This window comes from Syngnathus typhle, linkage group LG17 (assembly GCF_033458585.1).
Source record: "Syngnathus typhle isolate RoL2023-S1 ecotype Sweden linkage group LG17, RoL_Styp_1.0, whole genome shotgun sequence".
Lineage (NCBI taxonomy): Eukaryota > Metazoa > Chordata > Actinopteri > Syngnathiformes > Syngnathidae > Syngnathus > Syngnathus typhle.
The window spans coordinates 255,283-488,112 of NC_083754.1; the positions used below are offsets into that span (position 1 = coordinate 255,283).

At 37.8% G+C, this 232,830-nt stretch overlaps 10 protein-coding genes and 3 long non-coding RNA genes across 24 annotated transcripts; 4 read left to right on the top strand and 9 right to left on the bottom strand.

Annotated features, from left to right (window-relative positions):
* Positions 1-27,005: 27,005 nt before the first annotated feature.
* LOC133170592 (uncharacterized) lies at positions 27,006-136,327 on the bottom strand. 2 transcript variants are annotated; one of them, XR_009718600.1, is made up of 4 exons: positions 136,185-136,327; positions 135,944-136,034; positions 135,213-135,336; positions 27,006-27,105 (listed from the first exon to the last, which is right to left on the bottom strand). It is a non-coding gene; the product is annotated as an uncharacterized LOC133170592 (long non-coding RNA). The 2 variants fall into 2 exon arrangements; XR_009718599.1 differs by lacking the exon at positions 27,006-27,105 and adding an exon at positions 134,687-134,787.
* On the top strand, positions 135,898-157,291 carry LOC133170587 (synaptic vesicle membrane protein VAT-1 homolog). Its single transcript, XM_061303639.1, has 6 exons — positions 135,898-136,591; positions 141,697-141,904; positions 151,380-151,550; positions 151,698-151,787; positions 152,124-152,365; positions 153,347-157,291. The coding sequence occupies exons 1-6, from the start codon at positions 136,166-136,168 to the stop codon at positions 153,614-153,616; spliced, it is 1,407 nt and encodes a 468-aa protein (XP_061159623.1). The 5' UTR covers positions 135,898-136,165; the 3' UTR covers positions 153,617-157,291.
* Positions 157,292-159,010: 1,719 nt separating this feature from the next.
* LOC133170591 (uncharacterized) lies at positions 159,011-160,592 on the bottom strand. The gene is made up of 3 exons (XR_009718598.1): positions 160,455-160,592; positions 159,799-159,976; positions 159,011-159,421 (listed from the first exon to the last, which is right to left on the bottom strand). It is a non-coding gene; the product is annotated as an uncharacterized LOC133170591 (long non-coding RNA).
* LOC133170588 (peptidyl-prolyl cis-trans isomerase FKBP10-like) lies at positions 160,521-164,223 on the top strand. Its single transcript, XM_061303640.1, has 11 exons — positions 160,521-160,625; positions 160,809-161,061; positions 161,306-161,451; positions 161,608-161,797; positions 161,893-162,038; positions 162,109-162,298; positions 162,380-162,525; positions 162,635-162,824; positions 163,031-163,173; positions 163,249-163,412; positions 163,530-164,223. The coding sequence occupies exons 2-11, from the start codon at positions 160,874-160,876 to the stop codon at positions 163,698-163,700; spliced, it is 1,674 nt and encodes a 557-aa protein (XP_061159624.1). The 5' UTR covers positions 160,521-160,625; positions 160,809-160,873; the 3' UTR covers positions 163,701-164,223.
* A 415-nt stretch (positions 164,224-164,638) lies between these two features.
* LOC133170589 (cytosolic 5'-nucleotidase 3-like) lies at positions 164,639-167,280 on the bottom strand. 2 transcript variants are annotated; one of them, XM_061303642.1, is made up of 9 exons: positions 167,007-167,280; positions 166,627-166,772; positions 166,397-166,466; positions 166,279-166,325; positions 165,907-165,992; positions 165,719-165,808; positions 165,441-165,603; positions 165,082-165,282; positions 164,639-165,003 (listed from the first exon to the last, which is right to left on the bottom strand). In XM_061303642.1, the coding sequence occupies exons 2-9, from the start codon at positions 166,654-166,656 to the stop codon at positions 164,893-164,895; spliced, it is 798 nt and encodes a 265-aa protein (XP_061159626.1). In that variant the 5' UTR covers positions 166,657-166,772; positions 167,007-167,280; the 3' UTR covers positions 164,639-164,892. The 2 variants fall into 2 exon arrangements, with proteins under 2 accessions (XP_061159626.1, XP_061159625.1); XM_061303641.1 differs by having other exon boundaries at positions 166,627-166,725; positions 167,007-167,276.
* A 263-nt stretch (positions 167,281-167,543) lies between these two features.
* Positions 167,544-171,487, bottom strand: klhl11 (kelch-like family member 11). The gene is made up of 2 exons (XM_061303638.1): positions 170,526-171,487; positions 167,544-170,236 (listed from the first exon to the last, which is right to left on the bottom strand). Exons 1-2 carry the CDS (start codon positions 171,011-171,013, stop codon positions 168,652-168,654), a joined length of 2,073 nt encoding a protein of 690 aa, XP_061159622.1. The 5' UTR covers positions 171,014-171,487; the 3' UTR covers positions 167,544-168,651.
* Positions 171,488-171,722: 235 nt separating this feature from the next.
* On the bottom strand, positions 171,723-182,330 carry LOC133170584 (ATP-citrate synthase). 3 transcript variants are annotated; one of them, XM_061303636.1, is made up of 28 exons: positions 182,165-182,330; positions 180,678-180,841; positions 179,763-179,885; positions 178,760-178,822; positions 178,391-178,581; positions 177,633-177,712; positions 177,299-177,429; positions 176,839-176,957; positions 176,567-176,703; positions 176,426-176,487; positions 176,248-176,365; positions 176,020-176,174; positions 175,766-175,853; positions 175,299-175,440; positions 175,062-175,230; positions 174,897-175,001; positions 174,597-174,793; positions 174,381-174,462; positions 174,145-174,255; positions 173,936-174,063; positions 173,604-173,697; positions 173,377-173,531; positions 173,150-173,300; positions 172,924-173,067; positions 172,722-172,835; positions 172,583-172,665; positions 172,399-172,475; positions 171,723-172,329 (listed from the first exon to the last, which is right to left on the bottom strand). In XM_061303636.1, exons 2-28 carry the CDS (start codon positions 180,834-180,836, stop codon positions 172,235-172,237), a joined length of 3,273 nt encoding a protein of 1,090 aa, XP_061159620.1. In that variant the 5' UTR covers positions 180,837-180,841; positions 182,165-182,330; the 3' UTR covers positions 171,723-172,234. The 3 variants fall into 3 exon arrangements, with proteins under 3 accessions (XP_061159620.1, XP_061159619.1, XP_061159621.1); XM_061303635.1 differs by having other exon boundaries at positions 180,678-180,870; XM_061303637.1 differs by lacking the exons at positions 178,391-178,581; positions 178,760-178,822; positions 180,678-180,841; positions 182,165-182,330 and having other exon boundaries at positions 179,763-179,890.
* A 615-nt stretch (positions 182,331-182,945) lies between these two features.
* Positions 182,946-186,854, bottom strand: cnp (2',3'-cyclic nucleotide 3' phosphodiesterase). The gene is made up of 4 exons (XM_061303074.1): positions 186,699-186,854; positions 184,746-185,969; positions 184,418-184,545; positions 182,946-184,060 (listed from the first exon to the last, which is right to left on the bottom strand). The coding sequence occupies exons 2-4, from the start codon at positions 185,926-185,928 to the stop codon at positions 183,608-183,610; spliced, it is 1,764 nt and encodes a 587-aa protein (XP_061159058.1). The 5' UTR covers positions 185,929-185,969; positions 186,699-186,854; the 3' UTR covers positions 182,946-183,607.
* Positions 186,855-187,159: 305 nt separating this feature from the next.
* Positions 187,160-188,663, bottom strand: odad4 (outer dynein arm docking complex subunit 4). 3 transcript variants are annotated; one of them, XM_061303078.1, is made up of 6 exons: positions 188,473-188,663; positions 188,091-188,222; positions 187,862-188,015; positions 187,732-187,787; positions 187,555-187,669; positions 187,160-187,460 (listed from the first exon to the last, which is right to left on the bottom strand). In XM_061303078.1, exons 1-6 carry the CDS (start codon positions 188,596-188,598, stop codon positions 187,264-187,266), a joined length of 780 nt encoding a protein of 259 aa, XP_061159062.1. In that variant the 5' UTR covers positions 188,599-188,663; the 3' UTR covers positions 187,160-187,263. The 3 variants fall into 3 exon arrangements, with proteins under 3 accessions (XP_061159062.1, XP_061159061.1, XP_061159060.1); XM_061303077.1 differs by having other exon boundaries at positions 187,555-187,666; positions 187,862-188,222; XM_061303076.1 differs by having other exon boundaries at positions 187,862-188,222.
* Positions 188,664-189,222: 559 nt separating this feature from the next.
* Positions 189,223-193,467, bottom strand: dnajc7 (DnaJ (Hsp40) homolog, subfamily C, member 7). Its single transcript, XM_061303075.1, has 14 exons — positions 193,336-193,467; positions 192,571-192,659; positions 192,382-192,506; positions 192,190-192,303; positions 192,032-192,106; positions 191,851-191,969; positions 191,450-191,603; positions 191,218-191,382; positions 190,999-191,090; positions 190,843-190,916; positions 190,563-190,709; positions 190,339-190,491; positions 190,192-190,254; positions 189,223-190,050 (listed from the first exon to the last, which is right to left on the bottom strand). Exons 1-14 carry the CDS (start codon positions 193,407-193,409, stop codon positions 190,013-190,015), a joined length of 1,482 nt encoding a protein of 493 aa, XP_061159059.1. The 5' UTR covers positions 193,410-193,467; the 3' UTR covers positions 189,223-190,012.
* A 93-nt stretch (positions 193,468-193,560) lies between these two features.
* nkiras2 (NFKB inhibitor interacting Ras-like 2) lies at positions 193,561-195,471 on the top strand. Of its 3 annotated transcripts, none has more exons than XM_061303081.1 (4): positions 193,561-193,714; positions 193,947-194,051; positions 194,284-194,525; positions 194,627-195,471. In XM_061303081.1, exons 2-4 carry the CDS (start codon positions 193,958-193,960, stop codon positions 194,867-194,869), a joined length of 579 nt encoding a protein of 192 aa, XP_061159065.1. In that variant the 5' UTR covers positions 193,561-193,714; positions 193,947-193,957; the 3' UTR covers positions 194,870-195,471. The 3 variants fall into 3 exon arrangements, with proteins under 3 accessions (XP_061159065.1, XP_061159063.1, XP_061159066.1); XM_061303082.1 differs by having other exon boundaries at positions 193,624-193,702; XM_061303079.1 differs by having other exon boundaries at positions 193,622-194,051.
* Positions 195,472-198,712: 3,241 nt separating this feature from the next.
* znf385c (zinc finger protein 385C) lies at positions 198,713-229,696 on the bottom strand. 3 transcript variants are annotated; one of them, XM_061304251.1, is made up of 10 exons: positions 229,455-229,696; positions 220,779-220,994; positions 204,628-204,764; positions 203,738-203,848; positions 202,289-202,472; positions 200,399-200,761; positions 200,129-200,316; positions 199,836-199,931; positions 199,620-199,709; positions 198,713-198,963 (listed from the first exon to the last, which is right to left on the bottom strand). In XM_061304251.1, exons 2-10 carry the CDS (start codon positions 220,990-220,992, stop codon positions 198,733-198,735), a joined length of 1,614 nt encoding a protein of 537 aa, XP_061160235.1. In that variant the 5' UTR covers positions 220,993-220,994; positions 229,455-229,696; the 3' UTR covers positions 198,713-198,732. The 3 variants fall into 3 exon arrangements, with proteins under 3 accessions (XP_061160235.1, XP_061160234.1, XP_061160236.1); XM_061304250.1 differs by lacking the exon at positions 229,455-229,696 and adding an exon at positions 224,550-224,784; XM_061304252.1 differs by lacking the exons at positions 220,779-220,994; positions 229,455-229,696 and adding an exon at positions 212,164-212,367.
* LOC133170998 (uncharacterized) lies at positions 202,708-204,862 on the top strand. 2 transcript variants are annotated; one of them, XR_009718651.1, is made up of 3 exons: positions 202,708-202,929; positions 203,772-203,875; positions 204,002-204,862. It is a non-coding gene; the product is annotated as an uncharacterized LOC133170998 (long non-coding RNA). The 2 variants fall into 2 exon arrangements; XR_009718652.1 differs by having other exon boundaries at positions 204,048-204,862.
* Positions 229,697-232,830: the final 3,134 nt, after the last annotated feature.

Consider the following 232,830-nt stretch of genomic DNA (forward strand, 5'->3'; position numbering starts at 1 on the left):
CTGGTCTATAAATCAACCTATTTTAGATCTATTTTAAACGTCTACTTTAGGTCTATAAATCAACCTAAGGGTCTATAAATCAACCTAATTTAGGCGTCTATATTACGTCTATATATCAACCTATTTTAGATCTAAAAATCAACCTATTTTAGACGTCTATTTCTGGTCTATTTTAGATCTATAAATAAACCTATTTTAAACGTCTACTTTAGGGTCTATAAATCAACCTAAGGGTCTATAAATCAACCTAATTTAGGCGTCTATTTTAGGTCTATATATCAACCTATTTTAGATCTAAAAATCATCCTATTTTAGACGTCTATTTCTGGTCTATAAATCAACCTATTTTAGATCTATAAATAAACCTATTTTAAACGTCTACGTTAGGTCTATAAATCAACCTAAGGGTCTATAAATCAACCTAATATAGGCGTCTATTTTAGGTCTATATATCAACCTATTTTAAATCTAAAAAATCAACCTATTTTAGACGTCTATTTCTGGTCTATAAATCAACCTATTTTAGATCTATAAATAAACCTATTTTAAACGTCTATTATAGGTCTATAAATCAACCTAAGGGTCTATAAATCAACCTAATTTAGGCGTCTATTTTAGGTCTATATATCAACCTATTTTATATCTAAAAATCAACCTATTTTAGACGTCTATTTCTGGTCTATAAATCAACCTATTTTAGGTCTATATATCAACCTATTTTAGATCTAAAAATCAATCTATTCTAGACGTCTATTTCTGGTTTAAAAATTAACCTATTTTAGACGTCTATTTTTGGTTTAAAAATCAACCTATTTTAGACGTCTATTTTTGGTTTAAAAATCAACCTTTTTTAGACGTCTATTTTTGGTCTAAAAATCAACCTATTTTAGGTTAAAAATAAACCTTTTTTAGACGTCTATTTTTGGTTTAAAAATCAACCTATTTTAGACGTCTATTTCTTGTCTATAAATCAACCTATTTTAGATCTATTTTAAACGTCTACTTTAGGTCTATAAATCAACCTAAGGGTCTATAAATCAACCTAACTTAGGTGTCTATTTTAGGTCTATATATCAACCTATTTTAGATCTAAAAATCAACCTATTTTAGACGTCTATTTCTGGTCTATAAATCAACCTATTTTAGATCTATTTTAAACGTCTACTTTAGGTCTATAAATCAACCTAAGGGTCTATAAATCAACCTAATTTAGGCGTCTATTTTAGGTCTATATATCAACCTATTTTAGATCTAAAAATCAACCTATTTTAGACGTCTATTTCTGGTCTATAAATCAACCTATTTTAGATCTATAAATAAACCTATTTTAAACGTCTACGTTAGGTCTATAAATCAACCTAAGGGTCTATAAATCAACCTAATCTAGGCGTCTATTTTAGGTCTATATATCAACCTATTTTAGATCTAAAAAATCAACCTATTTTAGACGTCTATTTCTGGTCTATAAATCGTCTATTTTAGGTCTATATATCAACCTATTTTAGATCTAAAAATAAACCTATTTTAGACGTCTATTTCTGGTCTATTTGAGATTTATAATTAAACCTATTTTAAACGTCTACTTTAGGTCTATAAATCAACCTAAGGGTCTATAAATCAACCTAATTTAGGCGTCTATTTTAGGTCTATATATCAACCTATTTTAGATCTAAAAATCAACCTATTTTAGACGTCTATTTCTGGTCTATAAATCAACCTATTTTAGGTCTATATATCAACCTATTTTAGATCTAAAAATCAACCTATTTCAGACGTCTATTTCTGGTCTATTTTAGATCTATAATTAAACCTATTTTAAACGTCTACTTTAGGTCTATAAATCAACCTAAGGGTCTATAAATCAACCTAATTTAGGCGTCTATTTTAGGTCTATATATCAACCTATTTTAGATCTAAAAATCAACCTATTTTAGACGTCTATTTCTGGTCTATTAATCAACCTATTTTAGATCTATAAATAAACCTATTTTAAACGTCTACGTTAGGTCTATAAATCAACCCAAGGGTCTATAAATCAACCTAATCTAGGGGTCTATTTTAGGTCTATATATCAACCTATTTTAGATCTAAAAAAATCAACCTATTTTAGACGTATATTTCTGGTCTATAAATCAACCTATTTTAGATCTATAAATAAACCTATTTTAAACGTCTACTTTAGGTCTATAAATCAACCTAAGGGTCTATAAATCAACCTAATTTAGGTGTCCATTTTAGGTCTATATATCAACCTATTTTAGATCTAAAAATCAACCTATTTTAGACGTCTATTTCTGGTTTAAAAATCAACCTATTTTAGACGTCTAGATTTGGTTTAAAAATCAACCTATTTTAGACGTCTATTTTTGGTTAAAAAAAAATCAACCTATTTTAGACGTCTATTTTTGGTTTAAAAATCAACCTTTTTCAGACGTCTATTTTTGGTTTAAAAATCAACCTTTTTCAGACGTCTATTTTTGGTCTATAAATCAACCTATTTTAGATCTATTTTAAACGTCTACTTTAGGTCTATAAATCAACCTAATTTAGGCGTCTATTTTAGGTCTATATATCAACCTATTTTAGATCTAAAAATCAACCTATTTTAGACGTCTATTTCTGGTTTATAAATCGTCTATTTTAGGTCTATATATCAACCTATTTTAGATCTAAAAATAAACCTATTTTAAACGTCTACTTTAGGTCTATAAATCAACCTAAGGGTCTATAATTCAACCTAATTTAGGCGTCTATTTTAGGTCTATATATCAACCTATTTTAGATCTAAAAATCAACCTATTTTAGACGTCTATTTCTGGTCTATAAATCGTCTATTTTAGGTCTATATATCAACCTATTTTAGATCTAAAAATAAACCTATTTTAAACGTCTACTTTAGGTCTATAAATCAACCTAAGGGTCTATAAATCAACCTAATTTAGGCGTCTATTTTAGGTCTATATATCAACCTATTTTAGATCTAAAAATCAACCTATTTTAGACGTCTATTTCTGGTCTATAAATCGTCTATTTTAGGTCTATATATCAACCTATTTTAGATCTAAAAATCAACCTATTTTAGACGTCTATTTCTGGTCTATTTGAGATCTATAATTAAACCTATTTTAAACGTCTACTTTAGGTCTATAAATCAACCTAAGGGTCTATAAATCAACCTAATTTAGGCGTCTATTTTAGGTCTATATATCAACCTATTTTAGATCTAAAAATCAACCTATTTTAGACGTCTATTTCTGGTCTATAAATCAACCTATTTTAGATCTATAAATAAACCTATTTTAAACGTCTACTTTAGGTCTATAAATCAACCTAAGGGTCTATAAATCAACCTAATTTAGGCGTCTATTTTAGGTCTATATATCAACCTATTTTAGATCTAAAAATCAACCTATTTTAGACATCTATTTCTGGTCTATAAATCAACCTATTTTAGATCTATTTTAAACGTCTACTTTAGGTCTATAAATCAACCTAAGGGTCTATAAATCAACCTAATTTAGGCGTCTATTTTACGTCTATATATCAACCTATTTTAGATCTAAAAATCAACCTATTTTAGACGTCTATTTCTGGTCTATTTTAGATCTATAATTAAACCTATTTTAAACGTCTACTTTAGGTCTATAAATGAACCTAAGGGTCTATAAATCAACCTAATTTAGGCGTCTATTTTAGGTCTATATATCAACCTATTTTAGATCTAAAAATCAACCTATTTTAGACGTCTATTTCTGGTCTATTAATCAACCTATTTTAGATCTATAAATAAACCTATTTTAAACGTCTACGTTAGGTCTATAAATCAACCCAATCTAGGGGTCTATTTTAGGTCTATATATCAACCTATTTTAGATCTAAAAAAATCAACCTATTTTAGACGTGTATTTCTGGTCTATAAATCAACCTATTTTAGATCTATAAATAAACCTATTTTAAACGTCTACTTTAGGTCTATAAATCAACCTAAGGGTCTATAAATCAACCTAATTTAGGTGTCCATTTTAGGTCTATATATCAACCTATTTTAGATCTAAAAATCAACCTATTTTAGACGTCTATTTCTGGTTTAAAAATCAACCTATTTTAGACGTCTAGATTTGGTTTAAAAATCAACCTATTTTAGACGTCTATTTTTGGTTTAAAAATCAACCTATTTTAGACGTCTATTTTTTGTTTTAAAATCAACCTTTTTTAGACGTCTATTTTTGGTTTAAAAATCAACCTTTTTCAGACGTCTATTTTTGGTTTAAAAATCAACCTATTTTAGACGTCTATTTTTGGTCTATGAATCAACCTATTTTAGATCTATTTTAAACGTCTACTTTAGGTCTATAAATCAACCTAATTTAGGCGTCTATTTTAGGTCTATATATCAACCTATTTTAGATCTAAAAATCAACCTATTTTAGACGTCTATTTCTGGTTTATAAATCGTCTATTTTAGGTCTATATATCAACCTATTTTAGATCTAAAAATAAACCTATTTTAAACGTCTACTTTAGGTCTATAAATCAACCTAAGGGTCTATAATTCAACCTAATTTAGGCGTCTATTTTAGGTCTATATATCAACCTATTTTAGATCTAAAAATCAACCTATTTTAGACGTCTATTTCTGGTCTATAAATCAACCTATTTTAGATCTATTTTAAACGTCTACTTTAGGTCTATAAATCAACCTAATTTAGGCGTCTATTTCAGGTCTATATATCAACCTATTTTAGATCTAAAAATCAACCTATTTTAGACGTCTATTTCTGGTTTATAAATCGTCTATTTTAGGTCTATATATCAACCTATTTTAGATCTAAAAATAAACCTATTTTAAACGTCTACTTTAGGTCTGTAAATCAACCTAAGGGTCTATAATTCAACCTAATTTAGGCGTCTATTTTAGGTCTATATATCAACCTATTTTAGATCTAAAAATCAACCTATTTTAGATGTCTATTTCTGGTCTATAAATCGTCTATTTTAGGTCTATATATCAACCTATTTTAGATCTAAAAATAAACCTATTTTAAACGTCTACTTTAGGTCTATAAATCAACCTAAGGGTCTATAAATCAACCTAATTGAGGCGTCTATTTTAGGTCTATATATCAACCTATTTTAGATCTAAAAATCAACCTATTTTAGACGTCTATTTCTGGTCTATAAATCGTCTATTTTAGGTCTATATATCAACCTATTTTAGATCTAAAAATCAACCTATTTTAGACGTCTATTTCTGGTCTATTTGAGATCTATAATTAAACCTATTTTAAACGTCTACTTTAGGTCTATAAATCAACCTAAGGGTCTATAAATCAACCTAATTTAGGCGTCTATTTTAGGTCTATATATCAACCTATTTTAGATCTAAAAATCAACCTATTTTAGACGTCTATTTCTGGTCTATTTTAGATCTATAAATAAACCTATTTTAAACGTCTACTTTAGGTCTATAAATCAACCTAAGGGTCTATAAATCAACCTAATTTAGGCGTCTATTTTAGGTCTATATATCAACCTATTTTAGATCTAGAAATCAACCTATTTTAGACGTCTATTTCTGGTCTATAAATCGTCTATTTTAGGTCTATATATCAACCTATTTTAGATCTAAAAATAAACCTATTTTAAACGTCTACTTTAGGTCTATAAATCAACCTAATGGTCTATAAATCAACCTAATTTAGGCGTCTATTTTAGGTCTATATATCAACCTATTTTAGATCTAAAAATAAACCTATTTTAGATCTATAAATAAACCTATTTTAAACGTCTACGTTAGGTCTATAAATCAACCTAAGGGTCTATAAATCAACCTAATCTAGGGGTCTATTTTAGGTCTATATATCAACCTATTTTAGATCTAAAAAAATCAACCTATTTTAGACGTCTATTTCTGGTCTATAAATCGTCTATTTTAGGTCTATATATCAACCTATTTTAGATCTAAAAATAAACCTATTTTAGACGTCTATTTCTGGTCTATTTGAGATCTATAATTAAACCTATTTTAAACGTCTACTTTAGGTCTATAAATCAACCTAAGGGTCTATAAATCAACCTAATTTAGGCGTCTATTTTAGGTCTATATATCAACCTATTTTAGATCTAAAAATCAACCTATTTTAGACGTCTATTTCTGGTCTATAAATCAACCTATTTTAGATCTATTTTAAACGTCTACTTTAGGTCTATAAATCAACCTAATTTAGGCGTCTATTTTAGGTCTATATATCAACCTATTTTAGATCTAAAAATCAACCTATTTTAGACGTCTATTTCTGGTTTATAAATCGTCTATTTTAGGTCTATATATCAACCTATTTTAGATCTAAAAATGAACCTATTTTAAACGTCTACTTTAGGTCTATAAATCAACCTAAGGGTCTATAATTCAACCTAATTTAGGCGTCTATTTTAGGTCTATATATCAACCTATTTTAGATCTAAAAATCAACCTATTTTAGACGTCTTTTTCTGGTCTATAAATCGTCTATTTTAGGTCTATATATCAACCTATTTTAGATCTAAAAATAAACCTATTTTAAACGTCTACTTTAGGTCTATAAATCAACCTAAGGGTCTATAAATCAACCTAATTTAGGCGTCTATTTTAGGTCTATATATCAACCTATTTTAGATCTAAAAATCAACCTATTTTAGACGTCTATTTCTGGTCTATTTTAGATCTATAAATAAACCTATTTTAAACGTCTACTTTAGGTCTATAAATCAACCTAAGGGTCTATAAATCAACCTAATTTAGGCGTCTATTTTAGGTCTATATATCAACCTATTTTAGATCTAAAAATCAACCTATTTTAGACGTCTGTTTCTGGTCTATAAATCGTCTATTTTAGGTCTATATATCAACCTATTTTAGATCTAAAAATAAACCTATTTTAAACGTCTACTTTAGGTCTATAAATCAACCTAATGGTCTATAAATCAACCTAATTTAGGCGTCTATTTTAGGTCTATATATCAACCTATTTTAGATCTAAAAATCAACCTATTTTAGACGTCTATTTCTGGTCTATTTGAGATCTATAATTAAACCTATTTTAAACGTCTACTTTAGGTCTATAAATCAACCTAAGGGTCTATAAATCAACCTAATTTAGGCGTCTATTTTAGGTCTATATATCAACCTATTTTAGATCTAAAAATCAACCTATTTTAGACGTCTATTTCTGGTCTATAAATCAACCTATTTTAGATCTATAAATAAACCTATTTTAAACGTCTACTTTAGGTCTATAAATCAACCTAAGGGTCTATAAATCAACCTAATTTAGGCGTCTATTTTAGGTCTATATATCAACCTATTTTAGATCTAAAAATCAACCTATTTTAGACGTCTATTTCTGGTCTATAAATCAACCTATTTTAGATCTATTTTAAACGTCTACTTTAGGTCTATAAATCAACCTAAGGGTCTATAAATCAACCTAATTTAGGCGTCTATTTTACGTCTATATATCAACCTATTTTAGATCTAAAAATCAACCTATTTTAGACGTCTATTTCTGGTCTATTTTAGATCTATAATTAAACCTATTTTAAACGTCTACTTTAGGTCTATAAATCAACCTAAGGGTCTATAAATCAACCTAATTTAGGCGTCTATTTTAGGTCTATATATCAACCTATTTTAGATCTAAAAATCAACCTATTTTAGACGTCTATTTCTGGTCTATTAATCAACCTATTTTAGATCTATAAATAAACCTATTTTAAACGTCTACGTTAGGTCTATAAATCAACCCAATCTAGGGGTCTATTTTAGGTCTATATATCAACCTATTTTAGATCTAAAAAAATCAACCTATTTTAGACGTGTATTTCTGGTCTATAAATCAACCTATTTTAGATCTATAAATAAACCTATTTTAAACGTCTACTTTAGGTCTATAAATCAACCTAAGGGTCTATAAATCAACCTAATTTAGGTGTCCATTTTAGGTCTATATATCAACCTATTTTAGATCTAAAAATCAACCTATTTTAGACGTCTATTTCTGGTTTAAAAATCAACCTATTTTAGACGTCTAGATTTGGTTTAAAAATCAACCTATTTTAGACGTCTATTTCTGGTTTAAAAATCAACCTATTTTAGACGTCTATTTTTGGTTTTAAAATCAACCTTTTTTAGACGTCTATTTTTGGTTTAAAAATCAACCTTTTTCAGACGTCTATTTTTGGTTTAAAAATCAACCTATTTTAGACGTCTATTTTTGGTCTATAAATCAACCTATTTTAGATCTATTTTAAACGTCTACTTTAGGTCTATAAATCAACCTAATTTAGGCGTCTATTTTAGGTCTATATATCAACCTATTTTAGATCTAAAAATCAACCTATTTTAGACGTCTATTTCTGGTTTATAAATCGTCTATTTTAGGTCTATATATCAACCTATTTTAGATCTAAAAATAAACCTATTTTAAACGTCTACTTTAGGTCTATAAATCAACCTAAGGGTCTATAATTCAACCTAATTTAGGCGTCTATTTTAGGTCTATATATCAACCTATTTTAGATCTAAAAATCAACCTATTTTAGACGTCTATTTCTGGTCTATAAATCGTCTATTTTAGGTCTATATATCAACCTATTTTAGATCTAAAAATAAACCTATTTTAAACGTCTACTTTAGGTCTATAAATCAACCTAAGGGTCTATAAATCAACCTAATTTAGGCGTCTATTTTAGGTCTATATATCAACCTATTTTAGATCTAAAAATCAACCTATTTTAGACGTCTATTTCTGGTCTATAAATCGTCTAATTTAGGTCTATATATCAACCTATTTTAGATCTAAAAATCAACCTATTTTAGACGTCTATTTCTGGTCTATTTGAGATCTATAATTAAACCTATTTTAAACGTCTACTTTAGGTCTATAAATCAACCTAAGGGTCTATAAATCAACCTAATTTAGGCGTCTATTTTAGGTCTATATATCAACCTATTTTAGATCTAAAAATCAACCTATTTTAGACGTCTATTTCTGGTCTATAAATCAACCTATTTTAGATCTATAAATAAACCTATTTTAAACGTCTACTTTAGGTCTATAAATCAACCTAAGGGTCTATAAATCAACCTAATTTAGGCGTCTATTTTAGGTCTATATATCAACCTATTTTAGATCTAAAAATCAACCTATTTTAGACGTCTATTTCTGGTCTATAAATCAACCTATTTTAGATCTATTTTAAACGTCTACTTTAGGTCCATAAATCAACCTAAGGGTCTATAAATCAACCTAATTTAGGCGTCTATTTTACGTCTATATATCAACCTATTTTAGATCTAAAAATCAACCTATTTTAGACGTCTATTTCTGGTCTATTTTAGATCTATAATTAAACCTATTTTAAACGTCTACTTTAGGTCTATAAATCAACCTAAGGGTCTATAAATCAACCTAATTTAGGCGTCTATTTTAGGTCTATATATCAACCTATTTTACATCTAAAAATCAACCTATTTTAGACGTCTATTTCTGGTCTATTAATCAACCTATTTTAGATCTATAAATAAACCTATTTTAAACGTCTACGTTAGGTCTATAAATCAACCTAAGGGTCTATAAATCAACCTAATATAGGCGTCTATTTTAGGTCTATATATCAACCTATTTTAAATCTATAAAATCAACCTATTTTAGATCTATAAATAAACCTATTTTAAACGTCTACTTTAGGTCTATAAATCAACCTAAGGGTCTATAAATCAACCTAATTTAGGTGTCCATTTTAGGTCTATATATCAACCTATTTTAGATCTAAAAATCAACCTATTTTAGACGTCTATTTCTGGTCTATTTTAGATCTATAATTAAACCTATTTTAAACGTCTACTTTAGGTCTATTAATCAACCTAAGGGTCTATGAATCAACCTAATTTAGGCGTCTATTTTAGGTCTATATATCAACCTATTTTAGATCTAAAAATCAACCTATTTTAGACGTCTATTTCTGGTCTATAAATCAACCTATTTTAGATCTATTTTAAACGTCTACTTTAGGTCTATAAATCAACCTAAGGGTCTATAAATCAACCTAATTTAGGCGTCTATTTTAGGTCTATATATCAACCTATTTTAGATCTAAAAATCAACCTATTTTAGACGTCTATTTCTGGTCTATTTTAGATCTATAAATAAACCTATTTTAAACGTCTACTTTAGGTCTATAAATCAACCTAAGGGTCTATAAATCAACCTAATTTAGGCGTCTATTTTAGGTCTATATATCAACCTATTTTAGACGTCTATTTCTGGTCTATAAATCAACCTATTTTAGATCTATTTTAAACGTCTACTTTAGGTCTATAAATCAACCTAAGGGTCTATAAATCAACCTAATTTAGGCGTCTATTTCTGGTCTATAAATCAACCTATTTTAGATCTATTTTAAACGTCTACTTTAGGTCTATAAATCAACCTAAGGGTCTATAAATCAACCTAATTTAGGCGTCTATTTTAGGTCTATATATCAACCTATTTTAGATCTGAAAATCAACCTATTTTAGACGTCTATTTCTGGTCTATAAATCAACCTATTTTAGATCTATTTTAAACGTCTACTTTAGGTCTATAAATCAACCTAATTTAGGCGTCTATTTTAGGTCTATATATCAACCTATTTTAGATCTAAAAATCAACCTATATTAGACGTCTATTTCTGGTCTATAAATCGTCTATTTTAGGTCTATATATCAACCTATTTTAGATCTAAAAATCAACCTATTTTAAACGTCTACTTTAGGCCTATAAATCAACCTAAGGGTCTATAAATCAACCTAATTTAGGCATGTATTTTAGGTCTATATATCAACCTATTTTAGATCTAAAAATCAACCTATTTTAGACGTCTACGTTAGGTCTATAAATCAACCTAAGGGTCTATAAATCAACCTAATATAGGCGTCTATTTTAGGTCTATATATCAACCTATTTTAAATCTAAAAAATCAACCTATTTTAGACGTCTATTTCTGGTCTATAAATCAACCTATTTTAGATCTATAAATAAACCTATTTTAAACGTCTATTATAGGTCTATAAATCAACCTAAGGGTCTATAAATCAACCTAATTTAGGCGTCTATTTTAGGTCTATATATCAACCTATTTTATATCTAAAAATCAACCTATTTTAGACGTCTATTTCTGGTCTATAAATCAACCTATTTTAGGTCTATATATCAACCTATTTTAGATCTAAAAATCAACCTATTTCAGACGTCTATTTCTGGTCTATTTTAGATCTATAATTAAACCTATTTTAAACGTCTACTTTAGGTCTATAAATCAACCTAAGGGTCTATAAATCAACCTAATTTAGGCGTCTATTTTAGGTCTATATATCAACCTATTTTAGATCTAAAAATCAACCTATTTTAGACGTCTATTTCTGGTCTATAAATCAACCTATTTTAGATCTATTTTAAACGTCTACGTTAGGTCTATAAATCAACCTAAGGGTCTATAAATCAACCTAATCTAGGCGTCTATTTTAGGTCTATATATCAACCTATTTTAGATCTAAAAAATCAACCTATTTTAGACGTCTATTTCTGGTCTATAAATCAACCTATTTTAGATCTATAAATAAACCTATTTTGAACGTCTACTTTAGGTCTATAAATCAACCTAAGGGTCTATAAATCAACCTAATTTAGGTGTCTATTTTAGGTCTATATATCAACCTATTTTAGATCTAAAAATCAATCTATTCTAGACGTCTATTTCTGGTTTAAAAATTAACCTATTTTAGACGTCTATTTTTGGTTTAAAAATCAACCTATTTTAGACGTCTATTTTTGGTTTAAAAATCAACCTTTTTTAGACGTCTATTTTTGGTCTAAAAATCAACCTATTTTAGGTTAAAAATAAACCTTTTTTAGACGTCTATTTTTGTTTTAAAAATCAACCTATTTTAGACGTCTATTTTTGGTTTAAAAATCAACCTATTTTAGACGTCTATTTCTTGTCTATAAATCAACCTATTTTAGATCTATTTTAAACGTCTACTTTAGGTCTATAAATCAACCTAAGGGTCTATAAATCAACCTAACTTAGGTGTCTATTTTAGGTCTATATATCAACCTATTTTAGATCTAAAAATCAACCTATTTTAGACGTCTATTTCTGGTCTATAAATCAACCTATTTTAGATCTATTTTAAACGTCTACTTTAGGTCTATAAATCAACCTAAGGGTCTATAAATCAACCTAATTTAGGCGTCTATTTTACGTCTATATATCAACCTATTTTATATCTAAAAATCAACCTATTTTAGACGTCTATTTCTGGTCTATAAATCAACCTATTTTAGGTCTATATATCAACCTATTTTAGATCTAAAAATCAACCTATTTCAGACGTCTATTTCTGGTCTATTTTAGATCTATAATTAAACCTATTTTAAACGTCTACTTTAGGTCTATAAATGAACCTAAGGGTCTATAAATCAACCTAATTTAGGCGTCTATTTTAGGTCTATATATCAACCTATTTTAGATCTAAAAATCAACCTATTTTAGACGTCTATTTCTGGTCTATTAATCAACCTATTTTAGATCTATAAATAAACCTATTTTAAACGTCTACGTTAGGTCTATAAATCAACCCAATCTAGGGGTCTATTTTAGGTCTATATATCAACCTATTTTAGATCTAAAAAAATCAACCTATTTTAGACGTGTATTTCTGGTCTATAAATCAACCTATTTTAGATCTATAAATAAACCTATTTTAAACGTCTACTTTAGGTCTATAAATCAACCTAAGGGTCTATAAATCAACCTAATTTAGGTGTCCATTTTAGGTCTATATATCAACCTATTTTAGATCTAAAAATCAACCTATTTTAGACGTCTATTTCTGGTTTAAAAATCAACCTATTTTAGACGTCTAGATTTGGTTTAAAAATCAACCTATTTTAGACGTCTATTTTTGGTTTAAAAATCAACCTATTTTAGACGTCTATTTTTGGTTTTAAAATCAACCTTTTTTAGACGTCTATTTTTGGTTTAAAAATCAACCTTTTTCAGACGTCTATTTTTGGTTTAAAAATCAACCTATTTTAGACGTCTATTTTTGGTCTATAAATCAACCTATTTTAGATCTATTTTAAACGTCTACTTTAGGTCTATAAATCAACCTAATTTAGGCGTCTATTTTAGGTCTATATATCAACCTATTTAGATCTAAAAATCAACCTATTTTAGACGTCTATTTCTGGTTTATAAATCGTCTATTTTAGGTCTATATATCAACCTATTTTAGATCTAAAAATGAACCTATTTTAAACGTCTACTTTAGGTCTATAAATCAACCTAAGGGTCTATAATTCAACCTAATTTAGGCGTCTATTTTAGGTCTATATATCAACCTATTTTAGATCTAAAAATCTACCTATTTTAGACGTCTTTTTCTGGTCTATAAATCGTCTATTTTAGGTCTATATATCAACCTATTTTAGATCTAAAAATAAACCTATTTTAAACGTCTACTTTAGGTCTATAAATCAACCTAAGGGTCTATAAATCAACCTAATTTAGGCGTCTATTTTAGGTCTATATATCAACCTATTTTAGATCTAAAAATCAACCTATTTTAGACGTCTATTTCTGGTCTATAAATCGTCTATTTTAGGTCTATATATCAACCTATTTTAGATCTAAAAATCAACCTATTTTAGACGTCTATTTCTGGTCTATTTGAGATCTATAATTAAACCTATTTTAAACGTCTACTTTAGGTCTATAAATCAACCTAAGGGTCTATAAATCAACCTAATTTAGGCGTCTATTTTAGGTCTATATATCAACCTATTTTAGATCTAAAAATCAACCTATTTTAGACGTCTATTTCTGGTCTATTTTAGATCTATAAATAAACCTATTTTAAACGTCTACTTTAGGTCTATAAATCAACCTAAGGGTCTATAAATCAACCTAATTTAGGCGTCTATTTTAGGTCTATATATCAACCTATTTTAGATCTAAAAATCAACCTATTTTAGACGTCTGTTTCTGGTCTATAAATCGTCTATTTTAGGTCTATATATCAACCTATTTTAGATCTAAAAATAAACCTATTTTAAACGTCTACTTTAGGTCTATAAATCAACCTAATGGTCTATAAATCAACCTAATTTAGGCGTCTATTTTAGGTCTATATATCAACCTATTTTAGATCTAAAAATCAACCTATTTTAGACGTCTATTTCTGGTCTATTTGAGATCTATAATTAAACCTATTTTAAACGTCTACTTTAGGTCTATAAATCAACCTAAGGGTCTATAAATCAACCTAATTTAGGCGTCTATTTTAGGTCTATATATCAACCTATTTTAGATCTAAAAATCAACCTATTTTAGACGTCTATTTCTGGTCTATAAATCAACCTATTTTAGATCTATAAATAAACCTATTTTAAACGTCTACTTTAGGTCTATAAATCAACCTAAGGGTCTATAAATCAACCTAATTTAGGCGTCTATTTTAGGTCTATATATCAACCTATTTTAGATCTAAAAATCAACCTATTTTAGACGTCTATTTCTGGTCTATAAATCAACCTATTTTAGATCTATTTTAAACGTCTACTTTAGGTCTATAAATCAACCTAAGGGTCTATAAATCAACCTAATTTAGGCGTCTATTTTACGTCTATATATCAACCTATTTTAGATCTAAAAATCAACCTATTTTAGACGTCTATTTCTGGTCTATTTTAGATCTATAATTAAACCTATTTTAAACGTCTACTTTAGGTCTATAAATCAACCTAAGGGTCTATAAATCAACCTAATTTAGGCGTCTATTTTAGGTCTATATATCAACCTATTTTAGATCTAAAAATCAACCTATTTTAGACGTCTATTTCTGGTCTATTAATCAACCTATTTTAGATCTATAAATAAACCTATTTTAAACGTCTACGTTAGGTCTATAAATCAACCCAATCTAGGGGTCTATTTTAGGTCTATATATCAACCTATTTTAGATCTAAAAAAATCAACCTATTTTAGACGTGTATTTCTGGTCTATAAATCAACCTATTTTAGATCTATAAATAAACCTATTTTAAACGTCTACTTTAGGTCTATAAATCAACCTAAGGGTCTATAAATCAACCTAATTTAGGTGTCCATTTTAGGTCTATATATCAACCTATTTTAGATCTAAAAATCAACCTATTTTAGACGTCTATTTCTGGTTTAAAAATCAACCTATTTTAGACGTCTAGATTTGGTTTAAAAATCAACCTATTTTAGACGTCTATTTCTGGTTTAAAAATCAACCTATTTTAGACGTCTATTTTTGGTTTTAAAATCAACCTTTTTTAGACGTCTATTTTTGGTTTAAAAATCAACCTTTTTCAGACGTCTATTTTTGGTTTAAAAATCAACCTATTTTAGACGTCTATTTTTGGTCTATAAATCAACCTATTTTAGATCTATTTTAAACGTCTACTTTAGGTCTATAAATCAACCTAATTTAGGCGTCTATTTTAGGTCTATATATCAACCTATTTTAGATCTAAAAATCAACCTATTTTAGACGTCTATTTCTGGTTTATAAATCGTCTATTTTAGGTCTATATATCAACCTATTTTAGATCTAAAAATAAACCTATTTTAAACGTCTACTTTAGGTCTATAAATCAACCTAAGGGTCTATAATTCAACCTAATTTAGGCGTCTATTTTAGGTCTATATATCAACCTATTTTAGATCTAAAAATCAACCTATTTTAGACGTCTATTTCTGGTCTATAAATCGTCTATTTTAGGTCTATATATCAACCTATTTTAGATCTAAAAATAAACCTATTTTAAACGTCTACTTTAGGTCTATAAATCAACCTAAGGGTCTATAAATCAACCTAATTTAGGCGTCTATTTTAGGTCTATATATCAACCTATTTTAGATCTAAAAATCAACCTATTTTAGACGTCTATTTCTGGTCTATAAATCGTCTAATTTAGGTCTATATATCAACCTATTTTAGATCTAAAAATCAACCTATTTTAGACGTCTATTTCTGGTCTATTTGAGATCTATAATTAAACCTATTTTAAACGTCTACTTTAGGTCTATAAATCAACCTAAGGGTCTATAAATCAACCTAATTTAGGCGTCTATTTTAGGTCTATATATCAACCTATTTTAGATCTAAAAATCAACCTATTTTAGACGTCTATTTCTGGTCTATAAATCAACCTATTTTAGATCTATAAATAAACCTATTTTAAACGTCTACTTTAGGTCTATCAATCAACCTAAGGGTCTATAAATCAACCTAATTTAGGCGTCTATTTTAGGTCTATATATCAACCTATTTTAGATCTAAAAATCAACCTATTTTAGACGTCTATTTCTGGTCTATAAATCAACCTATTTTAGATCTATTTTAAACGTCTACTTTAGGTCCATAAATCAACCTAAGGGTCTATAAATCAACCTAATTTAGGCGTCTATTTTACGTCTATATATCAACCTATTTTAGATCTAAAAATCAACCTATTTTAGACGTGTATTTCTGGTCTATTTTAGATCTATAATTAAACCTATTTTAAACGTCTACTTTAGGTCTATAAATCAACCTAAGGGTCTATAAATCAACCTAATTTAGGCGTCTATTTTAGGTCTATATATCAACCTATTTTACATCTAAAAATCAACCTATTTTAGACGTCTATTTCTGGTCTATTAATCAACCTATTTTAGATCTATAAATAAACCTATTTTAAACGTCTACGTTAGGTCTATAAATCAACCTAAGGGTCTATAAATCAACCTAATATAGGCGTCTATTTTAGGTCTATATATCAACCTATTTTAAATCTATAAAATCAACCTATTTTAGATCTATAAATAAACCTATTTTAAACGTCTACTTTAGGTCTATAAATCAACCTAAGGGTCTATAAATCAACCTAATTTAGGTGTCCATTTTAGGTCTATATATCAACCTATTTTAGATCTAAAAATCAACCTATTTTAGACGTCTATTTCTGGTCTATTTTAGATCTATAATTAAACCTATTTTAAACGTCTACTTTAGGTCTATTAATCAACCTAAGGGTCTATGAATCAACCTAATTTAGGCGTCTATTTTAGGTCTATATATCAACCTATTTTAGATCTAAAAATCAACCTATTTTAGACGTCTATTTCTGGTCTATAAATCAACCTATTTTAGATCTATTTTAAACGTCTACTTTAGGTCCATAAATCAACCTAAGGGTCTATAAATCAACCTAATTTAGGCGTCTATTTTACGTCTATATATCAACCTATTTTAGATCTAAAAATCAACCTATTTTAGACGTCTATTTCTGGTCTATTTTAGATCTATAATTAAACCTATTTTAAACGTCTACTTTAGGTCTATAAATCAACCTAAGGGTCTATAAATCAACCTAATTTAGGCGTCTATTTTAGGTCTATATATCAACCTATTTTACATCTAAAAATCAACCTATTTTAGACGTCTATTTCTGGTCTATTAATCAACCTATTTTAGATCTATAAATAAACCTATTTTAAACGTCTACGTTAGGTCTATAAATCAACCTAAGGGTCTATAAATCAACCTAATATAGGCGTCTATTTTAGGTCTATATATCAACCTATTTTAAATCTATAAAATCAACCTATTTTAGATCTATAAATAAACCTATTTTAAACGTCTACTTTAGGTCTATAAATCAACCTAAGGGTCTATAAATCAACCTAATTTAGGTGTCCATTTTAGGTCTATATATCAACCTATTTTAGATCTAAAAATCAACCTATTTTAGACGTCTATTTCTGGTCTATAAATCAACCTATTTTAGATCTATTTTAAACGTCTACTTTAGGTCTATAAATCAACCTAATTTAGGCGTCTATTTTAGGTCTATATATCAACCTATTTTAGATCTAAAAATCAACCTATATTAGACGTCTATTTCTGGTCTATAAATCGTCTATTTTAGGTCTATATATCAACCTATTTTAGATCTAAAAATCAACCTATTTTAAACGTCTACTTTAGGCCTATAAATCAACCTAAGGGTCTATAAATCAACCTAATTTAGGCATGTATTTAAGGTCTATATATCAACCTATTTTAGATCTAAAAATCAACCTATTTTAGACGTCTACGTTAGGTCTATAAATCAACCTAAGGGTCTATAAATCAACCTAATATAGGCGTCTATTTTAGGTCTATATATCAACCTATTTTAAATCTAAAAAATCAACCTATTTTAGACGTCTATTTCTGGTCTATAAATCAACCTATTTTAGATCTATAAATAAACCTATTTTAAACGTCTATTATAGGTCTATAAATCAACCTAAGGGTCTATAAATCAACCTAATTTAGGCGTCTATTTTAGGTCTATATATCAACCTATTTTATATCTAAAAATCAACCTATTTTAGACGTCTATTTCTGGTCTATAAATCAACCTATTTTAGGTCTATATATCAACCTATTTTAGATCTAAAAATCAACCTATTTCAGACGTCTATTTCTGGTCTATTTTAGATCTATAATTAAACCTATTTTAAACGTCTACTTTAGGTCTATAAATCAACCTAAGGGTCTATAAATCAACCTAATTTAGGCGTCTATTTTAGGTCTATATATCAACCTATTTTAGATCTAAAAATCAACCTATTTTAGACGTCTATTTCTGGTCTATAAATCAACCTATTTTAGATCTATTTTAAACGTCTACGTTAGGTCTATAAATCAACCTAAGGGTCTATAAATCAACCTAATCTAGGCGTCTATTTTAGGTCTATATATCAACCTATTTTAGATCTAAAAAATCAACCTATTTTAGACGTCTATTTCTGGTCTATAAATCAACCTATTTTAGATCTATAAATAAACCTATTTTGAACGTCTACTTTAGGTCTATAAATCAACCTAAGGGTCTATAAATCAACCTAATTTAGGTGTCTATTTTAGGTCTATATATCAACCTATTTTAGATCTAAAAATCAATCTATTCTAGACGTCTATTTCTGGTTTAAAAATTAACCTATTTTAGACGTCTATTTTTGGTTTAAAAATCAACCTATTTTAGACGTCTATTTTTGGTTTAAAAATCAACCTTTTTTAGACGTCTATTTTTGGTCTAAAAATCAACCTATTTTAGGTTAAAAATAAACCTTTTTTAGACGTCTATTTTTGTTTTAAAAATCAACCTATTTTAGACGTCTATTTTTGGTTTAAAAATCAACCTATTTTAGACGTCTATTTCTTGTCTATAAATCAACCTATTTTAGATCTATTTTAAACGTCTACTTTAGGTCTATAAATCAACCTAAGGGTCTATAAATCAACCTAACTTAGGTGTCTATTTTAGGTCTATATATCAACCTATTTTAGATCTAAAAATCAACCTATTTTAGACGTCTATTTCTGGTCTATAAATCAACCTATTTTAGATCTATTTTAAACGTCTACTTTAGGTCTATAAATCAACCTAAGGGTCTATAAATCAACCTAATTTAGGCGTCTATTTTACGTCTATATATCAACCTATTTTATATCTAAAAATCAACCTATTTTAGACGTCTATTTCTGGTCTATAAATCAACCTATTTTAGGTCTATATATCAACCTATTTTAGATCTAAAAATCAACCTATTTCAGACGTCTATTTCTGGTCTATTTTAGATCTATAATTAAACCTATTTTAAACGTCTACTTTAGGTCTATAAATGAACCTAAGGGTCTATAAATCAACCTAATTTAGGCGTCTATTTTAGGTCTATATATCAACCTATTTTAGATCTAAAAATCAACCTATTTTAGACGTCTATTTCTGGTCTATTAATCAACCTATTTTAGATCTATAAATAAACCTATTTTAAACGTCTACGTTAGGTCTATAAATCAACCCAATCTAGGGGTCTATTTTAGGTCTATATATCAACCTATTTTAGATCTAAAAAAATCAACCTATTTTAGACGTGTATTTCTGGTCTATAAATCAACCTATTTTAGATCTATAAATAAACCTATTTTAAACGTCTACTTTAGGTCTATAAATCAACCTAAGGGTCTATAAATCAACCTAATTTAGGTGTCCATTTTAGGTCTATATATCAACCTATTTTAGATCTAAAAATCAACCTATTTTAGACGTCTATTTCTGGTTTAAAAATCAACCTATTTTAGACGTCTAGATTTGGTTTAAAAATCAACCTATTTTAGACGTCTATTTTTGGTTTAAAAATCAACCTATTTTAGACGTCTATTTTTGGTTTTAAAATCAACCTTTTTTAGACGTCTATTTTTGGTTTAAAAATCAACCTTTTTCAGACGTCTATTTTTGGTTTAAAAATCAACCTATTTTAGACGTCTATTTTTGGTCTATAAATCAACCTATTTTAGATCTATTTTAAACGTCTACTTTAGGTCTATAAATCAACCTAATTTAGGCGTCTATTTTAGGTCTATATATCAACCTATTTAGATCTAAAAATCAACCTATTTTAGACGTCTATTTCTGGTTTATAAATCGTCTATTTTAGGTCTATATATCAACCTATTTTAGATCTAAAAATGAACCTATTTTAAACGTCTACTTTAGGTCTATAAATCAACCTAAGGGTCTATAATTCAACCTAATTTAGGCGTCTATTTTAGGTCTATATATCAACCTATTTTAGATCTAAAAATCAACCTATTTTAGACGTCTTTTTCTGGTCTATAAATCGTCTATTTTAGGTCTATATATCAACCTATTTTAGATCTAAAAATAAACCTATTTTAAACGTCTACTTTAGGTCTATAAATCAACCTAAGGGTCTATAAATCAACCTAATTTAGGCGTCTATTTTAGGTCTATATATCAACCTATTTTAGATCTAAAAATCAACCTATTTTAGACGTCTATTTCTGGTCTATAAATCGTCTATTTTAGGTCTATATATCAACCTATTTTAGATCTAAAAATCAACCTATTTTAGACGTCTATTTCTGGTCTATTTGAGATCTATAATTAAACCTATTTTAAACGTCTACTTTAGGTCTATAAATCAACCTAAGGGTCTATAAATCAACCTAATTTAGGCGTCTATTTTAGGTCTATATATCAACCTATTTTAGATCTAAAAATCAACCTATTTTAGACGTCTATTTCTGGTCTATTTTAGATCTATAAATAAACCTATTTTAAACGTCTACTTTAGGTCTATAAATCAACCTAAGGGTCTATAAATCAACCTAATTTAGGCGTCTATTTTAGGTCTATATATCAACCTATTTTAGATCTAAAAATCAACCTATTTTAGACGTCTGTTTCTGGTCTATAAATCGTCTATTTTAGGTCTATATATCAACCTATTTTAGATCTAAAAATAAACCTATTTTAAACGTCTACTTTAGGTCTATAAATCAACCTAATGGTCTATAAATCAACCTAATTTAGGCGTCTATTTTAGGTCTATATATCAACCTATTTTAGATCTAAAAATCAACCTATTTTAGACGTCTATTTCTGGTCTATTTGAGATCTATAATTAAACCTATTTTAAACGTCTACTTTAGGTCTATAAATCAACCTAAGGGTCTATAAATCAACCTAATTTAGGCGTCTATTTTAGGTCTATATATCAACCTATTTTAGATCTAAAAATCAACCTATTTTAGACGTCTATTTCTGGTCTATAAATCAACCTATTTTAGATCTATAAATAAACCTATTTTAAACGTCTACTTTAGGTCTATAAATCAACCTAAGGGTCTATAAATCAAACTAATTTAGGCGTCTATTTTAGGTCTATATATCAACCTATTTTAGATCTAAAAATCAACCTATTTTAGACGTCTATTTCTGGTCTATAAATCAACCTATTTTAGATCTATTTTAAACGTCTACTTTAGGTCTATAAATCAACCTAAGGGTCTATAAATCAACCTAATTTAGGCGTCTATTTTACGTCTATATATCAACCTATTTTAGATCTAAAAATCAACCTATTTTAGACGTCTATTTCTGGTCTATTTTAGATCTATAATTAAACCTATTTTAAACGTCTACTTTAGGTCTATAAATCAACCTAAGGGTCTATAAATCAACCTAATTTAGGCGTCTATTTTAGGTCTATATATCAACCTATTTTAGATCTAAAAATCAACCTATTTTAGACGTCTATTTCTGGTCTATTAATCAACCTATTTTAGATCTATAAATAAACCTATTTTAAACGTCTACGTTAGGTCTATAAATCAACCCAATCTAGGGGTCTATTTTAGGTCTATATATCAACCTATTTTAGATCTAAAAAAATCAACCTATTTTAGACGTGTATTTCTGGTCTATAAATCAACCTATTTTAGATCTATAAATAAACCTATTTTAAACGTCTACTTTAGGTCTATAAATCAACCTAAGGGTCTATAAATCAACCTAATTTAGGTGTCCATTTTAGGTCTATATATCAACCTATTTTAGATCTAAAAATCAACCTATTTTAGACGTCTATTTCTGGTTTAAAAATCAACCTATTTTAGACGTCTAGATTTGGTTTAAAAATCAACCTATTTTAGACGTCTATTTCTGGTTTAAAAATCAACCTATTTTAGACGTCTATTTTTGGTTTTAAAATCAACCTTTTTTAGACGTCTATTTTTGGTTTAAAAATCAACCTTTTTCAGACGTCTATTTTTGGTTTAAAAATCAACCTATTTTAGACGTCTATTTTTGGTCTATAAATCAACCTATTTTAGATCTATTTTAAACGTCTACTTTAGGTCTATAAATCAACCTAATTTAGGCGTCTATTTTAGGTCTATATATCAACCTATTTTAGATCTAAAAATCAACCTATTTTAGACGTCTATTTCTGGTTTATAAATCGTCTATTTTAGGTCTATATATCAACCTATTTTAGATCTAAAAATAAACCTATTTTAAACGTCTACTTTAGGTCTATAAATCAACCTAAGGGTCTATAATTCAACCTAATTTAGGCGTCTATTTTAGGTCTATATATCAACCTATTTTAGATCTAAAAATCAACCTATTTTAGACGTCTATTTCTGGTCTATAAATCGTCTATTTTAGGTCTATATATCAACCTATTTTAGATCTAAAAATAAACCTATTTTAAACGTCTACTTTAGGTCTATAAATCAACCTAAGGGTCTATAAATCAACCTAATTTAGGCGTCTATTTTAGGTCTATATATCAACCTATTTTAGATCTAAAAATCAACCTATTTTAGACGTCTATTTCTGGTCTATAAATCGTCTAATTTAGGTCTATATATCAACCTATTTTAGATCTAAAAATCAACCTATTTTAGACGTCTATTTCTGGTCTATTTGAGATCTATAATTAAACCTATTTTAAACGTCTACTTTAGGTCTATAAATCAACCTAAGGGTCTATAAATCAACCTAATTTAGGCGTCTATTTTAGGTCTATATATCAACCTATTTTAGATCTAAAAATCAACCTATTTTAGACGTCTATTTCTGGTCTATAAATCAACCTATTTTAGATCTATAAATAAACCTATTTTAAACGTCTACTTTAGGTCTATAAATCAACCTAAGGGTCTATAAATCAACCTAATTTAGGCGTCTATTTTAGGTCTATATATCAACCTATTTTAGATCTAAAAATCAACCTATTTTAGACGTCTATTTCTGGTCTATAAATCAACCTATTTTAGATCTATTTTAAACGTCTACTTTAGGTCCATAAATCAACCTAAGGGTCTATAAATCAACCTAATTTAGGCGTCTATTTTACGTCTATATATCAACCTATTTTAGATCTAAAAATCAACCTATTTTAGACGTGTATTTCTGGTCTATTTTAGATCTATAATTAAACCTATTTTAAACGTCTACTTTAGGTCTATAAATCAACCTAAGGGTCTATAAATCAACTTAATTTAGGCGTCTATTTTAGGTCTATATATCAACCTATTTTACATCTAAAAATCAACCTATTTTAGACGTCTATTTCTGGTCTATTAATCAACCTATTTTAGATCTATAAATAAACCTATTTTAAACGTCTACGTTAGGTCTATAAATCAACCTAAGGGTCTATAAATCAACCTAATATAGGCGTCTATTTTAGGTCTATATATCAACCTATTTTAAATCTATAAAATCAACCTATTTTAGATCTATAAATAAACCTATTTTAAACGTCTACTTTAGGTCTATAAATCAACCTAAGGGTCTATAAATCAACCTAATTTAGGTGTCCATTTTAGGTCTATATATCAACCTATTTTAGATCTAAAAATCAACCTATTTTAGACGTCTATTTCTGGTCTATTTTAGATCTATAATTAAACCTATTTTAAACGTCTACTTTAGGTCTATTAATCAACCTAAGGGTCTATGAATCAACCTAATTTAGGCGTCTATTTTAGGTCTATATATCAACCTATTTTAGATCTAAAAATCAACCTATTTTAGACGTCTATTTCTGGTCTATAAATCAACCTATTTTAGATCTATTTTAAACGTCTACTTTAGGTCTATAAATCAACCTAAGGGTCTATAAATCAACCTAATTTAGGCGTCTATTTTAGGTCTATATATCAACCTATTTTAGATCTAAAAATCAACCTATTTTAGACGTCTATTTCTGGTCTATTTTAGATCTATAAATAAACCTATTTTAAACGTCTACTTTAGGTCTATAAATCAACCTAAGGGTCTATAAATCAACCTAATTTAGGCGTCTATTTTAGGTCTATATATCAACCTATTTTAGACGTCTATTTCTGGTCTATAAATCAACCTATTTTAGATCTATTTTAAACGTCTACTTTAGGTCTATAAATCAACCTAAGGGTCTATAAATCAACCTAATTTAGGCGTCTATTTCTGGTCTATAAATCAACCTATTTTAGATCTATTTTAAACGTCTACTTTAGGTCTATAAATCAAACTAAGGGTCTATAAATCAACCTAATTTAGGCGTCTATTTTAGGTCTATATATCAACCTATTTTAGATCTGAAAATCAACCTATTTTAGACGTCTATTTCTGGTCTATAAATCAACCTATTTTAGATCTATTTTAAACGTCTACTTTAGGTCTATAAATCAACCTAATTTAGGCGTCTATTTTAGGTCTATATATCAACCTATTTTAGATCTAAAAATCAACCTATATTAGACGTCTATTTCTGGTCTATAAATCGTCTATTTTAGGTCTATATATCAACCTATTTTAGATCTAAAAATCAACCTATTTTAAACGTCTACTTTAGGCCTATAAATCAACCTAAGGGTCTATAAATCAACCTAATTTAGGCATGTATTTTAGGTCTATATATCAACCTATTTTAGATCTAAAAATCAACCTATTTTAGACGTCTATTTCTGGTCTATAGATCGTCTATTTTAGGTCTATATATCAACCTATTTTAGATTTAAAAATCAACCTATTTTAGACGTCTATTTCTGGTCTATTTGAGATCTATAATTAAAGCTATTTTAAACGTCTACTTTAGGTCTATAAATCAACCTAACTTAGGCGTCTATTTTAGGTCTATATATCAACCTATTTTAGATCTAAAAATCAACCTATTTTAGACGTCTATTTCTGGTCTATAAATCAACCTATTTTAGATCTATTTTAAACGTCTACTTTAGGTCTATACATCAACCTAAGGGTCTATAAATCAACCTAATTTAGGCGTCTATTTTAGGTCTATATATCAACCTATTTTAGATCTAAAAATCAACCTATTTTAGACATCTATTTCTGGTCTATAAATCAACCTATTTTAGATCTATAAATAAACCTATTTTAAACGTCTACGTTAGGTCTATAAATCAACCTAAGGGTCTATAAATCAACCTAATCTAGGCGTCTATTTTAGGTCTATATATCAACCTATTTTAGATCTAAAAAATCAACCTATTTTAGACGTCTATTTCTGGTCTATAAATCGTCTATTTTAGGTCTATATATCAACCTATTTTAGATCTAAAAATAAACCTATTTTAGACATCTATTTGAGATCTATAATTAAACCTATTTTAAACGTCTACTTTAGGTCTATAAATCAACCTAAGGGTCTATAAATCAACCTAATTTAGGCGTCTATTTTAGGTCTATATATCAACCTATTTTAGATCTAAAAATCAACCTATTTTAGACGTCTATTTCTGGTCTATAAATCAACCTATTTTAGATCTATTTTAAACGTCTACTTTAGGTCTATAAATCAACCTAATTTAGGCGTCTATTTCAGGTCTATATATCAACCTATTTTAGATCTAAAAATCAACCTATTTTAGACGTCTATTTCTGGTTTATAAATCGTCTATTTTAGGTCTATATATCAACCTATTTTAGATCTAAAAATAAACCTATTTTAAACGTCTACTTTAGGTCTGTAAATCAACCTAAGGGTCTATAATTCAACCTAATTTAGGCGTCTATTTTAGGTCTATATATCAACCTATTTTAGATCTAAAAATCAACCTATTTTAGATGTCTATTTCTGGTCTATAAATCGTCTATTTTAGGTCTATATATCAACCTATTTTAGATCTAAAAATAAACCTATTTTAAACGTCTACTTTAGGTCTATAAATCAACCTAAGGGTCTATAAATCAACCTAATTGAGGCGTCTATTTTAGGTCTATATATCAACCTATTTTAGATCTAAAAATCAACCTATTTTAGACGTCTATTTCTGGTCTATAAATCGTCTATTTTAGGTCTATATATCAACCTATTTTAGATCTAAAAATCAACCTATTTTAGACGTCTATTTCTGGTCTATTTGAGATCTATAATTAAACCTATTTTAAACGTCTACTTTAGGTCTATAAATCAACCTAAGGGTCTATAAATCAACCTAATTTAGGCGTCTATTTTAGGTCTATATATCAACCTATTTTAGATCTAAAAATCAACCTATTTTAGACGTCTATTTCTGGTCTACCCCTCCATGAGTCGTCACCTTATCGTGGTGGAGGGGTTTGCGTGCCCCTATGATCCTAGGGGCCATGTTGTCTGGGGCTTCATGCTCCTGGTAGGGTCACCCATGGCAAACGGGTCCTAGGTGAGGGGCCAGACAAAGCACGGCTAAAAAAGCCCCTTATGATGAAGAAGAGATATGGAAACAGATTTCCCTCGCCCGGACGCGGGTCACCGGGGCCCCCCTCTGGAGCCAGGCCTGGAGGCGGGGCTCGAAGGCGAGCGTCTGGTGGCCGGGCCTGCGCCCATGGGGCCCGGCCGGGCAAAGCCCGAAAAGGAAATGTGGGTCCCCCTTCCCATGGGCTCACCACCTGTGGGAGGGGCCAAAGGGGTCGGGTGCAGTGCGAGCTGGGCGGCGGCCAAAGGCAGGGACCTTGGCGGTCTGATCCCCGGCTGCAGAAGCTGGCTCTTGGGACATGGAATGTCACCTCTCTGGCTGGAAAGGAGCCCGAGCTGGTGTGCGAGGCAGAAAAGTTCCGACTAGATATAGTCGGACTTGCCTCCACGCACAGTTTGGGTTCCGGTTCAAGCCCTCTTGAGAGGGGCTGGACTCTCTTCCACTCTGGAGTTGCCCACGGTGAGAGGCGTCGAGCAGGTGTGGGTATACTTATTGCCCCCCGGCTGGGCGCCTGCACATTGGGGTTCACCCCGGTGAACGAGAGGGTAGCCTCCCTCCGCCTTCGGGTGGGGGGACGGGTCCTGACTGTTGTTTGTGTCTATGCACCAAACGGCAGTTCAGAGTACCCACCCTTTTTGGAGTCCCTGGAGGAGGTGCTGGAGAGCGCTCCTTCTGGCGACTCCATCGTTCTACTGGGTGACTTCAATGCTCACGTGGGCAATGACAGTGAGACCTGGAAGGGCGTGATTGGGAGGAACGGCCCCCCCGATCTGAACCCGAGCGGTGTTCTATTATTGGAATTCTGTGCTCGACACGGATTTTCTATAATGAACACCATGTTCAAACATAAGGGTGTCCATGTGTGCACTTGGCACCAGGACACCCTAGGCCGCAGTTCGATGATCGACTTTGTAGTCGTGTCATCGGATTTGCGGCCGCATGTTTTGGACACTCGGGCGAAGAGAGGGGCGGAGCTGTCAACTGATCACCACCTGGTGGTGGGTTGGCTCCGATGGTGGGGGAAGATGCCGGTCCGACCTGGCAGACCCAAACGTTCTGTGAGGGTCTGCTGGGAACGTCTGGCGGAATCCCCTGTCAGGAAGAGCTTCAACTCCCACCTCCGGCAGAACTTTTCCCAGGTCCCGGGGGAGGCGGGGGACATTGAGTCCGAGTGGACCTTGTTCCGCGCCTCCATTGTTGAGGCGGCCGACCGGAGCTGCGGCCGTAAGGTCATTGGTGCCTGTCGTGGCGGCAATCCCCGAACCCGCTGGTGGACACCGGCGGTAAGGGATGCCGTCAAGCTGAAGAAGGAGTCCTATCGGGCCGTTTTGGCCTGCGGGACTCCCGAGGCAGCTGACAGGTACCGGATGGCCAAGCGGAACGCGGCTTCGGCGGTTGCTGAGGCAAAAACCCGGGCGTGGGAGGAGTTTGGCGAGGCCATGGAGAATGACTTCCGGACGGCTTCGAGGAAATTCTGGTCCACCATCCGGCGTCTCAGGAGGGGGAAGCAGTGCAACGTCAACACTGTTTACAGTGGAGATGGCGTCCTGCTGACCTCGACTAGGGACGTCGTGTGTCGGTGGGGAGAATACTTCGAAGACCTCCTCAATTCCACCGACACGCCTTCCATTGTGGAGGCAGGGCCTGGGGACTCTGAGGCGGACTCTCCAATCTCTGGGGTTGAAGTCACTGAGGTAGTTAAAAAACTCCTCGGTGGCAAGGCCCCGGGGGTGGATGAGATCCGCCCGGATTTCTTAAGGGCTCTGGATGTTGTGGGGCTGTCATGGCTGACACGTCTCTACAGCATCGCGTGGACATCGGGGACAGTGCCTCTGGATTGGCAGACTGGGGTGGTGGTTCCCCTCTTTAAGAAGGGGGACCGGAGGGTGTGTTCCAATTACAGGGGAATTACACTCCTCAGCCTCCCTGGGAAGGTCTATTCAGGGGTGCTGGAGAGGAGGGTCCGTCGGGAGGTCGAACCTCGGATTCAGGAGGAACAGTGTGGCTTTCGTCCTGGCCGTGGAACAGTGGACCAGCTCTTCACCCTCAGCAGGATCCTCGAGGGTGCATGGGAGTTCGCCCAACCAGTCCACATGTGTTTTGTGGACTTGGAGAAGGCGTTCGACCGTGTCCCTCGGGAGGTTCTCTGGGGGGTGCTTCGGGAGTACGGGGTACCGAGCCAACTGATAAGGGCGGTTCGGTCCCTGTATCATCGATGCCAGAGTTTGGTCCGCATTTCCGGCAGTAAGTCGGATTCGTTCTCAGTGAGGGTTGGACTCCGCCAAGGCTGCCCTTTGTCACCGATTCTGTTCATAGTTTTTATGGACAGAATTTCTAGGCGCAGCCGAGGCGTTGAGGGTGTCCGGTTTGGGGACCTCAGCATCGCGTCTCTGCTTTTTGCAGACGACGTGGTGCTGTTGGCTTCTTCAGGCCGTGATCTCCAGCTCTCACTGGAGCGGTTCGCAGCCGAGTGTGAAGCGGTCGGGATGAGGGTCAGCACCTCCAAATCCGAGTCCATGGTCCTCGATCGGAAAAGGGTGGAATGCCCTCTCCGGATCGGGGATGAGATCCTGCCCCAAGTGGAGGAGTTTAAGTATCTTGGGGTCTTGTTCACGAGTGAGGGGAGGATGGAGCGCGAGATCGACAGGCGGATCGGTGCAGCGTCGGCAGTAATGCGGACTTTGTACCGGTCCGTCGTGGTAAAGAGAGAGCTGAGCCAAAAGGCAAAGCTCTCAATTTACCGGTCGATTTACGCTCCTACCCTCACCTATGGTCACGAGCTATGGGTCGTGACCGAAAGAACGAGATCCCGGATACAAGCGGCCGAAATGAGTTTTCTCCGCAGGATGTCCGGGCTCTCCCTTAGAGATAGGGTGAGAAGTTCGGTCATCCGGGAGAGACTCGGAGTAGAGCCGCTGCTCCTCCACGTAGAGAGGAGCCAGATGAGGTGGCTCGGGCATATCATCAGGATGCCTCCTGGACGCCTCCCTGGGGAGGTGTTCCGGGCATGTCCCACCGGTAGGAGACCCCGGGGACGACCCAGGACGCGCTGGAGAGACTATGTCTCTCAGCTGGCCTGGGAACGCCTTGGGATCCCCCGGGATGAGCTAGATGAAGTGGCTGGGGAGAGGGAAGTCTGGGAGTCCCTCCTGAAGCTGCTGCCCCCGCGACCCGACCCCGGATAAGCGGAAGAAGATGGATGGATGGATGGATTTCTGGTCTATTTTAGATCTATAAATAAACCTATTTTAAACGTCTACTTTAGGTCTATAAATCAACCTAAGGGTCTATAAATCAACCTAATTTAGGCGTCTATTTTAGGTCTATATATCAACCTATTTTAGATCTAAAAATCAACCTATTTTAGACGTCTATTTCTGGTCTATAAATCGTCTATTTTAGGTCTATATATCAACCTATTTTAGATCTAAAAATAAACCTATTTTAAACGTCTACTTTAGGTCTATAAATCAACCTAATGGTCTATAAATCAACCTAATTTAGGCGTCTATTTTAGGTCTATATATCAACCTATTTTAGATCTAAAAATAAACCTATTTTAGATCTATAAATAAACCTATTTTAAACGTCTACGTTAGGTCTATAAATCAACCTAAGGGTCTATAAATCAACCTAATCTAGGGGTCTATTTTAGGTCTATATATCAACCTATTTTAGATCTAAAAAATCAACCTATTTTAGACGTCTATTTCTGGTCTATAAATCGTCTATTTTAGGTCTATATATCAACCTATTTTAGATCTAAAAATAAACCTATTTTAGACGTCTATTTCTGGTCTATTTGAGATCTATAATTAAACCTATTTTAAACGTCTACTTTAGGTCTATAAATCAACCTAAGGGTCTATAAATCAACCTAATTTAGGCGTCTATTTTAGGTCTATATATCAACCTATTTTAGATCTAAAAATCAACCTATTTTAGACGTCTATTTCTGGTCTATAAATCAACCTATTTTAGATCTATTTTAAACGTCTACTTTAGGTCTATAAATCAACCTAATTTAGGCGTCTATTTTAGGTCTATATATCAACCTATTTTAGATCTAAAAATCAACCTATTTTAGACGTCTATTTCTGGTTTATAAATCGTCTATTTTAGGTCTATATATCAACCTATTTTAGATCTAAAAATAAACCTATTTTAAACGTCTACTTTAGGTCTATAAATCAACCTAAGGGTCTATAAATCAACCTAATTTAGGCGTCTATTTTAGGTCTATATATCAACCTATTTTAGATCTAAAAATCAACCTATTTTAGACGTCTATTTCTGGTTTATAAATCGTCTATTTTAGGTCTATATATCAACCTATTTTAGATCTAAAAATAAACCTATTTTAAACGTCTACTTTAGGTCTATAAATCAACCTAAGGGTCTATAAATCAACCTAATTTAGGCGTCTATTTTAGGTCTATATATCAACCTATTTTAGATCTAAAAATCAACCTATTTTAGACGTCTAATTCTGGTTTATAAATCGTCTATTTTAGGTCTATATATCAACCTATTTTAGATCTAAAAATAAACCTATTTTAAACGTCTACTTTAGGTCTATAAATCAACCTAAGGGTCTATAATTCAACCTAATTTAGGCGTCTATTTTAGGTCTATATATCAACCTATTTTAGATCTAAAAATCAACCTATTTTAGACGTCTATTTCTGGTCTATAAATCGTCTATTTTAGGTCTATATATCAACCTATTTTAGATCTAAAAATAAACCTATTTTAAACGTCTACTTTAGGTCTATAAATCAACCTAAGGGTCTATAAATCAACCTAATTTAGGCGTCTATTTTAGGTCTATATATCAACCTATTTTAGATCTAAAAATCAACCTATTTTAGACGTCTATTTCTGGTCTATAAATCGTCTATTTTAGGTCTATATATCAACCTATTTTAGATCTAAAAATAAACCTATTTTAAACGTCTACTTTAGGTCTATAAATCAACCTAAGGGTCTATAAATCAACCTAATTTAGGCGTCTATTTTAGGTCTATATATCAACCTATTTTAGATCTAAAAATCAACCTATTTTAGACGTCTATTTCTGGTCTATAAATCGTCTATTTTAGGTCTATATATCAACCTATTTTAGATCTAAAAATCAACCTATTTTAGACGTCTATTTCTGGTCTATTTGAGATCTATAATTAAACCTATTTTAAACGTCTACTTTAGGTCTATAAATCAACCTAAGGGTCTATAAATCAACCTAATTTAGGCGTCTATTTTAGGTCTATATACCAACCTATTTTAGATCTAAAAATCAACCTATTTTAGACGTCTATTTCTGGTCTATAAATCAACCTATTTTAGATCTATAAATAAACCTATTTTAAACGTCTACTTTAGGTCTATAAATCAACCTAAGGGTCTATAAATCAACCTAATTTAGGCGTCTATTTAAGGTCTATATATCAACCTATTTTAGATCTAAAAATCAACCTATTTTAGACGTCTATTTCTGGTCTATAAATCAACCTATTTTAGATCTATTTTAAACGTCTACTTTAGGTCTATAAATCAACCTAAGGGTCTATAAATCAACCTAATTTAGGCGTCTATATTACGTCTATATATCAACCTATTTTAGATCTAAAAATCAACCTATTTTAGACGTCTATTTCTGGTCTATTTTAGATCTATAAATAAACCTATTTTAAACGTCTACTTTAGGGTCTATAAATCAACCTAAGGGTCTATAAATCAACCTAATTTAGGCGTCTATTTTAGGTCTATATATCAACCTATTTTAGATCTAAAAATCATCCTATTTTAGACGTCTATTTCTGGTCTATAAATCAACCTATTTTAGATCTATAAATCAACCTATTTTAGATCTATAAATAAACCTATTTTAAACGTCTACGTTAGGTCTATAAATCAACCTAAGGGTCTATAAATCAACCTAATATAGGCGTCTATTTTAGGTCTATATATCAACCTATTTTAAATCTAAAAAATCAACCTATTTTAGACGTCTATTTCTGGTCTATAAATCAACCTATTTTAGATCTATAAATAAACCTATTTTAAACGTCTATTATAGGTCTATAAATCAACCTAAGGGTCTATAAATCAACCTAATTTAGGCGTCTATTTTAGGTCTATATATCAACCTATTTTAGATCTAAAAATCAACCTATTTTAGACGTCTATTTCTGGTCTATAAATCTACCTATTTTAGGTCTATATATCAACCTATTTTAGATCTAAAAATCAACCTATTTTAGACGTCTATTTCTGGTCTATAAATCAACCTATTTTAGATCTATTTTAAACGTCTACTTTAGGTCTATAAATCAACCTAAGGGTCTATAAATCAACCTAATTTAGGCGTCTATTTTAGGTCTATATATCGACCTATTTTAGATCTAAAAATCAACCTATTTTAGACGTCTATTTCTGGTCTATAAATCGTCTATTTTAGGTCTATATATCAACCTATTTTAGATCTAAAAATCAACCTATTTTAGACGTCTATTTCTGGTCTATAAATCAACCTATTTTAGATCTATTTTAAACGTCTACTTTAGGTCTATAAATCAACCTAATTTAGGCGTTTATTTTAGGTCTATATATCAACCTATTTTAGATCTAAAAATCAACCTATTATAGACGTCTATTTCTGGTCTATAAATCAACCTATTTTAGATCTATAAATAAACCTATTTTAAACGTCTACGTTAGGTCTATAAATCAACCTAAGGGTCTATAAATCAACCTAATCTAGGCGTCTATTTTAGGTCTATATATCAACCTATTTTAGATCTAAAAAATCAACCTATTTTAGACGTCTATTTCTGGTCTATAAATCGTCTATTTTAGGTCTATATATCAACCTATTTTAGATTTAAAAATAAACCTATTTTAGACGTCTATTTCTGGTCTATTTGAGATCTATAATTAAACCTATTTTAAACGTCTACTTTAGGTCTATAAATCAACCTAAGGGTCTATAAATCAACCTAACTTAGGCGTCTATTTTAGGTCTATATATCAACCTATTTTAGATCTGAAAATCAACCTATTTTAGACGTCTATTTCTGGTCTATAAATCAACCTATTTTAGATCTATTTTAAACGTCTACTTTAGGTCTATAAATCAACCTAAGGGTCTATAAATCAACCTAATTTAGGTGTTTATTTTAGGTCTATATATCAACCTATTTTAGATCTAAAAATCAACCTATTATAGACGTCTATTTCTGGTCTATAAATCAACCTATTTTAGATCTATAAATAAACCTATTTTAAACGTCTACGTTAGGTCTATAAATCAACCTAAGGGTCTATAAATCAACCTAATTTAGGTGTCCATTTTAGGTCTATATATCAACCTATTTTAGATCTAAAAATCAACCTATTTTAGACGTCTATTTCTGGTTTAAAAATCAACCTATTTTAGACGTCTAGATATGGTTTAAAAATCAACCTATTTTAGACGTCTATTTTTGGTTAAAAAAAAATCAACCTATTTTAGATGTCTATTTTTGGTTTAAAAATCAACCTTTTTCAGACGTCTATTTTTGGTTTAAAAATCAACCTTTTTCAGACGTCTATTTTTGGTCTATAAATCAACCTATTTTAGATCTATTTTAAACGTCTACTTTAGGTCTATAAATCAACCTAATTTAGGCGTCTATTTTAGGTCTATATATCAACCTATTTTAGATCTAAAAATCAACCTATTTTAGACGTCTATTTCTGGTTTATAAATCGTCTATTTTAGGTCTATATATCAACCTATTTTAGATCTAAAAATAAACCTATTTTAAACGTCTACTTTAGGTCTATAAATCAACCTAAGGGTCTATAATTCAACCTAATTTAGGCGTCTATTTTAGGTCTATATATCAACCTATTTTAGATCTAAAAATCAACCTATTTTAGACGTCTATTTCTGGTCTATAAATCGTCTATTTTAGGTCTATATATCAACCTATTTTAGATCTAAAAATAAACCTATTTTAAACGTCTACTTTAGGTCTATAAATCAACCTAAGGGTCTATAAATCAACCTAATTTAGGCGTCTATTTTAGGTCTATATATCAACCTATTTTAGATCTAAAAATCAACCTATTTTAGACGTCTGTTTCTGGTCTATAAATCGTCTATTATAGGTCTATATATCAACCTATTTTAGATCTAAAAATCAACCTATTTTAGACGTCTATTTCTGGTCTATTTGAGATCTATAATTAAACCTATTTTAAATGTCTACTTTAGGTCTATAAATCAACCTAAGGGTCTATAAATCAACCTAATTTAGGCGTCTATTTTAGGTCTATATATCAACCTATTTTAGATCTAAAAATCAACCTATTTTAGACGTCTATTTCTGGTCTATAAATCAACCTATTTTAGATCTATAAATAAACCTATTTTAAACGTCTACTTTAGGTCTATAAATCAACCTAAGGGTCTATAAATCAACCTAATTTAGGCGTCTATTTTAGGTCTATATATCAACCTATTTTAGATCTAAAAATCAACCTATTTTAGACGTCTATTTCTGGTCTATAAATCAACCTATTTTAGATCTGTTTTAAACGTCTACTTTAGGTCTATAAATCAACCTAAGGGTCTATAAATCAACCTAATTTAGGCGTCTATTTTAGGTCTATATATCAACCTATTTTAGATCTAAAAATCATCCTATTTTAGACGTCTATTTCTGGTCTATAAATCAACCTATTTTAGATCTATAAATAAACCTATTTTAAACGTCTACGTTAGGTCTATAAATCAACCTAAGGGTCTATAAATCAACCTAATCTAGGTGTCTATTTTAGGTCTATATATCAACCTATTTTAGATCTAAAAAATCAACCTATTTTAGACGTCTATTTCTGGTCTATAAATCAACCTATTTTAGATCTATTTTAAACGTCTACTTTAGGTCTATAAATCAACCTAAGGGTCTATAAATCAACCTAATTTAGGCGTCTATTTTAGGTCTATATATCAACCTATTTTAGATCTGAAAATCAACCTATTTTAGACGTCTATTTCTGGTCTATAAATCAACATATTTTAGATCTATTTTAAACGTCTACTTTAGGTCTATAAATCAACCTAATTTAGGCGTCTATTTTAGGTCTATATATCAACCTATTTTAGATCTAAAAATCAACCTATATTAGACGTCTATTTCTGGTCTATAAATCGTCTATTTTAGGTCTATATATCAACGTATTTTAGATCTAAAAATCAACCTATTTTAAACGTCTACTTTAGGCCTATAAATCAACCTAAGGGTCTATAAATCAACCTAATTTAGGCATGTATTTTAGGTCTATATATCAACCTATTTTAGATCTAAAAATCAACCTATTTTAGACGTCTATTTCTGGTCTATAGATCGTCTATTTTAGGTCTATATATCAACCTATTTTAGATTTAAAAATCAACCTATTTTAGACGTCTATTTCTGGTCTATTTGAGATCTATAATTAAAGCTATTTTAAACGTCTACTTTAGGTCTATAAATCAACCTAACTTAGGCGTCTATTTTAGGTCTATATATCAACCTATTTTAGATCTAAAAATCAACCTATTTTAGACGTCTATTTCTGGTCTATAAATCAACCTATTTTAGATCTATTTTAAACGTCTACTTTAGGTCTATACATCAACCTAAGGGTCTATAAATCAACCTAATTTAGGCGTCTATTTTAGGTCTATATATCAACCTATTTTAGATCTAAAAATCAACCTATTTTAGACATCTATTTCTGGTCTATAAATCAACCTATTTTAGATCTATAAATAAACCTATTTTAAACGTCTACGTTAGGTCTATAAATCAACCTAAGGGTCTATAAATCAACCTAATCTAGGCGTCTATTTTAGGTCTATATATCAACCTATTTTAGATCTAAAAAATCAACCTATTTTAGACGTCTATTTCTGGTCTATAAACAAAAAATAGACGTCTAAAAAAGGTTGATTTTTAAACCAAAAATAGACGTCTAAAATAGGTTGATTTTTAGACCAAAAATAGACGTCTAAAAAAGGTTGATTTTTAAACCAAAAATAGACGTCTAAAATAGGTTGATTTTTAAACCAAAAATAGACGTCTAAAATAGGTTAATTTTTAAACCAGAAATAGACGTCTAGAATAGATTGATTTTTAGATCTAAAATAGGTTGATATATAGACCTAAAATAGACACCTAAATTAGGTTGATTTATAGACCCTTAGGTTGATTTATAGACCTAAAGTAGACGTTCAAAATAGGTTTATTTATAGATCTAAAATAGGTTGATTTATAGACCAGAAATAGACGTCTAAAATAGGTTGATTTTTAGATCTAAATTAGGTTGATATAAAGACCTAAAATAGACGCCTAAATTAGGTTGAGTTATAGACCCTTAGGTTGATTTATAGACCTAAAGTAGACGTTTAAAATAGGTTTATTTATAGATCTAAAATAGACCAGAAATAGACGTCTAAAATAGGTTGATTTTTAGATCTAAAATAGGTTGATATATAGACCTAAAATAGACGCCTAAATTAGGTTGATTTATAGACCCTTAGGTTGATTTATAGACCTAAAGTAGACGTTTAAAATAGATCTAAAATAGGTTGATTTATAGACCAGAAATAGACGTCTAAAATAGGTTGATATATAGACCTAAAATAGACGCCTAAATTAGGTTGATTTATAGACACTTAGGTTGATTTATAGACCTAAAGTAGACGTTTAAAATAGGTTTAATTATAGATCTCAAATAGACCAGAAATAGACGTCTAAAATAGGTTGATTTTTAGATCTAAAATAGGTTGATATAGACCTAAAATAGACGATTTATAGACCAGAAATAGACGTCTAAAATAGGTTGATATATAGACCTAAAATAGACGCCTAAATTAGGTTGATTTATAGACCCTTAGGTTGATTTATAGACCTAAAGTAGACGTTTAAAATAGATTTATTTATAGATCTAAAATAGACCAGAAATAGACGTCTAAAATAGGTTGATTTTTAGATCTAAAATAGGTTGATATATAGACCTAAAATAGACGCCTAAATTAGGTTGATTTATAGACCCTTAGGTTGATTTATAGACCTAAAGTAGACGTTTAAAATAGATCTAAAATAGGTTGATTTATAGACCAGAAATAGACGTCTAAAATAGGTTGATATATAGACCTAAAATAGACGCCTAAATTAGGTTGATTTATAGACACTTAGGTTGATTTATAGACCTAAAGTAGACGTTTAAAATAGGTTTAATTATAGATCTCAAATAGACCAGAAATAGACGTCTAAAATAGGTTGATTTTTAGATCTAAAATAGGTTGATATAGACCTAAAATAGACGATTTATAGACCAGAAATAGACGTCTAAAATAGGTTGATATATAGACCTAAAATAGACGCCTAAATTAGGTTGATTTATAGACCCTTAGGTTGATTTATAGACCTAAAGTAGACGTTTAAAATAGATCTAAAATAGGTTGATTTATAGACCAGAAATAGACGTCTAAAATAGGTTGATTTTTAGATCTAAAATAGGTTGATATATAGACCTAAAATAGACGCCTAAATTAGGTTGAATTATAGACCCTTAGGTTGATTTATAGACCTAAAGTAGACGTTTAAAATAGGTTTATTTTTAGATCTAAAATAGGTTGATATATAGACCTAAAATAGACGATTTATAAACCAGAAATAGACGTCTAAAATAGGTTGATATATAGACCTAAAATAGACGCCTAAATTAGGTTGATTTATAGATCTAAAATAGGTTGATATATAGACCTAAAATAGACGCCTAAATTAGGTTGATTTATAGACCTAAAGTAGACGTTTAAAATAGATCTAAAATAGGTTGATTTATAGACCAGAAATAGACGTCTAAAATAGGTTGATTTTTAGATCTAAAATAGGTTGATATATAGACCTAAAATAGACGCCTAAATTAGGTTGATTTATAGACCCTTAGGTTGATTTATAGACCTTAAGTAGACGTTTAAAATAGGTTTAATTATAGATCTCAAATAGACCAGAAATAGACGTCTAAAATAGGTTTATTTTTAGATCTAAAATAGGTTGATATATAGACCTAAAATAGACGCCTAGATTAGGTTGATTTATAGACCCTTAGGTTGATTTATAGACCTAACGTAGACGTTTAAAATAGGTTTATTTATAGATCTAAAATAGGTTGATTTATAGACCAGAAATAGACGTCTAAAAAAGGTTGATTTTTAGATCTAAAACAGGTTGATATATAGACCTAAAATAGACGCCTAAATTAGGTTGATTTATAGACCCTTAGGTTGATTTATAGACCTAAAGTAGACGTTTAAAATAGGTTTATTTATAGATCTAAAATAGACCAGAAATAGACGTCTAAAATAGGTTGATTTTTAGATCTAAAATAGGTTGATATATAGACCTAAAATAGACGCCTAAATTAGGTTGATTTATAGACCCTTAGGTTGATTTATAGACCTAAAGTAGACGTTTAAAATAGATCTAAAATAGGTTGATTTATAGACCAGAAATAGACGTCTAAAATAGGTTGATATATAGACCTAAAATAGACGCCTAAATTAGGTTGATTTATAGACACTTAGGTTGATTTATAGACCTAAAGTAGACGTTTAAAATAGGTTTAATTATAGATCTCAAATAGACCAGAAATAGACGTCTAAAATAGGTTGATTTTTAGATCTAAAATAGGTTGATATAGACCTAAAATAGACGATTTATAGACCAGAAATAGACGTCTAAAATAGGTTGATATATAGACCTAAAATAGACGCCTAAATTAGGTTGATTTATAGACCCTTAGGTTGATTTATAGACCTAAAGTAGACGTTTAAAATAGGTTTATTTATAGATCTAAAATAGACCAGAAATAGACGTCTAAAATAGGTTGATTTTTAGATCTAAAATAGGTTGATATATAGACCTAAAATAGACGCCTAAATTAGGTTGATTTATAGACCCTTAGGTTGATTTATAGACCTAAAGTAGACGTTTAAAATAGATCTAAAATAGGTTGATTTATAGACCAGAAATAGACGTCTAAAATAGGTTGATATATAGACCTAAAATAGACGCCTAAATTAGGTTGATTTATAGACCTAAAGTAGACGTTTAAAATAGGTTTAATTATAGATCTCAAATAGACCAGAAATAGACGTCTAAAATAGGTTGATTTTTAGATCTAAAATAGGTTGATATAGACCTAAAATAGACGATTTATAGACCAGAAATAGACGTCTAAAATAGGTTGATATATAGACCTAAAATAGACGCCTAAATTAGGTTGATTTATAGACCCTTAGGTTGATTTATAGACCTAAAGTAGACGTTTAAAATAGGTTTATTTTTAGATCTAAAATAGGTTGATATATAGACCTAAAATAGACGCCTAAATTAGGTTGATTTATAGACCCTTAGGTTGATTTATAGACCTAAAGTAGACGTTTAAAATAGGTTTATTTTTAGATCTAAAATAGGTTGATATATAGACCTAAAATAGACGATTTATAGACCAGAAATAGACGTCTAAAATAGGTTGATTTTTAGATCTAAAATAGGTTGATATATAGACCTAAAATAGACGCCTAAATTAGGTTGATTTATAGACACTTAGGTTGATTTATAGACCTAACGTAGACATTTAAAATAGGTTTATTTATAGATTTAAAATAGACCAGAAATAGACGTCTAAAATAGGTTGATTTTTAGATCTAAAATAGGTTGATATATAGACCTAAAATAGACGCCTAAATTAGGTTGATTTATAGACCCTTAGGTTGATTTATAGACCTAAAGTAGACGTTTAAAATAGATCTAAAATAGGTTGATTTATAGACCAGAAATAGACGTCCAAAATAGGTTGATTTTTAGATCTAAAATAGGTTGATATAAAGACCTAAAATAGACGCCTAAATTAGGTTTATTTATAGACCCTTAGGTTTATTTATAGACCTAAAGTAGACGTTTAAAATAGGTTTAATTATTGATCTCAAATAGACCAGAAATAGACGTCTAAATTAGGTTGATTTTTAGATCTAAAATAGGTTGATATATAGATCTAAAATAGACGATTCATAGACCAGAAATAGACGTCTAAAATAGGTTGATTTTTAGATCTAAAATAGGTTGATATATAGACCTAAAATAGACGATTTATAGACCAGAAATAGACGTCTAAAATAGGTTGATTTTTAGATCTAAAATAGGTTGATATATAGACCTAAAATAGACGCCTAAATTAGGTTGATTTATAGACCCTTAGGTTGATTTATAGACCTAAAGTAGACGTTTAAAATAGATCTAAAATAGGTTGATTTATAGACCAGAAATAGACGTCTAAAATAGGTTGATTTTTAGATCTAAAATAGGTTGATATATAGACCTAAAATAGACGCCTAAATTAGGTTGATTTATAGACCCTTAGGTTGATTTATAGACCTAAAGTAGACGTTTAAAATAGATCTAAAATAGGTTGATTTATAGACCAGAAATAGACGTCTAAAATAGGTTGATATATAGACCTAAAATAGACGCCTAAATTAGGTTGATTTATAGACACTTAGGTTGATTTATAGACCTAAAGTAGACGTTTAAAATAGGTTTAATTATAGATCTCAAATAGACCAGAAATAGACGTCTAAAATAGGTTGATTTTTAGATCTAAAATAGGTTGATATAGACCTAAAATAGACGATTTATAGACCAGAAATAGACGTCTAAAATAGGTTGATATATAGACCTAAAATAGACGCCTAAATTAGGTTGATTTATAGACCCTTAGGTTTATTTATAGACCTAAAGTAGATGTTTAAAATAGATCTAAAATAGGTTTATTTATAGACCAGAAATAGACGTCTAAAATAGGTTGATTTTTTAGATCTAAAATAGGTTGATATATAGACCTAAAATAGACACCTAGATTAGGTTGATTTATAGACCCTTAGGTTGATTTATAGACCTAACGTAGACGTTTAAAATAGGTTTATTTATAGATCTAAAATAGGTTGATTTATAGACCAGAAATAGACGTCTAAAATAGGTTGATTTTTAGATCTAAAATAGGTATATATATAGACCTAAAATAGACGCCTAAATTAGGTTGATTTATAGACCCTTAGGTTGATTTATAGACCTAAAGTAGACGTTTAAAATAGATCTAAAATAGGTTGATTTATAGACCAGAAATAGACGTCTAAAATAGGTTAATTTTTAGATCTAAAATAGGTTGATATATAGACCTAAAATAGACGCCTAAATTAGGTTGATTTATAGACCCTTAGGTTGATTTATAGACCTAAAGTAGACGTTTAAAATAGGTTTATTTATAGATCTAAAATAGACCAGAAATAGACGTCTAAAATAGGTTGATTTTTAGATCTAAAATAGGTTGATATATAGACCTAAAATAGACGCCTAAATTAGGTTGATTTATAGACCCTTAGGTTGATTTATAGACCTAAAGTAGACGTTTAAAATAGATCTAAAATAGGTTGATTTATAGACCAGAAATAGACGTCTAAAATAGGTTGATTTTTAGATCTAAAATAGGTTGATATATAGACCTAAAATAGACGCCTAAATTAGGTTGATTTATAGACCCTTAGGTTGATTTATAGACCTAAAGTAGACGTTTAAAATAGGTTTAATTATTGATCTCAAATAGACCAGAAATAGACGTCTAAATTAGGTTGATTTTTAGATCTAAAATAGGTTGATATATAGACCTAAAATAGACGATTCATAGACCAGAAATAGACGTCTAAAATAGGTTGATTTTTAGATCTAAAATAGGTTGATATAAAGACCTAAAATAGACGCCTAAATTAGGTTGATTTATAGACCCTTAGGTTGATTTATAGACCTAAAGTAGACGTTTAAAATAGGTTTATTTATAGATCTAAAATAGACCAGAAATAGACGTCTAAAATAGGTTGATTTTTAGATCTAAAATAGGTTGATATATAGACCTAAAATAGACGCCTAAATTAGGTTGATTTATAGACCCTTAGGTTGATTTATAGACCTAAAGTAGACGTTTAAAATAGATCTAAAATAGGTTGATTTATAGACCAGAAATAGACGTCTAAAATAGGTTGATATATAGACCTAAAATAGACGCCTAAATTAGGTTGATTTATAGACACTTAGGTTGATTTATAGACCTAAAGTAGACGTTTAAAATAGGTTTAATTATAGATCTCAAATAGACCAGAAATAGACGTCTAAAATAGGTTGCATTTTAGATCTAAAATAGGTTGATATAGACCTAAAATAGACGATTTATAGACCAGAAATAGACGTCTAAAATAGGTTGATATATAGACCTAAAATAGACGCCTAAATTAGGTTGATTTATAGACCCTTAGGTTTATTTATAGACCTAAAGTAGACGTTTAAAATAGGTTTATTTTTAGATCTAAAATAGGTTGATATATAGACCTAAAATAGACGATTTATAGACCAGAAATAGACGTCTAAAATAGGTTGATTTTTAGATCTAAAATAGGTTGATATATAGACCTAAAATAGACGCCTAAATTAGGTTGATTTATAGACCCTTAGGTTGATTTATAGACCTAAAGTAGATGTTTAAAATAGATCTAAAATAGGTTTATTTATAGACCAGAAATAGACGTCTAAAAAAGGTTGATTTTTAAACAAAAAATAGACGTCTAAAAAAGGTTGATTTTTAAACCAAAAATAGACGTCTAAAATAGGTTGATTTTTAGACCAAAAATAGACGTCTAAAAAAGGTTGATTTTTAAACCAAAAATAGACGTCTAAAATAGGTTGATTTTTAAACCAAAAATAGACGTCTAAAATAGGTTAATTTTTAAACCAGAAATAGACGTCTAGAATAGATTGATTTTTAGATCTAAAATAGGTTGATATATAGACCTAAAATAGACACCTAAATTAGGTTGATAAATAGACCCTTAGGTTGATTTATAGACCTAAAGTAGACGTTCAAAATAGGTTTATTTATAGATCTAAAATAGGTTGATTTATAGACCAGAAATAGAAGTCTAAAATAGGTTTATTTTTAGATCTAAAATAGGTTGATATATAGACCTAAAATAGACGCCTAGATTAGGTTGATTTATAGACCCTTAGGTTGATTTATAGACCTAACGTAGACGTTTAAAATAGGTTTATTTATAGATCTAAAATAGGTTGATTTATAGACCAGAAATAGACGTCTAAAAAAGGTTGATTTTTAGATCTAAAACAGGTTGATATATAGACCTAAAATAGACGCCTAAATTAGGTTGATTTATAGACCCTTAGGTTGATTTATAGACCTAAAGTAGACGTTTAAAATAGGTTTATTTATAGATCTAAAATAGACCAGAAATAGACGTCTAAAATAGGTTGATTTTTAGATCTAAAATAGGTTGATATATAGACCTAAAATAGACGCCTAAATTAGGTTGATTTATAGACCCTTAGGTTGATTTATAGACCTAAAGTAGACGTTTAAAATAGATCTAAAATAGGTTGATTTATAGACCAGAAATAGACGTCTAAAATAGGTTGATATATAGACCTAAAATAGACGCCTAAATTAGGTTGATTTATAGACACTTAGGTTGATTTATAGACCTAAAGTAGACGTTTAAAATAGGTTTAATTATAGATCTCAAATAGACCAGAAATAGACGTCTAAAATAGGTTGATTTTTAGATCTAAAATAGGTTGATATAGACCTAAAATAGACGATTTATAGACCAGAAATAGACGTCTAAAATAGGTTGATATATAGACCTAAAATAGACGCCTAAATTAGGTTGATTTATAGACCCTTAGGTTGATTTATAGACCTAAAGTAGACGTTTAAAATAGGTTTATTTATAGATCTAAAATAGACCAGAAATAGACGTCTAAAATAGGTTGATTTTTAGATCTAAAATAGGTTGATATATAGACCTAAAATAGACGCCTAAATTAGGTTGATTTATAGACCCTTAGGTTGATTTATAGACCTAAAGTAGACGTTTAAAATAGATCTAAAATAGGTTGATTTATAGACCAGAAATAGACGTCTAAAATAGGTTGATATATAGACCTAAAATAGACGCCTAAATTAGGTTGATTTATAGACCTAAAGTAGACGTTTAAAATAGGTTTAATTATAGATCTCAAATAGACCAGAAATAGACGTCTAAAATAGGTTGATTTTTAGATCTAAAATAGGTTGATATAGACCTAAAATAGACGATTTATAGACCAGAAATAGACGTCTAAAATAGGTTGATATATAGACCTAAAATAGACGCCTAAATTAGGTTGATTTATAGACCCTTAGGTTGATTTATAGACCTAAAGTAGACGTTTAAAATAGGTTTATTTTTAGATCTAAAATAGGTTGATATATAGACCTAAAATAGACGCCTAAATTAGGTTGATTTATAGACCCTTAGGTTGATTTATAGACCTAAAGTAGACGTTTAAAATAGGTTTATTTTTAGATCTAAAATAGGTTGATATATAGACCTAAAATAGACGATTTATAGACCAGAAATAGACGTCTAAAATAGGTTGATTTTTAGATCTAAAATAGGTTGATATATAGACCTAAAATAGACGCCTAAATTAGGTTGATTTATAGACACTTAGGTTGATTTATAGACCTAACGTAGACATTTAAAATAGGTTTATTTATAGATTTAAAATAGACCAGAAATAGACGTCTAAAATAGGTTGATTTTTAGATCTAAAATAGGTTGATATATAGACCTAAAATAGACGCCTAAATTAGGTTGATTTATAGACCCTTAGGTTGATTTATAGACCTAAAGTAGACGTTTAAAATAGATCTAAAATAGGTTGATTTATAGACCAGAAATAGACGTCCAAAATAGGTTGATTTTTAGATCTAAAATAGGTTGATATAAAGACCTAAAATAGACGCCTAAATTAGGTTTATTTATAGACCCTTAGGTTTATTTATAGACCTAAAGTAGACGTTTAAAATAGGTTTAATTATTGATCTCAAATAGACCAGAAATAGACGTCTAAATTAGGTTGATTTTTAGATCTAAAATAGGTTGATATATAGATCTAAAATAGACGATTCATAGACCAGAAATAGACGTCTAAAATAGGTTGATTTTTAGATCTAAAATAGGTTGATATATAGACCTAAAATAGACGATTTATAGACCAGAAATAGACGTCTAAAATAGGTTGATTTTTAGATCTAAAATAGGTTGATATATAGACCTAAAATAGACGCCTAAATTAGGTTGATTTATAGACCCTTAGGTTGATTTATAGACCTAAAGTAGACGTTTAAAATAGATCTAAAATAGGTTGATTTATAGACCAGAAATAGACGTCTAAAATAGGTTGATTTTTAGATCTAAAATAGGTTGATATATAGACCTAAAATAGACGCCTAAATTAGGTTGATTTATAGACCCTTAGGTTGATTTATAGACCTAAAGTAGACGTTTAAAATAGATCTAAAATAGGTTGATTTATAGACCAGAAATAGACGTCTAAAATAGGTTGATATATAGACCTAAAATAGACGCCTAAATTAGGTTGATTTATAGACACTTAGGTTGATTTATAGACCTAAAGTAGACGTTTAAAATAGGTTTAATTATAGATCTCAAATAGACCAGAAATAGACGTCTAAAATAGGTTGATTTTTAGATCTAAAATAGGTTGATATAGACCTAAAATAGACGATTTATAGACCAGAAATAGACGTCTAAAATAGGTTGATATATAGACCTAAAATAGACGCCTAAATTAGGTTGATTTATAGACCCTTAGGTTTATTTATAGACCTAAAGTAGATGTTTAAAATAGATCTAAAATAGGTTTATTTATAGACCAGAAATAGACGTCTAAAATAGGTTGATTTTTTAGATCTAAAATAGGTTGATATATAGACCTAAAATAGACACCTAGATTAGGTTGATTTATAGACCCTTAGGTTGATTTATAGACCTAACGTAGACGTTTAAAATAGGTTTATTTATAGATCTAAAATAGGTTGATTTATAGACCAGAAATAGACGTCTAAAATAGGTTGATTTTTAGATCTAAAATAGGTATATATATAGACCTAAAATAGACGCCTAAATTAGGTTGATTTATAGACCCTTAGGTTGATTTATAGACCTAAAGTAGACGTTTAAAATAGATCTAAAATAGGTTGATTTATAGACCAGAAATAGACGTCTAAAATAGGTTAATTTTTAGATCTAAAATAGGTTGATATATAGACCTAAAATAGACGCCTAAATTAGGTTGATTTATAGACCCTTAGGTTGATTTATAGACCTAAAGTAGACGTTTAAAATAGGTTTATTTATAGATCTAAAATAGACCAGAAATAGACGTCTAAAATAGGTTGATTTTTAGATCTAAAATAGGTTGATATATAGACCTAAAATAGACGCCTAAATTAGGTTGATTTATAGACCCTTAGGTTGATTTATAGACCTAAAGTAGACGTTTAAAATAGATCTAAAATAGGTTGATTTATAGACCAGAAATAGACGTCTAAAATAGGTTGATTTTTAGATCTAAAATAGGTTGATATATAGACCTAAAATAGACGCCTAAATTAGGTTGATTTATAGACCCTTAGGTTGATTTATAGACCTAAAGTAGACGTTTAAAATAGGTTTAATTATTGATCTCAAATAGACCAGAAATAGACGTCTAAATTAGGTTGATTTTTAGATCTAAAATAGGTTGATATATAGACCTAAAATAGACGATTCATAGACCAGAAATAGACGTCTAAAATAGGTTGATTTTTAGATCTAAAATAGGTTGATATAAAGACCTAAAATAGACGCCTAAATTAGGTTGATTTATAGACCCTTAGGTTGATTTATAGACCTAAAGTAGACGTTTAAAATAGGTTTATTTATAGATCTAAAATAGACCAGAAATAGACGTCTAAAATAGGTTGATTTTTAGATCTAAAATAGGTTGATATATAGACCTAAAATAGACGCCTAAATTAGGTTGATTTATAGACCCTTAGGTTGATTTATAGACCTAAAGTAGACGTTTAAAATAGATCTAAAATAGGTTGATTTATAGACCAGAAATAGACGTCTAAAATAGGTTGATATATAGACCTAAAATAGACGCCTAAATTAGGTTGATTTATAGACACTTAGGTTGATTTATAGACCTAAAGTAGACGTTTAAAATAGGTTTAATTATAGATCTCAAATAGACCAGAAATAGACGTCTAAAATAGGTTGCATTTTAGATCTAAAATAGGTTGATATAGACCTAAAATAGACGATTTATAGACCAGAAATAGACGTCTAAAATAGGTTGATATATAGACCTAAAATAGACGCCTAAATTAGGTTGATTTATAGACCCTTAGGTTTATTTATAGACCTAAAGTAGACGTTTAAAATAGGTTTATTTTTAGATCTAAAATAGGTTGATATATAGACCTAAAATAGACGATTTATAGACCAGAAATAGACGTCTAAAATAGGTTGATTTTTAGATCTAAAATAGGTTGATATATAGACCTAAAATAGACGCCTAAATTAGGTTGATTTATAGACCCTTAGGTTGATTTATAGACCTAAAGTAGATGTTTAAAATAGATCTAAAATAGGTTTATTTATAGACCAGAAATAGACGTCTAAAAAAGGTTGATTTTTAAACAAAAAATAGACGTCTAAAAAAGGTTGATTTTTAAACCAAAAATAGACGTCTAAAATAGGTTGATTTTTAGACCAAAAATAGACGTCTAAAAAAGGTTGATTTTTAAACCAAAAATAGACGTCTAAAATAGGTTGATTTTTAAACCAAAAATAGACGTCTAAAATAGGTTAATTTTTAAACCAGAAATAGACGTCTAGAATAGATTGATTTTTAGATCTAAAATAGGTTGATATATAGACCTAAAATAGACACCTAAATTAGGTTGATAAATAGACCCTTAGGTTGATTTATAGACCTAAAGTAGACGTTCAAAATAGGTTTATTTATAGATCTAAAATAGGTTGATTTATAGACCAGAAATAGAAGTCTAAAATAGGTTGATTTTTAGATCTAAAATAGGTTGATATATAGACCTAAAATAGACGCCTAAATTAGGTTGATTTATAGACCCTTAGGTTGATTTATAGACCTAAAGTAGACGTTTAAAATAGGTTTATTTATAGATCTAAAATAGACCAGAAATAGACGTCTAAAATAGGTTGATTTTTAGATCTAAAATAGGTTGATATATAGACCTAAAATAGACGCCTAAATTAGGTTGATTTATAGACCCTTAGGTTGATTTATAGACCTAAATTAGACGTTTAAAATAGATCTAAAATAGGTTGATTTATAGACCAGAAATAGACGTCTAAAATAGGTTGATATATAGACCTAAAATAGACGCCTAAATTAGGTTGATTTATAGACACTTAGGTTGATTTATAGACCTAAAGTAGACGTTTAAAATAGGTTTAATTATAGATCTCAAATAGACCAGAAATAGACGTCTAAAATAGGTTGATTTTTAGATCTAAAATAGGTTGATATAGACCTAAAATAGACGATTTATAGACCAGAAATAGACGTCTAAAATAGGTTGATATATAGACCTAAAATAGACGCCTAAATTAGGTTGATTTATAGACCCTTAGGTTGATTTATAGACCTAAAGTAGACGTTTAAAATAGGTTTATTTTTAGATCTAAAATAGGTTGATATATAGACCTAAAATAGACGATTTATAGACCAGAAATAGACGTCTAAAATAGGTTGATTTTTAGATCTAAAATAGGTTGATATATAGACCTAAAATAGACGCCTAAATTAGGTTGATTTATAGACCCTTAGGTTGATTTATAGACCTAAAGTAGACGTTTAAAATAGGTTTATTTATAGATCTAAAATAGACCAGAAATAGACGTCTAAAATAGGTTGGTTTTTAGATCTAAAATAGGTTGATATATAGACCTAAAATAGACGCCTAAATTAGGTTGATTTATAGACCCTTAGGTTGATTTATAGACCTAAAGTAGATGTTTAAAATAGATCTAAAATAGGTTTATTTATAGACCAGAAATAGACGTCTAAAAAAGGTTGATTTTTAAACAAAAAATAGACGTCTAAAAAAGGTTGATTTTTAAACAAAAAATAGACGTCTAAAATAGGTTGATTTTTAGACCAAAAATAGACGTCTAAAAAAGGTTGATTTTAAAACCAAAAATAGACGTCTAAAATAGGTTGATTTTTAAACCAAAAATAGACGTCTAAAATAGGTTAATTTTTAAACCAGAAATAGACGTCTAGAATAGATTGATTTTTAGACCTAAAATAGGTTGATATATAGACCTAAAATAGACACCTAAATTAGGTTGATTTATAGACCCTTAGGTTGATTTATAGACCTAAAGTAGACGTTCAAAATAGGTTTATTTATAGATCTAAAATAGGTTGATTTATAGACCAGAAATAGAAGTCTAAAATAGGTTGATTTTTTAGATCTAAAATAGGTTGATATATAGACCTAAAATAGACGCCTAGATTAGGTTGATTTATAGACCCTTAGGTTGATTTATAGACCTAAAGTAGACGTTTAAAATAGATCTAAAATAGGTTGATTTATAGACCAGAAATAGACGTCCAAAATAGGTTGATTTTTAGATCTAAAATAGGTTGATATATAGACCTAAAATAGACGCCTAAATTAGGTTTATTTATAGACCCTTAGGTTTATTTATAGACCTAAAGTAGACGTTTAAAATAGGTTTAATTATTGATCTCAAATAGACCAGAAATAGACGTCTAAATTAGGTTGATTTTTAGATCTAAAATAGGTTGATATATAGACCTAAAATAGACGATTCATAGACCAGAAATAGACGTCTAAAATAGGTTGATTTTTAGATCTAAATTAGGTTGATATAAAGACCTAAAATAGACGCCTAAATTAGGTTGAGTTATAGACCCTTAGGTTGATTTATAGACCTAAAGTAGACGTTTAAAATAGGTTTATTTATAGATCTAAAATAGACCAGAAATAGACGTCTAAAATAGGTTGATTTTTAGATCTAAAATAGGTTGATATATAGACCTAAAATAGACGCCTAAATTAGGTTGATTTATAGACCCTTAGGTTGATTTATAGACCTAAAGTAGACGTTCAAAATAGGTTTATTTATAGATCTAAAATAGGTTGATTTATAGACCAGAAATAGAAGTCTAAAATAGGTTGATTTTTAGATCTAAAATAGGTTGATATATAGACCTAAAATAGACGCCTAAATTAGGTTGATTTATAGACCCTTAGGTTGATTTATAGACCTAAAGTAGACGTTTAAAATAGGTTTATTTTTAGATCTTTAGGTCTGTGGGAATGGCCCGTTGTCTACTTGGTTTCCAGTCCTTGCCCAAAGACAGCCGGGCTAGGCTACAGCGATACCTGTTCTGCGGATGGACGAGTAGGGGGCACACTGCAAACGATTTTGGAGCGATCTGGCAAAAAATGCCCGTCGCATGTTGATCAAATTTTCTTTGAAACATTGCTCGTGCCTGCAAAGACTGGCTGGAAGCGCGTTACGATTTATAGACCAGAAATAGACGTCTAAAATAGGTTGATTTTTAGATCTAAAATAGGTTGATATATAAGACCTAAAATAGACGCCTAAATTAGGTTGATTTATAGACCCTTAGGTTGATTTATAGACCTAAAGTAGACGCTTAAAATAGGTTTATTTTTTTAGATCTAAAATAGGTTGATATACAGACCTAAAATAGACGATTTATAGACCAGAAATAGACGTCTAAAATAGGTTGATTTTTAGATCTAAAATAGGTTGATATATAGACCTAAAATAGACGCCTAAATTAGGTTGATTTATAGACCCTTAGGTTGATTTATAGACCTAAAGTAGATAATTAAAATAGGTTGATTTATAGACCAGAAATAGACGTCTAAAATAGGTTGATTTTTAGATCTAAAATAGGTTGATATATAGACCTAAAATAGACGCCTAAATTAGGTACCAGAAATAGACGTCTAAAATAGGTTGATTTTTAGATCTAAAATAGGTTGATATATAGACCTAAAATAGACGCCTAAATTAGGTTGATTTATAGACCTAAAGTAGACGTTCAAAATAGGTTTATTTATAGATCTAAAATAGGTTGATTTATAGACCAGAAATAGACGTCTAAAATAGGTTGAATTTTTAGATCTAAAATAGGTTGATATATAGACCTAAAATAGACGCCTAAATTAGGTTGATTTATAGACCCTTAGGTTGATTTATAGACCTAAAGTAGACGTTTAGAATAGGTTTATTTATAGATCTAAAATAGACCAGAAATAGACGTCTAAAATAGGTTGATTTTTAGATCTAAAATAGGTTGATATATAGACCTAAAATAGACGCCTAAATTAGGTTGATTTATAGACCCTTAGGTTGATTTATAGACCTAAATTAGACGTTTAAAATAGATCTAAAATAGGTTGATTTATAGACCAGAAATAGACGTCTAAAATAGGTTGATATATAGACCTAAAATAGACGCCTAAATTAGGTTGATTTATAGACACTTAGGTTGATTTATAGACCTAAAGTAGACGTTTAAAATAGGTTTAATTATAGATCTCAAATAGACCAGAAATAGACGTCTAAAATAGGTTGATTTTTAGATCTAAAATAGGTTGATATAGACCTAAAATAGACGATTTATAGACCAGAAATAGACGTCTAAAATAGGTTGATATATAGACCTAAAATAGACGCCTAAATTAGGTTGATTTATAGACCCTTAGGTTGATTTATAGACCTAAAGTAGACGTTTAAAATAGGTTTATTTTTAGATCTAAAATAGGTTGATATATAGACCTAAAATAGACGATTTATAGACCAGAAATAGACGTCTAAAATAGGTTGATTTTTAGATCTAAAATAGGTTGATATATAGACCTAAAATAGACGCCTAAATTAGGTTGATTTATAGACCCTTAGGTTGATTTATAGACCTAAAGTAGATGTTTAAAATAGATCTAAAATAGGTTTATTTATAGACCAGAAATAGACGTCTAAAAAAGGTTGATTTTTAAACAAAAAATAGACGTCTAAAAAAGGTTGATTTTTAAACCAAAAATAGACGTCTAAAATAGGTTGATTTTTAGACCAAAAATAGACGTCTAAAAAAGGTTGATTTTTAAACCAAAAATAGACGTCTAAAATAGGTTGATTTTTAAACCAAAAATAGACGTCTAAAATAGGTTAATTTTTAAACCAGAAATAGACGTCTAGAATAGATTGATTTTTAGATCTAAAATAGGTTGATATATAGACCTAAAATAGACACCTAAATTAGGTTGATTTATAGACCCTTAGGTTGATTTATAGACCTAAAGTAGACGTTCAAAATAGGTTTATTTATAGATCTAAAATAGGTTGATTTATAGACCAGAAATAGAAGTCTAAAATAGGTTGATTTTTAGATCTAAAATAGGTTGATATATAGACCTAAAATAGACGCCTAAATTAGGTTGATTTATAGACCCTTAGGTTGATTTATAGACCTAAAGTAGACGTTTAAAATAGGTTCATTTTTAGATCTTTAGGTCTGTGGGAATGGCCCGTTGTCTACTTGGTTTCCAGTCCTTGCCCAAAGACAGCCGGGCTAGGCTACAGCGATACCTGTTCTGCGGATGGACGAGTAGGGGGCACACTGCAAACGATTTTGGAGCGATCTGGCAAAAAATGCCCGTCGCATGTTGATCAAATTTTCTTTGAAACATTGCTCGTGCCTGCAAAGACTGGCTGGAAGCGCGTTACGATTTATAGACCAGAAATAGACGTCTAAAATAGGTTGATTTTTAGATCTAAAATAGGTTGATATATAAGACCTAAAATAGACGCCTAAATTAGGTTGATTTATAGACCCTTAGGTTGATTTATAGACCTAAAGTAGACGCTTAAAATAGGTTTATTTTTTTAGATCTAAAATAGGTTGATATACAGACCTAAAATAGACGATTTATAGACCAGAAATAGACGTCTAAAATAGGTTGATTTTTAGATCTAAAATAGGTTGATATATAGACCTAAAATAGACGCCTAAATTAGGTTGATTTATAGACCCTTAGGTTGATTTATAGACCTAAAGTAGATAATTAAAATAGGTTGATTTATAGACCAGAAATAGACGTCTAAAATAGGTTGATTTTTAGATCTAAAATAGGTTGATATATAGACCTAAAATAGACGCCTAAATTAGGTACCAGAAATAGACGTCTAAAATAGGTTGATTTCTAGATCTAAAATAGGTTGATATATAGACCTAAAATAGACGCCTAAATTAGGTTGATTTATAGACCTAAAGTAGACGTTCAAAATAGGTTTATTTATAGATCTAAAATAGGTTTATTTATAGACCAGAAATAGACGTCTAAAATAGGTTGATTTTTTAGATCTAAAATAGGTTGATATATAGACCTAAAATATACGCCTAGATTAGGTTGATTTATAGACCTAACGTAGACGTTTAAAATAGGTTTAATTATAGATCTCAAATAGACCAGAAATAGACGTCTAAAATAGGTTGATTTTTAGATCTAAAATAGGTTGATATATAGACCTAAAATAGACGATTTATAGACCAGAAATAGACGTCTAAAATAGGTTGATTTTTAGATCTAAAATAGGTTGATATATAGACCTAAAATAGACGCCTAAATTAGGTTGATTTATAGACCCTTAGGTTGATTTATAGACCTAAAGTAGACGTTTAAAATAGATCTAAAATAGGTTGATTTATAGACCAGAAATAGACGTCTAAAATAGGTTGATTTTTAGATCTAAAATAAGTTGATATATAGACCTAAAATAGACGATTTATAGACCAGAAAAAGACGTCTAAAATAGGTTGATTTTTAGATCTAAAATAGGTTGATATATAGACCTAAAATAGACGGCTAAATTAGGTTGATTTATAGACCCTTAGGTTGATTTATAGACCTAAAGTAGACGTTTAAAATAGGTTTATTTTTTTAGATCTAAAATAGGTTGATATACAGACCTAAAATAGACGATTTATAGACCAGAAATAGACGTCTAAAATAGGTTGATTTTTAGATCTAAAATAGGTTGATATATAGACCTAAAATAGACGCCTAAATTAGGTTGATTTATAGACCCTTAGGTTGATTTATAGACCTAAAGTAGATAATTAAAATAGGTTGATTTATAGACCAGAAATAGACGTCTAGAATAGGTTGATTTTTAGATCTAAAATAGGTTGATATATAGACCTAAAATAGACGCCTAAATTAGGTTGATTTATAGACCCTTAGGTTGATTTATAGACCTAAAGTAGACGTTTAAAATAGATCTAAAATAGGTTGATTTATAGACCAGAAATAGACGTCTAAAATAGGTTGATTTTTAGATCTAAAATAGGTTGATATATAGACCTAAAATAGACGCCTAAATTAGGTTGATTTATAGACCTAAAGTAGACGTTCAAAATAGGTTTATTTATAGATCTAAAATAGGTTGATTTATAGACCAGAAATAGACGTCTAAAATAGGTTGATTTTTTAGATCTAAAATAGGTTGATATATAGACCTAAAATATACGCCTAGATTAGGTTGATTTATAGACCTAACGTAGACGTTTAAAATAGGTTTAATTATAGATCTCAAATAGACCAGAAATAGACGTCTAAAATAGGTTGATTTTTAGATCTAAAAAAGGTTGATATATAGACCTAAAATAGACGATTTATAGACCAGAAATAGACGTCTAAAATAGGTTGATTTTTAGATCTAAAATAGGTTGATATATAGACCTAAAATAGACGCCTAAATTAGGTTGATTTATAGACCCTTAGGTTGATTTATAGACCTAAAGTAGACGTTTAAAATAGATCTAAAATAGGTTGATTTATAGACCAGAAATAGACGTCTAAAATAGGTTGATTTTTAGATCTAAAATAGGTTGATATATAGACCTAAAATAGACGCCTAAATTAGGTTTATTTATAGACCCTTAGGTTTATTTATAGACCTAAAGTAGACGTTTAAAATAGGTTTAATTATTGATCTCAAATAGACCAGAAATAGACGTCTAAATTAGGTTGATTTTTAGATCTAAAATAGGTTGATATATAGACCTAAAATAGACGATTCATAGACCAGAAATAGACGTCTAAAATAGGTTGATTTTTAGATCTAAAATAGGTTGATATAAAGACCTAAAATAGACGCCTAAATTAGGTTGATTTATAGACCCTTAGGTTGATTTATAGACCAAAAGTAGACGTTTAAAATAGGTTTATTTTTAGATCTAAAATAGGTTGATATATAGACCTAAAACAGACGATTTATAGACCAGAAATAGACGTCTAAAATAGGTTGATTTTTAGATCTAAAATAGGTTGGTATATAGACCTAAAATAGACGCCTAAATTAGGTTGATTTATAGACCCTTAGGTTGATTTATAGACCTAAAGTAGACGTTTAAAATAGGTTTATTTATAGATCTAAAATAGACCAGAAATAGACGTCTAAAATTGGTTGATTTTTAGATCTAAAATAGGTTGATATATAGACCTAAAATAGACGCCTAAATTAGGTTGATTTATAGACCCTTAGGTTGATTTATAGACCTAAAGTAGACGTTTAAAATAGATCTAAAATAGGTTGATTTATAGACCAGAAATAGACGTCTAAAATAGGTTGATTTTTAGATCTAAAATAGGTTGATATATAGACCTAAAATAGACGCCTAAATTAGGTTGATTTATAGACCCTTAGGTTGATTTATAGACCTAAAGTAGACGTTTAAAATAGGTTTATTTATAGATCTAAAATAGACCAGAAATAGACGTCTAAAATAGGTTGATTTTTAGATCTAAAATAGGTTGATATATAGACCTAAAATAGACGCCTAAATTAGGTTGATTTATAGACCCTTAGGTTGATTTATAGACCTAAAGTAGACGTTTAAAATAGATCTAAAATAGGTTGATTTATAGACCAGAAATAGACGTCTAAAATAGGTTGATATATAGACCTAAAATAGACGCCTAAATTAGGTTGATTTATAGACACTTAGGTTGATTTATAGACCTAAAGTAGACGTTTAAAATAGGTTTAATTATAGATCTCAAATAGACCAGAAATAGACGTCCAAAATAGGTTGATTTTTAGATCTAAAATAGGTTGATATAGACCTAAAATAGACGATTTATAGACCAGAAATAGACGTCTAAAATAGGTTGATATATAGACCTAAAATAGACGCCTAAATTAGGTTGATTTATAGACCCTTAGGTTTATTTATAGACCTAAAGTAGACGTTTAAAATAGGTTTATTTTTAGATCTAAAATAGGTTGATATATAGACCTAAAATAGACGATTTATAGACCAGAAATAGACGTCTAAAATAGGTTGATTTTTAGATCTAAAATAGGTTGATATATAGACCTAAAATAGACGCCTAAATTAGGTTGATTTATAGACCCTTAGGTTGATTTATAGACCTAAAGTAGACGTTTAAAATAGATCTAAAATAGGTTGATTTATAGACCAGAAATAGACGTCTAAAATAGGTTGATTTTTAGATCTAAAATAGGTTGATATATAGACCTAAAATAGACGCCTAAGTTAGGTGTATTTATAGACCCTTAGGTTGATTTATAGACCTAAAGTAGACGTTTAAAATAGGTTTAATTATAGATCTGAAATAGACCAGAAATAGACGTCTAAAATAGGTTGATTTTTAGATCTAAAATAGGTTGATATATAGACCTAAAATAGACGATTTATAGACCAGAAATAGACGTCTAAAATAGGTTGATTTTTAGATCTGAAATAGGTTGATATATAGACCTAAAATACATGCCTAAATTAGGTTGATTTATAGACCCTTAGGTTGATTTATAGACCTAAAGTAGACGTTTAAAATAGGTTGATTTTTAGATCTAAAATAGGTTGATATATAGACCTAAAATAGACGACTTATAGACCAGAAATAGACGTCTAAAATAGGTTGATTTTTAGATCTAAAATAGGTTGATATATAGACCTAAAATAGACGCCTAAATTAGGTTGATTTATAGACCTAAAGTAGACGTTTAAAATAGATCTAAAATAGGTTGATTTATAGACCAGAAATAGACGTCTAAAATAGGTTGATTTTTAGATCTAAAATAGGTTGATATATAGACCTAAAATAGACGCCTAAATTAGGTTGATTTATAGACCCTTAGGTTGATTTATAGACCTAAAGTAGACGTTTTAAAATAGGTTTATTTATAGATCTAAAATAGACCAGAAATAGACGTCTAAAATAGGTTGATTTTTAGATCTAAAATAGGTTGATATATAGACCTAAAATAGACGCCTAAATTAGGTTGATTTATAGACCCTTAGGTTGATTTATAGACCTAAAGTAGATGTTTAAAATAGATCTAAAATAGGTTTATTTATAGACCAGAAATAGACGTCTAAAAAAGGTTGATTTTTAAACAAAAAATAGACGTCTAAAAAAGGTTGATTTTTAAACAAAAATAGACGTCTAAAATAGGTTGATTTTTAGACCAAAAATAGACGTCTAAAAAGGTTGATTTTAAAACCAAAAATAGACGTCTAAAATAGGTTGATTTTTAGACCAAAAATAGACGTCTAAAAAAGGTTGATTTTTAAACCAAAAATAGACGTCTAAAATAGGTTGATTTTTAAACCAAAAATAGACGTCTAAAATAGGTTAATTTTTAAACCAGAAATAGACGTCTAGAATAGATTGATTTTTAGATCTAAAATAGGTTGATATATAGACCTAAAATAGACACCTAAATTAGGTTGATTTATAGACCCTTAGGTTGATTTATAGACCTAAAGTAGACGTTCAAAATAGGTTTATTTATAGATCTAAAATAGGTTGATTTATAGACCAGAAATAGAAGTCTAAAATAGGTTGATTTTTAGATCTAAAATAGGTTGATATATAGACCTAAAATAGACGCCTAAATTAGGTTGATTTATAGACCCTTAGGTTGATTTATAGACCTAAAGTAGACGTTTAAAATAGGTTTATTTATAGATCTAAAATAGACCAGAAATAGACGTCTAAAATAGGTTGATTTTAGATCTAAAATAGGTTGATATATAGACCTAAAATAGACGCCTAAATTAGGTTGATTTATAGACCCTTAGGTTGATTTATAGACCTAAATTAGACGTTTAAAGTAGATCTAAAATAGGTTGATTTATAGACCAGAAATAGACGTCTAAAATAGGTTGATATATAGACCTAAAATAGACGCCTAAATTAGGTTGATTTATAGACACTTAGGTTGATTTATAGACCTAAAGTAGACGTTTAAAATAGGTTTAATTATAGATCTCAAATAGACCAGAAATAGACGTCTAAAATAGGTTGATTTTTAGATCTAAAATAGGTTGATATAGACCTAAAATAGACGATTTATAGACCAGAAATAGACGTCTAAAATAGGTTGATATATAGACCTAAAATAGACGCCTAAATTAGGTTGATTTATAGACCCTTAGGTTGATTTATAGACCTAAAGTAGACGTTTAAAATAGGTTTATTTTTAGATCTAAAATAGGTTGATATATAGACCTAAAATAGACGATTTATAGACCAGAAATAGACGTCTAAAATAGGTTGATTTTTAGATCTAAAATAGGTTGATATATAGACCTAAAATAGACGCCTAAATTAGGTTGATTTATAGACCCTTAGGTTGATTTATAGACCTAAAGTAGACGTTTAAAATAGGTTTATTTATAGATCTAAAATAGACCAGAAATAGACGTCTAAAATAGGTTGGTTTTTAGATCTAAAATAGGTTGATATATAGACCTAAAATAGACGCCTAAATTAGGTTGATTTATAGACCCTTAGGTTGATTTATAGACCTAAAGTAGATGTTTAAAATAGATCTAAAATAGGTTTATTTATAGACCAGAAATAGACGTCTAAAAAAGGTTGATTTTAAACAAAAAATAGACGTCTAAAAAAGGTTGATTTTTAAACCAAAAATAGACGTCTAAAATAGGTTGATTTTTAGACCAAAAATAGACGTCTAAAAAAGGTTGATTTTAAAACCAAAAATAGACGTCTAAAATAGGTTGATTTTTAAACAAAAAATAGACGTCTAAAATAGGTTAATTTTTAAACCAGAAATAGACGTCTAGAATAGATTGATTTTTAGACCTAAAATAGGTTGATATATAGACCTAAAATAGACACCTAAATTAGGTTGATTTATAGACCCTTAGGTTGATTTATAGACCTAAAGTAGACGTTCAAAATAGGTTTATTTATAGATCTAAAATAGGTTGATTTATAGACCAGAAATAGAAGTCTAAAATAGGTTGATTTTTTAGATCTAAAATAGGTTGATATATAGACCTAAAATAGACGCCTAGATTAGGTTGATTTATAGACCCTTAGGTTGATTTATAGACCTAAAGTAGACGTTTAAAATAGATCTAAAATAGGTTGATTTATAGACCAGAAATAGACGTCCAAAATAGGTTGATTTTTAGATCTAAAATAGGTTGATATATAGACCTAAAATAGACGCCTAAATTAGGTTTATTTATAGACCCTTAGGTTTATTTATAGACCTAAAGTAGACGTTTAAAATAGGTTTAATTATTGATCTCAAATAGACCAGAAATAGACGTCTAAATTAGGTTGATTTTTAGATCTAAAATAGGTTGATATATAGACCTAAAATAGACGATTCATAGACCAGAAATAGACGTCTAAAATAGGTTGATTTTTAGATCTAAATTAGGTTGATATAAAGACCTAAAATAGACGCCTAAATTAGGTTGAGTTATAGACCCTTAGGTTGATTTATAGACCTAAAGTAGACGTTTAAAATAGGTTTATTTATAGATCTAAAATAGACCAGAAATAGACGTCTAAAATAGGTTGATTTTTAGATCTAAAATAGGTTGATATATAGACCTAAAATAGACGCCTAAATTAGGTTGATTTATAGACCCTTAGGTTCATTTATAGACCTAAAGTAGACGTTTAAAATAGATCTAAAATAGGTTGATTTATAGACCAGAAATAGACGTCTAAAATAGGTTGATATATAGACCTAAAATAGACGCCTAAATTAGGTTGATTTATAGACACTTAGGTTGATTTATAGACCTAAAGTAGACGTTTAAAATAGGTTTAATTATAGATCTCAAATAGACCAGAAATAGACGTCTAAAATAGGTTGATTTTTAGATCTAAAATAGGTTGATATAGACCTAAAATAGACGATTTATAGACCAGAAATAGACGTCTAAAATAGGTTGATATATAGACCTAAAATAGACGCCTAAATTAGGTTGATTTATAGACCCTTAGGTTGATTTATAGACCTAAAGTAGACGTTTAAAATAGGTTTATTTTTAGATCTAAAATAGGTTGATATATAGACCTAAAATAGACGATTTATAGACCAGAAATAGACGTCTAAAATAGGTTGATTTTTAGATCTAAAATAGGTTGATATATAGACCTAAAATAGACGCCTAAATTAGGTTGATTTATAGACCCTTGGTTGATTTATAGACCTAAAGTAGATGTTTAAAATAGATCTAAAATAGGTTTATTTATAGACCAGAAATAGACGTCTAAAAAAGGTTGATTTTTAAACAAAAAATAGACGTCTAAAAAAGGTTGATTTTTAAACCAAAAATAGACGTCTAAAATAGGTTGATTTTTAGACCAAAAATAGACGTCTAAAAAAGGTTGATTTTTAAACCAAAAATAGACGTCTAAAATAGGTTGATTTTTAAACAAAAAATAGACGTCTAAAATAGGTTAATTTTTAAACCAGAAATAGACGTCTAGAATAGATTGATTTTTAGACCTAAAATAGGTTGATATATAGACCTAAAATAGACACCTAAATTAGGTTGATTTATAGACCCTTAGGTTGATTTATAGACCTAAAGTAGACGTTCAAAATAGGTTTATTTATAGATCTAAAATAGGTTGATTTATAGACCAGAAATAGAAGTCTAAAATAGGTTGATTTTTTAGATCTAAAATAGGTTGATATATAGACCTAAAATAGACGCCTAGATTAGGTTGATTTATAGACCCTTAGGTTGATTTATAGACCTAAAGTAGACGTTTAAAATAGATCTAAAATAGGTTGATTTATAGACCAGAAATAGACGTCCAAAATAGGTTGATTTTTAGATCTAAAATAGGTTGATATATAGACCTAAAATAGACGCCTAAATTAGGTTTATTTATAGACCCTTAGGTTTATTTATAGACCTAAAGTAGACGTTTAAAATAGGTTTAATTATTGATCTCAAATAGACCAGAAATAGACGTCTAAATTAGGTTGATTTTTAGATCTAAAATAGGTTGATATATAGACCTAAAATAGACGATTCATAGACCAGAAATAGACGTCTAAAATAGGTTGATTTTTAGATCTAAATTAGGTTGATATAAAGACCTAAAATAGACGCCTAAATTAGGTTGAGTTATAGACCCTTAGGTTGATTTATAGACCTAAAGTAGACGTTTAAAATAGGTTTATTTATAGATCTAAAATAGACCAGAAATAGACGTCTAAAATAGGTTGATTTTTAGATCTAAAATAGGTTGATATATAGACCTAAAATAGACGCCTAAATTAGGTTGATTTATAGACCCTTAGGTTCATTTATAGACCTAAAGTAGACGTTTAAAATAGATCTAAAATAGGTTGATTTATAGACCAGAAATAGACGTCTAAAATAGGTTGATATATAGACCTAAAATAGACGCCTAAATTAGGTTGATTTATAGACACTTAGGTTGATTTATAGACCTAAAGTAGACGTTTAAAATAGGTTTAATTATAGATCTCAAATAGACCAGAAATAGACGTCTAAAATAGCTTGATTTTTAGATCTAAAATAGGTTGATATAGACCTAAAATAGACGATTTATAGACCAGAAATAGACGTCTAAAATAGGTTGATATATAGACCTAAAATAGACGCCTAAATTAGGTTGATTTATAGACCCTTAGGTTGATTTATAGACCTAAAGTAGACGTTTAAAATAGGTTTATTTTTAGATCTAAAATAGGTTGATATATAGACCTAAAATAGACGATTTATAGACCAGAAATAGACGTCTAAAATAGGTTGATTTTTAGATCTAAAATAGGTTGATATATAGACCTAAAATAGACGCCTAAATTAGGTTGATTTATAGACCCTTGGTTGATTTATAGACCTAAAGTAGATGTTTAAAATAGATCTAAAATAGGTTTATTTATAGACCAGAAATAGACGTCTAAAAAAGGTTGATTTTTAAACAAAAAATAGACGTCTAAAAAAGGTTGATTTTTAAACCAAAAATAGACGTCTAAAATAGGTTGATTTTTAGACCAAAAATAGACGTCTAAAAAAGGTTGATTTTTAAACCAAAAATAGACGTCTAAAATAGGTTGATTTTTAAACAAAAAATAGACGTCTAAAATAGGTTAATTTTTAAACCAGAAATAGACGTCTAGAATAGATTGATTTTTAGATCTAAAATAGGTTGATATATAGACCTAAAATAGACACCTAAATTAGGTTGATTTATAGACCCTTAGGTTGATTTATAGACCTAAAGTAGACGTTCAAAATAGGTTTATTTATAGATCTAAAATAGGTTGATTTATAGACCAGAAATAGAAGTCTAAAATAGGTTGATTTTTAGATCTAAAATAGGTTGATATATAGACCTAAAATAGACGCCTAAATTAGGTTGATTTATAGACCCTTAGGTTGATTTATAGACCTAAAGTAGACGTTTAAAATAGGTTTATTTTTAGATCTTTAGGTCTGTGGGAATGGCCCGTTGTCTACTTGGTTTCCAGTCCTTGCCCAAAGACAGCCGGGCTAGGCTACAGCGATACCTGTTCTGCGGATGGACGAGTAGGGGGCACACTGCAAACGATTTTGGAGCGATCTGGCAAAAAATGCCCGTCGCATGTTGATCAAATTTTCTTTGAAACATTGCTCGTGCCTGCAAAGACTGGCTGGAAGCGCGTTACGATTTATAGACCAGAAATAGACGTCTAAAATAGGTTGATTTTTAGATCTAAAATAGGTTGATATATAAGACCTAAAATAGACGCCTAAATTAGGTTGATTTATAGACCCTTAGGTTGATTTATAGACCTAAAGTAGACGCTTAAAATAGGTTTATTTTTTTAGATCTAAAATAGGTTGATATACAGACCTAAAATAGACGATTTATAGACCAGAAATAGACGTCTAAAATAGGTTGATTTTTAGATCTAAAATAGGTTGATATATAGACCTAAAATAGACGCCTAAATTAGGTTGATTTATAGACCCTTAGGTTGATTTATAGACCTAAAGTAGATAATTAAAATAGGTTGATTTATAGACCAGAAATAGACGTCTAAAATAGGTTGATTTTTAGATCTAAAATAGGTTGATATATAGACCTAAAATAGACGCCTAAATTAGGTACCAGAAATAGACGTCTAAAATAGGTTGATTTTTAGATCTAAAATAGGTTGATATATAGACCTAAAATAGACACCTAAATTAGGTTGATTTATAGACCTAAAGTAGACGTTCAAAATAGGTTTATTTATAGATCTAAAATAGGTTTATTTATAGACCAGAAATAGACGTCTAAAATAGGTTGATTTTTTAGATCTAAAATAGGTTGATATATAGACCTAAAATATACGCCTAGATTAGGTTGATTTATAGACCTAACGTAGACGTTTAAAATAGGTTTAATTATAGATCTCAAATAGACCAGAAATAGACGTCTAAAATAGGTTGATTTTTAGATCTAAAATAGGTTGATATATAGACCTAAAATAGACAATTTATAGACCAGAAATAGACGTCTAAAATAGGTTGATTTTTAGATCTAAAATAGGTTGATATATAGACCTAAAATAGACGCCTAAATTAGGTTGATTTATAGACCCTTAGGTTGATTTATAGACCTAAAGTAGACGTTTAAAATAGATCTAAAATAGGTTGATTTATAGACCAGAAATAGACGTCTAAAATAGGTTGATTTTTAGATCTAAAATAGGTTGATATATAGACCTAAAATAGACGCCTAAATTAGGTTTATTTATAGACCCTTAGGTTTATTTATAGACCTAAAGTAGACGTTTAAAATAGGTTTAATTATTGATCTCAAATAGACCAGAAATAGACGTCTAAATTAGGTTGATTTTTAGATCTAAAATAGGTTGATATATAGACCTAAAATAGACGATTCATAGACCAGAAATAGACGTCTAAAATAGGTTGATTTTTAGATCTAAAATAGGTTGATATAAAGACCTAAAATAGACGCCTAAATTAGGTTGATTTATAGACCCTTAGGTTGATTTATAGACCTAAAGTAGACGTTTAAAATAGATCTAAAATAGGTTGATTTATAGACCAGAAATAGACGTCTAAAATAGGTTGATTTTTAGATCTAAAATAGGTTGATATATAGACCTAAAATAGACGCCTAAATTAGGTTGATTTATAGACCCTTAGGTTGATTTATAGACCTAAAGTAGACGTTTAAAATAGGTTTATTTATAGATCTAAAATAGACCAGAAATAGACGTCTAAAATAGGTTGATTTTTAGATCTAAAATAGGTTGATATATAGACCTAAAATAGACGCCTAAATTAGGTTGATTTATAGACCCTTAGGTTTATTTATAGACCTAAAGTAGACGTTTAAAATAGGTTTAATTATTGATCTCAAATAGACCAGAAATAGACGTCTAAATTAGGTTGATTTTTAGATCTAAAATAGGTTGATATATAGACCTAAAATAGACGATTCATAGACCAGAAATAGACGTCTAAAATAGGTTGATTTTTAGATCTAAATTAGGTTGATATAAAGACCTAAAATAGACGCCTAAATTAGGTTGAGTTATAGACCCTTAGGTTGATTTATAGACCTAAAGTAGACGTTTAAAATAGGTTTATTTATAGATCTAAAATAGACCAGAAATAGACGTCTAAAATAGGTTGATTTTTAGATCTAAAATAGGTTGATATATAGACCTAAAATAGACGCCTAAATTAGGTTGATTTATAGACCCTTAGGTTGATTTATAGACCTAAAGTAGACGTTTAAAATAGATCTAAAATAGGTTGATTTATAGACCAGAAATAGACGTCTAAAATAGGTTGATATATAGACCTAAAATAGACGCCTAAATTAGGTTGATTTATAGACACTTAGGTTGATTTATAGACCTAAAGTAGACGTTTAAAATAGGTTTAATTATAGATCTCAAATAGACCAGAAATAGACGTCTAAAATAGGTTGATTTTTAGATCTAAAATAGGTTGATATAGACCTAAAATAGACGATTTATAGACCAGAAATAGACGTCTAAAATAGGTTGATATATAGACCTAAAATAGACGCCTAAATTAGGTTGATTTATAGACCCTTAGGTTGATTTATAGACCTAAAGTAGACGTTTAAAATAGGTTTATTTTTAGATCTAAAATAGGTTGATATATAGACCTAAAATAGACGATTTATAGACCAGAAATAGACGTCTAAAATAGGTTGATTTTTAGATCTAAAATAGGTTGATATATAGACCTAAAATAGACGCCTAAATTAGGTTGATTTATAGACCCTTAGGTTGATTTATAGACCTAAAGTAGATGTTTAAAATAGATCTAAAATAGGTTTATTTATAGACCAGAAATAGACGTCTAAAAAAGGTTGATTTTTAAACAAAAAATAGACGTCTAAAAAAGGTTGATTTTTAAACCAAAAATAGACGTCTAAAATAGGTTGATTTTTAGACCAAAAATAGACGTCTAAAAAAGGTTGATTTTTAAACCAAAAATAGACGTCTAAAATAGGTTGATTTTTAAACCAAAAATAGACGTCTAAAATAGGTTAATTTTTAAACCAGAAATAGACGTCTAGAATAGATTGATTTTTAGATCTAAAATAGGTTGATATATAGACCTAAAATAGACACCTAAATTAGGTTGATTTATAGACCCTTAGGTTGATTTATAGACCTAAAGTAGACGTTCAAAATAGGTTTATTTATAGATCTAAAATAGGTTGATTTATAGACCAGAAATAGAAGTCTAAAATAGGTTGATTTTTAGATCTAAAATAGGTTGATATATAGACCTAAAATAGACGCCTAAATTAGGTTGATTTATAGACCCTTAGGTTGATTTATAGACCTAAAGTAGACGTTTAAAATAGGTTTATTTTTAGATCTTTAGGTCTGTGGGAATGGCCCGTTGTCTACTTGGTTTCCAGTCCTTGCCCAAAGACAGCCGGGCTAGGCTACAGCGATACCTGTTCTGCGGATGGACGAGTAGGGGGCACACTGCAAACGATTTTGGAGCGATCTGGCAAAAAATGCCCGTCGCATGTTGATCAAATTTTCTTTGAAACATTGCTCGTGCCTGCAAAGACTGGCTGGAAGCGCGTTACGATTTATAGACCAGAAATAGACGTCTAAAATAGGTTGATTTTTAGATCTAAAATAGGTTGATATATAAGACCTAAAATAGACGCCTAAATTAGGTTGATTTATAGACCCTTAGGTTGATTTATAGACCTAAAGTAGACGTTTAAAATAGGTTTATTTTTAGATCTAAAATAGGTTGATATATAGACCTAAAATAGACGATTTTTAAACAAAAAATAGACGTCTAAAAAAGGTTGATTTTTAAACCAAAAATAGACGTCTAAAATAGGTTGATTTTTAGACCAAAAATAGACGTCTAAAAAAGGTTGATTTTTAAACCAAAAATAGACGTCTAAAATAGGTTGATTTTTAAACCAAAAATAGACGTCTAAAATAGGTTAATTTTTAAACCAGAAATAGACGTCTAGAATAGATTGATTTTTAGATCTAAAATAGGTTGATATATAGACCTAAAATAGACACCTAAATTAGGTTGATTTATAGACCCTTAGGTTGATTTATAGACCTAAAGTAGACGTTCAAAATAGGTTTATTTATAGATCTAAAATAGGTTGATTTATAGACCAGAAATAGAAGTCTAAAATAGGTTGATTTTTAGATCTAAAATAGGTTGATATATAGACCTAAAATAGACGCCTAAATTAGGTTGATTTATAGACCCTTAGGTTGATTTATAGACCTAAAGTAGACGTTTAAAATAGGTTTATTTTTAGATCTTTAGGTCTGTGGGAATGGCCCGTTGTCTACTTGGTTTCCAGTCCTTGCCCAAAGACAGCCGGGCTAGGCTACAGCGATACCTGTTCTGCGGATGGACGAGTAGGGGGCACACTGCAAACGATTTTGGAGCGATCTGGCAAAAAATGCCCGTCGCATGTTGATCAAATTTTCTTTGAAACATTGCTCGTGCCTGCAAAGACTGGCTGGAAGCGCGTTACGATTTATAGACCAGAAATAGACGTCTAAAATAGGTTGATTTTTAGATCTAAAATAGGTTGATATATAAGACCTAAAATAGACGCCTAAATTAGGTTGATTTATAGACCCTTAGGTTGATTTATAGACCTAAAGTAGACGCTTAAAATAGGTTTATTTTTAGATCTAAAATAGGTTGATATATAGACCTAAAATAGAAGATTTATAGACCAGAAATAGACGTCTAAAATAGGTTGATTTTTAGATCTAAAATAGGTTGATATATAGACCTAAAATAGACGATTTATAGACCAGAAAAAGACGTCTAAAATAGGTTGATTTTTAGATCTAAAATAGGTTGATATATAGACCTAAAATAGACGCCTAAATTAGGTTGATTTATAGACCCTTAGGTTGATTTATAGACCTAAAGTAGACGTTTAAAATAGGTTTATTTTTTTAGATCTAAAATAGGTTGATATACAGACCTAAAATAGACGATTTATAGACCAGAAATAGACGTCTAAAATAGGTTGATTTTTAGATCTAAAATAGGTTGATATATAGACCTAAAATAGACGCCTAAATTAGGTTGATTTATAGACCCTTAGGTTGATTTATAGACCTAAAGTAGATAATTAAAATAGGTTGATTTATAGACCAGAAATAGACGTCTAAAATAGGTTGATTTTTAGATCTAAAATAGGTTGATATATAGACCTAAAATAGACGCCTAAATTAGGTTGATTTATAGACCCTTAGGTTGATTTATAGACCTAAAGTAGACGTTTAAAATAGATCTAAAATAGGTTGATTTATAGACCAGAAATAGACGTCTAAAATAGGTTGATTTTTAGATCTAAAATAGGTTGATATATAGACCTAAAATAGACGCCTAAATTAGGTTTATTTATAGACCCTTAGGTTTATTTATAGACCTAAAGTAGACGTTTAAAATAGGTTTAATTATTGATCTCAAATAGACCAGAAATAGACGTCTAAATTAGGTTGATTTTTAGATCTAAAATAGGTTGATATATAGACCTAAAATAGACGATTCATAGACCAGAAATAGACGTCTAAAATAGGTTGATTTTTAGATCTAAAATAGGTTGATATATAGACCTAAAATAGACGCCTAAATTAGGTTGATTTATAGACCCTTAGGTTGATTTATAGACCTTAAGTAGACGTTTAAAATAGGTTTAATTATAGATCTCAAATAGACCAGAAATAGACGTCTAAAATAGGTTTATTTTTAGATCTAAAATAGGTTGATATATAGACCTAAAATAGACGATTTATAGACCAGAAATAGACGTCTAATATAGGTTGATTTTTTAGATCTAAAATAGGTTGATATATAGACCTAAAATAGACGCCTAGATTAGGTTGATTTATAGACCCTTAGGTTGATTTATAGACCTAACGTAGACGTTTAAAATAGGTTTATTTATAGATCTAAAATAGGTTGATTTATAGACCAGAAATAGACGTCTAAAAAAGGTTGATTTTTAGATCTAAAACAGGTTGATATATAGACCTAAAATAGACGCCTAAATTAGGTTGATTTATAGACCCTTAGGTTGATTTATAGACCTAAAGTAGACGTTTAAAATAGGTTTATTTATAGATCTAAAATAGACCAGAAATAGACGTCTAAAATAGGTTGATTTTTAGATCTAAAATAGGTTGATATATAGACCTAAAATAGACGCCTAAATTAGGTTGATTTATAGACCCTTAGGTTGATTTATAGACCTAAAGTAGACGTTTAAAATAGATCTAAAATAGGTTGATTTATAGACGTCTAAAATAGGTTGATATATAGACCTAAAATAGACGCCTAAATTAGGTTGATTTATAGACACTTAGGTTGATTTATAGACCTAAAGTAGACGTTTAAAATAGGTTTAATTATAGATCTCAAATAGACCAGAAATAGACGTCTAAAATAGGTTGATTTTTAGATCTAAAATAGGTTGATATAGACCTAAAATAGACGATTTATAGACCAGAAATAGACGTCTAAAATAGGTTGATATATAGACCTAAAATAGACGCCTAAATTAGGTTGATTTATAGACCCTTAGGTTGATTTATAGACCTAAAGTAGACGTTTAAAATAGATCTAAAATAGGTTGATTTATAGACCAGAAATACACGTCCAAAATAGGTTGATTTTTAGATCTAAAATAGGTTGATATATAGACCTAAAATAGACGCCTAAATTAGGTTGATTTATAGACCCTTAGGTTGATTTATAGACCTAAAGTAGACGTTTAAAATAGGTTTATTTTTAGATCTAAAATAGGTTGATATATAGACGTAAAATAGACGATTTATAGACCAGAAATAGACGTCTAAAATAGGTTGATTTTTAGATCTAAAATAGGTTGATATATAGACCTAAAATAGACGCCTAAATTAGGTTGATTTATAGACACTTAGGTTGATTTATAGACCTAACGTAGACATTTAAAATAGCTTTATTTATAGATTCAAAATAGACCAGAAATAGACGTCTAAAATAGGTTGATTTTTAGATCTAAAATAGGTTGATATATAGACCTAAAATAGACGCCTAAATTAGGTTGATTTATAGACCCTTAGGTTGATTTATAGACCTAAAGTAGACGTTTAAAATAGATCTAAAATAGGTTGATTTATAGACCAGAAATAGACGTCTAAAATAGGTTGATTTTTAGATCTAAAATAGGTTGGTATATAGACCTAAAATAGACGCCTAAATTAGGTTGATTTATAGACCCTTAGGTTGATTTATAGACCTAAAGTAGACGTTTAAAATAGGTTTATTTATAGATCTAAAATAGACCAGAAATAGACGTCTAAAATTGGTTGATTTTTAGATCTAAAATAGGTTGATATATAGACCTAAAATAGACGCCTAAATTAGGTTGATTTATAGACCCTTAGGTTGATTTATAGACCTAAAGTAGACGTTTAAAATAGATCTAAAATAGGTTGATTTATAGACCAGAAATAGACGTCTAAAATAGGTTGATTTTTAGATCTAAAATAGGTTGATATATAGACCTAAAATAGACGCCTAAATTAGGTTGATTTATAGACCCTTAGGTTGATTTATAGACCTAACGTAGACGTTTAAAATAGGTTTATTTATAGATCTAAAATAGGTTGATTTATAGACCAGAAATAGACGTCTAAAATAGGTTGATTTTTAGATCTAAAATAGGTATATATATAGACCTAAAATAGACGCCTAAATTAGGTTGATTTATAGACCCTTAGGTTGATTTATAGACCTAAAGTAGACGTTTAAAATAGATCTAAAATAGGTTGATTTATAGACCAGAAATAGACGTCTAAAATAGGTTGATTTTTAGATCTAAAATAGGTTGATATATAGACCTAAAATAGACGCCTAAATTAGGTTGATTTATAGACCCTTAGGTTGATTTATAGACCTAAAGTAGACGTTTAAAATAGATCTAAAATAGGTTGATTTATAGACCAGAAATAGACGTCTAAAATAGGTTGATTTTTTAGATCTAAAAGAGGTTGATATATAGACCTAAAATAGACACCTAGATTAGGTTGATTTATAGACCCTTAGGTTGATTTATAGACCTAACGTAGACGTTTAAAATAGGTTTATTTATAGATCTAAAATAGGTTGATTTATATACCAGAAATAGACGTCTAAAATAGGTTGATTTTTAGATCTAAAATAGGTATATATATAGACCTAAAATAGACGCCTAAATTAGGTTGATTTATAGACCCTTAGGTTGATTTATAGACCTAAAGTAGACGTTTAAAATAGATCTAAAATAGGTTGATTTATAGACCAGAAATAGACGTCTAAAATAGGTTAATTTTTAGATCTAAAATACGTTGATATATAGACCTAAAATAGACGCCTAAATTAGGTTGATTTATAGACCCTTAGGTTTATTTATAGACCTAAAGTAGACGTTTAAAATAGGTTTATTTTTAGATCTAAAATAGGTTGATATATAGACCTAAAATAGACGATTTATAGACCAGAAATAGACGTCTAAAATAGGTTGATTTTTAGATCTAAAATAGGTTGATATATAGACCTAAAATAGACGCCTAAATTAGGTTGATTTATAGACCCTTAGGTTGATTTATAGACCTAAAGTAGATGTTTAAAATAGATCTAAAATAGGTTTATTTATAGACCAGAAATAGACGTCTAAAAAAGGTTGATTTTTAAACAAAAAATAGACGTCTAAAAAAGGTTGATTTTTAAACCAAAAATAGACGTCTAAAATAGGTTGATTTTTAGACCAAAAATAGACGTCTAAAAAAGGTTGATTTTTAAACCAAAAATAGACGTCTAAAATAGGTTGATTTTTAAACCAAAAATAGACGTCTAAAATAGGTTAATTTTTAAACCAGAAATAGACGTCTAGAATAGATTGATTTTTAGATCTAAAATAGGTTGATATATAGACCTAAAATAGACACCTAAATTAGGTTAATTTATAGACCCTTAGGTTGATTTATAGACCTAAAGTAGACGTTCAAAATAGGTTTATTTATAGATCTAAAATAGGTTGATTTATAGACCAGAAATAGAAGTCTAAAATAGGTTGATTTTTAGATCTAAAATAGGTTGATATATAGACCTAAAATAGACGCCTAAATTAGGTTGATTTATAGACCCTTAGGTTGATTTATAGACCTAAAGTAGACGTTTAGATAGGTTTATTTATAGATCTAAAATAGACCAGAAATAGACGTCTAAAATAGGTTGATTTTTAGATCTAAAATAGGTTGATATATAGACCTAAAATAGACGCCTAAATTAGGTTGATTTATAGACCCTTAGGTTGATTTATAGACCTAAATTAGACGTTTAAAATAGATCTAAAATAGGTTGATTTATAGACCAGAAATAGACGTCTAAAATAGGTTGATATATAGACCTAAAATAGACGCCTAAATTAGGTTGATTTATAGACACTTAGGTTGATTTATAGACCTAAAGTAGACGTTTAAAATAGGTTTAATTATAGATCTCAAATAGACCAGAAATAGACGTCTAAAATAGGTTGATTTTTAGATCTAAAATAGGTTGATATAGACCTAAAATAGACGATTTATAGACCAGAAATAGACGTCTAAAATAGGTTGATATATAGACCTAAAATAGACGCCTAAATTAGGTTGATTTATAGACCCTTAGGTTGATTTATAGACCTAAAGTAGACGTTTAAAATAGGTTTATTTTTAGATCTAAAATAGGTTGATATATAGACCTAAAATAGACGATTTATAGACCAGAAATAGACGTCTAAAATAGGTTGATTTTTAGATCTAAAATAGGTTGATATATAGACCTAAAATAGACGCCTAAATTAGGTTGATTTATAGACCCTTAGGTTGATTTATAGACCTAAAGTAGATGTTTAAAATAGATCTAAAATAGGTTTATTTATAGACCAGAAATAGACGTCTAAAAAAGGTTGATTTTTAAACAAAAAATAGACGTCTAAAAAAGGTTGATTTTTAAACCAAAAATAGACGTCTAAAATAGGTTGATTTTTAGACCAAAAATAGACGTCTAAAAAAGGTTGATTTTTAAACCAAAAATAGACGTCTAAAATAGGTTGATTTTTAAACCAAAAATAGACGTCTAAAATAGGTTAATTTTTAAACCAGAAATAGACGTCTAGAATAGATTGATTTTTAGATCTAAAATAGGTTGATATATAGACCTAAAATAGACACCTAAATTAGGTTGATTTATAGACCCTTAGGTTGATTTATAGACCTAAAGTAGACGTTCAAAATAGGTTTATTTATAGATCTAAAATAGGTTGATTTATAGACCAGAAATAGAAGTCTAAAATAGGTTGATTTTTAGATCTAATATAGGTTGATATATAGACCTAAAATAGACGCCTAAATTAGGTTGATTTATAGACCCTTAGGTTGATTTATAGACCTAAAGTAGACGTTTAAAATAGGTTCATTTTTAGATCTTTAGGTCTGTGGGAATGGCCCGTTGTCTACTTGGTTTCCAGTCCTTGCCCAAAGACAGCCGGGCTAGGCTACAGCGATACCTGTTCTGCGGATGGACGAGTAGGGGGCACACTGCAAACGATTTTGGAGCGATCTGGCAAAAAATGCCCGTCGCATGTTGATCAAATTTTCTTTGAAACATTGCTCGTGCCTGCAAAGACTGGCTGGAAGCGCGTTACGATTTATAGACCAGAAATAGACGTCTAAAATAGGTTGATTTTTAGATCTAAAATAGGTTGATATATAAGACCTAAAATAGACGCCTAAATTAGGTTGATTTATAGACCCTTAGGTTGATTTATAGACCTAAAGTAGACGCTTAAAATAGGTTTATTTTTAGATCTAAAATAGGTTGATATATAGACCTAAAATCGAAGATTTATAGACCAGAAATAGACGTCTAAAATAGGTTGATTTTTAGATCTAAAATAGGTTGATATATAGACCTAAAATAGACGATTTATAGACCAGAAAAAGACGTCTAAAATAGGTTGATTTTTAGATCTAAAATAGGTTGATATATAGACCTAAAATAGACGCCTAAATTAGGTTGATTTATAGACCCTTAGGTTGATTTATAGACCTAAAGTAGACGTTTAAAATAGGTTTATTTTTTTAGATCTAAAATAGGTTGATATACAGACCTAAAATAGACGATTTATAGACCAGAAATAGACGTCTAAAATAGGTTGATTTTTAGATCTAAAATAGGTTGATATATAGACCTAAAATAGACGCCTAAATTAGGTTGATTTATAGACCCTTAGGTTGATTTATAGACCTAAAGTAGATAATTAAAATAGGTTGATTTATAGACCAGAAATAGACGTCTAAAATAGGTTGATTTTTAGATCTAAAATAGGTTGATATATAGACCTAAAATAGACGCCTAAATTAGGTTGATTTATAGACCCTTAGGTTGATTTATAGACCTAAAGTAGACGTTTAAAATAGATCTAAAATAGGTTGATTTATAGACCAGAAATAGACGTCTAAAATAGGTTGATTTTTAGATCTAAAATAGGTTGATATATAGACCTAAAATAGACGCCTAAATTAGGTTGATTTATAGACCTAAAGTAGACGTTCAAAATAGGTTTATTTATAGATCTAAAATAGGTTGATTTATAGACCAGAAATAGACGTCTAAAATAGGTTGATTTTTTAGATCTAAAATAGGTTGATATATAGACCTAAAATATACGCCTAGATTAGGTTGATTTATAGACCTAACGTAGACGTTTAAAATAGGTTTAATTATAGATCTCAAATAGACCAGAAATAGACGTCTAAAATAGGTTGATTTTTAGATCTAAAATAGGTTGATATATAGACCTAAAATAGACGATTTATAGACCAGAAATAGACGTCTAAAATAGGTTGATTTTTAGATCTAAAATAGGTTGATATATAGACCTAAAATAGACGCCTAAATTAGGTTGATTTATAGACCCTTAGGTTGATTTATAGACCTAAAGTAGACGTTTAAAATAGATCTAAAATAGGTTGATTTATAGACCAGAAATAGACGTCTAAAATAGGTTGATTTTTAGATCTAAAATAGGTTGATATATAGACCTAAAATAGACGCCTAAATTAGGTTTATTTATAGACCCTTAGGTTTATTTATAGACCTAAAGTAGACGTTTAAAATAGGTTTAATTATTGATCTCAAATAGACCAGAAATAGACGTCTAAATTAGGTTGATTTTTAGATCTAAAATAGGTTGATATATAGACCTAAAATAGACGATTCATAGACCAGAAATAGACGTCTAAAATAGGTTGATTTTTAGATCTAAAATAGGTTGATATAAAGACCTAAAATAGACGCCTAAATTAGGTTGATTTATAGACCCTTAGGTTGATTTATAGACCAAAAGTAGACGTTTAAAATAGGTTTATTTTTAGATCTAAAATAGGTTGATATATAGACCTAAAACAGACGATTTATAGACCAGAAATAGACGTCTAAAATAGGTTGATTTTTAGATCTAAAATAGGTTGGTATATAGACCTAAAATAGACGCCTAAATTAGGTTGATTTATAGACCTAAAGTAGACGTTTAAAATAGATCTAAAATAGGTTGATTTATAGACCAGAAATAGACGTCTAAAATAGGTTGATTTTTAGATCTAAAATAGGTTGATATATAGACCTAAAATAGACGCCTAAATTAGGTTGATTTATAGACCCTTAGGTTGATTTATAGACCTTAAGTAGACGTTTAAAATAGGTTTAATTATAGATCTCAAATAGACCAGAAATAGACGTCTAAAATAGGTTTATTTTTAGATCTAAAATAGGTTGACATATAGACCTAAAATAGACGATTTATAGACCAGAAATAGACGTCTAAAATAGGTTGATTTTTTAGATCTAAAATAGGTTGATATATAGACCTAAAATAGACGCCTAGATTAGGTTGATTTATAGACCCTTAGGTTGATTTATAGACCTAACGTAGACGTTTAAAATAGGTTTATTTATAGATCTAAAATAGGTTGATTTATAGACCAGAAATAGACGTCTAAAATAGGTTGATTTTTAGATCTAAAATAGGTTGATATATAGACCTAAAATAGACGCCTAAATTAGGTTGATTTATAGACCCTTAGGTTGATTTATAGACCTTAAGTAGACGTTTAAAATAGGTTTAATTATAGATCTCAAATAGACCAGAAATAGACGTCTAAAATAGGTTTATTTTTAGATCTAAAATAGGTTGATATATAGACCTAAAATAGACGATTTATAGACCAGAAATAGACGTCTAATATAGGTTGATTTTTTAGATCTAAAATAGGTTGATATATAGACCTAAAATAGACGCCTAGATTAGGTTGATTTATAGACCCTTAGGTTGATTTATAGACTGACGTAGACGTTTAAAATAGGTTTATTTATAGATCTAAAATAGGTTGATTTATAGACCAGAAATAGACGTCTAAAAAAGGTTGATTTTTAGATCTAAAACAGGTTGATATATAGACCTAAAATAGACGCCTAAATTAGGTTGATTTATAGACCCTTAGGTTGATTTATAGACCTAAAGTAGACGTTTAAAATAGGTTTATTTATAGATCTAAAATAGACCAGAAATAGACGTCTAAAATAGGTTGATTTTTAGATCTAAAATAGGTTGATATATAGACCTAAAATAGACGCCTAAATTAGGTTGATTTATAGACCCTTAGGTTGATTTATAGACCTAAAGTAGACGTTTAAAATAGATCTAAAATAGGTTGATTTATAGACCAGAAATAGACGTCTAAAATAGGTTGATATATAGCCCTAAAATAGACGCCTAAATTAGGTTGATTTATAGACACTTAGGTTGATTTATAGACCTAAAGTAGACGTTTAAAATAGGTTTAATTATAGATCTCAAATAGACCAGAAATAGACGTCTAAAATAGGTTGATTTTTAGATCTAAAATAGGTTGATATAGACCTAAAATAGACGATTTATAGACCAGAAATAGACGTCTAAAATAGGTTGATATATAGACCTAAAATAGACGCCTAAATTAGGTTGATTTATAGACCCTTAGGTTTATTTATAGACCTAAAGTAGACGTTTAAAATAGGTTTATTTTTAGATCTAAAATAGGTTGATATATAGACCTAAAATAGACGATTTATAGACCAGAAATAGACGTCTAAAATAGGTTGATTTTTAGATCTAAAATAAGTTGATATATAGACCTAAAATAGACGCCTAAATTAGGTTGATTTATAGACCCTTAGGTTGATTTATAGACCTAAAGTAGATGTTTAAAATAGATCTAAAATAGGTTTATTTATAGACCAGAAATAGACGTCTAAAAAAGGTTGATTTTTAAACAAAAAATAGACGTCTAAAAAAGGTTGATTTTTAAACCAAAAATAGACGTCTAAAATAGGTTGATTTTTAGACCAAAAATAGACGTCTAAAAAAGGTTGATTTTTAAACCAAAAATAGACGTCTAAAATAGGTTGATTTTTAAACCAAAAATAGACGTCTAAAATAGGTTAATTTTTAAACCAGAAATAGACGTCTAGAATAGATTGATTTTTAGATCTAAAATAGGTTGATATATAGACCTAAAATAGACACCTAAATTAGGTTGATTTATAGACCCTTAGGTTGATTTATAGACCTAAAGTAGACGTTCAAAATAGGTTTATTTATAGATCTAAAATAGGTTGATTTATAGACCAGAAATAGAAGTCTAAAATAGGTTGATTTTTAGATCTAAAATAGGTTGATATATAGACCTAAAATAGACGCCTAAATTAGGTTGATTTATAGACCCTTAGGTTGATTTATAGACCTAAAGTAGACGTTTAAAATAGATCTAAAATAGGTTGATTTATAGACCAGAAATAGACGTCTAAAATAGGTTGATTTTTAGATCTAAAATAGGTTGGTATATAGACCTAAAATAGACGCCTAAATTAGGTTGATTTATAGACCCTTAGGTTGATTTATAGACCTAAAGTAGACGTTTAAAATAGGTTTATTTATAGATCTAAAATAGACCAGAAATAGACGTCTAAAATTGGTTGATTTTTAGATCTAAAATAGGTTGATATATAGACCTAAAATAGACGCCTAAATTAGGTTGATTTATAGACCCTTAGGTTGATTTATAGACCTAAAGTAGCTGTTTAAAATAGATCTAAAATAGGTTGATTTATAGACCAGAAATAGACGTCTAAAATAGGTTGATTTTTAGATCTAAAATAGGTTGATATATAGACCTAAAATAGACGCCTAAATTAGGTTGATTTATAGACCCTTAGGTTGATTTATAGACCTAAAGTAGACGTTTAAAATAGATCTAAAATAGGTTGATTTATAGACCAGAAATAGACGTCTAAAATAGGTTGATTTTTAGATCTAAAATAGGTTGATATATAGACCTAAAATAGACGCCTAAATTAGGTTGATTTATAGACCCTTAGGTTGATTTATAGACCTAAAGTAGACGTTTAAAATAGATCTAAAATAGGTTGATTTATAGACCAGAAATAGACGTCTAAAATAGGTTGATTTTTTAGATCTAAAAGAGGTTGATATATAGACCTAAAATAGACACCTAGATTAGGTTGATTTATAGACCCTTAGGTTGATTTATAGACCTAACGTAGACGTTTAAAATAGGTTTATTTATAGATCTAAAATAGGTTGATTTATAGACCAGAAATAGACGTCTAAAATAGGTTGATTTTTAGATCTAAAATAGGTATATATATAGACCTAAAATAGACGCCTAAATTGGGTTGATTTATAGACCCTTAGGTTGATTTATAGACCTAAAGTAGACGTTTAAAATAGATCTAAAATAGGTTGATTTATAGACCAGAAATAGACGTCTAAAATAGGTTAATTTTTAGATCTAAAATAGGTTGATATATAGACCTAAAATAGACGCCTAAATTAGGTTGATTTATAGACCCTTAGGTTGATTTATAGACCTTAAGTAGACGTTTAAAATAGGTTTAATTATAGATCTCAAATAGACCAGAAATAGACGTCTAAAATAGGTTTATTTTTAGATCTAAAATAGGTTGACATATAGACCTAAAATAGACGATTTATAGACCAGAAATAGACGTCTAAAATAGGTTGATATATAGACCTAAAATAGACGCCTAAATTAGGTTGATTTATAGACACTTAGGTTGATTTATAGACCTAAAGTAGACGTTTAAAATAGGTTTAATTATAGATCTCAAATAGACCAGAAATAGACGTCTAAAATAGGTTGATTTTTAGATCTAAAATAGGTTGATATAGACCTAAAATAGACGATTTATAGACCAGAAATAGACGTCTAAAATAGGTTGATATATAGACCTAAAATAGACGCCTAAATTAGGTTGATTTATAGACCCTTAGGTTGATTTATAGACCTAAAGTAGACGTTTAAAATAGGTTCATTTATAGATCTAAAATAGACCAGAAATAGACGTCTAAAATAGGTTGATTTTTAGATCTAAAATAGGTTGATATATAGACCTAAAATAGACGCCTAAATTAGGTTGATTTATAGACCCTTAGGTTGATTTATAGACCTAAAGTAGACGTTTAAAATAGATCTAAAATAGGTTGATTTATAGACCAGAAATAGACGTCTAAAATAGGTTGATATATAGACCTAAAATAGACGCCTAAATTAGGTTGATTTATAGACACTTAGGTTGATTTATAGACCTAAAGTAGACGTTTAAAATAGGTTTAATTATAGATCTCAAATAGACCAGAAATAGACGTCTAAAATAGGTTGATTTTTAGATCTAAAATAGGTAGATATAGACCTAAAATAGACGATTTATAGACCAGAAATAGACGTCTAAAATAGGTTGATATATAGACCTAAAATAGACGCCTAAATTAGGTTGATTTATAGACCCTTAGGTTGATTTATAGACCTAAAGTAGACGTTTAAAATAGATCTAAAATAGGTTGATTTATAGACCAGAAATAGACGTCTAAAATAGGTTGATTTTTAGATCTAAAATAGGTTGATATATAGACCTAAAATAGACGCCTAAATTAGGTTGAATTATAGACCCTTAGGTTGATTTATAGACCTAAAGTAGACGTTTAAAATAGGTTTATTTTTAGATCTAAAATAGGTTGATATATAGACCTAAAATAGACGATTTATAAACCAGAAATAGACGTCTAAAATAGGTTGATATATAGACCTAAAATAGACGCCTAAATTAGGTTGATTTATAGATCTAAAATAGGTTGATATATAGACCTAAAATAGACGCCTAAATTAGGTTGATTTATAGACCTAAAGTAGACGTTTAAAATAGATCTAAAATAGGTTGATTTATAGACCAGAAATAGACGTCTAAAATAGGTTGATTTTTAGATCTAAAATAGGTTGATATATAGACCTAAAATAGACGCCTAAATTAGGTTGATTTATAGACCCTTAGGTTGATTTATAGACCTTAAGTAGACGTTTAAAATAGGTTTAATTATAGATCTCAAATAGACCAGAAATAGACGTCTAAAATAGGTTTATTTTTAGATCTAAAATAGGTTGATATATAGACCTAAAATAGACGATTTATAGACCAGAAATAGACGTCTAATATAGGTTGATTTTTTAGATCTAAAATAGGTTGATATATAGACCTAAAATAGACGCCTAGATTAGGTTGATTTATAGACCCTTAGGTTGATTTATAGACCTAACGTAGACGTTTAAAATAGGTTTATTTATAGATCTAAAATAGGTTGATTTATAGACCAGAAATAGACGTCTAAAAAAGGTTGATTTTTAGATCTAAAACAGGTTGATATATAGACCTAAAATAGACGCCTAAATTAGGTTGATTTATAGACCCTTAGGTTGATTTATAGACCTAAAGTAGACGTTTAAAATAGGTTTATTTATAGATCTAAAATAGACCAGAAATAGACGTCTAAAATAGGTTGATTTTTAGATCTAAAATAGGTTGATATATAGACCTAAAATAGACGCCTAAATTAGGTTGATTTATAGACCCTTAGGTTGATTTATAGACCTAAAGTAGACGTTTAAAATAGATCTAAAATAGGTTGATTTATAGACCAGAAATAGACGTCTAAAATAGGTTGATATATAGACCTAAAATAGACGCCTAAATTAGGTTGATTTATAGACACTTAGGTTGATTTATAGACCTAAAGTAGACGTTTAAAATAGGTTTAATTATAGATCTCAAATAGACCAGAAATAGACGTCTAAAATAGGTTGATTTTTAGATCTAAAATAGGTTGATATAGACCTAAAATAGACGATTTATAGACCAGAAATAGACGTCTAAAATAGGTTGATATATAGACCTAAAATAGACGCCTAAATTAGGTTGATTTATAGACCCTTAGGTTGATTTATAGACCTAAAGTAGACGTTTAAAATAGGTTTATTTATAGATCTAAAATAGACCAGAAATAGACGTCTAAAATAGGTTGATTTTTAGATCTAAAATAGGTTGATATATAGACCTAAAATAGACGCCTAAATTAGGTTGATTTATAGACCCTTAGGTTGATTTATAGACCTAAAGTAGACGTTTAAAATAGATCTAAAATAGGTTGATTTATAGACCAGAAATAGACGTCTAAAATAGGTTGATATATAGACCTAAAATAGACGCCTAAATTAGGTTGATTTATAGACACTTAGGTTGATTTATAGACCTAAAGTAGACGTTTAAAATAGGTTTAATTATAGATCTCAAATAGACCAGAAATAGACGTCTAAAATAGGTTGATTTTTAGATCTAAAATAGGTTGATATAGACCTAAAATAGACGATTTATAGACCAGAAATAGACGTCTAAAATAGGTTGATATATAGACCTAAAATATACGCCTAAATTAGGTTGATTTATAGACCCTTAGGTTGATTTATAGACCTAAAGTAGACGTTTAAAATAGGTTTATTTTTAGATCTAAAATAGGTTGATATATAGACCTAAAATAGACGCCTAAATTAGGTTGATTTATAGACCCTTAGGTTGATTTATAGACCTAAAGTAGACGTTTAAAATAGGTTTATTTTTAGATCTAAAATAGGTTGATATATAGACCTAAAATAGACGATTTATAGACCAGAAATAGACGTCTAAAATAGGTTGATTTTTAGATCTAAAATAGGTTGATATATAGACCTAAAATAGACGCCTAAATTAGGTTGATTTATAGACACTTAGGTTGATTTATAGACCTAACGTAGACATTTAAAATAGGTTTATTTATAGATTTAAAATAGACCAGAAATAGACGTCTAAAATAGGTTGATTTTTAGATCTAAAATAGGTTGATATATAGACCTAAAATAGACGCCTAAATTAGGTTGATTTATAGACCCTTAGGTTGATTTATAGACCTAAAGTAGACGTTTAAAATAGATCTAAAATAGGTTGATTTATAGACCAGAAATAGACGTCCAAATTAGGTTGATTTTTAGATCTAAAATAGGTTGATATAAAGACCTAAAATAGACGCCTAAATTAGGTTTATTTATAGACCCTTAGGTTTATTTATAGACCTAAAGTAGACGTTTAAAATAGGTTTAATTATTGATCTCAAATAGACCAGAAATAGACGTCTAAATTAGGTTGATTTTTAGATCTAAAATAGGTTGATATATAGACCTAAAATAGACGATTCATAGACCAGAAATAGACGTCTAAAATAGGTTGATTTTTAGATCTAAAATAGGTTGATATATAGACCTAAAATAGACGATTTATAGACCAGAAATAGACGTCTAAAATAGGTTGATTTTTAGATCTAAAATAGGTTGATATATAGACCTAAAATAGACGCCTAAATTAGGTTGATTTATAGACCCTTAGGTTGATTTATAGACCTAAAGTAGACGTTTAAAATAGATCTAAAATAGGTTGATTTATAGACCAGAAATAGACGTCTAAAATAGGTTGATTTTTAGATCTAAAATAGGTTGATATATAGACCTAAAATAGACGCCTAAATTAGGTTGATTTATAGACCCTTAGGTTGATTTATAGACCTAAAGTAGACGTTTAAAATAGATCTAAAATAGGTTGATTTATAGACCAGAAATAGACGTCTAAAATAGGTTGATATATAGACCTAAAATAGACGCCTAAATTAGGTTGATTTATAGACACTTAGGTTGATTTATAGACCTAAAGTAGACGTTTAAAATAGGTTTAATTATAGATCTCAAATAGACCAGAAATAGACGTCTAAAATAGGTTGATATATAGACCTAAAATAGACGCCTAAATTAGGTTGATTTATAGACCCTTAGGTTTATTTATAGACCTAAAGTAGATGTTTAAAATAGATCTAAAATAGGTTTATTTATAGACCAGAAATAGACGTCTAAAATAGGTTGATTTTTTAGATCTAAAATAGGTTGATATATAGACCTAAAATAGACACCTAGATTAGGTTGATTTATAGACCCTTAGGTTGATTTATAGACCTAACGTAGACGTTTAAAATAGGTTTATTTATAGATCTAAAATAGGTTGATTTATAGACCAGAAATAGACGTCTAAAATAGGTTGATTTTTAGATCTAAAATAGGTATATATATAGACCTAAAATAGACGCCTAAATTAGGTTGATTTATAGACCCTTAGGTTGATTTATAGACCTAAAGTAGACGTTTAAAATAGATCTAAAATAGGTTGATTTATAGACCAGAAATAGACGTCTAAAATAGGTTAATTTTTAGATCTAAAATAGGTTGATATATAGACCTAAAATAGACGCCTAAATTAGGTTGATTTATAGACCCTTAGGTTGATTTATAGACCTAAAGTAGACGTTTAAAATAGGTTTATTTATAGATCTAAAATAGACCAGAAATAGACGTCTAAAATAGGTTGATTTTTAGATCTAAAATAGGTTGATATATAGACCTAAAATAGACGCCTAAATTAGGTTGATTTATAGACCCTTAGGTTGATTTATAGACCTAAAGTAGACGTTTAAAATAGATCTAAAATAGGTTGATTTATAGACCAGAAATAGACGTCTAAAATAGGTTGATTTTTAGATCTAAAATAGGTTGATATATAGACCTAAAATAGACGCCTAAATTAGGTTGATTTATAGACCCTTAGGTTGATTTATAGACCTAAAGTAGACGTTTAAAATAGGTTTAATTATTGATCTCAAATAGACCAGAAATAGACGTCTAAATTAGGTTGATTTTTAGATCTAAAATAGGTTGATATATAGACCTAAAATAGACGATTCATAGACCAGAAATAGACGTCTAAAATAGGTTGATTTTTAGATCTAAAATAGGTATATATATAGACCTAAAATAGACGCCTAAATTAGGTTGATTTATAGACCCTTAGGTTGATTTATAGACCTAAAGTAGACGTTTAAAATAGATCTAAAATAGGTTGATTTATAGACCAGAAATAGACGTCTAAAATAGGTTGATTTTTAGATCTAAAATAGGTTGATATATAGACCTAAAATAGACGCCTAAATTAGGTTGATTTATAGACCCTTAGGTTGATTTATAGACCTAAAGTAGACGTTTAAAATAGATCTAAAATAGGTTGATTTATAGACCAGAAATAGACGTCTAAAATAGGTTGATTTTTAGATCTAAAATAGGTTGGTATATAGACCTAAAATAGACGCCTAAATTAGGTTGATTTATAGACCCTTAGGTTGATTTATAGACCTAAAGTAGACGTTTAAAATAGGTTTATTTATAGATCTAAAATAGACCAGAAATAGACGTCTAAAATTGGTTGATTTTTAGATCTAAAATAGGTTGATATATAGACCTAAAATAGACGCCTAAATTAGGTTGATTTATAGACCCTTAGGTTGATTTATAGACCTAAAGTAGACGTTTAAAATAGATCTAAAATAGGTTGATTTATAGACCAGAAATAGACGTCTAAAATAGGTTGATTTTTAGATCTAAAATAGGTTGATATATAGACCTAAAATAGACGCCTAAATTAGGTTGATTTATAGACCCTTAGGTTGATTTATAGACCTAACGTAGACGTTTAAAATAGGTTTATTTATAGATCTAAAATAGGTTGATTTATAGACCAGAAATAGACGTCTAAAATAGGTTGATTTTTAGATCTAAAATAGGTATATATATAGACCTAAAATAGACGCCTAAATTAGGTTGATTTATAGACCCTTAGGTTGATTTATAGACCTAAAGTAGACGTTTAAAATAGATCTAAAATAGGTTGATTTATAGACCAGAAATAGACGTCTAAAATAGGTTAATTTTTAGATCTAAAATAGGTTGATATATAGACCTAAAATAGACGCCTAAATTAGGTTGATTTATAGACCCTTAGGTTGATTTATAGACCTAAAGTAGACGTTTAAAATAGGTTTATTTATAGATCTAAAATAGACCAGAAATAGACGTCTAAAATAGGTTGATTTTTAGATCTAAAATAGGTTGATATATAGACCTAAAATAGACGCCTAAATTAGGTTGATTTATAGACCCTTAGGTTGATTTATAGACCTAAAGTAGACGTTTAAAATAGATCTAAAATAGGTTGATTTATAGACCAGAAATAGACGTCTAAAATAGGTTGATATATAGACCTAAAATAGACGCCTAAATTAGGTTGATTTATAGACACTTAGGTTGATTTATAGACCTAAAGTAGACGTTTAAAATAGGTTTAATTATAGATCTCAAATAGACCAGAAATAGACGTCTAAAATAGGTTGATTTTTAGATCTAAAATAGGTTGATATAGACCTAAAATAGACGATTTATAGACCAGAAATAGACGTCTAAAATAGGTTGATATATAGACCTAAAATAGACGCCTAAATTAGGTTGATTTATAGACCCTTAGGTTGATTTATAGACCTAAAGTAGACGTTTAAAATAGATCTAAAATAGGTTGATTTATAGACCAGAAATACACGTCCAAAATAGGTTGATTTTTAGATCTAAAATAGGTTGATATATAGACCTAAAATAGACGCCTAAATTAGGTTGATTTATAGACCCTTAGGTTGATTTATAGACCTAAAGTAGACGTTTAAAATAGGTTTATTTATAGATCTAAAATAGACCAGAAATAGACGTCTAAAATAGGTTGATTTTTAGATCCAAAATAGGTTGATATATAGACCTAAAATAGACGCCTAAATTAGGTTGATTTATAGACCCTTAGGTTGATTTATAGACCTAAAGTAGACGTTTAAAATAGATCTAAAATAGGTTGATTTATAGACAGGAAATAGACGTCTAAAATAGGTTGATTTTTAGATCTAAAATAGGTTGATATAAAGACCTAAAATAGACGCCTAAATTAGGTTGATTTATAGACCCTTAGGTTGATTTATAGACCTAAAGTAGACGTTTAAAATAGATCTAAAATAGGTTGATTTATAGACCAGAAATAGACGTCTAAAATAGGTTGATTTTTTAGATCTAAAATAGGTTTATATATAGACCTAAAATAGACACCTAGATTAGGTTGATTTATAGACCCTTAGGTTGATTTATAGACCTAACGTAGACGTTTAAAATAGGTTTATTTATAGATCTAAAATAGGTTGATTTATAGACCAGAAATAGACGTCTAAAATAGGTTGATTTTTAGATCTAAAATAGGTTGATATATAGACCTAAAATAGACGCCTAAATTAGGTTGATTTATAGACCCTTAGGTTGATTTATAGACCTAAAGTAGACGTTTAAAATAGATCTAAAATAGGTTGATTTATAGACCAGAAATAGACGTCTAAAATAGGTTGATTTTTAGATCTAAAATAGGTTGGTATATAGACCTAAAATAGACGCCTAAATTAGGTTGATTTATAGACCCTTAGGTTGATTTATAGACCTAAAGTAGACGTTTAAAATAGGTTTATTTATAGATCTAAAATAGACCAGAAATAGACGTCTAAAATTGGTTGATTTTTAGATCTAAAATAGGTTGATATATAGACCTAAAATAGACGCCTAAATTAGGTTGATTTATAGACCCTTAGGTTGATTTATAGACCTAAAGCAGACGTTTAAAATAGATCTAAAATAGGTTGATTTATAGACCAGAAATAGACGTCTAAAATAGGTTGATTTTTAGATCTAAAATAGGTTGATATATAGACCTAAAATAGACGCCTAAATTAGGTTGATTTATAGACCCTTAGGTTGATTTATAGACCTAACGTAGACGTTTAAAATAGGTTTATTTATAGATCTAAAATAGGTTGATTTGTAGACCAGAAATAGACGTCTGAAATAGGTTGATTTTTAGATCTAAAATAGGTATATATATAGACCTAAAATAGACGCCTAAATTAGGTTGATTTATAGACCCTTAGGTTGATTTATAGACCTAAAGTAGACGTTTAAAATAGATCTAAAATAGGTTGATTTATAGACCAGAAATAGACGTCTAAAATAGGTTAATTTTTAGATCTAAAATAGGTTGATATATAGACCTAAAATAGACGCCTAAATTAGGTTGATTTATAGACCCTTAGGTTGATTTATAGACCTAAAGTAGACGTTTAAAATAGGTTTATTTATAGATCTAAAATAGACCAGAAATAGACGTCTAAAATAGGTTGATTTTTAGATCTAAAATAGGTTGATATATAGACCTAAAATAGACGCCTAAATTAGGTTGATTTATAGACCCTTAGGTTGATTTATAGACCTAAAGTAGACGTTTAAAATAGATCTAAAATAGGTTGATTTATAGACCAGAAATAGACGTCTAAAATAGGTTGATATATAGACCTAAAATAGACGCCTAAATTAGGTTGATTTATAGACACTTAGGTTGATTTATAGACCTAAAGTAGACGTTTAAAATAGGTTTAATTATAGATCTCAAATAGACCAGAAATAGACGTCTAAAATAGGTTGATTTTTAGATCTAAAATAGGTTGATATAGACCTAAAATAGACGATTTATAGACCAGAAATAGACGTCTAAAATAGGTTGATATATAGACCTAAATAGACGCCTAAATTAGGTTGATTTATAGACCCTTAGGTTTATTTATAGACCTAAAGTAGACGTTTAAAATAGGTTTATTTTTAGATCTAAAATAGGTTGATATATAGACCTAAAATAGACGATTTATAGACAGAAATAGACGTCTAAAATAGGTTGATTTTTAGATCTAAAATAGGTTGATATATAGACCTAAAATAGACGCCTAAATTAGGTTGATTTATAGACCCTTAGGTTGATTTATAGACCTAAAGTTAGATGTTTAAAATAGATCTAAAATAGGTTTATTTATAGACCAGAAATAGACGTCTAAAAAAGGTTGATTTTAAACAAAAAATAGACGTCTAAAAAGGTTGATTTTTAAACCAAAAATAGACGTCTAAAATAGGTTGATTTTTAGACCAAAAATAGACGTCTAAAAAAGGTTGATTTTTAAACCAAAAATAGACGTCTAAAATAGGTTGATTTTTAAACCAAAAATAGACGTCTAAAATAGGTTAATTTTAAACCAGAAATAGACGTCTAGAATAGATTGATTTTTAGATCTAAAATAGGTTGATATATAGACCTAAAATAGACACCTAAATTAGGTTGATTTATAGACCCTTAGGTTGATTTATAGACCTAAAGTAGACGTTCAAAATAGTTTATTTATAGATCTAAAATAGGTTGATTTATAGACCAGAAATAGAAGTCTAAAATAGGTTGATTTTTAGATCTAAAATAGGTTGATATATAGACCTAAAATAGACGCCTAAATTAGGTTGATTTATAGACCCTTAGGTTGATTTATAGACCTAAAGTAGACGTTTAAAATAGGTTTATTTATAGATCTAAAATAGACCAGAATAGACGTCTAAAATAGGTTGATTTTTAGATCTAAAATAGGTTGATATATAGACCTAAAATAGACGCCTAAATTAGGTTGATTTATAGACCCTTAGGTTGATTTATAGACCTAAATTAGACGTTTAAAATAGATCTAAATAGGTTGATTTATAGACCAGAAATAGACGTCTAAAATAGGTTGATATATAGACCTAAAATAGACGCCTAAATTAGTTGATTTATAGACACTTAGGTTGATTTATAGACCTAAAGTAGACGTTTAAAATAGGTTTAATTATAGATCTCAAATAGACCAGAAATAGACGTCTAAATAGGTTGATTTTTAGATCTAAAATAGGTTGATATAGACCTAAAATAGACGATTTATAGACCAGAAATAGACGTCTAAAATAGGTTGATATATAGACCTAAAATAGACGCCTAAATTAGGTTGATTTATAGACCCTTAGGTTGATTTATAGACCTAAAGTAGACGTTTAAAATAGGTTTATTTTTAGATCTAAAATAGGTTGATATATAGACCTAAAATAGACGATTATAGACCAGAAATAGACGTCTAAAATAGGTTGATTTTTAGATCTAAAATAGGTTGATATATAGACCTAAAATAGACGCCTAGATTAGGTTGATTTATAGACCCTTAGGTTGATTTATAGACCTAAAGTAGACGTTTAAAAATAGATCTAAAATAGGTTGATTTATAGACCAGAAATAGACGTCTAAAATAGGTTAATTTTTAGATCTAAATAGGTTGATATATAGACCTAAAATAGACGCCTAATTAGGTGATTTATAGACCCTTAGGTTGATTTATAGACCTAAAGTAGACGTTTAAAATAGGTTTATTTATAGATCTAAAATAGACCAGAAATAGACGTCTAAAATAGGTTGATTTTTAGATCTAAAATAGGTTGATATATAGACCTAAAATAGACGCCTAAATTAGGTTGATTTATAGACCCTTAGGTTGATTTATAGACCTAAAGTAGACGTTTAAAATAGATCTAAAATAGGTTGATTTATAGACCAGAAATAGACGTCTAAAATAGGTTGATATATAGACCTAAAATAGACGCCTAAATTAGGTTGATTTATAGACACTTAGGTTGATTTATAGACCTAAAGTAGACGTTTAAAATAGGTTTAATTATAGATCTCAAATAGACCAGAAATAGACGTCTAAAATAGGTTGCATTTTAGATCTAAAATAGGTTGATATAGACCTAAAATAGACGATTTATAGACCAGAAATAGACGTCTAAAATAGGTTGATATATAGACCTAAAATAGACGCCTAAATTAGGTTGATTTATAGACCCTTAGGTTTATTATAGACCTAAGTAGACGTTTAAAATAGGTTTATTTTTAGATCTAAAATAGGTTGATATATAGACCTAAAATAGACGATTTATAGACCAGAAATAGACGTCTAAAATAGGTTGATTTTTAGATCTAAAATAGGTTGATATATAGACCTAAAATAGACGCCTAAATTAGGTTGATTTATAGACCCTTAGGTTGATTTATAGACCTAAAGTAGATGTTTAAAATAGATCTAAAATAGGTTTATTTATAGACCAGAAATAGACGTCTAAAAAAGGTTGATTTTTAAACAAAAATAGACGTCTAAAAAAGGTTGATTTTTAACCAAAAATAGACGTCTAAAATAGGTTGATTTTTAGACCAAAAATAGACGTCTAAAAAAGGTTGATTTTTAAACCAAAAATAGACGTCTAAAATAGGTTGATTTTTAAACCAAAAATAGACGTCTAAAATAGGTTAATTTTTAAACCAGAAATAGACGTCTAGAATAGATTGATTTTTAGATCTAAAATAGGTTGATATATAGACCTAAAATAGACACCTAAATTAGGTTGATTTATAGACCCTTAGGTTGATTTATAGACCTAAAGTAGACGTTCAAAATAGGTTTATTTATAGATCTAAAATAGGTTGATTTATAGACCAGAAATAGAAGTCTAAAATAGGTTGATTTTTAGATCTAAAATAGGTTGATATATAGACCTAAAATAGACGCCTAAATTAGGTTGATTTATAGACCCTTAGGTTGATTTATAGACTAAAGTAGACGTTTAAAATAGATCTAAAATAGGTTGATTTATAGACCAGAAAATAGACGTCTAAAATAGGTTGATTTTTAGATCTAAAATAGGTTGGTATATAGACCTAAAATAGACGCCTAAATTAGGTTGATTTATAGACCCTTAGGTTGATTTATAGGACCTAAAGTAGACGTTTAAAATAGGTTTATTTATAGATCTAAAATAGACCAGAAATAGACGTCTAAAATTGGTTGATTTTTAGATCTAAAATAGGTTGATATATAGATCTAAAATAGACGCCTAAATTAGGTTGATTTATAGACCCTTAGGTTGATTTATAGACCTAAAGTAGACGTTTAAATATATCTAAAATAGGTTGATTTATAGACCAGAAATAGACGTCTAAAATAGGTTGATTTTTAGATCTAAAATAGGTTGATATATAGACCTAAAATAGACGCCTAAATTAGGTTGATTTATAGACCCTTAGGTTGATTTATAGACCTAAAGTAGACGTTTAAAATAGATCTAAAATAGGTTGATTTATAGACCAGAAATAGACGTCTAAAATAGGTTGATTTTTAGATCTAAATAGGTTGATATATAGACCTAAAATAGACGCCTAAATTAGGTTGATTTATAGACCCTTAGGTTGATTTATAGACCTAAAGTAGACGTTTAAAATAGATCTAAAATAGGTTGATTTATAGACCAGAAATAGACGTCTAAAATAGGTTGATTTTTAGATCTAAAATAGGTATATATATAGACCTAAAATAGACGCCTAAATTAGGTTGATTTATAGACCCTTAGGTTGATTTATAGACCTAAAGTAGACGTTTAAAATAGATCTAAAATAGGTTGATTTATAGACCAGAAATAGACGTCTAAAATAGGTTAATTTTTAGATCTAAAATAGGTTGATATATAGACCTAAAATAGACGCCTAAATTAGGTTGATTTATAGACCCTTAGGTTGATTTATAGACCTAAAGTAGACGTTTAAAATAGGTTTATTTATAGATCTAAAATAGACCAGAAATAGACGTCTAAAATAGGTTGATTTTTAGATCTAAAATAGGTTGATATATAGACCTAAAATAGACGCCTAAATTAGGTTGATTTATAGACCCTTAGGTTGATTTATAGACCTAAAGTAGACGTTTAAAATAGATCTAAAATAGGTTGATTTATAGACCAGAAATAGACGTCTAAAATAGGTTGATATATAGACCTAAAATAGACGCCTAAATTAGGTTGATTTATAGACACTTAGGTTGATTTATAGACCTAAAGTAGACGTTTAAAATAGGTTTAATTATAGATCTCAAATAGACCAGAAATAGACGTCTAAAATAGGTTGATTTTTAGATCTAAAATAGGTTGATATAGACCTAAAATAGACGATTTATAGACCAGAAATAGACGTCTAAAATAGGTTGATATATAGACCTAAAATAGACGCCTAAATTAGGTTGATTTATAGACCCTTAGGTTGATTTATAGACCTAAAGTAGACGTTTAAAATAGGTTTATTTTTAGATCTAAAATAGGTTGATATATAGACCTAAAATAGACGATTTATAGACCAGAAATAGACGTCTAAAATAGGTTGATTTTTAGATCTAAAATAGGTTGATATATAGACCTAAAATAGACGCCTAAATTAGGTTGATTTATAGACCCTTAGGTTGATTTATAGACCTAAAGTAGATGTTTAAAATAGATCTAAAATAGGTTTATTTATAGACCAGAAATAGACGTCTAAAAAAGGTTGATTTTTAAACAAAAAATAGACGTCCAAAATAGGTTGATTTTTAGATCTAAAATAGGTTGATATATAGACCTAAAATAGACGCCTAAATTAGGTTTATTTATAGACCCTTAGGTTTATTTATAGACCTAAAGTAGACGTTTAAAATAGGTTTAATTATTGATCTCAAATAGACCAGAAATAGACGTCTAAATTAGGTTGATTTTTAGATCTAAAATAGGTTGATATATAGACCTAAAATAGACGATTCATAGACCAGAAATAGACGTCTAAAATAGGTTGATTTTTAGATCTAAATTAGGTTGATATAAAGACCTAAAATAGACGCCTAAATTAGGTTGAGTTATAGACCCTTAGGTTGATTTATAGACCTAAAGTAGACGTTTAAAATAGGTTTATTTATAGATCTAAAATAGACCAGAAATAGACGTCTAAAATAGGTTGATTTTTAGATCTAAAATAGGTTGATATATAGACCTAAAATAGACGCCTAAATTAGGTTGATTTATAGACCCTTAGGTTGATTTATAGACCTAAAGTAGACGTTTAAAATAGATCTAAAATAGGTTGATTTATAGACCAGAAATAGACGTCTAAAATAGGTTGATATATAGACCTAAAATAGACGCCTAAATTAGGTTGATTTATAGACACTTAGGTTGATTTATAAACCTAAAGTAGACGTTTAAAATAGTTTATTTATAGACCAGAAATAGACGTCTAAAAAAGGTTGATTTTTAAACAAAAAATAGACGTCTAAAAAAGGTTGATTTTTAAACAAAAAATAGACGTCTAAAATAGGTTGATTTTTAGACCAAAAATAGACGTCTAAAAAAGGTTGATTTTAAAACCAAAAATAGACGTCTAAAATAGGTTGATTTTTAAACCAAAAATAGACGTCTAAAATAGGTTAATTTTTAAACCAGAAATAGACGTCTAGAATAGATTGATTTTTAGACCTAAAATAGGTTGATATATAGACCTAAAATAGACACCTAAATTAGGTTGATTTATAGACCCTTAGGTTGATTTATAGACCTAAAGTAGACGTTCAAAATAGGTTTATTTATAGATCTAAAATAGGTTGATTTATAGACCAGAAATAGAAGTCTAAAATAGGTTGATTTTTAGATCTAAAATAGGTTGATATATAGACCTAAAATAGACGCCTAAATTAGGTTGATTTATAGACCCTTAGGTTGATTTATAGACCTAAAGTAGACGTTTAAAATAGGTTTATTTATAGATCTAAAATAGACCAGAAATAGACGTCTAAAATAGGTTGATTTTTAGATCTAAAATAGGTTGATATATAGACCTAAAATAGACGCCTAAATTAGGTTGATTTATAGACCCTTAGGTTGATTTATAGACCTAAATTAGACGTTTAAAATAGATCTAAAATAGGTTGATTTATAGACCAGAAATAGACGTCTAAAATAGGTTGATATATAGACCTAAAATAGACGCCTAAATTAGGTTGATTTATAGACACTTAGGTTGATTTATAGACCTAAAGTAGACGTTTAAAATAGGTTTAATTATAGATCTCAAATAGACCAGAAATAGACGTCTAAAATAGGTTGATTTTTAGATCTAAAATAGGTTGATATAGACCTAAAATAGACGATTTATAGACCAGAAATAGACGTCTAAAATAGGTTGATATATAGACCTAAAATAGACGCCTAAATTAGGTTGATTTATAGACCCTTAGGTTGATTTATAGACCTAAAGTAGACGTTTAAAATAGGTTTATTTTTAGATCTAAAATAGGTTGATATATAGACCTAAAATAGACGATTTATAGACCAGAAATAGACGTCTAAAATAGGTTGATTTTTAGATCTAAAATAGGTTGATATATAGACCTAAAATAGACGCCTAGATTAGGTTGATTTATAGACCCTTAGGTTGATTTATAGACCTAAAGTAGACGTTTAAAATAGATCTAAAATAGGTTGATTTATAGACCAGAAATAGACGTCTAAAATAGGTTAATTTTTAGATCTAAAATAGGTTGATATATAGACCTAAAATAGACGCCTAAATTAGGTTGATTTATAGACCCTTAGGTTGATTTATAGACCTAAAGTAGACGTTTAAAATAGGTTTATTTATAGATCTAAAATAGACCAGAAATAGACGTCTAAAATAGGTTGATTTTTAGATCTAAAATAGGTTGATATATAGACCTAAAATAGACGCCTAAATTAGGTTGATTTATAGACCCTTAGGTTGATTTATAGACCTAAAGTAGACGTTTAAAATAGATCTAAAATAGGTTGATTTATAGACCAGAAATAGACGTCTAAAATAGGTTGATATATAGACCTAAAATAGACGCCTAAATTAGGTTGATTTATAGACACTTAGGTTGATTTATAGACCTAAAGTAGACGTTTAAAATAGGTTTAATTATAGATCTCAAATAGACCAGAAATAGACGTCTAAAATAGGTTGCATTTTAGATCTAAAATAGGTTGATATAGACCTAAAATAGACGATTTATAGACCAGAAATAGACGTCTAAAATAGGTTGATATATAGACCTAAAATAGACGCCTAAATTAGGTTGATTTATAGACCCTTAGGTTTATTTATAGACCTAAAGTAGACGTTTAAAATAGGTTTATTTTTAGATCTAAAATAGGTTGATATATAGACCTAAAATAGACGATTTATAGACCAGAAATAGACGTCTAAAATAGGTTGATTTTTAGATCTAAAATAGGTTGATATATAGACCTAAAATAGACGCCTAAATTAGGTTGATTTATAGACCCTTAGGTTGATTTATAGACCTAAAGTAGATGTTTAAAATAGATCTAAAATAGGTTTATTTATAGACCAGAAATAGACGTCTAAAAAAGGTTGATTTTTAAACAAAAAATAGACGTCTAAAAAAGGTTGATTTTTAAACCAAAAATAGACGTCTAAAATAGGTTGATTTTTAGACCAAAAATAGACGTCTAAAAAAGGTTGATTTTTAAACCAAAAATAGACGTCTAAAATAGGTTGATTTTTAAACCAAAAATAGACGTCTAAAATAGGTTAATTTTTAAACCAGAAATAGACGTCTAGAATAGATTGATTTTTAGATCTAAAATAGGTTGATATATAGACCTAAAATAGACACCTAAATTAGGTTGATTTATAGACCCTTAGGTTGATTTATAGACCTAAAGTAGACGTTCAAAATAGGTTTATTTATAGATCTAAAATAGGTTGATTTATAGACCAGAAATAGAAGTCTAAAATAGGTTGATTTTTAGATCTAAAATAGGTTGATATATAGACCTAAAATAGACGCCTAAATTAGGTTGATTTATAGACCCTTAGGTTGATTTATAGACCTAAAGTAGACGTTTAAAATAGATCTAAAATAGGTTGATTTATAGACCAGAAATAGACGTCTAAAATAGGTTGATTTTTAGATCTAAAATAGGTTGGTATATAGACCTAAAATAGACGCCTAAATTAGGTTGATTTATAGACCCTTAGGTTGATTTATAGACCTAAAGTAGACGTTTAAAATAGGTTTATTTATAGATCTAAAATAGACCAGAAATAGACGTCTAAAATTGGTTGATTTTTAGATCTAAAATAGGTTGATATATAGATCTAAAATAGACGCCTAAATTAGGTTGATTTATAGACCCTTAGGTTGATTTATAGACCTAAAGTAGACGTTTAAAATATATCTAAAATAGGTTGATTTATAGACCAGAAATAGACGTCTAAAATAGGTTGATTTTTAGATCTAAAATAGGTTGATATATAGACCTAAAATAGACGCCTAAATTAGGTTGATTTATAGACCCTTAGGTTGATTTATAGACCTAAAGTAGACGTTTAAAATAGATCTAAAATAGGTTGATTTATAGACCAGAAATAGACGTCTAAAATAGGTTGATTTTTAGATCTAAAATAGGTTGATATATAGACCTAAAATAGACGCCTAAATTAGGTTGATTTATAGACCCTTAGGTTGATTTATAGACCTAAAGTAGACGTTTAAAATAGATCTAAAATAGGTTGATTTATAGACCAGAAATAGACGTCTAAAATAGGTTGATTTTTAGATCTAAAATAGGTATATATATAGACCTAAAATAGACGCCTAAATTAGGTTGATTTATAGACCCTTAGGTTGATTTATAGACCTAAAGTAGACGTTTAAAATAGATCTAAAATAGGTTGATTTATAGACCAGAAATAGACGTCTAAAATAGGTTAATTTTTAGATCTAAAATAGGTTGATATATAGACCTAAAATAGACGCCTAAATTAGGTTGATTTATAGACCCTTAGGTTGATTTATAGACCTAAAGTAGACGTTTAAAATAGGTTTATTTATAGATCTAAAATAGACCAGAAATAGACGTCTAAAATAGGTTGATTTTTAGATCTAAAATAGGTTGATATATAGACCTAAAATAGACGCCTAAATTAGGTTGATTTATAGACCCTTAGGTTGATTTATAGACCTAAAGTAGACGTTTAAAATAGATCTAAAATAGGTTGATTTATAGACCAGAAATAGACGTCTAAAATAGGTTGATATATAGACCTAAAATAGACGCCTAAATTAGGTTGATTTATAGACACTTAGGTTGATTTATAGACCTAAAGTAGACGTTTAAAATAGGTTTAATTATAGATCTCAAATAGACCAGAAATAGACGTCTAAAATAGGTTGATTTTTAGATCTAAAATAGGTTGATATAGACCTAAAATAGACGATTTATAGACCAGAAATAGACGTCTAAAATAGGTTGATATATAGACCTAAAATAGACGCCTAAATTAGGTTGATTTATAGACCCTTAGGTTGATTTATAGACCTAAAGTAGACGTTTAAAATAGGTTTATTTTTAGATCTAAAATAGGTTGATATATAGACCTAAAATAGACGATTTATAGACCAGAAATAGACGTCTAAAATAGGTTGATTTTTAGATCTAAAATAGGTTGATATATAGACCTAAAATAGACGCCTAAATTAGGTTGATTTATAGACCCTTAGGTTGATTTATAGACCTAAAGTAGATGTTTAAAATAGATCTAAAATAGGTTTATTTATAGACCAGAAATAGACGTCTAAAAAAGGTTGATTTTTAAACAAAAAATAGACGTCCAAAATAGGTTGATTTTTAGATCTAAAATAGGTTGATATATAGACCTAAAATAGACGCCTAAATTAGGTTTATTTATAGACCCTTAGGTTTATTTATAGACCTAAAGTAGACGTTTAAAATAGGTTTAATTATTGATCTCAAATAGACCAGAAATAGACGTCTAAATTAGGTTGATTTTTAGATCTAAAATAGGTTGATATATAGACCTAAAATAGACGATTCATAGACCAGAAATAGACGTCTAAAATAGGTTGATTTTTAGATCTAAATTAGGTTGATATAAAGACCTAAAATAGACGCCTAAATTAGGTTGAGTTATAGACCCTTAGGTTGATTTATAGACCTAAAGTAGACGTTTAAAATAGGTTTATTTATAGATCTAAAATAGACCAGAAATAGACGTCTAAAATAGGTTGATTTTTAGATCTAAAATAGGTTGATATATAGACCTAAAATAGACGCCTAAATTAGGTTGATTTATAGACCCTTAGGTTGATTTATAGACCTAAAGTAGACGTTTAAAATAGATCTAAAATAGGTTGATTTATAGACCAGAAATAGACGTCTAAAATAGGTTGATATATAGACCTAAAATAGACGCCTAAATTAGGTTGATTTATAGACACTTAGGTTGATTTATAAACCTAAAGTAGACGTTTAAAATAGTTTATTTATAGACCAGAAATAGACGTCTAAAAAAGGTTGATTTTTAAACAAAAAATAGACGTCTAAAAAAGGTTGATTTTTAAACAAAAAATAGACGTCTAAAATAGGTTGATTTTTAGACCAAAAATAGACGTCTAAAAAAGGTTGATTTTAAAACCAAAAATAGACGTCTAAAATAGGTTGATTTTTAAACCAAAAATAGACGTCTAAAATAGGTTAATTTTTAAACCAGAAATAGACGTCTAGAATAGATTGATTTTTAGACCTAAAATAGGTTGATATATAGACCTAAAATAGACACCTAAATTAGGTTGATTTATAGACCCTTAGGTTGATTTATAGACCTAAAGTAGACGTTCAAAATAGGTTTATTTATAGATCTAAAATAGGTTGATTTATAGACCAGAAATAGAAGTCTAAAATAGGTTGATTTTTAGATCTAAAATAGGTTGATATATAGACCTAAAATAGACGCCTAAATTAGGTTGATTTATAGACCCTTAGGTTGATTTATAGACCTAAAGTAGACGTTTAAAATAGGTTTATTTATAGATCTAAAATAGACCAGAAATAGACGTCTAAAATAGGTTGATTTTTAGATCTAAAATAGGTTGATATATAGACCTAAAATAGACGCCTAAATTAGGTTGATTTATAGACCCTTAGGTTGATTTATAGACCTAAATTAGACGTTTAAAATAGATCTAAAATAGGTTGATTTATAGACCAGAAATAGACGTCTAAAATAGGTTGATATATAGACCTAAAATAGACGCCTAAATTAGGTTGATTTATAGACACTTAGGTTGATTTATAGACCTAAAGTAGACGTTTAAAATAGGTTTAATTATAGATCTCAAATAGACCAGAAATAGACGTCTAAAATAGGTTGATTTTTAGATCTAAAATAGGTTGATATAGACCTAAAATAGACGATTTATAGACCAGAAATAGACGTCTAAAATAGGTTGATATATAGACCTAAAATAGACGCCTAAATTAGGTTGATTTATAGACCCTTAGGTTGATTTATAGACCTAAAGTAGACGTTTAAAATAGGTTTATTTTTAGATCTAAAATAGGTTGATATATAGACCTAAAATAGACGATTTATAGACCAGAAATAGACGTCTAAAATAGGTTGATTTTTAGATCTAAAATAGGTTGATATATAGACCTAAAATAGACGCCTAGATTAGGTTGATTTATAGACCCTTAGGTTGATTTATAGACCTAAAGTAGACGTTTAAAATAGATCTAAAATAGGTTGATTTATAGACCAGAAATAGACGTCTAAAATAGGTTAATTTTTAGATCTAAAATAGGTTGATATATAGACCTAAAATAGACGCCTAAATTAGGTTGATTTATAGACCCTTAGGTTGATTTATAGACCTAAAGTAGACGTTTAAAATAGGTTTATTTATAGATCTAAAATAGACCAGAAATAGACGTCTAAAATAGGTTGATTTTTAGATCTAAAATAGGTTGATATATAGACCTAAAATAGACGCCTAAATTAGGTTGATTTATAGACCCTTAGGTTGATTTATAGACCTAAAGTAGACGTTTAAAATAGATCTAAAATAGGTTGATTTATAGACCAGAAATAGACGTCTAAAATAGGTTGATATATAGACCTAAAATAGACGCCTAAATTAGGTTGATTTATAGACACTTAGGTTGATTTATAGACCTAAAGTAGACGTTTAAAATAGGTTTAATTATAGATCTCAAATAGACCAGAAATAGACGTCTAAAATAGGTTGCATTTTAGATCTAAAATAGGTTGATATAGACCTAAAATAGACGATTTATAGACCAGAAATAGACGTCTAAAATAGGTTGATATATAGACCTAAAATAGACGCCTAAATTAGGTTGATTTATAGACCCTTAGGTTTATTTATAGACCTAAAGTAGACGTTTAAAATAGGTTTATTTTTAGATCTAAAATAGGTTGATATATAGACCTAAAATAGACGATTTATAGACCAGAAATAGACGTCTAAAATAGGTTGATTTTTAGATCTAAAATAGGTTGATATATAGACCTAAAATAGACGCCTAAATTAGGTTGATTTATAGACCCTTAGGTTGATTTATAGACCTAAAGTAGATGTTTAAAATAGATCTAAAATAGGTTTATTTATAGACCAGAAATAGACGTCTAAAAAAGGTTGATTTTTAAACAAAAAATAGACGTCTAAAAAAGGTTGATTTTTAAACCAAAAATAGACGTCTAAAATAGGTTGATTTTTAGACCAAAAATAGACGTCTAAAAAAGGTTGATTTTTAAACCAAAAATAGACGTCTAAAATAGGTTGATTTTTAAACCAAAAATAGACGTCTAAAATAGGTTAATTTTTAAACCAGAAATAGACGTCTAGAATAGATTGATTTTTAGATCTAAAATAGGTTGATATATAGACCTAAAATAGACACCTAAATTAGGTTGATTTATAGACCCTTAGGTTGATTTATAGACCTAAAGTAGACGTTCAAAATAGGTTTATTTATAGATCTAAAATAGGTTGATTTATAGACCAGAAATAGAAGTCTAAAATAGGTTGATTTTTAGATCTAAAATAGGTTGATATATAGACCTAAAATAGACGCCTAAATTAGGTTGATTTATAGACCCTTAGGTTGATTTATAGACCTAAAGTAGACGTTTAAAATAGATCTAAAATAGGTTGATTTATAGACCAGAAATAGACGTCTAAAATAGGTTGATTTTTAGATCTAAAATAGGTTGGTATATAGACCTAAAATAGACGCCTAAATTAGGTTGATTTATAGACCCTTAGGTTGATTTATAGACCTAAAGTAGACGTTTAAAATAGGTTTATTTATAGATCTAAAATAGACCAGAAATAGACGTCTAAAATTGGTTGATTTTTAGATCTAAAATAGGTTGATATATAGATCTAAAATAGACGCCTAAATTAGGTTGATTTATAGACCCTTAGGTTGATTTATAGACCTAAAGTAGACGTTTAAAATATATCTAAAATAGGTTGATTTATAGACCAGAAATAGACGTCTAAAATAGGTTGATTTTTAGATCTAAAATAGGTTGATATATAGACCTAAAATAGACGCCTAAATTAGGTTGATTTATAGACCCTTAGGTTGATTTATAGACCTAAAGTAGACGTTTAAAATAGATCTAAAATAGGTTGATTTATAGACCAGAAATAGACGTCTAAAATAGGTTGATTTTTAGATCTAAAATAGGTTGATATATAGACCTAAAATAGACGCCTAAATTAGGTTGATTTATAGACCCTTAGGTTGATTTATAGACCTAAAGTAGACGTTTAAAATAGATCTAAAATAGGTTGATTTATAGACCAGAAATAGACGTCTAAAATAGGTTGATTTTTAGATCTAAAATAGGTATATATATAGACCTAAAATAGACGCCTAAATTAGGTTGATTTATAGACCCTTAGGTTGATTTATAGACCTAAAGTAGACGTTTAAAATAGATCTAAAATAGGTTGATTTATAGACCAGAAATAGACGTCTAAAATAGGTTAATTTTTAGATCTAAAATAGGTTGATATATAGACCTAAAATAGACGCCTAAATTAGGTTGATTTATAGACCCTTAGGTTGATTTATAGACCTAAAGTAGACGTTTAAAATAGGTTTATTTATAGATCTAAAATAGACCAGAAATAGACGTCTAAAATAGGTTGATTTTTAGATCTAAAATAGGTTGATATATAGACCTAAAATAGACGCCTAAATTAGGTTGATTTATAGACCCTTAGGTTGATTTATAGACCTAAAGTAGACGTTTAAAATAGATCTAAAATAGGTTGATTTATAGACCAGAAATAGACGTCTAAAATAGGTTGATATATAGACCTAAAATAGACGCCTAAATTAGGTTGATTTATAGACACTTAGGTTGATTTATAGACCTAAAGTAGACGTTTAAAATAGGTTTAATTATAGATCTCAAATAGACCAGAAATAGACGTCTAAAATAGGTTGATTTTTAGATCTAAAATAGGTTGATATAGACCTAAAATAGACGATTTATAGACCAGAAATAGACGTCTAAAATAGGTTGATATATAGACCTAAAATAGACGCCTAAATTAGGTTGATTTATAGACCCTTAGGTTGATTTATAGACCTAAAGTAGACGTTTAAAATAGGTTTATTTTTAGATCTAAAATAGGTTGATATATAGACCTAAAATAGACGATTTATAGACCAGAAATAGACGTCTAAAATAGGTTGATTTTTAGATCTAAAATAGGTTGATATATAGACCTAAAATAGACGCCTAAATTAGGTTGATTTATAGACCCTTAGGTTGATTTATAGACCTAAAGTAGATGTTTAAAATAGATCTAAAATAGGTTTATTTATAGACCAGAAATAGACGTCTAAAAAAGGTTGATTTTTAAACAAAAAATAGACGTCCAAAATAGGTTGATTTTTAGATCTAAAATAGGTTGATATATAGACCTAAAATAGACGCCTAAATTAGGTTTATTTATAGACCCTTAGGTTTATTTATAGACCTAAAGTAGACGTTTAAAATAGGTTTAATTATTGATCTCAAATAGACCAGAAATAGACGTCTAAATTAGGTTGATTTTTAGATCTAAAATAGGTTGATATATAGACCTAAAATAGACGATTCATAGACCAGAAATAGACGTCTAAAATAGGTTGATTTTTAGATCTAAATTAGGTTGATATAAAGACCTAAAATAGACGCCTAAATTAGGTTGAGTTATAGACCCTTAGGTTGATTTATAGACCTAAAGTAGACGTTTAAAATAGGTTTATTTATAGATCTAAAATAGACCAGAAATAGACGTCTAAAATAGGTTGATTTTTAGATCTAAAATAGGTTGATATATAGACCTAAAATAGACGCCTAAATTAGGTTGATTTATAGACCCTTAGGTTGATTTATAGACCTAAAGTAGACGTTTAAAATAGATCTAAAATAGGTTGATTTATAGACCAGAAATAGACGTCTAAAATAGGTTGATATATAGACCTAAAATAGACGCCTAAATTAGGTTGATTTATAGACACTTAGGTTGATTTATAAACCTAAAGTAGACGTTTAAAATAGTTTATTTATAGACCAGAAATAGACGTCTAAAAAAGGTTGATTTTTAAACAAAAAATAGACGTCTAAAAAAGGTTGATTTTTAAACAAAAAATAGACGTCTAAAATAGGTTGATTTTTAGACCAAAAATAGACGTCTAAAAAAGGTTGATTTTAAAACCAAAAATAGACGTCTAAAATAGGTTGATTTTTAAACCAAAAATAGACGTCTAAAATAGGTTAATTTTTAAACCAGAAATAGACGTCTAGAATAGATTGATTTTTAGACCTAAAATAGGTTGATATATAGACCTAAAATAGACACCTAAATTAGGTTGATTTATAGACCCTTAGGTTGATTTATAGACCTAAAGTAGACGTTCAAAATAGGTTTATTTATAGATCTAAAATAGGTTGATTTATAGACCAGAAATAGAAGTCTAAAATAGGTTGATTTTTTAGATCTAAAATAGGTTGATATATAGACCTAAAATAGACGCCTAGATTAGGTTGATTTATAGACCCTTAGGTTGATTTATAGACCTAAAGTAGACGTTTAAAATAGATCTAAAATAGGTTGATTTATAGACCAGAAATAGACGTCCAAAATAGGTTGATTTTTAGATCTAAAATAGGTTGATATATAGACCTAAAATAGACGCCTAAATTAGGTTTATTTATAGACCCTTAGGTTTATTTATAGACCTAAAGTAGACGTTTAAAATAGGTTTAATTATTGATCTCAAATAGACCAGAAATAGACGTCTAAATTAGGTTGATTTTTAGATCTAAAATAGGTTGATATATAGACCTAAAATAGACGATTCATAGACCAGAAATAGACGTCTAAAATAGGTTGATTTTTAGATCTAAATTAGGTTGATATAAAGACCTAAAATAGACGCCTAAATTAGGTTGAGTTATAGACCCTTAGGTTGATTTATAGACCTAAAGTAGACGTTTAAAATAGGTTTATTTATAGATCTAAAATAGACCAGAAATAGACGTCTAAAATAGGTTGATTTTTAGATCTAAAATAGGTTGATATATAGACCTAAAATAGACGCCTAAATTAGGTTGATTTATAGACCCTTAGGTTGATTTATAGACCTAAAGTAGACGTTTAAAATAGATCTAAAATAGGTTGATTTATAGACCAGAAATAGACGTCTAAAATAGGTTGATATATAGACCTAAAATAGACGCCTAAATTAGGTTGATTTATAGACACTTAGGTTGATTTATAGACCTAAAGTAGACGTTTAAAATAGGTTTAATTATAGATCTCAAATAGACCAGAAATAGACGTCTAAAATAGGTTGATTTTTAGATCTAAAATAGGTTGATATAGACCTAAAATAGACGATTTATAGACCAGAAATAGACGTCTAAAATAGGTTGATATATAGACCTAAAATAGACGCCTAAATTAGGTTGATTTATAGACCCTTAGGTTGATTTATAGACCTAAAGTAGACGTTTAAAATAGGTTTATTTTTAGATCTAAAATAGGTTGATATATAGACCTAAAATAGACGATTTATAGACCAGAAATAGACGTCTAAAATAGGTTGATTTTTAGATCTAAAATAGGTTGATATATAGACCTAAAATAGACGCCTAAATTAGGTTGATTTATAGACCCTTAGGTTGATTTATAGACCTAAAGTAGATGTTTAAAATAGATCTAAAATAGGTTTATTTATAGACCAGAAATAGACGTCTAAAAAAGGTTGATTTTTAAACAAAAAATAGACGTCTAAAAAAGGTTGATTTTTAAACCAAAAATAGACGTCTAAAATAGGTTGATTTTTAGACCAAAAATAGACGTCTAAAAAAGGTTGATTTTTAAACCAAAAATAGACGTCTAAAATAGGTTGATTTTTAAACCAAAAATAGACGTCTAAAATAGGTTAATTTTTAAACCAGAAATAGACGTCTAGAATAGATTGATTTTTAGATCTAAAATAGGTTGATATATAGACCTAAAATAGACACCTAAATTAGGTTGATTTATAGACCCTTAGGTTGATTTATAGACCTAAAGTAGACGTTCAAAATAGGTTTATTTATAGATCTAAAATAGGTTGATTTATAGACCAGAAATAGAAGTCTAAAATAGGTTGATTTTTAGATCTAAAATAGGTTGATATATAGACCTAAAATAGACGCCTAAATTAGGTTGATTTATAGACCCTTAGGTTGATTTATAGACCTAAAGTAGACGTTTAAAATAGGTTTATTTTTAGATCTTTAGGTCTGTGGGAATGGCCCGTTGTCTACTTGGTTTCCAGTCCTTGCCCAAAGACAGCCGGGCTAGGCTACAGCGATACCTGTTCTGCGGATGGACGAGTAGGGGGCACACTGCAAACGATTTTGGAGCGATCTGGCAAAAAATGCCCGTCGCATGTTGATCAAATTTTCTTTGAAACATTGCTCGTGCCTGCAAAGACTGGCTGGAAGCGCGTTACGATTTATAGACCAGAAATAGACGTCTAAAATAGGTTGATTTTTAGATCTAAAATAGGTTGATATATAAGACCTAAAATAGACGCCTAAATTAGGTTGATTTATAGACCCTTAGGTTGATTTATAGACCTAAAGTAGACGCTTAAAATAGGTTTATTTTTTTAGATCTAAAATAGGTTGATATACAGACCTAAAATAGACGATTTATAGACCAGAAATAGACGTCTAAAATAGGTTGATTTTTAGATCTAAAATAGGTTGATATATAGACCTAAAATAGACGCCTAAATTAGGTTGATTTATAGACCCTTAGGTTGATTTATAGACCTAAAGTAGATAATTAAAATAGGTTGATTTATAGACCAGAAATAGACGTCTAAAATAGGTTGATTTTTAGATCTAAAATAGGTTGATATATAGACCTAAAATAGACGCCTAAATTAGGTACCAGAAATAGACGTCTAAAATAGGTTGATTTTTAGATCTAAAATAGGTTGATATATAGACCTAAAATAGACGCCTAAATTAGGTTGATTTATAGACCTAAAGTAGACGTTCAAAATAGGTTTATTTATAGATCTAAAATAGGTTTATTTATAGACCAGAAATAGACGTCTAAAATAGGTTGATTTTTTAGATCTAAAATAGGTTGATATATAGACCTAAAATATACGCCTAGATTAGGTTGATTTATAGACCTAACGTAGACGTTTAAAATAGGTTTAATTATAGATCTCAAATAGACCAGAAATAGACGTCTAAAATAGGTTGATTTTTAGATCTAAAATAGGTTGATATATAGACCTAAAATAGACGATTTATAGACCAGAAATAGACGTCTAAAATAGGTTGATTTTTAGATCTAAAATAGGTTGATATATAGACCTAAAATAGACGCCTAAATTAGGTTGATTTATAGACCCTTAGGTTGATTTATAGACCTAAAGTAGACGTTTAAAATAGATCTAAAATAGGTTGATTTATAGACCAGAAATAGACGTCTAAAATAGGTTGATTTTTAGATCTAAAATAGGTTGATATATAGACCTAAAATAGACGCCTAAATTAGGTTTATTTATAGACCCTTAGGTTTATTTATAGACCTAAAGTAGACGTTTAAAATAGGTTTAATTATTGATCTCAAATAGACCAGAAATAGACGTCTAAATTAGGTTGATTTCTAGATCTAAAATAGGTTGATATATAGACCTAAAATAGACGATTCATAGACCAGAAATAGACGTCTAAAATAGGTTGATTTTTAGATCTAAAATAGGTTGATATAAAGACCTAAAATAGACGCCTAAATTAGGTTGATTTATAGACCCTTAGGTTGATTTATAGACCAAAAGTAGACGTTTAAAATAGGTTTATTTATAGATCTAAAATAGACCAGAAATAGACGTCTAAAATTGGTTGATTTTTAGATCTAAAATAGGTTGATATATAGACCTAAAATAGACGCCTAAATTAGGTTGATTTATAGACCCTTAGGTTGATTTATAGACCTAAAGTAGACGTTTAAAATAGATCTAAAATAGGTTGATTTATAGACCAGAAATAGACGTCTAAAATAGGTTGATTTTTAGATCTAAAATAGGTTGATATATAGACCTAAAATAGACGCCTAAATTAGGTTGAATTATAGACCCTTAGGTTGATTTATAGACCTAAAGTAGACGTTTAAAATAGGTTTATTTTTAGATCTAAAATAGGTTGATATATAGACCTAAAATAGACGATTTATAAACCAGAAATAGACGTCTAAAATAGGTTGATATATAGACCTAAAATAGACATCTAAATTAGGTTGATTTATAGATCTAAAATAGGTTGATATATAGACCTAAAATAGACGCCTAAATTAGGTTGATTTATAGACCTAAAGTAGACGTTTAAAATAGATCTAAAATAGGTTGATTTATAGACCAGAAATAGACGTCTAAAATAGGTTGATTTTTAGATCTAAAATAGGTTGATATATAGACCTAAAATAGACGCCTAAATTAGGTTGATTTATAGACCCTTAGGTTGATTTATAGACCTTAAGTAGACGTTTAAAATAGGTTTAATTATAGATCTCAAATAGACCAGAAATAGACGTCTAAAATAGGTTTATTTTTAGATCTAAAATAGGTTGATATATAGACCTAAAATAGACGCCTAAATTAGGTTGATTTATAGACCTAAAGTAGACGTTCAAAATAGGTTTATTTATAGATCTAAAATAGGTTGATTTATAGACCAGAAATAGACGTCTAAAATAGGTTGAATTTTTAGATCTAAAATAGGTTGATATATTGACCTAAAATATACGCCTAGATTAGGTTGATTTATAGACCTAACGTAGACGTTTAAAATAGGTTTAATTATAGATCTCAAATAGACCAGAAATAGACGTCTAAAATAGGTTGATTTTTAGATCTAAAATAGGTTGATATATAGATCTAAAATAGGTTGATATATAGACCAGAAATAGACGTCTAAAACAGGTTGATTTTTAGATCTAAAATAGGTTGATATATAGACCTAAAATAGACGCCTAAATTAGGTTGATTTATAGACCCTTAGGTTGATTTATAGACCTAAAGTAGACGTTTAAAATAGATCTAAAATAGGTTGATTTATAGACCAGAAATAGACGTCTAAAATAGGTTGATTTTTAGATCTAAAATAGGTTGATATATAGACCTAAAATAGACGCCTAAATTAGGTTGAATTATAGACCTTTAGGTTGATTTATAGACCTAAAGTAGACGTTTAAAATAGGTTTATTTTTAGATCTAAAATACGTTGATATATAGACCTAAAATAGACGATTTATAAACCAGAAATAGACGTCTAAAATAGGTTGATTTTTAGATCTAAAATAGGTTGATATATAGACCTAAAATAGACGCCTAAATTAGGTTGATTTATAGACCTAAAGTAGACGTTTAAAATAGATCTAAAATAGGTTGATTTATAGACCAGAAATAGACGTCTAAAATAGGTTGATTTTTAGATCTAAAATAGGTTGATATATAGACCTAAAATAGACGCCTAAATTAGGTTGATTTATAGACCCTTAGGTTGATTTATAGACCTAAAGTAGACGTTTAAAATAGGTTTATTTATAGATCTAAAATAGACCAGAAATAGACGTCTAAAATAGGTTGATTTTTAGATCTAAAATAGGTTGATATATAGACCTAAAATAGACGCCTAAATTAGGTTGATTTATAGACCCTTAGGTTGATTTATAGACCTAAAGTAGACGTTTAAAATAGATCTAAAATAGGTTGATTTATAGACCAGAAATAGACGTCTAAAATAGGTTGATATATAGACCTAAAATAGACGCCTAAATTAGGTTGATTTATAGACACTTAGGTTGATTTATAGACCTAAAGTAGACGTTTAAAATAGGTTTAATTATAGATCTCAAATAGACCAGAAATAGACGTCTAAAATAGGTTGATTTTTAGATCTAAAATAGGTTGATATAGACCTAAAATAGACGATTTATAGACCAGAAATAGACGTCTAAAATAGGTTGATATATAGACCTAAAATAGACGCCTAAATTAGGTTGATTTATAGACCCTTAGGTTGATTTATAGACCTAAAGTAGACGTTTAAAATAGGTTTATTTTTAGATCTAAAATAGGTTGATATATAGACCTAAAATAGACGATTTATAGACCAGAAATAGACGTCTAAAATAGGTTGATTTTTAGATCTAAAATAGGTTGATATATAGACCTAAAACAGACGCCTAAATTAGGTTGATTTATAGACCCTTAGGTTGATTTATAGACCTAAAGTAGATGTTTAAAATAGATCTAAAATAGGTTTATTTATAGACCAGAAATAGACGTCTAAAAAAGGTTGATTTTTAAACAAAAAATAGACGTCTAAAAAAGGTTGATTTTTAAACCAAAAATAGACGTCTAAAATAGGTTGATTTTTAGACCAAAAATAGACGTCTAAAAAAGGTTGATTTTTAAACCAAAAATAGACGTCTAAAATAGGTTGATTTTTAAACCAAAAATAGACGTCTAAAATAGGTTAATTTTTAAACCAGAAATAGACGTCTAGAATAGATTGATTTTTAGATCTAAAATAGGTTGATATATAGACCTAAAATAGACACCTAAATTAGGTTGATTTATAGACCCTTAGGTTGATTTATAGACCTAAACTAGACTTTTAAAATAGGTTTAAAATAATTAAACATTAAATATGATCATATTTTGGAATTTTGAAGTCTGAACAAGCCGTAAGTTGTATAAATAATGCACAGAAGTTGTTTGCGTTTAACAAGCATATTGATCCGTACATGTGAATTGGTTATTCCTGTACCACTGATAAAGATAAAATTAAGTTGATTTTCAGACCAAAAATAGACGTTTAAAATAGGTTGATTTTTAAACCAAAAATTGACTAAACAAGGTTGATTTTTAAACCAAAAATAGACGTCTGAAAAAGGTTGATTTTTAAACCAAAAATAGACGTCTAAAATAGGTTGATTTTTAAACCAAAAATAGACGTCTAAAAAAGGTTGATTTGTAAATCAAAAATAGACGTCTAAAAAAGGTTGATTTTTAAACCAAAAATAGACGTCTAAAAAAGGTTGATTTTTAAACCAAAAATAGACGTCTAAAAAAGGTTGATTTTTAAACCAAAAATAGACGTCTTAAATAGGTTGATTTTTAAACCAAAAATAGACGTGTAAAAAAGGTTGATTTTTAAACCAAAACTAGACGTCTAAAATAGGTTAATTTTAAAACCAGAAATAGACGTCTAAAATAGGTTGATTTTTAGATCTAAAATAGGTTGATATATAGACCTAAAATAGACACCTAAATTAGGTTGATTTATAGACCCTTAGGTTGATTTATAGACCTATAGTAGACGTTTAAAATAGGTTTATTTATAGATCTAAAATAGGTTGATTTATAGACCAGAAATAGACGTCTAAAATAGGTTGATTTTTTAGATCTAAAATAGGTTGATATATAGACCTAAAATAGACGCCTAGATTAGGTTGATTTATACCCTTAGGTTGATTTATAGACCTAACGTAGACGTCTAAAATAGGTTGATTTTTAAACCAAAAATAGACGTCTAAAATAGGTTGATTTTTAAACCAAATCTAGACGTCTAAAATAGGTTGATTTTTAAACCAGAAATAGACGTCTAAAATAGATTGATTTTTAGATCTAAAATAGGTTGATATATAGACCTAAAATGGACACCTGAATTAGGTTGATTTATAGACCCTTAGGTTGATTTATAGACCTAAAGTAGACGTTTAAAATAGGTTTATTTATAGATCTAAAATAGGTTGATTTTTTTAGATCTAAAATAGGTTGATATATAGACCTAAAATAGACGCCTAGATTAGGTTGATTTATAGGCCCATAGGTTGATTTATAGACCTAACGTAGACGTTTAAAATAGGTTTATTTATAGATCTAAAATAGGTTGATTTATAGACCAGAAATAGACGTCTAAAATAGGTTGATTTTTTTTAGATCTAAAATAGGTTTATATATAGACCTAAAATAGACGCCTAGATTAGGTTGATTTATAGACCCTTAGGTTGATTTATAGACCTAAAGTAGACGTTTAAAATAGGTTTAAAATAGTTAAACATTAAATATGATCATATTTTGGAATTTTGAAGTCTGAACAAGCCGTAAGTTGTATAAATAATGCACAGAAGTTGTTTGGGTTTAACAAGCATATTGATCCGTACATGTGTATTGGTTATTCCTGTACCACTGATAAAGATAAAATTAAGTTGATTTTCAGACCAAAAATAGACGTTTAAAAAAGGTTGATTGTTAAACCAAAAATTGACTAAACAAGGTTGATTGTTAAACCAAAAATTGACTAAACAAGGTTGATTTTTAAACCAAAAATAGACGTCTGAAAAGGTTGATTTTTAAACCAAAAATAGACGTCTAAAATAGGTTGATTTTTAAACCAAAAATAGACGTCTAAAAAAGGTTGATTTTTAAACCAAAAATAGACGTCTAAAAAAGGTTGATTTTTAAACCAAAAATAGACGTCTAAAATAGGTTGATTTTTAGACCAAAAATAGACGTCTAAAAAAGGTTGATTTTTAAACCAAAAATAGACGTCTTAAATAGGTTGATTTTTAAACCAAAAATAGACGTGTAAAAAAGGTTGATTTTTAAACCAAAACTAGACGTCTAAAATAGGTTAATTTTTTTAACCAGAAATAGACGTCTAGAATAGGTTGATTTTTAGATCTAAAATAGGTTGATATATAGACCTAAAATAGACACCTAAATTAGGTTGATTTATAGACCCTTAGGTTGATTTATAGACCTATAGTAGACGTTTAAAATAGGTTTATTTATAGATCTAAAATAGGTTGATTTATAGACCAGAAATAGACGTCTAAAATAGGTTGATTTTTTAGATCTAAAATAGGTTGATATATAGACCTAAAATAGACGCCTAGATTAGGTTGATTTATAGACCCTTAGGTTGATTTATAGACCTAACGTAGACGTCTAAAATAGGTTGATTTTTAAACCAAAAATAGACGTCTAAAATAGGTTGATTTTTAAACCAAATCTAGACGTCTAAAATAGGTTGATTTTTAAACCAGAAATAGACGTCTAAAATAGGTTGATTTTTAGATCTAAAATAGGTTGATATATAGACCTAAAATGGACACCTGAATTAGGTTGATTTATAGACCCTTAGGTTGATTTATAGACCTAAAGTAGACGTTTAAAATAGGTTTATTTATAGATCTAAAATAGGTTGATTTTTTTAGATCTAAAATAGGTTGATATATAGACCTAAAATAGACGCCTAGATTAGGTTGATTTATAGACCCTTAGGTTGATTTATAGACCTAACGTAGACGTTTAAAATAGGTTTATTTATAGATCTAAAATAGGTTGATTTATAGACCAGAAATAGACGTCTAAAATAGGTTGATTTTTAGATCTAAAATAGGTTGATATATAGACTAAAATAGACGCCTAAATTAGGTTGATTTATAGACCCTTGGGTTGATTTATAGACCTAAAGTAGACGTTTAAAATAGGTTGATTTTTAGATCTAAAATAGGTTGATATATAGACCTAAAATAGACGCCTAAATTAGGTTGATTTATAGACCTTTAGGTTGATTTATAGACCTAAAGTAGACGTTTAAAATAGGTTTATTTATAGATCTAAAATAGGTTGATTTATAGACCTAAAATAAGTTGATTTATAGACCTAAAATAGTCAAAACTAAACTGTCGAGGTAGGGTCATTCAACAAAGTTTCCCAACCCTTATTAATTTGCAAAATCTTGATCTTGGCTCAATTTACTAGACGTTTAAAATAGGTTTATTTATAGATCTAAAATAGACCAGAAATAGACGTCTAAAATAGGTTGATTGTTAGATCTAAAATAGGTTGATATATAGACCTAAAATAGACACCTAAATTAGGTTGATTTATAGACCCTTAGGTTGATTTATAGACCTAAAGTAGACGTTTAAAATAGGTTTATTTATAGATCTAAAATAGGTTGATTTATAGACCAGAAATAGACGTCTAAAATAGGTTGATTTTTTAGATCTAAAATAGGTTGATATATAGACCTAAAATAGACGCCTAGATTAGGTTGATTTATAGATCCTTAGGTTGATTTATAGACCTAACGTAGACGTTTAAAATAGGTTTATTTATAGATCTAAAATAGGTTGATTTATAGACCAGAAATAGACGTCTAAAATAGGTTGATTTTTAGATCTAAAATAGGTTGATATATAGACCTAAAATAGACGCCTAAATTAGGTTGATTTATAGACCCTTAGGTTGATTTATAGACCTAAAGTAGACGTTTAAAATAGGTTGATTTTTAGATCTAAAATAGGTTGATATATAGACCTAAAATAGACGCCTAAATTAGGTTGATTTATAGACCTTTAGGTTGATTTATAGACCTAAAGTAGACGTTTAAAATAGGTTTATTTATAGATCTAAAATAGGTTGATTTATAGACCTAAAATAAGTTGATTTATAGACCTAAAATAGTCAAAACTAAACTGTCGAGGTAGGGTCATTCAACAAAGTTTCCCAACCCTTATTAATTTGCAAAATCTTGATCTTGGCTCAATTTACTAGACGTTTAAAATAGGTTTATTTATAGATCTAAAATAGACCAGAAATAGACGTCTAAAATAGGTTGATTGTTAGATCTAAAATAGGTTGATATATAGACCTAAAATAGACACCTAAATTAGGTTGATTTATAGACCCTTAGGTTGATTTATAGACCTAAAGTAGACGTTTAAAATAGGTTTATTTATAGATCTAAAATAGGTTGATTTATAGACCAGAAATAGACGTCTAAAATAGGTTGATTTTTTAGATCTAAAATAGGTTGATATATAGACCTAAAATAGACGCCTAGATTAGGTTGATTTATAGACCCTTAGGTTGATTTATAGACCTAACGTAGACGTTTAAAATAGGTTTATTTATAGATCTAAAATAGGTTGATTTATAGACCAGAAATAGACGTCTAAAATAGGTTGATTTTTAGATCTAAAATAGGTTGATATATAGACCTAAAATAGACGCCTAAATTAGGTTGATTTATAGACCCTTAGGTTGATTTATAGACCTAAAGTAGACGTTTAAAATAGGTTGATTTTTAGATCTAAAATAGGTTGATATATAGACCTAAAATAGACGCCTAAATTAGGTTGATTTATAGACCTTTAGGTTGATTTATAGACCTAAAGTAGACGTTTAAAATAGGTTTATTTATAGATCTAAAATAGGTTGATTTATAGACCTAAAATAAGTTGATTTATAGACCTAAAATAGTCAAAACTAAACTGTCGAGGTAGGGTCATTCAACAAAGTTTCCCAACCCTTATTAATTTGCAAAATCTTGATCTTGGCTCAATTTACTAGACGTTTAAAATAGGTTTATTTATAGATCTAAAATAGACCAGAAACAGAAGTCTAAAATAGGTTGATTGTTAGATCTAAAATAGGTTGATATATAGACCTAAAATAGACACCTAAATTAGGTTGATTTATAGACCCTTAGGTTGATTTATAGACCTAAAGTAGACGTTTAAAATAGGTTTATTTATACATCTAAAATAGGTTGATTTATAGACCAGAAATAGACGTCTAAAATAGGTTGATTTTTTAGATCTAAAATAGGTTGATATATAGACCTAAAATAGACGCCTAGATTAGGTTGATTTATAAACCCTTAGGTTGATTTATAGACCTAACGTAGACGTTTAAAATAGGTTTATCTATAGATCTAAAATAGGTTGATTTATAGACCAGAAATAGACGTCTAAAATAGGTTGATTTTTAGATCTAAAATAGGTTGATATATAGACCTAAAATAGACGCCTAAATTAGGTTGATTTATAGACCCTTAGGTTGATTTATAGACCTAAAGTAGACGTTTAAAATAGGTTGATTTTTAGATCTAAAATAGGTTGATATATAGACCTAAAATAGACGCCTAAATTAGGTTGATTTATAGACCTTTAGGTTGATTTATAGACCTAAAGTAGACGTTTAAAATAGGTTTATTTATAGATCTAAAATAGGTTGATTTATAGACCTAAAATAAGTTGATTTATAGACCTAAAATAGTCAAAACTAAACTGTCGAGGTAGGGTCATTCAACAAAGTTTCCCAACCCTTATTAATTTGCAAAATCTTGATCTTGGCTCAATTTACTAGACGTTTAAAATAGGTTTATTTATAGATCTAAAATAGACCAGAAACAGAAGTCTAAAATAGGTTGATTGTTAGATCTAAAATAGGTTGATATATAGACCTAAAATAGACACCTAAATTAGGTTGATTTATAGACCCTTAGGTTGATTTATAGACCTAAAGTAGACGTTTAAAATAGGTTTATTTATAGATCTAAAATAGGTTGATTTATAGACCAGAAATAGACGTCTAAAATAGGTTGATTTTTTAGATCTAAAATAGGTTGATATATAGACCTAAAATAGACGCCTAGATTAGGTTGATTTATAAACCCTTAGGTTGATTTATAGACCTAACGTAGACGTTTAAAATAGGTTTATCTATAGATCTAAAATAGGTTGATTTATAGACCAGAAATAGACGTCTAAAATAGGTTGATTTTTAGATCTAAAATAGGTTGATATATAAACCTAAAATAGACGCCTAAATTAGGTTGATTTATAGACCCTTAGGTTGATTTATAGACCTAAAGTAGACGTTTAAAATAGATCTAAAATAAGTTGATTTATAGACCTAAAATAGTCAAAACTAAACTGTCGAGGTAGGGTCATTCAACAAAGTTTCCCAACCCTTATTAATTTGCAAAATCTTGATCTTGGCTCAATTTACTAGACGTTTAAAATAGGTTTATTTATAGATCTAAAATAGACCAGAAATAGACGTCTAAAATAGGTTGATTGTTAGATCTAAAATAGGTTGATATATAGACCTAAAATAGACACCTAAATTAGGTTGATTTATAGACCCTTAGGTTGATTTATAGACCTAAAGTAGACGTTTAAAATAGGTTTATTTATAGATCTAAAATAGGTTGATTTATAGACCAGAAATAGACGTCTAAAATAGGTTGATTTTTTAGATCTAAAATAGGTTGATATATAGACCTAAAATAGACGCCTAGATTAGGTTGATTTATAGACCCTTAGGTTGATTTATAGACCTAACGTAGACGTTTAAAATAGGTTTATTTATAGATCTAAAATAGGTTGATTTATAGACCAGAAATAGACGTCTAAAATAGGTTGATTTTTAGATCTAAAATAGGTTGATATATAGACCTAAAATAGACGCCTAAATTAGGTTGATTTATAGACCCTTAGGTTGATTTATAGACCTAAAGTAGACGTTTAAAATAGGTTGATTTTTAGATCTAAAATAGGTTGATATATAGACCTAAAATAGACGCCTAAATTAGGTTGATTTATAGACCTTTAGGTTGATTTATAGACCTAAAGTAGACGTTTAAAATAGGTTTATTTATAGATCTAAAATAGGTTGATTTATAGACCTAAAATAAGTTGATTTATAGACCTAAAATAGTCAAAACTAAACTGTCGAGGTAGGGTCATTCAACAAAGTTTCCCAACCCTTATTAATTTGCAAAATCTTGATCTTGGCTCAATTTACTAGACGTTTAAAATAGGTTTATTTATAGATCTAAAATAGACCAGAAACAGAAGTCTAAAATAGGTTGATTGTTAGATCTAAAATAGGTTGATATATAGACCTAAAATAGACACCTAAATTAGGTTGATTTATAGACCCTTAGGTTGATTTATAGACCTAAAGTAGACGTTTAAAATAGGTTTATTTATACATCTAAAATAGGTTGATTTATAGACCAGAAATAGACGTCTAAAATAGGTTGATTTTTTAGATCTAAAATAGGTTGATATATAGACCTAAAATAGACGCCTAGATTAGGTTGATTTATAAACCCTTAGGTTGATTTATAGACCTAACGTAGACGTTTAAAATAGGTTTATCTATAGATCTAAAATAGGTTGATTTATAGACCAGAAATAGACGTCTAAAATAGGTTGATTTTTAGATCTAAAATAGGTTGATATATAGACCTAAAATAGACGCCTAAATTAGGTTGATTTATAGACCCTTAGGTTGATTTATAGACCTAAAGTAGACGTTTAAAATAGGTTGATTTTTAGATCTAAAATAGGTTGATATATAGACCTAAAATAGACGCCTAAATTAGGTTGATTTATAGACCTTTAGGTTGATTTATAGACCTAAAGTAGACGTTTAAAATAGGTTTATTTATAGATCTAAAATAGGTTGATTTATAGACCTAAAATAAGTTGATTTATAGACCTAAAATAGTCAAAACTAAACTGTCGAGGTAGGGTCATTCAACAAAGTTTCCCAACCCTTATTAATTTGCAAAATCTTGATCTTGGCTCAATTTACTAGACGTTTAAAATAGGTTTATTTATAGATCTAAAATAGACCAGAAACAGAAGTCTAAAATAGGTTGATTGTTAGATCTAAAATAGGTTGATATATAGACCTAAAATAGACACCTAAATTAGGTTGATTTATAGACCCTTAGGTTGATTTATAGACCTAAAGTAGACGTTTAAAATAGGTTTATTTATAGATCTAAAATAGGTTGATTTATAGACCAGAAATAGACGTCTAAAATAGGTTGATTTTTTAGATCTAAAATAGGTTGATATATAGACCTAAAATAGACGCCTAGATTAGGTTGATTTATAAACCCTTAGGTTGATTTATAGACCTAACGTAGACGTTTAAAATAGGTTTATCTATAGATCTAAAATAGGTTGATTTATAGACCAGAAATAGACGTCTAAAATAGGTTGATTTTTAGATCTAAAATAGGTTGATATATAGACCTAAAATAGACGCCTAAATTAGGTTGATTTATAGACCCTTAGGTTGATTTATAGACCTAAAGTAGACGTTTAAAATAGATCTAAAATAGGTTGATTTATAGAGCAGAAATAGACGTCTAAAATAGGTTGATTTTTTAGATCTAAAATAGGTTGATATATAGACCTAAAATAGACGCCTAGATTAGGTTGATTTATAGACCCTTAGGTTGATTTATAGACCTAACGTAGACGTTTAAAATAGGTTTATTTATAGATCTAAAATAGGTTGATTTATAGACCAGAAATAGACGTCTAAAATAGGTTGATTTTTAGATCTAAAATAGGTTGATTTATAGACCCTTAGGTTGATTTATAGACCTAAAGTAGACGTTTAAAACAGGTTGATTTTTAGATCTAAAATAGGTTGATATATAGACCTAAAATAGACGCCTAAATTAGGTTGATTTATAGACCCTTAGGTTGATTTATAGACCTAAAGTAGACGTTTAAAATAGGTTTATTTATAGATCTAAAATAGGTTGATTTACAGACCTAAAATAAGTTGATTTATAGACCTAAAATAGTCAAAACTAAACTGTCGAGGTAGGGTCATTCAACAAAGTTTCCCAACCCTTATTAATTTGCAAAATCTTGATCTTGGCTCAATTTACTAGACGTTTAAAATAGGTTTATTTATAGATCTAAAATAGACCAGAAATAGACGTCTAAAATAGGTTGATTTTTAGATCTAAAATAGGTTGATATATAGACCTAAAATAGACACCTAAATTAGGTTGATTTATAGACCTAAAGTAGACGTTTAAAATAGGTTTATTTATAGATCTAAAATAGGTTGATTTATAGACCAGAAATAGACGTCTAAAATAGGTTGATTTTTAGATCTAAAATAGGTTGATATATAGACCTAAAATAGACGCCTAAATTAGGTTGATTTATAGACCCTTAGGTTGATTTATAGACCTAAAGTAGACGTTTAAAATAGGTTTAATTATAGATCTCAAATAGACCAGAAATAGACGTCTAAAATAGGTTGATTTTTAGATCTAAAATAGGTTGATATATAGACCTAAAATAGACGATTTAGAGACCAGAAATAGACGTCTAAAATAGGTTGATTTTTAGATCTAAAATAGGTTGATATATAGACCTAAAATAGACGCCTAAATTAGGTTGATTTATAGCCCCTTAGGTTGATTTATAGACCTAAAGTAGACGTTTAAAATAAGTTTAAAATAGTTAAACATTAAATATGATCATATTTTGGAATTTTGAAGTCTGAACAAGCCGTAAATTGTATAAATAATGCACAGAAGTTGTTTGGGTTTAACAAGCATATTGATCCGTACATGTGAATTGGTTATTCCTGTACCACTGATAAAGATAAAATTAAGTTGATTTTCAGACCAAAAATAGACGTTTAAAAAAGGTTGATTTTTAAACCAAAAATTGACTAAACAAGGTTGATTTCTAAACCAAAAATAGACGTCTAAAATAGGTTGATTTTTAAACCAAAAATAGACGTCTAAAAAAGGTTGATTTTTAAACCAAATCTAGACGTCTAAAATAGGTTGATTTTTAAACCAGAAATAGACGTCTAAAATAGGTTGATTTTTAAACCAGAAATAGACGTCTAAAATAGGTTGATTTTTAGATCTAAAATAGGTTGCTATATAGACCTAAAATGGACACCTGAATTAGGTTGATTTATAGAACCTTAGGTTGATTTATAGACCTAAAGTAGACGTTTAAAATAGGTTTATTTATAGATCTAAAATAGGTTGATTTACAGACCAGAAATAGACGTCTAAAATAGGTTGATTTTTTTAGATCTAAAATAGGTTGATATATAGACCTAAAATAGACGCCTAGATTAGGTTGATTTATAGACCCTTAGGTTGATTTATAGCCCTAAAGTAGACGTTTAAAATAGGTTCAAAATAGTTAAACATTAAATATGATCATATTTTGGAATTTTGAAGTCTGAACAAGCCGTAAGTTGTATAAATAATGCACAGAAGTTGTTTGGGTTTAACAAGCATATTGATCCGTACATGTGAATTGGTTATTCCTGTACCACTGATAAAGATAAGATTAAGTTGATTTTCAGACCAAAAATAGACGTTTAAAAACGGTTGATTGTTAAACCAAAAATTGACTAAACAAGGTTGATTTTTAAACCAAAAATAGACGTCTAAAATAGGTTGATTTTTAAACCAAAAACAGACGTCTAAAATAGGTTGATTTTTAAACCAAAAACAGACGTCTAAAATAGGTTGATTTTTAAACCAAAAATAGACGTCTAAAAAAAGGTTGATTTTTAAACCAAAAATAGACGTCTAAAATAGGTTGATTTTTAAACCAAAAATAGACGTCTCAAATAGGTTGATTTTTAAACCAAAAATAGACGTGTAAAAAAGGTTGATTTTTAAACCAAAACTAGACGTCTAAAATAGGTTGATTTTTAAACCAGAAATAGACGTCTAAAATAGGTTGATTTTTAGATCTAAAATAGGTTGATATATAGACCTAAAATAGACACCTAAATTAGGTTGATTTATAGACCCTTAGGTTGATTTATAGACCTATAGTAGACGTTTAAATTAGGTTTATTTATAGATCTAAAATAGGTTGATTTATAGACCAGAAATAGACGTCTAAAATAGGTTGATTTTTAGATCTAAAATAGGTTGATATATAGACCTAAAATAGACGCCTAAATTAGGTTGATTCATAGACCCTTAGGTTGATTTATAGACCTAAAGTAGACGTTTAAAATAGGTTTAATTATAGATCTAAAATAGACCAGAAATAGACGTCTAAAATAGGTTGATTTTTAGATCTAAAATAGGTTGATATATAGACGTAAAATAGACGCCTAAATTAGGTTGATTTATAGACCCTTAGGTTGATTTATAGACCTAAAGTAGACGTTTAAAATAGATCTAAAATAGGTTGATTTATAGACCAGAAATAGACGTCTAAAATAGGTTGATTTTTAGATCTAAAATAGGTTGATATATAGACCTAAAATAGACGCCATAATTAGGTTGATTTATAGACCTAAAGTAGACGTTTAAAATAGGTTTATTTATAGATCTAAAATAGGTTGATTTATAGACCAGAAATAGACGTCTAAAATAGGTTGATTTTTAGATCTAAAATAGGTTGATATATAGACCTAAAATAGACGCCTAAATTAGGTTGATTTATAGACCCTTAGGTTGATTTATAGACCTAAAGTAGACGTTTAAAATAGGTTTAATTATAGATCTCAAATAGACCAGAAATAGACGTCTAAAATAGGTTGATTTTTAGATCTAAAATAGGTTGATATATAGACCTAAAATAGACGATTTATAGACCAGAAATAGACGTCTAAAATAGGTTGATTTTTAGATCTAAAATAGGTTGATATATAGACCTAGAATAGACGCCTAAATTAGGTTGATTTATAGACCCTTAGGTTGATTTATAGACCTAAAGTAGACGTTTAAAATAGGTTTATTTTTAGATCTAAAATAGGTTGATATATAGACCTAAAATAGACGATATATAGACCAGAAATAGACGTCTAAAATAGGTTGATTTTTAGATCTAAAATAGGTTGACATATAGACCTAAAATAGACGCCTAAATTAGGTTGAATTATAGACCCTTAGGTTGATTTATAGACCTAAAGTAGACGTTTAAAATAGGTTTATTTTTAGATCTAAAATAGGTTGATATATAGACCTAAAATAGACGATTTATAAACCAGAAATAGACGTCTAAAATAGGTTGATTTTTAGATCTAAAATAGGTTGATATATAGACCTAAAATAGACGCCTAAATTAGGTTGATTTATAGACCCTTAGGTTGATTTATAGACCTAAAGTAGACGTTTAAAATAGGTTTATTTATAGATCTAAAATAGGTTGATTTATAGACCTAAAATAAGTTGATTTATAGACCTAAAATAGTCAAAACTAAACTGTCGAGGTAGGGTCATTCAACAAAGTTTCCCAACCCTTATTAATTTGCAAAATCTTGATCTTGGCTCAATTTACTAGACGTTTAAAATAGGTTTATTTATAGATCTAAAATAGACCAGAAATAGACGTCTAAAATAGGTTGATTTTTAGATCTAAAATAGGTTGATATATAGACCTAAAATAGACGCCTAAATTAGGTTGATTTATAGACCCTTAGGTTGATTTATAGACCTAAAGTAGACGTTTAAAATAGATCTAAAATAGGTTGATTTATAGACCAGAAATAGACGTCTAAAATAGGTTGATTTTTAGATCTAAAATAGGTTTATATATAGACCTAAATTGGACGCCTAAATTAGGTTGATTTATAGACCCTTAGGTTGATTTATAGACCTAAAGTAGACGTTTAAAATAGGTTTAATTATAGATCTAAAATAGACCAGAAATAGACGTCTAAAATAGGTTGATTTTTTAGATCTAAAATAGGTTGATATATAGACCTAAAATAGACGCCTAGATTAGGTTGATTTATAGACCCTTAGGTTGATTTATAGACCTATTGTAGACGTTTAAAAAATAGGTTTATTTATAGATCTAAAATAGGTTGATTAATAGACCAGAAATAGACGTCTAAAATAAGTTGATTTTTAGATCTAAAATAGGTTGATATATAGACCTAAAATAGACGCCTAAAATAGGTTGATTTATAGACCCTTAGGTTGATTTATAGACGTAAAGTAGACGTTTAAAATAGATCTAAAATAGGTTGATTTATAGACCAGAAATAGACGTCTAAAATAGGTTGATTTTTAGATCTAAAATAGGTTGATATATAGACCTAAAATAGACGCCTAAATTAGGTTGATTTATAGACCTAAAGTAGACGTTTAAAATAGGTTTATTTTTTTAGATCTAAAATAGGTTGATATATAGACCTAAAATAGACGCCTAAATTAGGTTGATTTATAGACCCTTAGGTTGATTTATAGACCTAAAGTAGACGTTTAAAATAGATCTAAAATAGGTTGATTTATAGACTAGAAATAGACGTCTAAAATAGGTTGATTTTTTTAGATCTAAAATAGGTTGATATATAGACCTAAAATAGACGCCTAGATTAGGTTGATTTATAGACCTAACGTAGACGTTTAAAATAGGTTTATTTATAGATCTAAAATAGGTTGATTTATAGACCAGAAATAGACGTCTAAAATAGGATGATTTTTAGATCTAAAATAGGTTGATATATAGACCTAAAATAGACGCCTAAATTAGGTTGATTTATAGACCCTTAGGTTGATTTATAGACCTAAAGTAGACGTTTAAAATAGATCTAAAATAGGTTGATTTATAGACCAGAAATAGACGTCTAAAATAGGTTGATTTTTTAGATCTAAAATAGGTTGATATATAGACCTAAAATAGACGCCTAGATTAGGTTGATTTATAGACCCTTAGGTTGATTTATAGACCTAACGTAGACGTTTAAAATAGGTTTATTTATAGATCTAAAATAGGTTGATTTATAGACCAGAAATAGACGTCTAAAATAGGTTGATTTTTAGATCTAAAATAGGTTGATATATAGACCTAAAATAGACGCCTAAATTAGGTTGATTTATAGACCCTTAGGTCGATTTATAGACCTAAAGTAGACGTTTAAAATAGGTTTATTTATAGATCTAAAATAGGTTGATTTATAGACCAGAAATAGACGTCTAAAATAGGTTGATTTTTTAGATCTAAAATAGGTTGATATATAGACCTAAAATAGACGCCTAGATTAGGTTGATTTATAGACCCTTAGGTTGATTTATAGACCTAACGTAGACGTTTAAAATAGGTTTATTTATAGATCTAAAATAGGTTGATTTATAGACCAGAAATAGACGTCTAAAATAGGTTGATTTTTAGATCTAAAATAGGTTGATATATAGACCTAAAATAGACGCCTAAATTAGGTTGATTTATAGACCCTTAGGTTGATTTATAGACCTAAAGTAGACGTTTAAAATAGGTTGATTTTTAGATCTAAAATAGGTTGATATATAGACCTAAAATAGACGCCTAAATTAGGTTGATTTATAGACCTTTAGGTTGATTTATAGACCTAAAGTAGACGTTTAAAATAGGTTTATTTATAGATCTAAAATAGGTTGATTTATAGACCTAAAATAAGTTGATTTATAGACCTAAAATAGTCAAAACTAAACTGTCGAGGTAGGGTCATTCAACAAAGTTTCCCAACCCTTATTAATTTGCAAAATCTTGATCTTGGCTCAATTTACTAGACGTTTAAAATAGGTTTATTTATAGATCTAAAATAGACCAGAAACAGAAGTCTAAAATAGGTTGATTGTTAGATCTAAAATAGGTTGATATATAGACCTAAAATAGACACCTAAATTAGGTTGATTTATAGACCCTTAGGTTGATTTATAGACCTAAAGTAGACGTTTAAAATAGGTTTATTTATAGATCTAAAATAGGTTGATTTATAGACCAGAAATAGACGTCTAAAATAGGTTGATTTTTTAGATCTAAAATAGGTTGATATATAGACCTAAAATAGACGCCTAGATTAGGTTGATTTATAAACCCTTAGGTTGATTTATAGACCTAACGTAGACGTTTAAAATAGGTTTATCTATAGATCTAAAATAGGTTGATTTATAGACCAGAAATAGACGTCTAAAATAGGTTGATTTTTAGATCTAAAATAGGTTGATATATAGACCTAAAATAGACGCCTAAATTAGGTTGATTTATAGACCCTTAGGTTGATTTATAGACCTAAAGTAGACGTTTAAAATAGGTTGATTTTTAGATCTAAAATAGGTTGATATATAGACCTAAAATAGACGCCTAAATTAGGTTGATTTATAGACCTTTAGGTTGATTTATAGACCTAAAGTAGACGTTTAAAATAGGTTTATTTATAGATCTAAAATAGGTTGATTTATAGACCTAAAATAAGTTGATTTATAGACCTAAAATAGTCAAAACTAAACTGTCGAGGTAGGGTCATTCAACAAAGTTTCCCAACCCTTATTAATTTGCAAAATCTTGATCTTGGCTCAATTTACTAGACGTTTAAAATAGGTTTATTTATAGATCTAAAATAGACCAGAAACAGAAGTCTAAAATAGGTTGATTGTTAGATCTAAAATAGGTTGATATATAGACCTAAAATAGACACCTAAATTAGGTTGATTTATAGACCCTTAGGTTGATTTATAGACCTAAAGTAGACGTTTAAAATAGGTTTATTTATAGATCTAAAATAGGTTGATTTATAGACCAGAAATAGACGTCTAAAATAGGTTGATTTTTTAGATCTAAAATAGGTTGATATATAGACCTAAAATAGACGCCTAGATTAGGTTGATTTATAAACCCTTAGGTTGATTTATAGACCTAACGTAGACGTTTAAAATAGGTTTATCTATAGATCTAAAATAGGTTGATTTATAGACCAGAAATAGACGTCTAAAATAGGTTGATTTTTAGATCTAAAATAGGTTGATATATAGACCTAAAATAGACGCCTAAATTAGGTTGATTTATAGACCCTTAGGTTGATTTATAGACCTAAAGTAGACGTTTAAAATAGATCTAAAATAGGTTGATTTATAGACCAGAAATAGACGTCTAAAATAGGTTGATTTTTTAGATCTAAAATAGGTTGATATATAGACCTAAAATAGACGCCTAGATTAGGTTGATTTATAGACCCTTAGGTTGATTTATAGACCTAACGTAGACGTTTAAAATAGGTTTATTTATAGATCTAAAATAGGTTGATTTATAGACCAGAAATAGACGTCTAAAATAGGTTGATTTTTAGATCTAAAATAGGTTGATTTATAGACCCTTAGGTTGATTTATAGACCTAAAGTAGACGTTTAAAACAGGTTGATTTTTAGATCTAAAATAGGTTGATATATAGACCTAAAATAGACGCCTAAATTAGGTTGATTTATAGACCCTTAGGTTGATTTATAGACCTAAAGTAGACGTTTAAAATAGGTTTATTTATAGATCTAAAATAGGTTGATTTACAGACCTAAAATAAGTTGATTTATAGACCTAAAATAGTCAAAACTAAACTGTCGAGGTAGGGTCATTCAACAAAGTTTCCCAACCCTTATTAATTTGCAAAATCTTGATCTTGGCTCAATTTACTAGACGTTTAAAATAGGTTTATTTATAGATCTAAAATAGACCAGAAATAGACGTCTAAAATAGGTTGATTTTTAGATCTAAAATAGGTTGATATATAGACCTAAAATAGACACCTAAATTAGGTTGATTTATAGACCTAAAGTAGACGTTTAAAATAGGTTTATTTATAGATCTAAAATAGGTTGATTTATAGACCAGAAATAGACGTCTAAAATAGGTTGATTTTTAGATCTAAAATAGGTTGATATATAGACCTAAAATAGACGCCTAAATTAGGTTGATTTATAGACCCTTAGGTTGATTTATAGACCTAAAGTAGACGTTTAAAATAGGTTTAATTATAGATCTCAAATAGACCAGAAATAGACGTCTAAAATAGGTTGATTTTTAGATCTAAAATAGGTTGATATATAGACCTAAAATAGACGATTTAGAGACCAGAAATAGACGTCTAAAATAGGTTGATTTTTAGATCTAAAATAGGTTGATATATAGACCTAAAATAGACGCCTAAATTAGGTTGATTTATAGCCCCTTAGGTTGATTTATAGACCTAAAGTAGACGTTTAAAATAAGTTTAAAATAGTTAAACATTAAATATGATCATATTTTGGAATTTTGAAGTCTGAACAAGCCGTAAATTGTATAAATAATGCACAGACGTTGTTTGGGTTTAACAAGCATATTGATCCGTACATGTGAATTGGTTATTCCTGTACCACTGATAAAGATAAAATTAAGTTGATTTTCAGACCAAAAATAGACGTTTAAAAAAGGTTGATTTTTAAACCAAAAATTGACTAAACAAGGTTGATTTCTAAACCAAAAATAGACGTCTAAAATAGGTTGATTTTTAAACCAAAAATAGACGTCTAAAAAAGGTTGATTTTTAAACCAAATCTAGACGTCTAAAATAGGTTGATTTTTAAACCAGAAATAGACGTCTAAAATAGGTTGATTTTTAAACCAGAAATAGACGTCTAAAATAGGTTGATTTTTAGATCTAAAATAGGTTGCTATATAGACCTAAAATGGACACCTGAATTAGGTTGATTTATAGAACCTTAGGTTGATTTATAGACCTAAAGTAGACGTTTAAAATAGGTTTATTTATAGATCTAAAATAGGTTGATTTACAGACCAGAAATAGACGTCTAAAATAGGTTGATTTTTTTAGATCTAAAATAGGTTGATATATAGACCTAAAATAGACGCCTAGATTAGGTTGATTTATAGACCCTTAGGTTGATTTATAGCCCTAAAGTAGACGTTTAAAATAGGTTCAAAATAGTTAAACATTAAATATGATCATATTTTGGAATTTTGAAGTCTGAACAAGCCGTAAGTTGTATAAATAATGCACAGAAGTTGTTTGGGTTTAACAAGCATATTGATCCGTACATGTGAATTGGTTATTCCTGTACCACTGATAAAGATAAAATTAAGTTGATTTTCAGACCAAAAATAGACGTTTAAAAACGGTTGATTGTTAAACCAAAAATTGACTAAACAAGGTTGATTTTTAAACCAAAAATAGACGTCTAAAATAGGTTGATTTTTAAACCAAAAACAGACGTCTAAAATAGGTTGATTTTTAAACCAAAAACAGACGTCTAAAATAGGTTGATTTTTAAACCAAAAATAGACGTCTAAAAAAAGGTTGATTTTTAAACCAAAAATAGACGTCTAAAATAGGTTGATTTTTAAACCAAAAATAGACGTCTCAAATAGGTTGATTTTTAAACCAAAAATAGACGTGTAAAAAAGGTTGATTTTTAAACCAAAACTAGACGTCTAAAATAGGTTGATTTTTAAACCAGAAATAGACGTCTAAAATAGGTTGATTTTTAGATCTAAAATAGGTTGATATATAGACCTAAAATAGACACCTAAATTAGGTTGATTTATAGACCCTTAGGTTGATTTATAGACCTATAGTAGACGTTTAAATTAGGTTTATTTATAGATCTAAAATAGGTTGATTTATAGACCAGAAATAGACGTCTAAAATAGGTTGATTTTTAGATCTAAAATAGGTTGATATATAGACCTAAAATAGACGCCTAAATTAGGTTGATTCATAGACCCTTAGGTTGATTTATAGACCTAAAGTAGACGTTTAAAATAGGTTTAATTATAGATCTAAAATAGACCAGAAATAGACGTCTAAAATAGGTTGATTTTTAGATCTAAAATAGGTTGATATATAGACGTAAAATAGACGCCTAAATTAGGTTGATTTATAGACCCTTAGGTTGATTTATAGACCTAAAGTAGACGTTTAAAATAGATCTAAAATAGGTTGATTTATAGACCAGAAATAGACGTCTAAAATAGGTTGATTTTTAGATCTAAAATAGGTTGATATATAGACCTAAAATAGACGCCATAATTAGGTTGATTTATAGACCTAAAGTAGACGTTTAAAATAGGTTTATTTATAGATCTAAAATAGGTTGATTTATAGACCAGAAATAGACGTCTAAAATAGGTTGATTTTTAGATCTAAAATAGGTTGATATATAGACCTAAAATAGACGCCTAAATTAGGTTGATTTATAGACCCTTAGGTTGATTTATAGACCTAAAGTAGACGTTTAAAATAGGTTTAATTATAGATCTCAAATAGACCAGAAATAGACGTCTAAAATAGGTTGATTTTTAGATCTAAAATAGGTTGATATATAGACCTAAAATAGACGATTTATAGACCAGAAATAGACGTCTAAAATAGGTTGATTTTTAGATCTAAAATAGGTTGATATATAGACCTAGAATAGACGCCTAAATTAGGTTGATTTATAGACCCTTAGGTTGATTTATAGACCTAAAGTAGACGTTTAAAATAGGTTTATTTTTAGATCTAAAATAGGTTGATATATAGACCTAAAATAGACGATATATAGACCAGAAATAGACGTCTAAAATAGGTTGATTTTTAGATCTAAAATAGGTTGACATATAGACCTAAAATAGACGCCTAAATTAGGTTGAATTATAGACCCTTAGGTTGATTTATAGACCTAAAGTAGACGTTTAAAATAGGTTTATTTTTAGATCTAAAATAGGTTGATATATAGACCTAAAATAGACGATTTATAAACCAGAAATAGACGTCTAAAATAGGTTGATTTTTAGATCTAAAATAGGTTGATATATAGACCTAAAATAGACGCCTAAATTAGGTTGATTTATAGACCCTTAGGTTGATTTATAGACCTAAAGTAGACGTTTAAAATAGGTTTATTTATAGATCTAAAATAGGTTGATTTATAGACCTAAAATAAGTTGATTTATAGACCTAAAATAGTCAAAACTAAACTGTCGAGGTAGGGTCATTCAACAAAGTTTCCCAACCCTTATTAATTTGCAAAATCTTGATCTTGGCTCAATTTACTAGACGTTTAAAATAGGTTTATTTATAGATCTAAAATAGACCAGAAATAGACGTCTAAAATAGGTTGATTTTTAGATCTAAAATAGGTTGATATATAGACCTAAAATAGACGCCTAAATTAGGTTGATTTATAGACCCTTAGGTTGATTTATAGACCTAAAGTAGACGTTTAAAATAGATCTAAAATAGGTTGATTTATAGACCAGAAATAGACGTCTAAAATAGGTTGATTTTTAGATCTAAAATAGGTTTATATATAGACCTAAATTGGACGCCTAAATTAGGTTGATTTATAGACCCTTAGGTTGATTTATAGACCTAAAGTAGACGTTTAAAATAGGTTTAATTATAGATCTAAAATAGACCAGAAATAGACGTCTAAAATAGGTTGATTTTTTAGATCTAAAATAGGTTGATATATAGACCTAAAATAGACGCCTAGATTAGGTTGATTTATAGACCCTTAGGTTGATTTATAGACCTATTGTAGACGTTTAAAAAATAGGTTTATTTATAGATCTAAAATAGGTTGATTAATAGACCAGAAATAGACGTCTAAAATAAGTTGATTTTTAGATCTAAAATAGGTTGATATATAGACCTAAAATAGACGCCTAAAATAGGTTGATTTATAGACCCTTAGGTTGATTTATAGACGTAAAGTAGACGTTTAAAATAGATCTAAAATAGGTTGATTTATAGACCAGAAATAGACGTCTAAAATAGGTTGATTTTTAGATCTAAAATAGGTTGATATATAGACCTAAAATAGACGCCTAAATTAGGTTGATTTATAGACTAGAAATAGACGTCTAAAATAGGTTGATTTTTTTAGATCTAAAATAGGTTGATATATAGACCTAAAATAGACGCCTAGATTAGGTTGATTTATAGACCTAACGTAGACGTTTAAAATAGGTTTATTTATAGATCTAAAATAGGTTGATTTATAGACCAGAAATAGACGTCTAAAATAGGATGATTTTTAGATCTAAAATAGGTTGATATATAGACCTAAAATAGACGCCTAAATTAGGTTGATTTATAGACCCTTAGGTTGATTTATAGACCTAAAGTAGACGTTTAAAATAGATCTAAAATAGGTTGATTTATAGACCAGAAATAGACGTCTAAAATAGGTTGATTTTTTAGATCTAAAATAGGTTGATATATAGACCTAAAATAGACGCCTAGATTAGGTTGATTTATAGACCCTTAGGTTGATTTATAGACCTAACGTAGACGTTTAAAATAGGTTTATTTATAGATCTAAAATAGGTCGATTTATAGACCAGAAAGACGTCTAAAATAGGTTGATTTTTAGATCTAAAATAGGTTGATATATAGACCCTTAGGTTGATTTATAGACCTAAAGTAGACGTTTAAAATAGGTTGATTTTTAGATCTAAAATAGGTTGATATATAGACCTAAAATAGACGCCTAAATTAGGTTGATTTATAGACCCTTAGGTTGATTTATAGACCTAAAGTAGACGTTTAAAATAGGTTCATTTATAGATCTAAAATAGGTTGATTTATAGACCTAAAATAAGTTGATTTATAGACGTAAAATAGTCAAAACTAAACTGTCGAGGTAGGGTCGTTCAACAAAGTTTCCCAACCCTTATTAATTTGCAAAATCTTGATCTTGGCTCAATTTACTAGACGTTTAAAATAGGTTTATTTATAGATCTAAAATAGACCAGAAATAGACGTCTAAAATAGGTTGATTGTTAGATCTAAAATAGGTTGATATATAGACCTAAAATAGACACCTAAATTAGGTTGATTTATAGACCCTTAGGTTGATTTATAGTCCTAAAGTAGACGTTTAAAATAGGTTTATTTATAGATCTAAAATAGGTTGATTTATAGACCAGAAATAGACGTCTAAAATAGGTTGATTTTTTAGATCTAAAATAGGTTGATATATAGACCTAAAATAGACGCCTAGATTAGGTTGATTTATAGACCCTTAGGTTGATTTATAGACCTAACGTAGACGTTTAAAATAGGTTTATTTATAGATCTAAAATAGGTTGATTTATAGACCAGAAATAGACGTCTAAAATAGGTTGATTTTTAGATCTAAAATAGGTTGATATATAGACCTAAAATAGACGCCTAAATTAGGTTGATTTATAGACCCTTAGGTTGATTTATAGACCTAAAGTAGACGTTTAAAATAGGTTGATTTTTAGATCTAAAATAGGTTGATATATAGACCTAAAATAGACGCCTAAATTAGGTTGATTTATAGACCCTTAGGTTGATTTATAGACCTAAAGTAGACGTTTAAAATAGGTTCATTTATAGATCTAAAATAGGTTGATTTATAGACCTAAAATAAGTTGATTTATAGACCTAAAATAGTCAAAACTAAACTGTCGAGGTAGGGTCATTCAACAAGGTTTCCCAACCCTTATTAATTTGCAAAATCTTGATCTTGGCTCAATTTACTAGACATTTAAAATAGGTTTATTTATAGATCTAAAATAGACCAGAAATAGACGTCTAAAATAGGTTGATTGTTAGATCTAAAATAGGTTGATATATAGACCTAAAATAGACACCTAAATTAGGTTGATTTATAGACCCTTAGGTTGATTTATAGACCTAAAGTAGACGTTTAAAATAGGTTTATTTATAGATCTAAAATAGGTTGATTTATAGACCAGAAATAGACGTCTAAAATAGGTTGATTTTTTAGATCTAAAATAGGTTGATATATAGACCTAAAATAGACGCCTAGATTAGGTTGATTTATAGACCCTTAGGTTGATTTATAGACCTAACGTAGACGTTTAAAATAGGTTTATTTATAGATCTAAAATAGGTTGATTTATAGACCAGAAATAGACGTCTAAAATAGGTTGATTTTTAGATCTAAAATAGGTTGATATATAGACCTAAAATAGACGCCTAAATTAGGTTGATTTATAGACCCTTAGGTTGATTTATAATTAGGCAAGCAAAGAAAAGCAGAGCAAAGCAAGGCAAGGCAAGGCAAGGCAAGGTAAGGCAAGGCAAGGCAGGAAAGGTGCACGCGCACAGGCGGAGTTGCGCGCGCTCTTGAGGTGAAAGGCCACGCCCACCGGGTGCGCACGCGGAAGAGAAGGGTTCGAATTTGACCTCATCATCCTCCATTGCAGAAGAACCTGAACTTTAAATTATCATTACTGTGGTTATTGAAAATATTGTTTAAAAAATATGAACGTCATTCCTGGCAGTCAATTGGAATTAATCGCGTTTTGTTAAGAAAATAAAAATAAAGCCCAACTGAGCCAACATTGACTCACTGACCTCGTTTGAGAAAATGAAACAAAATCTATAAGACTAATCTAATGAGCACTTGCCAGTAATGGAGCCATAAAACGTGGCGTATGTTTTATGAAGTGGGCCGTTAAACAGAGCGGTTCGGGATGACTGCTTTGTGTGTGTTTATAGCTCGTCTTGCCTTTAGTTATGCTAGGAGCTGAATGATTGGTTTTGAGCGATCAATGAATTAGCCCAGGAAGGTAGAACTACCACGTACTGTGCAGGTTTGGCATCCTTTTTGAAGAGCCACACTGCCCTCTTGTAGCCATAATTGAACTGCGTTGGTCAATTGACAGCCCACATCAGTGAGTCACAGCTGCACAGAATCATCAATATATCATTCACCAAATCGACTGCTTGATCAATGTATTTCGACAAATTGGCGATATAAACGATTTTAAAAAATGTCTGCCGTAGTACCACGTTTGATCAGTGGGAGGCAGCATAGTACCATCACATTTCCAGACTGCCAGAAAATACCAAAAAGAGGATCAGCAGCGGTGGGCGCCTCAGTTCAAGTTTACAAAATCCCCTCACAAGACAAGATTAGGACGGTCGCCGTGCTTCTCTCCCCTCTTTTTGAAAGCAATACGTGATATGCTTGACTCACTTGACACTTAAATGTTGTACAGAGGCTGAGATCAATAGGAGTCAAATTCCCTGTTTGGCATTCACAAACCTGGCCAATAAAGCCGATTCTGACTGACCACCAATCAATCAATCAATCAATCAATCACTCACTCAATCATCTTGATTCCTTTTCAGCTCCCAGCCTTTGTGGGATATCGATTGGGACTGCTGACGTTTACCTCCACAAGAAGTGATGAGTGGCACTTTACAGCCACAAGGTGTCTCCGCCTCGCCTCTGGAAAGCAAGAAGGAAAAGGACTTGAGGATTTGATCACAAAATGTTCTGATACAAGCTCATCAAAAGTGTTGCACAGAAACAAAAAGAAACGCTCCATCCATTTGCCATTGTCTAATTATGGCCCTTGCAAAGATGAATTACAGCAACGAACATGTCGCCTTGTATTGTATTCAAGTCCCAGTGGAGTAAAAATGTCATAAATTTGACACACAAAAAATACTGCTAACACCAACAAAAATCCTTCGACGTTGTGAACAGTTATTTTCATACATGATTGATGTCTTGAAAAACTAAACGCTTTTCGGGGTCTTTCAGGTAGTAGTTTTGCAATTTTGCTCATTCTACCCCAACAAAAACAATGACTGTTCAGTAATTCTTTTTCACAATATGTGGATTATTATATAAGAAATGTGGCATCTCAAGAGAATGTGTCCTTAATTTATTTTAATTTTTCGCAAGCCACGAGCCTGTTACAATGCTTTGCAGACTGACGTTCAAGCCCTACCCATCGCAAACCCAAATCCACCCAATCGTGCACGCAGGAATCCGCAAATTTCATCAGCTTTCCGTGTTTTCCAGTCTGCCTCCATCTCGTCCCACTCACTCTCACTGCTTGAGCCCGACGTTGACAGCCACCACTCGAGTCTCTCTCTTAACCGGTCAGCACACTGTCGATTTTTTCCCCCAAGTGACCGCTGCAAAAAAAAAAAAGACTTTGTGCGACCCTACCCATCTTATTTCGCAAGACCACTACAGGCATCTCTTTTGTAGAACAAATAAGAAAACAAGTCACTGTGTTCTACTTTTTCGAAGCATCTTTGCAAACATGTCCGGAGAAGACGCACCTGTGCAGCAGCAGCAGCAGAATGCAGTAGACCAGAAGCAGGACTCTAAGGCTACCGAGGAGCCCAAGGCGGAGTCGGAGCCAGCGACCGACGCGCCGTCGGCTGCAGCGGACGCAGCTCTCCCGGCGGCCACCGAACAGGTCTCCGAAGAAGAGGCGTTCACCTATCGTGCCCTGGTGCTCACCGGCTATGGGGGCTACGACAAAGTCAAGCTGCAAGTCAAGAAGGGCAAGCCGTCCCTCAAGGCGGCTGAGGTTCAGGTGCGAGTCAAGGCGTGCGGGCTCAACTTCGCCGACCTGATGGCGCGTCAGGGGCTTTACGACCGGCTGCCGTCCCCGCCGGTAAGCCCGGGCATGGAGTGCTCCGGGGTGGTGGAAGCTGTCGGGGAGGAGGTGACGGACAGAAAAGTAAGCACAAAATGCATCAATTCCACCTTTACAAATACTTCAATTGATCGTGCAAGTGGATCAAATGCAGCGTGACAGTGCATGCTGTAGATTTTCTCATGGGCGTGTCCGGCCGCTCGTTGCAGGACATGATCATGATTTGAGTAAATAATGCATTGACTCCGTGCAACGTTGTCGGTAGAATCCAAGTAAAAATTTAAATGAAAAAAACCGACATTTATGTTCTAAAAATACATACATTTATGGTGCGTTAAGTGCATATCGTGCATAAAGAGAGAGAGACACTTGTTGTTTCACATGGTGCAAAAGTGAAGCTTCGGTGAGAGCGTCGAGAAATTGGCGTGGAATTAAAATGCTCCTCGAAATGATGGTTCCAATTTGCCAACAATAGACTGGGGGTAATGGGCGTCCCACCCACGCCTCTGTCACGATCCGTGTCACTTTGCTTTCGCAGAACTTCCAACGAACGCGACGCAAGCTTGATAAAGTAATGTAGTGTGCCAAATGCATGGGTTAAATTAACACGTTTTTGTTGAAGTCGAATTTGTGTTATCTACATTGTTTTTTGGGTTTTTGGTTTTCCATTGCGTTTTGGCGAGGTGCGCCAAGGCGTGAAATAAAGCCAGGTCAAGTTAACAAGAGATTTCCGGTACATAAACGGAAGTTAAGTCGTGCTCCCTTCAAAATAGTGCCCGTGTGTCAAGCAAATCAAATGATAAACGACACGCTAGGCCAAAGAGTAGCTACGTCAGGCGCACTTTGACGTGTTGCAACACGCGATAGCATCAGAGCACACTTTAGTCGGCGTTTGACGTCCAATGGCCTCAAAGAAGTCGAGACGGCGCTTTATTTTGTAAACGCTAAAGACCGGGTACCATGGTTGAGTCTGACTTGACAGCCGTGGAGGAGCTCGCGTTATTGTCGACCGACGCCTTTTGTTCGAAGAGCTTGGGCGCCGAGACTGGCAAGGTGCAGCAGAGCAGAACCCAAGCTCACCCGCGCTCGATTCACCAACACATGATTCTTCCAACAAAATGTGCCAAACACGTGTTTCCCCCCACAAACATAGAAGAAGGCAGCGTTTGACATTGACTTGCATCCATGTTGTACATTTTGTGCCTTCTTTCTGTTTGTGAACGGGTTGAAAAGCATCGTTTGTGTTGAGCCATCACAGAACATTGGCCTAATTATTTGAGAGCTGGCTGATGAGGAACAACTGGGGCGTGGTTTACCCATGTGGCCGCCCGATATGCTAGTAAGACACTGCACGGTACTGTACTGGACATAATGGCTTTACTGTGCATCTTCTGTCATTTTGTATTTATAAGCAAATGCTTATTTGAATGTATTACCATTTGCAATCTATTAAACATGTTATTGTGCATGATCAACCTCAAGAAGAGGCCTGTTAAAAAAATAACAAAGCGGTTCTGTTAGCTACAGGTTCAGTGCAATTTGTTAGTCACCTTGTAGAGTGATGTGATTGTGAGTTCGGGCCTTAAAACTAGCATATGCATGTTTAACTCCAACAGCTCTGCGACTTTAACTTTTGTTGGTGTTGTTGACCACATTTGAGTCATATGTATTTGACTCTTATTTTGGGAAGATGACATGCATTTGCAATGGCAACAGGTGTCACTCGCACGGTCAAAAGACACGAATAAGGATAGGTCATCATTGTCATCATCATTTTTGGCCAGATAAAGCAAAACGTAAACAGGCCACCTTTAAGATGTCAGTGACACACTCGTTTTGTTTTTTTACATAACATAACATAAATGGCTATCCCCAGATAACGTTTTAAGCCAATTGGGCGTGGTGGGCTAATCAAACATGATCGACGGGGGCGACACAGGTGACTAATTGCATTCCAATTGGTGACGGGTCAGCCGCACGCCGCGGTAAGACTCGCAACCTTTTGAGTGTGTGCTCTTTCAACATTGTCAGTCATGTAGATTGGATTTAAAGGTCTGCACGCAAACACCACGCCTTGTCATCGCCTATGCCCTTGCTTATAGAATTAAAAGGCAATCTAGCTAATGGAACGAGAGCTATGCGATCTTTTGGCACTTTGGCCGAGCAAATGTTGCTGACCACCCGAGGGGGGGGACTAAAGACTAAAACGCAAAACTCAGTCTTTGAGTTTGTGGAGAGTACTGGCTTTGATTTTGGGTCCCCATAGGAACTTTCACAACGCTAACCACATCTCAGAAAGTCTTTCTGACAGCGAGGATTTGAGGCAGGATGCAATTGAAAACATGTTGTGAAAGCATAACGGAAAGCAACAGCCTCTATAAGGCCACACGTGCGCAAACGTGTAATGAACGGACTCCCAACTTCAAACTTTCAGGAGGTGAACGACCAACAAATAAATATAAATAACCACACAAATGACACTGCAGAAGATTTTTCACTTAGTCAGAGGAATTTTTTCCCTCAATGCCTTCACTGCGTTGGCACGCGACGACGCCGATTTCGCTATCCCGCTTGGAACGTACGCTTCCAAAGTAAATGAAATGGACTTGATTTGATGGAACTGCGGCTTAATCATTAGTGTGTGGCGTACGGCCTCACGCTGAGCTTATGTGGAAGAGTCCAGTGCGGGCTGGTTGCCTGCTAGAGTAAAAGAAGAAGTGAAAGAAAAACAGAAATTGCCCAAAGCGCCACTTGCATTGGTGTATAAGAAGGAGTTGAAAATGAAATTCCTCTTTACTTTAGAGAAGGTGATGAATGCAGCAGTACTCTCTCTTGGCTGAATGAGCTAAGAAGGAGCCTCTTTTTGGGGGGGAATAGTGTGACAATGAGTAAGCAAGGAAAGAGGAGGAAGGCGCGAGGGGGGGGGCTCACAAATCACATCGAAACTCCCGTGACGCAGCGCATCAGCACTTTTTATTCTCCTTTTTTTTTTCCATCCACAGGCCGAGCGAGCCGTTTGCGAGTTTCGGTTGAATCTGACCCATATGTTCTCAATTAGCCCTGGCTTGCATTGTCATTGTGGTATTTCCTCCAGCCCTCCCTTTTATCTAAAATCCCCATTCTTTTCAACAAAGTCCTCTCCATCTTCCTCGCCCTTGTCACTTTCAAACACCCCGCTCATCTTTGCCCATACGCCGTTCCAGTCGTATTTACTTTGCATAAACTGAAAATAACTGAAGTGTAATGCCGCTATATTTGCATAATCAAATTAGTAAAAAGCAAAGGGGGGCGGGGCGTGCCGTGGCGCGTTGCACGTAGCAGCTGAATGCAAACAGGGCGTGGCACCTCATTGTGTAGGTTACATCTTAGGATGCAGCACTGCAACAAGATTCACTCATGATTTCAAGCACATGCGCCCTGGTGAAAAATCTAGACAATATCTGCACATGCCTTGCGGGAAAAGTCATAAAAAAAATATATATATATTTTATTTTAAATCAGCCTCTTACACTGGCATGACTAAAAAATGGTTCCATTAAAAAAGTGCAGAAAAACCCTGCAAAACAAACTTAAAAGCTTGATCCTATGCTTTTCTGCTGAGCACATCAGCCAACAAAGCTACTGACCGGTGTACCGTCTCAAATTGAATCACCATTTGATGAATGCGTATGCGGCAAACTTTTTTTAACCTCGACAGTGACTGAGCTGGATGCCCAGAAATGTGTGTTGCAAGAAAGTGTTACAAGACTGTCTCACTTTTGAGTGCTCCTCGCGTGCTGTACGTGGGCACGGAAGAAGAAAAGCGCTGAAATGGCCGCGTGAGTCATGTCGCTCTCTCGTGAATGCCGTCAACACAACGACCGCTGTCTCACATTGTTCGACTAAGTGAAGCGGCAGGCCTGACGCGTTCAAGCAGCCCCCCCCCCCCCCACACACACACACACACCCCAGCCCACCCCGGAGTCCGAACGGCAAACAAAGAAAGGAAAAAGCATTATTTGTAAGGAGAAGGAAGAAAGAGAACTGTTTCTTTTTGAAGCCCATAGACAGAAAAGCGCACGGCTCCCTCCGGACCCTTAGAGGGGGCCGGGCGCTGCAGGAGAGGGGGTCCTGTCTGCTTGACGAGGACGACAAAGTCTTTGAGAACGAGACAGTCTGGGATGAAGAAATCCAAAGACGGGAGTAGGCACCTGAAGGGGGAAGGAAAACGCTCGAAAGTTGTTCTGGGGTCGGGAAGTGAAAGAGAAAGAAGGGAAGAGAACAAGTGAGAGAGTCTTTTATAAAATTAGGAAGAAAACAGGAAGAAGGCCAGAAAGCCGCAGTTGTCTGTGTTTCCTGCGTCCTCTTCCTGATCGGACGTTGTCGTGGCTGCGCGACGGGGAAGTTTACAGCAAAGGCTGCTTGAGCACTCACAGGAGAATCCTGCTTTGACGACAACTCAAAACGAAAAGCTCTGTGAACTTGCTGCTCTCAGGATGGGCCAAATTCACTTGACTTCCATTTTGTCACATGTTGTTGTGCCCGAGTTCCGTTGGGGTGGTCCTCAAAAATATCCATGACTATTCTGCTGAACATTTCACCATTTGGTGCCGTTTTGTTTACTTTCTTTCCCTTGTTTCCTTCAGCTCACCACAAAACAACAATCAAGAGCAGTCTTTGTTTTTCATTCTTTGCGCCGAGCAAGGCCTTCAAGGCTAGGCAGCTGATTTTTTTAAGGGGAAAAAAAAAAAAAACGCCCACAGGGGACAGGAGCCAGACCCTGTCAAAAAGGCTGTTCGAAACAAAGAAATGTTTAGCACATTTTTGCTTTTTCAGGTCGAAAACAGACCCGTGGCTCCCTGTCAATCTTGGTCACACTCCTTCCAACTTAATCAATTAAGAGCGTGTCACCTCCACGCCGCATCCATAAAGTCTGTTCTTAATAGTCAAAACACTCTGCCATGTCAGCGGCCGGCACTAACGCTTGGCAGCCGTCCTGCCAATCGCGCTGATTGCAAGTGAACCCAGGCAAATGAATGAATGAATGAATGAATGAATAATGAATGAATGAATAAATAAATAAATAAATAGATGGGAACGGAAAGCGGAGCGGACGAATTGTGGGTGGGCGAGCCTGGTTAAAACTCAAGGGTTTGCCCAAGCGAATACTTTTGCTCCAAACCATTCACGTACCTGTCATGGTTTCCCAGGTGGGCGACAAGGTGATGGTGCTGAATCGCTTCGGCCTGTGGCAGGAGGTGGTGGTGGTGGCGGCCGACCACACCTTCCTCATGCCGGAGGGGATGAGCTTCGAGGAGGCCGCCGCCGTACCGGTCAACTACATCACCGCTTACATGATGCTGTTTGACTTTGGTCACCTGCGGCCCAACCAGAGCGTCCTCGTCCACTCGGCTGCAGGTACGCAAAAGATGCAACGTCGAAGGACTTCACTTACAATTACGGAACATTCACAACGCTGTCAATGACTTTTGCCATCTTATAGCCATTTTGATAAGCTTAGCTGGAAGATAGCAAAAAAAAAAAAAAAAAAAAAAAAAGGTTGTTCTTTTTTCCTAAGAGATACAAACAAGTAAAAAGTGTAACAGCGAAACTCGAGGCTGAGACAAAGGGTTTCCGAAACAGGTTTTGAAAGTCAACCGTGACTAAATACGTTGACATCTGCCGGCATGTGATGGCAGTCTTGTGACAATGTTTGTACATAATCAATAATACTTTTTGATACTATTTTATTGATTTTCCAAAAAGATCGCATTGCGCTGCTCCCCATCTCGAACATTTTTTTTATGAGGAGGGTAGGTTTGGTTTTCTACGGACGTCAGTTTATCGCAGCAAACTAGCCAAACGTCTAGTTCTACTGTGCCTCTATTGGGTCAAGCCGTAGGATTTCCATATCAGCACCTTGTTGACGCAAATATTGGACTCCACCAAATTCCATGCGTTCCCCCCTGGTGGAGCTTTAAGGCTGGGAGAAAGCTGCTTCTGGGGCTAGCGGAAGTGCTCACACCTGTTTCGGGGCGGAAAGCAGCAAGTCCAATGAGAACATTCAATTTTCCACTGGGCAGCTGGAGAACAGAAAAAGACATTACTTAGCCCGTCTGTAGAATTTTCCTCTGACTGTGCTCAGGGAGCCGGAGCAAGAACATGATCCAGAAGCTTTAGGGACAACGTGTGGGCGTACGTGGAATGGAAAGCGAGACCGGGAATGAAATCCGAGCTGCAATCGCTGCTGCCCAGGTGTATCCACTTGAAAGTAGAAAGCAATGCGGCCGGCCGGCGTGCTTTCCTGGGAGACGAGCCGAGGCCAAATGTTCGCATGCGGCCGACGGCTCGCTCGCGTCGTCCCTGGGAAAGCCATACGGCCATTCGAGGGGTTTGACGACGATGGCGTGGAAATGTGCTTTTCCCATGCAGGGACATTGGGCGACGGGATCGTTTCTCAAGTCGGGCCGCCAGCTGTCATGACAAATAATGCATCAGCCATGTGTATCTCAATTTCACAATTGAAGGGAGTGTTAATACTGCTAGCAAGGGTTTTGACATAGCATCACTTCACTAATGCCCCGCCTCGCTTTTAAAACCAGCTTCAACAAAATAGCAGCACTAGCGATACATAGCATGGCATGCTACATACATAGCTAGCATTAGCATAGCAAACAAGTTGATGTTTTTTATGTGGCAATGTTTAGTGTTTTAACTGTTAGGACTATCATCTTTTTTTCTTCTCAAAATCACATTCGTTTTAGACTTATGTGACTAAAGGCAATGTTTTGATTTTTTTGTAGTGGTTTTACGTCTCCAAGTGCGCTACTAGTCTTGCACTTATGGCAGCGTGTGGGCTCTACATAGCAGTGGACTCCCACGGTGCCTCCGGTTGCGAGGCAGTGGGAGGGCTCACCAGCTGAACCTGTCAAAAACGGTTCCTGATGTTCTCTGATCAGAGAGACTGAAGGTATCAGCGGAGACACGCTGCACCGCCGGCCAACGGAGGCCTTTTTTGGGGGGGGGATCCATCACTGAGAGAATTACACCCTACCTAGTTTTCTGATCATTAATTGAATTAATGCGTGCGTCCGTGTGGATACGGTGGCAATAATTATTGGGCAAAAATATTGTGTTCATGAAGCAACATTTCATTTGGCATTATCTGTCTGCTCAATGAGGGCTACTTGTTTAGCCCCATCCGCTAAATGCCTGAAAGTAAAAGCTGCCAAATAAACAGCGACGGCATGTCTGTGCGACTGCATTCCTGCCTGCCTTACCAACTTAGGTGGTGGCAGGATGCAAAATAATGAAGTCGTGGTGACACACGCAGACTCACAATGCATCATTGAGGTCACAAAAGTGAACCCCCGCCCATCCCGACATTGAGATTTATGATCGGAGCGACTGTTGTGAGAGATGTTCCATAACCATTCAACACACAAAAAAGCTGTGATTTCGCTTTTGTGGAGACTTCAGAACTCCAAGATGTGACAAATGTTCTGGTTGGATTACTTCATGCATCACGCTGTAATCGAAAGCATGCTAACAATGCAGGCAGGAAACTTAGCAGCTACTCGCTAAGTGGATGGCTACGGCCATCTTCTGCAAGTGCAAATGCTAGCTTACTATGAAACAAGTCAGAAAGACTACCTCTCTAAATATTTACAGTACCAGCGTGGTTTTCATTTATTATTGTAATTCCAAAGGTTGTGGCAAAAATACAGTGTTTGGAGCGACTTAGTAGAAGGGATGCTTCAGTTCTTTGTACAACCTGTTGCTCTTTAAAAAGGAAAACGGTCTAAGCCCGTCCTGGTCACATGACCCGCCAAAGCATCTCGCGTCAACAGTCCTCAGCTGCCTCTCTCGTGGCCCTAGTGCCGCCGCCGCCGCCGCCCAAACAATAGCTTGTTGTATTTCCTCCCGCCGTGCCTCTCTTCCCTGCCGTCGCGCACATCTGCATCCTCCTCCACTCCGCTCCCCCCGGCACGACCTTTGCCATTTCCGTCGTTGGCGTAACGTATGCTCACTAACCCTCTTGTGTCATCCCCCGGAAGGAATTTGGGAGCAGTCGGGTCCGCTGACATTTGCGAGAGCCGTCCGCCGTGACCGTCCTTTCCTCTCTGACCTCTCCCTGAACCGGAGCTCGGCGTTAGCGAACCCTTTGGCCTGGCATCCGCTACAGCGCCAGCCACACCCACCCACACTACGCATTCCTGCATACAGTCCAATGATGATGTTACACCACTTTTTTTGGTCATCGACCAACACTCGGACATGTTATGAATCTACACCGGCTGTAAAGCTTTCTAGTTCCGGCGCCAGTCGCCGAGTTGGAAGCCTTCCTTGCAGCTGCTAGAATGCACGCGGCGCTCCAGCGGATGATACTCGGAACCAGGTCTGTCGGCCAAGTTTGTAAAAACACGCAGGCAAAGTCTCCGGTAGTTGGCCTTAGTATCGTACTGAAGTAAAAGAGACATTTGAAGTGACAGTGTTAAGCTGCTGGTGGTGGTGCTGGTGCTGCTGGTGGTGGTGCTGCTGCTGCTGCTGCTGCTGCTGCTGGTGGTGGTGCTGCTGCTGCTGCTGCTGCTGCTGCTATGAGCCTTGAAGCAATGAATTGAACACAAATGGTGCAGCAGCACACGTGATCAGGTCGTACAAAACAGTCCTCACTAGGGGTGTAAATCGCGGGTTTTGTCACGATACGATATATCGATACAAAGAATCACGATACGATATTTGCCGGTATCTTAAAGCCTGCTGTCATTCATTCACGATACAGTGCTCTACAATCGATACATATATTTTTTTAAATAGAAAATATATAACAATATCCTGATTTATAACAATTTATACGGAAAATCAACAAGGTACTGCAAACTCTATTTAGGAAATTACAAGAGTATTGTAGTATACAAAGTGCTTATTTTATCACTCAACTTTGATGTCGTGTCTTTTCTTTAAATGTGCGGCGAGATTTGTGCTCCCTGAATATTTGATCACCGCATGGCAGGATTTACAAACTGCACGTGTCTCGTCCGTTGAGCCATCTTTTCTTTGGAATCCAAAGTGCTTCCAAACGAATGACTCGAAGCCTAAAAGGGAGCAAATTTCCTCGTCTTTTTGGACACTAGCCATAGCACCAGCCCAGGAGCCGCGTACTAGTTGGCGACTCCCCTTTCACGTGCATACTCTGCTCACAACACAACAACGCCGGGCGCCCTGCTCCCGGAAAGAGGAAGCAAGCAACAACTGGAACTGGATTTCAAAATAAAGTCGCGTCTAATGTCCGAGGTCAAACACAGCGATATAAATCGATGTTTACCTTTAGCATCGATGCCAATAAATCGTCGAGCATTATATCGATTAATCGATGTGTATCGATGAATCGTTACACCCCTAGTCCTCACAGATCTATTGTTTGTCATCTGTGAGGAATGGCGTGCGCTGATGAGCTAAGAGGAGTTGAGATGTCGAAATGAAAAGTATCTCCCCATGTCATGATCAAGTACAATGAAAGTATTTTTGTCCTTCAACACGAGGTTGTGTAGCCTTTCCATTCCTTTTATATTTTAGGAAGGCCATCATGAATCAGAGTCCTTGTTTGGATGTTTTAATCGTGTGCAGGCTTGAGGCGTATTGTCTTTTGGTTGGCTGATGGGAATGAAGAATTATTTTTGGTCATAAATCAACTCATTTTCAACCATTTATCTATTGTACGCTACCCGTATTTGTCATCCGTTCTTTAGCATGTAACAATGTGGCTCACGTGGACAAGGCACCCGAGGGCTTCGGTAAAAAGCCTCGGTGCGACTTTCTGCAACGCTGTGCTAATTCGCTGTGACCGGCAAGCAAAGCGGGGAGTCGTTGGGGGTGAAGTCTGGCATGGTCGCCGGCGGCGCATCAGTTGCGCCGATAAGCCAAGGGAAACCAGGGCGACCTCTGAACCCACGCTCCTGTCGTGCTGGCGCTCTCATTCGTGCTCCAAACAAGCCACTAGCCTCATTTTGCAGGTGTCTCTGACGCGTGTTAAGGACACCTGCGAGTGTCTTTTAGTCATTTCAACTGTCACGGCTTTTTCCACGAATTGAAAAGTAACACTATGCATGCCAGGCCACTAGTCGGTGGCGTTAACAACATTTCCTGATCACGTGGTGGAAGTTTCCAACCGTTTCTGTCATTTGGACGCGTTTTTGCGCGTAGCAGTCACACAAGAAAGAGATTTCGACGTGCGTTTCTTAGGGCGGGCCGGCAGGCACGTTCCCTCCATAAATAGTCACGCTGTTTTACAAACAAGATAGTATGAATTACCAGCGTGACATTCCTTCCTCGGAAAATCTACGGGCCGCCCGCCTTCGCACACTCAAACTAGCTCCTTCCACATGCTGCCTGCTGACAATTTTCAGAGAGCGAGGGAGAGGAGGACGGCTCATTTGCTCTCCAAGCTTTGCCGGCGCAGCCCGCAAAAATACCAAGGTTACATAATGCAGAGTAATAGCTTTGCAAAGAGTGCACGTTGACAAACAAGCTCTCATCATGGTACCATCCGAACTGCACAAGAAGAAATAAAAGGCTTTGTCGAAGTTGTCGCACGGCCAGTGTTGCTCGTTGAGAGACGTTTTCTTTTTTTGCTGTTTGCATTCTTTGGTAGGCTGCAGTCAGCAAATGGCTGCTTGCGTAAGTTCCTCAAGTCAAAATGAAACTATAGATGTAGAGGAAGTGACACGGCAAAAGTCGTCTGTCACGGCTCAGCTCGCAAACCTTTTCAGTGAGGCGTCGATATCGCGAATCAACTTTAAGATGCGGAAATGTATACGCTACATTTCTGGATCAATGTACGCATTTCTCTTAAAAGCGCACGGATAAAAATCATGTCATCTATCGTCAAATATGGGAATATAAATGAAGGCATTGTGTTGTTGTTTTTTTAATCGGGAAGATGCCGAGGTGCCGCCTGTCGTCTTGCTATGAATGCGACAAGAATCTGATAGCGACGTGGACCGTTGTCGGGCTGCGACTATAACAACGCTGTCCTGTCCTGGTGGATTCCTCTGTGTTTTTGTCAGACTGCTGGAGGGACAAAAAAGCCTGCTGTGACTAAGCGGAAAACACACTTAAAGCGTGGACGACAACAAATGCAAACGTTTCAATTTGATTTGAAGAGAACCAATGCGATTAGCGGCAGGAATTTGCTTAGGCTGTCGTCTCAGCGGTGGCTCTCGGCTTGAGTTAGGGCGACATTTTGAGTGTTTGGCTTGTTGGATTTAGGCTTGGGGGTAGCTAGGAGAAAAACGCAGGTGGACTTACTCGAACCTTCAAAGTCTGCGCTATTGTCAATCTCTTCACATGTCAAGACACACAAAGAAACCGAAATTACGTTTCCTCTATCCCACGGTGACGAGACACAGCACACGATAGACCTACAAGTAAACAACACAAAATAAAAACAAGAACCTTACGTTACTTTACATGCTTGCCCGAACGAAACTGTGTGATGTGTGCACCGAGGCAGTTATAAGTGCACGAGGAGGCCCCTGGCAAGCGTCCCGGGCGGGTCTTGTGATGGGCTGGAAGGGAAAAAAGGGGGGGGGGGGGGGTCTGTAGGGGGCACAGCGGACAGGTACCTTCTGGGTCTTCCGCTGTCTGGAAGCTTGTTTACGCTCTACAAAGTTATCTGATGGCTCGACATGCGCTTGTTTTGTTCAGCTGTCGTCCCGGCGCTGATTTAAAGTCTACGCGGAAGGTCACGTTTTGTTTCGCGCCCACGTGGAGCAACTGTGTTTACGCAGCGGTGAAGATAGGAGGAATTCTTTGTAACGCTCCACCGTACAGTACTTGTATCAGACGTTATTGATCCTAAATTCCGAAAGCAATCGAAAATGATGAATTCGATCATTCTTTGCGTGTATTAAATTGCCCTTCATAGTTCGTCCAAACAATGGCCACGTACTGTATACTGACAGTCATTTGTCAACTAACAACATTTGTAGCGACACATGAAACAAAATGTCTCCTTTGGCTCGCTCATTTGCCACGCGTTTCCCTGGCAACACTTTTTCTCCTTTTTGGTTGCACCACAGAGAACGAGAGCAGAGCCATTGTGTGGCTCTTGTACGCCACTTTTTCTCTCCCACCTCTGTGGTGGTAATCAAAGTCAAAGTCAAAGTCAAAGTCAGCTTTATTGTCAATCTCTCCACATGTCAACACACAAAGAGACCGAAATTACGTTTTTCTCTATCCCACGGTGACGAGACACATAACACGATAGACATACATGTACGCGACACAATATAAAAACAAGAAGGCAAAAATTCAAACAATCAATAGTAAGAGTGATGAATAAATAATAAATAAACAGATGACACAATAAATAACAGAGCCAGCAAGCATAGCGCAAAAGTAAAAAACATCATAAACAAAAAGGCACAAACAATAAATAAGAGTAATAACAAATAATAAATAATAAGAGCCAGTGTGCATTCAGACAGTTCAGACAGTAAAAGTACAGGACGCTACGCAGAACGGGGGAGCGAGTTCAGGATCCTAACAGCCTGGAGTATGAAGCTGTTTGATATCATCGTGAAACGTATTTTTAGAGCGCAATTCATGCACGCTAGGTAAGTTCCGTTAGGAGAACAGACCCCCCCCCCCCCCCCCCAAAAGAATATCATTTGCAATAAGACGCTAGGTCAGTCCCGTTGGGAGAACAGCCCCCCCAAAAAGTGTCATTTGCAATAAGACGGTGATATCCAGTATTCCCTTTGAACAACCACACCACAGTCAAAACGGTCTGCTCTTTCAAAGGCTTTGTGCCCTCAGATACTGAGATGAGCCAAGCTCGACAGGGTCGGGCACGAATGACCTTTACGGATGGATGCTTTTCACTTCAAGTTCTTTCCAGTCCGGCTCGCCCTTATCAGTAACCTATTACTTCCGGCTTTCAAACGAAACGCAGCTATCCTCTTCCAAATGTGCCACATGTTGTTTTTGCGGCAGAAAAACAGGCAGACACGCGGGATTCCTTGAATGAGGCCCAAAACAAAAGCAACCATGCATCATTTGACCGTCTCATTGTGTGCCGTGTCAGGCTGGCTAATGTCATTGTGTCTCGATAGGCTCTTTGCATACCTGCGAGCACAAAACGAAATGGGGCTAGCTCAGGGGTGGGCAAACTACGGCCCGCGGGCCACATCCGGCCCACGGGACCGTTTAATCCGGCCCGCCAACCCTGAACAAATTGTATTATTAAACCTTTTTTTTGGGTCATTTTGCCTGCAATGACTGCGTCTTCCCGGTAGATGGCGAAGCGCTCGCCTGCGCATTTACTACCGGAAGCCGTGTCAGAAAGCTCGGTGCATACTCACGGGTGCGTGTACGTACTCAGTAGTACGGACTTGGCGCACTCTCGCTCTATTCGTATCAGTCCCGAATTTAGAGCGTGGGCTTTGACGACAGCATTCTTATAATTCGTGCGCTGAGCTTTCAGATGCAGTTTTGCGCTAAAGCCACCCACAAACCTTCCCCTGGAATCCTTCCATTAAAATGAGTGGCCCGAAAAAAAGAAGTGAGTGCCGAATGTTAAAAAAGAGTGGCCAATTTGGCTCGACGCACGCGACGTGACGTTCAGCCACATCAACATCAACCCGTCACAGATCAAGGTAAACGGACCAACACCTCGGATCTCGCCTAAGAATTGCCACAACAAATTTTACTCCAGACTATGACGCACTAGCAAAACAGGGAGACCAACAACACTGTTCCCACTGAAAATGAACGGGAGGCTCTCAAGTTTATTGTAAAAAAATGCATTTTGAATATGATTTGTACACATAGCAGAGATTGAAACTAGCGACCATTCTCATTTTCAAACAATGCAGGATGCTCAAGGACATTGATGCACCACCTATTTGCGACTAATCTTAACCTGTAAAGTTCTTAAGGCTTACTTTAAGGAAGTGTTTCGCGTTTCCTCACCTCTGTTACCAGGTGTTTGCGAGTTAAAACTCTGCTCTGATTTTCAGATACCCCTCACCGTGTTGCCGTTTTGATTATTTTATTTGGGTGTATGCTTTCACCGATTCTTCAAGATGATATATTTGCTCAGAATGTTTGCCGTTTGATGTGATCTCATAAGATAAACATCTTTCATTCATCTGACCTGCAGGCACTGAAGTGATGGAGACTGTTATTCATAATAACAGTGTCGTATTTTACGAGAATCACTGATAGCAGTTTTTTAGTGAATTATTTTTTTTTTAATGCTGTTAATAAATGCATTTGTTTTCAAAAAACTTGTATGGAATATCCATGCTTTACTACCTACTAAAGGCCAAGATCTTTTATGCAATGACCTTTACAGGTCGCTTATATGACGTCACACAACGCCTACGTCCATCTGCTCCTGGTCCGGCCCTCCGGTCCAAATTTAGAACCCAGTTCGGCCCGCGAGTCAAAAAGTTTGCCCACCCCTGGGCTAGCTTGTTCAAAACAATGAATAACGCAAATGGGATTGAACCTGTTAGTCTTAAATGTCATATGCTGCTTGGCTGTTAAAGGACAGATATTCTCAGTCAGCAGTAGTACAAGAAAGGCTCGACAATTATAACACATTCTGTTGCTTGTCTCCTTGAAATCAGCCTGTTTGAATGCCGCCTTGACCGCTACGCTACGCTAATTGGCGCCTTTAGTTTTGAGTTTTTCCTTGCCCTCCTGGGAGTTGAAGATCGGCGGATGTTTGAGACTATTTGTCATTTTTCACATGTCCTGCATGAGTGTTGTTAGTCACCTAAATGTTGAACAGAGGCTGGTGATGTACCAAAGTCAAATTCCTTGTTTGGCACGCTCAAACATGGCGCATAAAAACTCTTGAATCCTGAATCTTTCTGTTGGCAAGGCGGCGTCGGCACGGCCGCCACACAGCTGTGCAAAACAGTGAAGGACGTCACCGTGTTCGGCACGGCGTCGGCCAGCAAGCACGAGGCCATCGCGCAGGCCGGCGTCACGCATCCCATCGACTACCGTACCAAGGACTATGTGGAGGAGGTGCGCAAGATCAGCCCCAAAGGTGAGATGGCGGCGGAGAAATCCCTGCTCCGACAACAATCAGGCCAAAGCGTACAACTCTTTCTATATATTCCCTTTCAATACGGCACGCCGGTCACATTCCAATTTTGACCTCCATAAGAAGCGCTTTATTTTGTCACCCGCACAGGACTGGACATCGTATTGGATCCTCTTGGAGGATCAGACACCCACAAGGCCTACAACCTGCTTAAACCAATGGGCAAACTTATCACCTATGGTCAGTAAAGCCAATGCAAAATAGTTGGGCAAAATGTCATCATACTTTTATTTGCAAGCAAGGTGATTTCTTTGGGATCAACACAAAAGCGCCTCTATGGCCATGCCGGTGGGGGTGGGCGAGCGGGCAGGCGAGGACGGCAGGCACGGAGAACAGGGCTCGGGCTTCTCCACGGAGCAGAAGAATCTGTGCATGCGGCCTCCCGCCCTCACCCATTCATCCTGGAACCCTCTCTTTTCCGTCTTATCGGAATTATGCAGAAGCAAACAATGGCGCACGTTCTGTGTACTCCAAACTTGGAAGAATCTGTGACGGGAGCAAACGTTTCTTTTCCAGGTGCCGCTAACATGCTGGCGGGCCAGAAGAAGAACTTGCTGGCCGTGGCCAAGAATTGGTACCACCAGTTCTCCATCCACACGCTCAACCTGATCCAGAGCAACAAGTCTGTGTGCGGCTTCCACCTGGGCTACCTGGACGGCGAGACGGAGCTGATCGGCCAGGCGCTCCACACCGTCCTGGACCTCTACAAGCAGGGCAAGGTCAAGCCCCGCATCGACTCCACCTGGCACCTGGAGCAGGTGAAGTGAACCGGCCGGCCGGCCAGCCGAATGCGATTCACGTCCCCGTAAAGTTTTCCGGTACAGTCAAGAGTAGCTCGCTAGCGAGGGTCCATCAAATGGTGGTTGGGAGAGGTCCACAAAAAGGCCAATGCCTCAGACCGGGTGGGCCAGACGGTGGCAGGCAGGCAGGCAGGCAGGCAGGCAGGCAGGCAGGCAGGCAGACTGACCATGTTGCCAAAGCTGCCAAAAAGCAGATTATGAACGCGTGACAAAACGGGCTTGTGACAGTTGGTCAGCATTCAGATCCTCCACACGCTCCCACTGTTCATCCATTTCTTCTTCTCCTCGGCCATTTCTCTGCCTCTCTCCATCTATCACATACTCCCTCCCTCCATTTTTCCTCCTATTCCCTGCTTCTCCTCTCGCCTCTCTAGTTGTCATGGCGACATTCTGTCGTCTGCACGCACGCGTCTGGCTTAGGGCGGAGTCCCAGATGCAAGAGACAGGGATGAGGATGAGAGGGGGGGGGGGGGGAAAGGTGGTCAAGTTCTTCACAAGACAACACCTTGAATCAGAGCCTGTCGCTCTGTTTTGATGGCGTAGCTAATATTTGGAAAGGGGCTTCAATCATATCCCGAGAAAGATTGTTCTTTGAGCGCCGCCGGTGGTTCTCCATCCCCTCCTCCCTCTCTCCCTCCATTTCCCAATGTGTGTGGAAGTCATCCGAGCTTTAGGTTGCTAGGAGATGGCCCCCGTTGCCGTGGCGCCGGTCGATAGGTGGTCCACTCACCTCGTGCCACCAATAACGAGAGGAAGCGCCAAGAGGCGGTGTCCGTGCACAATGAGTGGCATCGCGCACGATGCAAGGGCAACTTTGACCTTTTTCCTGTTGGCTTATGAATCTCAAGCGTGACTCCTAATGACATAGCATCGGCGTGATAGCCAGTGCCATAGTTTAAAAGAAACAAAAAAAAACACCCCCTTTCTTTCCCTCTGCAGGTGGGCGACGCCATGCGAAAGATGCAAGAGAGGAACAACATCGGCAAGGTGGTCCTCATCACGGAGCCCATGCCCGAGGAGGAGAAGAAGGAGGAGAAGAAGGAGGAGGCGCCGGCGGCGGCAGACAAGAAGAAGGAGGACAAGAAGAAGGAGGACAAGAAGAAAGATGACAAGAAGAAGGATGATGGCAAGAAGGAGGAGAAGAAGAAAGAGGAGACCAAGAAGGAAGAGGAGGAGAAGAAGGAAGAGGCCAAGAAGGAGGAGAAGTGAAAGTGGGTGGAGATTGATCCGTTTGTGGTGTGAGGAGGGTGGGGAGATGAAACCAATCTCATTCCCATCAACATCTCTTACTCCTGCTTGGCCATAAAAATCGGACTGATTTTCTTCTGCACCCACCCTCCCCCCACCATGGCCACCAGTGGGCTAAATTGTTGTTACCTGCCCCCCAACACCGACCCCCTTCTTACCGTCATCAACCTCGCTCGCCCACAGCAGGCTCAAAGACGAGCAAGACGAACCGACCACACCCACCCACCCTTCCTCCAGTTATGTCACTCAGATGAGTCAGCGAGCTCTCTGATTGGCTGACGCTCAAGACAGCATCAACAAGTATCCACTGCTAATTTGAAAGCGCTCCACAGTTAATAATAGTCCCTCATAAAGAGCCTCTCTGTGTATAAGATGAATTGGGCAGTGGGAAAAAGAGGGGCGCGGGGGGGGGGTCTCTCTCTCTCTCTCTCTCTCTCTAACCCCCCCCCCCCCCCCCCCCACAACTGCTGACGACCACAGGCTGAAAGAAGCACTGTCACGCTAGGGCCTCCCTCTCGCTCCTTTTCAGAAAGTCCTGCCCGTCACTCCAACCCAAGCAAAAGGGCGGGCGGGGGTGTTCCAGTACAAGCCTCTATCCCTCTCTTCTTCCCGTTCCTTCTCCGTGGTCGGCATAGCAACAGGCGCCGGGCCGGGCTTGTGATGCTACTATCCTTCCCCACACACACACACACACACACACACCCTCCATGCGTGCCAACAATGTACCACCATGCCTCGCTTCCAATTCAAGTATTTAAAAAAGAATTCTACGATAAAGCCTAGCTAGTATTGACAATTTTTCTAGGCGCAAGTTGTGGCTAAATAGAGGGCACGCTGCCGCCTAGTGGTCGTTTGGCTACTTCGAGCTCACTGTCACATTAATAATAAGGGCTCGTCGTAAAAAGAACATTGCATTTGCGCTTCATTTAAATCTTGAACATACTGAAGAAGCCATTAAATTTGACAAAAACTTTTTTTCTGAGTTTCCCGAACTACCCTTTCTATGCCAGTACCGGGTCGTATTGACAGAGGACTTAATTTGCCATAGTTGACGTAAGTTTGACACGATTAAACGAGTCTACGCGATCCAAAGAAGTATTTTACCCATCCCTGCTTGCTTTCGGGTTCCTTTTTTTTGTTATGGTTGTTGTGCCTTTTCCCTCCTAAAACCGGCAGTTGTATTTTGCAGTTTTAACTCTTGCCGTCCTTCTGCCTGCCTGCCTGCCTGCCTGTCTGTCTGTCTGTGTAGGCGCCCCCTAGATGGCAACTGGTGAATTTGTTTATAAATGTATAAAAAAAACATGTATTAGAAAAAAATATGTTGTGTTAAGCACGAGTGCTCTCCCTCATGTGCTGTGTGCCATTGTGTGGGTGCGCGTGCGTGCGTATGCATTTGTCCTCGTGTCATCATTTTCCATGACCTAACCGCCGAATCCACCGATATCTTTAACCCAGCCCCACCACCCTCATTCAAGGCCCGAACCACAAGGACAAAGTGGTGTTTTGTATGCTTTGCACTCTGTTTGCTAATCCTAATGCATTTACAAGCAAGGCGCTCGCACCCCAGCCCCATCCACTCACCAGATTGTGTGTGGCGCCCCCCAGTGGGCTGGAGTGCGAGCAGAGTTTGGACCCGTGCATTCTGTCCACCTCCGCTTGGGATTATGATGATTGTTTTTGTGCGCGCGTGTGTGTGTGTGCGTGTGTGTGCGCGTTTTGTTCTAATCTGTTGGGCGACCTTTGTAAACCTGTGCATGATCCTTCTGTTCCAAGTGCCATGTGTTATGAAACCGACGCTCCCGCTAAAAACCAACCAAAAAAAAAAAAAACTCCCCAACGTAGGGAGCCTTTTTATTATCAAGCTGTGTCTTTTGTGTCCGAACCACGTGTGCCAAATGACAATGAATATTCCGCTTGTCAATGCTTTGAATATTTACAGCGCATAGAAAAAAATATATGCACATGCTGACGATAAGTGTGGTTTTGGGTGGGTTTTCATGCTCATCTAAATTTACAGAGCGTCTGACAAATATCCCAAATATGTGCACCGAGAGAGGGTTGTTGTTATTATTTTTGATTCCCCCCCCGCGCTTTTGATTGTCAGTTTGTCGCTCGAGCTAGCTTGTGGGCCCGCACTGTGCCTCCTCCTCCTCCTCCGTCCTTGCACACAGTTTACCTCAATGCGTCCCTTAACTAACTTGACAGAAAGATCCTTTTCACTGTGCCCTACCAGCTCCCGTATGCGGTCCGCCGTGACCCCGTCCGTCCACGTGTTTACGATCACGTCGCAGTGAAAAGGAGCTGGACGCCGTTCATTTTGACACTTCAATGCCAAGCATACGTGATATAGAGGTTACTTTCCCGCTTTCATAATTGCATCAACTTGTGTGGCGGCGAATGAGATGTTGAAAAAGAGAAACTAGCTAGTGTCTGGAAAGGGGACACTTCATGTCTCAATTGATAATACTGTGCTCAAATGTCTCAGGCCACTTAAATGCCATTATTCTTATAGCCACAGTGGTCCCCAACCTTTTTTGCGCCACGGACCGGTTACGTGTCAGAAATATTCTCGCGGACCGGCTTTTATATAAATAAATACATTTATAGAAATAAATACATTTATAGAAATAAATACATTTATAGCATATATATATATATATAGATAGATATAGATATCTATCTATATCTATATCTATATAGATATAGATATCTATATCTATATCTATATCTATATCTATATATATATATATATATATATATATATATATATAAACTAGGTGAAGTAAAATGATACGACTGGCATATAAACTAATAGAAAGCACACACAAATAAAACTCACCATTACGTTGAATTAGCGGCACTGAGCTTGTTTCTCAGAAACGAGCCGGTCCCATCTCGGCGTAATCGGAGACGATGACACCCAAAGTGTGCTGTTGTTCACGATTTTTTCTTTCCAAAGATTTGTCTTCTAATGCAGGATGCTTGGTCTCCATGTGCCGAAACAGTTTTGAATGCTTCATTGCCTCGTTAGCTAGCCTGTCGCCACATATTATTTAGAGTGGGCTTGGCACGACAGAGTCACCATGTCCTTTAAAATTCAGCTTTCCTTTTCTTAGAAGTCGTAGCCTCTTCTTCTTCTGTCTCTTCATTGAGCTTTTTCTCCTTTCCGAAGAAGCTTTCCAAACATCTCTGTTTCTTGCTCATTTTTGCTTGCTTCGCCGGCTCGGCTGGGGTGATATGTCACGTGACCGGGACGAGCGTCTTGACCTGAATTAACCTGTGTCAAGAGGCACAGGTGCACCGGCGGATGTAATTGGGAGAGAATCGCCCAAAATTTTTATAGTTTTCAAATTAAGTTCTTACTCATTGTTGCTAGCTTTGTGGGCTCGACTGGGGAAGCATGTCACGTGACCGAGACGAGCGTCTTGACCTGAATTAATTGTTCGTCGATAAAAAAAATAGATATAAAAATATGTTTTTTTTTCTGTGCGGCTTGGCGGCCTGGTACCAAGTTATGCACGGACTGGTACCGGTCCGCGGCCCGGTGGTTGGGGACCACTGTTAGTAGAATACATTAGCGCAGTGGTTTTCTAAACAGAGTACCGAGACTAAAAAAAAAAAAAAAACATTCGCAAAGTACCGCTATAGTGACAAACATCCATCCATCCATCCATTTTCTGTATCCCTTAGTCCCCACAGGGGTGTGCTGGAGCCTATCGGCCTACAGCCGTCACCGGGCGGTAGGCGGGGAACACGCGAACCGGTTGCCAGCCATTCACAGGGCACACAGAGACAAACAACCATTCACACTCACACCCACACCTAGGGACAATTTGGAGTGGTCAATCGGCCTACCAAGCATGTTTTGGGGATGTGGGAGGAAACCGGAGTGCCCGGAGAAAACCCACGCGTGCCCAGAGAAAACCCACGCGTGCCCAGGCATAACATGCAAACCCCACACAGGGAGGGCCGGAGGTGGAATCGAACCCGCACCCTCCTAACTGTGAGGCGGACATGCTACCCAGTGCACCACTGAGCCGGCCTACAGACAAACACTTGAGCCTAATACGCTATTGTATCGCAACAGTTGCGTGGTCATCAAAAAACAAGCCAGAGACAGAAAGTCGCAACAACTCAAACAATATCGCCATTCAAAAGTATGAAATTGTACCTACATAGATACTTGAATACTGGATTCAAATGTTAGCCGCGATGCTAGCACTAGCATCAGAAGTGTCCAGGCAGGGCAATTGTTTTCTAAAACTGAATATGCGGCTGGCATTAGGAATGCTAACACTCAGCCCGCTGGGACCTAAGCACTGGATGTGGTACAGCTCCGAGGTAAACGGCGTGTTAAGTGGATCCGCTCGCCACTTCCTGCGACATCTTTCGCGGAGTTTCCAGACACTTATGCAACGGGAGGAAAGTTTCCGAGCCAACGTTGCGGTTCTGGATTGGATCTCACGTGTGGCAAGGAAAGAGAGGATAAAAAATGCACTGAGACAACAAGCGTCCAATCGCATTCCTTGTTTGTTTTTTTGGGGGGCAGATACCGCTTTTCTTTTCATGTGGTTTCTCAGGTCCTTCCAACAGTTTTAGCTCGATTTACAGCACAACTGTCTCGTCCGCGCCCCGCCCCGTCTGTGGAAATGTTCCCCAAATTCCACGTGTCCTTTCCACTCCCTCCTGCCAATGAGGTCAGGCGGCCTGGCCTCAGTTGACATTATTGGCTGATAATGTACAGTACTAGGATGCATGTTTAGTTCCAAACAAATGTAACAATGTTGTGTATATACAGCTTAGTTTAGTGTTCGTGTGGTGTGAGAAAGAATAAGTCACGTGTCAAGTTGCCAAGCGAAGCCTCCGGCGCGGGCAGCCACCTAAGTCTAGGAATGCGCCCGCCCTCGTCCCCCACATCCAAACGCTCACCATTGAAACACGGGCTTTCCTCAAATGTGACCATTTATGCGCGTCTTGTGTAACTTTGTATCCACCACAACCCCAAACAAAAAACACGACGCCAATCAAAACCACTTTTGTTGTTGTTTACAAATGAGATTTTTGGGGGGGGAAAAAACCCTTTTTGAATCGATGCTGCTTCTTTCTGTGCTCGACTCCGGGTAGGCTCCGAGTGGGCCGCTACAGCTTGTAACGCTTCAGTGTGTAATGTTACCATATGCCTTACATGTTTTCCAGGACTAATAAAAATAAAAAAAAGCATAACAAGAAATTGGAAAAACGTCTTTTTTTTTAATCGTTTTAATTGGTCCGATTCAATCAAGACCGGCTTTAACTAAGGCCTAGGCTGATGCCGATTCCAATATTTTGCGTAATAAAATCAGATCACTGACTGAGTTGATTAAGTTCTTTTTAACATTTGCAACAACAAAGATATTAATTACAGGCAGAACATCTCATTGTCCTTCACAATTGGCTTAACTTTACGACACGGAGGAATTTTTGAGTGCAAAAACATGCAATGAAAAGAAAGCATGAACTCATTTCTTCACTTTTAGATTCAAGCCACAAATGTATACAGTTCATAGTACAATTACCAGCAGGCAGGCAAAATAGGATTTACGCATAATGCCCTTGACGCTCCTGGCAATCATTCAGAGCAAATCGTATGATGATTATGATGTATTTTTACAAAGGGCTAACACCCACTTTTTGTATCCCAGGTAGGTGACCTTGATGGTGGCGTGCTTGTTGTGACCAGGCAGGCTGAAATTGACTTTGCAGTGGGTCATGGTTGAGTCTGGGCCACTAGGAGACAATGCCAGTGTTATTTCAAGGAGATACATTGTGTTCTTTTTTAAAAAATCATTTTAAACAGTTTCCGGGTCCCTTAATAGCCTCGCTTTATGACTTGAACTAGACAATATTGACAGAATTTATCTTTATTTCTATTACCATCACCAAGCTACGGAAGAGGATTAGGGCCAGTGAAGAAAAAAAAACGAGGGGTGACAGGATTTTTTCTCAGAATTCTGACTTTTAAGTCAAAATTCCGACTTTAAAGTCAGAATTCTGAGGAAAAAAAGTCAGAATTCCCACTTGCTGACTTTAACTCCATACTTTATTGTTGCCGCTTCGCCCGGTGTAGCACGTACACGACTTTGCCGTCTTGATGGAGGTCTGACCTGCAGTGTCTTTAAACCAGGGCACAGTTGGGGTTCGTTGGGTCCACTCGAACAGACTCTATTTCCCCTCCGCCGTTTCTGGATCGCAGGAAGTGGCGGGTTAATTGCTCAAGGAGCCGTCTGCCCGCAGGCCGCTCACTCGCGCAGTCCTGCTCGCAATCCTGCTCACCTCGGCCATCTGCCGGCAGATCATTCAACAGCACAATACTACACATTACTTTCAGTTTCTTTTCTTCCGTCCCAAAATAGAAAGGAATGACATAAAGGTAAGAGTAATAGCAGCAAGCGGTGTGACGAAGTGCCGACGTACAATCCAAGAAATCAGCATTGTAGAATTATAATGTGAAAATTGGACACGACGCTGATTTCAACTTTTCATACAACTTTGGTGTTTTTGTTCAGGCGTCCCTGAAGTTGGGGCCATCGCTATTGTCTTGACAAACGTTTGAGCGTGACACACATAGCCCACAGTTGCCAGCAGTGAAAGCTTCCGCAGCTTTCTCGTACTATTTGTGCTAAAAGGCTTGCAGGCTGATAATGCAAGTGAGACCGAACACGTCTAAGCCACCTCAAGAAGGGCGTTTGACAAAGAGGATCGTTACTAACTGCCCAATTGGAAAAGCTCTTTTTTGATCGTCAAAATGCACACGTGTTACCTTAGGGTGGTTTGTAGTTTTCCTTTAAGGGTGACTCCCCTCTCCCCCTTTTCTTTTCGCCAGCAGCCACGACGAAGATAAGTCAAGTTTGACAAGTCAGACAAGAGGGAAGAAAAACGGACGTTAAATCTACACCCTTCAAAATAAAACCGAGGCTCGTTCAGGCGATAGGTAATAACCTTGGAACACTCCATTTAGTCTCGTTCAAACTGGGTATGGGGACAATTGCACTCGGCTCAACTCGTCTGATTTGGGTCATATCACGCACGTCGCCGTCAACATTTGACAGTCATTTTGTTATTTCGAAACTCACCATCGGAACTCGCTTTTTTCATTTGGTCTTTCGTTTGGAAGATGTTCTGCTGATGCAGTTCTGCTGATCAGCACACTGGGCTTCCTCCTCAAAGCCAAAAGTCGGAATGTTTCTTCTGCTGCTTTGCTTCCACGTCGTCACCTCGCAATGTCACGCCGAGTCTCCGCCACTGGATGTCGTGGTGGACCGCTACCACATGCCCAAACGTTGCCCCCGTGAGGTTCAAACGGAGGACTTCGTTCGCTACCACTTCAACGGAACCTTTCAGTCGAACGAAACGATGTTCGACTCCAGGTGGATTCATTTCCCTCACGTTTGATTGGTTCGCGTTTAACCACCGAGGTGTGCGCTGCGCCTGCGCGTTTGGTTGACTCTTAAACGCTAACTTGGAATCATTGATTTAGAGTTCCCGCGGTAATGTATTGATTGTGTGTCAAGTTGCAGTCCCTGTATTCCATAAATGTTATTGATTTCACTCTGTCTCTCTGTCTCTCTCTGCCTCTCGCTCTCTCTCTCTCTCTCTCTCTCTCTCTCTCAGTCATATCCGAGGGAAAGCGTTCATCAGTCAGGTGGGTGTGGGCCGTCTCATCCAGGGAATGGACCGAGGCCTGCTGGGCACCTGTGTCAACGAGCGCCGCAGGATCACTGTGCCACCGCACCTGGCCTACGGGAGCGTGGGATCAGGTATTTCTCGTGCAGTGGTGGCGGCAAGTAACAAAGTACTTGTTGAAGTCGTAACGTTACTTGAGCGCTCATTTTGACAGTTATTCCCTCCATTCCTTCTCTGCTCTGCACTGCACTGCAAGTCCTTTATATCTTTTACAAATGTGTACCTGGCAGGCAGCGTGATCCCGCCAAATTCTGTCTTGGTGTACGACGTGCTGCTGCTAGACATTTGGAACTCCGAGGACAAAGTCCAAATCCGCACGCTCGGCAAACCCGAGCGATGCGTGCGCACCGCCGGCGCCGCCGACTTTGTGCGTTACCACTACAACGGCACCCTGCTCTCCGGGCAGACCTTCCTGTCCAGGTGCGTGTTTCTAAACAACGATGCACGCTCACGTGTTGCGGCCGCGCGAAGAATGCGGCCCTAAGCAAACAACAATGCACGCGCACGTGTCGCAGCCACACGAAGAACGCGACCTATGACACGTACTTGGGGCAAGGTGATCTGATCGAGGGCATGGAGGAAGGTCTGCTGGGAATGTGCGTGGGAGAAAGACGCGCCATCATCGTCCCGCCGTTCCTGGCGTACGGGGAGAAAGGACACGGTACGGAACGCTGGCCGTTTTGTTCTGTCCGCGCGTTTGCATCTTCGAAACGAGGCGTGTCCTCCGACAGGAAGCGGCGTACCCCCGCAGGCCACGCTGCTGTTTGAAGTCCTGATGGTGGACGTCTTCAACCCCAAAGACGACGTCGCGGTTGAGGTCTTGGAGGTCCCGGAAGGCTGCGAGCGGCGGAGCGCCGTCGGGGACTTCATCCGTTACCACTACAACGGCACCTTCCAGGACGGCAGCGCCTTTGACTCCAGGTGAACGGCCGTCTTTCTTCTGTGGCCGACACAGCCCTATATCGATTGCAGCAAATCTCCAATCGTGTTTGTGCGTGTCAGCTACCGGAGGAACAGCACATACAACACTTACGTGGGCCGAGGGTACGTCATCGCCGGTATGGACCGAGCCCTGCGGGGTCTGTGTATGGGCGAGAAGAGGAAGGTGGTGGTGCCGCCTCACCTGGCGTACGGAGGACAGGGCGTCTGTAAGTTGCCGCAGAGAGGAGAGATCATTGGAACGTTTGCAGAGGCACGAGGAGTTGAGGTGCTCGTCTGGGTTTTTTTGTTTTGTTTGGCACCAAACGCCTCTCTCAGCTGATCTGATCCCCGCCTCGGCCGTGCTGGTGTTCCACATCCACGTGCTGGACTTCCACAACCCCGACGACGCGGTGGAGGTGAAAGTAGTGCGCCGGCCCGCGCAGTGCGGGCTCGGCAGCCAGAAGAACGACTGGCTGCGTTACCGCTACAACTGCTCGCTGATGGACGGCACGCTGCTGTATTCCTCGTGAGCGCCACCTGCTCGCTCGCTCGCTCGCTCTTCACCGCCTGCATGGACTCTCTCCGCTACTCTTTACGTTTCCACGGCAACAGCACGAATGCCGGCATGGCATCAAGGTTTCCATACACACCCAGAGTGGACTTTCTTTCATTAAAAAAGAAAGAAGACAAGGTTGTTACCTTGATTCTATATGTGTGCGCACTTATGCTTAGGGAGCAGCAGGACTCGCCGTCCGTCACCACGCTGGGGGCCAGTGAAGTGATCCCGGGTGTGGAGCAGGGTTTGATGGGCATGTGTGTGGGCGAGGCCAGGGAAGTGGTGGTCCCGCCTCAATGGGCTCACGGGGAAAAGGGAGGTAAGAAGCTATTTTCACTCTGCAAGTCCCCGGCCGGGTTGAGGTGTACCTAACGATGCGTCTTGTTTCCGGCAGCCGGCGTGGTCCCGGGCAGCGCCGTGTTGTTTTTCCAGCTGGAGTTGGTGGAGCTGCAGAAAGGCGTCCCCGACGGCTTCGTGTTCGTGTGGCTGGAGGATGTCCCCGAGCCCCTCTTCGCCGCCATGGACCTGGACGGTGACGGCCAGGTGCCCCTGCGGGAGGTAACCCCCGCAGCCCAAGAAAGCAACATTTCGGGACTCTGCAAAATGGTCAACATACGTATGTCGCTCATCCGCGACCCAATCTTGTGACATCAAATCCCTTCCTCCTCCTGGTAGTTCTCGGACTTCATCACGCTGCAGGTGCGGCAGGGCAACGGCCGCCTGAGGCCCGGCGTGCCACCCGACGGCATCATCCGGGACATGTTCGACAGTCAGGACACCGACAAGGACGGGAAGATCGTCGCGCAGGAGGTGACGCTACAAACCGACAAGAAGGACGAGTTGTAAAATGAGAGGCCTGCCCGAGCCATCTGCATCCTGTGACGTCCACGAGCCGCCATTTGAAATGTTGGAAGGATGCATCGTTAAGTACGACTCGGTGATCTGAATGAAAAGATAGGGAATGTTGCATTTTCGTTAAGGTTCGTTCAAGGTTGCAAATGGTTCGCCAACCGTTTTAGTCTTTTTTTTGTCACGAGGAATACGTTGACATTTCCCTCCCAACAAGAAAAGTGCAGGCAAACCTCTGGCCACCTTGAACGGAACCTGACGAGAACGCCACATCCGCATTTGTTTGACGCTCAGCGTGGATAGGGGTTAACATCAGAGAACATGACAACTCCAGACTCAAAACGTCCAACTCTTGAAAAACTCTTGAATCTTGAACTGCAAGGCAGACGCATTACATGCTTATCTTCTATCTTTTTTTATACTGGCTGTGGTACTTAATGAAAAGTCCTGAGAGCAGAGGGAATCATTTTGTGAGAGAAAGTGTTTTTAAAAAAATAATTAAAAAAAAAGCCTCACTATGCTTGGCCTTTTTTTTTCTCTTTCGCCTTACTATATACACATGGTTATTTTTTACAAATAAAAAAAGCCTTACTCTACATAGTCATTTTTACCCCCAAAAAAGCCTTGTTATACATCGTATATATTTTGGCTACAACTCTAGTGTGACTATTTTCATGAAGTCGTCAAAGAGGAGCATTTGTCAACTTTGGTAGAAATCGCAGACGCAAAGATACAAGTGTACAGTAGTTATAATGATAGGTCCGTGGCTGTGTTCTTGCTCCGAGTCTATTAAGAGCCATGCGGCAAATTTGAAAGGTAAAAGGGAAAGGTGACAGGTTGGTCTCATGTTAGTTGCAAGTGTAGGAACATCCCCTTCCCTTGACCCCAAGTGCTTCATTTCCAAACATGAGTTGAATGTAAAAATGAGCAAGATGTCGAATTCATTCAAAGCTATTATTGCTTATTAGACCACATAGGATACAGGCAAGTGCTGAAGGGGACAGACATCAAGACATTTGCCGAGGAGGACACCAGTGATGACATCAGATAGGAATAATTCAACCAGTAAAAAGGGGAAGGCGGGTGGTCGGTGGCACGCCTGCCCCGCACAATGTTGGTAGTTGCGCCTCTGCCTGGTAGTGTCAATCAAGTCCTTAAATCAAAAAGGTGTGTGTGTGTGGGGGGGGGGTCACTTGTTTCCAGTGAGGTACAACAGCACAGCGTTAGCCACGTCCAGGGTCTCGTCTTTCACCAGCACGATGTCGTAAGAGTCCAGGTACGATTGCTTCCTCTCCTCCACCTGAACAACAGCAGCAGCATCATCATCAAAATGAAGCCTGCATGACTGATTTGTGGAATATTTATGATTTGGTGTCACCTTGTCGTTGAGGAAGCCAATCTTGAGGATGTTCTCCATGTCGTGCACGCCATCGGCCATGCTTAAGTCACCCAGGGAGTCTCCCAGCAGGAGCACATTGGGTCGGGCTCGCAGCTCCTGGAAGTGACCCGTGTTGAGCAGGGCGCCCTCCCGCTTGTTGTAGATGTGGATCAGCTCGCCCTTGAACGCCTTCAGCACCCCCTGATAATGGAGGAAGGTAGGGAGGGAGGGAGGTAGGTAGGTAGGGAGGGAGGGAGGGAGGGAGGGAGGGAGCCACATGAGGTTTCATCTCAAGTCTCAAATTTCAATCCAATCATGTCCGAAACAGAAAATGCTCACGCCCTCCAGCCCATACTCACGGCCTGGTCAAAGTCCATGTAATTGGAGAAGACGTTGACGTTGGGGTAGAAGACCCCCGCCTGGCGGATGACCTCCTCCAGGATGTCTCCGATGCCGGCCGAGAAGATGAGCAGAGGGATGCTGTGTTGGTGCAGGTGCGAAAAGAACAGCGGGTAGCCCTGCCTGCAAAAGTGACCTGCATTCACAATTGTGATGATCCCAAAGTCTTGTCTTCATTTATAGCAACATACGATAGCGGAGGTGTAAGCGCGCGCGCGTGCGTGCGTGCGCCACTGACCTGAGCTTGGCGTCGGACTCTTGCACCACGGCGGCCAGCTGATCCTTCCTGATTTTCTGCCGTACCAGCAGCTCGTGCGCTTTGGTCCACCTTTAGATCACAAGCACGCGGACGACGCGCGAGCGCTTTTTCGGCAGGTCGACGGCGGGCGTTTTGTTGGTGAGCCAGCGGGCGTGCGAGCAACTCACCACTCCACCATGAGGGGCAGCTTCTCAGCAATAGAGCGCGACGAGTCGATCTCGATGGGGTAGTACGTGTTCAACAGATGCTTCAACTGAGGTCATACAGAAACACTGTTTAACATCCTGTTACACATTTAAGAATATAAAAAAAAAAACATCCAATTGATGGGTTTTGCTATTAATAGTGCTGATTGTATTTCAGCCATGACAGGCGAGCAAATGTGTATTTTGTGGTTTGAGATAATGCAGAGGAAGAAAGAATGACAAAACTTGAATGTGTCATTATGGCTTTAAAAAGTACACAAATGCAGCAGTGGTGCGTCCCATTACAAAGCAAGCTCATGTTTTCAATGGCGCGTCTGTGAACTTTCTACCCACCTCTGCTTTGCATTCTTGAGAGATAAGTTTGCTGTTGTCGAGAATATCTGCACACAAGTACACAGAGCAATTCATTCGTCTGCTTTTACTTCCATTTATTCCTGACATGCACACTTACTGTGACAGGTGGGACATCTTTTGCCATTGAACGCAAATCTCGTGAGAGTCATGTCAAAGTCTGAGATAACCTGAGATTAGAAAACACACGTGAGGAATACCGAGGGAGAAAAGCCACTTCATAAACCATTTTGTAGTCATTTAACACCAGTCGTTATTTGGGTTGTTGTGGTACTAATTGGATTTGAGTGAGGGGTGTGCCTAATGTTGTGTCCCGTGGTGCTGTCTGACCTGTAACGTGTTTGAACCCGCCTGCAGCATGGACTGGAGGATCTCCTGGACTCTCTGAGGGTCCCTCGTGCACACAGAGGGGTTGGACAGTTCGGGGATCTGAAGAGCAAAATCAATTGTCCATGATTGGAGGCATCGCCATATTCCTTTGCGGGATAAAGCGATACAAACAGAAGATTTCATTGTTAACTATCAGAATGCAGTCGCTAGGTCCAAACGTGAAAGAGTTCAATCGCGGATTAGCCTTACGATAGATAGCATGGGGCTAGTTTACGACTACATTGAGTACATGGAGTCACATTCATTATCTTACGACTGCATTGAGCACGTTGAGTCACATTCATTCCGAGCACCACGGAAAGCATTTTAGATCAACTTACCATGCTCACAAATCTGTGTGCGTGCGTGTGTGTGTGTGGCGAACGACACGGTTGAGTTGGAAGAAAAGCGTGCGGTGCCAAAGTGCTGGGCCGGCCGGGCCGTTACGTTTCAGGGATCGGGAGACCTGAGGTGTTGCCTTTGGCATTTCAGATACAGTGTAGGAATAATGAAAACTCATACACCAGTTTACTGCTGCGAGTATAAAACCTGCTGCTGTAGCACAGAACCAAAAACTGCTACGAAGATTCACGGGCTGTCTGACATTACGTTTTATTTTGTGTGACGATAAGGGAGAGTGGGAGGATTTACGAGCTCGTGAACAGCCATTGAAGGTAGCACGGCTACTTGCGTAACACCCCGTGTGCAAACCCTCTCGCTCCTACGGGAAACAACATGTTGAACGTTCCGTTTCATTCATGGTTGACTAAAAGATCGATACAAATACGCTCGTTTGCGAAACCAAAAACCGCCACTGAGTCCTACTTACATCTATAGGATGACTGAGTGTTTGTTGTCCATGACTGACATAACAAAACCTTGTTTGCTGTATTTTATTGAAACTGGAACCATACTTTAGAAAGCAAAATCAAAGTGCAGCAACCTCTCAAAACCCCTTTAACATGTGAATGGGGACAAAAATACTCTTTTGGCGCAAAAGGAATGACTGGCTTTGTAAGACATTTGTCAGAGAAGTAGCATGCCTTCATTGCATCTTGAAGGAAATAGAAATGCAGGCCACAATGCCAAGCTTGTCTAAGACAGGAAATTAAACAATGTCTCGTTCGTGCGTCTGCTATAGTGGAGGCTGCACAAAAGCGGTGATGGCACTCAAAGTTTTGACATGAACAAACACAAACAGATTGTCACAGTGTTAACAAATAGAACCCAGCCTCCATCACCAACCAACAAGCCACGGAGGAATGTCAAATATATAGAAACAGCTTTGTTATTTATATACAGACAGCGAAACATCATCTCATCAGGATAGGATTTCATTGTCGCCGCACTTATTAACATACATTCAGTGCATCCATCCATACGATTCACGGCTTGCCCAAAAGTGGCTGACGACAACAGAACATTGGTGAACATTTCCAGAGCGGCACCCGTTTCGGCGTTTACGCTGTGGCAACACAAAGAACAAAAGGAATCCATCTCAAATTCCACATGTTGTTTTACGCTCGCTTCACCAAATTAAATGGAAGTTTACTGCAAAAAATTCTAAGCTGTCAATCATCTGACCACACTTTTTTCTTTTTTATGTCTGGTCATAAGCACACGTGTGGCACCTCTTTCTCTCATCCACATATGGATCAACTAAGGCTAAGCCAATGGTTTGCAATGGGTGTCACGTAACCAAAGGAAAGGTGCCAGACTGGCTACTGACGCTTGGTCAGAAGTAGTCGTTGGAATGAGTCCACAAATCAAACGTGTAGATACAACACTTGCCACCAATCGGTCACTACAATGGAATGCATTGAATATTCATTCCCCCGTCCCGTCCAGTCTTAGCTAAAGAATAAAAGCTGTCACCGGAATGCAGATGCCGACCTTTCAAAGAAACGAAGCGATCCGAAGCGATCCGAAGCGATCCGAAGCGATCCGAAGCGATCCGAAGCGCCTGGCCCGGCCCGGCCCGGCCGTTCAGCACTCGATCTGCGACTGCAGCTGCCGGCGCAGGGTGAGCGTGCGGCGGTGCAGCTGCTGCATCTGCTGCATGCGGTCCCGCTGGCGCGCCAGGTTCTGCGGCATGGGGTAGCGCTGGCAGCCGTACAGGAAGCGGTAGGGCACGCGCACGTGGCAGGCGGTGGCGCGGCACCGCGGTTGCGGCATGGGCGGCAGCAGCATCCAGCGCCTGCGCTCGGCGCAGTAGCGGTACGCCTCCTTGCGGTACTGCTTGTCCACGTCGTCGCTGTTCTTCCAGCCGCCGATGATGAAGACGTCGTCGTCAAAGTGGCAGATGGCGGCGCCCTCGATGCTGGTCACCTCGGGCGGCAGGCTCTCCAGGATCTCGTCGGGGACGCGGGCGCCGATCTTCTGGCGGGCCGCCTCGTCCCGCATGTCGTAGCTCTTGGGGCAGCAGGAGGCCGTGTGGTAGAAGTTGGTGGCGGCCACGGCCATCTGGAAGACGCAGTAGTTGTCCACCAGCGGCAGCGAGTCCACGTCCTGCCACTGGTGGCTGTCGGTGTCGTAGCGGGTGGTCACCGTCTTCAGCCCGTCGTCTTTGTCCGTGTCGACGGGCGTGCGCGCCGTCGCGTAAACGTAGCGGTCCTCCACGCTCACCGCCTTGACGTCGCGCAGGATCTTGGGCGCCGACTCCAGGTTGTGCCACTTGTCCTGCTCGGGCTCGTACACGCTGACGTCCTTGAAGCCCGGGCTGAAGTTGCCGTGGCCGCCGATGCTGTACAGGATGTCCTTGATGCGGGTCAGGCCGAAGGAGTGCTTGCGGGTGGTCAGGTTGCTCACTTGCTCCCAGGTGTTGTAGTTGGGGTTGTAGCGCTCCACCGTCTTGGCGAAGCCCGGCTCCATGGAGCCGGCCACGTACACGTGCGAGTCGGTGGCGGCGATGGCGTGGCCGTCCAGGTGGTTGTGGATGTGCGGGAGGTTGACCCAGCGGTCCTCGTAGACAAAGTAGCCCACGCACTCGCTCAAGTAGTCGCCGCCCTCCGACACGCCGCCCACCACCATGATGACGTCCATGTTTTGGCCGAAGCGCGGCTGGAAGGACGCCACGAAGGAGGACCACAGCTCCAGGTCGGCCAAGTTGACGTTCTCAAAGCGGAGGGCGTAACCCTCCAGCGCCTCCGACAGCAGGCGCAGGCACGCCTCGTTGGACGCCACCATGCGCTCGTTCTTGACCACCCGTGTCAGGTAAGTGGGCTTGATCTGCGGCAGTCTGAGCAGCTGGAAGAGCTCCTCAAAGTAGCCGCCGCGCTCTTCGGGCATCTTCTGCACCCACTTGAGCACCGCTTCGAAGAGCACCTCCTCCGAGTCCACCGTAATCTGGTCGTCCGACAGCCAGTTGCGCACCAGGTGGAAGGGCAGCGTGTAGAACTCCTCGTCCTGGATCACCTTGTGGAAGTTGCGGCGGATCATGTCGGCCGCTCGCAGGGCCAGCTGGTCCAAGGTGTACATGTGCGCCAGGCTGTGCACGGCCACGCAGTTGGTCAGGCTCAGCTTCTTCTTCAGGAACTCTCCGCAGAAGTCCTTCAGCTGCACCAGTAAGAACCTGGATATAAAAGAGAGTGAGAGAGAGAGAGAGAGGTCCAAGGTTTGAGAGCCACTAGCCTAAACGCGCTAACGTCAGTCACTTAGTTACTGGGATCAAATTCTCTGTTTGGCATGCACAAACTTAGTCAATAAAGCTGATTGTTTACTTGTATGTATATTGTGTACTATGTCTTGTCACCGTGGGATAGTGGGAACGTCATTTCGATTTCTTTGTGCGTCTTGGCATGTGAAGAAATTGACAATAAAGCAGACTTTGACTTTGATTGTAAGACAGATGCGGTCGGTACCTGTCAGCTAGCTCCAGGACTTCATGCACGTTGCAGGTGCTGACGCGAATCTCCCCGGTGTACATGTACTGGATGACGCTCTCCACCGTCTCCGCGTCGGGCCCCGTCTCCGAGCTCCACTCCTTCATTTCCACCCGGCCGGACACCGACTCGGAGAACTGTCCGCTCAGCAGCGGCGTGAAGTAGTAGGTGGCGGCGGCCAACACCGAGCGATGGGCCGCGAACTCGCACGTCTGGACGCCGCCGGCCGCCGCGCCGCTAATGCTGCTGCTACTGAAGGCGAGCGTGACGTCGCAGAACAAGCCTTGCTTGCGCTGCTCGTTCTGCCGCCGCGACAACTCCGAGCAGTGGGAGGACGACGCAAAGTCCTCGGCCTCCTCCGCGTCGCCATCCGCGGCCAGGGAGCTCGGCGTGCCGCAGACGCTGCTACTACTACCACCGCCACTACTCCGGGGCGAGTCCTCCGGGTTGGGAGCCGCCGCTGCCATTCTGCTCTCCGGTGACCAGAAGACGGGTTCAAATAAAAAGAAAAGAAAAGAAAAAGAGAAAAATAGGAAGCCAACTCGTAGAATCAAGGGACTGCAGGTCCAACCGAGCGCCACATTGAGGCAAGCACTCACGCCTCCATTTGCGGAAGTCGGCCGGTCGGCCGCCGGCGCCGCGGAAAGGCTACCAAACTAGCTAAGAACAACGCAGACTTTTAGTTTATGTAGCCATTGAGTTTCAGCATATAATTGTTCCCTCCCGTGCGTGGCACGCTCGCGAACTGTACATTGGGGACGATATTTCAGTTTCTCGTCAGTCCGCTTCCCACCATTCGCCAGCATCAACGTGAAGCGCCCGCCCGTCCGCCCGCCCACCAAAACAAGCCCGGGCGACTCGGCTTGAGTTAATGAGCTAGCTGCTGGCCGACTCTGAGCCTGACAGAAAGTGACCTGCGCAGTGCGAGAATGGCGTCAGCTGGCCACTTCCGGCTCGGAAGTGACACCCGGAAGCTCTCGTTTATAGCGGCTTCATTCATTCATTCATTCATTCATTCTGCAGCAGACTCAAACTCATCATATTCACCGTTGTGACACAACCGCTTGTATATCTAGCGATAGCCCAAGCGTTCCAAGTGTGTGACGTCACCGAGTACCTTATACTCCGCTTTCGTTGAAATGTCCAATATAAAACACACGCAATCAAGAAAACCACTTATCACACAGTTAACTTTAATCACACATGTGGACAAACGGTACCGCCAGTATCGAGGCACGCTACAGAAGCATTGCAATAACTCTGCTGTTATGAAATGATCCGAAATCAATATCCTACAGTCATTGTAGTACTCCATTATTTGGGTTTTACCTGGGGATGACATTTACCGATACATGGTCCCTTTTGCAACAAACAGCCAAGACATGGACAAGTAAAACATCTTTTGGATGAATACATCTACAGTAAAGATTTAAAAAAAAAAGCTATTATCTACAGTGTGTGTGTGATCACAATATTATTGCACTCCACGGTCACCCTGTGTAACAAGCTCGAGATGATAATGACCATCATAAAATGCCACATGGAATGGAGCTGCACAGAGGCGTGAGAACATGAGGTGTTAAACTTTGTCACCAGTCAGGACTGGGTATGTCTTCACAGTGTTTTCGCTAGTGTCTAATCTCAAACTATTTCAGGCAATACAAAGATATGTTAAATCCTCACATGTCCTACATGGACATGTGTTCCGGCAGCACGTAGGAGATGTCATCCCAAGGGTGACGATACAAGCCCTGCCTTAGCCTCTTCTGATCCAGGTAGTGTCCTAAAAAGACGCTTTTGTTATCAATCATGTTTGCCAGAAGTCACACTTTCAACTTGACTTTTTGCGCACCGATGAATCCCATGCTGCGACCCAGAACGAAGATGCCGTTCAGCGCTCCGATTTCTACAAACTCGTCCGCTTCATCCCTGCCAAAATCAACGACTTGATTTGAGGGGGAAAACATTGGGGAATGGCAGGGTGATGGAAAATTTGCTGTTGCGACGTTTGGCCACCTCGGTGGGTCATTGACTACCTGGTAAATCCGCCGCAGGTCCTGAGCAGGTCCACAAAGGCCACACCGATGAAGCCGTCCACGTTCAGGATCAAGTTGGGTTTCTGACACAAACGCACAGGAAGTCAATGAGGGTCAAATTGGGAAAAGGGCCTCTTACTTTTGAAGTGGTGATCTTCTCCACATCCAGAGCGTAATCCAGCAGCTGTGTGGAGGGGAAGTGCTGCTTCACAAAGTCCTTCAAGATCTGGACTCGCATGTCAGGATTGTTAATCTGAGATAGATCACGCAAGATATGACAGAGGAAGCGGAGCAAGCCTCGTGGACGCGAGGCGCCGCCCGGCCCGCCGCCTTTGACCTACAGACTTGACCCTGTGGCCGATGCCCATGATGAGCTTGCCGTCCTTCTTCATTTTGTTGACAAACTCCATGGGCAGCAGGCCGCTGTCGAAGGCCTTGCTGAACTGTTTGGCCGCGGCATCCAAGGCGCCTCCGAAGCGGTCGCCCTGTCAAAGAAAGGAGCCAGAGAATGATTTGAGGAAGCACTTAGCCAGCGTACAGAGCAGACCAGAGCAGAGCACGTCTCACGATGGTGAGCAGGCCAGAGGTGAGGCTGGAGATCAGATCTTTGCCGGCTCGGGCGCACACGATAGTGTTATGGGCGCCGGATACGGCCGGACCGTGATCGGCCGTCACCATGAGACACATCTCGATGAACTGGCAGGCGTATCTGGGTAGCCTGGAGAAAAGATAGCGAGCGGATGGATCGGATCACCCGCCGGAGATCATCTCAACAGTTGGGTGAGAATGCAAACCTCCTCTGGAACCATAGAAGCCCCAGAGTGCCCCCCAGGCCGATTTCCGACTTGAAGACCTCCGTGATGGGCATGCCGGCGTAGATGAGTTCCTGCCCCCTCTCGTCGCAAATGCTGGTCATAAAGGACGCCGGTTTGCGGATGAGACCCAGCTCCTGGAGAGCAAGCGACCCCATTGCGTGTGAAAATCCTTCAACGTGAGCCAAGAGAACAGAAAGATGACTCACTCGTGCCCAGGAGTAATCCATGGGGACTGTGGGAGGGGGCAGCTCCGGTGCCGGCTGGATGACTCCTTTGAACACCAGGTCGTCATACACAGACCTGCGCGGATGGAATATTGACTCGATGGACAATAACTCGCCCGGCCGGGTTCAGCAGACCCTCAAAAACGGCATCATTTTTCTTGAAAGACTCATAAGTCACTTCCAGTACATGTTGGGATAGAGCTACGTTTTTTCGTCGGTCAAACGCACCGAGACAGGGATCCTGCGTTCTATGGGGCAGCCATTTTTTTTTGGACTGCAAAAATAAACCCGAATGAAAAGTCACTTCTACTGACTTAATGATCTGTCCCAGCTCATCAAAGCTCTTGGGCACGAAGGCACCGGCCTCCTTCAGAGCTTTGTTCTTGGCCACCGCCGTCTCCGAAGCTTGATTAGCGCACGCCCCCGCGTGGCCGAACTGGACCTGAGGCAGGCGTAGAAGGAAAACACCACGACGAGACAAATTCAAATCATTCAAATCAATCGTCGGCAGTGTAGCTTTTACCTCCGAGGCGAACATGGTAGCGCAAGTTCCGATGCACCAGCACACCACGGGCTTGGTGATCCTGCCTTCCCGGATGCCCTGGCAGATCTTGTACTCCTCGGTGCCGCCGATCTAGGGCACAGCGGCCAATCAGGACGCTCCTCGGATTACATTTGCCCAGAGTCGGGCCGTCGGCCAATCGGGACGCTCCTCAGATTACGTTTCCCCAGAGTCGTGCCGGGCGTCGGACACCTCACCTCGCCCAGCACGACGATCATCTTGACTCCGGGGGTGTCCTGGTAGCGGAGAACGTGATCGGTGAAGACGGAGCCCGGGTATCTGTGGAACCATCCGCAGTCAGTACATTTCATGGAAATGTTTCCGGACAGGAAAATGCAGCTTGCCGCTATGGACAATTTCGTCAAGCCATAATTCAAATCGTAAAATATCCAATAGGATACACTTTGACTTACCTGTCCCCGCCAATGGCCACGCCTTCAAACACGCCATCGGTGGTGCGCGAAATGATGTTGTTGAGCTCGTTGGACATGCCGCCCGAGCGCGAGACGTACGCCACGCTGCCCGGCCGGTACAGCTTGGAGGCCAGGATGTTGTCCAGCATGCCCCCGGTGTTGCCGATCTTGAAGCAGCCCGGTTTGATGCCGCCCACCTGCGGGAGGGAGGGAGGGAGGGGTGAAGGAAGGAGTGAAGGAAAACGGCACTATTAATGACGAAACGTTTCAATCACAAGTTGAAAAGACAGCGGGACTCACAGTTGCCGGTCCGATGATGGTGATGCCCTTCTCGTCGGCTCTCCGAATGATCTTCCTGGTGTGTGCTTCGGGGATTCCCTCCGCTATGATGGCGATGGTGTGAATCTGAAAGAAAAATGTGCATGAAGTCATTTGTTCAAGCGGAGGGCAGATGGAACGCATTACCTGCGGGTACTGCATGGTCTCCATGGTGCTTTCAAAGGCTGAACGCAAGGACGCGAAGCTGATGAGCACGTCCACGTCCGGGTGCTTCTTCATGGCGTCGGCCATGTTTTTGTACACCGGGAGGAGGATCTCTTTATGACCCCAGTAGAACTTCTGCTTGTGGTCTCCGCTGGAAGAGAAGACGGAACTCTCTGAGAACTGCTCCATCACCTGCAAATGGCTCGGCGCGGCGCTCACGTGAAGGGGTAGACCATGGCCGCCACGGAGGGCTCGTCTCTGGAGCAGACGTAGTCAAAGTCCAGCATGCCCTGCACGGCCCGCGTCTGCATGCCCCACACCATGGACTTGGTGTGCTTGCTGAACAGCGTGCTGGCCTTGACTGCAAGGTTCAAATGTTTATGGTCTCCATACCCGAATGAATGGGAAAGTGCGCATCCGTGCCAATGAATGCTCTGTGTGTGTCCCCCCCCCCAAATGAGCTGGCAAAGGCTCCCCCGTGACCCAAAAGAAAACAATGGGGACGGACGGACGGACGGACTTCGGTCGGATTGTCTTTCACATTCCAGTGAGTGAAGACTGCAAAGTGCTTCAAATGCCTGAAGAGGGAGCTAAAAAGCCTCTGATGAAATGCCGACGACCCACATGCCGCTAACGTTCACTCGTGTATGAAGCAAGCGGCGGCGAGCGAGAGTGGATTTTCTCACCTACAGGAGCGGCACTTTTCTTTGCCGGCGAGCTCTGGGCTTTACCTCTGTTGTCAGAGAAGGAGGCGGTGCGAGTGGACGCCGGGGTCTGAAAGCGCAAACTCGACATGAATGTCACGTTGACGTGACTGAGTGTTTTGCGGTCATTTCTTTGTTAACATCGGCGACGCAACCTTTTGTTTCATTTTCACATTTCCACAGTGAAAAGCAAGCTCTCAGACAAAAGAGCCAGGGGACGAGGACAAAGCGCATACCGACGTGCTGCCGCTGGAGTTGAGCAGGAAATTGGCAGTGTGGGCGGCGACGGGAGGCTGGTTGGGGATGGGCCGGTGACCCAGCGCCATGCCCACGATGGCGGTCATGTGGGTTTCGGTGCCAAAGACGTGGATGGGGATCCCGGTGGTCTTGCCTGTCAGGCAGTCAGGGGACGACGGGCAATCAAATGACATTTGTGTCCATTTGGACTCAAATGGGAATCTCACCAACTTCTCCCATCACCCGGAGACCCTCCTGGTAATTTGGACCCCCGCGCCTGACGAAAATGGCCACTTGGTGCTCCTTGAGCGGCACCTGGTAGTCTCGGATGGCTCGAACGATTCCCTGACGCCGTGCCATAACGTTAGCCAGTTGCGATTTAGCGGGACACGCCTGCGTTCTTACCTTGAACGTCGCCGCCACGTTGGTGAAGTTGGCGATGCTCCCTCCGATGATCAAGACTTTGCCTGGGAAAGCAAATAAGCAAAAAGACAGGAAGGAAGACGGACGGACCGACCGACCGACCGACAGAGGGACGGACGTTACCATCTGGGTGCTTCTCCCTGGTCATGAGCGAGAGGATGGTCTTGGCGTAGTCGTATGTCTGCTGCTCGCTCGGCGCCCCCGAGTACTCGCCGTAGTTTGCCAGCTCGTCCACGCCGCCCAGGTCGCAGATGGTGTCGCTGTGGGAGAGGAAGGGAACGAGCACTTTTTACGGTCAAAGGGAGGGATTCGCCGGTTGCGCTTGAGGACGATGCCTGCCGCTCGTTGAAGACATGAACCGATTTGGGTCTTAGCGAAGGCCTTTGATTGGCTACCTGTACACGACAGAGGCTCCGCCCCCCGCCACCATGGTCCAGATCCGCCCCTGCGGGTTGAGCAGGGTCAGTTTGAGGCTGGCGCCGCTTTTGGCGTCCAGGTCGGCGATGTAGGCCTCCTGCGAGACAGAAAAAAAGAAAACCATCGGAGTGGGAAGGTGGCCTGCAAAAGTCTTTGCAATCGTGCTCCATTTTGCCAGGCAGACGCAGAAACACAGGCGCGTGCGCGTGCGCACACACATCTGGCGCCTGGGAGGGGAAAACACTAAAGGTGTTCGCTGTCCCCCTCTAGCGAGCCAATTAGAGCGTCCGTCTGCCACCGCCGGCTGAATCCGTCTGAGACCAACGAGCCCCCGCAGCACGACAGCTGCCAGTGCCGAGAGCTACTCGAAAAATGTATACATCCATTTGATTGATTTCATTCGCAGAATGTCGATGATGTGACATTGGTTGAAATGACCTCAGGGTAGGCCTCCCTGCCAAAAGGCGGCGGGAACTCCACGTCGCCCCACTTGGCCTTGCAGATGTAGTCGGCCGTGGCGTCGATCTTGGCCGCCATGTCCAGCACAAAGACGCCATCTTTGGTGACCACTGCGGCGAGAGGGGGGAACAGAAAAGGTGACGCGGCCTCTTATGCTGGCAGCGTGCGTGGAGGACTTGAAAGCGGCGCCAGCCAATTACGAACATCAAATGGCAAGCGCATCAAATATTGACGACATTCCTTTGGCTTTGAAATCTGGTGTCACAATCTTGTCATGTTTTGCAAAAGGTAATGAAGTCAGGCTGACACCTACCGAGTGGGTTGATCTCCAGGTACGTGAAGAACAGATCCTCATATAGGTTGAAAAGGCCCACAATGAACTGGGCCAGGACCCTGACAACATCATCATCATCATCATAATAGTACAATTCAGTACAATTCATATCACTAGAAATAATGTTATCAAATTCAATTAAGGTGAAAGTATGTGACGTGTGTATGTGCAGTCACGGGGCGTCACTGTCAGAACCGCGCGCGGGCTTTCCAGCCGGAGTGACTCAGCTTCCCAAGTGTGCTTGGAATGGAAAAAGACTATGTGAGTGAAAAGATGGATGGCTGGCTGGGGTTGCTTGCTTGCTTGCTTGCTTGAGTGCGTGCGTGCGTTCGTTCCGTCAATGTCAGCCAAGACAGTGAAACGCAGCCGTAATGAGAGTGCTTCTGGACAGACGGACAAGAAGTGGGTAAGGGAGGGGGCACCGGTGGTGGTGGAAGGGACAGCCATCAAAATAAATGGACGTGCTGTGAATACATAAAAGCGGCCTTGAAGGGAACAAGGCTTGGGGGCAGGAAGCAAAGGAGAGACTGTCATTTGGCTAATGGAAAGCTCTCTCTCGCTCTCTCTCGCTCAATCGCTCGCTCGCACCCACCCCACCCCCATCACAGCGCTGAGGCCTTCAATACTTGAGTAGCGTTGCGCAGGCTCAATGCTGTTGTCAGTCTCTCGGGCTTCCATTTATTGTTGAGTGAAAAATAAAAGTGTGTTTGGAAAAGACTCTTTAGTCAACAACTCACAGCCTCTTGTCGTTGGGGACGTGGGCCAGCAGTCGCTTGTTCACCGAGCCCTCGCAGATCTTGTCGTCCACGCCCACCAGCAACTTGTTGGCCTTGGCGTCCACGTCGCCCACATCTACGCCGCCCTGGTGGTGGAACAGCACGTGGTCGCCCTCGCGGCTGGCGTAGATGCACACGTAGAACTCCTCCTCCTGGATGGATGGATGGATGGATGGATGGATGGATGGATGGATGGATGGATGGATGGACGGACGGACGGACGGCGAGCGTCGTCAATGACGGTTCCTCCGTGGAGCGCCAGCAAAAACGAAACCGCTTGACGCTCCGGCCAACCTCGTCCACTCAAGTTTGGCGCAAGGGCTCACTTACCTGCTTGTGAGGGACAAAGGGTTCGATGAGGAAGTTCTTGAGAACGCCTTTGGCTTTTCCCACCTGAGGATGAACATAGGTGACAATGCAAGTTGAGCAAAGCGCTCGATTGTCTGTGGTCCCGATTGCTGCCGGCAAACAAAGTCAAAGGCCGCTCCGAAGAGCAGCGCTGGCTGCAGATTTTTGGCTGGGGGAATGTCGTCGTTTCTGGCTCCTGGTTCATTTGGCATTTGCGTCGAGAGGCTGACAGGCGCGGGCGGGGCAGGGTAGGGTAGGGTGGGCAGCGCTTTTACCACAAGGGAGCGGCGGGGAGCAGCCAGCCGGAAAGAAAATACAGCGACGCCAGCGAGCGAGCGAGCGAGCGAGCGAGCGAGCGAGCGAGGAAGGACTTGCCATTTTGACGAGTGGCGAATAAAGGGAGGTGGGGAATATAGGTGGGAATTTATTTCAAATTGTACGCCGCAGCAAACTCCGGAAGCCATCATCAACCATATTAATGAGCTGACAGATCTCAACATGAAAATAACAAGACCTTCTTATGACTGCGCTCAGAATACATCAATTGGTTAAATCAACCATATGACTGAAATTTGACCGCTTATTGTCACTAGCTCCGAATCGACTCAAATGCTTACTTTGACCAAAGTCAACAAGCTGCAATATGGAAGCTTTATCTATCTTGCTTGCTTTGCACCTGGCTCACATCACGTCATATGTGATGAAATCCACGCAGCAGACGCACACACTCTTGTTGGCTGCTTTATGGCGCACGGGAGCTCAAAGCAGCGTCTTCTGAGGAAAGACGGCGTCAGAGTGACGGATGACGCGCGTCGCAGTTCCGCTTGACGGCATTGATGGGCTGCTCGGTGGAAGGAAGCAACATGCAGCTTGTCCCCACAGCAGAGACGCAAAATGGAGGGAGAAGGAGAGGCCAGCCAAATGAGAACTAGCTAGCACCGGCCAAATGACTCATAGGCCAAAGTGCACTCTGCGGATGACGTACCGTGGTCTCCTTCATGAGGCGGGCCTTCAGCCACTCTCTGACGCCGTTCAAGTCCAGGTTGACGCCGACCAGGCCCAGCTTGCCCCGCCTCTTGATCAGCTGGTCCGGCTTCACCACCAGCCTCTGCGCAAGAAGCCAAATGTCGTTTACAATACAATAGAATGCCTTGATTGGCATTGTACATACAACAACACAAGGTGGGTGTTGCCCTTCATAAAAACACGCGTGGGTGAGTAAGAAGATCAACACCGAGCGTGCAAATAGGAACAACGCCTTGCCATAATCCAGATGGTCCTCGCAAAAGAAACGCATGACGCAAGATGGAAATGTGTCATTTCCTGGATGGCTGACGTGCAAAAAAAAAAATAACCCATCAACTAACTTCTTCATACTCATCTCCAGTATATTTGTGACCCGAACGAAGCGTGTTCCTCACACATTGGCTGCCTTATTCTGCAGGATTGTGCTATCCCTCACTGGAGGAGAAGGAGGGAGCCACTCTTGCTCCCATGACTTATGACAGTGCAGCCATTACAATCTGAGCCCTCGCCAGTGAGGAGGAGGAGGAGGAGGAGGAGGAGGAGGAGGAGGGTGAGCCCCGACAGACGGCCAAAGTTAATGCAATTTCCCAATCGATGCTTGCGCGCCACATCTCTCTCTGGCTCTCCCTTTTCCATCCCATCTGCCCTCCGCATCACCATCATACCTGAAGTCTAATTCAATTGACCTTCCATTAAAGCAACTCATGCTACAGCAGCACGACGTGACACGCGTGAACAAAAGTATCGGGACACACTTTTGGGCTTTACGGCGCAACACCATACGCAGTACCGTATTGAATTTCCTTTCCACCCCGCACGAACGAGCTCTCTGCCCTTTAGGGAAACAAATCGGCCACTTCAGAAATCAACCAACCTCCGTGAGCAGCCAGGTGTGCTCCAGCGCCAGACGGTCCAGGTCCGTCTCGGGGGTGACGTTAGCATAGCGGAAGCGGTTCTGGACGGTCGCCGAGGTGCAGATGTGTTTGTAGAGGAACTCCTTGCCCGTTTGCTCCGAGATGGCTTTGGCCGACATGTTGGCTACGTCGGGATGGATGAACACAGGGCAGCTTTGGCAAAGGAAGCAGACTACATCAAATCCGCTACACATTGACCGCACTGATAACATCAGGGGCAATTCTTTACCACTCGCCTTGTTCTCCTTTAATAGCAACAGCACACGGGCGCGCACAGGCAAGTATAATAAAAGGTGAAGCGCCATTTTGTTTGCTTGCAATTTTCCAATCAAATCAAATAATGCAATGCAAATGATTAAAAAAAGGCCGACGTAGAGGCCGGCCGGTACACTCTACCTAACTTCTTCTTCTTCTTCATCCTTTATTTCTATACCTGTTGCCACAATGAGAGATTCAACCGTACAGGGGAGGTTTTAGTTACATTCTTAAATGTCAAACGTGTGTGTGGTTGTGGTAATAGTGACAAGCACTCTTAAGCCTGTTGCCTCCCGCTTGGATCATGCATTACTGATACAGGATTGGGTTCTCTTAAAATACAGTCATACTTTGTGAGCATATTGTACAGCATTTAGGACATTCGCATTGTGAGGTTCCACTTTACAGTGTTGATATGATATCGCTCAAGCACAAGTCATTTCATTGTGAGTCATAGAGGCTGGATATCTTCCAACTAAAGATGGCCTTTACGTTTCCCGAGCCTCTCCGCTGAAAGGTGCGCGCACATTCGTTACAAAATGTCAGCCGCTGATATCAAAGCCCACAAGCGCTTCTCCTCATTGTCATGGAGTATCTACTCAACTTCATTTCACTGAAAGGCCCACTGTTTAAAAAGGGGGTTATTAATAGAGCTGCTCAACATGATTGATTATCACTTTGCTGGAGTCGCTGCTGCGTCACTAGCACTGTAGCATGAATAGATGGAAACAGTTTGTTCTGGAACAACAACCATCCTTGGTTCAATACATCACTGGCTTTGATTAGAAAGCTGCACAATTTGGGCTGGTGGAGATCAATGTGTGATAGCGACCACTGTCTACAAAAGGCATGATGGATGACCAGATTCGAGACCAATACTGAGAGAAACACGAGTAAACTAAATGAAAAAGGAATTTAACTGATGAGAAAAAATATCACTGGTGTTCATCGTAATTTGGGATTTAACAAGAACGCTATCTCATTCCTTTCTTTAGTTTGAATCTTCTAAAAGTAGTTTGAAATGACTGGTCAAATTCAAGAGAAAAGCCCAGGAAAGTTGACATTACAACTCCAATTTTCCAATGAAGGAATGGATATTTGACGACGGTCTCTGACGTCATACCAGTTGGACTCGTTTCATCTTTGCCCAAAGCGGATCAAAAATACTTGTACTAAAAAGATACGAACCTACCTTGTTAAAATTAGTCCTACAAATGGGATTCAAGTGCGATTTCAACACGAAGATGGTGTCAGTTTCCTCCGCAGGTACGATTTCGTCTTGATTCGGAAGCAAGCAAGTGGTACCGGAGAGGGAGAAGCGGCTTGCACTGACTTTTGTCTTCCGCCTCTCATCTGCCGTGGTAGTCCCTGGCTTCTGATTGGCTCGTCCCGTACCGTGCTGTATGGATGCATTCAATGACTGTTGGGTACAAATAAAAGAGTCCAAACATCCCATAGTTTGTGGAAGGGAGTTTTATGGACAAAACGGCAATATTTGCTCAATTTCAGACAATAGAACATATGGGGTACATTTAAACGCAGATCACAAGTAGTTTCTTAATCTAAATGCGTTAGTGTCTAAGAGTTTTGGGAAATTCAGGGATTATTGAACGTTTCATGAATGTCTTCCCATGCATGGCTCACACGCGCCACTCTCACCAATAGGGAGGGAACAATAGACAATGATTGGTCGACAGGCTTATCTACACACTGTACCCAATCGTAAGGGTTGTTGTAAATGACAGTTCCCAATTGACCCACATCTGGTGAGATGGAGTTATTGAGCTCCGACGACTAATTCAATATTTGCCCTTGCCCTGGGTGGGGTTTGGCAGACATAACCTGCAACTATTCATTGTTCCAAAATGTACGATTTACGTACGTAGTATTGTATTAAAGTGGCTATTTCTAACGCCTTAGTGTGGAGTGACATCTGCTGGTCATGAACTTAAATACAGAAACGTAGAATTGCGTGAGCCACCACACGATTGATTTTTATTGGGTGTACAAAACAAGTGCATAAATAGTGCTATATAGACAAAGTTGGAGTTCCAAAACAAAAAAAGGCAAAGTTTACGTTGAAATGCAAATTGATTGATCAACGTCTCATAAACAATTAGGATTCACAGCGTTGTTTTAAGTGCAAGCAGCCGGTGGAAGGAAAAATGCCAAATGTCTCCCTTTTCAAAACAACGTGCAGCGCAAACGTGCAAAGAGCCATCTTTATACGCTCCATTACATTTAAACGCACAGCTTTGGCCCATTTGCTAAAGTTACAATCACTTTCTCGACGACAAGCACAATGGTCTATGCCACTAAGACAAGGTAGCTTTAAAGCAATCCGAGACGGTGTGCCATCATGAGAGTCTGGGATTAGGATGCGCGCTAATTACATGATGGGAGCTAGGTTGTTTGTCTAAAAAGGTCTGCCACTGATGTGCGAGCAGCTCCAGTGTACTAAATTGAAGCCATAGTGAGCTATGTGAACTTGACTGAAGGCATTTTGGGTAGTGCAAATTGAGGAGGGGGGGGGGGGGGGGGGGGGGCACAAAAATTCTGGCTAGCTACATCTGAAGCCCTTGAACTCCTATTTTGGAATATGTCAGTTATCGCACGCAACACTTTCTTCATGTGTTCACAAGATGGCGCAGTTCTTCTTCTTCTTGGAATCTTTTTTGCCCTGCTCGTGGGATGCGCCCCTGCGCTTGTAGAAGCTGGAGAAGCACGCTGCCGCGCACATGGGCTCTTTGAGCTCCAGCATCCACCTCCCCTCGCCATAAAAGCGCAGCGAGCCGAGCTCCAAGTCGGTGACGGGTTCCACTTGTTGCAACACCAGGATCTCCAGCAGGTCCAGACCCGTTTGGACCGCTGCCACGCCCTCCGCGCAACCCAGGGTGACGTGGGCACGGCTGCCCGTCGGCAAGGAGGCGGCGCCAGGGACGGACGGCTCCGCCTCCTTTTCGGCATCGGCCGGCCACAGCACCAGTTGCTCCTCCGTGAGGCTGACGCGGGCGCCGAAGGTGCGAGGCGTGACGAAAAGCGCGCTCACGGTCAGATCGAACACTGAGCTGTACAACTCAATGACTGCCTGAAAGAATAAAAAAGGGATGGGGGGGGGGGGGGGGGGGGAATAATCAGTAGTCCACAACTGCTGTGCTGCCATTGTTTTTTTCACAGACTGTCGACTCCCGGGGGGGGAGAGGGGAGAAAAAAAAAAAAAGAAAAGAAAAAAAACACACACACAACGGTTGCCTCAACAGGTGGCAAGCAGTAGTGGCTCTGGAGCCAAATTCATTGTTGGCAAATATGTGTCATATTTGGCCACAAAGGACGCAAACGGGAGAGGTGACGTTCCAGTAACTTCCATCTATCTCAAAAAACAATAGTTTTAATCCTACATGAATTTGTACGCACAAGGGTGGTGGTGGGGTGTGTGGGGACTTACTGGTTTCTGGGCATATTCTTTGGCTCCCTCTGCCCTCCCATAGTCACAAAACTTGGTGGTGCAGTGGAAGCTTCCTTTGCTTTTGAAGAATTGGTCCAGAGGAACATTTTGCCCTTCATTCACAGACGCTGCAAAGACATGGAAAAATGAGTCAGGGCCAGTGGAACACAGCCCTGAGGTTTTTTTTTTTTTGGCACGAGGGCTGCACAATACTTGGAAACCATGCAATTACATTCTTAGCAACCAGTAAAAAAACTGTTTTCCAAGCATCAAAAATTAGCAAGCCGAGTGTATTCTTAGCTCATTCATTGGATGGCAGCTCACTCACAGCCAACAGCGTTCTTCTTGACGCCGTCCAGCGCCGTCAGAAAGTCGTTGCCTGTGCACCTAAGCCGGTCCTGCGCGGGGGTGAGCAGGAACCAGCCGAAGAATAGCGGCAGGCGCACTTCATCCAGTTGGCGCTTCACGGCAGCGACGGCGGCCGGCTTGCGGCCGGCCAGCTTGGCGAGCCGCGCAATGTCGGCGCTCCATTCGGTGCGCGGCTCCAGGAAGATGGCGACCATGCCGTGCTCCCGAGCCATCTCGCCCAGGCGGGCCAGCCGCTCCTGGGTGTGGTTGGTGTCGTCCACCACCACCAGCGCCGAGGCGGCGTCGACGCAGCAGGCCACCACCGCCTCGTCGAGGGCCTTGTGCACATCCGTGCCGCGGTCCCCGTTGTCCGCGTAGTCGTCGGCGCAGAAGACGGAGCAGCGGTCCTTGTAGGCGTCGGCCAGCGCTCGGGACAAGAAGGTCTTGCCGCTTCCCGGAAGGCCTCTGATGACCACCAGGGTGCGAGAGGCGCGCAGTGCATTTTTGGTCTTCTCGTGTTTCAGGATGGGGAACGCCAGGGAGTCGGCAGAGGGAACTATCGCCTCCTTATCGGGCACTGCCTCACTCGACTTAGCCGACTTGGCACTTACTTCCGGCTCAACTTCCTTCTTGGGCTCAGCTGGGCGTGCCGTTTCAGCTTCATTCTCCTCCTTCTGCACAGAGACTTTGGCTAGCTTCTCCGTAGATGCTTCCGTTTTCTCCCCTCCATTTTGTGTCAGAGCTTCCTTGACAACTTCTTCCTGAAACTTCTCTGAGCTTGGAGGCTGTGGTTCTTGAGGCTGCTCTGGCAGCACGGGCTCTCCCTGGGTTGGCGGCGCAGGCTCTTCCTGGGTTGGCGGCGCAGCTTCTGGAACCGGCTCAGACTCTTCTGGCACAGCAACAGGCACCGGTGGCTCAGCTTCGGGGCTATTACGGTGCAAGTAAGCTCGGATAGGCGTGGCGGTGTTGGTTCCGGACGCATCGCCGCCGCTGTTCACCACAGGCGGCTCCTTCTCCTCCCCCTCGGCAACTGCTGGCTTCTCAGGCTCTGCAGACGCTTCCGACTGTGTCACAACCGCCGCTGCCGCCGCCACCGTCGCCGCCTTCTCCTGTTGCGGGTTCTCCAACATGTTGGGAACTTCAGCGTTGTTTTCAGGGTCCATTTAAGGCTTGATAGGGTCACTGTGTTACATTAACATGCACCCTAAACACAGCAAAAGAAAGAATTCATTTCTGATTTTCAACAGCAAAACTAACAGTAAAAAGACTAATGTAAACAGTAATAAGATATCAAGTGCTACTAGACAAAAGAATGTTAACAGACTAAGCAGACAAAATGCAGTTAAATTGTCTCTATTCGATGATAATGTTGGGCAACCTGGCGTCAGACTGAACAGCGCCGTCTAGCGAACGAAGTGGCGACCATTTGGATTCTTCACAATTTATGCTTCATTTACCAGATGTGCGAACGTGTCGTGTCACGAGTCAGAAAAGCTTCCTCAAAACTACATTGGCAAAAAAAAAAAACGACGCGCAAGTGTCTTACCAGAAAAGACACTAAAACGAACATTTTCCGTGTTAGTTTCCGTAAAGACGCCAACAGCTGTTGTGTGGGCGACGCGGTGAATCAACTCGCGTTGTGCTTCAAGCTATGAAAAAGCCCACTAATTTGAAAGAATAGAGCATTAAACTTGTTTAAACCGTGTGAAATCATGCATTTGAAGTTTAAAAAAGTTCAAATTTTAAACTTAAGAGAAAAAGTAAGAGACGGAGGTTAACATGGCACACAAACAATTACCAAGCCAAACAGGCGGATTTCCAGTAAGCAATCACCATCGTCTGTGCGTAGCGAACTTGTCCTCCCCAAAATACGTCCCATCGCCATGAAAAATAGACGTCCGTAAGCTTTACAATGTGCGCAGATCAAACTTACCAGCATTCGGTGGGGATTCTTACCACGCGCTCCTCTTGGAGTACAACGACAAGCTAAGCTGCTTGCACACCACGCTGACATCCACGCGCCGCTTCTCTTCTTCAAGGCACGCACGGCGGCGGGGACGCGCACGTTGGGCGGGGCCCACGGGCACGCCCTTCACGGACCGGAAGTGGGATCAAATCCAACTGTGGTCCAATGAAACCCTATTGGGTCTTTTTTCAACTGACTCAATCTAAAAGAAACAATGACGACGTTAACGTTTAAAAAATAATGAATGCCAATGATACAATAATCCTAATACGCTCATTGTGCAATGTGACCACTGAAGAGCATCAGGTGACCTCAAGAGGTCGTTTCAATATTAACGCAAAGCGTTAGAATATACCCTAAGCATTTTGTACGGTCATTTTAAATGAAAAACTAGCCAAATAACGTAACAAACACCACATCATACTGTGTCTTCTTTCGTCTGTCATACTGGTTTTATTCTTGTGCCTTTTGAAATAAATAACTACAAATCTAATTCAATGATATGTCTCAGTGTCCTATAGGCTCTTGAGTATTACATGTGCGGCTTCCGTGGGGGCACCGGCAGGCGTTTTGGCCTGCTTGCTTGGTTGTCTTTGAGGGTCTTTGGGTGAAGGACACGGGGGGGCTTCTGCTGGTTCCAGAAGTCGGCGCAGTCATCCAAGTATGCGAGGCAGCCTTGGATGACGTCCTGCAGTTGCTTGCCGTTTCTCGTCTTGCTTTTCACCAAGGCTGCAGATCAGCATAAAACAGTCAACGGGGGCATATGCATTTGGCGTTTAATTGGACAGCATTTTTTTCTAATGGTGAAAATAAAAAAATGTACCTTCATCCTTTAACAAATTCTCCAGATACTTCCTGTCCTCGTAAAACTCCCCCAGGTATTTCTTGCTCTTCTTCTCTGTCTCAGAGGCGTGTGGCTTCTTGGCTGCTGTCATCTGCTGTGTGAGATTGTTTGTGTCAAATCATAACAAGTACAGAGATAGCAAGTTGATGTGATTACCTCCACATCTTTTTGCAGCATGTCTGCTTTAACCTTCTGTATGACGGCAGGAGGAACTGAGTAGACAAAAGTATTGAGACAGCGCTCTCAGGAGCATTACACACTTCCATCTTTAGTGTAGGTCACATACCAGTGACGGCGTTCTCAATGGCTTCGTGCGCTTTCTGGATGCCCAGCCGGAACTCGTGGACTTGAGGGCGCAGTTTCAGCCCTTGGTGGTAAAACACTAGCGCAAATTCAAATTCCCCCAAGCAGTACAAAGCCTCGGCCTTCTGGTACAAGCCCTCATTGAAATAAAAAAATAATAATTGTATCATTTGTTCCACACAATTGTTTAGTGTGATGTCAAAAACGCATACCTCAAAAAAGGAGTGGTCTTCTTGAAGTGATGCTTCGGCGTCCCTCAGGGCTTTCTCGTATTGACCCATCTTTAGGTAGCACTTGGAGCGACCCACAAAGCAGTCTTTGTCTTCAGGTTTGAGTGTCAGAGCCTGTTACATCATATAGAATATACACTTACGGGAGAATTGGTGATTGCGAATTTGAATTTCAAGGTTGAAAATAAGTTCATTTTCAACCTTGAAATTCTCGCTGAAAATGATAGCAGTTTCCAGCAACTCAGTTGGGAAAAAGTTTTGGTGTAGAATTTGACCGGCTTTTATTTATGCTAAATTTTGAAAAGTTATTTAACATGTAAGCACTCGCTCGCTCGCTCGCTCACTCACTCACTCACTCACTCACCGTGCTGTAGCTTTCGACTGCTTTTTCACACTCTCCCTTCAGCAGCAACCAGTCACCATCCGCCATTAAAGTGGAGAAAACACCTTTCGCCTTCGGATCTCTACACTCAGACTCTGTTTCAGACATTGCTTACCCAGAGAATTTTGCCAAAAGAGCGAAAAGAAAAAAAGACAAAAGGCCGCAGGAAGCGCCTCACCGGCTCGGTAACCTGGCAACCGCGGGAACAAATAAGAGCAATGGCGCTCCCTCCCGGCTGGCTGGAAAATGTGTGGAAACGCAGATTTTCTTGGGAGTAAACTTTCTGTTTAAATTGTCGCAATGATTCGACAGCAATTTGTACTGTCACAGATCTACTGTATGTCATAGTTTGTGGCTCACTCATATCTCCCCCAAAAAAGGATTCAGAAGGAAACCACTTGCCTCATTTGAGCCAATGAGAGTTTGGAGTTAACTTCAGGTACAATAATTAGGACTAGGTATAAACCTATTTCATATATCGTCTTTCTAAATCTTACTTTAAATTCGTCTCTCGACTTTTTTGAGTATTAGAAGTTACTATACTTACTAAGTAAATGCAAACTATCTATTTCCCCTAGTATGATTCAGCGCCGATCGCCACCCCGCCCCCAAAAATTCACATACTGATAAAAAAGAATGGAAAAAAAAAAAAAGATTAAATTTAGATCATGTTTTTGATACAGCATTTGTATTGCTTTTCCCTATTTGGATGTAATAACCCGTAAAAATAAATAAATAGGCAAGTCCTCGACTTTATTGACACTGTTATAAACAGGAGGGTTTCACCAAAATGATAATGACAATAATGGTGAGGACGCCTCGATTTTTCCCACCTTATCTACGTCAACAGAAAGTATGTCTGGACCCATTTTTTTCATAAACAACATTCTAAGTATGCTCCCATTTATTCATTGTGTTGCATTTTAATGACCGAAGAAAAATCTTGTATCCAAGTGCTTTGTTGCTAAATAAGGAGCTGTGACTGGCACCAGGGGGGGGGGGGGGGGGGGGGGGGACAATAAATATAAAACAAAATAGGATAATAACACAAAAGTGACAAATCAAAATGATACATTCCAGTCACATGTGCAATACAGCAATCTGTGGATGGCAACTTCAAATATAAAATGTGTCATTTCATACACTTGACGCAGCTCCCACTAGCGAGGGTGCCGTTTAGCGACCGTCCCCGTTAGATACTTCAAATGAGAAAATGGGGGTTGCAGTTTCATGCAGAGGAGGCAGCAGTCTTTACTTCCCGCATGGACCCTCTTTAAAAAAAAAAAAAATAATAATAATAATAATAATAAAAAAAAGGGTAGCTGCACGACGGTCACTTCAAATGTCTTGGATGTACAGCTAGTTTGAGTTTGGTTTCAGTGTGTCTGTATGTGGCTGCATTGACGGAGATGACAAGGATCCACCCGCATCTGCTCAAAGATACAGCCGGTGGGTCGGGCGGAGGGGGCGGCGTGCGGCGGCAGGTCCTAAGGTCGTGTCGGATGGCGGGAAAGCGGCCCGCTTAACCGAACTGGAAGAAGAAATTTCCTGGCCCGGAGGCTGAAAGGTAAATACAAGGTTAGACCGCTGACTTGTGGCGGTTGGATGAAATGCAGGGAGGTAGGCAGGCAGGCAGGCAGGCAGGCAGGCAGGCAGGCAGGCAGGCAGGCAGTTACATTTGAACCTATGCTTACCACTTACCTTCGAAACTAAAACCTCCCGGAGCACCGAAGAATGCCTTGAAAATGTTGTTGGCGTCAAAATCTGGTGGAGTGGGGGGTGGACAAGGCGTCAGTGCGGGCAAAAGGGCCGCCGTACCCTGTGAGGACGGCCGGGAGACCCGCTTACCTCCCATGTTCATGCCCTCGTCCTCCAGGTCCTGTCCGCTGTCGTAGCGTGACTTCTTCTTGGGGTCCGACAACACGCTGAAGGCCTCGCCCACCTCCTTGAATTTCTTCTCCTCTTCCTTTTGCACCTCCGCGCTTGCGCCGCTGTGCCGATCTGAGAGGAAGCGGCGGTCGTTCAGGAGAGCATTCGAGTGGGGGGGGGGGGGGGGCATTTTAGTGACGCACCTGGGTGATGTAAGAGAGCCCGTTTGCGGTACGCCTTCTTGATCTCCTCCTCGGTTGCGTTCTTGTCTACGCCGAGCACCTTGTAGTAGTCTTTCCGCTTGCTTTTCTTTAGCTCCAGCTGTGCGTGTTTTAACAGCTGCTTGTGCTCTGTTGGGGTGGAGATGGAGTGGGGTGGGGGTGGCGGGGGGGTGGTGGGTCAGGCTGTGTACATATATAATGCTTCATATTGTGAGTTATAGCCTGCCCTCAACAGATTCCAAACAGTCTCTCTGCTCGTTACCTTTTGTCTTCTCTGTCTGGTAAACCTTCTCGTAGTCTCGAACGGCCTCTTCGTACTGCTCCGTGTCCATGTAGCTGCGAGGTGACAAGCAGACGGGATATAATAGCACGCAACGAGACGCGGCGCGGCGGTGAAATGAAACCAGACGTTTGGTACCATTGCGCTCGTCGCAAATAGGCCTTGATGTAGGTCTCATCCAGCTTAATGGCTTTTGTGCAGTCTTCGATGGCCTGTTCCACTTTCTTCAGCTAAAAGACAAGAAGCAGCGGTGATGGGCCGATCGCACCCGTTGCAATGACTCTAACGAGACGTGCGAGCGAGCGAGCGACCCGCTACCAGGCACCGTTTTATCCCCATAAGCAGCCACGTGCCTACCTTGGAGCCCACCGTGGCTCTGTTACAGTACAGCTTGGCGTTGGTCTTGATGTTGTTGGGGTCTATTGTTAGCGCCTCAGAGTAGAGGACGTAGGCGGCGTCAAAGCTGCCCTCCTTGAACGCCTTGTTGCCCTCCTCCTTCTTGGCCTTCAGCGCCTTGGCGTTCTGAACAGAACACGTCTTAAAAAAACAACCGGTACAACAACAGGTATGGAAAGACTCCAATACTGACTCGACAGGCGAGCCGGGCTTTCTCGTGATCCGGAGCCATGCGCAGGGCCTGCACGAAGAACTGAACCGCCTTGTCGATGCAGTCCTCGTAGTAGAGACAAAGGCCGCGCACGTACAGCGCATCGGCGTTGGTGGAGTCCATTCTTAAAATGTCGCTAAGAATGGAAGAGCAGTGTTAAAAGCACGCACGCACAGCGCATCGGCGTTGGTGGAGTCCATTCTTAAAATGTCGCTAAGAATGGAAGAGCCGTGTTAAAAGCACGCACGCACGCACGCACGCACGCACGCATGGGAATGGTCCGACGATGAAACGTTTTTGTTTGTCGATGATCGGTTTTTGCTCGACGAAAGCAGCGGCGTTCCACGCAATAGAGTAGCGCGCATGGTGTAGAGTCACCGGACCTGGCCACCGACTGAGCTTCCGGGTAGCGTCCCAGCAGGGCCAAGCACTCGGCTTTCAGTATCTTGAACCGATGGCAGGCCGGGGCAGACTGCAAAGCTCGGTCCATGCAGAAGACCACCTGGAGACGGACACGCTGTGGCGTTATCGAGAACCCTCGACGGGCCTGCTGGAAAAACCTACCATGCGGTAGTCTCTCTTGTCAAAGCCCATCTCTGCCATCCGCTCGTATTCCAGGACGGACTCGGCGCTCTTGAGCTGAAAAAGTCATGACAGGGAGGTTTGTCGTTTTGAAATTGGAAGGGAAGCTGCCATTGGCTTCTTCACCGGAACCAACCGACCTCCTGCTGGGCTTGGCTGTTCTCGGGCTCCAGCTCCAGGACCTTCTGGAAGCAGCGCGAGGCCGCCATGGCGTGGCCGAGGGACAGGTGGCACTTCCCCTCTCGCAAGTGCCCCTGGACAGCCACGCGGCTTTATTAGTGCGACAAAACGACACACTGGGAAGGTGCGCCTATTAGATCTCCTCAATGCACCTTCATGAAGGAGTTATCCAGCCTCACTGCTTGCTGGGAATCCTCCAAAGCCTCGCGGTACCGACACAGCATCATCAGAGTGGCCGCTCGGTTGCCGTAGTAACTGGCGTTCTTTGGACACATGTCTGCGAGAAAGAACAAAAACTGAAATCTCCACAAGCAAAACCATGCAAGTTCATAATCAAATACCGATGGCCTTGGTGTAGTAATTGAAGGCTTCTGCGTAATCCTTCTGGATGTAGAACGCATTGCCTTGCTCTTTGTAGCCATCGGCTTCCCTATGGTGGACACAAATGGCACATTTGATTTTGAAATAACACAAATACGCTTCTTGAACCGATGATGTAGGCTTTCGCCATGTTCAATGAATACTTGACATAGGTATCGTCTCTGACCACATGAGCAGGCAGTAGCGCAAGCAATCACGAAGCGGAGTCAATTTCCCTGGAAAACGAAACTTGCGTTGAGTACAGTGTAAGGCTGTGAATGAACAGCCGAGTACACACAGTCCGAGGACGAGCCAGCCCCGCTGGTTGGCTAAACTTAGAAAGGAGTCAAGGAACATATGACACCAAGCACGCTGCTCACCAACTGTGGCCATGACTTTTTTGGGAAAGCCTGTCATTGATTGTTTGAACGTCACGACCTCTCCGAACTTTCGAGAATGATCGTTTCACAAAAGAAAAAGATGATAACAACAACAACAACAACAACAACAACAACAACAACAAACGACGACCTGACAACTTCTGCACGTTACTACCACTATCATGCGCACGGAGGCTGTCGGTAAGTGGAGGACAAAATAACATGAACGGACGCCTTCATCTAGCCAAATAGCGGCTAACTTAGCTAGCTCCGTGACACGATGCCACCACACGGAGGCGTCCGGTGTTAAATAGAACTCGAAAACCTCGCGGGTGGTTCGTTTCGGCCGCTGTCAGTGCGTCCTACCGTTCCAATTCGTCGTCGCTAAGGAGTTCGATGTCGGGGTCCATGTTCCCAGCGTCGCACCGCTTCGCCGCCATTTTGACGTGAAGGTAGAGGGGGCGGGGTCAAATGCTGCAGTCGTTGTGGCGTCATCATAAACAGGAAGTCATCCTCCTAGTCAGAATCAATTATAAAACGCCAATATATTTCGGGTGGGCGACAAAATCGATGTTTTCTGCTTTTAAAAAAAGTATCCCTATTTTTTCCATGTTAATTCGTTACGCGTGCTGTCACGCGCACCCGGATGCGTGTTCGCATCTTACGTCACGACGACTCTCACTTCCGGACTTCGAGGGAAGCGTAAACACGCAGCACTGCGCGTTCAAATATTGTATATTTGGTTGTATGTTTGATCCCATCTCGCACGCACTGGCGTGTTCGCTTTCATAGACGCGCTTCAATATAAACTGTTGATTTCGTGGCATGAGCGATTAGCTGTCGTCCCACTACTCGGTTGAGATTATGTGAAAGCTAAAACTAAGCTACATTGATGTTATACCGAGTTCATCGAGCGAGCGAGCGAGCGAGCAAACAAGAAAATTCCGTCTTCATCTGTTTTTTTCGTCCGGGTGCAGAGAGGAGCGTCATGGGGAAAAGCTGCAAAGTGGTGGTATGTGGCCAGGCTGCAGTTGGTAAAACGGCCGTGTTGGAGCAGCTATTGTACGCCAATCATGTCGCAGGTACTTCGGATTACTTTTTGATCAATCGTCTGGCATCCGTTGCAAGGGTGTACCGCCTATTGCTCAGTCCAGCACATTCATCCTGTATAGACAGACGCCCTATCACATGGATGGATGGATGGATGGATGGATGGATGGATGGATGGATGGATGGATGGATGGATGGATGGATGGAGACGCAAATGTCTCTTCTCACGTCGTGCCTGAGCTGTCTCGCCCGTGTATTTCTCAGGTTCCGAAACCATGGAGACGCTGGAGGACATCTACATCGGATCTATCGAGACCGATCGGGGCACCCGCGAGCAGGTGCGCTTTTACGACACCCGAGGGCTCCGCGACGGCACGGAATTCCCTCGGCATTACTACAGCTTCGCCGACGGCTTCGTACTGGTTTACAGCATCGACAGCAAGGAGTCCTTCAAGCGCATGGAGGCTCTTAAGAAGGACATCGACCGACACAGAGATAAGAAGGAGGTACAATTGGACTTTTTGCATCACCGAGTGTGTTTGACTTGTCGTGTGTTTGACTAGTCAATGAAACCGGAAGTTAATAAAGCAGGCTTAAAAATACGCAGGTAACCATCGTGGTCCTGGGCAACAAGCTGGACAAGCAGGAGGAACGGCGCGTGGACGCCAACATGGCGCAGAACTGGGCCAAGAACGAGAAGGTGCGCCTGTGGGAGCTGTCGGTGGCCGACCGCCGCACGCTCGTCGAGCCTTTTGTGTACCTGGCCAGCAAAATGACGCAGCCGCAGAGCAAGTCCACCTTCCCGCTCAGCCGCAACAAGAACAAGGGCAGCGGGCCCACGGACGGCTGAAGGAAGGATGGACGGACGTGCAAAAACGCAGCGCGTTTGCCCTCTTTTTATTTTTTACATCGTTTCAAATTCCGCCTCGCCATGTCAAGCTAATCTGATTCAGGGCAAAGCTGCTTGTGCACTTTCAGCCTTCCATTGACAGTTGATTTCTGTCCTGCAATTACGCCATAATCATATCACATTTAAGTGTGGAAAACATGCACAAGAATTGGAAAAGGGCGGCAAATAGTTGTTGACATCACCGTGTCGTCACACTGTCAATCATGTCACTTTAATGGCCATCCTGTATTTTAGAGCCATCGCAAGCTGTTGACGGTGTACGGTAACTAAGTCACCTGTCGTCGGGAAGCTTTGTTCCACTGCTTCCTTTTATTAGATGATTTGATTATGCTATATTTGATGCCGTCATTACACCTATGTACAGTATATATGTTTATAGCATTTCAATTGTGCAGCTTTTTTCAGGGACCAATTGTTTCAAATGTGTTATTGTTAGGGTTAGGGCCTAAACGAAGCCAGCCTTTAACATGCCTTTAAAATGAAATGTGTTATTTTACTTTTAAACAGCATTTGTTTGCATCTTCAATAAACAATTGAAGTATTTTTGTGTCATATTGTCTTCACGTATCAAGCAAAGCTATAATTCCTGTTTCTTGTACACTCAACGTATTGAGTAGCTTCAAAAAGGATTGCTTTCATCAGCAGCAGCAGCCAGCCAGCCACGCATTCAACCCATCCATCCATCCGTCCATCCGTCCATCCATCCGTCCGTCCATCCGTCCATCCATCCATCCATCCATCCATCCATCCATCCATCCATCCACCCACCCACCCTATCCACCCATCCACCCATCCATCATCTGGATGTAGCCTTTGGGGACAGTCTGAAAACGGTCTGTCGCACCAGGGTCATCGTGCAATCACAGTTTTTCATAAATAACAGGAATTGTTGAAGAAAACTGGTATCAGAAATGTTCACGCTATCTCTGGTGGCAACGCTCGACTTGAGTTTAACAGCACAGTATCGAAGGTTGTTACAGTGCGAGTATTTCATTTCACAGTCCCTTAATGCAACACACGGCTGATGAACGAATCAATACGAAAGCAGATGTTTGAGGAGATTTAAGACTGTCCCTGACGGCAGCAGCCAACTTAATTCGATAAACATATGACGCCGCAAATAAATGAAAACAGACAGTTAGAACAGCGCCTTGAAAGGGATCGCTGGCGTGCCGTTGCCTCACACGGCCGCTAGAGGGCGCCCTAGTGTCGTATGAGCTCAATACAGCGTTGGTCGCGTCTCTCGTTGAAGCTACTCGGGAATTCATCCATTTTCTGAACCGCTTAGTCCCCACGGGGGTCGCGGGTGTGCTGGAGCCTATCTCAGCTGTCATCAGGCAGTAGGCGGGGGACACCCTGAACCGGTTGCCAGCCAATCGCAGGGCACACAGAGACAAACAACCATTTGCACTCGCACTCACACCTAGGGACAATTTGAAGTGCTCAATCAGCCTCCCAAGCATGTTTTGGGGATGTGGGAGGAAACCGGAGTGGCCGGAGGAAAAGCCACGCGGGCCCGGGGGAATTGCCAGTGTCAAAAAATGGCTCAATGTCAGAGGCCAAATATCAGTAGCATAGCCTCGAGCTGAGATGAGCACTTGATAGGCCATTCAACTCAAACATTTCACATTGATTGACTGACGAATCGAAGCAATTTCAACACATACCTGTCAAAAGCAAATGTGAACGACGGCATCCGGGAGCCATTTTAGGGCCTTTGCGGACCATGGAAGCATTACACAAGGTCACAGATGTTAACGTCGTGAAAAATGACACTCTGGTTCCGCAGTTGCGCTCGCTGCCTGCAAAGGTTAATAATGCCAGATGAGAGAAAACCTCAAGTGGAACATTTATGAAGCGTTGTATTATTACACGCTGCGCAGTTCCCCGAGAGGGCCATTTCATCTCGTATGTCCCATTTCTGTCATGTTCCTTTTTTTCTTTTCAAATTGAGGTCATTTCACACTTATAGTATATTTGAATAAATGAAATGCACATGTTGATCATTTGAGTTTCAATGGTGCGGTTTTGCTATTTTTTTTGAAATGAAGGAAAGTAATGTTGTGCGCCTTGAGATAAGAATTGAAATTGTTTGTAATTTGCAATTCATTTCACATCATTTCTTCTCATTTTCTCGCTACTATCCAGCTGTTTAACCGATTTTGTCTGTCGTCACTATGATTGCGTGGGGAAACGTACGATTCAGATTAATAATGAAGGCAGCACGAGACTCAAAGCCAAATTTAAACAAAACACACACACAAATCCACGATAAGCATTTAAGAAATTCGAAAAGCTTTTTTTATTTCCCAAAAATCCATCGGGTACAAGCTCTCTTCACGTCGCGTCCCGCTTGATGTCGCCATGACGACGGGCCGAGCGATACCCTGAACGCGGATGGATGGGTCGCAACCCGCTCACCCCTGAGAAGGCCTGGGACACTCTTGATTTTTTTTTTTTTTTTTTTTTTCCCCACTTTAAAAAAAAAAAGGCCTTGTACTTAAAAAAAAGAAGTCAATAATAAACAAGAATAGGATCTCGTCTTCTATGGTACACATAACAATATTAACTCTGATAAAAGCTTTATACGTCCTCTACGGGGTTTTCTACACTGAAGACATAGTGACGCCGCCGGCCGGCTGCTTTTGTTACGGAGAGGCGGGAGATGGCAGAGACTGGCGACAGTCACGACAGATGACAGGCACACACACACAGGCGCGCGCGCACGCGCACACACACACACAAATATACATATTGCACAATGAGAGAAAAATGCATAGGATGTACGTCACCCACCGACAGGAGTTGTGGTCACCTCGTGACTGGCAGGCGTTTGCAGCGCAGCGTGAGGGAAGTGGTCGCTATTGCTTTTAAATGTCAACCTTGTGATCACCTGATTGTTTATTTTTCGTGTGTACGAAGCGCTTTTAAGGTGCTTTTTTTGTGGTTGCCATGGTAACGCTGTGCTGTTTGTTTGGGTTCCCTCCCACACGCCATGCTGTCGATCAAACCCTCCTCTTCCACCTCCGCTTTGTCGGTGGCCCGTTTGTCAAGGTGTGAAGTGTTCCGGCGGTTTGGATGGCGCCAAACGGACACAAGGGCGATCACCATGTGGACCCGAGAATGTCTTACAACGTTTTTAAAAAGGACATCAGGTGAAGCAGGGCTTTTCAAAGTGTGGGACAGTGAGTTTGGAAGGCGGGGGAGAAAAAAATACATATTCGTATGCTATCATTTTCTTTCTCCAGTGACTCCACTTACTTTGAGTTCTTGTGACTCACAGTGTCTGATGTAGCTGGTTAGCTTAGCGCATAAAAATCACATTTTGTTTTTATTTTTCTCAAGTTACCTCACCTCCTAATTAGGTCCCATCTGAAATATTTTCCAATGAACCTTTTCTTTGCGTTTGCCGAGCTGCTGAGGTTCTCTGTCTCACATTTTGAAAAGCAAGCGCTCAAGTAAAGGGAGCTTATCTTCAACGTACACCTAGACTGGTCTACAAAACACGGCACACGGTAAGAGGCGTAAAATCAAATGGCTATCAATGCGCTCCTCGCTCCCTCGCCTCGCCTCGCCTCGCCGGTAACCACCGGAACAGAAAGAAGGCGTGATGGATGGGGGGGGGCCTCGCCATTCTCCCTTAAGACAAGTTGACTGCATAGTTTGGTCACACAGAGAGAGAGGACACCAACCAGGGAGGGGAGGAGAGGAGAGGGGAGGGGAGGGGAGGGGAGGGGAGGGGAGGGGAGGGGAGGGGAGGGGAGGGGAGGGGAGGGGAGGGGAGGGGAGGGGAGGGGAGGGCATTAGTAGGGGGAAAAAATGATGGGGGCGTGCGCGGGCCGCAGAGGACCCGGAGCGGGCCGGAAAAGCGCCGGCCCCAGGAAGGGCGTCTGTATGAAGGCGGCGGCGCCCATTGGGGGGCGTAGCGCCAGCGGGTTGGCGGCAAGCGTGCAGAGGGTGGGCGGTGCCAGGGGGCCGGGCAGGAAGCCCGCGGCCAAGCTCTTGGTCAGCTGCTTCTGCAAGGCCAGTTTGGTCTGGTGAACACACAAGCAGGACATGTTTGACTTGGTAAACATGAGGCCCCGGCCCCGCCCCGCCCCGCCCCGCTCAAGCGCATGATTGCTGATGAACATCACGTGAGCCCACCCAACTTGATGTTCAAGCATACATATGTGAGCCTCATCCAGGAAAACGGTGAATGGTGTCTTCAGACTAAAGGTGCTGTTGAATGGATTGTGTGGCTTGTTTCCATGACATCGTTTTTAGCTCCAAATGGATAAGAACTGCGTCCTTTGTTTCTATGACGACGGAAACAATGGGTGCAACGTCTTTCTTACCTTTGTGCTTGGCAAAGGTTCACAAGTTGCTTCTTGTTTGTGGCTTAATCAAAATAAAAACAGGCGCCGTAGCTCACGTGACATTTCAGTAAATCTCATCAGGTGTGAGTAAGAATGTCCAACAGTTGAAGCTGGTGGGTTGGTCAAATTGTATTTTCCAAAATTGAAATTTCAATTTTGAAAAAAATCAGATTCTTTAAATGGACACCCCTATAGTTTTCTAGGTTAGAAAAGATCTCCTCAATTAATAAGAAGTAAGAAAGAAAACACAGCATGAATGCCACATTGTTAACTTTAAGAGCTGTTGCCTTCATCCATAATAAATACGTATATCAAAGCTTTTGTGCACTCACCTGCGAGGAGAGCGAGGCCAGGCCGTAGCTGCCCAAAGCTTTCTTCATGGCCGACACAGTCGCGCCCGCACAGCCGTTCCATCGCATGCTCTGTGTGTGTGTGTGTGTGTGCGGGGGGGGGGGGGGGGGGGGGGGTGTTAGGGTTAGGGCTCGGGTCACGACGTGCCATAGCTATCCTTGTATTTTTGGCAGAGTGGGCCGGTCGCTCGTACTCACCGCTAAGCTGAGCTGCTGGCCCTTGCTGTGCGGGCTGAATTTGGGCTTGGGCGGTTTTCCGGCCATTCGGTCCTTGTGCCGTCTGCTGTTCATGTGCTGAAGAAAGGCCCCAAAAGAAGCAAATCAAAAAACAGATCAGCATCTGTTGCCCTAACATCATCCTCATCGTCGTCATGGCGATGAGGGACGCTAAACCACCGTGTGCGCAAAAGCTGACACATTTGCTTGCGTCTTTGCCAACTTGAGCGGTTAGGGCTTCAAATGAGGCTTGGCATTTGAAAAGCACGACACACCTGGCTGAGCTGCGTCTCGGAGTTGACAAAGATCTCGCACACTTGGCACTGAAAGCTCTTGTTGGTGACGCCCACGCTGCTTTTGCTCGCCAGCCGCTTGCTCTTATAGCTGGCGCGGGCCGCCGCCATCTTGCCGCGGCGGCGGGGCAGCACGCTTTGACCTTCTAGCATCAGCTTGTGTTTTGTACCTGGGGGAGGAGGGGCACAACGCCACGGAGACCATCAGGACGCCAGCCGGCACAAAGGAGACAAAAGCTACGTCCGCCGTACCGCTGTTGTGGGCTTCCAGCTGCGAGGCCGAGTTCATGGTCACTTTGCAGACGGGACAGTGAAGGTGCGCTTTGCTCTTCTTGCCCTCCTCGTCCGCCCGCGCCTCTCCGTCGGCGCCGGACGAGTCCGTCCGGCCTCTCGAGCCCTCGGCCGCCTCTGGAGCGGCGGAGTTAGCCGCCGCCGCCGCCGCCGCCGCCGCCGCCGTGTCAGAGAGCCGCAAGGTCGGCGAGAGCCGCAAGGTCGGCGAGAGCCTCAAGGTCGGCGAGAGCCGCAAGGTCGGCGCCGCTTCGGCGGCCGCCACGTCCGACGGCGGCGCGGCCGAGCTCTCCTCTGTTTTGACGTCCGGGGAGTCTGACTGAAGACCTGCGGGGATGTACACACAATTGTTTGTGAAATGTTCCCAATATTGTCTGATATGTCAGCGGACTGACTGACTTGCATTCCACATGTTTCCTTCCTGGACTTTGCACATTTCACCCAGGACCATTGACTTGAGCTGAAAAGCTTCATCCCATCTGTTGCTCCTTTGCCACCATTGATTTTTCTTTCCCCAGTCAATTCATCACTGGAGATAAGCAGTGGAACTGCCACAGAAAATGAAGCCAGATTAGGGCGTAATGCTAGTGCCCGAAGAGGCTTGGTTCAAGCTGCTCAAGCCTCCAGAGCTGTACTGGTGAGAGCCATCCATGGATTAAGCAAACGCGACTCTTAAGGAACTTCAAACAGTTCAGTCTCCAAAAAGAAAAATGGAACAAATCCCCAGCAGACAACGGTACTGCGAGAAGAGCTAATGAGACGTTATCAACCAAATCGGGAGGAGCCATAGACACTTGACTCCATTGAGCTGAGCCACCAACAAAATGGCAGCCTTGGCAATCAGACAGCAACAGAGGCTCTTTCGTGCCCACGGACGCCGGGCCGGGTAGCTACCGCCCCCGTCAAATGGCATGGTTTGAGTGTCTGTTGCGGAAGCTCCGTGATTGAGGCTCTCCCTCCCGGCTGACCCGCGAAGCCTCAAAGTATCAATCGATTGCGCGAGCGGCAAGCGCGCGTGGGAAGTGTCGCCGCTGCCAAATAAACACAATCCTTTCCGAGCGCCGGCCAGATTGGCAAAGCGTCAGCGCCGGGAGCAGACCATTGGCGGGCGGGGGAGGAGTGGCACCGCCCGCCGCCGCCGCCGCCCGCCGCTCCTTTATGGATCTTGGGATCAATGTGGCACGAGGCGGAAATGAATCCACGCTTGAAGAGTCCAATTAAAAGGCGCGGCGTTTCACAAGTGCTGGATTGATCCGCTTGACGTCAAGCATGGTTACGCGTGAGCCCAAAAGCTGACGATGAAATCATCATTAGCGCCGGCTTCCACGCAATTAAAGAGGACGGTGATTGACGCTTGCCGTCATCAATGCAGTCTCCGGGGGGAACGCCCGCCACGACCCGTCCCGTCCCGTCCCGTCCCGTCCCTGCCAACACTTTGTCATTTTTGATGTCTCCTCTTAAATGCTGACATGACTCATGCATTGTGTGTCAAGTCTAAACAATTTTGGCCACACGTGCGATCCCGGCCGGCGGCAGCCACTTTCCTTTCGAGTCGCTCTGACGGAGCAGCCAAAAAGCAGCAACGCCAAAAGGTTTTGCCGTCCAAATGCAAAGAAAGGCCGAGTCTGTTAGCAATTAGCAGCTAACGTCACTTCTGCCACGAGTCCCATGATGTCTGTGAATTGGACCTGTTTGGAGGAGCAGGTGTGTTATTGGCGCCCGGTGTTCATTACAGGCCGGCCGCCTTTCAATTTCACGCGGAGCCAATCACGCAACGACGCCGCTCGGAAGAGCATAACAAGCCGCTTAGGGACTTGGCCATCATCCTCTCCGTTTCCGTTTGCTTCGACGTACTTATTCCCTCCTCTGAGCCGGGGTCGGCGGCAGCAGGGGGCGTGGCTGCGACGTCCGCCATCTCGGTCCGGTCCCGCTCCCTGGCCGCGGCTTCGCCGGCCCGCCGCTGCCTGTTCTTCTGCGCCTCCATGGCTTTGAGCTTGCGTGTGTGCTTGTGGCCCTTGTAGTGAGCCTCCGCCTGGTTCTGCGGCACAGCCAGAACGAGAAAGAGCCAAAAGAGATTTTAATCCATGTCATGTCTCGGTGGGGGAGGGGGAGCAAGACGTCTGGATGGGCAGGCCACGTCAAAAGAAATTGCACATTGCGGTCTGCTCCCGCCTGATAACGGCTGCGCCGCGCACGCCGGGAGGCCAGAGGTATAATTGCATGCCAAATAGGCAACAACTATGGCCGGCCTATCAATGCGCACAGCCAGAGGGCTGCCTCTCAATGCCTGCGCACACGCGCTCCGAAGTACGATGTGATCGCGCTCCGCTTAATGGGAGAGCAAAGCGTGGTCCAATCGGAAGAAATCAATGAGAGATTGCGCCGCGAGCTGGAAAAAAAGGGGAGGACGCCGCGAGGACAGTTGCGGTCCGGCCATGAACAGCGGCCAAGCGCTGAGGTCTGGGAAAACCAAGACGTGGCGGGCGGCAGTCTCGGTAGGGTGTCCTATCTAGCGCGTATGCTTTGCATGATGCCTCCAAATAATGTGCAGTGAAAAGGCTTCAAACGTGGCGGAGCGGAGCGGTGCAGAGCAGAGCAGAGCAGAGCAATCCTCCCATAGCAGCTGAGTGTCTGCAGCCAAAACACGGCGCAACGCTACTTGGATTGATTTGTGCCTTTTTTAGATTGTTTTGGACGGCCACGCTTTGTGGCTATAAATAACCACCGGCTGATTATGTCCTGAAGCCAGAACAAACGGCTCTACGTTCAAAATTGCATAAATCCAAGCTACCAAGACGCTTTTGGACACGTGATGCTCGTCACGCTCGCTCAAGTAAACCGACCGTCTTCCTCACCCCGAGTGTCGATTTGGGTTTATGCCGGAGTCCAGCCGACTTTGCGCACCTAAACTCCGCACAGACGGCATGAAAATGATAAATAGATGGTTGAAGGAAGGCTTTGCGGGATCTCGCGGCTCTTCTGAACATTTGTATCACTCATGTCTGCCACTTTGATTTTGTGCATATGCATCAAACGACCTGCCATATGTGTGTGTGTGACTCACTCACTCACTCCCTGCCTGCGTGTGTGTGTGTGTGTGTGTGTGTGTGTGATTGCTTCCTGCTGAGCCTGCTGATTGTTTCTGCTCGTGGCTGATAAACGGAGGCTCTCCCTGCTGTCTAATCCCTCGTGCCAAAACACACACACACACACACACACACACACAGAGTCAGTGCAGGCAGAAAAGCAAAGAAGGCAAGGAGGTTTAGCCATTGCATGTTAAACCATTAAACGCGTCCTTACCGTGGAGTTAAAGCGCAGGTGGCAAATGTTGCAGGAGATGATCTGCTTCTTCTTGAGGGGCTGCGGGACGCCAAAGGTGTGATTGATCACCGCCTTCTGCACAGGGTCCATCTAAAAGAGAAACATCCAGAAGTTCAGGTTTGCTCACACGCAGCATCACCTTCAGTTTATGAGACTTAAAGAAAAATAAAAGTCTGTGCGTGCGTGCGTGCGTGCGTACTGAGGACTTGGGTGAAAGTGAATTTGTCTTTCCACTTTGGTCAGGGCAGGCAGCCTTTGTTTTAGGAACGTTCCCATTGTGTGTCGGCAGACATCCGGAGCCTACTCGGCTCGAAATGCCTCTTTTGTCTCAAAGAGGAGAAAAGCAGCTGAACGGAGCACATGACGGACGGACGGAGAGATGGACGGCGCGGCCGCACCCAACCTCGTCGGCCATCTGTACCGAGGAGACGTCCGCTCGGGCGCGCTTTCCGTTTGCTTTTGATCCGGTTGGAGCTCGGGCCGCAGATGAGATGCGGCGACATAGCGCCTCGCTTTCTGCGGCTGTGAGGCTGCAGAGTGCTTTCTGTTTCATTTAGTATCTGCAGATGGAAGCTCAGGGAGCCGACACGCACGTAAATAAATATACACGGGCCACACCTGGACACCGACCGCGCCAACTTTCAGCTTGAATTATTCATAGGCAGAGCACTCAGAGAGCGCAGACCAGACCTCCACCAAGGCCTGTGAAATCATTCAGTCAGCGTGAACCGTTTTGGAACCAAAATGACATCAAGGCCTAACCCTAACCCCCGCCCACACAAAAAAAAGGTCACCCTTTTTGGTGTCGCACGCGGCGCTATTCCCGGACGAACGGAAAGCAAAACGGCAGCCAATGTGACGTCGCTCACCGAGTTGAAGTTGGGGAAGAGGCTGAGCGGCGACGAGCCGTTGAGACGGAACGGCAGCAGGTGCTTCAGGTCCAGCCGGGGCTGCTGCAGCGGCCGTCCCGCCACGGACAGCGAGGCCACCAGCGGCCCGCCTTGTCCTGATGTACCGGAGAAAAAGAAAAGACAAATGTTTATATGACGTCCGTATTAGGTGCAAAACTATGTTGTTGTTGTTTTCCTCTGATGCCAAATAACAAAATGGGTACTCTAGACATGGCTAATCCTGCTACCATTTCTTGCAGTATTGGAGTTTGTGCCGCCCACCCCCAACAAAGAGTGCCTCGCACCCTCACCCACCTTTAAATGCATCTTTTCAATACAGTGGGTGGAAGCGGGATTGGGAGGGAGGGAGGGAGGGAGGGAGGGATGGATGGAGGGAGGGTTGTCGGGAGGTAGGGAGGGGGGGGATATCGGATTTCAAATGGGATGAAGAGATTTCTAATTTTCCGCTTGGTCGCATTTCAGCAGCGGTGGGCTGCGGCGGCAGCATTTACACGAGCGGCAGGATCAATCATCGGTGTCAGGCCCGGGTCAAAGGGGCTTTGCATCGTGGGGTGATAACTTACAGCACAGACAAAGATAAGCAATCAGTGAGCTCGCAATGAGAAGCAAAGGTGGGACAAAGTGCACAATTACAGGAAGGTACAATCGTACAGATAGTATTTGAAGTCGCTCGCTCGCTACCGCTGCCTGTCCCACACCCACAGACAGACAACCCCCAAAAATGTCATAAATGACCCGTTTATGAAGATGCAAATGGGAAGAATAAATCCACTTGATGCTTTTTATAAAGTGCTGCACCCAGGCGGCCAGTTATCAGGCGACTGACAAGGCAGCTTATTAAATCACTACCTGACGCCTGCCTGAGCGCGTACGTCCCTAGAAGGAAGGCGATGACACACATGCGAGCAAATACGTAGCTGCCCGAAGCAAAGTTGCTCCTCAATGCATGCTGGCTGGCTAACTGCAGCCGGCAGCCACAAATAGCCTCCTTCTATCAACACACCACATCGTCATCCGTTTTGTTTTTGTCCAAGGTCCGCCCGAGTCCGGGCCTCAGAGCAAACTGTCCGATTTCTTCTTCTTCTTCTTCTCGAGCGCTGGCGAGTCATTGCGTTTGGTTACACAACGACCGGCCAGCGTCGTGCCGCATCTGCAGGATGCGCAGATGTGTGATTCCCAACTTTACGACAGCACGAGAAAGAGAAGCTGGCGCCACGACAATTCAAAAAAGGACCTTTTGACTCCATCACACCGTGAAACCCTGACATGAAAGAACAAGCAAGAACGTCACGTCATGAGAGGAAAGAAAAAAACAACAACAACGTCACGAGATGGTCAAACGACGGAGGCCGGCCGCTAAAGCGCTCGCGTCTGTCGGCGCAAGAAAGCCAAGCTGCTCTTTGCGCATCTGACGGGCCGAGCCACAACGGGGACCTTTCATTTGGCTGCCGGAAAGTGAGCCGTGTTGGATGGACGACATCAGCCCCGCCGTCACTTTTAATTAACGACAGACGCTTTGGGCCGGCCGCTCTCGTAATAAGCGGCCGACCTCAAGGTGGGATGTGATAACGTAAGGACGCCGTGTGAGCCGCATGCTCTCTCTCGCTCTCTCTCTCTCTCTCTCTCTCTCTCGCTCGCTCTCCAGCAGCGTTTTAAAATGTTCTTGTGCTAAGTACATGCTGCGCTGGGGAAACCAGTGGATACAAAATGGATTCTCAGCCAGAATTGTCATCACTCGCAGAGATTCAGCTGGAAAAGGATTCTCACGTCACGTTTATGTGCTTATCACGTTCCCGTCGTGCCAATGACAAAACGCTCTTCCATTGTCACACAGTCAGTCGTTTGATTTTCTCATGATGCGTGCCGCCACTTGTACTACGTCCTCACAATTGCACGCGTCCGTCCTAGCGCGTGCTAATGTTCTCTTTGGTCAAAAGATTCTCCTCGGACGGCCTCCATCTAAACAAAGGAGTTTTGTCCGGCGAGCTGCGATCGGCCAAGCCGAGCGCCAGCGCTCGCTCGCTCGCTCGGTCCATCTGTCAAGCTGAGACGAACGATAAGGTCGGAGGCATCCGCAAAGAAATTGCTCCGCTTCCCCGCCGGGCGACTTGGCCGAGGGCGCTGAAACAAACCGCACGAGACACGCCAACGGGCCGCTGGGAACGCCGAGGAAGAGACCGACGCCTACGTTGGGCCAGAGACTTCCGAAGCAAACACAAGCGCATTGAAAGGCTGTCAAGGGCGAGTTGGAGGACCAAAATAAACGGACGTTTGTGTTTGAAAAGGCACAAGAAGAAACAAAACAAGCTCCAGCACTGGCAAAACAACATGACACATCATGGGGCAGGCAAAGTGGCATGACGCTTCTCATAGAGACGTGCCGTGCCGTGCCGCCAGGACCATTGCGTGCGTCTCTTTCAATTAAGATCGCATGACAGCATCGTTTCATTTGCGAATGGACTTATTATAAACTTCTTCAGCAAAGAAACGGGAGGTAGGCAGCTTGCCGCTGTGACGCAGAGAAGTGAGGAGGAATAAAGAAAAAAAAAAAAAACGACATTGCCGCTACACGTCTGACATTGCGCGAGTCGTCGTCGTCATGGAAATCGAGCGAGCTTTGTTACTCGTGCCGCTTAACAAAGGAAACGTGAATCCAAATGGATGACAGACACACTGCTGTTACGTGGTCGCCGATATTTTTCCCCATAGCTTGCGTCAATTTACAGTGACAGTCAGGCATGCTCAAGGCTAAATTCAAGATAAGAAAAGAGTTCAACAAAAAATGCGTGTCGCGGGGAGGGATGATGCTTTGTTGTTTTTTTTCCATCGGGAATCGAACAAGCCGACTTCTCCCAATTATTACACTTCTGATAAGAGTCCATATCTGAAGGAGCGAAGGAAGGCCGCGTCGGCCGGTCACCTTGGTTGTTTGTCCCCACGGCATTAGAACTCCCCGCGTCGTGTTCGAGAGCTTTCGAGGGGGAGGGAGTGCGCCGCTTTCACTCTCGAAATTGTGACATCCTAACGTGGCGATGCAGAGTAAGGTGCAAGTGGAAGTACGGCTCGGCTCATCCGCCAAAACGGACGGATGGGAGAGAAGGTTGGAAAGTGGAGGAGGATTAGCAGCAGAGATAAGCAAGCGGACGCTCACAAACGGAAGCAAGAAAGCAGGCGAGTCCAGATTAGGAAGTGAAATCTTGGAAAGTCTCGCTCCTCCTCAGCAGCAACGAATAAAACGAACATCTTCTCCCCCGCCGTCGTCGGCCGACAAAGCCATCCGTCGCCTCTGGCTGAAGAGTGGAACACCTTAGCCGGCCGGCGGCCTCTCGGGGACGGCGGCGACAAATAGCTCGTCTCTTTCGTACGCCCTTCCAAACCTGGGCGGATGGCAAAGACGACGGACGTGCAAAGTTGCCGACGGCTCCCCCGCTGAAGAGTGGAACACCTTAGCCGGCCGGCGGCCTCTCGGGGACGGCGGCGACAAATAGCTCGTCTCTTTCGTACGCCCTCCCAAACCTGGGCGGATGGCAAAGACGACGGACGTGCAAAGTTGCCGACGGCTCCCTCGCTCGACTCGTCGTCGCGCCAATAATCCAGCGACGTTGGAGCTGATGAATGGAACGGAACACCTTTGCTGGAATTGCACGTTGGACTTCCAAGTGCCAATGTTTTGCGCTTCATGACCTTGGCAGGCAGAAGAGAAACTAGGGATTCAAGCAGAGCTTTCTAACGTTTGTACAAAATGAGGCCTCCCTCATCTGCTTGGTCAGGATTCGCCCCAGAAATGTGCAATCTGAATCAATCGGATTTGTATCCATCTGGTTTGGTGTCCAATCTGTGCTCAGTTGTACAACAAATTCAGGCAAAGTCAGCCGCAAAATAAAACGCCGCGTCTATAGCGTACAGCGACGTGCTCGTTTAACAAAAGGCTTTGTTGACCTTTGGCTGACATGCGCTAACGCGCCGTTAGCTCGCTCGGCTGCGCCTCCGAGACCAAGAGGATTGAATGTTAATCTGGCCTCAAGTACGGCGGGCCGGGGGCTCGCAACATTCCACACAACATTGCTAATCAAAGAGAGAGCGAGAGAGCAGCACCGCCGCAGCGGCGGGGCGGAGACAATGACCTCACGTCACTGACAATCAAAAGCAACCATGACTAAATGAGGTACCCGCGCAATCGTCAGGGTTCCACGGTGATGATCGACGTGCCGCGAAAAGACCACGGCAATCCGATGTCAGAAAGTCTGAAATCATCCTTCCCAGCCAGCGTCTGCGAGGTAGGTCCGGGAGTGTTTTAAGGCCCTTACCTCTCGGAGCCTTACTCAATCTCATCCGCGCCTTCCCTGAGAGCAAGGCGGGCTTAGGAATGCGCACGGAAGGAGACAAATTGAGCTGCTCTGGTCGTTCCACAACATGATGGGGATGAGAGGAGCATCAGAAAAGAAAGGCATCAGAGGGGGAGTGGCGGTACAACGCGAGACCATTACTCATGTTGTCAGACCCCCCCCCCCCCGCATCTACAAGCCGTCCGTCACTTTAGCAGCCAGCCCACACGCCAATCACAAGAAAACGTCACTTTGGACCAATAAACGTCACTCACAGAAAAAAAGGGAGGGGGGGGGGGGGGGGGGGGGTGGTTCAGGGGAAGGGACCACCCAGGGTCACATGATGAAAAATTGATGCAAAGATCTCACGAGAGAGAGAGAGTCGACAATATTTCAACAGGGACATTTGAAAGTTATAAAAGGCATTTTAAGTCACATCCAATAAAATGAAAATGATTTGGAATATAGTTACAGAAGAGAGTGGCAATAACTGAGTTCAAGGTTAACACAAGTTGTTTGTTTTTGTAGTTTTTTTTTTTACATTTACACCCCACTATCTATCTATCTATCTATCTATCTATCTATCTATCTATCTATCTATCTATCTATCTATCTATCTATCTATCTATCTATCTATCTATCTATCTATCTATCTATCTATCTATCTATCTATCTATCTATCTATCTATCTATCTATCTATCTATCTATCTATCTATCTATCTATCTATCTATCTATCTATCTATCTATCTATCTATCTATCTATCTACACACACACACACACACGCGTGCGCACACACGCACGCAGACAAAAGCTGGCGCCACCCGCTGGACTCTTTGGCAAAAAAACTTCAAATGACATCGCAGGGACGTCTGACAATTGCAACAGCTCCAGCATTCTGACAAATACATCAGGACAAGAGAAGAAGGTGTTTTAGCGTACAACACCTCAGGTAGGCCTGTTAGAGTGACAACAAATATGACACGCTTCCTTCTTATGATTACGATGCTGCACATTTCGATTTTGCCGCAAACACTGCGGGGCCGGCCGACGCGCGCTGACAAAAGCTAACACAATTTGACTGCAGAGCTGTTTGTCGAGCTAATAAAACTGCATGTTTGTGCGCGCGCAAGCAGCCACCTTCACGCCTCAGGCCCGACGACGAACGGCGAGGCTCGCTAGGTTCATCCATCATCCACTATCGCATTTGATTGTGTGCGCTTTTTGCTATGCACACACACACACACACACACACACACACCGAGTCACATTCCCAGCCGAAACGAAAACTAAAAAGTGTGTTGTCATGGGCTGTGTCACATAGAGAAAAGAAAAGACTCCCACCTACCCACCCACGCTCAGTAAAAGTGCAATCTCAAGGGCTGTGTCTCTTACTGTGAGAAAGAACACGACAACACTCACATTCCAAGTGCCACAAAAGGATCAGACAAAAGTGGAAAGTTAAAGGTTGTGCCACGAGTTACCCAAAGTGGGTTGTGCCGTATAAAGGATACGATACATGCAGCACGAGTCACGGAATGAAGAGCGTACCGTCGGCTGGCTGGCTGGCTGCTAACTGGCCGCTAACTGGCCGCTAACTGGCCGCTAACTGGCCGCTAACTGGCCGCTAACTGGCCGCTAACTGGCTAAAGCGTTAGCCAATCTGTGTTGGGCAACTGCTCGTCAGTTATGGCAGAAGGCAGGCGCGTGAAAAGACAAAAGGATTTCCGTCCTGACCTCAAAGTCTCTGATACGGTGCAGCCATAAAAAGCCAAACGTGATACAGCGAGGCACGACGCAACGTCAATTCAATTGTTTTCGGTTGTAGCGTTCCTTTGTTCGCCTAGCCAGACTATGGCCCCGACCGACTACGGCAGCTTCTTGCCTGCAAGTGTCAAATAAAGATCTATTCCATTCCATTCCATTCCATTCCATTCCATTCCATTCCATTCAAACCCCATGCAAAGCGGCGGCAACCATTTTAATTGCGTGGCGGCCATTTTAGGCCATAAAGTTTGCTACTGCTTTCAATCGGCGTCTAGACGTGTTAATCGGCAAGTCAAAGAATATGTCAGCTTACTACGGCTCTTAAGTCCACCACTTATTTGCCGCTAAGCTCCCTCACAGCTTGTGAGTGGAACCATCACACACATAATTAGCTCTGATTGAGCCAGGGACCTCAGTTTAGTGCAGATTAGCCTCCCCGATCAAGGAGAAGATGGAGAATGGCACCCATTCCCCAGCCTGTAATCAGCCCTCCCACAGCCTCATGGCTGCCTGCAGGGCTAAAAAAAAAAAAAAAAAAAAAATCTGCATTTGCACGGCAGCTCTGCCAAAAAGGACGCAAAATCAAGCGCTTTTGTCGTTACGACGGCCCCCATTTGCAAGCGCGGCGGCGGCGGCGGCCCTGAAAACGGACAGCCGCTTTGCGTAGGAATTCGTCACGTTCAGACGAGAGCGTCCTCCCGGAAAAATGGCACCGTTCTTCTGCCTTGTGTCGTGGGAGAAGACAAAGAAAAATAGGCCAGAGTGACAAATGTCCTCATTGGCGAGCGTCTCAGGGGTCACCTTGTGTCAGTAAATAAAAATGCAAGAACTATTCCAAATCTCCATGTGAGAATTATGAATAAAATCATTGAAATGATTTTTCACATTTCCACATGCAATTTCTTTTCAAAACATTTTCCAATTATCCTCGTGTGATTGAACTACGAATGAATTTCGGACTCGATTTTGAAGCCCAATATTTGTTTGAAGCACATATGCTCATGGAAACCTGAAAAATATTGTCGAATAAGTAGTCGATTTTGAATTGATCAATTGATAAAGAATATTAAGATTAAAAATGATCATATTAATAATATTAGAAAAGGAGAATTCAGTGCATTATTTCAAATGTGAAAAAAAGGATCATTCATCTTTATAGCGGATTATGAAACCTAGATATCAATATATAATAGTGTTTTTGGGTGAACGGTCATTTTATTGAGCCAGCTTTATTCAAATATTTGTGATCCTTTTTTCTATATTCAAGTGAACGGAGGATAAAGTTGGGTGCTGAGGCTGAGGCGGATGCTGTGCGAGCGAGCGAGCGAGCGAGCATGTGAATTTAAACAAGTGCGAGGCTCCATTCAAGGGACTTTTTAATCACAAAGAGCGGGGGACTCACCGATGAGCATGGCAGCGGCGTGTCACTCGCGTGTACACGGGGGAGGGAGCACAGGTGTGCACGGAAGCGCCCGCCTGATGTCGGAGCGTCCCCTCCCGGGTTTGATGACAAACGCCGCCGCCGCCACCGCCACTCCGACGGGTGTCCGGGAATTTGGGGCCGGATCCTCAGTTAAAATCCCTCCCGCTGTCGCTCGCTGCTCGTCTCGGCTGGACGGAGGCGAGGAATGAATGAGGCGGAAGAGAGGGAGGAGAAGAGCGGAGCAGCCCAGACCTCCCCTCTCTCTCTCTCTCTCTCTCTCTCTCTCTCTCTCTCTCTCCCCTCGCTCTGACTCCCCTCGCTCTCTCTTGCGTCTTCTGTCCCGCCTCTCACTACCTGGACGGTGGCATACATGTCTCCAAATGTTTCATTTTGTATTCTATAAGAGGCATCGCTTCATGACACGCGCATTGTGACGGTCGGGGCAGCAAGGGCGCTATCGGGTCAGGAACTTCATTACAGGGTTAAACGTTTTTCTTCTTCTTTGCTTTTTCTTCATGCGTGCCGCACATCCATCTCACGCTTCATCTTGTATCCTTTTTTTTTTTTATCCCGTTATGTCGCTGCCGCCGAGAAGCCAAGTACAAAGAAATTCCAATCATCCCAGCGAGCGTCCATCTCGTTTGACGGCTGTGAGAAACAACAACTCAGCAGAGCAACTAAAGGCCACCTCGGGCCGGTAACAGCCAGCGGATTCGGCCGCTCGGTTCCGAGAGAAGGGCAAGCTGTCGGGTCGGGCGGGATAGACAAGTGGTTTGTTGGTTTCCGGAGACGACCGCCTCGCTCGCCGTGGCAAGTCTTGGGGCACAGTCAAGAGTGAACACAAGTTGAAATGGGACTAAATACCAACACGTGGTTCCTTTTCACTTCCAAAGAGCGGCCTGAGACAGAGAAACTTAACAAAACGACATCACGACTGACGACGGCTGCTGCCGAGAGCAAGTCAAAGTAAAGCCGAGAGTGACTGACGGACGCACGCACGCACGCACGCACGCACGCAGGCACGCACGCACGCACGCTTACGCGAGACAGACGGCACCTAAACGCAAGACTGGCGGAAGCTATCCTTTACCTTTTTCTTACCGACACCTTCTGGTGTATGAACTTGATCTGTGCCATCCGTACAGAGAGTGTCATTTCATGCAGACAAGCCAAAATATTTGCTTGCTGCATATCTTCTGCCTTTTCTGAATTGTAAATACAAAGCTGGATTCCTGCCTCCATTGAATTCCAGCTGCGGCAATCCATCAGTGCCCATAAGTCAAGCCATTTTGGGGGCGCTGCTTTTTTCTGCTGCTAATGTATTACTGCTGGATGAGTAAATAGGTGAAATGATTCACGGGCCGGCTGGTTGGACCGGGTCGACATAATGCGTTGATGCAGAGAGACTTGGCCTGTTTACATAAGAGCCCCAATGTGGTGGGCGAGTGCAGCCAACTGTTCCAAATAGAAACCTGGAGGATTCTTCTATGAATGGAAATATACGCTAGACATTAGTCACATCCGCACCTCCACATTTAGCATTGGCACAATGTCTTTGTATATGAGCAAAGCTATGCGGACAGGAAGTGAGAGAGCGGGAGAGAGAGAAAGAGAGAGAGAGAGCGCGCGTGAGAAAGAGAGCTGCTGCTGCTGCTGCTGCTGCTGCTGCTGCTGCTGCCGCTGCCGGGTTCCCTCACATCAGTCATTCATCAATGACTTTTGTCAACTGGGGTCACCATATGGAGGCGGAGTCACTACTGCTGTGGAGGTGAGCCCAAACTCAACTCGCAAAATACATTTTGTATACCACTACGCTCAGTCCAATCCTTACAACCCGACCAGAGGGACACTAAAGGCATGGCGAGAGAGAGAGCGAGAGAGCGAGAGAGAGAGAGAGAGAGAGAGAGAGAGAGAAAGAGAGGAAGAGAGAGAGAGAGAGCGAGAGAGAAAGAGAGCGAGAGAGAAAGAGAGCGAGAGAGAAAGAGAGCGAGAGAGAGAGAGAGAGAGAGAGAGAGAGAGAGAGAGAGAGAGAGAGTGTGTGTGAATGGGCCAATGGAAAAGCAGAAATGAGGGCCTACCACATCTGTGAGAAGCAGTCAGCGGACGTCAAGAGCCATAAGGGAAGATGCGCAAGCAGCTGTGGAACTAGGCCGCCACGCACGTCGCATCCTCCTCCACCCGACACCAAACTCGCCACGGATGGCGGCCGGCGACTTCTTCTCAAAAGGTCACCACAGACGGAGAGCGTAAAGGACTGCAAATGTCGTATGATTAAACATCTTTCATCATTCCTTACGTAAACAAAATGATTTATTCCGAGCGCCGTGGGGGGGAGGGGGGCTTCGCGCACGCATCCCGACGCCGGCTCCCCCGCGGGCCAGGCCGCCTGCCTGTCGGGGCGCGTGAGGGCATCGGCTCGGCTTTAACGTTGACGAGCGGCGACAGCCCGCGCTCTGACTGGGAGGGAGGCAGGAGTCTAGCCGAGCGAGCTAAATGTGCCAGCCAGCGCCGGCAAACACATGCGAGCAGATAAAGAAACGTACGGCACTTGGCTACAAACGGGAGTCGGGAACATTTTTGACGTCGATGCGAGATTCCCGTCTATGGGGACAACGAGCTCATTGAAATGGTCATGTGACAACAGAAGGGAAAGAAGACGTCAGGTGTCCACCCAAAGTGGTTCCCTCGTAACAGCCCCCCCAAGTCCATCCAAGTCAAAACACAAGGTGAGCAAAACTGAAACGGGAAGTCCATCAATCGTCCCACCCACAATGGCTATGACGGGATTGGAAGAAGATCCAAATTGGATGGATGGATGGATGGATGGATGGATGGATGGATGGATGGATGGATGGATGGATGGATGGATGGATGGAATAAGCCAGTTGAAAAGAAGAGGAGAGAGGCGTGAAGACAAGCGCTGACAAACAGCTTGACAGAAGCCAGCTAACGGCGGCAGTGGCACCAGCCAGGCTGACACTCACTCGCTCCCATCAGACGGAATCGTGGAGAGCGCCAGTGACAGCGGCATGGGCCACACAATAGACACCACGAAGGAGACTTCTGTGAGAACCCGCTGTCATGTTGATTTTTGGGGGGCAGAAGAATGAGCTTCTCCAGCAGATGTCCAGTCATCAAAAGACGGACACATTCGAGATTGTTTGGGTCGCAGCAGAGTGATACGGATGATTGATTGGGAAGCAGTGGGAGAAAAATCATTCCACATTTGGAGATCCTTCTTTCCATTTCTGATCTTTAACATTGCTTTCAGTAGGTGTGTGTGTGTGTGTGTGTGTGGTTTTTTTCCCAACGACCAACACACCCCGCCGCCGGACACCTCGACGTGACCTCCAATCTATCGGCGGCGCTTGATTTACTCGCGCACTTCAGAGAGCGCAGAGTTGCTATTCCAAATGTCCGTCCTTGTCTCCAGGAGAGAGTGACAGCTTATAATTGGAAAAAGGGGGGAAGAAATGAGGCGAGAGGGGCTCCACATCCAGTTCAAATGACAAACAGAGTCCCTTTGCTAGTTAATCCCAATGGGACGGGCCGCTCTAATCCCGTTATCAGAGCCAGCAGATGCTGTTGACAGAACAATAAGCGGCAGCGCAAAACCCCGAAGGAGGTCATGAGCCACAAGATGACTCTTCACACTCATTTGTTTCCAAATCCTGTTCTGCTTGTGTGTAAGGGGGGGGGGGTTTCGCCTGACCTCAGGAATGCTCCAAAATAATAAAGTCCAGACACGCTGAACACACATCACGACATTCAAGCATTCTTCCATCAAACGCTGCCGACTCCCGCAAATATATTCACACTGCAAATGGTGCCTGATTAGGCTCGGAAGGTCTAAAAATAAAACATTTTGAACATTTTCTTTTCTTTTTTTTTTGTGACGCATTTGTCAAACCTGACATCTTCCTTCCACTTTTAGAACAACAGAAGGAATCACTTTTAACAGGGCACGGCGCAATGGAACGGACCTAGTATTGTTAACCACGTGGTCGTGACCAACGCGTGACGACTCGCTCAACTCACTATGGGTGGCGTTACACCATTCTGCGCCGTTGTGGGTGTGAAAACGGACAGTTTTTAATGCGCATTACTGCCAACTACAGGGCCGAGGTGGAACATCATGGTTCAAATTCCAAATACAGGGACAAATGCACCCTGCGGGACAATAACGGCAATTTATTAGCCACAGAAGGTTACGTGTCGCCGTTGCGTTGGCTTCCCTCCCTCCCTCCCTCCCTCGTCCCAGCTCAAGCAAAGTCCATTAAAAGAAGCCTTTCATCTGCCTTCACTTCATTATGGAGTAGAAACGCGCTGGGGACCAGTGCAGGCGAATTCCACCATGACGGCTAATCTACCATATTACATTTCAGACTATGGATATGTGTGTATATCTATATCTATATATATATATATATATAGATATATATATACATATACATATACATACATATATATATATATACATACACATATATACATACACATATACATACATATTTACATATACATATATACATATATATATATACATATACACTCACGAGCGCATATATTACGTACGTACACATACACGTATACGTGTACTACATCGTGGTGAATTGTCCTGCATTAGGCATGATGTGAACCGGGAATGAGCTTGCATGCAAAAGAATGACATATAGGTCAGCATCACTGCAAAATGACAACATATTCCCCAGAAACCAAAGGGCAAATAAACATTGCTATGTGTGCGTGTGATTGGATGCTACGGGTCACAGGCTTTCAAAGGCAATTTCTGAAAGCTTATTTTAAGCAGAGCCAGAGCCAGAGCCAGAGCCAGAGCCAGAGCCAGAGCCAGAGCCAGAGCCAGAGCCAGAGCCAGAGCCAGAGCCAGAGCCAGAGCCGGGCTTAATTTTGGCCGCCCGCCCGCCCGCCCGCCCGCCCCAACGACGGCACTGATTAAAAGCTAATTATACGCTACAAATTGGGCCTGGGGTTCTCACAGGCAGGCACTGCTGATTTGACATACGGCCCTGGACTCTGGACCGGACTCACGCCCACGGGGCCTCGTGCGTGTCCTCCCTCTCTCCCTCTCTCCCTCTCTCCCTCTCTCCCTCTCTCCCTCTCTCGTTTGGCCAACAGGCAAGGGAACAACATGTCAGCCATGAAGGATGCTCGGAGCAATGTCGCAACCACTGTGACAATATATTCCATACATAAAAAAAGAAGACTTTAGAGGACCGTGAACTCGGTCTATTGGAACGCAAACGCTCAACATCTATTAGAAAACGGAGCGTCTGTCCGCGTGTCAACGCTAACATCCTGACTTCCTGTCGCGACCCTCCTCGCGTGGCGTGAAGCGTGCCAAGAAGCCAACATCCTCCCGGCCATTTGGCAGTCGTTTGCTATTTACATCTCTGCGCTGTGACGCGGCCATTTTGCTTATTTTCTTAGCACCGTGTCTGTATGTGTGTATATATATATATATATATATATATGCTATCCAAGGCTAATGTACCATCCTGTAATCATATGTTCCCTAATATTTAATATATGTACCTTGAATGCATCTCTAACATCCCATTTACATCATACTGCAGCTGATGTTCCATACGTCTATAAAATGTCTAATGTACTTCTGTATGCTAGGTTCTACACGCAATTTCCTTCCTTCCTTCCTTCCTTCCTTGCTTCCTTGCTTCCTTGCTTCCTTGCTTCCTTGCTTCCTTGCTTCCTTGCTTCCTTGCTTCCTTGCTTCCTTCCTTCCTTCCTTCCTTCCTTCCTTCCTTCCTTCCTTCCTTCCTTCCTTCCTTCCTTCCTTCCTTCCTTATGAATGCACCCATGGAGAGCGTTGACATTTGCCAGCGACTCAACCGGACCCCGTGAAGGGTGAGGGGAGGTGACGCACCATCCGCTTTGGGCGTGTGTTAGTTTTGTCCAGATTGGTTGCGGGGTCAGCGGTAAGCGCTGAGACAAAAGCAAACAACTCGCCCCACGGGTGCTTTCACTGCTGACAAGCCAGCGAAGGCGCGGGTCGGGGGGTGACGGCGCTACATGCTCACCCCGGCGTCAAGGACGCCATTCCATCACACCTGGAGCACACCAAAGAGGAGTTGAAGCGGCCTCCTCCTTCCTTCCTTCCCTGCCTGCCTGCCTGCCTGCCTGCCTGCCTGCCTGCCTGCGTGGCTGCCTGCGTGGCTGCCTGCGTGGCTGCCTGCGTGGCTGCCTGCGTGGCTGCCTGCGTGGCTGCCTGTCTTTATTACGGGCCGGAGGCGATGGGCCGGAAAATTCCCGCGGAGAAACAAACCTGCATCTGCATATTCCAGCCCCCGTTTGGCGCCTGCCAACGGCGAATAAATTAATTCATGAATAACAATGAAAATCATCTGCTCTAAACGCCGACGTGCGTGTGTGTGTTTCTTTGGCCGATACTCATGGGAGTTTATTTGCATAAACAAGTGACATAGTGACAGTGCATAAATATTAGTTTGATCTGTCCGGGCCTCATCAAGTGAGTAAAAGGCACAGCAGGCTTCCAAGTTAAACACTTTCAAGAGCTTCGAAATCAGCGGCTATGCCCTTCCCCCACAGTGGCTTGTTTCTCACATTGGCGGACCCCCTTGTGCGCTGGCCTCGCTCGCTCGCTCGCTCGCGTGCCCGCCGACCTTTTGCCAGAGTTTGAACCCGTCGCACCCCAGGCAGGGCAGGGCAGAGCGGAGGGGGATGATGAGCAGAGCGCAGAAGAGAAGGAAAGCGCAAAAAGTGGAAAAGAAAACCAACATTTTTTTTGACAGCTTTGCTTAGCACATATGGCTCCAGTCTAAAAAGGTCTGGCTTGGAATCTGGGCTCTGGCCTTCCCGTGTGGATGGGGGAGTAGCACAGAAGTCATTTCATGTCGTCACGGGGGGGTGGAGGAATTGGAAAATGGCACAAGGCGACAAAAATAAAACACAGATGCGCAAATGCATTCATGCAGAAAATCCGCGTCTTTAATCCAATCCGTCACGCTTTATTAAAGCAGCGACGCGGCAGAGGAGATGGCATCAGACGGGCGGCCGCGATGACGAGCGCTCGCTCGCTCGCTCTCTCGCTCTCTCGCTCTCTCGCCTAACAGGCACGGCAAATTTCAAAACCAAAAAGGAAAAAAAGTGCACACATCAGAGGAAAATGAGATATAGAGGCGCGTGAAAAAAATGCTAATTCTTTCTCCTCCTCCCTCTCGCTTTGGCAGATCTGGACGACGTTACACACAAAGACGAGCGCGTGTTCACGTTGCTAGGTCAAATCGGGCCTCTCTCTCCCATCAGCGTGTCATCCTCTGTGATTGCGCCGGGGCCCATTTTATACGTGGATAAATAAAGAAAGCAGCTCAGTGGGCCTAGTGGTGGAGTGTCCGCCCTGAGACTGGAAGGTTGTGGGTTCAAACCCTGGCCGGCCAAAGACTATAAAAATGGGACCCATTGCCTCCCTGCTTGGCACTCAGCATTAAGGGTTGGAATTGGGTAAGGGTTAGATCACCAGATGATTCCCGAGCGCGGCGGCGGTGGCGGCGGCACCGCTGCTGCTGCTGCTGCTGCTGCTGCTGCTGCTGCTGCTGCTCATTGCTCCCCTCTCCCCCAGGGGATGGATCCAAATCACACGGGGATCCCGCTTTTGCCACAAGTCGTAAACACATCATCCTTTTCAAGGGTCCTTCAAAGAGGTACGCATGACAAACACAACTCTGGCTACACTGCTTCATTGACTTATTTTCTATCAAGTCAAGGAATGTTTAGCATTAGTGGCTGTGTCATAACAACAGACAGCTGAGTCGCGCACGTGTCTTAGTCGGTCTGGCTTCTGCACCTGTCCAGCCAGCATGGACGCCAGAAGGAGCAAGGGCCCAGACCTACTGTCAGCTCAGCGAAGCGGAGCGGAGCGGAGCAGAGCAGAGCAGAGCAGAGCAGAGCAGAGCAGAGCAGAGCAGAGCAGAGCAGAGCAGAGCAGAGCAGGAATCCAACACACCGACGCATTTGAAAGAAAAATACTCTTTTGAGGGGGTGGAATGAGGGAATCAGATAAAAAAAAAAAAAAAAAAAGAAACTGAGTATACGGGCTGACACAAACACCTATTTACTTCTTTAAAACTATCCAAAGCAGTCACACACACACAAAGCAGGAGGGGGAGGGCGGGAGGACGCAGCAGGGCGGCTTGCAGCCTGGGGGAGTCAGCAGAAGGTGAGTGGAGATAAGGCCGCGCCATTGTGACGGCGTGTCAGAGAGAATCTGCACACGGCATCGCTTCAGCACGGCTACGTGGCAGCGCACGCATGCGCGTTTGCATCGGCCGGCCAGCAGCAATGGCAGTCAAAGCAAAAGGACATTTTAGGGTGGCTCCATTCTCGAGACGCCTCCCTCCCAAATGAAATGAATCCATTTCAATGTTTCAAGAACCTCTGAATACTCGATCACCGCTTTATGGCGGCCGGTGTATTCCAACTTTTGGGTGGATCTACTCACAATGACTAAATTTGAAGTTGCACTGCCAAACAGCCTCAGGTGAATTTTCAATACATCAGGAAGAAGAAACTAAGAACAAAAACCCCAGCGGTAGCCAGACCTGCGCCGTTTGCCGTCTTGCCTCCGTCGCCGTTCTGCCTGAGCCTCCTCTTGTGCGTCTTGCCGTCGTAGTGGATCTGCGCCTGCGCCGCCGAGTTGAGTTGGATGTTGCAAACGTCGCACGTGGTGTAGCTGCGCTCTTTCCGTTCCCTCTTGGGCCTGGGAGCGCGCCCGTCCGCTCGGCCGCAGTCCGATTGGCTGATGGGAGGCTTCATCGCTAAGCCAAAGAGGCAAACAAAAAGATCATGATTAGTACATGGATGGAGGCTTCATCGCTAAGCCAAAGAGGCAAACAAAAAGATCATGATTAGTACATGGATGGATCTCTTCGATTGGCATATGTGGTACCTAATGTGTGGTAAAACAGACATGGACACATCATATTTGGATGCTGAATGTGATATTTCAATCCCTGTGTGTCAATGTGATATTCAAGCGTTCCCTACAAGGCAACATCAGTAACCGCCAAGGCTAAACAATCATAGCGGTGCAACTGAGATGCACCACAGGGGGGCGACAGAGAGCTTCAGTGTCAGGTCTGACGTGACCCCATCAAAAGACAAGTGTACTGGGACTAAGGGATCAAGTTCAACCTTTGTGCAATGATTAAAAGAGCTCAATTCAATTTAGTGTGACCGAGGAGATTTTCGTTGTCACGATAAGTAATCGTTGGGGGGGACGACACAAATTATACCAAGGGAATGAAGTTGTAATCTAATTAGAATCAGTTAGAAAGACTCGCCAGGTGAAAGAAAGAAAGAAAGAAAGAAAGAAAGAAAGAAAGAAAGAAAGAAAGAAAGAAAGAAAGAAAGAAAGAAAGAAAGAAAGAAAGAAAGAAAGAAAGAAAGAAAGAAAGAAGGAAAGAAGGAAAGAAGGAAAGAAGGAAAGAAAGAAAGAAAGAAAGAAAGACAGAAAGACAGAAAGACAGACAGAAAGACGTGTATAGCTCATTACACCACAAATAAATGAGAAAAGTTGGCTGGGCAAAGGAGGGGGCAAAAAAGTTCCCCCAAACATCCCCGCTTGTGCATCTTGGAGTTCTTTACGTAAATAGCACAACCACACGCACGCAGGCACTCGTGCTGAAAAGACATTGCAGCAGGCAAGCAGCGCCTATTCAGATGAGAGGCCCCATTGGGCGTCGAGTGCAAACTTGCGCCTCGCCCTGCCCTGCCCTGCCCTGCCCTGCCCAGCCAGGCCTGACAGCCAATGAAGAACATCTCTGTGGTCTTCAATGGCGCAAAGCTACGCACACGCCCGACGCTGCCGCGGAATCTGAGCTGAGGCTGCCGGAAGGTTGCTTTTGGTGTCAGGAAAATTCATGTTCTTGCAAATCAATCTTTTTTCTCCCCCTTCAAACACTCTCTAAACGGCCCACACGTGACACACCGGAGGACGGCCGACTCGGCACTTGCCAATGACTCGGCAGAGCTGAGCAATCAAAAAGAAAACATTTACGATACCGCATCCCGCAATACGCCAGGCGGACTTGGACCATTCTTGTAATCACGAGCCCATCCGCTGTGCCCGTTGGAGGGGCCCCCACACGGGATCACTCACTCACTCACTCCACACACAAGAAAACATTTGCTAATGGGATGGAACCTGCTTTAACGCTCCCACAAGTTGTTTTTTAACATTCCACCAATGATCCCATCGATTTATGGAGTAAAGGGTTTTGATTGAAATTTTGAAACCTATTGATATCTGCTAGTGAGCGTCGATTGAAATGTTTTCTTTTTAAACATTGGCCGACGTCAACGTAGTAGAAATACGCACGCTAGGAAATTTACTGAGAGTGTATATTATTAGCCCGCCTGCCCGCAATGGTGCCTCGCTTTCGTAATTGGCTCACCACCACTGCGCCCTTTCTAAAGCCCCCAAAAAAATGAAAGCATCCAGTTCTCTCACTCATCAAACATTCTTGTGCCTTTAGCTAAAGTTAGCACGTTGACTCGGAACCACAAAGCGGAAGCGGGGAAGAGATTTTACAGGGAGGGGTTCCGTCCAACGCTGGATATACTTAGAAGCTTGTGCGTTTTCTCTTTCTTGGGCCCATTCCTACGCCCATTGCACAAGAACCCCACACAAGCGGTCACGTCCAAACACCTCTGGTGACTACTAAAGGATTCTCAAAGCCATTTATTATTCATCTCTGGTGATGCCTAGTCACGCTAGTGTTTTTGGGACGCATTCCTTCCAAACACGGCGGTGTGAAGGACACATGCCACCAGGTGCAGTTGCAGTCATGGCGGGTGCCAAGCGCAAGCGGGCGGGCGGGCGCGCGGGCATGATAATAACTGGGATTTGACGACAACATGACGTTTTGAGATGATTGCGGGTCAATAAATCCAACGCGCCGCAATGAATCAGAGACCGAGTGCGGGGATTCTCCTACATCAGGAAGTCGGCGGAGACGACGAGATGGGCAGATTTGGGCTTTTTTGCTCAATACTGATAACTGGAATTATGTATTGAATATCAGATGGATTTTGTTCACGGTTCCCAGAATGTTTACGAGTGTAAATGGATCTCCCAGGGAAGTTGTGGTGAAGGCAGGTGCCTGCCTCAAGTCTGGAACTTGGGAGCCTCCATTTAGCGGCGGCAGGGCGGGGCAGGGCAGGGCAGGGCAGGGCAGGGCAGGGCAGGGCAGGGCAGGGCAGGGCAGGGCAGGGCAGGGCAGGGCAGGGCAGGGCAGGGCAGGGCAGGGCAGGGCAGGGCAGTGTGGCCGCCGTGGCTGCGCTGACACAGTAAAAGTCCATTTCACTGGCAGCTTGTGCTCTCAATGCGTCCCAATAAAAGGAGCTGGAGGAACGGAGGGAGGGCTAAACGCCGCTTCAGCATTGACTCCAGGTGTGTTACGGTCAAAGTATTATTGTTATGTATCCCGGGATTAGCGGCGGTGTCGGCGCTGGCACGCCGTCCGTCTGCTGCCCTTTGCGCTAATCTCCGGGCGCATCCCTCATTCCCCGGGCCGACACTTGTTATTCGCGTTGCCGAGATACTCGTCAAACAAAGAGCAATCAAACGATTAGCGCAGAAGAATCGTGATTGTTCTTGATGTTTACATAGACGCATACATGTTGGATTTGACCTAAGTGGAGAAGGATGCAGAGAAAATAGGTTCCGACAAGAACAGAGACGAGGAAAAAGCAAACATCCCTTTCTAACCTCATCTAATCTTTTGCACATATTTCTAACAAAAATATGAGCAAAAAATCAGGGGGAGCCTTTTCTGGGAGGGACTGGAAGGGAGGAAGGGAGGGAGGCTCTCTCTTTGCAATCAGAGCAGACCTGCACTCCACTCGGCTGAGCCTGGAGCTGGAAATGAAGAAGTCCAAAAAGAAATGACAACAGGTTTTTTTTTTTTTGGGGTGGTCAAATGTGATGGCTAGTCGTACATAAATAGTGTCATAACTCTGCTTGCAGATCTGCACTGGGTCGGTCGGGAGCTGCACCTCGCTAGCCGCCGTGGCTCACTCAGTGATGAATGAACTGCACTTACACCCACACAAACACACTTGAGAGCAGCTGTGAGAATAACATGACAACACGGCTCTCACATTCACTGCTGGTGCGTGTGTGTGTGTGTGTGTGTGTGTGTGTGTGTCACCCTCCTCCCTCCCTAGCTCGCCACAAACGGCTTCCCATTTTCTGTCAACACCCCAAAGAGCTGGAGAATAAAGCTATTAGCAACTAGGCTAATTATGTGTCACACTATCAACACACAAGGGTGTGAGAGCACGCTGTGCGCACGTGTTTTCCCAATTACCTTTTGCTTCCATTACAAGCACAAAAGTGAACTTGTAACCCATTTGGAGAAACATCAGGAAAGCCACCTCCAGACGGACGGCGAGAAAATCTACAGACAAGGAAAACCATACGAGGGCTCTCTGTCTCTCTCTGTCTCTGTCTCTCTCTGTCTCTCTCTCTCTCTGTGTCTCTCTCTCTGTGGCTCGTTAGAAAGGCGCACCTTCATCCAGTCGGTGACTTTGTGAGAACCAAGAGCGGCAGATTAGCCACAAGTACGGGCTTAGCGTGGAATTCAAAGCATTTCCCTTTCCACGAGTGATTAACGTGCCAGTCAATGGCACGGACGGCATTGTTTTAGGATCACTCCATACGCAGAAAGAAACTTTGTGTCTTCTATTACTGCACACACTTCACAGAGATGAAGACACGAGTCAGCGCTAGCATTTTGGCCGTCATTGTCGTCTGACAATGCCACAGAATCGGATCAAAACAACAAAGGTCAGACATTCCTCGATGAGCGGCGCGGTATTTTTAGGACGCAAATGACTCGCTCTATATATACGCGTACGTATGCATACGTAGATAACGGAGCGGGTTGGTGCGCTAAATTAGCGCGCTAAGCTGGCGTTTCATCTTCAGAGCGGAGGCTTGGGGCTGCACTTTACGTAAATGGAGATTGAGACACTAATAAAGGCCGTAACGGGGCCGCCGTTTGGAGGCTATGCGAGCGATGGCTGCGGCCACGTGACAAGTTGACAAAACACAAATGATGATTAGCAGCAGCAGCAGCCAGCGCTTTTCCAATCAATGAAATCTGAGAAAACGGAATTTCGGTTTCTTTGTGTGTCTTGACATATGAAGGGATTGACAATAAAGCAGACTTTGACGTCATTGCCATGACAACACGGACAGACTTTCATGTTCTGAGGGGGAGTGTACATTTAATGGACCAGTCAAAACAACCAAACAGCCGAGCCAGTAGGGGGTGATGTCACTTGACTTCAACGAGCCTTTTCCAGTATAATATACCGCAGCATTTTGGGAAATGATAAGCATTAGAATTGAAAAGAGTTGCTCTTATCGTGTGCTGACAATATGACGTATTAGTCACAAAAGGGGTCACTTAGCAAAGTCATTGTCGTCACCAGTCAACCATGTTTTGCTTCAATTGGTCGAAACCGACAAATGGAGGATAGCAAAAGCGTCGCGTCGCGTACAAAGGTGGGCTCCAAGCACTGAGCTCTCAGTTAGTAGCCGGTTGCGCCACCAGTTGAGACAACTGTGCAATATCATAGTCTATAGTTTGTATGGTACAAAAGTAATACAAAATTCGGAAAAAACGGACGGACGGACAGACAGATTTTGAAAACGATTTCTTTGGCCTGAGGATCAAGATAGTAATAAGGTAGAACGTGAAACAAGTCTTGTACTTGAATCAAGTTTTTTTTCACGAGTGCCACTCGAATCAAATGCTTTGACACGTCAATAAAGTCACGGATGTGTGCCAAGGACACAGGCCCAGCGAGCACGGTAACAATTAAAAATGTCGCTTAATGGGCTCACGTTGCTGCTATTCCGAGCCGCTGCCGCCGCGTGGCTATTAGAGGAAAAGCGGAGCGCTCCAGTCAAGTGGGCCAAGGTCACGAGCGCAGCTTCGTTTTCGGGCGCTCGCTCGCTCGCTCGCTGTCGCGCAGGCACTCCGCGGCCATTAGCATAAACGTCGACCTGGGAGGAAGCTTTTAGTGTGGCAAAAAGTGCTCATCCAGGTCGTGTAGTGGTTTACGTAACAAGTCTCCTGGGCGTGGAGGAGAGACGGCTCGTTCGAGTGCCCTCAGGGCTCATTACGTGGCCCGGCCCGCTGCCGTATTAAAAAGACGACAACGGTGTCTGCACGTGTCCTGAAGTCTGAAGGCGCTCCAATACGTTTGGAGGGGACAGGCGCGCTTGTTCAGAGGATGGACTGGCTCCGACCACTTGGCAGTCAAATGAAAACAGGAGGCAGTTCAAATCGGCCTCTGCACGGGGTGGGTGGTGAGAGAAGGAAGGGCGGGAGGGAGGGAGGGAGGGAGGCTGGAAGTTAAACAGCAACACACAGAGCTCCAATGTACGCCCTTCAAGGCTCTACTGTACCTCGCGGCGGGCGACCGGGCGGGCAACCGGGCTGGCTGGCTGGTGGGCGGGCCTCTGTGTGTTTTGGAAGGCGGGACAGAGAGTTCCAGACGGCAAAAGCGTTTAGAAGGCTCTCAAAAGCCTTTTTTCTTCAGCCAGACTGTATCTCCTCGGGACAGAAGTCACCCGGGTTTCTTTTTTTGTGCACCGACTCAACGTGGCTGCGACTGCCGTTAACCTCGTCTTGGTTTGTTTTGTCAGCACACAAAGAAAAGAAAATGAATACAGCAGTGACGGATGGGGGGTCAATTTATGGTTCAATTGTGCCACGTGTCAGGCCGCCACGAGCTGGTGATGATTGCGCCGGGCTCGGGGGGGATCAAGTCGACACCCTAACTAATGTAGCGCCAAGGGCGGTCGCTTCATTCAAAGGCAAATTGCGGCGCCCAAGGTTGGGAACCAATCGGCTTCCTCTGCTATTTCACATACATCACAACTACGTTATTGTGCAAATCCTTTTTCAACATCATCTCTCGCTGGCTGTCATGACACTGATAGCTTTAGCTACCGTTGAGCCGTTAAAAAAAAGTAAAGATAAAAAAAAAAAAAAAAGGTTCAAAACTTCGATTCCTGACGAAATCAGCCTAACATCAACTGAGAGTGCATTTGTCAATTTCCTGGCAGCTCCTGTTTATTTTGCCAGCGTGTTGTCGTCGCAAGCAGCTGTGGCACACTGAAGCTGTGTTAAAGCAGCATAAACGAACGCTTCAGTGTGCGCGTGTTTGCTTAAGCGTACACACCGAGGCCACTGTCCGCATGTGTGCAGGTAGCGAGGTGTGCCTTTTACAATGATTTCATTGAAGGCAAACGGGCCACGGAGAGTCGGCTCCTACGGCTGCTAAAGAACGCCAGGTGCTTTAAGGTGCTTTGTTTGAGCAACAATGACAAATCTAAGCTTGCTTTTGTAGCTTCGCTGGATGACAATTACAAGCAAAAAATGCGCTAAGAAAGTCAAATGCGAGCGTGGCCTCCCCCAGGGCAAGCTGGATGACTGATGTAGCGTGGAAGCTCCCGTTGGCTCAAGGCGGCAAGCTTCCGTCGGGGTCAACCGAGCTTGCCATGGCGGCATGGTGGCGCTTGCCATGGTGGCGCTTGCCATGGTGGCGCTTGCCATGGTGGCGCTTGCCATGGTGGCGCTTGCCATGGTGGCGCTTGCCATGCCGGCGCTTGCCATGCCGGCGCTTGCCATGCCGGCGCTTTGCCGGCGCTTGCCATGCCGGCGCTTGCCATGCCGGCGCTTGCCATGCCGGCGCTTGCCATGCTGGCGCTTGCCATGCCGGCGCTGCCAGCGCTTGCCATGCCGGCGCTTGCCATGCCGGCGCTTGCCATGCCGGCGCTTGCCATGCCGGCGCTTGCCATGCCGGCGCTTTGCCGGCGCTTGCCATGCCGGCGCTTGCCATGCCGGCGCTTGCCATGCCGGCGCTTGCCATGCCGGCGCTTTGCCGGCGCTTGCCATGCCGGCGCTTGCCATGCCGCCAGGCTTTGCGCAGCTGTCAGAGTCCCAATTCTTGTAACATGGCATGAGGGGGAAAAAATCCAATTACGTTCTAACTCAAGTGGAAACGCAAGTTTGGTCATGTTTGTGCGGCGAATAATATACAGCACTGTTGATGAACCTTTGGCACACTCGCTATTGTTCCGATAATACATTTGATTAAAGCTGTAAAGCAAATATATAGCAGTCGGTGTTTTGCAGCCATGACGCCACCTCGTTGTCCTCCAGCTAATTAGGAATTACGTGTGTGTTTGCACTGGCGCTTCAGCTCGGTGACTTAACTGCCGCCGCCGCTTTTAACTTTTGGCGGGATCCGAGCCAAGGTCACTAATGATTTTTCGGGAAATGGTCAGCTGACGTTTCGACGTCCATCTCCTCGGTGCGTACGGGCTTTAAGCTTTTGGGGTTCTGGCGCTCGGTCACCTTGGCGCCGCGGGCAAAGACGGCTGCTCGTATGGAAACTGACGGAAGGTCAAGACAAATTGGGCACAGCAGGAAATAGTGAGACGCAGCCTTTGAGAAAAAGAACGCAGAAGAAGAAATGAGGTTATGATATAGTATAATATATTTGTTTGAGAGGGAGAGAAAAAGATGTGCTCCCTCATTTTATATGTACTTGACCTTTGGTCGGGTTGTCTTTGATGGAGTGTCAAATTTGGATTTGGACTTTACAGGGACGTCTGCTACATTAGTTGGTGGGGCAATTGATCAAATGTGAAATTCGATTCATTTGATGATGGATGCCAAAGAGTTGCAGTGTAGCCAAATGCAGCTATCAAGTGTCGTCTTTTGGCTCGTGCCATCGAGCGTCTCGTTAATCTGTCGTCAAGTGCCTCAATTGGAAAGCCCGGAACACCAGTAAAGCATCTTCGTCTGCTCTAACTTTTTTTTTTTCTTTCTTTTTTGGTCGGCCAAGTAAGTCATTTGAATATTGTTGAGCTGTATTATTGATGACAAGACACAAAATCACACACGTGGGGACTTCACAGGAACGTTAAGAGCACGCAGTCAATTCGGCACAGTAAATATAATGGAAGAATTGGTTTCCATTTTGTAGCCACCGTAATGGCGTTAATTGGCACTCTGTCGAAATGTACGACTAGTCATCGTAAACAAAGCATCGCTCACTCCCCAAAACGTGCTCAGCGTTCACTCGCAAATTCTTTCGGACATCTTTTGAGTCGCTTTCTCTTGAATTTTGCCATCAACTTTTACTTCCCGCTCGAAATATGGTGTCCAAAAACAGAACGACAAACTTACCAACACGTTGCAGGTGTGCGCACCTGAAGCCCCAACAGCCGAGCAACAGCCGAACCGGCCGGCACCGACACAACGGGCACCGGACGTCTCGTCTCGTCTGGCCGGGTACACGCCTCCGTTCTATCCCTCCCCGCTCCGCTCCGCTCCGCTCCGCTGCCAAAGAAGCGACGGTCAAAGTAGATAGGTCAAAAGTGACCGGAGCGACGGAAAAAAGTGAAGCGAACCATCCGACGTGGTCAAGTTTCCACAGGGCCAGTTGACGGGGAGATTAGACCGGAAACGTCCTTTCGAAACAAAAGCACAGGTCGATCAAACGGAGGATGGAAAATGTTGACAAACACGGATATGTGGTGAGATTTTGTACTTGCTCATCTGCATGATCACGTAAGCAATACATTTGAAACTAAAATAAATCCATTTCACCCAAAGGTGATGTGTTTTCCAACACGGCTGCCAAATGAAATGTTTTATCTTGAAATGATTAACACAGAACTAAGTGTCGCAAGGATACATCTTGTCCAATGGCCAATTTGTTCAAATGGATTGGCATTCAATAAAGAACCTTAGGAACTATATGGCATGGCATGGCATGGCATGGCGTGGCGTGGCGTGGCATGGCATGGCATGGCATGGCATGGCATGGCATGGCATGGCATGGCATGGCATGGCATGGCATGGCATGGCATGGCATGGCATGGCATGGCATCCCATCGCATGGCATGGCATCCCATCGCATGGCATCCCATCCCATCGCATCGCATCCCATCCCATCGCATTTTAAACAACTAAATGAAATTCACTTTAGAAATGTTGTCTTTATAACTTTGAACATACTTCGACAGTTGTTGTTGTTTTTTCCCCATTATCATACTAACATTAAATTCAGCTTCTCCAGCACACCCGCGAGTCCAGTGAGGTCAAGCAGTACAGGGTGGATATTTCTTCTTCTATTTGTTGACTGTAAGAGCACCTAAATGTTACCCAGCGTGCCCTCCGAGGGCCATTGTGTTTTGTTTTTATCTTACCTTGGACCAGAATTGCAGAAAAGAAACACGAGCTGAATGCCCATCATGTGGATTGATGGGCATTCGTCGATGATAAACGCAAAAGCCAAACAAACCTGAAAATAGAGTGGCTGGCTCCTTGCGGGAGGTATACATGGACGAACGACATTGTCACCCACGAGAGGCAATGACTACTTTTTGGCCTCGCGTTCAACCTCCTCGGTGCAAAAGGCGCTGGGCTGGCTGGCCTTGTTCGTAAAAATAGAATGTGGTCTCCTGAAACATAAACCCCCACCCGCCCGCCCGCTCGCCCGCCCGCCCGCCCATCCCTCCTCGCCGTCTTAAACGTTCCAAAAGAATCAGCGTTGTGGTTGTTGTTAGCGCAACATACTAGCAAGCTTGAATTGATGTGTTATTTGATCAACATGCTCTGATTCACGTGGAGAGACTAAAGGTCAGGACGTTAAAGCTTGGCAGGAGGTACGGTATCCGAGGCCGAGCGCACCTGCCCCCCGTCGGGTTATGCGCCTGCCCTTTGGGTGCTGACAGCTCTGCTTACGGATGCCAAGACAGCTTAGTCATCGCTAATGCAAGCCGCTCGCAAGCCGATCAATGGGCAAAGTGGTCAAAAGACGGATTTGCCCATACCTATGGACTAGATGGCTTCAATTGGAATCCGAGCAGACCATATCGGGATATGGGATGTTTCCCTTACTGCGATTGGATTGCAAAGTACCCGTGTACAGTATATCATTGTGCCGTTCTCGGCCAGCGGTCACGCAAATTGTCCACGGGCCCTCTCCCACTCACGGCACTCACGGCGCTCACGGCGCTCTCAACAGTCTAGCGCGTGCGTCGACCTGGTCGCCACGGCAACCCACTGCGTCGGAGACTTAAAAAGCCATTTGCGAGCGACCGCTCTTTCCCGAAAGAGTCGATTCACGTTGGCTGCATGCGTGGGAAGAAAGACAAAAGGGCCGGCTGACCGACCGACCGACCGACCGACAAAAAGGGGAGCTGGGTGGAATGTTGACAACGTGTTGCTTGTTGCGAGCTTCCAAATCATTCCTTCCATTTGGAACCTCTTTTAAGAAATCATTGAGCAATAGGTCCGCGCTGGCTAATGTCTTTTTTTTTTTTGCATTTCCATCACTGACGTCATGGGACTGCAGGAGAAAAGAAGTGAGCGAGGATGAGAGCAATGACTTTGTGCTTTCAACTGTCCAGCTATTCAGAGTCCAAATTGAAACATTTGATATCCTTGACAAGTGAATGGAGGCAGAATAACGATGAAAAAAAGACAACTTTGGCTTAGGGTTCGGGCGAGGAGTTGCTTGCTCGCTAACGAGCTAAAACGTCAAAATATGGTGCTGCTGACTGAGAAAAAGTGGTTTTGATTCCGCCATGAACTCGTGACGTCATTTGTGTTCAGACGATATAAGTTAAGATTCATTCAATCCTTTCCGCCAGCCAGCCAGCCAGCCAACCAAACACATCCTTGCACTCACTCTCTGCCTTCCTTCAATTTCCTGCCACTGTGCCAGAAGACTGCGCCAAAGGCCTTTGACTGTGCAAACAAAATAACCATAAGCGCGCGCACGCACATTTATAGATTCATAAATCATTGTGAGCTTTCATCTTCAAATCCTTGACAACTTGATAAGAATGGGATTCAAAATAGTGACACAAAACATATACAAGTGTCATTGCTAAAAATCAAAGACGCCAATGCTAGCCCAAAACACTGCCATCACTCGATCAGCGTTCAAAAATGAATACTAAAAATAGGAAGACGTACTATGATAGAGTTGTAGTGCTGAAAATCAGCAAGAATATTCTGTAGAAAAAAAAAAAAAAGTGGGACAGAACATAGTACTGTATTCTTTTCCTGGATTTCCTGGAGACATTCATGAATACGAGTTGCACACATGAATGGCATTGGCGTGGCCTCCACGCACACACGCGTGCGCGCGCCCGCGAAGGGACGTCTAATTGCAATCAGCGTGCTCTGCATGTGCAAAAGGAAATAATCAGCGTTGATTAGAGATGCTGAGTCGGATCACAGTCAATCATCAGTTTCCGCCTCCTTCCCAACAAGTCAGGCTTGGTAGCATGTAGCATTTTTGTCTTTGTCCCAAAAAATGTCTTGATGATTGATTATGGATTGATCAATTAGTCGTGGTTTCTTCAGCGGCTTGTGTTAAATGTTTCTTCAGCCAGCCAGCCAGGCAGCCAGGCAGCCAGGCAGCCAGCCAGCCAGGCAGCCAGCCAGCCAGCCAGCCAGGCAGCCAGCCAGCCAGCCAGCCAGCCAGCCAGCCAGCCAGCCAGCCAGCCAGCCAGCCAGCCAGGCAGCCAGGCAGCCAGCCAGGCAG

Excerpts from the sequence above, each read along its gene's own strand:
- LOC133170587 (XM_061303639.1), top strand. The coding sequence starts at position 136,166 with ATGTCCGGAGAAGACGCACCTGTGCAGCAGCAGCAGCAGAATGCAGTA. Across the intron at positions 141,905-151,379 it reads CCTCGTCCACTCGGCTGCAG|GCGGCGTCGGCACGGCCGCC; the intron begins GTACGCAAAAGA and ends TCTGTTGGCAAG. Across the intron at positions 151,788-152,123 it reads GGGCAAACTTATCACCTATG|GTGCCGCTAACATGCTGGCG; the intron begins GTCAGTAAAGCC and ends TTTCTTTTCCAG.
- LOC133170588 (XM_061303640.1), top strand. The coding sequence starts at position 160,874 with ATGTTTCTTCTGCTGCTTTGCTTCCACGTCGTCACCTCGCAATGTCAC. Across the intron at positions 162,299-162,379 it reads GGCAGCGCCTTTGACTCCAG|CTACCGGAGGAACAGCACAT; the intron begins GTGAACGGCCGT and ends TGTGCGTGTCAG. Across the intron at positions 163,413-163,529 it reads GCCAGGTGCCCCTGCGGGAG|TTCTCGGACTTCATCACGCT; the intron begins GTAACCCCCGCA and ends TCCTCCTGGTAG.
- LOC133170589 (XM_061303641.1), bottom strand. Across the intron at positions 165,809-165,906 it reads CTGCCCCTCATGGTGGAGTG|GTGGACCAAAGCGCACGAGC; the intron begins GTGAGTTGCTCG and ends TGTGATCTAAAG. Across the intron at positions 165,283-165,440 it reads ACATGGACTTTGACCAGGCC|GGGGTGCTGAAGGCGTTCAA; the intron begins GTGAGTATGGGC and ends CTCCATTATCAG.
- klhl11 (XM_061303638.1), bottom strand. The coding sequence starts at position 171,013 with ATGGCAGCGGCGGCTCCCAACCCGGAGGACTCGCCCCGGAGTAGTGGC. Across the intron at positions 170,237-170,525 it reads GTCCTGGAGCTAGCTGACAG|GTTCTTACTGGTGCAGCTGA; the intron begins GTACCGACCGCA and ends TTTTATATCCAG.
- LOC133170584 (XM_061303636.1), bottom strand. The coding sequence starts at position 180,836 with ATGTCGGCCAAAGCCATCTCGGAGCAAACGGGCAAGGAGTTCCTCTAC. Across the intron at positions 177,430-177,632 it reads CCTGGAGATCAACCCACTCG|TGGTCACCAAAGATGGCGTC; the intron begins GTAGGTGTCAGC and ends CTCTCGCCGCAG. Across the intron at positions 174,256-174,380 it reads TGATCGTCGTGCTGGGCGAG|ATCGGCGGCACCGAGGAGTA; the intron begins GTGAGGTGTCCG and ends GCTGTGCCCTAG.
- cnp (XM_061303074.1), bottom strand. The coding sequence starts at position 185,928 with ATGGACCCTGAAAACAACGCTGAAGTTCCCAACATGTTGGAGAACCCG. Across the intron at positions 184,546-184,745 it reads CAAGAAGAACGCTGTTGGCT|CGTCTGTGAATGAAGGGCAA; the intron begins GTGAGTGAGCTG and ends ATGTCTTTGCAG. Across the intron at positions 184,061-184,417 it reads AAGAATATGCCCAGAAACCA|GCAGTCATTGAGTTGTACAG; the intron begins GTAAGTCCCCAC and ends TTATTCTTTCAG.
- odad4 (XM_061303076.1), bottom strand. The coding sequence starts at position 188,598 with ATGTCTGAAACAGAGTCTGAGTGTAGAGATCCGAAGGCGAAAGGTGTT. Across the intron at positions 188,223-188,472 it reads CAGTCGAAAGCTACAGCACG|GCTCTGACACTCAAACCTGA; the intron begins GTGAGTGAGTGA and ends ATGATGTAACAG. Across the intron at positions 187,788-187,861 it reads CATTGAGAACGCCGTCACTG|TTCCTCCTGCCGTCATACAG; the intron begins GTATGTGACCTA and ends TTGTCTACTCAG.
- dnajc7 (XM_061303075.1), bottom strand. The coding sequence starts at position 193,409 with ATGGCGGCGAAGCGGTGCGACGCTGGGAACATGGACCCCGACATCGAA. Across the intron at positions 190,255-190,338 it reads CGAGGGCATGAACATGGGAG|ATTTTGACGCCAACAACATT; the intron begins GTAAGCGGGTCT and ends CCACTCCACCAG. Across the intron at positions 190,051-190,191 it reads GGGAGGTTTTAGTTTCGAAG|CCTCCGGGCCAGGAAATTTC; the intron begins GTAAGTGGTAAG and ends TTTACCTTTCAG.
- nkiras2 (XM_061303079.1), top strand. The coding sequence starts at position 193,862 with ATGTTATACCGAGTTCATCGAGCGAGCGAGCGAGCGAGCAAACAAGAA. Across the intron at positions 194,052-194,283 it reads GTACGCCAATCATGTCGCAG|GTTCCGAAACCATGGAGACG; the intron begins GTACTTCGGATT and ends TGTATTTCTCAG. Across the intron at positions 194,526-194,626 it reads GACACAGAGATAAGAAGGAG|GTAACCATCGTGGTCCTGGG; the intron begins GTACAATTGGAC and ends AAAAATACGCAG.
- znf385c (XM_061304250.1), bottom strand. The coding sequence starts at position 224,604 with ATGTTTCTCCAAATGGGTTACAAGTTCACTTTTGTGCTTGTAATGGAA. Across the intron at positions 220,995-224,549 it reads GCTTGTAATGGAAGCAAAAG|CGATGAAGCCTCCCATCAGC; the intron begins GTAATTGGGAAA and ends TCTTTGGCTTAG. Across the intron at positions 202,473-203,737 it reads ACCTGCGCTTTAACTCCACG|AACCAGGCGGAGGCTCACTA; the intron begins GTAAGGACGCGT and ends GCTGTGCCGCAG.